The 265,717-nt window shown below is 39.5% G+C and overlaps 12 protein-coding genes and 1 long non-coding RNA gene across 16 annotated transcripts; 6 read left to right on the top strand and 7 right to left on the bottom strand.

The window, feature by feature from the left end:
* Window positions 1-5,166: 5,166 nt before the first annotated feature.
* LOC135479546 (uncharacterized) lies at window positions 5,167-18,981 on the bottom strand. The gene is made up of 10 exons (XM_064759425.1): window positions 18,818-18,981; window positions 15,732-15,765; window positions 15,203-15,246; window positions 14,879-15,086; window positions 11,879-11,952; window positions 10,405-10,426; window positions 9,651-9,715; window positions 8,480-8,531; window positions 7,117-7,187; window positions 5,167-6,803 (listed from the first exon to the last, which is right to left on the bottom strand). Exons 1-10 carry the CDS (start codon window positions 18,837-18,839, stop codon window positions 6,790-6,792), a joined length of 606 nt encoding a protein of 201 aa, XP_064615495.1. The 5' UTR covers window positions 18,840-18,981; the 3' UTR covers window positions 5,167-6,789.
* Window positions 18,982-22,134: 3,153 nt separating this feature from the next.
* Window positions 22,135-46,784, top strand: LOC135479655 (uncharacterized). The gene is made up of 14 exons (XM_064759551.1): window positions 22,135-22,234; window positions 29,784-29,836; window positions 33,747-33,801; window positions 34,506-34,559; window positions 35,218-35,278; window positions 35,753-35,840; window positions 36,569-36,658; window positions 37,096-37,131; window positions 38,115-38,193; window positions 39,968-40,015; window positions 41,511-41,593; window positions 42,267-42,343; window positions 43,952-44,022; window positions 46,426-46,784. The coding sequence occupies exons 4-14, from the start codon at window positions 34,509-34,511 to the stop codon at window positions 46,627-46,629; spliced, it is 888 nt and encodes a 295-aa protein (XP_064615621.1). The 5' UTR covers window positions 22,135-22,234; window positions 29,784-29,836; window positions 33,747-33,801; window positions 34,506-34,508; the 3' UTR covers window positions 46,630-46,784.
* Window positions 46,785-50,506: 3,722 nt separating this feature from the next.
* LOC135479427 (1,5-anhydro-D-fructose reductase-like) lies at window positions 50,507-51,466 on the top strand. The gene has a single exon (XM_064759255.1). It carries the CDS (start codon window positions 50,507-50,509, stop codon window positions 51,464-51,466), a length of 960 nt encoding a protein of 319 aa, XP_064615325.1.
* Window positions 51,467-57,497: 6,031 nt separating this feature from the next.
* On the bottom strand, window positions 57,498-63,097 carry LOC135479554 (trafficking protein particle complex subunit 1-like). Its single transcript, XM_064759445.1, has 4 exons — window positions 62,960-63,097; window positions 61,859-61,929; window positions 59,484-59,622; window positions 57,498-58,276 (listed from the first exon to the last, which is right to left on the bottom strand). Exons 1-4 carry the CDS (start codon window positions 63,056-63,058, stop codon window positions 58,148-58,150), a joined length of 438 nt encoding a protein of 145 aa, XP_064615515.1. The 5' UTR covers window positions 63,059-63,097; the 3' UTR covers window positions 57,498-58,147.
* Window positions 63,098-63,344: 247 nt separating this feature from the next.
* Window positions 63,345-93,790, top strand: LOC135479287 (uncharacterized). Its single transcript, XM_064759107.1, has 21 exons — window positions 63,345-63,404; window positions 64,819-66,230; window positions 66,674-66,797; window positions 68,397-68,526; window positions 70,360-70,519; window positions 71,862-71,897; window positions 72,470-72,550; window positions 74,117-74,233; window positions 75,668-75,766; window positions 76,187-76,342; window positions 76,841-76,933; window positions 81,419-81,532; window positions 82,422-82,517; window positions 85,105-85,292; window positions 87,112-87,177; window positions 87,878-87,974; window positions 88,216-88,556; window positions 89,232-89,278; window positions 90,477-91,229; window positions 93,297-93,450; window positions 93,685-93,790. Exons 2-21 carry the CDS (start codon window positions 64,986-64,988, stop codon window positions 93,788-93,790), a joined length of 4,203 nt encoding a protein of 1,400 aa, XP_064615177.1. The 5' UTR covers window positions 63,345-63,404; window positions 64,819-64,985.
* Window positions 93,791-94,668: 878 nt separating this feature from the next.
* Window positions 94,669-100,684, top strand: LOC135479393 (uncharacterized). The gene is made up of 6 exons (XM_064759218.1): window positions 94,669-94,724; window positions 96,290-96,351; window positions 97,754-97,856; window positions 98,015-98,144; window positions 99,030-99,186; window positions 99,658-100,684. The coding sequence occupies exons 1-6, from the start codon at window positions 94,700-94,702 to the stop codon at window positions 99,784-99,786; spliced, it is 606 nt and encodes a 201-aa protein (XP_064615288.1). The 5' UTR covers window positions 94,669-94,699; the 3' UTR covers window positions 99,787-100,684.
* A 4,659-nt stretch (window positions 100,685-105,343) lies between these two features.
* Window positions 105,344-111,895, bottom strand: LOC135479447 (uncharacterized). The gene is made up of 3 exons (XR_010445852.1): window positions 111,531-111,895; window positions 107,682-108,883; window positions 105,344-105,855 (listed from the first exon to the last, which is right to left on the bottom strand). It is a non-coding gene; the product is annotated as an uncharacterized LOC135479447 (long non-coding RNA).
* LOC135479446 (uncharacterized) lies at window positions 108,629-110,892 on the top strand. Its single transcript, XM_064759274.1, has 2 exons — window positions 108,629-108,865; window positions 109,434-110,892. The coding sequence occupies exons 1-2, from the start codon at window positions 108,629-108,631 to the stop codon at window positions 110,664-110,666; spliced, it is 1,470 nt and encodes a 489-aa protein (XP_064615344.1). The 3' UTR covers window positions 110,667-110,892.
* A 158-nt stretch (window positions 111,896-112,053) lies between the features above and the next one.
* On the bottom strand, window positions 112,054-116,378 carry LOC135479665 (bifunctional protein GlmU-like). Its single transcript, XM_064759560.1, has 3 exons — window positions 116,293-116,378; window positions 113,986-114,153; window positions 112,054-112,753 (listed from the first exon to the last, which is right to left on the bottom strand). Exons 1-3 carry the CDS (start codon window positions 116,302-116,304, stop codon window positions 112,508-112,510), a joined length of 426 nt encoding a protein of 141 aa, XP_064615630.1. The 5' UTR covers window positions 116,305-116,378; the 3' UTR covers window positions 112,054-112,507.
* A 47-nt stretch (window positions 116,379-116,425) lies between these two features.
* Window positions 116,426-123,319, top strand: LOC135479256 (methionine-R-sulfoxide reductase B3, mitochondrial-like). Its single transcript, XM_064759069.1, has 4 exons — window positions 116,426-116,534; window positions 118,186-118,420; window positions 119,098-119,270; window positions 120,412-123,319. Exons 2-4 carry the CDS (start codon window positions 118,248-118,250, stop codon window positions 120,549-120,551), a joined length of 486 nt encoding a protein of 161 aa, XP_064615139.1. The 5' UTR covers window positions 116,426-116,534; window positions 118,186-118,247; the 3' UTR covers window positions 120,552-123,319.
* A 9,476-nt stretch (window positions 123,320-132,795) lies between these two features.
* Window positions 132,796-183,020, bottom strand: LOC135479113 (serine/threonine-protein phosphatase 2A regulatory subunit B'' subunit beta-like). 3 transcript variants are annotated; one of them, XM_064758844.1, is made up of 15 exons: window positions 175,092-175,145; window positions 163,121-164,040; window positions 151,323-151,388; window positions 147,998-148,315; window positions 146,245-146,348; window positions 144,808-144,910; window positions 143,973-144,047; window positions 143,412-143,498; window positions 141,675-141,831; window positions 140,855-140,903; window positions 139,062-139,148; window positions 137,716-137,860; window positions 136,580-136,729; window positions 134,209-134,309; window positions 132,796-133,075 (listed from the first exon to the last, which is right to left on the bottom strand). In XM_064758844.1, exons 2-15 carry the CDS (start codon window positions 163,874-163,876, stop codon window positions 132,934-132,936), a joined length of 2,340 nt encoding a protein of 779 aa, XP_064614914.1. In that variant the 5' UTR covers window positions 163,877-164,040; window positions 175,092-175,145; the 3' UTR covers window positions 132,796-132,933. The 3 variants fall into 3 exon arrangements, with proteins under 3 accessions (XP_064614914.1, XP_064614916.1, XP_064614915.1); XM_064758846.1 differs by lacking the exons at window positions 151,323-151,388; window positions 163,121-164,040 and adding an exon at window positions 182,998-183,020 and having other exon boundaries at window positions 175,092-175,464; XM_064758845.1 differs by lacking the exon at window positions 151,323-151,388 and having other exon boundaries at window positions 175,092-175,144.
* Window positions 183,021-202,950: 19,930 nt separating this feature from the next.
* LOC135479426 (G2/mitotic-specific cyclin-B2-like) lies at window positions 202,951-211,569 on the bottom strand. The gene is made up of 9 exons (XM_064759254.1): window positions 211,411-211,569; window positions 210,613-210,760; window positions 208,820-208,894; window positions 208,230-208,372; window positions 206,945-207,046; window positions 206,412-206,567; window positions 205,007-205,165; window positions 203,873-204,106; window positions 202,951-203,037 (listed from the first exon to the last, which is right to left on the bottom strand). Exons 1-9 carry the CDS (start codon window positions 211,567-211,569, stop codon window positions 202,951-202,953), a joined length of 1,263 nt encoding a protein of 420 aa, XP_064615324.1.
* Window positions 211,570-236,309: 24,740 nt separating this feature from the next.
* On the bottom strand, window positions 236,310-246,878 carry LOC135479108 (matrix metalloproteinase-14-like). Of its 2 annotated transcripts, none has more exons than XM_064758833.1 (11): window positions 246,361-246,878; window positions 244,065-244,188; window positions 241,660-241,770; window positions 240,901-241,001; window positions 240,251-240,452; window positions 239,864-240,022; window positions 239,197-239,376; window positions 238,628-238,764; window positions 238,216-238,357; window positions 237,567-237,751; window positions 236,310-237,167 (listed from the first exon to the last, which is right to left on the bottom strand). In XM_064758833.1, the coding sequence occupies exons 1-11, from the start codon at window positions 246,454-246,456 to the stop codon at window positions 236,889-236,891; spliced, it is 1,716 nt and encodes a 571-aa protein (XP_064614903.1). In that variant the 5' UTR covers window positions 246,457-246,878; the 3' UTR covers window positions 236,310-236,888. The 2 variants fall into 2 exon arrangements, with proteins under 2 accessions (XP_064614903.1, XP_064614904.1); XM_064758834.1 differs by lacking the exon at window positions 246,361-246,878 and adding an exon at window positions 244,956-245,327.
* Window positions 246,879-265,717: the final 18,839 nt, after the last annotated feature.

Genomic DNA, 265,717 nt, shown 5'->3' with positions numbered 1-265,717 from the left:
TGGCACCAATGAAACTAGAATGAAACGGTTGAGGTTTCCCACGTTGGAGTGTGTCAGGCTCTAATCAAAACCAACCCAGTGCATGTCGTCAAAAGTTAATAATTTTACCGTTAAAATACAATCCATTCAACCCTCATTAAAAAGATATGTCGCCAGCAATACTGCCTGAAAATCAGCATTACAACCGAAAATCAGCATTACAACCGAACATCAGTAATACAACCGAAAATCAGCATTACAACCGAAAATCAGCAATACAACCCGAACATCAGCAATACAACCGAAAACGGGACCAGGAAGTGGTTACGAGGCTCCATATGTTTTGTTTATTTATTTCGCTGACGTTATCGCCTCACTGGAGAACATTCCATTAGTTTAATTGGCGGTGGTAAAAGTTGTTATTAAGTTAGGGCGAGAAGATGGGGGGGGCATGGCCACTCTTGTCCACACTGGAGACGGAAGGTTTGGCACATTGGCCAAAATATGCCCTTTAAATATAGCTTAAATGGCTACACACTTACCTGTTGAAAAACCGATGGCGACGAAAAGCCACATTGTGAACAACACGAAAATACTGAAAACAAAAAGTTTATATCGAGAAGTTTAACAAAACAAGCATTCTATTGCTGTACAACACACAGTTCCCAATAGGGTTTCCATTAAGTTATTAGGAAAATATGGAGAAATCATAATGAGACAATATGCAGCGTACTGTAGCTTACATTCCACCAAAATTAAAGATTTTCATACGTATGCACAGAAAACTGCGCACTCTGTAGATACGTGATGCTCAAGGGGAAAAAGTACACTGGTTTTCTGTGACCGTATAACATGGCAAAAAATTCATTAATCACCACCAAACTTAAACTTATCTTGTGCTATATCGAAGAAAATGCACACCAGCTTTTAATAAAATGTTTTAAAGGCTAAAGAACAGGAAAGGACGTGGAAAACTGAGTGTATACAGCGTATTGAGTGAATAAAAAAAGGGAAAAAATCCAGTATAATTTCATGTCGGACAGACAGACAGATATTCAGACAAACAGACAGACAAACAGACAATTGCAAAGTTTCTTTATAATACTGTGCTGTCGATATCGATTTGTACACGTGAAATGGAAACACGAGTTTTTGTGCTTCGTCCACAGGCTTACCATGCCACTATACCACGACATTTGCTTAAAATGTGAAAGGACGTTCGTTCAAGTAGGGTTAAAGTTGCGGTAGTTTCATGGTTTCATCTACTACAAAGTCATAAATCGTGGCTTCGGAATCATTGGCTGGTTATGTTGTCACGTGACATTACATACCATCCAATCAGTGAAAGGCATGCTGTGACTCGATGGAAGATCATGATGGTAGTCTGAAAAATATTACATTGAAAATTACGCAAAAGGTACAATTTTACGGCTGCAAAACTATAAACCACTACTCGGATATTTCCAGAGTGATTAAATGACAAGATTCCAAATCCTGACATGCTTAAAACAGGTCATACGTATGGATTGATACCTGACACTGTTTAACGCTGCTTTCTTGAATATTTCACTTATGTGACAAATGAATGTTTTTTGCTTGTTGAAAGCCTATATTCTCTGTTCAAGACCCCGATCTTATACTCTAAAAATATATCAACGCTTGTAATGCACCCAAACACCTACACGCACGCATAGATCAGGAGGGCTTGTGTGGCTAAGGTGGTTAGCTCATGCTGGCTTCCTCTCCGGGTCGAAGGTCTTTCAGCAACCTTCGTGGTTTTACCGCGGGTAAGGCTTTTCCCCATATCATAATACTAATAATTAGTGAAGTATTCACTGCAGTAAGGCGTAAACCACCAATCAAATAAATAAATAAATAAAACAGTTAACATAAGAAGAACAGAACTATTCTTTGTTTCTTTTACGACGGCGGTCGGGTTAGTATTGGAAGCAGAAGATAATGTTATAAACATATACGTGGAGAGGTCTCCCTGCAACATGCGCATGGCGTGGGATTTCCCCGGGCTCACACGGCTACCTAACATCATAATGCTGGCCGCCGTCGTATAAGTGAAATATTTTTGAGTATGGCATAAAACTTCAATCAAATAAAAATAAATAAATATAATTTTCCTACATCATGAAGATGTGATATGAAGTGCACTTATCTCATGGTTATTTACTACTAGGTATGTTCCATGAAACCCTCCCCTGTAGCTCAACTACGACCTATGGGTGTTTCCATGAAGATCTGCTCCATTTCTTCGCTCATGAAACGGCCTTCAGTGATATGGGCAATCCATCCTTGTATAAAACCTCGTTTCAATATTACGAAATGGTCTTCCTTACTTTTCACATTAAATAGTTCTGCAGTGTTTTCCTCGGGGATTCCCCGACATAAAACATGCGGCGTGCAGTGGATACGTTAACATCCTTTGTCTGGCGAGGACATGTTTGTAAACCCTTGGTCCTTCGCTAGAAAGAATGTTTTGTTTTGTCCTTTCATGAATCGATGTAAGATTATCTTTCCTACTACAAATGTTAGCATTACATCCTGAAAATTGATATCTATCATGACCATAAGCAGCGCATCTTTGTATCAACCAGCGTTTCAGAAGGTGAACATTTTTACGCATGAGTGAACAAACTATATATATGGATAAACAGAGGATCCATGTCAACCCAGATGGGTGCAGATCTAACGCTCGCCGTGTTCTTTACTGAGACTTACGCTCCATTGGCCTTCGGCATTTTATCTTAGCATCTGTTTTAAATCCTAAAACGAACCGAAATAAGACTTTCCAGGCCCTGGCCAATTTTGTTAGCAGATGTCGTCGTTTTTTTAATAATCCGTAGTATACAGAATATAACACTCATATGATTGTATAAATATAATTTGCCTGAGTATTCAGCTCTTCCTATACTATACTCTGTGTTCCGTATATGTTATAACATCTTGAGTGCTCTAACGCCCACCTTTCCCGAAAATCTCTTTAACCCATGTACCTGCCCCTCTTGTACTGTAAATATGGATTGTATAACTACATTAAGTAATGGTCATCATAGTGAATAATGACCCCTTACAAACACTTATTTTTTTTTTTTTTAGTCATCAAGCCCAAAATTCGTCGGCTATAATGCTACAAATGTTACAAGCTAAAATGTCCATAGCACTAGTACTGAAATTTTTTTTTATTCTAAATAATATACTCTTCCTTTATATATTATACAGGTTAAAAGCACTTTGAATGACGCCAAGTTTTGGCGCGCATAGGCCCTTTGGGCCGGAAAAGCGCCAGTGCAAACCAAAATGAGATCATTTATGCAATATAACAAAAACTTGTGTATTTTGCACCAAGGATTGTGTATAACATCCAACACATATTGTGTTCAATTCTTCATCAACAGACCTTGTGTTAATTCAACATAAAACAGATTTGTTCAAATATGACACAAGACTTTTGCTGATCATACAACACAAACAACACAAGTTTTGTGTGTGTGTGTGTAACTACATATCGATGTTGGTAAACACTCGTATCCACATATCAGTCCAGTATATACATATTAATTTGAGGAGATGGATTTCTCGTTAACTGAACCGTGTCCCCACGAACCTGAGTTCAGCTTCAAAACCAAAGAACAATCATCAAGAATTTTTCGCAGACTTTGGTGGCAACAAATGGATGACGTTCGTTGCAAGCCACTTACTTTCCTCGAATACGGTCTGCATATTTGTACATCACACTTACTGAGGCTCGTCAATAACTTGCCACTGGTAAGTGGTTTATCACGGGACACATTTAGTCTAATATACTTACGCATTTCCAAGTTTCATCTGGAAAAAGTGGACAACCCGTTACATTGTCTCCATCATGGAGTTTTGTAAAGTTGTTGAGCTCTTCCATTCTTGTTGATGTATGCTGAGCTATACTTCCTACTCTAATACACGATTCAGTCCACGCTTTCTTTTAGCTTGTCACTAAAGACGACATTAATTCAGCTAAAGCCATGCATCACATTGCAGCCGTATACTGTGTCGAAAATAAACTCTGGTATAAATGACAGCCATCTTCCACAAATTAAAGCGTTTGTTGCTTGACATGTGATAAGATAAAACGGCTGCTATCATGAACAGAGATTCTTCTACATGGAGGTTAAATCAGGACTGTCAGGTTGTTTACTGTCATTGTGCCTCTTTTTCAGAAAATCGAACAGAGCGTGGCTTTCATTGGTCCATTATTCAGGTTCTAAACAGTGTGTAGCGTGCTGGTGTAAAACATCGCCGGGAGAAGGTGGTGGTGGTACGACAGACCGAACGATGCATTATTCAAGAACGAAATACAAAATTATTACATGCAAAAAATACATTCAATACAAATTCTTCCAAATTAAAAAAAAATCTGGAAGTTGTCTTCTTTTCCCAATAAAGATGAACTACATTCCTACTTGATTTCAGTTTTAATATAATTATATATACATATACATATATATATATATATATATATATATATATATATATATATATATATATATATATATATATATATATATATATATATATATATATATATATATATATATAAGTACTGGGGCCTCCGTGGCTCAGTCTGTTAGCGCGCTATCGTAATGACCCAGGAGTCTCTCACCAATGCGGTCGCTGTGAGTTCAAGTCCAGCTCACGCTGGCTTTCTCTCCGGCCGTATGTGGGAAGGTCGACCAGCAACCTGATCGTGGGTTTCCCCCGGGATCTGCCCGGTTTCCTCCCACCATAATGCTGGCGTCGTATAAGTGAAATATTCTTGAGTACGGCGTAAAAACCATTTAAATAAATAAATAAATCAATAAATAAAAGTAGCTTTCAATATCTTGGTTCCTTGGTAAAAGTATTGTAACCAATCAAAACACGCCTATCATCTGCTTTTTGGGAGAACGACTTTCTTCAACATGCACCATTCAGCAGGTATGAAGAATCTCACTCTCTCCCCTCTTAAATACTCCCTCCCCCGGATCCCCGCTTCCACCCCCACCCTCTTTTCGGCACGGCAGCTTCTTCAGAACTTTTTTTTTGGCGGGGAGGGGGGGAGGGGAATAAAAATAACTCAGGAAAAGATTACAGAAAACCAGACACATATTATCTGTAAATATCTTGTGTAATAAAACATAACACCAGAGTAAATGTATACAAGTGTCAATAAAGTATCCCAAATGAAGTTTAAAAACAAAACACTTTTTTTTTTCATTATGATGTTGCATAACTGAGACATCGCATTTCAAAGTAAGTAAAGTCGAACAATGAGAAAATCGACAGCGCGTCATCCTATACATTTTGATCAATCAACACGAGTTATCTCTGTAACCCGAGAACGCAGCGTACGAGTGAGACGACATCATCTTACTCCAACATGGCGCAGCATGGTAAGAATTCCAGATTAATTTCAGGTAAATTTAATGAGTTACCAATCACATGAGAACAAAATTTGTTAACCCTTTGGGTCTGTTTCCACTTCTCTTCTTGGATAACTCAGGTTATACGACTCTTTATCTTTATTTTAGGGTTTATACACATTTTATTTATACACGCCAAACCTGACATTCAAATATTAGAAATTTAAATCGTTTTTATATTCTCATGTCAGGCAAAAGTGTGCATGATTAAACTACTGTAATGAAATGTTATCGTCTTGCTCTTAACAGAGAGTCTCTAATTTCTTCCTGAGGTCGTCCAGTGCACTGTAGCAAATTACACTGTAATTTTACAGTGAAAAGTGCTAGGAATTTTGTGACCAGCTCTTTTCACTGTAGATTTACAAGATGTGCTGTTTAATATTTACAACCAAAATAGTAGTATATTTTCACATATATCATTATAAATAATCAGTTAACGCCATTGCAAATTAACAACAGCTACATATCTACCAAGAAAACCAGTGAACATTTACAGCAAAGTGCACTGTAAATGGTCAAACCGCTACAGATTTACAAACAATGCTGTAAATAGACATCGACTAGAGTAAAATTACACCATTTAGGTGGGGAATTTACTGTAACTATATAAAGTGCCTTAAGCTGTAAATTTGCATTCAAATTTGCATTGTAAATTTGCATTCTTACAGTGTGCAGTTTATCTGCAGTTTTATTAAGCAGTTTATATTTGTCTTGTCTGTATTCATACATAATATCTTACAAACTAAATATAAACTCAACGTTCAATACATACATTATTTCACGATCACACAGAAACGTCAGTTTTTGTTGTAATGTTGTTGGTTCGTAGCACGGGGTGAGAAACATAGAACCATGGGGATAGATTATCAAAATATCGTTAGTGTCTACTATATGACGTTATTTTGTGTCATTTTTCGTTGTACGCTCAAGACAACGAAAACAATTCACCACGACCTCGTACACATGTGGAAGCTTAATAACAATAGCACACCATTCAGATCTGAAAGATGCTTTAGTTTGTCCGTAACTCGGTACTCCACGCTTTCCTTTCACAGTGTTCTTCAAAAGCGCACCGTACAAAATACGCATAGAGCTTCCACAGCAGAACCCCTTCTCAAATGCATAGAGGCTGAAATGTTCTTAAATGAATATATTAGTACAACAATGTTTGGCCATATCAAAAGTTTATTGCACAATTTTTTTTAAGAAAATACATGATCATAAATTAGGTGATCATGGTATCTTATTGAGTGTTTGGTATAGGAACAAGTGATGGCCGGAAAGTTTCTTCTGGCTTCGTACAGGATCGTCAGTCGCTAGCAGTCGCTGGCAGTCGCTGGTAGTCTGCTGACCTGAAGTTCTCCTACACCCCACCGCCTAAAACAGAACATAATGACTAAATTCGTCCTTTTTACATGAGTTTCAGCGGACAACTTTCTGTTGTATTTGATTCGTTTAACCAAATAACTCAAAGGGAAAGGTTGAATTCTTTATGATCTGCGGGGAACAGTTGCACATTATGAAACCGTTGGTGTAATCAACACAAGGCAAAAATGTCCAAAACATCTGAGATTTATTGACTTAAGTTTTGGAGAGTGAACGTGGAGAAAAAGGGCATCTGCTGCCAGACATAAGCGGCTGACATAATGTTTCTAAAGGATATAGCCCAATCGTTTTCTTCAAATCTTACCAGGTGAAATTTCAAATGATCCTGACGAATCGGAACAGCTTGAACTCTCCAATGATGACGATAACTGCAGGCTACAAAATTGCAAATTAAACATCGCAGTGACCAATAAAACGGCTTCTTCAGTCTGCAGGGATATAATTGGTAGTGTGTGTTAACCATCAATATTATTTAATAATACTATTAAATAATCAAATAAATACACTGGCAAAAATCCACATACATTTCTGTGCACAACAGAACGGGCGAATTTGTATAAAAAACGTTTGATTATACGTATGTATGTTTATCCATTTGGTTTAGGCTTCGGCATCAATATTTCATCATAAAAACACCACACTGAAGACATCAGGCATCAGTAGTGCAGCTGAGACTGTTTGTAAAGGCTTCATATACGTGCGTGCTGCCTCACACGAACACCATACCGAAGACATCAGAAGTCATTAGTACGGCCGTGTCTGCTTGTAACAGATCGATATATACATGTGCTGCCTCACAGGAACATCACACTGAAGATATCAGACATCATTAATGCGGCTGTGTCTGCTTGTGAAAGGTCGATATTTGTGTGCGCTGCCTAACAGGAACACCACACCGAAGACATCAGACGTCATTAGTGCGGCTGTGTCTGCTTGTAACAGATCGATATATACATGTGCTGCCTCACAGGAACATCACACTGAAGATATCAGACATCATTAATGCGGCTGTGTCTGCTTGTGAAAGGTCGATATTTGTGTGCGCTGCCTAACAGGAACACCACACTGAAGACATCAGACGTCATTAGTGCGGTTGTGTCTGCTTGTAACAGATCGATATATACATGTGCTGCCTCACAGGAACATCACACTGAAGACATCAGACGTCATTAATGCGGCTGTGTCTGCTTGTAATATGCCGATATATATGTGTTGCCTAACAGGAACACCACATTGAAGACATCAGCTGTGTCTACTTGTAACAGGTCGATGTATGTGTGTGCCGCCTAACAGGAACACCACACTGAAGACATCAGATGTCATTAGTGCGGCTGTGTCTGCTTGTAACAATCCGATAGATGTATGTGTTGCCTAATAGGAAAACCACACTGAAGACATCAGACACCATTAGTGTGACTGTGTCTTGTATTTATTTATTTATTTGATTGGTGTTTTACGCCGTACTCAAGAATATTTCACTTATACGATGGCGGCCAGCATTATGGCAGGAGAAAACCGGGCAGAGCCCGGGGGAAACCCACGACCATTCGCAGGTTGCTGGCAAACCTTCCCAGATACGGCCGGAGAAGAAGCCAGCATGAGCTGGACTTGAAAATGAAATTTGCCATCTAAGTTGAAGAAATAAAGGAAATAGCAATAACCCTTACTCTTCAAAAACATCGTCCAAATCATCGTCACTATCTTCTCCTTCTGGTGTTCCTGAAATCGATGACAAAGTATTGATTGATTTTAAGGATGATATATCTGGATCTGCACATACCACAATAAAGTCGAGTTTTCAGTTTGGAGGCTGACGGTACTTCGTAGGGCCCTTGGTTATTGCACGACCTCTAAGCGTTGACCAATGATTTATTTATTCGGTGTTTTACGCCGTATTCAAGAATACTTCCTTGAAGTCCATACAAATATTTAAATAATTATTTATTTATTTATGTATTTGATTGTTGTTTGACGACGTTTGATGACGTATTTGTCATATGCGATGATAGTCAGTTTTACTGGTGGAGGAATCCGGACTGTCCGGGGTAAACCATAGACCAACAGCAACTGAGGAACTTCCCTACACGTGACTATATATATTCGCATTGTATTGGCAGAAGACATGTGGTTATCAAGACTTTGCAAACGGACCCACAGGGCGCCACAAAATGCAATCTACAAATCCCCTGCCCAAGCCCGCATTTGAAAAGGTTTGTGTTTTGTGTTTAATGGCGACGGAAAGGAAAACTCCTTAACCATTCGACCACGACCAGCTGCCAAATAATTACTTATAGAGGCATTCTCTTGACAGCGCATTCGTCGCTCTCTACCTTTCGCTTTACATCACTGCCACTAACAGACAAGCTTGACATTTGGAGTCTGTGAGACGCGCATAGGCTTGTTTAGACTTAGTCTCATCACTTGTCTCCTGCCGCGGAACTATTTTATCAGCGTTCATCAATAAATTGTTACAAGTGTTGGTGGGAATCATGCTGTAGAAGCTTTAGACAAAGAGAATGCATGCGTATAAATTATTATTAGAGACAAATGTTAAGACGGATTGTTTGTGTCTCTGACACCACTTCCTCGATCATCACCGTGACCGCAGTACTTCGGCGTTGTTCAAGATTTCGCCACAGAATTTGCTGTTGGTGGCAGTGATGTAAAGCGAAATGTAGAGAAAGACGCATGCGCTATAAGGAGTATGTTATAGAGGCTCATTTGATGATTCATTTATAGCACAGGATGGAATATTACCTGATGAAATATTAACTATTAACTATACTTCTTACTGGTGGAAAAGACAAAAAATTAAATATAGAAGATAAAATAAGTTACCTGTCTTCCTCTGTACCTTTAATCTTGATTTAATTCCAGGTTCTACGTACGTTGGAGTGAGGTACCTTCAGAAATGATTGGTTTTAAATGGTTAATTGATTGATGAATTTATTGGTTGGTTACTTCTGATGGAAATCATCAGACATCAAAGTCTTATATCATTATTTCTTCAACTTGTTAAAAAATATATGATGAAGCTCTAAAGCTGTAGAGGTTAATAGTTAGTGAAAAGCAACAGACATCAAATGCTTGTATCATTATTTCTTCAAGTTGCTCAAAAATATATGATGAAGCTCTGAAGATGTAGAGGTTAATAGATAATGGAAATCACAAGAATATCAAATGCTTGTATCATTATTTCTTCAAGTTGCTCAACTGACTTCCTCTCCGGCCGTAAGTGGGAAGGTCTGCCAGCAACCTGCGGATGGTCGTGGGTTTCCCCCGGGCTGTGCCCGGTTTCCACCCACCATAATGCTGGTCGCCGTCGTATAAGTGAAATATTCTTGAGTACGGCGTAAAACACCAATCAAAAAAAAAAAAAAAAAAAAAAAAATCAAGTTGCTCAAAAATATATGATGAAGCTCTGAAGATGTAGAGGTTAATAGATAATGGAAATCACAAAAACATCAAATGCTTGTATTATTATTTCTTCAAGTTGCTCAAAAATATATGATGGAGTCAAGTGAATCTCAGGATACGAATAAGTGTATTCGAAACAATCTTAACGTGAAAAAAATAAAAGACGCCCACTTACTCATTTTGGGACATGCCATAACCTACAAAACCAATAACGAATAGCACAGCTGCACTCAAAAAATTATTCTGTTAAATTTAACAGAAAGTATGTTGTCTGAGAGATGATAGGACGTATTCTGTTATTATAAGGCAATGTTGTGTCATATTGCAACATAATATTCTGTTAGGTTAACAGAATATATGCGTGTGCTGCGTCACAGGAACACCAGACTGAAGACATCAGACGTCGTTAGTGCGGCTGTGACTGCTTGTAACAGGCCAATATACATGTATGTGTGTGCTGCCTGAATTAATAGAATATGTGTGTTATATTTAACAGAATAATCTGCTGCATTAACAAAATACATTCTAGTATCACTCAGATAACAGACTTTCTCTTAAATTTAACAGGTGAATCTTTTTGAGTGTGAGGAAAAAGAATTTTTACCATTATTTAACTATGCAGAAAGCAAAACTCACACCATTAATCATTTTTGAATGACTCGGTCTATTTAATAAGGAACATATCATTCATCGTAGGGCTTTACCGATACACAAAACAACAACAGCTGAAAATAGGAGAGTACCGGGAGACCCCCCACCCCCCCACCCACACCCACCCCCACTCCTGAATCACCAATATGAAACCCAACATTTGCGTTTTTACTAAAAAACAGGATGACAAATTGAATAATCTTACTTTATAATCACTTTTTTATCCATAAATCTATATTTTTTTTATGTTTACATCTAATATCACATCACAGTGTGTAAACACAGTACATGTGCATTCAGTTGGTTTTACTTTGTTAACAGATACTATTTTCCTGGTATTCCAAAAACAGTATCTGTTTGGCATTTAAAGGAGAAGAAATCATAAAAATGATGCCAAAATCAGATGGAAAAGTTACATGCAAATAAGATCTTTATTTCTTTTTTTTCCATTTTTTTCTTTCAAGAGAAAATGGTATTTGAAAATATTTTTGCATGGTGGAACCGACTATATACCGTCTTTGTATGATAATGCTCTAAATAATACTGTGATGCAAGTTTAATAAATGGGGATGTAAATTTGTGGTTTATATCTAAATACATGCGTTTAATCTGAATTATGATCATATTTATGAATATATCCAAAATATAAATATGATCAAAATCCAGACTGAACACATTTGTTAGCTGAAAAGACCGAATTCTAGTACAAATTTATTTATTAAACATGTGTTACATCCTCTTTTATAACATTATTACACAAAGACTATGTATGACAAGAGGTGGTCCCGAATACCCTCCATACAAATATTGTCAAGTGTTTTTTTTTCTCTTTAAATAAATGTCGAAAAAAATTTTGTAGACCACGTTTAAAAGTAAATTTTGGCACTCTTTCATCTTAACTTTGTGTAATTATTATGTTTCCACCGCCTTTAGGGAAGCCGACAGCACTGAGATTTGAACTCATGCCCCATGCTTGTACATATTGTCCATTTTCTTACCTGCACCAGGGCATGGAAGGGGAAGTTCTACTGAGTTTCCGGACCCTGTCGGGGACTTTTCGGGCTTATCCTCTCTGAAAATACATCCTGTATTGAAATGAACTGAATGGAACTTTTTGGGGAAACATTTCTGTACCAGCATACCGTCGTTAACGATATGTAACGTCAATACAGTGACGTCAGTACAGCAGACATGCGGGCTTCTAGCATTCCACTGTCATTCGGCTATAATCTTCACCGGGAAACAAATTTTGATTTATGGATCCGTGAATATAGTGAGTGAGTGAGTGCTTGGGGTTTCAGGTCGTACTTAACAATTTTTCAGTCATATGACGACGACAGTGAATATAGGGTGACCAGCCGAATGGAACTTTCTTATTTATTCACTGGATTTGGGAATACCCATATCCTGTGCTTCACAGGCTAGTGGCTCGCTATTGAGTTGCCTGTAACATACCTTGATAGTCTGGCTTATGTTGTAAAGTAGATAGTGTGGTTTATGTTGTAAACTAGGTAGTCTGGCCTATGTTGTAAACTGGATAGTCTGGCCTATGTTGTAAACTAGATAGTCTGGCTTATGTTGCAAAGTAGATAGTCTGGTTTATGTTGTAAACTAGATAGTCTGGCTTATGTTGCAAAGTAGATAGTCTGGCCTATGTTGTAAACTAGATGGTCTGGCCTATGTTGTAAACTAGATAGTCTGGTTTATGTTGTAAACTAGATAGTCTGGCTTATGTTGTAAACTAGATAGTCTGGCTTATGTTGTAAACTGGACAGTCTGGCTATGATTTTGCCTAATATACCTTTTCTAGCCGACGTATTCCTACGTCATTGGAGTCTGACTTGGTACAAACAAATATTCATTCTCAAAATAATTAAAATTAAGTTAAACGTGACTATGCAATATGCCTGCACATTCGGCTAAATGAGTTGCAAAACGCGCAAACAATTTCTTCATTGTATGTTAAGGCCGATTTGAGGCCCAAGTAATACAAGAATAAATACTTAAATGACTTTGTGGGTTAAATGTGGGTTTAACTCCTCACTGGACTATATTAGCCATTTCATGGCGAGAACATGTTAGGGTGCCTCCGTGGCCGAGGTGATTAGCGCGCCAGCGTGGCGCAGTGACCCGGAGGCTCTCACCAATGCGATCGCTGCGAGTTCATGTTCAGGTCTTGCTGGCTTCCCCTCCGGCACGTGACGTGAGAAGGTCCCTCAGCAACATGCGGATGTTAAGGGGTTTCCCCCGGGTTCTGTCCGATTTCCTCCCACCAAAATGCTGGCTGCCGTCGTATAAGTGAAATATTCTTGAGAGCGGCGTAAGACGCCAATCAAATAAATAATTAAACAGAACATACTAGGGCCACAAAACAGTTATCTCTCGACGTGAGAATGATCCAAAATCAGAACAAACAGGAAAAGGCAAACACCCTCTAAAGCAGACAAAATAAACTAAAAACAGTTACATTTTAAAACATCATTTTGATGCAATATCCACGTATGTTTAAATTATCATTTCAAATATTACACTACAGCATCGAAAACAACGCTGTGAAATAAGCTGACTCAGCCATGTGTTACATCCTCACTTAAAATATTATTACACAAAGACTATATATACCAAGAGATGGTCCCAAATACCCACCATACAAGTACCGTCAAGTGTCTTTTTCTCTTTCAAGAAGTATCGAAACAAATATTGCAGACCACATTTAAACTAACTTTTCGCACTATTTCTTCTAACTTTATGTAATTATTATGTTTCCTCCGCCAACACGCGCTGAGATTTGAACTCCTGCCTCATAATTGTACTTGTTGTCCGTTTGATTACCTGTTCCAGGACATAGAAGGGGAAGTCCTACTGAGTACACGGAACACATATGCCTCCAACAAGCACAAAGTATAGTTTAGACAATATGGACCTATTTTTTCAGCCGGCACACAAGGGGTTGTAGGTTAGTCGTTTTTTACAACAAGGTTACATGGACACAGACCCCCATTACAACTTTAGTACGGTTTTAGTTCTGTGGATTTTAGGGTATAAAGTCTTTTTTTGCTCCCAGGCGTCCATTTTTGGTGTACAGGTGCATGCTTGGTATTAAAATGCTGGAAACTGTCTAAACTTTGAGGAGGTATGAGCTTTATTGATGAAAGTTTGAAATTCTGGGTGAGAGGACACAAGGTGTGAGGTAGTGATGAGGCTGCGAGTGACGTCCCCTTGGCGTTGCTAGGCACGCCTCCCAGCTGTCGGCATGCAAAGGTCCAGATTTTGACGGTCAGCCTATGTCAAGATTGTAATAAGGCGCGCGAGTGTGTAAACCTTTCTTAAACGCAAACGTAACATGGATACTCTCAGGCACACTGAAAAAACAAATGTTTATCAAACATATCTTTGCAATAGATAATAAAGGTACTTAACAAGTTATTGCCTTTCAGTAAATAGCGGACTCGTACCTATACCATTTAGAGTGTTAAAAGATTCCAAAGTTTCAAAATGCTATACTTTGATCTCTTTTATACATTTTAGGCAATTCACAAATTATTTTGAACGGTAACATGCGCACACAGTATAATAACTGCTTACTTTTAACGTGTTAAAGGGTATGTTTATTTTCAGATACATGCGTTTGTTTCATAAATATACTGGCTGAATTTATAAATACATGCAGTATTTTATAAATACTTATATTCAATATATAAATTCAGTAATTGTATATGATCAACATTATAAAGCGGTCTTATCATCAGCTGTTGGATAAACATGTCCAAGTGTTAAACATTAAACACGTTTATAATATGTTGCAAACAGATGTTTAAATGTTAAACATTTGTTTTTTCAGTGTAGGTTTAAACCAAATAAACGACTGAAGATATTCAAGCAACCGGTGGAAGCTATAAATCATATATCTAATAATATATTTTAATCACTTAATCAAACATGCTATAGAAGTGGGAAAAGGGGGAAATTTTAAATTAAATCTTGTAGGTACAACTTACAAGGCTAAGGTATTGCTCACTTCCGGTTCAGTTGCATTGTGGTCCACATACCAAACGGTTGCAGTGGATAAGACCGTAGCATCTATGGACACTGCCATGGCTTCTGTGGGTGCTTCTACTTCAACTGTGCATGAAGATGCAGCGTCCGCAGATGGTTCACAAGGATCTTTGGATGTTACTATGACACCCAGGCAGTCTCCTAAATTTCCTGTAAGGTTACAAATTTGCTGTTTCAGTGCATGGACTGTTTAAAGGAAGAAAGCATATGATGACGTCTATATTGACAGGTAGAACAAATTGAAAATGTGAGATCAAAGAACTTACCTGTATGTTCGTGAATTGCAGGTTGTTTTGGAGCCACTGGGATTCTGCAAAAGGAACATGATATCCATATATACATGGACATATCTATAATTTATAATTATTTCCGGTTGAAAGATAAGGAGAATCTATAAAATAGAAATCACAATGTATCAATTTGATGGAATTCATTTTATATATTGTATACATATATGCACACCATACAGGTAGAAGACAAGAGAAAGAATGTTAGACAGTGCAAACGACCAATCGAGTGTCACAACCACTTAAGTTTAACCAAAGTCCCAGAAACAGTGACAGCAGTCAAACGAAAAATGTCATCTACATTTATTTACGTATTTATTTAAATAATTGGTGCTTTACGCCGTACTCAAGAATAGTTCACTTATACAACGGCGTCCAGCATTATGGTGGGAGGAAGCCAAGCAGAACCCGGGGAAACCCACGACCATCTGCATGTTGCTGCAGGTTGCCTACATGTTGTCTATATAACAAATTGCTCATAAAGGAATCTTCACAAAGAGAAACTTACTTGGCTTCTTTCTTCAAAACTGTAACCACATCACCTATAACCAAATATAATGACATTTATCACAAAACAGCTCTGTGTGAATCCCATTTACCAAAACAGTACAGCCTTCTCCAAGTTGCCCATGTGGGCTTTATCGAGAGGGTTTGACCCCTTTCAGTTACGTTGTGGATTTGGCCCCTTTTAGTTACGGTGTGAATTTGGCCCCTTTCAGTTACGGTGTGGATTTGGCCCCTTTCAGTTACGGTGTGGATTTAGCCCCTTTCAGTTACGATGTGGATTTAGCCCATTTCAGTTAGGGTGTGGATTTGGCCCCTTTCAGTTAGGGTGTGGATTTGGCCCCTTTCAGTTAGGGTGTGGATTTAGCCCATTTCAGTTACGATGTGGATTTGGCCTCTTTCAGTTAGGGTGTGGATTTGGCCCCTTTCAGTTACGGTGTGGATTTGGCCCCTTTCAGTTACGGTGTGGATTTAGCCCATTTCAGTTAGGGTGTGGATTTGGCCTCTTTCAGTTAGGGTGTGGATTTGGCCTCTTTCAGTTAGGGTGTGGATTTGGCCCCTTTCAGTTACGGTGTGGATTTAGCCCATTTCAGTTAGGGTGTGGATTTGGCCTCTTTCAGTTAGGGTGTGGATTTGGCCCCTTTCAGTTACGATGTGGATTTAGCCCATTTCAGTTAGGGTGTGGATTTGGCCTCTTTCAGTTAGGGTGTGGATTTAGCCCCTTTCAGTTACGGTGTGGATTTAGCCCCTTTCAGTTACGGTGTGGATTTAGCCCATTTCAGTTAGGGTGTGGATTTGGCCCCTTTCAGTTACGGTGTGGATTTAGCCCCTTTCAGTTACGATTTGGATTTAGCCCATTTCAGTTAGGGTGTGGATTTGGCCTCTTTCAGTTAGGGTGTGGATTTGGCCTCTTTCAGTTACGGTGTGGATTTAGCCCCTTTCAGTTACGGTGTGGATTTGGTCCCTGTCAGTTAAGGTGTGGACTTTTTAATATTGTCGCAAGTCTAAGCGCGGGAATATATCTGAATAGTTTCACCTTATCAAAATATGAGCAGCCATATGTTTATTAAAGCTGATTTAAAGAATCTAAGATCTCAGGCAACGGAACGATTTACGACGACATATTGCAAAATTTTTCATAAAATTAGACGTAGAGCTATACTCATTTTCCTGATTTTGACACAAAATACGGTTAGTGCTCTCTAGGAAATGTTGCCTTGGTTCCAAGCATCTCATTTTGTTAATATTACATTATGTAAGGGCACCTTTATCTATGTTTTAAAGATCAAATTCTTGCTCTTGCGACGTTGGCTTTAGTGTTTGATTTTAAAATCTCTGATAACTTGAAACATATTGTTACGAACCCCGTCTTTAAACATTGTATTGTATTTTTTATTTTATTATTTATCTCATTTTACATTTTCCCTCTGTGTACGTTATAGCCTGTTCTGTAATTCGGTCGAGTGATTACGAGGCTTCGGTGTTTATGAGTTTAGTGTTGTGAAGGTCACAGTCATTTATTCAAGTCCGTTTGAGGGCAGTCATTCATTCAAGTCCAGCAGGAACATTTCATCCCAGTTTACCCTGAAAGTGACTTTGGGTATCTTTCCAAGGAAACATACATCGACAGCTCGGCATCATGGACGCTACTGTCAACCCGTCCGCCCTGATAAGTTACTCATTCACAGGCAGTTGGGAATAAACCACTTGTCGGACTGTAATCCGTATATTGAGGAATTCATCTCAACTGTGGATTCTATATTTATGTGGACTGACTCGCCTTTGGAAGCCGGAATATTCCATCCTGATTTGGACGCTGTAAGACACTATGTTTGTGATTATTTGTATTGTTTTGTATATTATTGTCAGTTGGAATATATGTGCATTTTGTTAAAATATATGTATTGGACTTATTCAAGCGTCTTCGTGTTTCTTTGTTTGATCTCGTGTAAGACCTATCCCTGATCTGAGAGTTCAACAAGACAATTATTTCTTATCTTTACTCTCCGATGGTGGTGCCCTTACAAACCGGGGGCTTCTCCGGGAACTACAATCTGCTTGTGCTAAATTGTAGCACGTCAACTGTCAGCTTCTTTACCGGTGTATTGGTTCGTGTTTATGATCAAACAGAGATCCACATTTTATAAAACTATTTATATAGTTTCTTTGTACACCACATGGTGTCATTATGGCTGAGTAACGTAGATTCATTTTGGATACTGAGAATTTGTCGTTTGTTAAGCTGTCTGAGGTAAGAAAGGCAGATTTAAGGAAAATATCTGACAAGTTGGAATTAGACGTAAGCCAGTCTTAGAAAAGTGAAATGGCGGATGCTATTAGCAAGCAGTTGAACTTACTTTTAAGGTAATACTAAGGTAATACCTTTAAACCTGTTACGGCCCAAAGTGGTGATACTGAATTGATTAAGCTTCAGTTAGAGGTGGAAACGTTTAAGTTAGAAAAGGAAGAAAAAGACAGAGAAGAAAGAGAAAGGGAAAGAGAAAGGGAATAAACAGAGTTTGAGTTAGGGAAGTTGGAGACAGGGAAAAACAGTTAGTGTTCAAACTGAAGGAATTCCAGGTTAAAAGTCGTGATAATGAATCTGTCGGTCGTAGTCACCAATGATCTGGTTTGGCTCCATCAGTCGATTAGTGCCCAAATCTAATGATAAGGATGTAGAATGTTTTTTTCTGTCCATTGAGAAAGTGGCTGTTAGCTTGGAATGGCCTGAAAGGTATTGGACAATGTTATACTGCAGAGTATAATAACAATAATAATATATAACAACCCATAATAAATCAACATTTATATACAGAATGTGATAAAGAGCTACATAACATGAAGTAACTGCAATGTGCGACCTGGAGAAGGGTATGAAGCGCATTGACAAGGTCCCTGTACATGTGCTGACAGTTCAGAGTCCATTATTCACTCCTCTACCCCCTGCCCCCTCCGTTAGCAATGTAAAAACTGAAGTAATAGCAGAGCATTGACGGGAGTGCCCGGGGTATATCTAATATAAATGATCTTGTACTGCGAGAAAGGAAAGATGACATTCGATATTCAGTACAGAGAGATTAAAAGTCTTACCAGACAGGCCTTTTTCCGCCATTTTCTCGACAGCTGTGTGGGATCAGGGCTACATCCCTTGATAGAGACCAACCGATGCAAATCCAATCCAACATAGGCACGTCACATGTACAGCATCGGCGAGGTGACAAATCAAGGAAATACGTTCTCAAATTCTTCCTCGTTCAGTTTTAAGTGGGTCCATGTCAATTCTCCATTACTGATATTAGCCGCTCAATTTACAGCCATCATCTCGGCACCACGCACATATACAGATATATGACCTGTATTACTGCCTGCAATTATTATTATGTAGTTAATAACATGAATTTATTTATTCAAACTGACTCTTCATTTATCAGTAATAATTATAGCGCCCACATGGTGAATGTACACGTGTATATACCAGGATCGCCTGGTACAGTGGGATGTATACGGGGTTATTGAAACCACATTGCGAAGTTTCACAACCATAAATACTGAGAAGAGAGAGAGAGAGAGATAGAGAGAGAGAGCGAGAGAGAGAGAGGGGGGAGAGGTTGGGGGAACAGTATTCATGGGAACAGTATTCAAGCCTTCAGTTTCTAACAATGTATGTGCTGTTTACATCGACAGCGTTGACTCAATAATAGTGTGGTCACGTGTCTATCCAAATCCAGGGAAACCACTTAAGTGAGTAACACACGTACAACAAGGAATATGTGCTATTAGATAGCGCGAACTATTTATATATTTTAGCGTCATTTTTATTCACCGATGAAATCAAGTACAAGGTTTTAGCTGCTTGACATCTTCGAAAAACTGCATTTTAAAGGTCAGATGCAAATAAATTAAGGTTATGAAATATTACTTCTGGTGCTGAAATCCTATCTAAACAAGCCTCAAAAACTGAATAAAACACTCAGAACCAGGCAAAAATGGGTAACTTACAGATACAAAGCAAAAGACTACCATAGAGAGTAATACCAGTACAGTGGGAATAGTCACCAGTTGGCCACAGATTACCTGTGAAATATGGCCACAGTTTACCAAAGTCAGGATGTTATTCTGTCAGTGTAAGTGTTTACCTACTGTCAACTTTTCACACTCAATGGCTTAATGTTTTTATTTTGGTTGGTATTTTACGCCGTACTCAAGAATATTTCAATTATACGACGGGGGCCAGCATTATGGTGGGAGGAAACCGGACAGAACCCGGGGTAAACCCACTACCACCCGTAGGTTGCCGAGGGACCTTCTCACGTCACGTTCCGGAGGAGAAGCCAGCAAGATCTGAACATGAACTGAGCAGAGCCCGGGGGTAAACCCACGACCATCCGCAGGTTGCAGTCGATGGCTTAAGCAGAATCAGGTAAAACGAAACTGCAGTGATGAACAATCATAGACTCAGTTTTAGGTCTACACACGTTTTCCTCGTGCGACATGATTTTCTGATGTCTGAAGGGCCATTGCGTTACCATGGTAACGAAACCGCTACGTCCTCTACTCACGGTTCTGGGTGTTGCCGTGTCGCTTCTTGTAGCATCTCCTCACCACTGGGGCACTGGACACTGTAATAACTCATTGCGCTGTGAACCTTCCTCTGCTTTACACCTTTCTGCCTCAAGCAATCGATCAAATCGAACAGGTGAGACAACGTAATTCCGTGAACAGTAGTGCGTGTGTGTCCCTTTGATAATATGGTGGCCAGCCATTACTGTTTATGATTATACGAATGAAATATACTCGGTGTTCCATGTGCATACTGTATGCCAATGTTTGTAATTATGACTCAATATTCATTTTATATGAGATGTTCATTTAGGGCACCTTGCGATACAGTAATTCCCTTCTCGGAGTCTCAACCGTCTGCATTAGGCAGACAGGTTCGTCTGGACGTCTGTCTATGTCTGTGTGGATATCACACACTGTCTTTATATCTGTGACTATCTGAGTGAATATCTGCTATATTGTCGCTGTTGGTATTTGCCACTTCGTCTGTTGATACCATTGTCTCTCTGAGTATATGTCACTATCTGCCTGTATATTCGTTTCTGTTTGTTCGTATATCTGTTACTGTCCTTACTGGTGTCATGCATTGTCTCCATTAGTATCTGCCACTGTCTGTGTGGATATGTCATTGTCTGTCCGGATCTCTGTCACGGTATGTCCGGATATCTGTCACGGTCTCTCTTGATATCTCTTAATACCTATCTGGATGTCTGTCATTGTTTGTCTGGATATAAGTGACTGTCTGTGCGGATCTCTGTCAGAGTCATTCTGGATATCTGATACTGTTTCTTGACAAATCTGTCATTGTCTCTCTGAATATCTGTCACCGGCTGTGCCGATATCTGTCATTGTCCGCCTAAATATTTGTCACTGTCTATCCGGAAATTTGTCATTGTCTTCCCTGATATCTGCCACTGTTTGCCTCGATATCTGTCACGGTTTGTCCGGATATCGGTCAATGCCTAGCTGGATATCTGTCATTGTCTGTCAGGATATTTGTCACAGCCTGTCTAGATATTTGTCACCGTCTGTCCAGATATCTATCACTGTCTGTCAAGATACCTGTCACTGTCTGTCTGGATATCCATCAAAGTCTGCCCGGAAATCTGTTACTTTCTGTCCTGATGTCTGTCATTGTCTGTGCGGATATTTATCATGGTCTGTCCGGATATTTGGTACTGTATGTCTGTATATCTGTCACTCCCTGTCTGGATATCTGTCACTGCTTGCCTGGATACCTGCCCATGTCTGTCTGGATATTTGTTACTGTCTGTCCGGATATCTGCCATTGTCTGTCCGGATATCTGTCACTGTCTGTCTGGATATCTGTCACGGTCTGTCTGGATATCTGTCACTGTCTGATATCTGGCACTATCTGCCTGCATACTAGTATCTGCCTCTGTATCTGTTGATATCGTTCATTGTTGCATTGTGTCTGTATATAATTATTATGCTTTGGTTGTACCGGGCTATAGTGGTTCCGTCAGCCTCTCTCAATAAATAAATTTATGTTTCACTCCTGCATGAGTCTATTTTAGAGGACTGTGTCTGTCTTTCAATTCTATAAATAGAACTTCCGTCAACATACATACAGAAAAATCTTAATGTGTTTGTTATATGTATGTATTTGTACGTATACCATCTGCAAACCTCGGGTGAAGAAGACATATGTACCTATAAATATACCTGGCCGGAAAAAAACCCAGCTGCAGTTTAGCGCATGGGTAAGACATGTGACGATCAAACTCGGCAGCAAACCATGTCCTGCGTTCATGCGTGACAGTTATCGCTTCGTCTTTGTTCCAACTCCCGCGTGTGTTTACGTTGGGTAAACACTCTGGTTACCTGATTTCAGACGCAGTATGTAAAAGATCTTTAGAGTAACATGGAGGAAGGTAACTTGACGTCTTCCAGTTGCCAGTTCTTCCGGAAGAGACGTGGAAATGCGTGAGTATATATTTCCGTGTGGGTAATTGTGCTTAAAACAACGGCAATAATCCATGTTCACGGCGTTAGATAGATGACAGCCAGTATACATGTATATGCCCAGAAACTATAGAGGACTACACCGATACAAACTATGCCTGTGAAACAGAGATCGAACCCCATCTCTGGCCTAAATGCTTAGTTTATTATTATTATTATTTAGTGTTATTATTTATAATAATCTTATTTCTAACATAAAAATGACTGTAACCTGGAATAGCGTACTATATTCCAAATTTACCATATATACTGGAATAAGCAGCCATTTTTTTCGACCATCTGTAAACTGCACTGACTGTAATTCTACAAATTTTTGGGAGATGGAGTCTGCCCCTTTTAGGTAATATATATGTATGGATTGAAACAAGAATGTATAGTTTTTTTTTCTCACATTGTTAGTCCATCTAATGAACAACATATCCGTGGCTTTACTATCCGCAAAAACTGAGGAAGCATTATGTTTTATTGCTCTTCAGATTACTAATATCTTAGAATTAGAAGAATTACAGTACAGTGTTCTGGGTTGGTCTGTGTGTCTTAGAATGTCTAAAATAACAAAGCATGTAGTACGTGTACAGGCATGTTTGTACGAAATGCATTAGCATATTATATATATATTGGTTTAGGCACACGTGTATCCAGTGCATCGAAATTTAGTTCTTACCTTTTTTGCTGGGTTAGTATTAAATGATACTAAAAAAGGGCATTCCACACTGGATTTACGTAAAGGGGCTGTCACCAATTTTCCAAACAAAAACACAAAAAAACATAGTTTTTTGAAAGGAAGTTATGCACACTGTATGTGCACAAATGTCTGTTATCTGCGTGATTTCCAGTTGCATGTAGTGATACGCCTTTGCTGTTGTTGACGTGTACGCCTATTCGTAAACCCAAAAATTAACCTGTTAATTGGAATAGAGAGTCGGAGTTTGAGTGATGTTAAATTTATTTACTTATTTGATTGGTGGTTTACGCCGTACTCAAGAATATTTCACTTATACGACGGCGGCCAGCATTATGGTGGGTGGAAACCGGGCACAGCCCAGGGGAAACCCACGACCATCCGCAGGTTGCTGTCAGACCTTCCCACTTACGGCCGGAGAGGAAGCCAGCATGAGCTGGACTTGAATTCACAACGACCGCATTGGTGAGAGGCTCCTGGGTCATTACGCTGCGCTAGCGCGCTAACCGACTGAGCCACGGAGGCCCCGGAGTGATGTTATTGCAACAGACTATTCTGTTTAACATAGCATACATGTATATTCTATTAATTCAACATGAAGATTCTATGAAACTAACTGGATATTATGTTGAATATAACACAGTATTATGTTATAATAACAGAATACATTCTAACATCTCTTCTGTCGAAATGAACAGATTAATTTTTTGAGTGTAGATGCATGTACATGTACCTTATCAAAATTTCGAGCAATCTTATAATTAAAATGTTAACATGTGGTACAGGGGTTAAAATGAGATTGCCAACATTCTATAATGTAACGCCATGTGAAGCCTTTGTTTATACTTCATTCATGCAGTTTCTCAAGATTTTAGTATGGCTCATACACCTATGTTTAATTTCGCCTGGGTACTGGAATGATGATTAGCTGTGCTTGAGAGAATTCCCTGGTGTCTCTGAATTAGTTAATGTGGCACTTTTCTTTTGTCTATTCAGTTATTCATTTGATGGGTGTTTTACCCCGTACTCAAGAATATTTTACTTAAGACGATGGTGGTCAGCATTATGGTGAGAGGATACTTGGCAAACCCCGGGTGCAACCCCCGACCATCGGCAGGCTGCTGTCAGACCTTCCCACGTACGGTCGGAGAGGAAGCCAGCATGAGATGGACTTGAACTCACAGCGACTGCATTGGTGAAAGGGCCATTGCGTCGCGCTAGCTCGCTAACCACCTCGGCCACTTTTCCATTGTATAAGATATTAAGGCTAACGTAAAGTGAATATAAAGTCAGCCAATAAAGCCGAATTAAATAATAAAATAGTATTCCAGAAATGTTTTAAAATGTTTAAAAAATTCTACACCGCTTATGAACAAAATAAATAGTCAACAATCGTCAGTAGGCCTACCTAGCCACTCACCTGGTGACGCCATTTTGCCATGTTATAGCTATCTAGAGTGACGTCACAAAACCTATTAGCTCTCCCGTACCATCGGTATTAAGCAATGTGACAATGAAAAAATACAAACAAAAATGCCTGATACCCAACCAAAAAGAGTATAGGTTGGCGTTAGGTCAGGGCGATTTTCGTGGACATAAGGGGCGTGTTTTAGCGGTCCTGCTTGTCCTCGTACTGCATGGATGTAAGCATTTGGCAAAGCTGGCTGTACCCACATCAGGGGATTTACCGAACATAACAGGACCTTCTGATTGATAACAGAATCTTTCATTCAGATTTTGGGAAGATATTTTCGTAATAAATCTGACTTTGCTAAGGAAAAATGATGCAAATGGACCGTATTTTTCTTCAAGCAATGACTCTCCCTAGGCGGTTTTTTCTTGTCGGCTCACCCTGTCAACTGCAGGATCCTGCCCAACATGTACGCATTGTGATCCTGTAGCCGTTCTCAGTTCCCTGCTCATAAATATGTGGCCCAAAACGCATCAGTTTAACACTTAAACTAACCACAAAATCCAATTTATTGCATGGATATCCACCTATCCACTTAAAGAAACCACACTGACAACTGACAGCTGATATGTTCCTTGACATGACAGCCAATTGTGATGTGACGCTTTCAGAGCTAGTGCTTGACCAAGTCCAGAAGGGCTTCTACATGGCTACTTGGAGCGAAATGTCCGTCAGTGCCATATCACCAGTGCTGAACTTCATCTTCTCGGCTTTCAAAACTTTATAGAATTTTTTTTATATATTTTCCTGTGATAACTGTGTCATATAACATTTTTTCTATGTGTATATAGTGACAGACTTCATGTTCACCGTAAGAAATGGTTTTATTAGGTCTAACAAATATTTACTTAGGATCCTCCATGCTCAGTATTATATTTCATTTTCATTTATCATATACATCTTATAAAGTAACCCCCCTGGCGAATTTTAAATGGCCAAAAAAAAAAGTAATAGCTTAAAGTTAATCGAAGTCAATGTCAGCTGAAAGGCCATTAAACTGTTCTGAAAAGCAGATCAATATTTTCTTATTATAGTTGTCCAACCGAGTAAATACTTTTAAAATAGGCTTTGCGTGTATTGTGCGTGTAAAATAAAACTGATTTGATCAAACTTCTTACCGTTAAATCCAGTGTTTAAGATGCATCGTAGTCCGTAGAAAAAAATTATTAATTAATTATTCTAAAAATTATAAATCGGGTTATTTCCTTGGTTTAATGGTATTTTCATCTAACATATATATATATACAATTCATGTGAGTATTTTCTTTGTCTTTAAAGGGATACAGAATCGACGCTGATTGGCTGAAAGTGAATATCCTGGGCTAAATCTTACAGTCTTGGTCACGCTTGTACAAATGTACCATACCTAAAGTTCAGCTTAGTCAAGGCGTACCCTGGACTTGCCTACAAGTATCTCTCACACCAGACAACCAGAATCGGTCCTGTGTCCTTTTTAATTGACTGTTTTGTGAGGTCTATTTATCGCCGTACATGTAGTATAAATGTTTGATTACAGCTTTAACCCACATTGACAGGGTATTGCAGTCATACTGTGGCGACTCAAGCATACAAGTTGTGTTTTCCCCATGCTGTATATATACAAAGAAGGCCTCTGTGTATGTTTATCTATTTTTTTCAGTTGTCAAACAGATATACACAAGTATGAGCCTTCTTGTGTCATCTTGTGTCAAGCGTAACGGGTATGTTTATAAATGCGCGACACACGCACACACACACAGGGGATTCCCCGTCAATTTTATAGCCTGCAGCGCTGACGCAAGAGAGTTTTGGGGCCGACAGTAGCTTCTTTGCCATGGCCTGGCTACCGTGTATGTCTACATCCATGCATAACAAAGACTGGCAGAGGTGTAATCAGAAAATATCACCTTCGTATGAACTTGTGGTGAGGAATATTGAAATGAAAAAAATTCTAGGCCTTAGGGACCTGGTGTTTCGTAAAGCGGGAATCGGCCTCAGTGCAAGATACTGTTCACCTCAAGAAGACAAACTGACTATATCTGCGGGTGACCGGTGCTGACACTTCTAAGGCTTCTTCTCTTTTCAGCTCTGTTTTACTCATCTTTTCCTGTAATATGGCAAGCATGCGACTTACAAATCTCCAAACATACACTGAAGTAATTTATAGGTTATAAAATCAAACAATGTTAGCCTGCTCCAGTCACACTAAAATATCTTTTTTTGCATTAGACACTGTAGAGTGGGGCAAAATAACTGCACCACAAATGTAACTTTCCGGAAAATTATTGAGTATGCAGTTATTTATTTTATTTATTTATTGATCAACGGAGCCCCCCCCCCCCACCCCCACCCCCCGCCCCACCCCCACCCTACGCAGTTATGCACCAATCAAAAAAATACATATATAACAGATGTTCAACCTTATACTTCCGCTCGTTGATGTTAATGATAGCTAGATTACCACATGTGCTCTCAACCAGGATTCACCTATGGTTTCGATATAGTTGCCACACCTTACATTATACCATGGCTTAACAATTATCCACTCTACTTGATGATAACACTTATTTAATGCAAGACAGCCTATATCTTTACTCATTGAAAAAATGAGGCTGCCAAAGAAAAAATAAGAAGTACAAAGACACGATCTCTTGTTTGACTTGGAACCTGTTCTCGGCAGTGATATCCTTTGTACACTTGTTAAACTTGACAAAATAGGACAAAATTGATCACATTATAAAGTTTATTTTTTTGCGTAAGAAGACAATCATTAACCAAAACGAAACTTTGACAGCACGTAAAAGTACACACACGAAAGTTTCAGTAAAAATATTTTTCTGGTTAACGTTGATCTTGACAACGTAAAGACACAGGGCCTCGTTTGAAAGAAAAAAATTGGCCTTTTTGATCGAGAATGCATTTTGGTGGCTTATTACTAAGCAACCGTCTCTTTTACGGCCATGTCACTTTCATGGGTGATTCCACCAGGTTTTATACTTTTGAAATTTACAGAATTGTGCGCGGATTTTTGAATTCGCACTTTCTTATCGTACGTCTCTGGGGCCGATTCTCCACCTTGCCGTACCAGGTCCTTTGAATTTTAAACCTCAGCCGAAGGCCCGCGGTATGTCAGCTCGTCCATCGTACAAGGAAACACTAAAATACAAAAAAGGCTGAAAGATGTGCTGAATCGAGGCGGGTGACATAGTGGTAAAAAATAGTGCCGCTATGTAGAGGCGTTATATTTATATATATTTCTTTACTCATGTATTTTCAACACACCCGACTGGTTTGCACACTTTGGGGGTTTATTATTTGTTTACTTGATTATTGTTTAATGCCATATACTTGAGAATTTTTGACCTTTTTAAACCACCGACCTTTGGCAAATTACTAACAAACTTTCCCACGTGTGAAGAACAAATAGGCTCACCCTACTTTGGGAAGACAAGTGGCCTACGATGAAGGTTAGTCTGCGGAGAAGACCACACGCGCGTCCTCAACCACTTCTTGTCACGAAGGCCTCACGGGCAGTGAAGAACGGGAACACGTCTGAACAGACAGAATGCTCCGTCATTCTTCCTTTTATTATGACTACCTACGTTGTTAAGTGTCAATTTGATCGTGTGTGTTCAACACTCTATTACCGTTAATATGTAACATACCCTAATTATTCACCTTTTCAACCGCCTCTGCAAGCAGTATTTTGAGACATTCTGAGAAGACTATGGGTTAAGACAAAATGATTTTCACAGATTTATGAAGCTCACTTCTTTAATGACATAAACAAATAATTTATAGCATCATTTTTATAATAATTGTATGCATACATTCCACCGGGCCTCCTTGGCTAGCACGCTGGCGCAGCGTAATGACCCAGGAACCTCTCACCAATGCGGTCGCTGTGAGTTTAAGTCCAGCTCGTACTGGCTTCCTCTCCGGTCGTATGTGGGAAGGTCTCTCAGCAACCTGCGTATGGTCGTGGGTTTCCCCCGAGCTGTACGGTTTCCTCCCACCGTAATGCTGGGCACTGTCGTATAAGTGAATTATTCTTGAGTACCAATCAAATAAAATAAATAAATCATACATTCCTCTGAAAACAGTGTTTCAGTGGTTGGAAAGTTTGAAAATTTACAGTTAATGTAATGACCCAGGAGCCTCTCACCAATGTTGTGGCAGTGAGTTTAAGTCCAGCTCATGCTGGCTTCCTCTCCGGCCGTAAGTGAGAAGATCTCTCAGCAACATGCGGATGTTGGTGGGTTCATGCTCAAGGCATAATGCTGGCTGGCGTCGTATAATTGAAATATTCTTGGGTACGGCGTAAAACACCAATCAAATAAATAAAATAAATAAACAGATAACGTTAATGGAGTCACATCCCACAAGGCGTTGGTGGAAGAGGAAAAGCTTATGTTAGGTTAGGTTAGCAATTTACGAAGCGTTTTAAATTCAGCACTGTACAAAATGCTTAAAATATGTTGTAATCTAACGCTATCGCATGTCAGAGTCTTTTAGATGTTGTCTTCTTCCACATTATAAATATTAAAGAAACTTAATATAATATTGTGTCAAAGCTTGCAAAAACAACCATTATTCAGTGGAACCGTTACATTTTTACAGTGGTTAACATGTTAACATGTAACGTGTAACATGTATCATGTAACATGTATCATGTAACATGTATCATTTACATCACGTTTTACATTTTATCATTTTACATCAGATCATGACAGAACATCACATGTCGGGTATTTATTTCTTTAATTTGGTGGTATATATATATATATATATATATATATATATATATATATATATATATATATATATATATATATATATATATATATATATATATATATATATATATATATATATAATAAATATTTTTAAAAATCCAAACGTTTTTTAACTACAACGATGATCATTATCTATTGTAATAGCACTGGTAATAAACACACAAATCAACATTGATAGACAAGTAACAAGGTAGGCTTCAAGACACAACTTTTGAAAAGGCCTTGACCAGTTTCATCGTAAATTGACCGAGTTACCTTCGATATATAATGTTATTATTATAGACACCAATATACATGTAGCCCCCATGAAGCATAAAATAAAGAAAGCCGGAAAGGAAAAAAGGATAAATGATGTTATTTTCTGTCCTATATCTGAACATACTTTTCACTTCGACTTATATCAGCTACAATAAAAGTATAGGACACAAACTACTTTTCAAGTTTTGTTTTTAAACACAAACCATGTTCGGCTCCTTGTTGATCTGAACATGCAGACAATACAGTTGTTTTTTTTTTATATACAGTGTTCTGCTTCCGCCTTTCAAAAAGCTCATTAGTCTTTGGTTTCTGACCTATTTTTAGGACACCATCTTGATTTTCCAGCGCGTGACAGCGGCGTTATCGCGAATTGGCTGGTGAGTAAACTCATATTCACATAATGGAACAACTACTTACTGAGCTTTAGAATTATACAGTATTATGGCTGACTGAAGCTACAACGCAGCTAGTCTAACAATGTGACCACCCAACAAATAACTACACTGTCTGTATGGCAATCATATAAGACAGCTGTGGTTCATTGCAATCGCAGTTGAACCCAAAATAGCACACACAGTTATAAGAACGACAGGAGAGGGGGCAGCGTTGTTTGGTAAACATTTACGTCCTCCACAAATGTGCTTATGTGTGGTTGGGGTTTTCTGTGTCGTACTTGACAAATTTTAAGTCATATGACGATGACGCATTATGTGTGTGTAGATATACTGTGTGTTCTTGTGGCAGGGCAAGTCCATGCCGCCAAAGTGCTGTCGTCACTGTAGTATCATGGTGAAGACACCAGATATGGCACGCCACCTTGTCACATTATATTGTCAACCGGCCAATCTTTCCTTTTTACTTGCGCTAACCTCTGAATGCTGAGCCTCAAGCAAGTATCATGTTCTACCATCTTTGGTAGAAGGCGGACGTTCTAATCATTAGGCCACCTCAGCGATCCAATATAGGAAACAGAGGCTCCGCTCCAGGTTGACAAATTTTGTAAGAAAGAAAATATTCTTGGTGCAAAAAGTGCGGCAGCCCGCAACCTGGGACTCGAGGGGTTAAGGACAGTGCGGATCGCGCGTGAAAAGTGACCGTCCTTGTCCCCTCGTCCCGCGGCCCGCTGGTTGTGGCCACGGCAGGAGAACTGAGCAAATCGCGCGCGAAGCCGAGAGGCTAGGAGGACGAAAACCGTAACCGTTCTCGCACGATTTGCTCCGCCCTTGTGCCGCGGGCCAACGTGCTATAGAGCAAAAGTAGTTATCTGGAGCTCAGCCCACGGACAGGAATTGACATGTGCTTGTCTGGGTCATTCTTAAACCTTACACCAGACTTACGAAATGGACCAACTTAAAGAGGCTGCCACTAAAAACTTATACAAGAACGACTTCTTAAATATGGTCTGTGTAGAAAATGCTTAGAAGCAGTGGGTACATGTTTTATTACAGCACCTGTGGAATGTACTGATATAGTTTGGGACAATATGACTGAAGGTGAGATAAACACCATAGAAATTATCCAAGAAGATGATCTTTGCGTTATCACTGATTTAGATAAACGCGTTGTTTCTAACCTACTGTGCGGAGAATCAGGTTTTATACAAACGCTGTACACGACGCTACATACTTCGCCTGCTATTCGTGTAAAATCACATTAATGATGCTTCAAGCAATGTAATTGAAAATAAACTACCACCAACAACATATCCGCGTAACCCGCACCAAATCAGAACAACAAACCACTGGCAAGTTTCCCAGGACAACCAGCTTTAGAAATTCTTTCTTTTCCACAAACTGTGCGGAGAAAAAACATATTCAATTAGAGCAATCAAGAATTTACCAAGAATTTAAAATAGCTCTAGAAAAATGTTTTATCCGCCTGTGCCACCAGTATGGTGTAATTTTGGTAACCGAAGCTCAAATATAATCTTCTGAAGAGTAAGAAATTGATGCAGCTCGGTCGGTAACAATTTATTCAATATAATTCACTTAGTCTCCCAAATGTATCAGTTTATTTAGAGGACTGCATTTATAGTAGTTATACCAAATGCTCTGATTCATATCCGTTTTCATGAATTTTTCATCTGTATCCAGACATTCTCTCAGATTTTGTCTTCATGATGTATAATTATAGTTCTCAAGCTATGATATAATAATATATAATGAAACAAGCTGCGTAATTAGCGCGTCAGCGCCGTACAATGACGACACAATGACCCATGAAGGCGGGGATATAGTTCATGTGATGCGATACCCCGCTTTTCATCGTAAATTTAATTCAAAATGATAGGAGTGATACGTTAACACGAGTTATTCCGATAACCTGCAAATCTTGCCCTAAATTGTGATTTCGACTTACATGAAGAACATGACTGATACGCTCTTAAACCCATGCGGTCGATATGATTTCAATTCCGGCCCATGCTGACGTCCTCTCCGGTCGTACGTGGGAAGATCTGTCATCAGCCTGCGGATAGCCATGGGTTTCCTCCGGCCTCTACCCGGTTTCCTCCCACCATAATGCTGGATGCCGTTGTATAATATTGAAATATTCTTTAGCACGGCGCAAAAAAGACATTCAGTCAAAATAAATAAACAAACAAATAAAAACATTCAAGCAAAAATGTATATTTTGCATGTGCGCATTTATATCGGTGCATTTGCGTACCCTGTGTGCATGCGGTCCCAGCCAGGTCAGCTTGGTGTCATGACTAGTGTCAGATCTGGGATTCATGGTATTCCATGCAGATTGTGTGTGTGTGCGTGGGTGCGAAGAGGGTGGGGGTGGAGGGAGTGCAGATTTTCTAATCCCAAAGGGTTGCACTAGTTAGAAGTAAGATTTCGAGCCACCTCATGTCAGCACGTAGTGCAGCCAGGCGTTTCCTGTGTCTCCATTACGTTAGATTTAAGTTACACACGAAATGCCCTGGATGCCCATGAGTGTCTGTGGACCAGCCTAAAACTAGTCTTGTTCATTTCGTGTAGAACAAAGAAGTGGGCCTGTGACTTACAGTGTACATCCTAAGGACTATGAAATGAACACAATGAAGTGATCATATTTAATTCCATATTAGAAAATAGAGAGAGAAGAAAACCTTACCATTTGTCTGTAATCATTATGATTCTGTATCACCAATGCGGTCGCTGTGAGTTCAAGTCCAGCTCATGCTGGCTTCCTCTCCGGCCGTAAGTGGGAAGGTCTTCCAGCAACCTGCAAATGGTCGTGGGTTTCCCCCGGGCTCTGCCCGGTTTCCACCCACCATAATGCTGGCCGCCGTCGTATAAGCGAAAAATTCTTGAGTACGGCGTAAAACACCAATCAAATAATCAAATAATAAATTATGATTCTGGGTTTGTTTCGTTATTCATTCTGGGTTTGTTTCGTTATTCATTCTGGGTTTGTTTCGTTATTCACACACTTTGTAGGTGCAGATGGAAAGATCTCACATAGACACATACACATGCATACACAGATGTTACATGCATATAGGAGAATGTAGAAAGATGCAGGAAAAAAAACACTATCTCAAGGATTCAGCGCTGAGAAGGGGTTGTCTTTAGATCCGAGTACACGCAGTTCAGTAAATCGTGTACTAGTGTTCCTCGTCAGTGAAACTGGATGAACGGCCGCAGATGGCAAACATCACGTGATCAATATATTTACTTGACTGGCGTGCTGCTGACGTCAGATGAAAAATATTGACGACAAACCTCAAGTGAACAATGCACGCATGTACAAGAATATTTCACTTATACGAAGCCCACGTATATACATCGGAAGAGGAAGTCCATTTCATGAATGTAGTGCAAGGTTTAAGAATGTCCCCAAAAAATACATCAATTTCTTCCAGCGGTCTGCGCTCCAGGTTACCACTATTGATCTATAGCACGTAGGCCTACATCACGGGGGTCGCGGCCCGCGGCACGAAGACGGAGAAAATCGCGCGCGAACGATTACAGTCTTCGTTCCGCTCGTCGCGGCCGTCGGCAAGAGAATGGTACTGCTCGCGCGCGATTTACTCCCCCGCGGGCCGCGAGGCGAAGTGTCCTCATCCAGCTTCCATAGTATCTGCCTTTATATCAGTAGTTGGTGGTATCAAGTTAATTTAGTCAATAAAAATCCCATCTGACTGATTAAATTACCATTTTCAAGTTGGATGGTTCGTATAAAATCGGATGAGGTACACAGTACAAATTCACCTTAAGGCGAAATTAAGTAAATTCTATTTCACTTTATTTAAATTTTAAAATTCATGAATAATAAAACAAAGAGGTCACTTGTTTTCAGCTCCTTTGTGATATTTACCATTTGGTTGTTCCGCCGATACACAGTAACACCTCAGGTAAGTTTTATCACCAATCTCGTAACGCGAGCTTCTATTCATGTTTGTAAGAACAAGTGAATAAAAGTATACCCTTTATGTAAACGCTTCGGAATTTCGGCAAAATGGGAAATTTCGTGTGCACTTGATCATTTCCGACTTATGTAAAATTCAGTGGTCTATGAGAAAAGTTCTGCATGGGTACCACCTTAGCTGTTGACGTCATCCGAACTCTGTTTTGCCTGTTAGCAATATGAATATGAGGTACCGGTGACGTAACATCGTGCTTCCGGTTTTACAAAAATTTTATAAAAGCACGTCAGAGCAAAGCGGCCTGGAAAGCTTAGGTCTGTTTGCAAACAAACCCTCCCCCTCCCACCCACCCCCCTCCATCCGAATTAACTATGGTTATATTATCGGTTGTCTTTTGTTTCAAGTAATCAGACTAAAACCTTGATAGATATAAACGTCCATGCGATAGAGGGAAAAAAACTGTTCGAATATTAGTCTTGCTCATTGCCACTGTTATATTTAGACTTCCGTTTCAAGATAAAGGCGATGTGAAACATAAGGGAGAAAAATATTTTCGAGGCCGAGGTTAACTATACAAGTGGTTAACGGCGCAAATATATAGCAAAAAAAGAAAAGGGGAAGCGAGGGGGGGGGGGGGGGGTAAAGAGGTGAGTGAGATAAACAGCGTCTGTTTTTACACTTTTTCATTGCAGAGAATGATTATATTAATAAGTATCGGTGGACTTGGAAATGCAGTAGCAAATTTAGTAAGTATTAGAGTTTTTGGTGTTATTTCACACACTGAAATAAGGAAAATCCTTAGCTTTTCCATCAGAAGAAAGAGCTATATTTTAAAAATAAAAAATAAACCAGTATTCTCACATTAAGAAGTTTGGTATTTAAATTTGGCGAAAAAGACACATTTGACGAAAAAGACACATTTGACGAAAACGTCACATTTGACGAAAAAGTTTATCATATTTATGTTTTTGATGAACATCTAATATTTATATTAATATAGAAATTCCATATATCTTTGCTGTTAAAAGTGTTTATAGTTAAACTGAAATTTATATATCGTTTAATCTGACAGACCTGCATGGGTGTAGTTAAATATATATCTTATATTTACATGTATATCAGTTAGTGCATCCTGCGGATGGTCGTGGGCTTCCCCCGGGCTCAGCCCAGTTTTCTCCCACTATAATAATGCTGACCGCCGTAGTGTAAGTGAAATATTCTTCAGTACAGCGTAAAGCACGAATCAAATAAATAAATATCAGTTAGTGATTTAACAATACGTTTGGCAGATTGCTAATACCCAAAGATATGAACGAAATCGTTTCTTCGGGACACTAATAATATACCATGAAGCTTTGCACATCAAAGTATTGCTTATAGCATTTTGCTTGTTTTTGTCAACAGATGGGTGAAAGTTCAAACGACGCTCTCTGCAAATTGATTGCTTGTCTAAATACGTTTTTTGGTAAGTACATGGCCCGTAGGCCGTTTGGCTCTAGTATAGACATCCATATTGACTACATATTAGCAGACAACATTCCTCACCACGTCTGAACTGTTAATCTATTCTTCTCATGAAGTTGCGAATACCAAGACGTGACATCGGGTCATTACATTACAAATACTTTGAAAATGGTTGGCCCGGTGTCAGTATAATGTGACTGGGTGGGGTGTCATATCTGGTGTCTTAGACATGATACTTCAGCCGCGTCAGCATTTTGACTGCATCGACGCCCTGCCACAAGGAGACACAGTATATGTACACACACCTGATGACTCCTGACTCCTCGTCGTCGTCTGACTGAAAAATTGTTAAGTACGACGTTTAACCCCAAGCCACACATTTACACATGCTAAGACACCAATGGTCTGGAATTAGACACAAGACCTAGTGTAGACGATCTGTCATTTGTTGATGCAATAATTGTATTTCTTCCAGACTGGGCCATGTTGCTTAGTGTTGTTGCTGTGGCTATACAGTTATATCTTGTCATTTTCTTGAGGACACAAACGGGCAAGTACGAATGGTGCGTCAATAACTGTATACCTTATAACTCTTCTCATTCAATATCTGTCTAAAATCATGCAACTGTAAACGAGTAAATCGTGTTTAAAATGTACTCATATCTATTGTCTTTAGTTTGATTGGTGCTGCACGCCGTTCTCGCGAATAGCTCACGTGTGTGGCACGGTTAGATTTGTCGACGACCAAAATCCGGGACAACCCTGAGGAAATTACCGCACATTACAATGTGAACAAAGAAAACTCCTGACGCCAGGCCGCACTAGAATAAAGTTGGGGTGGCACAACGGAACATATTGGCCATCTGAGCCTTGGGTTATGAATCCAGGCCTCGAGACAGACATTTGTGTACCAGCTGTGAATCCACAAGGACGTTTAACACAAACCACAAAAGAACTAAAAATGTTCTAGGCGACAGAATTAAATCAGTATCCAAATCGAGTACTATGTTAGTGTATATGTTATTGTTAATCAGAATATGTAGGTCTGTTGAGCATTTAAGGACGGGATCAGTGTATTTCAAAGAAAAGATCATTTCAAAACGTATCTTAATTTCCATTTTTAAGATTTAAGATCTAGACTTTCTGACTAGTTAACAGAAAATGGTTTAAACAAATACCTGGTTGAAACCTTTATTTTCCCGTTAGGTTCTTGAACATGGTCTACGGTTCTTAGGTACGGTAGGTGATATGATTAAGGGTCTACCTTATATACTGTTTACCTTTGTTTCAGGGCATACCATTATGTGATATGGTCTGTGGCTGTGATTGTTTCTCTCTTACCATTTTTCTCAAACAAGTATGGCAATTCAGGAGTATGGTGGTAAGTACAAATGGTACAAAAAGAATAAACTGATTTAAAATAAAAGCTATTGACATTAAGATATTTTTCCGTATTTATTTATTTGTTTGTTTGTTTATTTATTTGATTGGTGTTTTGATTGGGAACCCACGACCATCCGTAGGCTGCTGCCAGACAGAAAGTCAGCATATGAACTGAACTCACAGCGACCGCATTGGTGATAGGCCCTTGGGTTATTGCGCCGCGCTGGCACGCTAACGACCTTGGCCAGCTGTCACTCCACGGTTGCTGTGTTCCTTTAGTTCGCCTCGCCCTGTGCATTTTTGTCCATCATATTCTTGACAAAGGGATATTCCTAGGAGCTGTTTTCATGTGCATGATACTTATTTTACATTTGTTTCAGCTGGATAGTTCACGACGTGGGCTGGAGAATGATACTTATTTTACGTTTGTTTCAGCTGGATAGTTCACGACGTGGGCTGGAGAATGGGAATGTGAGTCTCTTCTTAACACTGTCTATTTATTGGTTTCGTTGATTAATGTAGAAGGACATGTTTAAAAATAGTTTCTTCACACTACACATGCACATTTTGTCCGTGCTTTATGGCTAAGTAACAACGACGTTTAAAACAGGAAAGAAGCTATCGATTGGTGTTTCACGTGGTGCTCAAGAATGTTTCACTTATACGACAATTGTCAGACTTTCCCACGTAAGACCGGAAAGGAAGATGGCATGAGCTGGACTTTCACAGCGAACGCATTCGTGATCGATCATTGCATTTCAACCACGAAGGCTCCGGACCTAAGCCAAAACCATCCAGTATATGAACACAACATGGAATCTAAGTGTCCGGTCCGGCATTCGTATACCACCCGTAAACCATAAAGGAATGTTGTAATGTCGCTATTTTATTGCTGACTATGCTGTGAATACTATTTAACAAATGACTCTAACTCGGCTGACGTCCACTGCACATGTTATTGTATTCTGTGACCACCGGAAGAAATCGTCCGGCACTTGCCGGTATATATACAAAAATACGACTTGACAATAAAGTCGGAACACTACAAATGTTTCAAGTTGATAATCGCAAGAGTATGGAAACCGGTTAAGGCTACCATCGTACCATTTTTTCACGATGGAAAGAAGCAGTGGGACGATAGTGCGACGTGATGTCACGATATTGTAAAGCGATGTTACGAGTGAAGAGATTAAATGATGCTGGCTTCGCAGTATGTGATTGCTCTATCGTGACATCGATTTGATTCATCGTCGTGCCATGGAAAGATAATACGATGTTGTTCCAATCCAACTTCCATACAAGACCCATTTCCAAAACAACGTAAACAAATACATACGGAATTCGCAGAAAAGTACTTGTGACTTTTCTAACTGATTCTGCAGGCGGAGTTTATGTGCCTTTTACATCGTTTTAACAAATATAACATCGTTGTTACTTGTTATGTCCTCTGGCAGATGGTATGGTCCATTGTTCTTCGTCATCGTCGTTCTGTTCGGCTTGTACATCAGTATCATCGTCAAGATTCGCTCGCTTGTGAGTATACGGCAGGCCTCTAAGATTTTTTTTAGATGAATATTCACCCGCAGTATTTGAAGTATATGGAGCGCCAACTAATTTGTGACGTCTCTGGGGAAAACTGTTGAAGTTTTGTTTCTGTTCACATAACCCATACAGTATTTACATCACTTGCTAATGACAGCTATATTTGCGTAATTCTGTTACATTAGATCATGTTAATAGAGCAATCCACTGATCTGACAAAGGGACGATTTCATACTCTCTATGGGAGCCTAAGATTTTCGTTCGAAACGCTGCAACTTAATTCTGACGCGCAACCCTATCGCGTCGATTCTGTATTTTACACTACGTTCAAGGAGAAGGAAACATTAAAATGATGCCAAAATCAGTTGAAAGAGCGTCAAAACTTATTTGCAAATATGATCTTTAATATTTTTTGGGTTTTTTTTTTTCAAGAGAAAAGGGTATTTGAAAATGTTTTTGTATGGCAGGTATTTGGGACCAGCTTTTGATATTTATCGATGTTGCATAATAATGTTCTAAATAAGGATGTGATGCTTGTCTAATAAATTTATTTCAATGTTAATTTGTTGTTTATATCGAAACATATGCATTTAACCTAAATTATGATAATATTTATGAACACATTAAAAATATAAATATGATCCAAACTGAGGTTTAATACATTTGTTAGCTGAAAAGAACAAATGCTAGTGCAAAAATATTTATTAAAGCTGTGCTACATCCCCATTTATGACATTATTAAACTAGGACTGTAAATACCAAAAGGTGGTCTCAAATACCCACCACACAAAATTATTTTCAAGTGTCTTGAAATCCTGACATCTCCTTAAGGTTAAGAATAGCTTTTCGCACTCTTTCATCTGAACTTTATGTCATTTTTATGTTTTCTCCACCTTTAACTAATCGGGTGTGTAATTTATATGTATTTTATAGACGCATTCGATATTTTAGTATACATCGGTTCATAAAACCTATACCTTTTAATGAAATTGTAACCGGGCTTTGTGTTTTATTTAATTCGTTTTAAAAATGTCTTTCTAGTGAATTTAAATTTGGATGTTCTCTTTATCACGTCGAAAACCATTTTTGTTTCTTTTTTAAAAAAATAGCCGTTACACTGAAAATATGTCATTACTTCATAGATTCCTTCATTTAGTGGACTCGTTGGTTTGATTGTTTTTAATGGCTAAGATACCATGATATGTTGGTTTAACCATGCGCAATAAATGACCCATGAGCTTCTACTAATGCGATCGCTGTGAGTTCAAATCCAGCTCATGCTGGCTTTCTCTCTGGGCATACGTAGGAAGGTCTGTCAGTCATCTGCGGATGGTCGTGGGTTTCCCTCCGGCTCTGTCCGGTTTCCTCCCACCATAATGCCAGCTGCCTTTGTATGGGTGAAATATTGTTAAATACGGCCCAAAACACCAATGAAATAAATAAAGCGAAATCACAGCAATTCTCTAGCCTAGAGAGAGAATATGTGATTGGCACGCACGCCGTTTTGGTAGTCTTACATGTTCTTAGGTGATATATTGTCTTCCGTCAGTACGATATACACACTGAGCGAACGTCGGGGGAAGGCTATCTGTTACTCGTTGGGAAGTTCGCCAGTTACTCGGCAATGGTCGGTGGCTTACTTCGGGTACTCCCGTATGTGCCATTCCCGAAAAATGACCGGCGTATAGTGAACTATTCTGGATTAACGGGTACATCCTCAATCAAATAAATAATCATTCATTCGTTCTCTTCTTTCTGGCTATAGATCAGGACCTGGGAGAGAACATATACGCCAGACGTGGAGGCAAAAAAGGTAAAACAGTTAAATCCTGACATCAACTACGAAAAAGCGTTTGATTTAATTTACATTTTACGGTCGGTATGAGACAAAATATAAAGCATCTTCTATATATGATTACGCTAAAACCGATAAAGTGTCTTCAGATTTATGATTGCTTTTCGATTCAAATATCCAGTATGGTGCATACGGCTGCCGTGTAAAGTCAGGGGGTTTTCTGCCAAAGATCGGTGGTACACTCCAAAAATTAATCTGTTAATTTTAACAGAAAGCCTGAGTTATATTAGAATGTATTCTACTGTTGCATCAGATTATTCTGATAAATACGACACAGATATTCTGTTAATTCAACGTAAAGATTCCATTAGACTAACAGAATATTATGTTGAATACGACACGGGATTAACTCATGATAGCAGAATACAGTCCAGCATCACTCAGACAACAAACTTTCTGTTCAAATAAACGGATAAGTCTTTATATATATATATATATATATATATATATATATATATATATATATATATATATATATATATATATATATATATATATATATATATGAAAACTTTGAGCGAGGCATTAAACACCAATCAATCAGTCACTCAATCAGTCTACCCATTAGTGTGCATTGTTTACAGCCTTCATACGTCCAATTGTGACAAATTTGTCAATCAGTCTACCATTAGTGTGCATTGTTTACACCCTACATACGTTCAATTGTGACAAATTTGTCAATCAGTCTACCATTAGTGTGCATTGTTTACACCCTACATACGTTCAATTGTGACAAATTTGTCAATCAGTCTACCCATTAGTGTGCATTGTTTACACCCTATATACGTCCAATTGTGACAAATTTGTCATTCAGTCTACCCATTAGTGTGCATTGTTTACAGCCTACATACGTCCACTTGTGACAAATTTGTCAATCAGTCTACCCAATAGTGTGCATTGTTTACACCCTACATACGTCCGATTGTGACAAATTTGTCAATCAGTCCACCCATTAGTGTGCATTATTTACAGCCTACATACGTCCAATTGTGACAAATTTGTCAATCAGTCTACCCATTAGTGTGCATTGTTTACAGCCTACATACGTCCAATTCTGACAAATTTGTCAATCAGTCTACCCATTAGTGTGCATTGTTTACACCCTACATACGTCCAAATTGTGACAAATTTGTTTATTGCCTCAACACTTATTGGTATGTATTCCTAAGTTCATCATCAAAGATAAAAAATAAACGCTTATAACAAATTTCAAACAAGTCAGAACTGGATTTGACGAATGGATCCCCTTTCCTTTAAAAGTTTAAAAGGCAGTTTGCAAACTCAAAAGAAACTACATGATAAAGTTTTTCATCAGCTGTGTTTCGTCCTAAGCTCACGAGACTATAGATACCAACCAATCACGACACGAATAACTCACCCGATCCCTATAGACATGACAGTATCGTCCGAAGATTTAATATACCATTTCCTTTCTGTTTCTACTCTCATTCAGAAATTTTTGAAACAGGAAGCCCGTCCACTGATCTTTTACCCCTTCGTTTATCTCATCGTCTATCTTATTCCAACAGTAAATAGGTAAGCAGTATTGTTTTATATCAATTCCGATTGTATATGCGGCATTGTAGGTTATTGTAGGGCAAATTACTTCGACTCTTTGAGAACATCTCTATTTGATTGTATACATGCGTATTATGACGTCATCACAAAGACCCTGTCGTCAGCATTATTCATATTCCGGAGACGGGAAGCATGAAAACGTTGTCATTGTGTGCATGATAATGAAATTCAGGGGCAAAATGTGTCATGAAATGATGAAATGAAGTTCAGGTGAAAGCCCTGTGCCGTCTTTTATGAGCGGATGATTGGATTCTTTGTTAAATTTGCCAGTTCAAACTTTTAATATCTACTTTTAAAAGCTATTCTTTTAATATTCGAATCGTTAAGTGTAACGTTGTACAACAATTTCACAACTGCGATCGCTGTGAATCCAAGTCCAGCTCATGCTGGTCTCCTCTCCTGTCGTAACTGGGAAGGTCTCCCGCAAACTACGGATGGTAGTGGGTTTCCCTCGGCTGCACCTCGGTTTCCTTCCACCATAATACTGGCCGCTGTCGTATAAGTAAAATCAAGTATATAAATCAGTATATCAGTGAACATCTCTTACCAATCATACAAATCCTGTGTTCGCAGACAAGTCGTGAACGAGATATATGTCTTAGTCACAAGTCAAGTTCATCTTCCTTCGCAGAATACACAATGCATTGAATCCGTCGGATCCAATTTATGAACTGGTCCTTATAGCTGGGATATGTGCTGCAGCGATAGGTAAGTCTTCCGCACTTGGAAATCTCAAAATAACGTCTAGAAACAAACCATTCTAACAAACTGTTAGATGCGGGTTGTATGCAAATATAACAATTAAATGGAAATGACCTTTCAAACAACAACGAGTGCGTGACGCAACACACCGGCTGGTACGTTTACCTCGCCGAGTAATATGATTTCATACTGTTTATGTCTACAGAATTTGAGTTTGTTTACCTGTTTTTGCTTTTGTGATTTATAAACCCCGGTTAATTTGTTTCTGCTCCGTTTTGTGCTTTAATCATTCATACAGTGGTATTTTCTTCCACATTAAAATCGAAATTACCTTGTCAAGAGGATTTGAGCCCTCTCAGTTTTATGTGTTTATTCATTTAGTTTAGTTTAGCGAGTATTTGGTGCGCATGCTCACAGCCCGGTGGCCCTTGCTCTCAAGTGTAGACATTCTAGACCACTGATGTCGACACTGATCGGATATCATTTCATTATTGCCCTTGCAGAGTCCAGTCCAAGATACGGTCGATGGGTACTTTTTCCTGTTATGATTGCTCCTTTTTCTCAACGGAGTTCAAAGGATACAGAATCGACTCTGATTGGCTGACGGTGGAGATAAAGTTTCCTGGGTTAAATCTCGCAGCATTGGTCACGTTTAAGACAAGAACTGCCATACCTAAAATTTAGCTTAGGCAAAGCATAACCAGGACTTGTCTGTCTGTCACACCGGCCAGTTAATCAGAATCGGTTCCATATTCCTTTAAAGGCTTAGTTTCTGAACACATATATTGTTTGATTGGTGTTTGAGGCCGGGGTCAGTCATATTTGATCTATAAGAATGTTTTTCAGAAGAGCTTCGTCCGCTTCGGGAGCGGTAGATCCAGGGTCAATCCTCGGTCGAGTCACACCTAAGACGTTAAAAGAGGAAGTTGTAACTTCCTCGCTTGGAGTTCAGCATGAAGGGGATAGTGCAACGGCTGGTTGACCCGAATCAGTATAATGGCTTGGGCGGCGCGGTTTACTTGCCTTCGGTAAGGCGTCTGAGTGAAGCAGCACTAGATAAAAGAGCGGTAGAAATCCGTCCTGCAACAAGGAGGTACATTACATGCACACTTAGGATTCCTTTGTCGTCATATGACTGAAATATTGTTAAGTATGACGTTGTCAAGCACTCACCCAATCCAGAAGAGCCTGAAGAAAACCATCGTTACTCTCCATCGTTGCCCTTGGCAACCTCCTAACTCCTTAAAATGCTGGCTGGATTCACCCCTATGAATGACAAGCTAATCCTAAAACATATAGATTGATTACGTGTGTATATGTCAACCGTCCCGGATGCTTCCTGTCAATATTCATGCCCCCAGTCAGCCATGTCGTCATATATACAGGTGATGAATATAGCAAAAGCACAGATGGTATCGGAAATTTTCTTAACTTTACAAACTTCATCACATGTTTCTAGAAGTATAAACTTGTACTTTTTAAAAGTGTAAGGATTATACAAATTGTTATCGAGATATTTGAACCATGAAAGCAATAAATAACTGAAAATAAATAAGTAACAATAAGAAAATAAGATGAGTAATGTGTGTACTTCTGTTCACGCCTCATAACCAGGTTTGGCAAACTCGTTGATATACGGACTGGACAAGGAGACACGCAGTAAATTAACCAAGACACACATAAAGGTACGTACAGTTTTAAAGACAAAGATGCCTCTTCGGCCGTACATGGGAAGGTCTGCCAGCAACCTGCGGATGGTAGTGGGATTCCCCCTACCATAATGCTGGCCGCCGTCGTATAAGTGAAATATTCTTCAGCACGGCGTAAAACACCAATCAAATAAATAAATAAATAAAGGCAAAGAAAACACTAACATGAAGTGTAGGCCTATATCAGATGAAAAGCCATTACACACTGTCCACAAAATAATTCGATTTATTCTTTTTTTAAAAGATTTTTGTCAACAGAGTAATTTGTGACCATTTTGAGACCAGTGATGTAATATCAGCTTTTTGCCTCTTAACACACAGACTGCAAGACTCCATCATTCAGCATATAGACAAAGATCTATGAATTAATTCATTTGAAACGAACTATTTCAAGCAAAGAAAATATGATCGTGATGTCACTGATACCCTCTGGACCAGTGCAGACAAGCGTACAATCCGATGTATTGAAACTGCTTTGCTGGGTTGGAAAGTTTTTTAAAAAAAAATCAATAAATAAATCGAATAAACAGTAATGGTCTTTCATCTGAAATATACTTCATATCAATGCTTTCTTTGCTATTAAATAATTGATGTGTTAATTAATTTTCAGGCCTTAAAGTGACCGGCAAACCCTGGTCAAGGGTAGATACAAACATTCCTTCTAAGACACGGACCACTGTGGCTCAGTTGGTTAGGGCGCTAGTTTAGCTTAATGACCTAAGGTCCTCTCACAAATGCAGTTGCTATGAGTTCAAGTCTAGCTGGCTTCCTTTCCGGCCGTACGCCGGAAGGTCGGCTGGTAACCTGCAGATGGTCGTGGATTTCCTCTGGGCTGTGCCCGGTTTTCTCCCACCTCCCACCATAATGCTGTCCGCCGTCGTATAAGTGAAATATTCTTCAGTACGGCGTAAAACACCAGTCAAATAGATAAATAAATCAATAAATACTTAAGATCAAAAATGAATACAGGACAGATGCTTTTTGATAAAAAAAAATTCAGGTAGAGGCTGATGTTAGACGGCATTTCCTAATGATATGACCATTTACTTACATTCAGCGGGAATTTTTTTTGCCCATATTATCAAATTATCCGCCTATATAAGGCGCCAGTATAATTCGATTGGTTGTAGTATTCATCTGTGAGATGTGGCTGTAGCATCTGTTTGTGAGGTATGAGTTGTAGCATCTGTCTGTGAGATGTGGGTTGCTTTATCTGTCTGTGAGATATGAGTTATAACATCTGTCTGTTAGATGTTGGTTGTAGCATCCGTCTGCGCGATGTGGGTTGTAACGTCTGTCTGTGAGATGTGTTTGTAGCATCTATCTGTGAGAAGTGGCTGTAGCATCTGTCTGCGAGATGTGGGTTGTAGCATCTGTCTGTGAGATATACGCTGTAGCACCAGTCTCTGAGATGTGGGTTGTAGCATCTGTGTGAGATGTGGCTGTAGCATCCCTCTGTGAGATGTGAGTTGTAGCCTCTGTTTGTGACATATGGACTGTAACATCTATGTGAGATGTGGGCTGTAGCATCTGTCTGTGAGATGTTTGCTGGATCATCTGTCAGTGAGATTTGAGTTGCAGCATCCATCTTGAGATATGGGTTTTAGCATATGTTTGTGAAATGCGGGTTGTAGCATCCGTCTGTGCGATGTTGGCTGTAACATCGGTCTGTGAAATGTGGGTTGTAGCATCTGTGCGATGTTGGCTGTAACATCGGTCTGTGAAATGTGGGTTGTAGCATCTGTGCGATGTTGGCTGTAACATCGGTCTGTGAAATGTGGGTTGTAGCATCTGTGCGATGTTGGCTGTAACATCGGTCTGTGAGATGTGGATTGCAGCATCCATCTGTGAGATGTGGGCTGTAGCATCTGTCCATGAGGTGTGAGTTGTAGCATCTCTCTTTGAGGCCGACAATAAAATTTTAAAATATATTGTTCACCTATTTATACGCGCTGAATCTGTATGATATAAACCAGCTTGAAAATAGGGTCAATTATTTAATCAGCATTTAGCGATAGAATTGTTTCAGGTTTTGGTTAGAATCATGTTGTACACACTCTGGATAAAGAGAATGCATGTGCATAACGTATTATTAGAGACAAAGGTTGAAACCGATTCTTTGTGTTGTCTGACATTATTTCCTGCCTCATCACCGTGACCCCGGTGACCTCGGCGTTGTTCAAGATTTCTATTGGTGGCAGTGACGTAAAGCTAAAGGTAGAGACCGACGCATGGCGCTGTAAGGAGTGTTGTTTGGTTGTTTTTTAGATGAAGTTCCGGAACTAGGTAATCCATGCATAAATTTTTCATACTGAGCATAGGATATACCGGTAGGCATATTTAAATTCGGTGAGCTGGCTTGCGTATTGTTACTTTCAGAATGCTTGGTACAGCCATATTGCTCCTGAAGTCAAAATGGGAGAATACAGCACAGAGGCGCCCCCTACCGAGAAGACCCCACCCACGCCTTCAAAATACCACCAATCAGGTGTGAGGAACCCTGTGTTCACGGTGGAGACCGATGCGGCAAGAAATTCGTCAGAGTCATCAACCGATGATGGTTTTGTCACACTAAATATATGAATTTGTTATTTTTCCACATAGACCTGCTGTACATGTGGCATTTCTGACACTGCTCAAGCCTGTACGACCAACCCTCAAACCTTTATGACCAACGCTCAAACCTTTATGATCAACGCTCAAACTTCTATGACCAACGCTCAAACCAGTGATAATGCTCCAGGCTTTATAACCAATGCTCAATGAAAAGAATTATTTTAGTGTGAAAATTCATGTATGCATTTAATGTGTAAAGTATATATATATATATATATATATATATATATATATATATATATATATATATATATATATATATATACACCTGCGTCAGTATACTACATATATATGGGGGCCTCCGTGGCTCACTCAGAAGCTTCTCACCAATGCGGTCGCTGTGAGTTAAAGTCCAGTTAAAGACCAGCTCATGCTGGCTTCCTCTCTGGCCGTAAGTGGGAAGGTCTTCCAGCAGGCTGCGGATCGTCGTGGGTTTCCCCCGGTTTCCTCCTACCATAATCCTCCCACCATGTCAGTATACTATATATATATATATATATATATATATATATATATATATATATATATATATATATATATACACCATTATAGTACATAGATGAATAGATTTTACATATAGTAATATACATGTAAATGAAGATAGTACATAAATGACTTTTTGCACCCTATAGTGTGTGGCTGGAGGAAGAATTGTTTTACTTATTCTTTTTTACTTACTGTTATCCCTCACAGCTTCCAGATACAAATGTCTAGGATATTTTTTTTTTTCTGTTTTGTACTTTTCTTTTCTTTCCTTGAAATAAAATACTCCTAACAAAGCGATCCTATTTTTTATGATGACGTAGCCTAAAATACATCGAAAGCCCATTTCGTAGATTAATATAGGGGGCCTACGCACAGTTGATTTCCAGTACTCTATAGTTGACGCCGTGCTCAAGAGCATTTTATTTACGGCGGCCAGCATTATGCTGGGAGGAGACATTGATATGAATGTGTATATGTACTGCATTATGTATCGGCTCTATATACATGTACAAGCTATTCATGCACATATTCAGGCTGATTTGAGCGAAATGTGAAAAGTGATTGGTTTTGTCATTCATGCACATTTATTTCCCAGAAACTAAGTCATCTGGATAAATTAGACGGGAAGTATATAGTTCATTATCTGTTTAGAAGTGGTGGCCTCCGTGGTTAGTGTACCAACGCAGTGCAATGACCCAGGAGCCTCCAGCCCATGCTGGTTTCTTCTCCGGCCGTGCGTGGCAACCGGTCATGGTCGTGGGTTTCCCCCTCTGTAATGCTAAGTGAAATGTTCTTGAGTACGGCGTCAAACACCAATCTAATAGGGTGCCGAGTTATAAATCACGTGTTATTTTGCGTCAGAATTGAAATTCAATTGCTAGTTAAATCGTGCATAGGATTTTTTTTTATATATCAACTAAACAACTTCACAAGCAGGCAAACAAATGAAGATATCGCCCATACACGAACCCATACCTAACACCATGCCTAATTAGAGAGTAAATACAGTGTCTTTGCCCACTACAGGGTTGTCATGGTGACCAAGGCTGCGGAGAAATATGATCTGTCACGTCACCTGATTCGACACGTCTTCATCCTTGCCTATATAAACACATATGTACCCCCCAGAATCGTAAAAATGTACATGGAAAACAGTTGGAGTTGTCGTCCAAACACGAAGACATGCTGTACCTACAGAAGGAATACAGGGAAATTAACCGGCTATCTGGTTAACGAATACATTAAAACTGATAGCTATATGTCACACGAGACACTGGATCAGTCTCGTTTCAGGATAAGGAATTTTCTACATTCCTCTCCTTTCATTGTTCTCTGTGCTTTGGAAGCTTTATAGTTGGCAGTGCTGTTCGTGTGGTTTTGCATGCGCTTCGCCACACACCAAGTAGAAGTTTTCACGTGGAATGTTCAACAAATGTCAACTGTTTCCTCCATGCCATACTCGTTAGACTTTTCACTTAAACGTCCAACTGAAAAATTTACTATATGCGCCGTCATAAAACGACAATAAATTAAGTGCCGGCAATCATAAATGAAGAGGGGGAGGGGAGTGGGGCTTGGCAGTTAATTTAATGTTTAGCGGCCGTGTCTAAACCATGAAATAAGCAGCCATCAGTTCTTGCAACGTATCCCACGCAGTTTCATTCAGACCATAGCCCTAATAAACTTTTAAGAATTTTATTTTATAGTAGGTTCACATATATCTGGAGGATATGACTTATTTGTATGCATGTATTTTTATAGGCTACCCGTAGGGCTTTCACGTCATACTTATTAAGTTTTCAGTTACATGACGATGCGAGGATTATTTAATTGTGTACTAGTTGTGTCTTCTTGTGGCAGGGCGATTCTGTGCCGTCAACGTACTACCGCTACGAAAATATCATGTCGAAGACACCAGATTTGACACCCTACCCTGTCACATTATACTGACACCGATTCAACCAGTCCTACTTTCTTGCTGTAACCTCTCAGTGCTGAGCGCCAAGGAAAGCAGCAACAAGTATCATTTTCAATCACATATATGCAGTTTAAGCTGAATAATATGTATATTAATACAATTTTTTTCACTACGTTGGAACAAATTGAGCTTATTAATCTGCAAGATAAATTTGAAAAGGCGAGAAGGCCCATGAAAGAGTGCTATCTCACCAAAAGTTCATGAATTTCTTGTGAACAGGTCCTAGATGTTGGTATATCAAAAGATGGAGGTATTTTATTCATTTATTTGGCTGAGTTTTACGCCGTACTCAAGAATATTTTACTTATACGACGAAGGCCAGCATTATGCCTACATGTTGAGAGGAAATCGGGCAGAGCCCGGGGGAAACCCATGTACAACCATCCGTCTGCTGCCAGACTCACATGCGGCCGGAGAGAAAGGCAACATAGGCTGGCCTTGAACTCACATTGACCGCATTGGTGAGAGGCTCCTGGGTCAGAATGCCCCGCGCTGGCGCGCTAACCACCGATGGAGTTATGCAAATCTAGCTGATTAATATGCAAATTAATGCAAGGGTAAACCCGAAATGATCAAAATATGCCCCATTTATCACATGCATGTTAGCAAAAATCCATTGATATAATGAGAATAGACATACGTACATCTACCGTGACGAATGCACGACGTTGTCATTGTACAGGGCGACCTTTGGGCCTACAGATCTCGAAACCTAGAGAATGACATTCTTTTAGGGTAGGTTAATCTTATCCGTCAAACTTCCAAATTTAAAATAAGTAAAAAATTTAGTGTATCAGTGAAAATTTCAAAACGGTTGTCAATCGAAGGCCCAATGTCCTATAATGTTTCATTCAAGGCTGTCTTAATGACCACAGAATAAGATGATTAAGTGACATTAACTCCTTTGGGTACAAATACATGAATTTTAAACTGCCACATTCGATCTTAAATCAGTCAGTGGTAAATAAAAATTTATATACCACTACGCCTGTATGTCAAAACATCCTTCTTGAGCAGCCAAGCGTTATTCATTCAACACTGCGAGGTCATTTACAGCTGCAACAACCTCCTCGCAGTGATGGAACAACGGCAAGGTCTGCTCACGTCACTTCCGGCATCCCCGACACGGGCATGGGCTTCCCCGGCGTTTAACAAAAGTTATCCTTGGTCCCATTTGTTTTGAGTCAATTTCAAGTTTAAGGTAGACACGACCGAGGAAACAACAGAACTGGCGTGTTTGCGCGCGTGTTACTCATAAATGTGCCCGTAGCTGACAACACGACTCGACATATTTGAGCGGATAAAAGAGTTTTGCAAGTTTAATCCCGACTTTTCAGTGAACCGCCCATCTGGCATGCGAGGTCGGAGAACAAAGAGAAAATGTCCCGTCATCTTACGCTTCTCAACGCCGTCAAAAAGCTGGAGATGCCCTCGCTGGGCCTGGGAACATATCTGATGAAGGGAAGCGAGGGCAGGCTAGCGGTTGACAAGGCCTTGTTCTACGGGTACCGGCATATAGACACTGCTAGACGATACGATAACGAAGATGACGTTGGCGATGTGGTGCAGGCAAAGGTCAGACATGGGGCTCTGAAACGTGCAGATCTTTTTATCACCACGAAAATTCCGTCCGTTTATTTTGCACCAGCAGACGTTAAAGCGAGCTTGGAAGAATCTTTAGAGGCTCTTAAAACCCCTTATGTGGATATGCTGTTACTTCACTACCCATGGGGAAATAAGAATCGTGGTGACGGCATTCATTTACCAGTTAATGCTCAAGGTGAACGAGAGCTGGAGAATTATGACTTAAACAAAACCTGGACAGCCATGGAAAAAGTGGTGGATAGCGGAAAGGCATTGGCGATCGGAATGTCAAACTTTTCTATTCGATTAATGGAGGGTATATGGCAGAATGCCAGAATCAAGCCAGCAAATTTGCAGTGTGAATGCCATGTGTACCTACAACAACAGAATCTTCTACGCTACTGTAAATCCAGGAATATGGTCATGACAGCTTATGCCCCTTTTGGTGCACCAGGTTTACCAAAGAGAGCTCCGAACGAACCATTCCCATTGGAGGATGCGATTGTGAAAAACGTAGCAAAGAAACATAAACGCAGTGCAGGGCAGGTGTTGCTTCGTCACATGCTCCAGAGGAACATTGTCGTAATTCCCAAAAGTAGCTCTGAGAAGAGAATACGAGAAAATATTGAGGTTTACAATTTTGAACTGGACGAAAGTGACATGCAAAACCTAAACAAACTGGATCGAAATTTAAAATTGTTCCCTTTTGAATGGGCTAAAAGACATCCCCTTTATATGCCTGGTGAGGAATTCTAGAAGACTGTTAAGAAATGTTTGTGATTAACTTAATTAGCATCTGTGTATATTGAGAAATTAATGTATACCGGTGTACTGTTATCACATGAGTTCTCGTTAAGGTGATGCTAGTCATAGGCCCAGGTGTAGGCTTGCATGCTCTGTTATACAGTCTTACAGTGTTTCATTTTTTTCCGAGGCAAAGTTAACCAAGTTAAATGCAATTAATACACTTGATAAGTTAGGTAGCAAAAGACCTTTGACCTTAAAGGAGAAGAAAACATAAAAATGATGCTAAAATCAGATGATAGAGCATCAAATCTTTTCTGCCAATATGATCTTTAATATTTTTTTATTCAAGAGAAAAAGGTATTTGAAAATATTTTTGTATGTTGGGTGCTTGGGACCAACTTTTGGTATTTATCGTTGTTGCATAATAATGTTCTAAATAAGAATGTGATGCTTGTCTAATAAATTTATTTGAATGTAAATTTGTTGCTTATATCAAAACATATGCATTTAAACTAAATTATGATAATATTTATGAACATGTTAACAATATAAATATGATCCAAACTGAGGTTTAATATATGTTAGCTGAAAAGAACAAATTCTAGTGCAAAAATATTTATTAAACTTGTGTTACATCCTCATTAATGACATTATCAAACAAAGACTATAAATACCAAAGGTGGTCCCAAATACCCACCATACAAATTATCTTTTTTTCCTCTTAAGGAAAAGTCAGAAAAAAAATATTGAAGACCAAATTTAGGAATAACTTTTTGCAGACTTTCATCTGAACTTTTCATTTTTATGTTTGTCTCCACTGCTATCAAAAAATAGCACAAATAGTCAAAAATAAAATTTCATGACATTTGTAACTAAAATACATTTTTGAGGTCAAAAGTTTATGTCATTTATAGTAAGTACATCATTCACCTTGCATCTCAAATTACTAACATAAACTTACTACATTATTATGTTAACATGACTCGCATGGTGCAGAAATAAGAGTTACAATGCTGCATATTTTCTACTATTTTAAAAGTCTTCGAAGAAGTATATTTTGTAAGCAATTTCTTCAATAATGCAATGTATGCAGTCACAACTGTCATTGTACATTGTACATTGTACACATAGGGAAAAGAGAAATAAGCTAATTACACTTTTGCTCTATCTCCATTTTCTGAAAGTTTTCAAACTATTTTCTTTTTTGTCCCATATTCTTCTGCACAGCTGGTGGAAAGGAGTTCAGTTTAGGCAAGGTACCAAATTAAATACAACTTTTCTCTGCGGAGGAGCAAAATACATGTATCCTACGACACACTTGATCAGGTTTTGCATTCTAAGCCTTGTAGCTGCACCACTCGAATCAGTTTTACTTGTTTACAACTACATGTGAAATGGCAGAGGGACAAGAATTAAATAGGCATGTTTAGGCCTTTAGGTTGTAGCCCTGGAACCAGGGGCACTTTTCAACTTTGGAATGTTTGACAGAAGTCCTATTTTAAGGCTGTAAGAGGTAAAATTGTGACAGCTTTATCCTTCTACCATCTTCTCGCCTGTCAAACTTTAACCTGGCATTATAGTGCAATAAGTCCCAGTATTAGTGAGCTGACATAATCTAATCACATACTTAACGAGTTAATTTGAAAAGTAACTGTGCAGTAATTATAATGTTGACATTGTTTTTAACCTGACAGTCTGATCGATTTTGATCAGGGGATGATATTGAATGATCGTAATAATGCAAGAATGAAATTAAAATTTTTAAGAATAAATTTGAACTGATGTGATGACAGCTTTTTTAATCATGTCTGTAACTTGATGTCTTAATTTTTACCTCCAACCATGCTGCCTGTCTTTTATCATCGCCAAAAATCATGTACTGTTGTGTACTAAAGCTATTGACCATTTTAAATAAAAATTATTGCAGAAATTAGCAAATGATACACATGCTTTGTCACAGTGTCTGTGTCAAGTGCTTCATTTGGACAGCATTTGTCTGTATTTAAGCGTTGCCGCTGAAAAAAATTATCAACTTGTAACTGCTGTACAAGTTGAGCTGTTTGTGTGTTCATTTACAGCATTAAGGCATTAATGAAGCCAAAAGGATAAACAAGGCCAGACCTCGTATTTATCAAGCATCTGAAGAGTTAAGTGATAAATTTCAGGTGCTTAGAGTGAGTGAGTGAGTGCTTGGGGTTTAACATCCTACTCAACAAATTTTCAGTCATATGACGACAGGTGCTTAGAAAGCCAAACTCAGTACAGGAAATAACTCAAATTGTGGTTAGAATATTGTTCCGCAGTCAAGAATCAGTGTACAAATTTTAAGCCTCCTTAAGCGAAAAATTTTAACTGTAGTTGTTTGAATTTTTTTCTCAAGTCTCAAGAGGCTGGATAAATATGGGCCAAGTTCCTTTATTTCTACAAGCTGTTGTTTTCCTTCATTATAAAATGCCATGCAAAATATGACTTTATCTATACTGTGAGATAATAACCTTGAGAACAAAAAGACAAAAACACCTCCATACATTTGTAATCACTTTCAATAATGATATATTATTTGACCATATTTTATGTACACAATACTGAGTTATACATTGGTATTATTTCTATTTTTGGTGCAGTCCACATGTACACGCAATATGGTACGAGCTGAAATTTGCACCAAAACGTTCCTGAAAACGTTACATTGTAAAAACGAGTATGATCCAAACTTCACCTCGTCTTAAAACAAGAAGCCAGCTGATTGGTCCATTAGTGTCTATTAGGCCAAAATTAACACATTATATGTTTGATGTTACGCGACCGACCCTTCGAAAAGCCCTGACCGAACTCTTTTTGTGTGTTTTTACTGAAGCCAAATTTTACTTCATTTAATATTTTGTTTTTTGCCGACCGTTTGAAATGTCACTCTCTTTATACAGGTGACGGACGCTCTTGCAAGACATACAATTTTCGAAAATCCAGTCTTAAGGACGGCATATATTTACCGATATGTGGAGACCACTGCCATCCTTTGACGTGTGCACCCGACCATGACATTGTATCTGTATTCATCTACACCATCGTAAGGTCTCGCTGCATACGCAATGCTTAACGTCCAAATCCACTTTATAACACACGGTCTGTCCGCAAACTAAGACATTTATCCACCTTTTGCAACTACTGACACTGATCATCAATATTTCCTCAGAAAATCTCAGTCGAATTCGAAAATAAGGTCTGTTTTTCAGCTACTCACCGCGTGATGCCGTCTAACCGATTGACCTAAACTGGTACGTCAATCACGTTCACGTCTATTGAGAATCTGACATCATGTAAAATTATATCACACATGCGCGCATGTGCCGCGAGTCAACATAATTTGAGTCCGGGGCCAATCATATTTGACCTATAAGAATGTTTCCCAGAAGAGCTTCGTCCGCTTCGGGAGCGGTAGTTCCAGGGTCGATCCTGGGCCGAGTCACACCTAAGACCTTAAAAATGGAAGTTGTAACTTCCCCATTTGGCGTTCAGCATGAAGGGGACAGTGCAACGACTGGTTGACCCGTATCAGTATAATGGCTCGGCCGGTGCGGTTTACTTGCCTCTGGTAAGTCGTCTCAGTGAAGCAGCACTAGATAAAAGAGCGGTGGAAATTCGTCCTGCAACAAGGAGACACATTACATAGGCCTACACCTTAACGATTCCTTCGTCGTTATATGACTGAAAAATTGTTGAGTACAACGTTAAACCCCAAGCACTCCCTCACTCAAAATAATAGCTGCACGTCCGTGAGTAGGGCTCAGAAAGCGAGATATTATAGAATCACCACTTGCATACGCCACGGAATGAGACTTAGTCGTGGCGAATGTAATTCACTTCACTTTTGCCTATGTGTTTTACCGTATTTTCGTTGCCGAAGGCTCTGTTCCCAAATACATATTTTACTCGGCCGTGAACTAGACCTTACCCAATATGGATTGCTTCTCGGCCGTGAACTAGACCTTACCCAATATTAAACGATCACAGCCGACTTTTTGGCTAACAATTTCCTCTCCCATTGATGACCAAAGCCGGCCTTATAACGCTTCGACCGGTATACGTATTCGATATACCAGTGGATCGAAAAATCTCTGAGGTGTTTTCAACCGTATCCATTTGGATACTTGCAAAATAGTGTTGCCATATTTTTTTTTTTGGAGGGGGGGGGGGGCGCATAATTTGCTGAACCGATGACCATTATCCTTGTGTTTCCCTAGGGAGTTGAGATTTCAAATTAACTGCTCAATATGTGGCATAATAATTGTACAATGTTCAACGAAATCTTGTAAACACAGCAGCTGTCATCGTCTTTCGACGGCAAGATATAGAATTCTCCGTGATCCAATTCTTTTCGCCACGCATTAGGGCTACCTTTAAAACATACCTAATCTCGCTAAACTCAATTGCTGAGAATTGTGTGGCTTTGGTTATAACCGGCGCCAATGTTTACAAACACTGACAAAGCTTGGACACAGGCCTATACCTCCAGGGACAAGTTGCTCAGGCTATAACCCACTTGCTTGAATCCCATAGTTTATTTTTGTGAATTAAAATAATTCAGTCATGGAATGGTATAATCACGGTGACAAATTGAGACCTTACACCATAATATCTGCAGAAAATGATCAAAACGGAAGATTTTTTTGTGTTAAACCTGCGTTATCAAAGAATCCCCAGCAGAGTCCCTTTTATGCTGGCCTTCACCATTTTATTACTCTCATTTCATATGTATCAGAGGCCCCCACATGAACCCCTTCTGGCGGCATGGGAAGATACCGTTCGGGAGATCCCAAAATTTAAAAAAAAAAAGAGGTTAGTCAGGAGTGTAGATACCTTTTCTCCCCGTCAAAACTATGCTAAGGAAGCTGGGAATATATTGGTATAATTTCCTGAATTGTCATTGAGATCATCACGGCGAGATGCTGAGAAAACTTTGGTGGATAGAAACTGTATCTGTTCACTGATACATTTTTGTGAAGTCGGAGCAATAGATGTGACACTAGACAGGACCGGTTCATTTCTAAATGGGCACAGGAAAGTTCACATACAAAGCTGATATGTTCCATCCTCTAATCTTCATGCAACACAACATGATTTTGGCTCTCCTCTCCCTCATGTATAAATGTTTCGGTCAAAGCCGGTTATCTGAGCTAAGGTTCACTTAGATTCTTACACTCTTCATACTTTTAGACAAGCATGTACATTGAATGATGAGCAGAAGACAGAGTATAATAGTTGATCCTTCACACAAAGGAAGAATCACCTAAATGTCAAAAGTATCAGCTGGACAGGGTTTCGGTTATATTTTCACATGCTCGCCCCCTCTTTACAGGACCAGAAAATGCTAGCATTAAATTATCCCGTAGAAAATGTGTTCTGATCAATGTTGAGGAAGTTTACTTGTGATCGATCATTTGAACAGGATTCTACGATTGTTCTTCCCTTCTGCGGCAAAAAAAAAAAACACCTATCAACTCTCTTTTGTTATAAAGGGCTTGTAACATGAAAGAAACAATATCTTGATTATGGCACTACTTACATACAGTATTTTATTTATTTATTGGATAACTGCTTTACACTCAAGAATATTTCATTCATAGGGTGGTGGTAAGCAATATGGTGGGACAATACCCATGCCCATCCAAAGGTTGCTGACAGACCATCCTATGTACAAATTGGGGAGGACACCAGCATGTGCTGGACTTGAACTCACAGCCACCATATTGGTGAGAGGTTCCTGTTTCATTGTTCTGACTGTGGAATAAGAATACACCTATAAAAAGGCTATTAATATCACACTTTTGAAGGTCTTTCCTGCCAATCCTAAAATGCCCATGACAAATAACGGACACAAGTTCTGCTGCTTCGTAAAACCTGAGTGACTCTTCACTGAGCTTAGAGAGTCCACCAAAAAATACTTGCTGCTGCTCTGCTGGCTGTTTCCCAGTTCTGGCTGGTTCTCTCCCAGTTCTGGGTGGTTCTCTCCCAGTTCTGTTGCACCCAGTTTTGTTAGTTTCCTCCAAGTTCTGACTAGCTTTCTCCTGCCACTGGCTGGTTTCTTCTGAACTCTGTCTGCTTTCCTCTTAGCTCTGCCAGTTTATTCACATCTCTCACACAAGCATCATCGATTGCGAAGTCTCACCAAGATTCCATGCACAGTGATAAAGGGGAATCCACAAATGTCCTGCCCCAGGCTTGAAATGGACCCGCACCAGGCATACCTGAAGTTTTCTATCACAACTACACTTGGCTTGATTCACAAGTGTGTCACTATGTCTTGGTAGCAAAATTAGCAGTCCTGGTGGCAAAATTAGCTATCAGTGCCGCAACTGGCAATTAGTGCCTGATTGCTACAGACCAGTTAGAGGTCTGACCGGACCTCTAAGTCAGTTAACTTTGACTGGGTGGGATGGTTCGTGTCTCTAGCATGGAATTCATATGATAAAGCACTGTAAATATGATGGATTGGGACTGTCCTGGTGATCTGGAACATTATGTTTACTGGTTAAACCTCTCAGCGAACACACCTTGTAGTGACAGACCCATTCATAATGGTACCGACAACTGGCATCACATGCAATGACAGCATTGAAAAGTTTTGAGTCAGTTGTCACAATCTTCATACATGTATTACATCTTCAATAAATGTAGTATAACAGGTATAGACTATGACACTTTGGAAGCAAAGACAGGTAATCCTCTAATGTAGTCATCCAGCTTTTGTTTGAACAGTTCACTAGCAATGGGCTCTCCCAATGCACATAATGGGTTCTTCACAACATACTCCACAAAGATCTGAAAATGACAAAAAAAGAAGAGAACAAACTGAAGAAACCATTAATTTCAAAACAAGCAAAAGCACAAAGTTATGAGAACAGTATGAGAAATCCAATCACTTGCTGCAGTGGGCATTCAGATTCATACAAGTTAGACATTAAAATACAAATGGTACAGCAGTATGAGTGAATTACCCGCAACAATAACCTAGGAATAAACTAAATATTGAAACCATGTCTAAAATTTTAAGATACACTTTACAATAAGTTTAACGGTAAAGACGCCTTGAAATTAAAAACCTATAACTCAATAATTACCCTTAAATACACTCAATGTAGTACATTTGGTTAATATTATTATGCTTGTCATGGTTGTGAATAAACAAAATGTTACAAAACAGAAATCTGTAATGAGTTCAAGGACCACTCAAGTTCTAGTGTACAGTTTATTACACGGCCATAAATACTTTCGGCCATCACTAAAAAATATGTAAATACTGACCTTTCAACTTAGTGTTGCCCTACTCTTAACATCTTTTATTTTAGATTTTTCTCTCAAATTTCAACTGTTCACTTAAAATTCCTGTCTTTTTCATTAGCCAGAAAAGCAAAAAAAAAAAAAAAACAAACAATTCCCTACATGTATAAACCAACACTATTCTTTCAGATGACGTCAGGCAACGAGAATTAAAACAATTTTTCCAAGGATGGCCTTGTTTCCTCATTACTGAGGAATTCTCAATAACCGATGAAATCATTACAGCTGACCTACATCTTTATGCTTGATAGCCTACATTATAAGATTTATTTATTTATTTATTTGATTGGTGTTTTACGCTGTACTCAAGAATATTTCACTTATACGACGGCGGCCAGCATTATGGTGGGTGGGCATGGCTCGGGGAGAACCCACGACCATCCGCAGGTTGCTGACAGACCTTCTAACTTACGTACATTATAAGAACCTATAATATTTATTAATGTATTTGATATTTCACACCTTGCTCAAGAATTCTTCACTTGTATGACCATGATAAGTAAACCTGAGTGCCCAAAGTAAACCACTGACTTTCACCTGGTACCCGACAAACCTCCTGACTGAAACTTGCAGATGAAACAGCCAGAGCTGGATTGGAACACGTGACCTCATTGGTCAAGATGGTGACATGTCAGCCAACAACCAATGGTAATCACTAACACAGATGTGACGGCATACTTTTACTTACTGTGCTATAAATTTGATGAAGCACATCTCTACAGTTCCCAGCATTAAGGTCTGTGTTCATAATGAATTTCAGTCCACTTGGTGTCTCATAGAAATGTAGTTTGTACTGACTCGTCCTCAAATTCATGAATCCTTCCCTCCTAATACACAGTCAAGGACAACTCTGACAAGTTGGTGGCAGGTTGTAAATCCATACATAAACATGATACAATAGCAAAGTCATTGTTTAAAACAAATGTCAGATCTCAAAGCATGATTGGCCTTTGATAACCGAGTGACCAAATGTGCTCTCATACAAGACTTATGAGTACCAGATTGGTGTTTTACGTCGTATTCAAGAATATTTCACTTATACGACCGCAGCTAGCTTTATGGTGGGAGGAAACCGGGGGGAAACCCAGGACCGTCCGCAGGTTGCTGACAGACCTTCCTACATATGGCCGGAGAGGAAGCCAGCATGAGCTGGACTTGAACTCACTGCGACCACATTGGTGAGAGGCTCCTGGGTCATTGCACCCTGCTGGCGTGCTAGCCGCTTCGGCCTGCAGGGTTAACCGGAGCTGGACCCTTATCTCCACAGCCAGCCAATCAGTGCCAATTCTGTATCCATTTAACTACTTAACACCATGCGAACTCAGAGGCAGAGGTATTTCTGCCGAAGCTGGTAACCTATATACCTATGGTTTGGAGATCAAATTTGCATTTTACGTTATCTCAAGGTTGCCTATCTCTGATGGTAAATATGATCTATACTATACACTGACAAAATGAATCTGTTAAATTTAACGGAAAGTCTGTTATCTGAGTGATACCAGAATGCACTATGTAACTGTAGTAGTTTCTCTGCTATCTGATTGGTCAGTTACCCTCCTATCGGTGCCCGACCCACTCGATACGGCAAAACCTTGTTTCCACACACGCGATATGGTAGTTGCTATGGGATCATTCAAAAAAGTGAAATATAGGCCTACTTCATTTCTGTGTAGCGCAGACAGTGTAGGGACATCATTGGGAATAGAGCGATTGTGAACAAGACAAAAACATCTAAAAAATAAACATGGAGAAGTAAAGTAAATAAGAAGTGACAACTGGCATCTCTATCGATGTGATAATCATACCACTGAAACTCTGAGCATTTCTGTTGTAAATATTACCTCTAGTGCTACTTGACACTTGCTTTTTGCACAGTAACTATCATTCCATTTTGGGGCCTCCGTGGCTCAGTCGGTTAGCGCAGCGTAATGACCCAGGAGTCTCTCACCAATGCAGTCCCTGTGAGTTCAAGTCCAGCTTATGCTGGCTTCCTCTCCGGCCGTAAGTGGGAAGGTCTGCCAGCAACCTGCGGATGGTCGTGGGTTTCCCCCGGGCTCTGCCCGGTTTCCACCCACCATAATGCTGGCCGCCGTCGTATAAGTGAAATATTCTTGAGTATGGCGTAAAACACCAATCAAAAAAAAAAAAAAAAAATCATTCCACTTTACTCACAAGTTCGACCACTGCTGGAAAGTGAATGGACTAAATGCAAATGAGGAGGCGTGTCATTGTGTGATGTCGTAGATAGCAATGAGCTACAAATAGACATGATTTGCATCGGGCCTGTGTAAGGCATCGAAGTAGTATAGGAAAACACAACCACCCATTTTTTTTCCATAAATTTAGTAAACTTTAAAGCTCTTCTGAATAATAAATTTGTTATCATGTTTGGTTGAAGGGGGATACAAAGTAGTTACATGGTGAGTGTGAAAACTGATAGTGGTCCAGCCTGCTGGCTCAACCTCCATCAATTTCCACACTCAACATGTAAATGCTCCATGGAACCACTATCAATTTTCACAGTCACCATGTAAATACTTTGTGTCCCCGCTCCACCAAACATGACAACAAATGGTAGGTCTACTTTCAACATTTTAAATGAAACACCAATCACTAATAAATCAATAAATAAAAAAAATTGTTTGTAGTAGCTCTATGTCATTTAACCCATGCTTTACATTCACACGAAAGCTTTACCTTTTCAAAAATACACATTTATACATTTACAGGGCTCAATTTGCTTGGTCACTCACTCTTTTTTAAGAGCTCAAAATAAAAATGATGACCTCAAACTGGGCCCAGGCCTTCACAAGATCACTTAACACGATGCAAATATTCATAATCTCAGACTCATAAATGATTAATTGATGTATTTTATCCGTTTCCATGATATTTTAAAATTACACAAATGAGATTTAATACTTTTCAAAATTTTAAATCATATTGGATGACCTCAACTTTTGTCTTTATGAAGAGCTTCAAATATCAAACATTTTGACGCCAGATGTATAAGTGACCTACAAGCAAGTTTCTCTGATTGACTAAACATTCAGCAAAGGATACATATCCAATGGGGAAATCCTGTTCACAAATGATTTTATGGAAAAAATCATACCATACATCAGCTTGAACTCCTGTAAAGACACATTCGATATGGTGGATTGGTGGAAAGATAATATAAGGATGAAGACAGTAATCGTTTAATATCCCAGCAATCAGTCATGCGTCCAAAAATAATCTTAATTGTTGTTTAATGCCACTTCAAAAGAGTTTCCCACTAATACCATGGAGGCTGCTAGCCAATATATGGGTGGAGGAAACGAAATTACCTCAGTGTCCAGAGCAAACCAAAAACCTTTGGCAAGGATATTAGAGATCTTTAACAGGTGTAAGATAGGTCTTGTTGATGGAAGGCTTATTGGTACCAGGGTCCCCAGAGCAATGGGAGCCCTGAGCAATGGGGAATATTGAAAAATTGATGACTTTGTTGGCTGCAGACCACTTCTCAGATGCTCATTGTGAAATGCAGATTATTTAAAAAATTGACAACATCCTACCATGTGACATATACTTCAACTTCACAAATACCAATTTTGTTGGCCCAAGACAGTTAGAAAACTGCCTAGAGCTGTCATACTAATGTACCATTCAGTGTGTTCACTACCATATACTGGTACCAGGCCAGCCAGTCATGTTTCCTTACTCTAACCTCTCAGTGCTGATGTTTCTGGAGTGACAGATTTGATCCCGCGGTCTCCCGACTTCAAGGCAGACACTCTAATCATTAAGACCTCAAAACGGTCAGCAACATGTAAACACAAACCTAGTCTTACAACTCCTCATCTCCCTTTCCAATTTTTTGGCAGTTGTAAAGACTAGGGTAATGTTTCTGTTAGTTTATAACGAGCCCTACTCAGACAGATATTCACTGTGAGAAGCTGGTTCTTCAATGAATTGATATCACTCTACCACGTGACAGCAGCTTCTATTTCCAAATTCCCTAATTTTGTGATTGTAATTATCATATCTCACAAGAAAACATCCAGGCATTCAAATATTTCTCAACAGTCAGTGTAGTCGGACCCCGGAGTCAAAGTTTGACACTGACAATCGTCGGTTTACAACAACAACACACTACATTCAGGGTTTCAATCAGCTTCTCACCTCGTCCTTGCTCATCCCCGGTTGCTTCTTGCGATTCCACTCATTATAGTACAGGCAAGTGCCATTTCTATCAAAAATATACAAGTTGAAGACAGTCATCGTATTGACTTTACGAAGACAAGCATAAATCCTGACAATTCGCCCCCAAACCGGAAGTTCTCTTTCTCACGTATCAGTTATCGAATCTATAATTCCGCTAAGAAATGTAAATCCAAACCACGACAAAAACAGATTCTGTGCATTAGTTGTATAGGCAAATTTATCAGTCATTTTTGTCATAAAATACTTGTAAATGTTATAAAGAGACCACTGCATCATTTCAATTTTTTTTTTTTTTTTTTTTTGTCAACGCGTAGTGATTTCTTTGCCGGAAGTCCATCTGACAACTTGTCCGATCACGCAAACTCCAAAGCGTGTGGCAGAGTTTGAAAACTCCGAGAATTCTGTAAGTTTCTTACAAATTTGTTTGACATACTGCTTTTGACACCTTATGAGGTGAACAGATTGTTACAATAGGCATCTAATAACTTTACTTCAAAGCAGATTTTTACATGACAAGTGAAATCAAGCAGACTGACGAAAAAAAGTTAGTCAGAAAAGTGCCTTCTCTCAGAGCAACTTCTCTTCAGATGAATGATAGTAGTACGACTGCACGTAAACGTAGTGTATACACTCTCTGATTAACACATTTCTACCATAACCACTTTCCAAAGACCTGCTTGAGGAACTGTCATGCAGTAGCTGAGCACAAGCAGTCTTGCTCATTTTAAATGGAGCGGCTTCAGATTAGAACTACAGTATGCCATCAGACATGTCAGACGATCAGTCTTATCATAATATCTGTTGCAAGCTGAGTTCCAGTCAGAAATTTCGGACTTTGATATTTTCAACCGTAACAGTCAGGATTAGACACAATGCACAGTCAACACATTGTTTATTTATTTATTTATTTGGTTGGTGTTTTACACCGTACTCAAGAATATTTCACTTATATGACAGCGGCCAGCATTATGGTGGGAGGAAACCAAGCAGAGCCCAGGGAAACCCACAACCATCCACAGGTTGCTGACAGACCTTACCACTTAAGACCTGAGAGGAAGCAAGCTCAGCACATTGTGATGTTTATGCTGGAGTGTCTGTCATGCTAGTCTAACTTTAGGAAGTGTTGACAGCACACTGTACCTAGTCGGCATTATAGACTATACATGTTGTTTGGCATTATTGAACAAGTATATTACCTTTCAAGTATCGTCTGTAGTTGTAGAGTACAGTTAGCTGTGAAGAGAAATGGCAAATGCCAGGATTTCGTAAGGAACATTGAGCTTCCCCAGCTTTTGCAAGGTAAACTAGATCCCCCCCCACCCCCCCGCCCACATTGAACTAACTGGAGACTTTGAGACTTGCAAAATCAAAAATAATTTGTGACATTTGCATATGGGAGACAGAAGACACCTGAACATTTGCAATTTTACTTGTTTGCCTGCTCACAAAGGGCAGTGAAAACGCTGTTAAAATAACATCTGAGTTAAAATAGTACAGCTAAATAAGTCTGAAACCAGGTTGTCTTGACATTCACAATTTATATATGCTGTGTACATTGTTCTCTTGTCTTGCATACTACAATTTCTTGTTATTATCAGCCGTATTTCCCTGAATAGCATCCGTTTTTGTTCATTTCCCTGTACCCTCCCATGTTATCTCTCACCTCGTCGACTGCTTACAGCTTCTCGTCTCCAGTACATTTGTTCTGAGTGGCTGAAAGGGTTCAGCAGCCAGCAACATAGCATGATATGTCACCAGCAGTAATACTTCGTCATTATGAAGTAAATAATTAATGAATTAACTTTATTTGTTTACAGAGAACATGGCTTCATGACAGAGGTCTGTTGTGTGCTCTGCTTCCCTAGAAGATCTTGTATCTCACATGATTTAAAATTACCCTCTCCATTCTATGGCTATCCCCACGACCTCAACATTGGGATTCTGTAATTTTGCAATCTTTCGATAAAGTGGGATAGCTGGGACTATGGAAGAGGAGCTCACAGGAAAGGGCCTGGCTCAGAGTGAGCAGGGATTCGTGGACTGTGGTCGTGACATTCCTGGGGAGACTGGAACAGAGGAAGACTCAACAACTAATGCTCTGTTTGCTGGGCACCTGCTGCAGAGCAGCGGTTCTGGAACTCTTGTGCAGAACACTGCAGCAAGTCCGTTGTTGAGGCGCAGCCTAGGTGACTCCAGACCTGAATCAGAGGCTGGGACTGCAGAACCCATGTTGTTTTCACCAATCAAAATGCTTGACTTTGATGAGTTTGAGGGGACAGGAAACCACTCACGGCTTCCTGGTGCCAGCTTGTCAAAGTCTTCTACACCTAACCCAAAGTCTGCCACAAAATCTGGCACAGCTCTCTCCCCTGAACACCCAGTAGCTCTGTCTGTGGGTGAGATGGAAGCCAGCCCAATTCTTCCTGAACATTACATGGAGAGTGCAATGGAGAGGGAGCTGGAGTGTCGGCTGATGGACGCTGGCAGAATGGGTGAGGAATCACCTTCAGACAGGGGCTCGCGCGAAAGGTCGCCGGTCATTGACGGTGCTGAACATGAGGATACCATCCAGAATCGCTTTCAGATGATGGCTGGGCGTCCTCCCCGACAGGATTTCAAGGGGAAAGGTTTCCAGAGACCAGAGGTAGTGTCTGGTCAGAGTGAGGTAGGATCCCCGCAGATGTACCCTGTGCGCATGGGGCCTAACCACAGAAATGATGGCCTGGCCAGTTACAAAATATCACGCCCTTCCCACGTGCAGGGAATGGCACAAAATGACTTCAGCAGTACGGGTACCAGAGTTACCCCCACCAACCAAAAGCCATGGCAAGGACACTTCACAGGGTTTCCTCACTCTCAGCCCATCTCTCAGGGAGCATTTGGGGGTAAAGCAACACAGCAGCCCATTGGTAGCAGGGTATCAGGTCAAGACAGATCTTCTGGTTTTCTTGGGTGGGCACAGGACAAGGGAGGTAACTCTCAACAGGTGCATTTAAGAGCGGGTACTTCTGTGCCACTTGCTGGAAATGCGTTGTTTTATGGAAACGAGAATCAATCGGCTCAAACAGACAGAAACAACTCTGAAGCATCCATGGCAACTACCTCCCATTCAGCTGTATCAAATTTGAAAGGGTTTGAGTTTCAGGACACAGCAGTGTCCAAATTTTCAGTACTTGTGCCCGATGAGTCCCACTTTACACCTCAAGTTTACCAGGATTTTACATCTGCGGTAAGATAAAATACACGGTAGTTATCAATTTTGTCAAAATGTTGGCTGTGTGCTTTACTTCCTTAGATCTTTGGCCGCACGTGGGAAGGTCTTCCAGCAACCTGTGGATGGGCATGTGTTTCCCCCAGGCTCTGCCCAGTTTCCTCCCATCATAATGCTGGCGGCTGTCATATAAGTGAAATATTTGGAGTACGGCGTAAAACACCAAATAAATAAATAAATGCTTCCTTTGAAAGTAAATTTATTGAGCATGTATACTGTATTTCCTGCAGTTATTGAAATTAACAATCACTGAACTGAACTCTGGCTATTTAGTACAATTCATTTCCCAACTGTTGTTCAACTGAAAATCCTAATATTTAATTGTATATCTTGCAGTGCTACCTGGGACAATAATAATATGTGTATTAACCAGTATCTCTGATTTTATCTTTGGATTTCAGCCTCAACCTTCTTCACCTCCTATGTCAGGAGAGCTACCAATGTTCAGCCATCCAGAAGGCAAGGATATGGATGAGGTCCTTGGGCATCTGAAGAAGGTCATTCAACAAGGGCAGGCTTTAGTAGGTAAGTGTCACATTCTTATTTCAGATAGCACTGCAGATATATTACATTAGATAGCCCTACAGATAAATTATATTAGATGGCACTACAAATACCGGCCCCGATAGCACAGTTGGTAGAGCACTGCAGATATATTAGCATCCGCTTCGGGAGCGGTAGATCAAGGGTCAGTCTTGGGTCAAGTTACACTTGAGACCTTAAAAGATGAAGGTGTGACTTCCTTGCTTGGCATTCAGCTTGAAGGGGATAGTGCAACAACTGGTTGACCTGTATCAGTATTATGGCTCAGGTGGGGCCGCTTACTTGCCTTCGGTAAGGCGTCTAAGGATTTCTTCGTCGTCATTGTTAAGTATGACCTTAAACCCCAAGCACTCTCTCACTCACTCACTACAGATAAGTTACATTAGATAGCACTACAGATAAATTACATTAGATAGCACTACAGATAAATTACATAAGATAGCACTACAAATAAATTACATTAGATAGCACTACAGATAAATTACATTAGATGGCACTGCAGTTAAATTACATTAGATGGCACTACTGATAAATTACACATTAGATGGCACTACAGATAAATTAGATAGCACTACAGATAAATTACATTAGATAGCACTACAGATAAATTACGTTAAACATTAGATAGCACTGCAGATAAATTACATTAGACAGCACTACATCTAAATTACATTAGATAGCACTACAGATAAATTACATTAGACAACACTATAGATAAATTACATTAGATAGCACTACAGATAAATTACATTAGATGGCACTGCAGTTAAATTACATTAGATGGCACTACTGATAAATTACACATTAGATGGCACTACAGATAAATTAGATAGCACTACAGATAAATTACATTAGATAGCACTACAGATAAATTACGTTAAACATTAGATAGCACTGCAGATAAATTACATTAGACAGCACTACATCTAAATTACATTAGATAGCACTACAGATAAATTACATTAGACAACACTATAGATAAATTACATTAGACAGCACTACATATAAATTACTTTAGATAGCACTGTATATAAATTACATTAGACAGCGCTACAGATAAATTACATTAGACAACACTATAGATAAATTACACTAGACAGCACTACAGATAAATTACATTAGATAGCACTACAGATAAATTACATTAGATAGCACTACAGATAAATTACATTAGACAGCACTACAGATAAATTAGATAAAATTAATATCCACTTAGAGTTTTGAAGTAAAATACAAGCAGTGGTTATCTGAAGATCATTATGTACTCCGTAACTCTTCAACCTTTCCAGTCACTAAAGCACTTTTTTAGAGGAATATGTGCAAACTATTATGATGAAAATGATGCTAAAATATCATTTGTTTGCATCATTAAAAATGTAAGCTTCATGAAACTGTGCAAATTATTTCTCTGCAGTTGAAAAGGTTGGAAGAATTAGGTTATGTCTATTTATGTATTGTGACGGCACAAAACGGTGTAATATATATTCTTCATATTAACACTATCCAATGTCAGACAAGTGTTTTTGTATCTGTTTCACATATTTCTCATGCTGGCAATACAATTTCTGTTCTTTCTTTCAGGTAATGTAGAACATGGCAATGCAGATGGTGTTAGTGACCTTCTTGGGGGTCAAGGTCATTCAAGTCAAGTTCCTCGAGCAGCAGATTCAAATTTTTCTCCCAGAAGCCAGGGGAGCACTTTGTGGTTTGAGTAAGATGTAGTCTTATAGCTATAACATTGTAACACAACACTTTCATGCTTATTTGAAATTAATTAACCTCTTGACTGCTTGAGAGTTACATCTCATGAATACACATTTTCCATTTATGCCCATTTGCTGCTTAGCATTGTGTTGCCTCTTCTCTTACTGCTAGGCTCTTTGTATGTTAGTGGGTGTTATCACATCTTTCATGCATTTTAGTGGAAGGAATTTTCAACTGAATTTCAGTTGTGTATGCCCGTACCTTCTCATCAATTTCAGATGCATTTTCAGAAAATTTATTGCACGATGCGTTGCGAGGGCTGTTGTCTTAAGTCATACGCTCTCTGTTGAGGGGTAGGGGATTACCGGTAGTCAGATCAGTGAGCCTCACCAGCTTGGCAAGATGGGGAGAGACGAGACAGACTGCCGGGTTTTTAAAGGTTCAATTTTGGCGCCAGTGAACAGTTGTAAGAGGCAGAGATGGACTTGGTGTTGCGATAAATGTCAGGATGTAGAAGAAAAAAAAAAAAAATTAACTCCACGAATATTGACTAAGCACATGTTTGTAATTACAGGCTTTTCAGCCCGCATCCTTGCCGTTTGCCTACAAGTCCTGCATTTGACACAATGAACATGTGGACTCTTCGATGAGTATGTGAAGTGACTAGCGAATAACCACCAGTTCTTTCACTTTTGAGTCCATGTTTATCACAACAACATGTGGTGCAGGTTAGCTGAAAGTTGGGGGTGACAGCCAAAAGTAGATATAGTCTCGTAAACATAACCTTAAAGGTTTTATTGCCACATTAAAAATAAAACCTGGTTCAAAAGTTTTTTCACTGTAGGTAATCGTTCATTCACCAATATATATATACCTGACGGTAATTTGGGAAAACTGCTTAAAAAATATATTGTCAGTGGGATACATACGAGCCGTGAATTTCCATAATGTTTTAATCAAGCTTTTTGTTGTGAGTTTGTTATCTGGTAAAATTTCTAAAGCCAGTACCTGTAGCAGTTGTTCTACATGTAGTCTTGATTTTTGCAATCCATATACCCACATACGCTTTGCATATTTTCTCTCACTAACATTCAACTGAAGAGTTTGTCAAGATGCTTCAGTTTAATTGAAGTTCGATTGAACTGAGTGAGGTTTCCCAGGGATGGGTGTTAAGGGACATGTTAGCGCATTTACTGATACCATGTCATATTCTGCATCATTTGTAACTTTTGAGCATACCTTTATAGTGATTAGTAGATGAATGCATAGGAGAATGTGGCAATTCTTCTCTTTACTTTAGACATTTATTATGACACAGAACATATATGTTTAGGTGTTGTGTCTGGCAATGACTCCAGAGTCTTGCATGTCCCAGACCTGCAACTGCCAAATGAAATCTACATATGAAATTTCTCGTGCGGGAACTGTGAAATCAGGCCTTTTCTAACCACTTGAACTTTTCTGTGCGAACACTGTTAATGTACTTTCTGTCAAATTACCAATGCGTTTCACAGCAATACGTACTCTTCAGAGATCAATATTTTCTCATGGCAGTGAGTGCCTCACGGGAAACTCCTCTGATATACCCGCTTACTGTCGGTGTGTCTCAGTAAGTGGGTGTCTGTAATTAATGAGAAGGTACGATAAGCCGATTTCACAAAGTCTTAAATTTTAGCCTTGGAATACTGCAAATAAAAATCGAGGCTTTTGAATTTGGGCTGACTGAGGCTTTTAAATTTGAACTGACTGGAACTTTTAAATTTGCACTAACTGAGACTTTTGAATTACTGACTGAGGCTTTCATGTAGAAGTAAGACCGATTTCTATTTTCTGATCACAGCACACGTGGTCACTCAGAACCGTCCAACCCTGTCTGCCTCGATGATGCCTCACAACGTATATGGGGAGACAACTCTGGCAGATACCAATCAGATCCAACGCTTGTGGCAGAGAATCGGTTCTTAAAGGAAACACTGGAGAAAGAGCGATATCGCAGAAAGGTACAAACTCGAGTAACACTTATTATTAAAAATGTAGACCCACAGTACAGTATCTTCTTACAGAAATGTAGAGAAAGATTTTTATGTATTTCTCATTGATGTGTGTGATCAAGGGGGGTAAACAGAAATGTGAAAAAGGGTGTCCAGGCATCCCTTTTTAAGGACATTCAGTTGTAGCCTGATAACCCTATGTTTGTGATACGTGTAGTTGTGTATGAAAGGAAGATAAAGTGATTTACTTAATCCAGGGTTCGCACAGCCATTGAAACTCGTGGAATTCGTGGAAAAACGAAAGTCTGATTCAAGGACTTGAAAATCCTGGAGAAAAATAAAAACTCGCGGAAACTCCTTGAAAATTCTGGTGTTGGGTGGGAGGAAATGTTTGTCGTGTATGTCAATCTTTTTTTCTCATCAAAACGTGAAAAAACTGAATTCGTACAGCTAACCTCTCAAAAACACTCATACGTGAAGTATTTATATTTAAGTAATAAAATATGGTTCTAAAATTTGAAAAAGTTGTAATGCGACCCGCTTACCATATTTCTTGTAAAATTTGGGACACCTGGTCTGTTCATTTTGGCCAATATTCATGTAATTGTAGCAGGAATAGTGAGTTACTTTTTTCTCACATGTTTAGACCATCTAATGATCCACATACTCATATCTTTACTGGTAAAGAAATGTAATATTCTACTTTCAACACTACTGATATTTGTCCTAAATTTGAGAAGAATTAGGGTAATAGATTTTAGGAACTTTGTTACTGATTTTTAAACTGTAACAGGTGCACAGACAAGGTTGGTATTTTGGGTATAGGTAAGGTTATTATTTGAGCTATGCAAAATTTCAGCTGGAAGTATGCAAATCGATTTTTTGCTGAAAATTTCTCTCGCAACATCTGTAAAAATTATATAAAATCTTTCCTTGAAAATTGCACTTTGATCCTGGAAAACTGCTGGAATTTCTTTCCTATTTCTCTGTGCGAACCCTGTAATCCTTGTGATAAAAAATCAATAAGTATCTTCTTACAGCAAGGGGGCCTCCGTGGCTCAGTCGGTTAAAGCGCTAGCTCAGCATAATGACCCAGGAGTCTCTCACCAATGCGGTCGCTGTGAGTTCAAGTTTCCACCCACCATAATGCTGGCCGCCGTCGTATAAGTGAAATATTCTTGAGTACGGCGTAAAACACCAATCAAAAAAAAAAAAAAAAAATCTTACAGCAATATTCTAAAGATGCAACTTTCTGAATTTCAGAAATGAAGTCTGCAAATTTGGTTATGAAATGGTAACGTTAACAGTAAATGGTTTGTATACTTTGCCTGTCTTATTTTGTCTGTTGCAGCATTGTGAAAGCCATATACAACAGTTGAACTCAAAGGTATGTATATAAGGAGCCTCTCACCAATGTGGTCACTTTGAGTTCAAGTCCATCTTATGCTGGCTTCCTCTCCAGCCGTACATGGGAACCTGCAGATGGTTGTGGGTTTCCCCCTGGGCTCAGCCCGGTTTCCTCTCACCATGATGTTGGCTGCGGTCGTATAAGTGAAATATTCTTGAGTATGACATGAAACACCAATCAAATAAATAAATAAACAGGTATATAAGGAGATGACACTAAAAGTGCAAAGATGCTTTTCCAGGTAACATTGTTTCATGGAGCATTTCAGAAATGCGTTGTGTGTATATGTTACCTTTAGTGTAGTACTTGAATATTCCGAAAATTTCCGTTTCCAGTATTGTTATGCACGTTCTAAATCACAACCCAGAAGATTTGTAATTTTTTGAAGTTCCCAAGAAATGAAAGAAAGCATCAGTATTTTGCATGTGGTTGAATATGAAAAATGTTACATGAAATGATTTCCTTTGTTGCATGTGTGGAATGTCTGTCGAGTTAAATGTTTGCTTTTTCACGGGTTTTAACATGAAACTTTTACTGTATTTGGTTTCCAGCTATTGGAAGCACAACAGCAGCTTGCCGTGGTTGTTGCACAGAGCAATAAGAAGGACTCAATGGTAGAGCAGTTGGATAAGGTATGTATATAACTGGCGTGATTGCTCGACATTCACCGCTCACACAATCTGTGTGAACTGCATAATTGTCTACTGTGATGCCTCATTGCTTGTGACCTACCTCTTTGCTTGTGACCTACCTCATTGCTTGTGACCCATCTCTTTGCTTGTGACCCATCTCTTTGCTTGTGGCCCATCTCTTTGCTTGTGACCTACCCCATAGCTTGTGACCTACCCCATAGCTTGTGACCAACCTCTTTGCTTGTGACCTACCTCTTTGCCTGTGACCTACGTCTTTCCTGGTGACCTCTCTCATGACCTCCCTCATTGCTTGTGACCTCCCTCATTGCTTGTGACCTACCTCATTGCTTGTGACCTACCTCATTGCTTGTGACCCACCTCTTTGCTTGTGATCCACCTCTTTGCTTGTGATCCACCTCATTGCTTGTGACCCATATTGCTTGTGACCACCCTCTTTGCTTGTGACCACCCTCTTTGCTTGTGACCAACCTCTTTGCTTGTGACCTACCTCTTTGCTTGTGACCGACCTCTTTAATTGTGACCTGCCTCTTTGCTTGTGACCTACCTCATGCTTGTGACCTACCGCTTTGCTGGTGACCTACCTCTTTGCATGTGACCCACCTCTTTGCTTGTGACCAATCTCCTTGCTTGTGACCTACCTCATTGCTTGTGACCTACCTCTTTGCTTGTGACCTACCTCTTTGCTTGTGACCTACCTCTTTGCTTTACGATCACCACTGAACAGAAACATTGCCATCTTATAGAAAAGAACAGAGGAGTACAATGCTTGAACCAGCTTGTTTTATTGTTACTATTATTTTATTATTCCCGATACAATAAAAATTGAAGAACTCCCTATTCATTATTTGTCACAAATAGATGGTCAGATTTTTTTGAAAGCCCTCAAAAACTCCAGCACTGCCTTGGACTGCAAAATTGAATCTATTCACAAGGTATAGAGATTATTTTGACATTAACCTACAATGTGACAAGAGCTGTTTAAATATGTGTACATGCGTATGGTCGTGGGTTTCACACGGGTTCATGGTGTTCCAAAAGGGCAAGTAGCCGGCATCAGACAACTGTCTACTGTCGTCCCAGTTGCCACCTACTTTGAATATTCTTACTGTTTAAGTCAGTAGTAATTGTCACTTAACTGCTTTCAATTCAGCCGCCTACTTTTCAACTCTGACCTCCTTCTCCGATTCTAAATGAAAACCCTGCGGGTTCTGCCCGATTGCCTCTCACCATAACGCTGGCTGCCGTCCTCTAAGTGAAATGTTCTAGTGGACTTCATCTGAAGTTTGGTAATGTAAAAAATGCAGGTTCAGAAGAACACAAAGGCCCTACAGTGATACTTTTGACGCAACACTTGAGTTCTTCTGACAAGAAATTAATCAGACTGCATTGAAAACGAAAATAAATTGTCGTATAAGGTGGATGATTCGGTCAGAATCAAGCAAAGTGCGCTACATGTCCCTGAAAAATACTAAAACATTAGGTGAAATACAGTATACAGGTGTGTTATGTTCTCTCTATTGATCTCTGTTGTCGCTGTTATTGTAGCAATTTGCTCAGGTGGTGGATGGCTGGAAGAGGAAAGAGGCTGATTCAGAAGAACTCCTCAAAAAGCTGAAGGCAGAGAAGAGTCAGATGGAGTCCTCTCTTCAGCAGCAAGCTGCAGTAAGAATGCTCAGTTGTTTGAAGATACTTTGTACAAATATGTAGACTTTAAACTGTATCTCAGAGTAACATCTTCTGCTGAAATGCTAAACTTGTCCGAAAGATAGAAGTAAAAAAGAAAAGAAAATGACATACATTTATCCAATCTGAAAATCTTTTCACGCAGTATCATTGACTATTATATCGGTCTTTGTCCGCTAATTACAAAGCTCTCAGACCTGGCCTTAATTACAAGACATTTTATTATTCTAAAATTACAACAAATTTCTATTCAGGTGGGATGGTCTGCCGGCAACCTGCAAATGGTTGTGGGCTTCCCCTGGGCTCTGTCTGGTTTCCTCCCACCATAATGCTGGCTGCAGTTGTAAAGGTGAAATAATCTTGAGTACGGCGTAAAACACCAATGAAATAAATAAAATAAATCAAAGATTAAAAGTTACTCTACACTGTCATTACAAATATGTTCCTTTTTAGCTCGCCTGTACGAAGTAAGGCGAGATATTGTGACGGGCAAAAGTGTCTGTGGTGTTGTCCGGTTAAGCTTATTTTTCCTCTCCTGTTCAATGGAGTTTCACACATGGATGGAAGGTTAAGCTTTTTTTTCAGCTCCTGTATAATGGGATCTCATGTATGTATGGAAGGTTTTTTTGTTTTTAATTCTTTTTGAAACATTTATCACTCTCATGTTTAAAGGAAAAGAAAATTTAAATATCAGTCAAATACCATTGAAAAGAATATGCATTTCCGCGCATGCCATAAAAAAATTCTAATATGTACCTCAATCTTATAAGTGAAGTATTCTTGATTATGGCATAAAACATGAATCAAATAAATAAATAAATAAATATGGCCTACTTATGGAAGGTTGAACTTTTTGTATTGGATTTAGGGTTTTTTTGCCTTTGTGAATAATTTCATTTAAGTTGATAGACTTTCAGTGTAAAAATTTACTTGTTACATACTTTTTTTCTGTAGTAAACACATGTTTTCTAGAAAGCCTCCATGCTTACATTTTCTGGTACAAAATGTCTCTGTGACTATTTTTTTCAAGATTTATGGACTGAATTTACCTCTTTGTGGTAATCAAGAAAACTTTCAATTAGTGCTACAATTTTTGTGCTGCATGTAAGATTGAACATTTGTAACCTTTGCATAGGATATCAGATTGACCCACTTGCAAGGATAGTTTGCAAAGGTCCATTTAAGCCTTGCATAGCTTTGGGATCCTAAGGCACCATCATCATGGCACCTGGCCTTAGTGTAATGGTTTACAGGGGAACAAGATTGCATATTTGCCATAACCAAAATATCACATACACATAATTCTTTACACCACAAAATTTCCTCACCTCAGGGTTTTAAACTACCTTTAATCAGCTTCCCATAGATTATACCAGCTGGAATAGAGTAACATGATTATTTCATTTTTTCTAGGCACTGAAGAAATTTGAGTCCGATTTAGCAGGGTTAGTAGAGGAGTTGAGAGAAGAAAGGGAAACAGCCACAATATCCATGGATAAACTAAACACCCAGGTAAAGTACTGAGGGGTTAGTTGGAGTGGGGGAGTGGGGAAGGCTTAGCTACATATGAGAGGACTGCTTCTTGTCTCTCTACATGCTTGAAATCAGGTACAGAGCTGTAAGTATGTTGTACATGTAACTATAATTCTGTCATTGTACTCTCCGTTGGAGGCCAGGTAGCACAAGTTAGTGAAACGTTGTTTGAAATCCTTTGTTCAGAGCAAAGTGAACAAGCTAGGCAGATAACTCGTGTTGAAACTGGTGAAGACAGAATACATTTGACCAAGTACATAGTAGCAAAGAGTAACATCAATAATAGGTTTTTGTTTGAAATTTTTGGACCTTTTTAACAACAAACGTGTACTGAAGTAGAATTATGGACTCTTTTTAAGACCTGACTTGCAGCTGAATGGTTTCATTTTTTTTTTCCAGTTAGAAGAGCAGTCCCGTGAAATGTCCAGCATGTTTGATCAGCTGTCCTCAGAAAGAGATCGGGCGCAGCGGATGACCGCAGAATGGGAGCGAGCTAAGGAAGGTCGTGACCTTGCTGAGGTCAAAGTTGAGAATCTTCAGGAGCAGCTTCACAAGGTGAATGCCTGAATACATAGCATTTTTTGACCTGGCTCTGTTATGGAACACTCATTTAGTACTTCCAGCTTAATTTCCTGGTGAAAATCATACTGTTTGTGACCATAAATGGCTTTTGTAGTTCATATGTTTAAAGTATCCATAGGGTCAGGCACTGCTGCTTGACCCACCCTTTAAGTCTATGCTCTTTATTGCAAAAAAAGGACCGGATCTACTGTTTCCACTGTTTCCTTTATGTACTCAAGAACAGTTAAAACCAAATACCAGGAGAATTCTCCTTTGTACCTATACATGTAGCCTCACATACATGCTGCAGGATATCCTGCTTTGGTCTGGCCCTACTTTAACCTGGCAGCTAAGGCTATGCATAGTGTGCCAAGGGGAGGTAATTGTGTACATAGAATTAGGTTGTTGAGTGAAGTTGGCATCAAAGGCCTTATGATATGGAAAGTTAAGCTTACCAGGATATCTTGTATGTTTTCGTCATATTAACCTCAGGAACAAGACAACTGGTACAGACGAGAGCGAGAGCTACTCCACAAACTGGACGAGCTGACAGACAGCAAGCTGAAGGCCATCCAGGAAGAGAGGGTAAGTATGTCATGGTACTGTCTGGCTAAGGAAGCAAGCTGAAGGCCATCCAGGAAGAGAGGGTAAGTATGTCATGTACTGTCTGGCTAAGGAAGCAAGCTGAAGGCCGTCCAGGAAGAGAGGGTAAGTATGCCGTGTACCGTCTGGCTAAGGAAGCAAGCTGAAGGCCATCCAGGAAGAGAGGGTAAGTATGTCCTGTACCGTCTGGCTAAGGAAGCAAGCTGAAGGCCATCCAGGAAGAGAGGGTATGCCATGTACTGTCTGGCTAAAGAAGCAAGCTGAAGGCCATCCAGGAAGAGAGGGTAAGTATGCCATGTACTGTCTGGCTAAGGAAGCAAGCTGAAGGCCATCCAGGAAGAGAGGGTAAGTATGTCATGTACTGTCTGGCTAAGGAAGCAAGCTGAAGGCCATCCAGGAAGAGAGGGTAAGTATGTCATGTACTGTCTGGCTAAGGAAGCAAGCTGAAGGCCATCCAGGAAGAGAGGGTAAGTATGTCCTGTACCGTCTGGCTAAAGAAGCAAGCTGAAGGCCGTCCAGGAAGAGAGGGTAAGTATGTCATGTACTGTCTGGCTAAGGAAGCAAGCTGAAGGCCATCCAGGAAGAGAGGGTAAGTATGTCATGTACTGTCTGGCTAAGGAAGCAAGCTGAAGGCCATCCAGGAAGAGAGGGTATGCCATGTACTGTCTGGCTAAGGAAGCAAGCTGAAGGCCATCCAGGAAGAGAGGGTAAGTATGCCATGTACTGTCTGGCTAAGGAAGCAAGCTGAAGGCCATCCAGGAAGAGAGGGTAAGTATGTCGTGTACTGTCTGGCTACGGAAGCAAGCTGAAGGCCGTCCAGGAAGAGAGGGTAAGTATGTCATGTACTGTCTGGCTAAAGAAGCAAGCTGAAGGCCATCCAGGAAGAGAGGGTAAGTATGTCATGTACTGTCTGGCTAAGGAAGTAAGCTGAAGGCCGTCCAGGAAGAGAGGGTAAGTATGCCGTGTACCGTCTGGCTACGGAAGCAAGCTGAAGGCCGTCCAGGAAGAGAGGGTAAGTATGTCGTTTACTGTCTGGCTAAGGAAGCAAGCTGAAGGCCATCCAGGAAGAGAGGGTAAGTATGTCGTGTACTGTCTGGCTAAGGAAGGAAGCTGAAGGCCGTCCAGGAAGAGAGGGTAAGTATGTCGTGTACTGTCTGGCTAAGGAAGCAAGCTGAAGGCCATCCAGGAAGAGAGGGTAAGTATGCCATGTACTGTCTGGCTAAGGAAGCAAGCTGAAGGCCATCCAGGAAGAGAGGGTAAGTATGCCAGGTACTGTCTGGCTAAGGAAGCAAGCTGAAGGCCGTCCAGGAAGAGAGGGTGAGTACGTCGTGTACTGTCTGGCTAAGGAAGCAAGCTGAAGGCCATCCAGGAAGAGAGGGTAAGTATGTCATGTACTGTCTGGCTAAGGAAGCAAGCTGAAGGCCATCCAGGAAGAGAGGGTAAGTATGTCATGTACTGTCTGGCTAAGGAAGCAAACTGAAGGCCATCCAGGAAGAGAGGGTAAGTATGCCGTGTACTGTCTGGCTAAAGAAGCAAGCTGAAGGCCATCCAGGAAGAGAGGGTAAGTATGTCATGTACTGTCTGGCTAAGGAAGCAAGCTGAAGGCCATCCAGGAAGAGAGCGCAAGTATGCCGTGTACCGTCTGGCTGAGGAAGCAAGCTGAAGGCCATCCAGGAAGAGAGGGTATGTCATGTACTGTCTGGCTAAGGAAGCAAACTGAAGGCCATCCAGGAAGAGAGGGTAAGTATGCCGTGTACTGTCTGGCTAAGGAAGCAAGCTGAAGGCCGTCCAGGAAGAGAGGGTAAGTATGTCATGTACTGTCTGGCTAAGGAAGCAAGCTGAAGGCCATCCAGCAAGAGAGGGTAAGTATGTCATGTACTGTCTGGCTAAGGAAGCAAGCTGAAGGCCATCCAGGAAGAGAGGGTAAGTATGCCGTGTACTGTCTGGCTAAGGAAGCAAGCTGAAGGCCATCCAGGAAGAGAGGGTAAGTATGCTGTGTACTGTCTGGCTAAGGAAGCAAGCTGAAGGCCATCCAGGAAGAGAGGGTAAGTATGTCATGTACTGTCTGGCTAAGGAAGCAAGCTGAAGGCCATCCAGGAAGAGAGGGTAAGTATGTCATGTACTGTCTGGCTAAGGAAGCAAGCTGAAGGCCATCCAGGAAGAGAGGGTAAGTATGTCATGTACTGTCTGGCTAAGGAAGCAAGCTGAAGGCCATCCAGGAAGAGAGCGCAAGTATGCCATGTACCGTCTGGCTGAGGAAGCAAGCTGAAGGCCATCCAGGAAGAGAGGGTATGTCATGTACCGCCTGGCTAAGGAAGCAAACTGAAGGCCATCCAGGAAGAGAGGGTAAGTATGCCGTGTACTGTCTGGCTAAGGAAGCAAGCTGAAGGCCATCCAGGAAGAGAGGGTAAGTATGTCATGTACTGTCTGGCTAAGGAAGCAAGCTGAAGGCCATCCAGGAAGAGAGGGTAAGTATGTCATGTACTGTCTGGCTAAGGAAGCAAGCTGAAGGCCATCCAGGAAGAGAGGGTAAGTATGTCATGTACTGTCTGGCTAAGGAAGCAAGCTGAAGGCCATCCAGGAAGAGAGGGTAAGTATGCCGTGTACTGTCTGGCTAAGGAAGCAAGCTGAAGGCCATCCAGGAAGAGAGGGTAAGTATGTCATGTACTGTCTGGCTAAGGAAGCAAGCTGAAAGCCATCCAGGAAGAGAGGGTGAGTATGTCATGTACTGTCTGGCTAAGGAAGCAAGCTGAAGGCCATCCAAGAAGAGGGGGCCTCCGTGGCTCAGTCGGTTAAAGCGCTAGCGCAGCGTAATGACCCAGGAGTCTCTCACCAATGCGGTCGCTGTGAGTTCAAGTCCAGCTCATGCTGGCTTCCTCTCCGGCCGTACGTGAGAAGGTCTGTCAGCAACCTGCGGATGGTCGTGGGTTTCCCCCGGGCTCTGCCCGGTTTCCACCCACCATAATGCTGGCCGCCGTCGTATAAGTGAAATATTCTTGAGTACGGCGCAAAACACCAATCAAAAAAAAAAAAAAAAAAAAAAAAAAAAAAAAATCCAAGAAGAGAGGGTAAGTATGTCATGTAACGTCTGGCTAAGGATCGAGACAAAACTGACAATGTTGCCACTGACACCATATGCTGTATTTCACCTAACGTTTGGTATGTAAAAGTGAACCTTGAGAAGTACACTTAAAGCCAGAATATGACACTTTTTATGCCAGCACTCAAGTTTTCATGAGAAGAAAGTAATCAAACATCACAAAAATCTCTTAAGTGGTTCTTATAAGGTGGATGAATCAGTCAGAATCAAGAAAAATGTTAAACTTGAGGCGAAATTCAGTACTGTATCTGCCCCAAAAGTTTGTGTGAAAAAGTGCATTTTTAGAGGCAAATATTGTTCATATAATATTACTTTTGGCTCTGAAACACACCTTTATCCAGTAGAAGTACATCCTACCTTTTAAACATACCTGAAAACACCTTTCTGCTTACAACAGATCTTGTAGAATCAAACTCAGCACTCCCGTTCATGTGTGTCTTTTATTGTCTGCGCTTCATGTGTGGGGAAGTGTGTCAGGTACAAGAACAGGGGAAATGGTTTCTCTTCATCACATTTTGATTTTTCTCTAAAGGTGAAACAAGTTAAATAATTCTGAACATAAATGTGACAGGATTTTGAAGTGTGTTGAGCCTTTTTATTGAGGTGGACATCAATGATTGCCAACATCATGATGTGATATTTGGGATTTGAGCGTTATTTTTCTGTTTTAAAGGAGAAGAAAATTTAAATATCAATCAAATACCATAGAAAAGAGTATGCATTTCCTCACAGGTGCATGCCACAAAACAAATTATAATATGTACCTCAAGTTGATAAATTATAAATAAAGTCAGCGCCAAAATACATTGTGGGCGACTCCATTTTGCCTAAGAACTGGTCCTGAAGTCTTCTGTGTTAAGAGGAGAATTGCCGTGGGAAACCAACAAAATGCAGTTTGTACATTTCCGGTTGAACTCTTCTTCCCAGAAGGTAGCGAACAGTACAGTTCGTTTTCCGCTTGACGATCGGGAAACTAGAATGTTGGATGTGGGTTCCTAGTTTACACGAACAAGCCAGCAGTTTTAAAGACTCTCATGGGTTGAGAGGCAACACACCCCCAGCATAAATTACAGGGTGTTAAAGATGGAGTACACGATGAACTCAGCGATTTATGCCAGCTTTACCATTTACAGGCTTTATGTGTATGGCGAGGACAAATCGTAAAATTATGCAGCAGGCACCACCAGATAGAATAAAATGTGCTCTTTTCAGCCCATAGTGTCTTTTTTAAAAGTTTTCTTCTCCTTTAATCATTACACCAATCTGGCCATCAGGATCACTGGCACATTTTGAGTAGATCTAATATCAAATGGGAGCAGGTTTTCACTTTGTTTTTAATTGAATTCCTGTGAATGATCTGTCTTTAGAAGCGTACTGAGGAGAAGGGCGCCCTGGTACAGGAAGTGGAAGAACAGCTGAAAGTGATCGTGACAGAGATGGACAAACTAGAGAAGGAACTGGACGCTGCCGTCAGGGAAAAGGTGACCACAAACATCTCCTGATAACCCTCATTGTGGAGTACTGGACTGCGATGACATCTGTCAAATTTTGAAACTTTGTCTTTATTGATTTATATTTTATTTGAAATTGATTTAGATTTTTTTTACACAGAATTTCATGAATCAGTTTACTTTTTTGCTGATTAAAATTGAAAAATTGTAGCATCAGTGTGAGAGCTACCAAGACTGCCTCTGTTTAGATGACTACCTCTAAACTAGTACCCATGGCTTGGTTTCAGTTTTTAGGTCAAATTGTCCTTTATCTAGTGTTGTTTTTGTCCAGATTCCACCACGTATAAACATGACTGCTGTCAGTGAAGTGAAGGATTTTTAACACTGCTTAAAAGCACTTAAAGGGATACAGAATGATCGCTCAGTGGCGGTCAGTGAGGATATGGTTTTGTGGGTTAAATCTCGCAGCCATGATCACACTTGAGTGAATGTACCGTAGCTAAAGTTGAGCTCAGGCAAGGCATAGCCCTCATTTGCCTATCTCTTACACCAGCCTATCAGAATCAATTTTGTATCCCTTTAAACTAATATCATGCATGTAACAATTATGGGACACACCCATGTACCGTTAATGATTGTTTGCACGGCTGTCTTCAGACAGTGGTACATTTAAAATGTGTATTGTTTATACTGGTTGTACCGACAGATCTACCAGCAAATCAATAGATCTTTTGCGAAAGCCCAAGATGTGTGTACGTGAAGGTGTATATTTAGGAGCTAATCCATGTAAACAGTTGCACACCTATAAATTAAATGTTAACTGTATGACAGAGTATACCACTGAATATTAGATAAATACCTAAAATTGTTGTAAGCTCTCAACACTTGATTTGCTGACTTTTTTTTTTTTTTTTTTCAGGAGAGCCTGAAGGTAGAGATGAGTCTAAACGAAGCAAAGCACGAGAACAATCTGAAGAAGCTGGAGGCTGATCTGAAATCGGACTATGAGACAAGGGTGTGTGTACATGTGGTTTTGTGGGATTATGATTGTGGGATTATGATTTGTGGGATTATGATTTGTGGGATTATAATTTGTGGGATTGCGATTTGTGGGATTATGGTTTGTGGGATTATAATTTGTGGGATTATAATTTGTGGGATTGCGATTTGTGGGATTATAATTTGTGGGATTGCGATTTGTGGGATTATGATTTGTGGGATTATAATTTGTGGGATTATAATTTGTGGGATTGCGATTTGTGGGATTATAATTTGTGGGATTATAATTTGTGGGATTGCGATTTGTGGGATTATGATTTGTGGGATTGCGATTTGTGGGATTATGATTTGTGGGATTATAATTTGTGGGATTATAATTTGTGGGATTATAATTTGTGGGATTGCGATTTGTGGGATTATGATTTGTGGGATTATGATTTGTGGGATTATGGTTTGTGGGATTATGATTGTGGGATTATGATTTGTGGGATTATAATTTGTGGGATTGCGATTTGTGGGATTATGGTTTGTGGGATTATAATTTGTGGGATTATAATTTGTGGGATTGCGATTTGTGGGATTATAATTTGTGGGATTGCGATTTGTGGGATTATGATTTGTGGGATTATAATTTGTGGGATTATAATTTGTGGGATTATAATTTGTGGGATTGCGATTTGTGGGATTATAATTTGTGGGATTATGATTTGTGGGATTATGATTTGTGGGATTAAAATTTATGGGATTATGATTTGTGGGATTATAATTTGTGGGATTATGGTTTGTGGGATTATAATTTGTGGGATTATAATTTGTGGGATTATGATTTGTGGGATTATAATTTGTGGGATTATGGTTTGTGGGATTATAATTTGTGGGATTATGTTTGTGGGATTATGATTGGTGGGATTATAATTTGTGGGATTATGGTTTGTGGGATTATAATTTGTGGGATTATGGTTTGTGGGATTATGGTTTGTGGGATTATGGTTTGTGGATTATAATTTGTGGGATTATGATTTGTGGGATTATGGTTTGTGGGATTATGGTTTGTGGGATTATAATTTGTGGGATTATGGTTTGTGGGATTATAATTTGTGGGATTGCGATTTGTGGGATTATAATTTGTGGGATTATGGTTTGTGGGATTATAATTTGTGGGATTATGGTTTGTGGGATTATGGTTTGTGGGATTATGGTTTGTGGGATTATAATTTGTGGGATTGCGATTTGTGGGATTATAATTTGTGGGGATTAATGATTTGTGGATTGCGATTTGTGGGATTATAATTTGTGGGATTATGGTTTGTGGGATTATAATTTGTGGGATTATGATTTGTGGGATTATAATTTGTGGGATTATGGTTTGTGGGATTATAATTTGTGGGATTATGGTTTGTGGGATTATGATTTGTGGGATTATGATTTGTGGGATTATGATTTGTGGGATTATAATTTGTGGGATTATGGTTTGTGGGATTTATGATTTGTGGGATTATGGTTTGTGGGATTATAATTTGTGGGATTGCGATTTGTGGATTATAATTTGTGGGATTATGGTTTGTGGGATTATAATTTGTGGGATTATAATTGTGGGTGGGATTATGATTTGTGGGATTATGATTTGTGGGATTATAATTTGTGGGATTGCGATTTGTGGGATTATAATTTGTGGGATTATAATTTGTGGGATTGCGATTTGTGGGATTATAATTTGTGGATTATGGTTTGTGGGATTATAATTTGTGGGATTATAATTCATGTCTTATTTGTCACTTCCTACTGCAATGTTTTCTCACATCAGTAGTATTTCCTACGCCAGTAAATTGGCTACCAAAAATACTGGTTCAATGTGTCAAACACAAGATATACATGTATAAGGTGTCAAGCTAACCAGCCAGAAGAAAGCCGCTCATTTTTATCTAGTTATATGCATCCAGTGAGTCATTTTTTTAAGTCGGGAGAAAACAGACTGGTTGGCCCGGTGTCAGATGTATGTGACTGAGAAGGGTGTCATGTCTGGTGTCTTCAGCGTGATACTTCAGTGGCTACAGCACTTCGGCGGCATGCACTCGGCCTGCCAAAAGAAGAGACAGTGTATATACACACACCTAATGACTCGTTGTCGTCATATGACTGAAACATTGTTAAGTACGACATAAAACTCAAGTATACATACATACATGTACAATGTACTATGAAAAATGACTCTGCGCTTCAAAGCTAATTGTAATGCTTGTCAGGATCCAGATCATACAGAAATGATTTCCTACATTTTAATATTTAAGTAGATAACATTTCAAGCTAGGTTTGTGATGGAAAATTTTGCAGTAAAACACAAAAGTCTATGTTTTCTACCGCTGGTGTCACAGTAGGCGAATTTATGATTATGTATATTTCTGCCAGTTGCCTTGGTGTTGGACAAGTTCAAGTAACATAGTAAATTCAAAAAACAGGTCCGCAATTTTTTTGTTATTATTTCTTATAACCAGTCACGTAACGTTTGAATTAAATTTACAGTTTAAAAAATTAAAGTCTTTTAGTCCCCAAACCAGCTTACTGTCTGTCCTGTACAGTATGTATTATTCTGTTGTCTGTTTCAGATTTCTGAGAAGATGACAGAGTTCAGTGTAGAGAGAGAGGCCCTAGAGCAGAGACTGACAGCTGCTCATCGGCAGCACGTGGAGGAATTGACGAGTCAGCACCGAGCTGAAATCTTACAACAGACCCATCATTACGAGGAGATGATGAAACAGAAGGCAGAGCTGGAATATCAAGAGTATTCCAAAAAGTAAGGCAAACCTTGTAATGGCCGTACGCTGCTTATAATGCACTTATCGGAACCAAAAAGTGTAATGTCATGTTTTAATCGAATCCCAATAAGGGAGATAATTTGACTGAGTGACTGCAGTCATATGGTGAAAAAAGTGTAAATCTACACAAGAATTTAAGGTACTTGTGTTCAACAATTTTCATAACGATTTTAAGAAAAAAACATGGCCGTGGCTCAGTTAGCTAGCATGCTATGTCAGCGTAATGACCCACGAGCCTCTCACCAATGTGGTCACTGTGAGTTAAAGTCCAGCTCACGTGGGCTCCCTCTCCGTCCGTAAGTGGAAAGGTTTGCCAGCAACCTGGTTATGGGCGATGTGGGGATGTGTTTCCCCTGGGTTCTGCCCAGTTTCCTCCCACCATAATGCTGGCTGCCGTCATATACGTGAAATATTCTTTTAGTACAGCGTAAAGCACCCGTCAAATAAATAAATAAATACCTATTTGACAAGAGTATGTCAAGAATTCTTGAATTTTTTTAAATTTTTTTTTTTGTTTTTATGGAATAATGTATCTAATCTATCTAAGAGAATTATAATAGCAGCAACACACTGATACATCATTGGTGATGAAAAGTCTGTTCTTGAAAATAAACACAAAGAAGGACTCAAGCCAAGTAGTCATGGATGGAGCAAAGGTTTCTCAGAAGAGCAGATTGATAGAATTTTTGAACAGAATTTACAGCTTCTGCAGTGACTAACTCTCCACCATATCGTGTTTTAGTGGATGTACTTTAAACTGAATGCACAATAAGGAGAATGTCAGATATCAGGAGAACGTATAACTACTGAACACATGCAAGTGCTGAATTTTACCAGCTGAAAATGATTCTAGTGACTCAAGCCAAGTAGTCATGGATGGAGCAAAGGTTTCTCAGAAGAGCAGATTGATAGAATTTTTGAACAGAATTTACAGCTTCTGCAATGACTAACTCTCCACCATATCGTGTTTTAGTGGATGTACTTTAAACTGAATGCACAATAAGATATGTCAGATATCAGGAGAATGAATTTTACCAGTTGAAAATGATTCTAGTAAAAGAGGACAGTAGCAGCGTCATATATGTAGGGCTTGATTGGATTTATTTATTTATTTATTTATTTGATTGGTATTTTACGCCGTACTCAAGAATATTTCACTTATACGACGACGGCCAACATTATGGTGGGAGGAAACCCACGACCATCCGCAGGTTGAGCCTTGATTGGAAGCAGGTTAGCTGAGATCGTCTGTCCCTTGAGCATCTGTCTGTGTCCTCGTTGTGTTAAAGTTATGCCTTACAAAAACAGTTTTACGTTATTTCTGGATTAATTTGGTCAAATTTCATGCAGAGTTGACGACTGACGAACATAAAGACGTCTTCCTTTGCACACTTTTCTCTCCACATGTGTATACTCAGTGATGGATTTACATGTACTCTGCTGGAGAGTTGTCTCTATTTTTGATGTGTTACTGTAATCATCGACCTTTTCAACTACTAAAGTGCTTTTTCCAGTGGAATTTATGAACCTAACTATGGTAACCTAATAAAAGATGCTAAAATGATTTTGCTCGTGTCATTAAAGATGCAACCTTCATAAAACTGTGCAAATTATTTCTCTACACCCCATAGTTTTCTCAGAATGTTTCAAAATATTAGTTGCAGAGATAGTCGGAAGGTTGAAGAATTAGGGCAAGTGAAAGTGTCTTGCCCTTTTTCTTCAATTCACCACAACAACCTTGAACGTCGGCCTTATCAGAGCCTGTTTACTGATTATTAGAATGTATTCCTGTTGCAGACTAAATGAGATCCAGAGTGAAAATACAGCTCTGAAAGCCAAGAAGTACAAACTGGAAGTACAAAGGTGAGGGCTCGGAGCAAAGTCTATCAACATTTCTGTCATTTTTGGAAACGGGTAAAATACTGCATACTGCTTGAAAATAATAATGATGTCAGGGCATCACCAGATAAATTTAACAAAGGTTTCTTAAAGTAAAATATTGTTTCATATGACTTTGTACACTAAAGAACAAAGATCAAAAGGTTTCAGCCTGCCCTGAATGAGCTGTCCCATTGGAAGACACCTGGCACTTGACCGACGAGGTCCAGCTCTTTACCTTCGACAGGAATCCAGGAATCTAATTGTCATCATGACCATAAAGCTGTAAACAAACATTTCAGGAATTCAAGCAGATTCCTGTGAAGTCACGAAATATTATTTTCAAAAAGTGTTCTGAAATTCCAAATAGGTTCATTCAAGTTGTTATCATGGAATCCAGAAATATGCATTAAAACTTTGACTTGGAGCAATAGCTTTTGGTTGTACATTTTGACCGAATTTGTGGTGGATCCCCATCAATCGAAGTCTACGGGAATCCATTCTGATTCTGGTCAAAACAGCTATGAAATGACTACCAGGGGTGTCCTGATCAAAGGTAGACAAATGCTTAAAGTCAGGAGGATTTTCAGATTTCCTTGACCCATAAACCTGACTGAAGTTATAACTTAATACTCTGCCATGTCTGCCGGTAAAGCATTGATTATTGGTTATTAATCTGTTGCAGGACGGAGGTGTTGTCCAAGTTACAGCTGCTGATGCAGTCCCAGTGGAACGAGGCCTTGTCTATTTTGGGCACCTCCTCTCCCAGTAGGCCTCAACAGGTGCGTGCACTACTCGTGGGTAAACCAACGAGTGGAATTTATCTTCTTGAATAAAAGGTCTGCGAAAAATTAAAATATGGAAAGTGTGTCTTTAATAACATGGCAATTTAAATGTCTTTTTACTTACCTTATTTTGAACAGAAGTAAATGCATTCATATGTGTCAGTTCTTAAGTGGGCTTTTAAATCAAATTGTTGTAGGACTGACTCTCTTACATACAAATTTTGAATGAATTTCTCAGAGAACCAATGGTACGGCTCACCGCCCTGTGTCCAGCACATCTAGTCTTCTGTCGGGTTTGAACCTCAGTGTCCTGTCACAGGTGCCAAGCTCTGGAAGTTCCACAAGCTCTACAGCCATGGAGAATTTTCCAAACACACCTACTCGAGAAAGCATCCTCGCTGTCATCAACAAGAACTTCCCTTCCCAACAGCCATCTCTTCCTGCCCGTAACTCTGTGGATGAGTTGTCATGGCAACACAGTCGGAACCGAAGTACAAATAATCAGATTGGTCCATCCTCACTACCTGCTATGACATCTGATTTATTAAATTTCACTTCTCAAAGCTCCTCCATGCACAGGTATGTCGCTTTTGTGAGTAAATTCTGAGGACTGATCTCAAAGGCTGTTTCAACGTTTTATCAGTTTATCATGGTTAGAAATGGATCTGATGTCCTTGTGCTCCAAATTATAAATGTGCTTTGGAGTTCACTGTAAGATTCCCACATCTGATACCTTTTGATTCATTGACGCAGTTTTTGCTGTATTCGTTTGTGCTTTTTTGGAAATTGGAGAGGGGGAGGGAGTGGGGAGTGATAGCTGGTTCAGATGGTTTAAATGGCTGTCACCAATTAGGTTCCTTCCTCTCGGGCCGTAAGTGGGAAGGTCTGGCAGCAACCTGTGGATGGTTGTGAGTTTCCCCCCGTGCTCTGCCCGGTTTCCTCCCACCATAATGCTGGCCGACGTCGTATAACTGAAATATTCTTGAGTACGGCGTAAAACACCAATCAAATAAATCAGTAAATTATCAGTTAGGTCACCAGTTCAAATCCAGCCTTGGCTTTTTTGGCTGTGACTTCAAATAAAGAGGTATGTCTGGCACATGGTACATCCTGCACCCATAAACTTGACCGCTGTCAGAAGTGGAATATTCATTACAATAGCATAAACACCAAATAAATAAGAGAAATGTGTTGTATTGTACATATAAATTTGGTATTCTTTACATTTGTACTCTTTTTTTTTTTTTTTTCCAGCCAAGAAAGGGACCCAGTGCGAGGTACTTCCAGCGGCACTTCTCAAGGTAAACTGGACAATAAATGTACAAAATTTGTAGATTTATTAATTATTTATTTTATTGGTGTTTTACACCGTACTCAAGAATATTTCACTTATAGAACTGCGGCCAGCATTATGGTGGGTGGAAACCGGGCAGAGCCCGGGGAAAACCCACGACCATCCCAGACCTTCCCATGTACAGCCGGAGAGGAAGCCAGCATGAGCTGGACTTGAACTCACAGCGACTGCATTGCTAGCGCCCTAACCAACTGAGCCACGGAGGCCCCTGTAGATTCACCTCACTGACAATACAGCCTCTGCGACAAGAAGGAGTTGACAATGCTCATCGGGCACTTTATGCCCTATAAGCAGTCTAACATTCGCTGAAGGCCACTGGCCTTCTACCTATAACATAATGTGGTGTGCATATCTTTATATCACATGTTGGAAATTTTGATAAATTTTCAATGATCAGTGGTTTCCATCTGGCACTGCTGTTTCTTCCACCGTTAAAAGTGACTGCCATTGTGAAAAGATTCGCAGAATTCCTGAGTGTTAAAAATGAATCATTCAGTAGGCTTACCTCGTCTGCTAGTCTCACCTCCCACTTTATGCGTGGAGAGAAGTTGTGTGTGCAAGTAATGTGTTCAGTAACAGAGATGTTACCCTATTGCCCTGAGTGGTCTATGCTTTGATGTGCACTGTGCTCAGGCCAAGCCCAGGATGTATCCAGTGAATAGTCATACTTCAGTATTAGGAGAAAGGATATTGTCATGTGGACGAAATACTGTGCAGATCCCAGTTTCATGAAGAGGAGTTTTAAAAGCTAAGCAAGCCCTTAACTACCATGATGGCCTACGTGTACGTTGTAGAGATATGATTTATTTATTTATTTGATCAGTGTTTTACGCCGTACTCAAGAATATTTCACTTATATAACAGCGGCCAGCATTAGGGTGGGTGGAAACAGGGCAGAGCCCGGGGGAAACCCATCCGCAGGTTGCTGCAAGACCTTCTCACGTACGGCCGGAGAGGAAGCCAGCATGAGCTGGACTTGAACTCACAGCGACTTCATTGGTGAGAGACTCCTGGGTCATTACGCTGCGTAGAGATATTAAGCGAACTTACATGTAGCTAAGGTTTGTATATGAACACAAAATATATGTCATGAAACTTTGCCAGGCTTTTCGCCTACATCAGTGTCCAATTGTGTCATTATACAGGCGGAGTACAAGACACAAAATCATCATCTCCAAGTGTTGGTAGAAGCACATCTGGCCCAGATCAGAGATCTACACCCAAGCATCTCTATGGTGACCAACCATCCAATCAGAACAGCTCTCCAGGATTTACTAGTGCTCACTATGTGAAAGGCAAAGCAGAACTACACCTGAGGTCAATTCCCAGTGGAGGGGATAATTTAGAGTCTAGAGAGCATGGCCATTCAGATCCCAGTGTGATGTCGCTTAGCAACCGTCTCCAGGGTACATCTCTGACATCACAGAATAATGATTACCCTGGCAACAGTAGGGTGTCGCATGACAGTAGTTTCCAAGACAACAAGGTTTTGACACATGACAATCGTTTTACAGCAAGCAGCGGTGCTTCACGGATGAACCGTTTCCATAGCAATGATTTAATGTCACAAGATAACCGTTACCATGGCAGCAATCCATTATCACAAGACAACGGCCCAGCTGATATTAGTCTGATATCAAGTATCCATGATACAACAACGACTTCTCATCAAGACCTCAGCTTTCGTAGAGGACCTGACCAATCAAATCAAGCCATTGCTATCCGACCTCCTCAGCAGAGGTCACGGACAATGCAGATTGAGTCAGGACAGAAAGTAGCACAAGTCAATGGTCGTCCAGGGCACTCACTCAGTGCAGAGGAGCGCAACACAATGTCACCCACAGGAAGTGGGGTGATCCACCGCCTGCGGGATTACAGCGAGGATAATACCAGCTGCTGTAAGTCAGGTGTCCAAGCAGTATCATTACATTACAATGATTGAATGATTACATTTAATGATTATGAAAATTAGGTATTATTAGGGTCAACAAAATCTTACATTATTGTAATTCTTTTACTCCACACATATTTTGACTGAACAGTAGCCTAGATGGATAATCCAATAAAGTTGAAATTGTGTTGCCACAATCTCACGGATGTGAAATTATGGTTTTTGAGAGTGGATTTTTCTAGGCTACATTGTTTGGTGACTGTTTGGGATTTTCAGCAAAAAATTTTCTTTTCAAGAACGGATGAGTGGATGTTTCTAAAATTTGATATGCTAGTTGACCAAAACAGTGGTTTGTGGTAAAAACTGTGGAAGTTTGCCATGAGTCAAAATGTTAGTTACATGTATATCATTTCAGTGGCCTGTAGACTGAAAACTGAGACTGTTAGAAATTTTATACTTGTAACCCAAGTTATACGCTCTTTAAACTGCCTTGTTTGTACTCACTGTCCATTGTTCCCTAAGGGGTTGAATTGTTGAAAAGAGAACAATGATAATTACGATGACAAACGATTTCGACCCTGGACAAACAATGCATGCAGTTCTAGTCCATATTAATGCATAGTAGTACTGTTTTAAAGTTGTTTTACAGTTGCCTTTTGTAATTGGTTTTAATCTTACTTCCTGTACTTCTACTTATTGTGGAGGACCTGTGGAAGGTAAAACGTGTGAACTCTCATTTAATGAAGATTTCAATACATTTCACAGGCCTCTCTAGCAAAGCTGTTGTAGTCCAAGACATAGTGGTCTGCCAGCAACCTTCAACTGGTTGTGGATTTTCCCTGGGCTCTGCCCTGTTTCCATCCACCATAATGCTGGTCGTCGTCGTATGGGTGAAATATTCTTGAGTGCGGCGTAAAACACCAGTAAAATAAATTTATAAACAAATAGACATATTACTGTTTGTTGTCATGTTAGGGCCATGGTGGTTGATCAGTGACTATCAATTATCTGTACATGTGCTTACACCTGGTACTCACAAGGAAAGTTGACAGAATTCCATTTCCATAGTCACAAGGAGAGTTGACGAATTGCATTTCCATAGTCACAAAGAAAGTTGACGGAATTGCATTTCCTTATTCACAAAGAAAGTTGACGGAATTGCATTTCCCTATTCTCAAGGAAAGTTGACGGAATTGCATTTCCATATTCTCAAGGAAAGTTGACGGAATTGCATTTCCCTATTCCCAAGGAAAGTTGACGGAATTGCATTTCCATACTCACAAGGAAAGTTGACGGAATTGCATTTCCATATTCTCAAGGAAAGTTGACGGAATTGCATTTCCATATTCTCAAGGAAAGTTGACGGAATTGCATTTCCATATTCACAAGGAAATTTGACGGAATTGCATTTCCATATTCACAAGGAAATTTCGCAGAATTGCATTTTCATATTCACAAGGAAAGTTGACGGAATTGCATTTCCAACGAACATTAACAAGCAGGAAATAATTTTTAAGTTAGGTTACAGCCCGTTCCAAAACCCCTTTGGTTACTTGACATTATCCATGCCCGACTGCTAACTCCCAAGCTTGATAAAGTGCATGTGCATGGACAGGTGAACAACACTTCTAACACATTTTCTCTCTCTCTCTCACTCTCTCGCATTGATCAGAGATCCATCTAATGAACAACATACTCATATCTTAACTTTTCCAGAAAGCTGGGAAAGAAATGTAATATTCTGCTTTTAGCACTACTATTTATTTATTTATTTGATTGGTGTTTTACGCCATACTCAAGAATGTTTCATTTATACGACCGCGACCAGTATTGTGGTGGGAGGAAACCGGGCAGAGCCCAGATGAAACCCACAACCATTTCCATTGCTGGCAGACCTTCCCCACGTACAGCTTCAGCACTACTAATGTCTTTCTCAAAAATTAGAAGAGTTAGGGTATAAGCACATGTCAGTGATTTGGAAGACCCTAACTAGATACAGGAAAGTCTTAACACAGGTGCTTTTATTGGTATATTTACTTTCTTCAATAGATGGTGTTTTTGAATTTTATTTCAGCTGAAAACCAGAGTGAATCTGGGTTTGAGGCTGGTCCAAGACGACTAGAGTTCTCTCCCCCTACCAAGCAGCCACGTCCACCATGGGTCCGAACATCATCAGATTGGTCAGGGTCAGAGGAACAGGCAGATTCTGTCGTGGACGAGACTCTGAGGTACATTCAGAGAGATGAAAAAATTAAACTGTGGTAAATTTTCCATTGTAGGAGATCTATAGTGGCTTTTCAGAAATACTCCCTACATTGCTCTGATTGTTACATGCCACTGATGGACTGAAATCTTTTGTTTGTGCATACATGTTAGTGCAATTTATGAACTGTTCGCGTGTACACGTTTTGTTACATCTGGTGTGCTCTCATGTTTGTGGTCTTGGTTTTTGTTCTTCGCAGGTTAAATGAGGAATACAGTGAGATATCTGACAAGCTGGGAAAGCATGAATCCCGACAGACTGAACTCCAGCATTACATACAGATGGTGGGTATTCTGTTGAGGTGAATGTCCCTCATAATGAGATGAGGGAGCCGTAGATCCAGGGTCAATCCTGGGTTCAGTCAGACCTTAGATTAAAAAGAGGAAGTTGAAACTTCCTCGCTTGGCGTTCAGCATGAAGGGGATAGTACAACTACCGATTGACTCGTATCAGTATAATGGACCAATGCGGTCGCTGTGAGTTCAAGTCCAGCTCATGCTGGCTTCCTCTCCGGTCGTAAGTGGGAAGGTCTGCCAGCAACCTGCGTATGGTCGTGGGTTTCCCCCGGGCTGTGTCCGGTTTCCACATACCATAATGCTGGCCGCCGTCGTATAAGTGAAATATTCTTGAGAACAGCGTAAGACACCAATCAAATAAATAAATAAATATCAGTATAATGGCTTGGGTGGGGCAGTTTACTTGCCTTTGGTAAGGTGTCTCAGTGAAGCAGCACTAGCTAAAAGAGCGGTGGAAATGCGTCCTGCAACAAGGAGGCACATTACATGCATTCTAAAGATTCCTTCATCGTTAAATGACTGAAAACTTATTAAGTATGACGTTAAACCCCAAGCACCCACTCACTCATAACAAGGTTTTTGGAACCACACATTTTCTGAAAGCAGTGGTAAAACTATCCTGGAAGCGAGCCTAATGGTTAAGGGTTTAACACCGCCGCTTCAGATTTGATGAGGTGCAAAATATAGTTCAGGGGCATCAGGTTACACAACAAACAACAAGACGAAGATGAAGTTGACTGGAGGCCACAAGCCTTCCAACTATCTGAAATTTGTAGTGAGACCGCTCATGCAACTTACAACTCAGGCACCTCCTTTTATACACGTTTATCTACCTGGGTCTACTGTTACCAATCTATAACTTGTATTGTGGTTGGTTTTCAGCTGCTGGAGCGTTCTCCGGGCTCCCCCACCTCACCAATGAAAGATACACGAGGTAGTTTAGGTAAGTAGACAGCTCTGCGTTTCCATGTACATGTATGGCTGGAACTGCCACTATACCTCTGCTTCAGAAAATTATTTTCAAACCAAATTTTAGAAGTGACCCTCTGAAAAACTGACAATAAAGATGCTTAGAGCTCATCTCCTAATGCTTATTTACCTTCCTCCAAAAAGGATGCACATGTGTTTTAACAAGTTTTATTTTTTTTCTTGAAGTAATGGATTTTGCCATTATCTTGTGATGGTTTTGTGTGACATGACATTAGGTCATACTAACACAATTTTGTGAATACCAACTGTGATGGTTTTGTGTGACATGTAGACATTAGATCATACCAACACAGTGTTGTGAATACCAACTGTGATGGTTTTGTGTGACATGTAGACATTAGATCATACTAACACAGTTTTGTGAATACCAACTGTGATGGTTTTGTGTGACATGTAGACATTAGATCATACCAACACAGTGTTGTGAATACCAACTGTGATGGTTTTGTGTGACATGTAGACATTAGATCATACCAACACAATTTTGTGAATACCAACTGTGATGGTTTTGTGTGACATGTAGACATTAGATCATACCAACACAATTTTGTGAATACCAACTGTGATGGTTTTGTGTGACATGTAGACATTAGATCATACCAACACAGTGTTGTGAATACCAACTGTGATGGTTTTGTGTGACATGTAGACATTAGATCATACTAACACAGTTTTGTGAATACCAACTGTGATGGTTTTGTGTGACATGTAGACATTAGATCATACTAACACAGTTTTGTGAATACCAACTGTGATGGTTTTGTGTGACATGTAGACATTAGGTCATACTAAGGCAGTTTTGTGAATACCAACTGTTATCTATTCATGTGTTACCAGATGAACTTTTTAATACATTTATTTTGGTTATTATGTATTGCTGTACATAAGAATGTTACAATTATTTATTTATTTATTTATTTGATTGGTGTTTTACGCCGTTCTCAAGAATATTTCACTTATACGACGGCGGCCAGCATTATGGTGGGTGGAAACTGGGCACAGCCCGGGGGAAACCCACGACCATCTGCAGGTTGCTGGCAGACCTTCCCACTTACTGTTGCAATTATAGAACGCCAGATAAGATTATGTAGGGGTAACCTAGAGAAAATCACCACTACTGCTGGCGAGGGGAGACAATTCAGGGAGATAGTGTCGTTCCTCTTGGGTGGTTTAATGCTCATAGTGAATAATTTTATATTTATTTATTTCATTGGTGTTTTACGCCGTTCTCAAGAATATTTCACTTATACGACTGCGGCCAGCATTATGGTGGGAGAAAACTGGACGGAGGCCAGGGGAAACCCATGACCATCCGCAGATTGCTGGCAGACCTTCCCACTTACGGCCAGAGAGGAAGCCAGCACGAGCTGAACTCACAGTGACGGCATTAGGTTCCTGGCTCTCATTAGGTGAGAGGCTCCTGGGTCATTACGCTGCACTAGCGCGCTAACCAACTGAGCCACAGAGGCCCCAGAGTAACTTAATAGAATCATGTTATGTTCTGTTTTCGTTTCCCAGAGGCTCCAAATAACTCACTGGTATCTGGTGTACAGCAGACAGGAAAGAACTTCAGTAGCAGGGTAAGTGGCCCTCTCTAGACTGTGTGACATGAAGGTGAAGAGGTGGGGGTCACTGCACATCTCGACGATTTCACGCCGAGTAAACAGAGAGTTGTCTGGGTGGGACGCAGACCATTCACACAATAAGCAGTTTCGATGTGTAGGGGAGAGCCAGCAGATTTGTTGTGGTTACACTTAATTACATACTTTCATATTAGCTTATAATGGCCCAGATGCAGTTTTATGTTGGAATCCGTGAGGACATCAGTGTCAGAACAAATAATAAAATTAAAGGAGGCATCTTTCCTAGACACTACTTTCAGTTTAAATTGATTGGCCAGCATGAAGTCTGATATGCCTACATTCAGGTTATGTGGCCCTTGTGTGATTTAACTGAAGGTTGAATACATCTCTGTAATGCGACCTTTGTGTGATTTAAGTGAAGGTTGAATACATCTTTGTAATGTGGTCTTTGTGTGATTTAAGTGAAGGTTGAATACATCTCTGTAATGCGGCCTTTGTGTGATTTAAGTGAAGGTTGAATTCATCTCTGTAATGTATTTTCCAGTAACAATCTGTGCAATCTGTAAACCACCATAATGCTGGCCGCCATCGTATAAGTGAAATATCCTTGAGTATGGTGTAAAACACCAATCAAATAAATAAATAAATGAATATAACATATTTTCTTGTAACAAAACTATCACCAGTATGGTCCTCATTTTGTTTTTCCTTAGGAGCTTAGCCAGTCATTGATTTATTTATTTATTTGACTGGTGCTTTACACCGTACTCAAGAATATTTCACTTATACAACAGTGACCAGCATTATGGCGGTAGAAAACCTGGCAGAGCCCTTGGGAAATCCCTGACCATCTGCCAGGTTGTGCCGGTCATTGACTTTAGAGCACATTGTTGTTGGTTCCTAGTGCAGTTTGTCACATAACAAACGATGAACACCCAGATGGTCCAACTTAACGAGGATTTGTTTGTTTGTTTTGTTTGTTTATTCACCAATATTATATACAAAACATAAGATTCATGTAATCATACAGAAACATACTGGCCGTAAAAAAAAAAGCTTCATGGAGCTTGCTCTATCCCATGAACATACATATGTATTTATTTATTTGATTGGTGTTTTACGTCGTACTCAAGAATATTTCACTTATACGACAGCAGCCAACATTGCGGTCGGTGGAAACTGAGCAGAGCCCAAGGAAAACCCACGACCAGCCAGAGGTTAGTGGCAGACCTTCCCACGTACGGCCGGGGAGGAAGCCAACATCACTCTAGGTTTATTGTAAGGACCTATATAATAAAATCATATTGGTTTCATCACCCTATCTGAGTATCATCTTTTTTCAAATCTAGATAAAATCTGGAAATAGAGTTTCATATGCTGTGATGTGTTTGTCTTGCAGAGTTTAGAGCCTCAGGGGCATGGGGATGGAGGTGTGGGCAAACAGAAACTGTCGAGTAAACATGCAGTTCTCAAGTCTCCTCGTCAGGCCGGGCAAAATCAAGGTGAGTCAAAGAAACCGTGACCAAGTCAGATGGTCTGTATGACAGTTCCAGTTGGGCAGCACATTAAATGATTTGATTTAACTCCCGCAATTTGAATGTCAGTGTTGCTGTGTTAGAGGTTATAATTTAGGTAACAGGTATGTTTTGTTGTGTTACAGGTGCACTAGATACAGCCCAGTTAGTGGAGATCTCACAGCTATTACAAATGTACAGGACCCAGGATGGAGGGTCCCCCAGGGGTTCTCCCTCAGGCCAGCTGTTGGAGCTGCTCCAAGGCCTCTCACACAGGTGAGATGCAGCCCTAGGGTAAACTGAGAGTGGGAATAGCGCAAACACCATGTAGACAGGAAGATTTCACTGAACATTAACCAGTTATGGGAAGTTGATGGTTGGTGTTTGGTTAAGGTGTGAATGTCTTTTTATTCGGGGTAGATGGGTGGCAGTTGATGCTGATGTGATAAAATGCATTCAAGGTTGAGGAGAAAAAACGTAGGAATGACATCGTCCATTAGAAACATTTTTCTTTCTGCCTCTATGATCCCTCGGATGCTAGTGGGTTTCCTCCGGGCTCTGCCTTGTTTTCTCTCCCACCATGATGGTGGCTGCCATTGTATAAGTGAAATATTCTTGAGTACAGCTTAAAATACCAATCAATTAAAATAAATACATATCAAGTTATTCACAATGAGCATTAAACCACCCAAGAGGAACAACGCTATCTCCCTGAATTGTCTCCCCTCACCAGCAAGCGAGACAATATTCTTGAGTACAGCGTAAAATACCAATCAAATCAAATAAATAAATAAATGAAAGAAACACTGGCAAAAGGAGCAAAGCACATGCCGTCAAGTTGGACTCACCCCAGTGGGGACTGTGATATTCTTTCATGGCAGGAGTGCTGCTGCCACTGAAGTATCATGCCGAAGACATAAGACATGACACCTCACCAAATCACATGATGCTGACACCAAGCCAACCAGTCCTGTTTCCTCGCTCTAACCTCTCATTTTTGACATGGCTGAGTGAAAAATTGAGACAGAAGCACGTTGCATTTTCAAGTCTGTGGAATGGTTTGGAATACAAAAGTAAATGTGAAGGAAGCATATGAGCATTCAACAGTATGCTGTAGATATACCGTATGGATGTGTTATCTCCTGTTGCTTTTGGTTGCAGACAAGGCAATTTGTCTCCGTCTCATTCTGATGAGAAGGTAGATCACCCTGCCACATCAGCCCCTGGTAGCAGAATGGCACGGAGTGTGGTAAGAAGGAGTGGAGACCGGAACAAGAGACTTGCCTCTGTCAAACAGTCCAACCTTAATGGAGCCACGGTGAGTCTTAGCCCATTGTGAAAGGTAGATGTGATGGTTAGGTCGTAGTAAAACTGACCATAGATTCTTTTGACAATGTTGTAAGAAAAGGGACAAAACTTTCCAAGGAATACATGGTGGGAGAGCAAACAAAATGATGAATTCCATGGCAAGATGAATGTTAATTGCCGGATTTAATGCAAGTATACTTCCACTTTCGTTTGCCCTTTAGCCATCTTTTAGCTGGTATTTTGATTTCCTCTCCATGGTGTAATGTTTCCTATAGCCACATTTATTGACTTACCCCTTCCCTGTGTAAAGACAAAAACATCCTCCAGTCTATACTGCACAGCTCCTACCTACCCTTGAAATTCTTGAAGTAATTTTGCTTTTTCTTAAATCGCTTTCAAGGACACCGTTGAAGAAGAGGGATAAGAAAAAATATTTTCCTTCGTTGATTGGCACCCTAATACTATGACTTTCTGTTTTCAGAGAGACGTTGGCCGTTCTTCCAGTGTGGATCGCGCCAGTTCATTACGACAGACGCAGATGAAAAAATCAGAAAGAAAATTTTCGGCAGGAACATCGCAAAACAGGACGGCTGTTCCGAAATGGAAATGATCAGTGTTCCCATTTACAAATTAGTGAAAGAAATAGGCTCAAATGTTTTAACACTGCCATATTTCCTCCATAAGTGTTTTGTGATTAGGTTAGATTTATACTTACATTTCTGTTCTCGGAGGAGCATCATGTGCTTAAAATCAATGAGGGAATCATTTAGGCCATTCTGGGGCCTCTGTGGCCGAGGTGGTTAGCATGCCAGCATAGCACAATGACCCAGAAGCCTCTCACCAAGGTGGTCCAGCTCTTGCTGACCACCTCCGCAGGCCTGTGTCGGAAGGTCAGTCAACAGCCTGCCGATGGTGGTGGGTTTCTCCAGGGCTCGACTCAGTTTCATCCCACCATAACGCTGACCGCCATCATATAAGTGAAATATTTCGGAGTATGGCGTAAAACACCAATCAAATAAATAAATTAGGGAATTTCCAAAATTCACAGAGCCAGGACAGTTTTCATTGACAATAATCTGTAAAGACTGGTATGGCTGTTTGTGCGGTCTTACATGAAGGTTGTTGAAAGTTATAAATTGTGCCAGGATATAGAAGAACATGGCAGTATGTACAACCATTTTTGTTTTCAGAGTCAACAAACTTTCAAAGGGCTTAACTACATGTACTGTGTATAAATCAAGCTCTATTAAATCTAATGAATATTTTTTTAAATTATTGTTTACTAATACAAGGGCTGTTTCTCTTACAAATTTCTGTTATCGGCAGGCTTGATAGCTCCTAAATAGTGAGCATAATTTTGATTTGCATTTTGTGATTCACAGTTCCACCTTTATAGTTTCTGTGATTAAAAGTTTAAAATTATTTTGTTGTCAAGATATGGCCTCGGCTACAGTATGAACTTTATCCTGGGCTAAACCTCTATACAGTTTACATGTTATGCATAAGAATGAGACTGCGTGAAGTTTGACCGACAGACCTGGGGGGTTCCAGATACATACATAGGCCTACATTGTGGGATTTTAGGTGAAAAGTTGCAAAAACTGGCATTTACCCCTAAAGTACTTGGGAGCATTTCTACAACTAGCGCTTCAAAAAAGGGGGAAAGAAACTCCTGTCATCCAAATACTACAGGTATTTGTAAACAATATGTACTATTTGTTATTTAGTCATTGGGATCTGCCGAAAGAAATGTGTGACCAGGAAAATATGATAATGGGTCTAGTATACCATGGGAAGTTGTACTTCATTGTCATGCTGTTGTAAACTCCTGTGGTGACATGTCCACCTGCTACACTATGCCAGTGCCCAGAACGAACATTTTGCCTATATTTTTAAAATATAACCTTTTTCAACGGTTTTCCCCATAAAGAAACTATTCACCACGGGGATTCCGGTTTGAATAATTCACTGGAAGTTCTAATGTAAACTGTGCACAGTAACACTGTTATCACCGAAGGAAATTCCGATAGTTCACCTTTATGTAAATCTAACAAGTAAACAAACCATTTTTTTTTTGTAGCCATAAACAGTATGAATTCATATTATTCGGGGAGATAAACGTACCGGCTGGTGTGTTGCGTGACACGCTGTTGTTTGAAAGGTCATCTCTATATAATATGTATATTTGCACACAGCCCGCAACTAACAGCAGGGTAGGATAGTCATGAACAGCAAACTAAATGTTCATAGAGAATACTGCTTTTACCAGCAGTGTGATTCACTCGCAGTCAGGTGTTAAGATTTCATTAGACGTTGTTACTACTTAAGGGCTCGGTTGTTCAAAACTTTTAAGATTTAATACAACTTTAGTACTTATCCCAAAAATAACTGTTTAACAGTATATTAAATACGAACTAAAATTGCTGTTGTATTAGTTTGAATTGGACAACAGCATTGGCTGCTGAATTTGGCTGCTGATTAATGAGCTAATACAGTTTCGAACAACTGGGCCGTGTGTAGTCGAAACATGGAGTGGCCTTAAAACCTCAGTAAGCAGATTTAAGCTTTAAGCTGAGGTGAAATAAGTAAGAATTCGTTTTTATTATTCTGTATCACCCGTTCTGTTTTTACATGTACATGTGTGTCCTCAGATGTATCGAGAACACGTAGAAAATGAAGATGGGTGTTAAAACCTATATCCTAAAGAGTGATACACTACACTGACCACGTGGAACAGTCAAGTTTCATTGCGGAGATCATTATTGTACAGCTGATGAGAAGAGCGATACACGAGACTGACCACGTGGAACAGTCAAGTTTCATTGCGGAGATCATTATTGTACAGCTGATGAGGAGAGCGATACACGAGACTAACCTCGTGAAATAGTCAAGTTTCATTGTGGAGATCATTATTGTACAGCTGATGAGAAGAGCGATACACGAGACTGACCACGTGGAACAGTCAAGTTTCATTGTGGAGATTATTATTGTACAGCTGATGAGAAGAGCGATACACGAGACTGACCACGTGGAACAGTCAAGTTTCATTGCGGAGATCATTATTGTACAGCTGACGAGAAGAGCGATACACGAGACTGACCACGTGGAACAGTCAAGTTTCATTGCGGAGATCATTATTGTACAGCTGATGAGAAGAGCGATACACGAGACTGACCACGTGGAACAGTCAAGTTTCATTGCGGAGATCATTATTGTACAGCTGATGAGGAGAGCGATACACGAGACTAACCTCGTGAAATAGTCAAGTTTCATTGCGGAGATCATTATTGTACAGCTGATGAGAAGAGCGATACACGAGACTGACCACGTGGAACAGTCAAGTTTCATTGTGGAAATCATTATTGTACAGCTGATGAGAAGAGCGATACACGAGACTGACCACGTGGAACAGTCAAGTTTCATTGCGGAGATCATTATTGTACAGCTGATGAGAAGAGCGATACACGAGACTGACCACGTGGAACAGTCAAGTTTCATTGCGGAGATCATTATTGTACAGCTGATGAGAAGAGCGATACACGAGACTGACCACGTGGAACAGTCAAGTTTCATTGTGGAGATTATTATTGTACAGCTGATGAGAAGAGCGATACACGAGACTGACCACGTGGAACAGTCAAGTTTCATTGCGGAGATCATTATTGTACAGCTGATGAGAAGAGCGATACACGAGACTGACCACGTGGAACAGTCAAGTTTCATTGCGGAGATTATTATTGTACAGCTGATGAGAAGAGCGATACACGAGACTAACCACGTGGAACAGTCAAGTTTCATTGAGATCATTACTGTACAGCTGATGAGGATATTACTCGCTCTTACTTTATGTAGGAATATAAATATGTACATAAAAGTGCTGTGAATATGCAAATACTGTAGAATCATTTACTTTATTATATTTATATTAGACAGTTTTCGACTGATAAAATATTTTTAGCGAATGAAATAAACCTTGAATTTTTTTTTGCTGCTGTTCACAGTTTACATTGTATTTCTTCTTTCTTTCTTCTCAGTATTTGAAAGGGAGAAACACTGCCGAAGAGTGATACACTCCAGTCATACTTGGACTTGTACATTGTCAGAAATACAGAACTTGTTGAACACGTGACCTTGAGCGTGGCCGAAATGGTGCCAATGTGACCAATCCTAATATTTATTCTCCAAAACAGGCGGGAAAAATGATACTTCAAAAAACTCGGTCAGGTTCCTCAAAGTCATTTCTGAATCTCGTCGCATTGCTCATAGAATTTGATACTGAAAGTCTAAATTTTGACGCTTTTTTACACGGTGGTGAAGATTATAATTTATAGGGCCAAAAGTAAGATCTGGACATCATTTTTCGTTTTATCCAAGTCAGAAATAACTTTGTGGATTCAACCTAATTTTGCGAAGTAATATATAACTCACGATAGAGAAACCTTTGTTTGTTAGCTGTTATGGAAGTGGGTTTTGTGGGTCCATACGCATAAAAATGAATCGAGCAGAATATACTGACATTGTTTGGAGAACAAGAAGCAGCAGAGGAATGGACAAGAGCTAAAAACACAAGAGTGGACTGCTTGGAGAACAGGAAAGAAACGTACGTAGGGAAATCCGCCAGCCATCTGGAGAAGGTCGTGGGTTTCCCCCGAGCCCTGCCAGGTTTCCACCCACCACAATGCCGGCTGCCGTCGTATAAGTGAAATATTTTTGAGTACGGCGTAAAACCCAAATCAAATGAATAATTAATACAACAGTTGAATTGGACACATCTTGGAAAACAGGAAATCTAAGAGAAAACAAGAGTAAGGGACATAAGTATTACATGGAATATTGTCCGGGCGTGTTTCCCAAAATTGGAAACCTACGCTAAGCGCAATTAGCATGCTGACGTGTATAGCTTCATCATACATATATATAGTCATAGAAGTTGCGACAGGCGCAGTTTGAGGTGCTTTGGTTTCCTCCTTTCCTGTTGTCCTCATCTCCTACATATATCAGCCGTCACATATGGAACATGTGGCTTTTTAGGAAGTTAAACAGTCATCACATATGGAATGTTCTTGGACATGGTGGTAAATACCTACCGGGGCCGAGGGGGCAGGGGGATCAGCACGCCAGCACGGCGCAATAATCCAAGAGGCTCTCACCAATGCGATCGCTGTGAGTTCAACCCCAGCTCACGATGGCTTCCCCTCCGTCAGTAAGTGGGAAGGTCTTCAAACAACCTGTGGATGGTCGTGGCTTTCCCCCGGGCTCTGCCCGGTTTTCTCCCATCGGAAATATTCTTGAGTGCGGCATAAAACACCAATCACCAAAAATAAATAAATAAATAGCTAAAGAATTTATCAACGGCAAGTAAAAATATTTAAAATGCAGGACACTTAATGGCGTAATCTGCAAACGTTGCTGAGACTAAAGATCGCCGACGTTCCACATGTACAAGAGTTATCTTCCTTGGTGAGTATTAGAGAAGCTACGCAACGTCCAACGCGACATCCGCCAGGACGTCGATGACGTTTGATAATTGTGACGTCAACAAAGGCATTGGCAATCGTCAACCAAATGTGCATAGTGTACATAACTGATGATAGACAACTTGTGTAAATCAATTTGGCGCTGATGTCAAGTCAGGGAATGCAAGTGAAGGGCGAATTTGAGGTAGGCCTATAAGTCTCTTGCTGTTAGACGTGTTTTTGATGCATTTATAGCTGGTGTATTGGCATAAAACTTTCAGAACGGTAAGCTCCTTGTCATCAGAAGTACAGGGTAGGATATTCTCTGCTGGGCCTCACTGTACAAAAACTTCACACTCCCAAACAGATTAAAAGACGTAAACCTAACCTTACAAGCTATCAGATGTAGACATACATCTGGTTGCATCCAGGTGGCAAGGAATCGTATACTCTTTGACAAATGTGTCAAATACAAAAAGATACTTATGTTTTCAACCCGTTGATCAAAAACTTGGATATTGTTTCTAATATTGGATACCTACGGGCATTTTGGTTCCTTGTGTAGACTTATCTGTCCGATCTATAAAAACTTCATAACAAAACCAAAAGCATGCTTTCATTGTTATTGTCATTTGTTAATTATTTATTAAATTGAAGTTCTAAACGGCGGGGAATCATATGCAGTAGAGTATCAATTACAATAGTCGCCGAGGTGGTTAGCGTGCCATCGCGCCACAATGACTCAAGTGCCACTCATTAATGCTGTCGCTGTGAGCTTAAGAAAATGCTGCTCATGCTGGCTTTCTCTCCGACTGTACGTGGGAAGGTGTATCGCCAAACGGCGGATGGTCGTGAGTTTCCCTCATGCTCTGGCCTGCATGACCACAATCAATACTGGCCGCCGTGGTATGAGTGAGGATAGTGTATCTGGATGCTTATGTCAGTTATTTATTATTTTCACATTACCTATATTAATATTTACATCACATCGTTTTCTGTGCCCGTGATAGAATATTTACATCACACCGTTTTGTGAGTCCTTGACAGAATATTTACATCACATCGTTTTCAGTGTCCTTGATAGAATATTTACATCACATCGTTTTCTGTGTCTTTGAGGTAATATTTACATCTCATTGTTTTCTTTGTCCTTAGAAGAAGAACATACACATCACATCGTTTTCTTTGTCTCTAGGGTGTTCCCCGTGAAGTTCAAGTAGATCCTGAAATGGACAAAATTGTGGAAAAACTCAACAGTTTTCACATAAGCAATGCAGCCAAACGCCGTAAACAGCACGAGGTTGACATTGAGGAAATCACAAACCAGCTAGAGAAAATTCACCTATTTGACGACCAAAGTGATGATTTAGATGAAATCATCACAAAACTACAGAATGTCCATATAAGCGATGACAACCGTGGAAAGAACGATGTGGACATGAACGGAATCGTGGAAAGGTTCCGCAATGTTCATATATCGGATACAACTAGTGAGAGTGAAGAGACCAGGGAACGTCGACTTTCTGACAGCATCCACATTAAAAGAGACAGCTACCCACAGTATGGGCACAGTGGGGGCCTGGGTGACGAGATTAAGCCCGTCACCACTCAATCAGCTTCCGGTTATGCCCAGGTGAATATACTCATTGAACATTTTGGCAAATTTCAGGCTATGAACAATCACAGTAAAATGTTTCTTGTCATGAAGCAGACTATTCCTCCTAATCTAAAATACTACTGTACCGATACTCGTAAAGTATAGTACACAAAGTATATTGTCACCATTTTAAGTAAACAAAGTATTACTTGTAACACAGCAGAGTATCAATTTAATCCACCACAGCGATCCATTTATACCTCCCTTGAGTAGAACTTTCAAGACAACAAGGTATTGGTTACAACGCGGCGAAAACGTGTAATCCAAGATAACGATGTACTTGTGCCTTCGTTGAGTATTACCTTTATCACAACAGAGTATTACTTACAACGCCGCAGAGAATACCTTGTAATCCAAGATAAGGATGTCCTTGTGCCTTCGTTGAGTATTACCTTTATCACAACAGAGTATTACTTATAACGCCGCAGAGAATACCTTGTAATCCAAGATAAGGATGTCCTTGTGCCTTCGTTGAGTATTACCTTTATCACAACAGAGTATTACTTATAACGCCGCAGAGAATACCTTGTAATCCAAGATAAGGATGTACTTGTGCCTTCGTTGAGTATAACTTTTAAGACAACAGAGTATTACTTGTGCCTTCGTTGAGTATAACCTTTATCACAACAGAGTATTGCTTATAACCCCGCAGAGAATACCTTGTAATCCAAGATAAGGATGTACTTGTGCCTTCGTTGAGTATAACTTTTAAGACAACAGAGTATTACTTATAACGCCGCAGAGAATACCTTATAATCCAAGATAAGGATGTACTTGTGCCTTCGTTGAGTATAACTTTTAGCACAACAGAGTATTACTTATAACCCCACAGAGAATACCTTGTAATCCAAGATAAGGATGTACTTGTGCCTTCGTTAAGTACAACTTTTTAGCACAACAGAGTATTTCTTGCGACGGAGAAGAGTACCACTAATTAATAATTCAGCAGTTTTTCCTTTGTAACATACGACACAGGAAATGAATTTGTACATGTATATCTGCGTAATTAGCTCCATATGCCAAACAATTCCATATGCTTATTCTCAAATTATTCTGTCGTTGCGTTTTATAAAACTTTGCTCGTCCAAGGATGGGCCCAGACCAACGTCACGGTGCGCTCCATTTCAAAGCCTGACTCACCGTTGGAGCGTTTGAGACAAAAATTGTCCACAAAATACGTCTCCAGTTAGAGATGTTTCTTACCGTCTGTCTGTCGATTTATCGCAAGAACAAAATTTTGACAAGCCCAACGTCAAAGTTATCTCCGAATACATATACCGTATTATGACACTCACTAAAACAAATCTACATTGTTCATGTATATCGTTGTCTGTTTACAGCTTCCTTCGTGCACTTTCAGCGAAAAATGCCTTTCTCTCTGGAAAGACGTACCTTGCTCACCCCGTGGTACAACAAGCACTTCCGGCCAACAAAGGCAAGACGCTGCTGGCGATGCCACCGTCGATGACGGAGAGATAAAGGTGGGGAGAAGTGGCGGAACACAGAAAGAGGACATGGTCCGGCGGAGAAGCGAGCGCTTGACGAGGCGACACCACGATGGCGATGTGTTGTTGATGGCTGAGGAGGTGGAAATTCCTCGTTACAAAATCTCTCCTGTCGATGCGGATATTGTCCACATTATTAATATGCTGGAAAACTTGCACTTTGTCAGAAAATCGAATCAGGACAAGAAGTCTGCGTTTGCGGGCACTAAGGCAGAGTGGATTCACCGAGAGCTTAACAACAATGAGAGGCTGAATACGTGCCAGTCTCAAACTCCAGCTTTATACCGAAATTCGGCTGATACCGAAGTGAATGAAATCAGTGAAAAGTTGGAGAACCTTCATTTGTGCTGTAAGCGAAGGCCCGGCTCAAATGTGTACCACTGCTGGTAACGCTGGCAATATTGACCACTCTTTTTTTTCTACTTCCTCAACAGTTTAGTTCTGCTTTCATTTAGAAACTTTGATCAGGCACATCCACTTCGGCCAGTTTTGACTTTCACCATGACGCACTCATACCACTGGAAATGTTTAATTTACACGGTCCAAAAATGTTATAAATGTCAACGTCATGACATTTCTGCATGGCAGCCTATTTACTTGTGACGTCCCACTTTGCGTGTCATCGCAGTTTCGAGACGAGAAGGGTATATGACGTCAGTGACGTCATCAATTTCGACATTCAAACGCCTTTGTTCGAAGACAGCGGTGGCAAGTGTGTCGTTGGTTTCACTTTCTGTTGGAGCTATACATACGATCTTTGTAGACCATGAATCATTTGTCTTGTGTCATCGACCATAGTCTGGATGTTCCAATAATTTGACAATCGCTGAGAAAATGCACGGAACTAAACGAAAATCGTTAGTCCCTTGGGTAAAGAAGAGACTCTCATTTAGAAGCAGGAGTCGACGGTGTAGGTTTGAGAGGCCTGGTTTGGTTATGTTTAGTCAGAGGGTTGTGGTGGCCAAAACTCTGAGCTCACTTATGGATCATAGGGATGCTCTGACAATGACGTCACTAGAGGGCTGGGTCACCGATCCTAACGGCATTCTCCCGCGCAGTGTCGTTCACAAGGTACGAGTTTTTCTGAGTCTACAAATTAAGAACAAAGCTTCAATTTATTTGCTATCTATCAGAACTGCGTGTGTATTTGTCTAATGAGCAAACAAAACCAAAATAGATGCAGTCTCTGTATTCCTCACTGTGTATGGAGGACATTGATGCGTGAAGTATTTCGTGTAAAATCGGTAACAATTGCGGCCTGTTATACATAACACCACAAAAGGGATTCTTTAGAGAGACTGACTTTCATTGTTATTGATAATATTGTTTACTACCTCCAAAGCCTTAAGGTCGCCATTGGCATCACTTATGCATTTATTGATATATAAGTTAGTCTTTTACGTTTTACTGAGTAATGAAGTTAATGCACTTACACCGTTAACCTTAATGCAAGTGGACTAGCGTGAACATACGTTATTAGAGATGATATATGATCGCTGACATGAATTGCCACGCTAATGGGTGGAAAGAACATCTGTGTCAATACGTAGTTTAAATATTAAAATAAATCTGCTGCATGCCATTTTACTCTAAGATAACTGTGGTCAGGAAGAAACGTGTTCTACTTCATGTGTTCCAGGTTTCACCGGATGGTGGAGACCAGCCTCCCTGGTTGACCGAAGTGTTTTTCGAGCTTAGTGCTCTAGACTTTTGTCCGGAAGACAAAACGAGTTGTCACTACTTATTAAACTTTTATACGCATCCACACAGTGTTGATGAGAGGAGGCCGGGAGATGCCTCAGATGATAGTCTTGTGGGAAGCAACAGCAGACTTGACAGTTTTGAAGATGAAAAGGAAAAAGGCCGGCGACAAGTTAATAGAAGATGTCAGCCTTTGTCTATACCTGTACCGAGTGTTTTGGTAAAGATGTGCTCAGTGAGGGGCGAGCACCGGTGTGCCAAATCTCGTTGTATCTCGACAAAACTCGCCCGCGATGGAGACCTTCAGGATCATTTTGACATGTTAATAGAGAATATTTTCAACGGCGCCTTTCTGGCAGAGAGGAAAATACTCGCCACTTTCTTCAAGAACGACCCGATACCAATACAAGTGAGTCAAGAGAAGTTTCCCCGAAGCCTTCACAAGGGTCCAGTCATGCTTTCGCCTTCTGTTGACCTTTTCTCGGATAAAAGAACTGATAAGAAATCCGCGTCCGCTGAGAACCACAGCTCCAAGTCTAGGCTATGTGATCAAGCAAGGGTCAAGGAGTCACTAAGAACACGTCGTATTACAGAAAGTGCAGCAGTCGCTGGAGAGACATGCGAGTATCGCGATCCTGGCTTCTTTTCCAGTTCTCACAGGATGCTCAAAGAGCCATCTGACTGTATCAGGGGAAAGGATATCGCACATGCGCCATCAGATCGCCCAAAACAACGACCTGCATCAGACTCCCCAGGCTTCTCCAATCAAGCATCACGCTCGTCAGACGTGAACTTGGAAACATCCATTCTCGTCGCTATTTATTTGCGGTCAGAAAACTTTCCAATCAACGTGGCCTTTCAGAGAGAACAAGAAGATGTCGCTGAACAGAATGGCAGGTGGCCAGACTTGGACTTTGAAGGATCCGAAAATGATGCTCTAAAAACTGGCCGTTTACTGGAATTCGAGCTGCTCTGCGGAACAGATAGCGTACGCTGCGAGAAATGTGACAAAAAACCGCGTCACGTGTGTGACAGCAACAAAGCGCTATGTCGCCTGGACGGTCTAAAATGTAACAAAGTTGTCAATCACAGATGTGACACAAACAAAGCACTCTGTCGGCTTGATGGTATCAAGTGTGAGAGAATACGAAATACTACACCATCTGTGTAGGAATGATGACTGTAAGTATGGTGCTCACAAATCCCCGAGCTGGCAGGAGGGAGCCAGCTGCTCGGATCGGGCGCGGCATCCTCCAGATGTTGGGCGGCACCAAATCATGGGGGTCTCTAACCGTTGACGGACTTGAGGAAGTGGTGTCTTTAACACCCGGATCCTCCACAGCAGCAATTACAAACGGGAAGGTTGAGTGACGGAAAAGAAGCGGTCACAGCCGTATGGAGCTGTTCTGTTGTTCTCGAACAAGAGTGAAGATGCATGCTTAGTGGTTGTCATGATAAATCTATAATATCTGCCGTGATGAATGTCTAACGGCTGTCTAATATCTGCCGTGATGAATGTCTAACGGCTGTCTAATATCTGCCGTGATAAAAGTTTTGTAACTGCCATGATGATTGTCAATAGCGACTTATGTTTGTTTGTTTACAAGAATTTAATGTACGTGGTAAAAGGACCTGTTTTAATATATTGAATACAAATTGTCTTGGTAATTTTTTTCATCAATTCTTTTTCGGTTTAATTATGAATATATGTACATCTTTCAAAACAAATTCACATATATAGTTTTGCGTTCTTTCTTTGTACAGTTTTTGTCCTTTAACACATGTCCACACTCTCAATGCCCTTCAGCTTGAATACTGCCAACTAGACAAAGCATGAGTTATACACATATTTCGCGGTAGTTTAGGATTCATCCATCCTCCTTTTCTCTTGCATGTTTTTTTTTGGTGAAATATTGGTTTCGTGATACACCCTTAATTGTTATAATGTTTATTTACGTACTTGTTGATCGCTGTATTACAACATTACATCATAATACTCGACACAAGTTCACTAACATGATGGAAACTATCTCACCTTGACATTTACGTGATTTCGTGACGAAACACCACAACTTGGCTGAGTGAGTGAACGCTGGATTCGAATCATTGAACAACTGATGCCTGAGTTAGAGCCAGCCGGTAAGGTTTCCATTCGAACCACTGTCAGCAAAGTCCTTGAAAGAAATCGCAAGTGACTGAATGAAGATATTGTATATCATGCGGTGCACTCAAAACATGACTTTAACCATGCTGTTTTGTAATGCCCCCTTCTTTTGTTATCCAAATTTGTTTCCTTTAAAAAATAATGACTTGAATATAAATGTTTGTCACAAGGATCTACTTGGATAACTTTGGTTTTACATCATGGAACTATCAAGAAGAATTACAATGACAGTCTTAACTTTGTAGGTCTACTTCCATTTCTCAGTGCAAGGCACAGTGGGATATTGGACCCTCCCGACCACCCCACCCTCTAACCCCACTCCAATCCGAACCTCATAGTAGTTCCCATCCCCCACCCCTTCAGGTGAAATCCGATGTTAGTATACTGTGATCGCGTCGTGTCTGTTCTTCGACGTGGCATTCAAGAAAAGACTGGCAATATAAATTTTTTCGGCACTCGAGCCTGCTTACTTATACAAATACTAAATGAGCATTTTGCTTTAAAATCGGTTGCTCATCTTTACACTACAAAATCGTGTTACGAAAAATAGCCACAGGAAAAGCTGAGATATTCCTTAGCCATTTCTTTTTTTTTAAAACAACTAAGAGATTTGTAGACGATTTGTGTGGTTCGGTGAAATTGGGATAAATCGTGTTACATGATCAGAGAGACCTTCTCACATACGGCCGGAGAGGAGGCCAGCATGAGCTGGACTTGAACTCACAACGACCGCATTGGTGAGAGACTCCTGGGTCGTTACGCTGCGCTAGCGCGCTAACCAACTGAGCCACGGAGGCCCCTCGTGTTACATGAAGTTGGTTGATAAATTGAAGGAAATGTCTTCAAGTCTAATTCGTCTTCCGTGTGACGACCAACTCGTCATAACCAGTTTGTGAATCCGGTTCTCTCCGGAACACAGCTTCACTGCATTCACCAATTACGACCTCTGCCGTCGTGTACACCTCCATATCGCCGATCACGTGACCACCTAACATTTTCCCCTCGGCGTCTGACAACGCCACGTGCAGGTGTCCCCCGTGTGACAATGTTCCGACAAGGGAGACGATCTCAAACGGACCTTGGAAAGTTGATATCTGGGGGACGAGAAGAAAAAAAAAAAAGAGTCCGTAGTATTCAATGTGAAAGTGTATAAATTTTGGGCCAGCCAATATTCAGAAATCGCCTTTCGCCTTTTAATACAAAAATAACATATGTTGTATCTTTCTTCAGAGAGGAAACGCCTATGCTTTTCATGCTTTGGCGTAAATTTCACTTGAGTTGGCAATTCCTCACAGAATACCAGAAGATATACCAATATATGGCATTGATTCATGTTGACGCCATCCCTTTGCAAACTTTCCCCTTGTAAACAGAATAGCAACTAACTATGAAACCCTAATTCCTCAATCTTTTCGCATACGAAAGAGCAAATTTCGGTGCAATTTAAACGCATTATTAATTTGATTTTGGAGACAAAACTATGTTGAATTGATTAATTTTAGCGATTTATTTATTTGATTGGTGTTTGATGCCGTATTCAAGAATATTTCACTTATACAACGCTGGCCAGCATTATGGTGGGTAGACACCGGGCAGAGCCCGGGGGAAACCCACGACCATCCGCAGGTTGCTGAAGACATTCCCACGTACGGCTGGACAGGAAGCCAACATGAGCTGAACTTGGACTCACAGCGATCGCATTGGTGAGAGGCTCCTGGGTCATTGCTCTACGTTAGCACGCTAACTAACTGAGCCACGGAGGTCCCCCGCAAAAATTAGCTGAAAGTTTCTGTTACATGAACTATGAACAGGGGCCTCCGTGGCTCAGTCGGTTAGCGCGCTAGCGCAGCGTAGTGACCCAGAAGCCTCTCACCAATGCGGTCGCTGTGAGTTCAAGACCAGCTCATGATGGCTTCCACTCTGGCCGTACGTGGGAAGGTCTGGCATCAACCTGCGGATGGTCGTGGGTTTCCGCCGGGCTCTGCCCGGTTTCCACCCACCATAATGCTGGCCGCCGTCGTATAAGTGAAATATTCTTGAGTACGGCGTAAAACACCAATCCAAAAAAAAAAAACTATGAACAAACAGCTATGTCGCTCTGCCTATTCATGTCGTTATTCAGTTTGAACTTTGGCTTCAAATATGGATATTCATACAAATTACTGTCAAACATGTGGTTAGCTGCATTCTTGTTAAAGTTTGTGATCTTTGAGCAAAAATTTGATGACTCAAGATAAGATTTAAAGATGACAGTTGTATACGACATGTAGGCCTATGTATTAAGTCAGAACTTACGGCCCTTTTCGCGTAATGCATTCTTACTTACTGTGCTGGAATCGGCCATGCGTAATGTAGCTTTGGTGACGCTGCCCACGGCTGAGAGTAAGAAAGCTGCTTTCAGTTTATTATCCTCCACAAACTTGATTAAAGTCCCTTTTATTTCTTCCCCGGGTCCTAGTCTGAGCGGGTAACATACTAGGGAACTGGACACGGGCTACAAAACATGAAGGAAACGTGATCTGAGACAAGCATGTAAAGAAAGAGTAAGAAGTGTATGTGTATAGGGTAACATGGGATAGTGTGGACCCATTTTAGCGCAAGCGCAGTTGTAACATGATTCAACTGTCTATGCAGAATATGCACCTATGTCTTATATAATATATGTACGTATGCATTAAATGTGATGACAACACAGCATTTTGAGTCGTTCTAGACCAGGGTCGTCTAATGAATTGCAGTTACTATCATCGCGTTTTTTTTTGTTTTTTTTTTTACCTAATTTCACTAAAGTCATGGTGCTAGGGAAGCGTCTAAGTTGTTAGTTTTTAAGTCGCTTCTTTTGACGATTTAAATGGATTTATGTACGATCATATGTCATCTTTGCCCGAAGTGCCCGTATTCAATCGTGCTTGTATTCCCCGTGGATGTGGTTAACATGGAAGTCATATGTTCACTGAAATCACATCTGAAATCACATCTGAAATCACGTCTGAACAACATAAACCTAAGCAACACCTGAAACAATTTTATTGCTGAATGCTGGTTAAGTAGTTCCGCACGAGAACACGAGTACAGAGGCTTAGTTTAAAAAGCTTACATGCGTCAGACCGGCTCCAAAGACCAAGTTTGTCTAATTGTGGCAGTGAGGTGAAGAGAGCGTAAGGTGGGGCAGATGCGCTGTAAGGAGTCTGTAAGGATATCGGCAACCTGTTGGAATATTCTTACCAGCACATGTAATCACTATGTCTGACTGATGAAGATGCCTGTTAATCAGGGTGTACAGACCCTCTAGAATGTCACCAATATAATATCATAATTAAAGGGATATTTTTTCTTAAATCGGTATATCTATTTCAGCTTTCTTGGTAAGTGAAAAGCTACAGAGACGGATGTACTGGTAAAACATTGCAGGATGAACAAAGTAATAAGAAGTATTAATATCTTCAACCATCAATATCTTCACCCATCACGTGACTAACGCCGTAAATACAAACCGCATTTGAATGAATGGGTACGGTTTAAGAGCCTATACCGGATCGAGATCTTCGGCAAAAAGAAAAAAGGAATCCATATTCGCTAATCAAATTTTCTGTATTTACCAATATTAGCTAAACTTACTGCATTTCAGTAAATATCAGACTGGTACTATTTATAGTGTTAAAATGGTTATAAAGTGTGAAAAAAAAGTATAGGCCTAATGCCACCCGCAATATAAAATTTAGGAACTTATTTACCAAAACAAATCTGCGGAAGCAGGATTCGAACTCACGCCATGAATTTTTCGCAATGCATGATACATTTTTGCCAGTTGCATGATACTTCAAATATATATATATATATATATATATATATATATATATATATATATATATATATATATATATATATATATATATAGGCCTATAGTTTGTCCTCTCGGCATATGTGCATACGTATGTAAGTCTGAAATCGAGAACATATATTTGTAATGGAATCTTTATAGTCACACATTTAAAGGAGATTTAAAGTAAGACATTGAGACTTTCAGAGTTCTTCATATTCTGTAAGACGGATCGGAAGCTAGAGACCACGTGATGTCCTTGGTAACAAACCGCGTGGGTAAAGACAACAGCTTTCCCAACGTTATTGCATAGGAAAATGCCTATTTTTAAATCGCTGTCAGCGATCTTGTATCCGTTGGATTTGTATAATTTTCAGCTTTTCTGCAGAGCTTTCGTGATGTTATTTTGAACTAGGCCTTACTCTTCGCTAGCGTAATGGCAAAAAGTGAACTTTTTCCCTGATGGTTTAACATTGGGCGGCTATTTTGTTTTAAACGCGAAAGGGTGGTCACGTGACCTCCAACTTCCGCCCCGTCTTACAGAATATATATGTAAAAATATGTTACGGACTGGTTTCGAGCGCCTGTGGTTTCGGGGTTGTGTAGCTCTCATTTGAACAACTGGCAACTGCGTTGCTCGAATGAGAGTTATCCCACTCCGCAGCTATGTAGGGTCTATGTGGGTCAACGTGCATGAGATCGGCCTATTGCATATGCACCGGTACATTTCACCGCTTGTGCTTCATGAAGACTTTTGACGCTACTCAATCACAGATTCAGCCCGAGAGAGTGAGTTAACATTCTAGCTCTTACAGCGTGTGCCATTTGGAGTGCCAAAAACAGGAATTGAGTCAGTGAGGCTTGCAAGGTGGCCGGATAAGATGATCGGGCTTTGTCGGTGGTACCTTGTTCACGAGACCGCGTGACGTCATATCCGAGCTGTTGTAGGATATCCGGTCTGTGTGTGGACGGCTGCTGTTGTTAAGTCTCTCAGATTTGACAGAAGAAACATGGCGACGTTGCGGTGTTCTCTGTGAGGTGGAGTGCTGAAGACGGTAATTTCTGTAATGTTTTTACATAGCTTTACAATTTTCGACGCTGTCTTAGTTCTGGGTTGTTGTCTTACTGTTCACTGGCTCCATCAAACAGTCGGAGAGGTATAGGAATGAGAAAAGCCTGTTCCAAGCTAGTTTTTTTCTTCTTCTGCATACTCAATCCTCCACGGGCTTAAGTTAACATTTTTTTGGCCTGTGCCACTTTTAGTAACACCGAGTAAACAGGCCTACAGGTCTAGAAATTTCTGGTAACGAACTTATAGCATCGTTGTTCATCCTTGTGACCTGGTTTCGTTTACCTTGTTGAAACCTACCATAGTCTGATGTCAGTTGTTTAGGTGTAAATTTCAATCGTTTTACTCTAGACCTGAATTTGCAACTCTTTGACGTTTTTTTTTGACACTCAAATTACATAAAAGAAACTTTTAGGTGATAGTGAGGTATATTTAATGAACTGTTACAAGCTGTCGTTTGGAAACAGACCTGGAATTAGTAGAATTATTGTACTAGAGTTATTGTAAGATGAAACCTGGCAGAGCCTGGGGGAAACCTGTGACCATCTTTAGGTTGCTGACAGAGCTTCCCACGAACAGGAGACTATGTTCTCAAGATTTTCTACATGCATGGTTAAATAATACACGATGTGCACCATACACTGTAGCCAAATGTGCAAACATATAGTTGTATCGTTTATAGCAGTACAAAGTAGCATCATGGTTTACGTTAATATTTGGTGCCATCATGGACTATATTACCAATACAGCAGCTCCGAGACTCTTTTATCACTTCCTCCACTCAAAAAAAGTCTTCACCGCTAATAAACATTCCATGGCAAATTTCAAAGGTGCAACAGGCCTGAAAAACACCCCAACCTCTCAACTCCCTCTCACCGAGGATGTCTGCCATTACTATCATCTCATCGTAAACTTTTAATAACTGAAAGTTTTACTGTGCACCAATAAAGTCGCTGTGAGTTCAAGTCCAGCCCATGATGGCTTCCTCTCCGGCCGTAGGTGGGAAGGTCTTCCAGCAACCTGCGGATGGTCGTGGGTTTCCCTGGTTTCCGCCCACCATAACGCTGGCCACCGTTGTATAACTGAAATATTCTTGAGTACGGCGTAAAACACCAATCAAATAAATAAATAAATTTTACTGTGCATTGAATCTCGACCTTTGGAAAATAATACTGACATGGACCAGATCCTATGTTTACTTGGGTTTGTTACCGTATGGCATAGAAATTACCTTAAAGAACAACCAATATGTCAGAGGTCACGATGAGGTCACCAAGGCCATGTGTAATGGCACATATCACTATGACAACCTGGTGAGAGGTTGGGGTTTACTTGAGGCAAGAAGCAAGTTCCACAAAGAGGGCTGTGTAGTGTTGGCATCAGAGACTTCTTTGGAAGGATTAAGAGATCAATATTTGTAGGTCAGACTGTGAGAGAGCAGTGTGGGAGATAGATTTTAAGTTTGTTAATTCTTGAGTTGAGACATACCAGGTGCTAACTATTTGTTTAGAATACAGAGTTTTTCTTTTCTGCTTGAAAGTGACATCGCTTTGAATCCAGAGCTTGACTCTTTGCTGTTAGTAGGCTTGCTACACATCTGAATGAATATAGTGACTTTTTCTTTTCTGTACTTGAAGGTGACATCACTTTGAATCCCAAGCTTGACCCCTTGCTTTTAGTGGGCTCACCACACATCTGAATGAATATCCTGCGGGTTGTGACAGCCAAAAATGAACTGTCACCTGCGATCAAGAAGCTCAAGGCAGCCAGTGGGGAGGAAAAGCCGTGCCCCTTGAGCTTTGAGAAGGCGGAGCTTAAGCAGAAACTAAGCCCCTTACAGTATCGGGTTACACAGGAGAAAGGAACAGAGAGGTGAGAGTGGATCAGGATAGAAATTTAATAATCAGCTTTTAAGCAAATATTGGGAACTTGGTTACACTCAGTCATCTGAGACATCACTCTTATGACAGAGTTGCAGGTTTGTTGTTAGGCATGGAGCTGCATGGTTTCAACTGGTTGCAGTCCTGTTCCTTCTAACGATAAAAGCCAAATGTTACTGTTTTCACAAGGGAGAAAATTAAGAGAATTAAAGAAGTTTCGAGTTGAAATGTTTCGATGTTCCACTGTACAACATGCAGATTTACAGTGCACTCTACACACAGTGTAAGAATTACTGAATAAAAATACTTTGGAACACTTCTTTTCTCTTACCTTTTGAACAACATCAGATTTTTAAACGTAGTTACGCGTAGTTACAGAGTTACAGTTGGATGGAGAGGTTAATAGGTATCCAAGATTAAATATTGTGACCTCTGCTATAATCTACGCGTAAAATGTGGAGCAGTGAGCAGATTGGCTAAGGTCTAGTCGATAGATATATTGCATCATGTCATTGTTCTAGTTACCTGTCCATTTACTTGAGTTAATTATGCAGATTAACTCAAAGATTCATTTCTTTCCATTCTTATAATAAATTATTGCATTTTTTGAATTGGAATAAATGAATCAGTATGATTGCTTATTTACCCAGTGAACTGTTTATTGTGCAGAGCATTCAGTGGGAAGTACGTCAACTGGAAAGATGAGGGAGTGTTCACCTGCATTGTCTGTGGTAACCAGCTGTTCTCATCCGATAAGAAATTTGACTCTAATTCAGGATGGCCGTCTTTCTATGATGTCGTCGAGCAGGGCAAGGTCACGGTCAAAGAGGATGTCACTCAAGGTAGGTTTGTTTTTTTTTTATAAGGGAGGTTAATGTATATGAACTAGGAACATGGTCTGACAATTTTGCCATCTGAAGTTGTGGCCTTTGCTAATGATTGCTAATTTTATAATGATGGCAGGGTCTCCTTGGCTCAGTTGGCTAGCACGCTAGCGCAGCGTAATGACCCAGGAGCCTCTCACCAATGCAATCGTTGTGAGTTCAAGTCCAGCTGATGTTGGCTTCCTCTCCGGCCATACGTGGGAAGGTCTGCCAGCAACCTACAGATGGTCTTGGGGTTTCCTCCCACCATAATACTGGCGGCTGACGTGTAAGTGAAATATTCTTAAGTATGGCGTAAAATACCAATCAAATAATAACTAAACAAATATAATGGTGGGAAAAGGTGTGGCGTGCCTATCTGTATGTCATATGTGGCAAAGTTCATCAGTAAGTTTATGATAATTCCCAAAAATTAATTTGATTATTGACGGAGATTTTTGGTGGAGATTTTTCATTCATTGCTGTATATATCATGTTAAGGACTAGATTAATCGGTCAAAATGATGTTCCTGAAAAATTTTGTATTGGAGGTGCAAAAGTTTAATTGGCATCTGTTAGCCAAAAATGTCATAGAGGGTATCCAAACAGCTTGATTGATTTCGTGTCTTTCTCTGTCACCGGCCGCGATAACACAGTTGCTAGAGCGTCCGCTTCGGGAGCGGTAGATCCAGGGTCAATCCTGTGTGAAGTCACTCCTAAGGCCTTAAAAGAGGAATTTGTAACTTCCTTGCTTGGTGTTCAGCATGAAGGGGTTGAACCATATCAGTATAATGGCTCGGGCGGGGCGGCTTACTTGCCTTGGGTAAGGCGTCTCAGTTAAGCAGCACTAGATAAAAGAGCAGTGGAAATCCGTCCTGCAACAAGGAGCTACATTACATGCACTGTAAGGATTCCTTTGTCGTCATATGACTGAAAAATTGTTAAGTACGACGTTAAACCCCAAACACTCACTCGCTCATTCTTCCTCTGCCCGGCGTTAAAAGTGCTGTAAACAGAGACCCGAGTGTCGCTAGTTCTCTGTTTCAGCCATCCAGGTTGTAGGTTGTATGTTAACACTTTAGATTCTTCTGAATGAATTACAATTCTGTATTGTTTGCAGGTCTGACAAGGCTGGAGGCTAAATGTGCAGCCTGCGGGGCCCATTTGGGGCACATCTTTGATGATGGCCCCAAACCCACCGGCATTCGTTACTGTGTTAATTCTGCGTCCTTGGACTTCCGAAAGCACACCACAGTCTGATGGAAAGCCCCGCGACATGATGATGTGGTGTACACGGTGCTTTATATACATCCTAGTCATGATGGGTGTGTCATCTGTGGCCTAGTTCACCTTTCACCTTCTGTGGCCAGTCAACCTTCACCCTTTGTTGCTCGACCTTTTCTTCTCATCCAGTTGACCTTGACATCTGACCTGGCTGACCTTCACCCTGGTGTTGGATCAGTAGGTAACTCCACCTCAAGAGTAAGCAGCTGGTATTAGAAACTGTTCTTAGATCTTTTCTCTTAACTAAATGAAAGACTTTTTCCCTCCTCAAAAGATACTCAATTTTGAGCAGCAACAGCTTTTTTGTTGTATACCCATTGTATTGTTTTTGACCTTTAGATTTTAACCTTTATACTATTAATCTTGATGCCATGCTTTTTGTGGCTTCATTCTCTATACCATATTCACCATCGTGACTTTTAGACTCTCTTTTGCTAGCCCGTATGATAGTTTCTTTTCGCTATCATACTTTAAAATCTATACCCTTTAGTATTCTGTCTTGTTGATATTTCTATGTGGTGTTATTGATTGTGTGCAGAAGACACATATGATGTAAGAAGAATATGTAGTGTCTGACTGAGAGAGCCTGCACTTTGTTATCACCACACACTCTCTTCCTAAAAACCTCTCTTCAATAATTGATCGAGTTTTCTTTGATAAATTGGGGTCTAGATTACAGTGTGCAGCTAGTAATGTTATCACAATGGACAGGACCCCAAACGAGTGTTACCGGATCAATACAGTAGGATCACAAGCAAATTTTGATCGTGATAATTTTTCATTGTTTAGAAGGTTGTTTTGATTGACAGTTCTGGGAGGTTTGTTGTTGTCTGTATTAAAAACTGTCCAGAGGAAAGAGTGTTATCCACAGTGCATATAAGACATTGAAACTGTTTTGTTGTGGAACAGTGTTACAATTTAGGCATGTTTAAGACAGTCAGTGTTTAAGAGTAGAACTGCTCTATTTCTATTATGACCACAATAGCATTACTGATTAACAGACAGAACGTGTATGTAAAACCACATGAAATTTTGCCTGTCAGCATTTTTTGCCTGATTATGAGAATTCAAGTATTAATCTTTAAGAAAGGCGTTTTGAGGTTTGTTTGGAAGAGTCCTATCCTACTTGAAAAAAAAAATAGTATCAACACTGAAAGAAACATTTTATAACATTTATTTGACTGTAAATGCACTCATTTGGGCGAAATTTTAGTTTGTGTACTGTATTCATGTACTTTGTGACCATGCAGAGAAACCTGTACGGACACAGCTGTCATGGTTTTTCAAATCACACCAGACATTATCATTTGTTTGGTACTAACACGTAAAACAGCTAGCTGCCCACTTTGTTGATTCATTTTCTTGTGATGTTTTTTTTTTTTTTGTAAAAATGTCAGGATGGACATTGCCACCAGACAACAAAACGCTTATTTAAAATTATAAACTGATTGGTTTATGAGAGATACTGTGAAAAAATGTGGTACATGAAGGAGGGACATGTTCAGTTGAAGTCAGAAGCATTAGGTTTTTTTTTGTCTAGTCCTGATAACTAGTCATTGTTTTTTTTGTTTTGTTTTTTTTTTATCGGAATTGGAATGGTTTGATGTGTAGAATTGGGAATCTTTTTCTAGTTTCTTTAGGCATAACACCACAGTGTAGATAATGTTGCAATGAACAAAATTTTCATGTTTTCATGAGCGAGAAAAAATATTTTTGGATTCTTAGACCTGAAACCTTCGAAACTTGGAAGATGGCTGTGCAGTTGACGTTGCACGTACATGTACACACAGGACAAGTATCATTACATAATAGACTCAGTTAAGACTAAATATATTACTGGTGGAAATTTTATAGGCCCAGCATTACCTATTGCTTTACCCTAAATGACGTTAAATTTTGCCCATGACTATCTTGCCCAGTTTTCCTGATTCTGAGAGTTCTGTTGATTTTAGAAAGGTGTTTTGATGTTTGCGTGAAACACAAGATGATATTCTACTGGCAAATTGTAAGTTTCAGCACCAGAAGTAATTTTTTTGTGCCATTTATTTGCCCCGTACAAATGCATTTTTGTGGGCGAAATTTTTAGGCCATTTAGGGTACTTGTGGTAGACTTAGTTTTAAGCATGGTATAAGTGTATATGAACAACTCAGGAGGTGTAGATAGACAATGTGTATAGAGTTACGTAGAGCTAAAGTGTACGTGGAATGGTTGAAAGGCTGAAAGGCGGCGTCAGCAGTAGGTAAACAGCTTCAAGGGCTGCCTGAAGTGAGCAGATTTGTCAAGAGACTTGATGGCTGAGATATGGTCTCCTGTAGTCTAGCGAGGGATTCATTTACTAACAGTGCATTACTATTACTGCAGGACATAGTTTTGTTTTGACCTGTATGCTAATTTATTAACGAGTAATCCTGATATTTCATGTTCAGCTGAGATTTATAAATAATCGTACTAATTAACTCAAGCACGCTTCCTGCAAAGGTTATTGAAGTAGAAATAGGCTTACATGTGTTGAGAATAAGAAGGTGGAGTATTTATTTTTTTTTTTTATTAAAGGGCATGATATGGGAATTACAGAAAAAAGGAGACATAGTTTTGGAGATAATGCAAGAGACCGGATAAAGTCTGGCATAAAAGTTGCTGATACATGCATGCTTGCCTTGAAATGGCACAACCAGACGACTGAATTGTACATTTGGTGGTATTTATTGCCCATTGCTTGCCTTTATGAGTACATGTAACTGCGTATTTAACCATGTAACCAGCATATGTTTGTCTAAACTGAAAGTGAAAGTGAAAGATACTGTACCAAACTGAATTACATTTTCAGTATCTTTCTTTTCAAAAAATTTTCTGAAACTACATGCTCTCTGTAAAGGGGAAAAAGCACAGGTTTTATCAAGTATAATAAACTAGGCAGTAGTCATAGACAAACGTTAAGGAGGGGTGTACTTTGTAATGCCTGCAAAGCATTTCACTTCCCACCACCTTTTCGACCAAAGCACATACATGTAGGTCTTAACTTAAAGTGTCGGTAGAAAAACAATTACATTTCCTCTTTTGATATTCCTGTATGCTGGCAGATCGAATTATATATATTTGTCTTTCAAGTCATCCAAATACTTGCCTAGTTATTGCTCTTCTTGCAGATTTTAATACTTAAGTAAGTAAATTAACTGCTGAAAATGTGCTGTCTTGTCTGTTATCGAAGTTCACAGTTCAAACATTGCTGAAGAACTTCCATAAAACTGCTCTTCAGAAGTGTTGAAATTAGGAAATCATGCTTGGGTTTAAAATTATTTGTATTCCGTACTGTAGTAAGACTTAATTACTGTGAGAAAAAAAGGAAATTGGGAAGTTGTGAATAAGATGTGGTAATGTCTCTAATATTTTGACAGGTGACCATGCTATAAAGGGCACATGAATATAGGGTACAATATTTGCTTTCAGTTTGAAATTAGAAACAGTATAAGGAATACCAATGAACATTGAGGATATTTTTTTTTTTTTTTTTTACTGTCCAGTAAATGGAAATGTTTTATTTTGTTTCACGTAATACATTTCAATGGGTTTAGTAAGGCTAATCGGTCATGAACCAGTGTGGTGATTGGCTGTCAGCGTGGGTTAGAAGATTCTAAAAGCTGAAAATAGCTTCGTCAGATTTGAACCGTGAGTGAGAGCTTTGTTTCGATTGGTTAAAAAGTATGGTAGACCAGACCTGTCCATTACACAGTAGCCAATCAGCATTGATTTTGTTCCTTAGTAATGGGAAACTAGTGGCGAATATCTAATTAACTACATGTATATATGCATGTACAGTTTCTACTAACTTATTTTATATCATTTTTTATTCATTTGTTTTGGCTTCATTAAATACTGTGATTATTGTAAAAAGTGTCTTAATTTAACATTGTTGTTCATACATTTAGTTATTTATATTAAAGACTAGTTTAACTTTATGATACATTGTATGTAAAATATTTTCACTTTGTTGTTGTTGTTTTTTTTTTCCCCTTATAGCTTTAAGTTAATATTTTATAGATGTTTTTTACATATATGTTAAATAATCCCATTACCTGGCTGTTTGTTATTTTTTTTTTTTTTTAGCTTTGGCTTGTTTTGTTAATGAAGTGTCATATTAACTATGTACACTTTTATGAATTATACATTTGGATCATATCAGCATATAACATAAAGTATACAGTATGTCAATACTCTGTATTTATGGTAACAAATATTAACTTGTATTCAGCCTTAACGTGCCAGTTCGTAATTCTGTCTTATGCAGGTTTTTGTGGCTTTATCACATACCTGTACGTCTTCATTAAGTTGTGGGTGCCATTATAGACATGTAGCTAGGGAGGTGGATGTTAACATTGAAACACATAGGGCCTAGCAGCATTTGCTTCAGGACAGTGTGTTTGACCTGGGTCAGCTGCACTGATGTTTACATTACAAGTATGTTTTGCAGGTAGGCCTACTAGGTCTGCGGTCGATTCCATAAAGCAATTTCTATAATCGATTTTCTGCGCACTCGATACTGCTGTGTGACTTACACTAATAGTTGTTAATGTACATCAATGCACCAGACCATACCAGATGGTTTTTATTGTACATTAACGCACCAGACCATACCAGATGGCTTTTATTGTACATTAATGCACCAGACCATACCAGATGGCTTTTATTGCACACTACCTTCATTCTGCTCCTTTACTTTGAAAACGTACATACTTGTATATTCAGTAATTCTATTTCTAGAGTTTAGAAATCTATTCCACAAATAACTTCAGCTGCATAAAAACATTCTGATTATTAATTGAAAGTGGAGCTGCTAAGTTGATGTGGTCTTATTTTTGCCTTTTACATGTGTCTTTATTCTGGTCGGCAGATATTATATGTGGACATATGTATAAGTCTTCCAGCTGCAATGACAGAGGATTTCTGCCAGAAGCGGAGATGCCTGTGTGGTACATGGACAAGTGTCCAAGCTGTCAGACAATACAAAAGTTGTGGATGTTTATTTTCCTTCATTTCTCTTAAACGAGTAGCGCTGACAGTTGAAAATTACATTTTCCTCCCAGTTTGTTGTGGAAATGTAAACATGTTGTTCAAACAGTGAATGTGAGAAAAGAGAAACTGTTTTCCGGTCACACTGTATACATGTGTAGTGGCTAAAACAGAAGATGACAGGCCCCGAAAATTAGAAGAATTAGGGTTGTCTTTTAAGTTGGTGGGAAACTTCACTTTCATGCATTAATGGTATACATGATGTATTGTTCATGGATCTGTGTTTGTGCTACAGTTTTCTCTTAAAGACTTCTTGCATGACAATTTCCTGGTAAGTCAAAGAGGTTGGGAGGTTTGATATACAATGTACTGCATTGTTGCTTAAGCTGTGTTTGCACTGTGGCATTGTCGAGCCGACGGGTCAAAAGGAAGTAGAACTTTTGCGATTTCTTATGATTTGTAACAGTCAACATATCACATTGTCTGAAAACATCTGATGGAATTGATTTGTCCTGTAATTTTCGTTTCACTTGTCGAATGCTGGAAATCGACGCGACAGATCTCATCTTGTGAACGCAGCTTTCAGCTATATGTGCTATTTGTCATTTGCAGTAGATTTTACTGCAAATAGATTCTTTGCTCTACAATTACAATCACTGCTGCAACATTTTCAGCAAGAAAACCTACATCTGCTTTAATGTACAGAGATGTCACCATAGTTCCTACAAGCACATCTCCACACGCATCGCTCAATAGTTCCATGGGACTATATTTATGTACAGTTATACAGGTATGTTTAGATATGTACATGAACAGCCCCATAGAACTAAAGGGTGAATTGATATCAGACTGGGTATTGCCAATGACATATTGGATCATAAATATGGATATGTAAATGTACATTATTGTTTTTAAAAATAACAGTTAATTTAAATTTCATTAAAATGAAAACGTCATTAAAATTAAAATTTCATTAAAATGAAAATGTCATTAAAATTAAAATTTCATTAAAATGCTGTGAGAGGAGACACAGAAGTACATGTATAAATAATGTTTTGCCATAAGTAAGAACTTGCTTTCTGGAACTGGCTGCAGGCATGGTGCATTGTTAGAACAATAGTTCAAGTTAGAGACTTTGGAGTACTGGACCTGGTAACACACACGTATGGATAAGTCACATATATATATTATGTGAAAGTTATGCCGTATGAGAATGCTTTACCTAAGTGAAAATGGTTTTTGATAGAGATAAATCTCTCAAATAGCTTTTATCCTTTTCGTCCTTGTTTACAATGTTGAGCAAAAGGAGACATTTTGCGTATTACATAAACCTGCCAAAAGTCTGAACGTACGATGCGATTTCTTTTATGGCTCGTCTGCATGAACTTTGTCGTATTATTAACATGCGAGTCTCATGCTGTATTGACTGGTCAGATATGCATAAAGCTGGCTGGAAAAGTCAGTATGTGCTTTACATTTACAATTGCCTTTTTATCTGTGGGTAGGCCTAGGAAGTCTCAGTTTTAGGATAATATGTTATAAATGAATGGTTTTTTTTGGCGGGGCGGGTAGTGGGGGCGGTGGGGAATGTACATGCTTTGTATGGTAGTTTGTAGAGTTCATGTACAAACAGAACAATGGCATTTAAGTGTCTGTGATGGCTCTAATTCATGTCCAGTTCATTAATATGCAATCAGGTTCACATCTGAACTTGCCTTCCATTTTGCCAGGGATGTACTGTTGAGTTATCTCCCTTAGATGAGCAGGCGTCCTTGACTTCAGTATGGTCTACACATGTACACATAGATCCCCAAGTAGGACAGTTTTAAATGCATGTATTTATAGTGCAATAAACATTTTTGTGCAAAAAAAAAAAAAAAGTTTTTATCCTTGCTTGAGATTTACTGTGAACATCTGAATTTCAAACTTATGATCACGATAACATGGCTGAAATATTGCTACTGGGGCATTAAGCCAGAATCATCAGTGGTGTCGGCCATGGCTGTACCACTTTTCATCCAAAAAAACAAAAAGTCAAAATACCAATAAATACCAATTTAATGGCAATCAACAAAATGAAAACCCATGCACACACACGTGCACTGCAAACTGTTAAGCACGTAAAACTACAACAGATCTAAAGAATAAAAACCCTTTATAATGATTTTGGGGCATCTCCACTCGCCTAGCATCCCAAAGGGGGACTAGGTGGTCCTAGGACCCTTTTATACTGGGATAGTCAACCGATGGCCATACCACTTTTAAATTTATTTATTTGATTGGTGTTTTATGCTGTACTCAAGAATATTTCACTTATACGACGGCGGCCAGCATTATGGTGGGAGAAAAACTAGGCAGTCCGGGGGGAAACACATGACCATCCGCAGGCTGCTGGAAGAGCTTCCCACGTACGGCCGGAGAGGAAGTCAGCATGAGCTGGACTTGAACTCACCACTCTCAAATTGCTTCCAACAAGCCTATCAATCGTTCATTCAGCCAAACTTAAGAACATTTCAAGACGGTGGACGTTTGTGCGAGTTGGGATAGGATATTGGTCAATGTGTTCAAGCCAGAAAGTTTTCAGCATGGTGTTCCAGTGAGGCAGCACCATATGTATGGTATCATTGAGACCAACCTGCTACAAGAAAACACCATTGTATGTACTCTAAATGAAATTTTAGAAAGGTGCTTGAGAGGTGTTTGGAAGGCAGGATGATGTCCTACTGGGAAAAATTTAGCATCAGAAATCTCATGATATTTCTTTGCCTCGAAATTGCTCTTTTGTGGTCAAATTTTTAGGTCATTTAGGGTATGTACGTGTGGGGTTTCACATCGTACTTTCAGGCCAAACACCTCTTAAAGGAGGTGAACCTTTAATCATAAGAACCATGCCTTTGATCGTAAGTTCAGCTCTGACATCTGATTGTTTTTAAAATACCATACTCAAGATTTGATTAACTGATACAATGGCATTTAGTTCTATGGGGGAGTGAAACCGGAGTGCTTTGGGGTGAACCCCCTGGCCTTTCAATTTTGCTGTTAGTTACTAACAAACTTTCCCACGTGATGCGGCAGAAGCTGAAAATTTTGTCTTAACCATGTAATGTTGTTGCAGCAAAATTGTTAAGCAAAAATGACAGGTTATATCTGGGCTGTAAACTCCAATCCAGCTATTCTGATTAAGCTGGGGATAGAACCCAAGAGGTTTGCTCTCTCAACAAAGTTTCTTCACGTGCAAAAAAAACCCCATTGGATGTTGTATATAATCAATCATAGGACTTTCTGGCTTCCTCTCCAGTAGGATGTGCTAGGGTCTGTCAACAACCTGCTAATGGTCATTGGTTTCTGCCAGTAGGTGAAATATTCTTGAGTACAGTGTAAATTAATAGGCCTACACCAATTAAATGAATAAATAAACCATAGCTATATGAAGACCTTAACAATACAACATAAAATCTGGGTGACAGGGTGTCAGTAGCTAATCATGATAAAGCGTCGCAGCTGGTGTCTGTTATGTTGTTTGTGGGTTTATCTAAACTTTCATCATAACGGCCCCAATAGCACAGTTGGTGGAGCGTCCGCTTCTGGAGCGGTAGTTCCAGGATCAATCCTGGGTCAAGTCACACCTTGAAAGAGGAAGTTTTGTAACTTCTTATCTTGGCGTTCAGCATGAAGGGGTTAGTGCAATGACTGGTTGACCCCTATTAGTATAATGGCTCGGGCGGGGCGGCTTACTTGCCTTCGGTAAGTCGTCTCTGTGAAGCAGCACTGGGTGGAAGAGCACTCACTCACAAGTTTTTGATGTGAAATGAATGACACTATAATAGCAATGAATGTAATAATTTAATAGTAACATTTATTCCTTAGTTTTTTACCTACTGGGTTAAACAAAGCACTTCAATAATACCTCATGAGAAGCATGCAAAAGAAATAAATAAATAGTCATGAACAGAATGAATGATAGATGTACATGGCCGTTTTGTCGTAACACAAATGGCTACATTCTCGAAATGAGACAAAGGTTGAAACTACCAAAGGCTAGGATATCATGGTCTCTATGTCAGAATGTCTATGAAAAATTAAGCATTATTAAAATTTCAATTTCAAACTTCATTGATATGCTATCATGGCTATATTAATTCATGTGCATGGTCACCATAGATTTATGCGCAAAAAAAAGATTGACATGTCTGTAAGCTTTAAGAGCTAAAAACTCATTTGACTGGGTTAATGGTCATTTTGTCCTGTATGACTATTCACAGAAAATAATCCTCCTTCTTCAGGTAAATGTTTTCCGAATTTTACATCAGATTTCTTAAATAAAAAAATCCAACAAAGTTCTGTTTTGTTATTAATAAAGTAGAAAACATTCAGGGGCAAAATTAACTCAACATTCACAGTAATCATACACATTGTGCAGCTGCAGTTACATTTGCACCTGCAGTTCGATTTGAACTGCAACCAGTTACTTCAGACAGGTAAGTCTGCAGTGTGGGAGGCTTTTTCTAATTGTTCCAAACCAAAGCATGAAGTATGCATTGGCAACAGTAGACAAGACATTTAAAATAATGCTACGATGTTTCAATTACAAAATTGAACATCCTGGGGTTTTTTTTCACCTGTACAACAGCTATGACCATTTTGTTATCTTAAAAAATTTTAGTCAAGAAAGCAAAACTAATGTACATTATTCATAGTTTTTTCTGTAATAACAGCACAAAAATATGTCCTAGTTAAGGATCCACTTGGACGGCACCGTCTTCATCCCTGTGATAAAACAGCGGAGTAGCTGACAGCGAGGCAAAGTCTGATTATAAGCTATTGTACATGCTCAGACAAACATATTTTACAACATTTGTATGTGCAAAACATCACATTCAACAAAATTCAACATTCTTAACATCTATCCAATCACTCCTCTTCTAACATACATCCAGTCACTTTCCTTCTAACATCTATCCAATCACTCCTCTTCTAACATCTATCCAGTCACTTTCCTTCTAACATCTATCCAATCACTCTCCATCTATTAATCATCTATCCAATCAATCTCCTTCTATCAAACATCTATCCAATCACTCCCCATCTACATCTATCCCATCACTCCCCTCCCAACAACATGTACACTTCCTTTATTCCTTCTACTTGACTTATTATATTTTTTTTTTCCTAGTGGTTTACATGGGTATCCAAAACAAAGAGCAAACAAATATCATCACAAATATTTTAACAAATGTACAAGAAGAACTTCTGGGCTATAAAGCATCCATGTCTCACATCATTTCATGAGAACATTTCCCTCCTCAAGCAATTCAGGTCCAAGCTGTGGATTTATGTTCATTCCTGACTTTGCGACAACATTTCGTGTGCAAACTGGTGACGCATTTCTCATGCATTGCAAGAGAACGATGTATATGTATACATGTATACATAGGTATATATCCATTCAGTACAAGTTCATCGTTCACACTTGTACCTAGGCCTGTGCATATATACTCTCTGTGTCTACACTGTCTAAAACTGTGTGAACAATATCCACTAAATAAGCAAATTTTGAGGATGATATGCATGTAACTTCCTGCGCACTTCAGATTGTGTGAACGTCTACAGAATGATTTATAAACTTTAAAGAATCATTTAAGCAGACTTCAATACTACAGTCTGAAGGTTTCTGGCACATAATGTGTACCACATGTCAGACAGTGCATGCCGGGCCAGAAATCTGCAATTTTTGCCTTATGTCTGAATCACATTTATAGAATGTCTGCACACTTCTTGCATACCGGTTTTTAACTTTAGCACACTGTACGAACGATGTCCTCAGAATGTGTCCATCCAAAAAAAAATCTCCACACTTTAGTCCACGGAATGTGTGCCTCTCTACTTGTAACAATAAACTCATTACTGCAATGACAGCTTTCTGCTCATACAGGAGTGTAAAAATGTGTGAAAATCAAGAATCCATTGATACTATCATGACTATTTCCACACAATTAAGGGGCTCGTAATACTTCAACCATTTCATCAACTCATGAAGGTTTATACATTCAGCATGCAACATAAATACACTGGCAACTATTGAAAGTGAAAAAACCCCAAATAATCCAAAATTAAATAATTAAATAACTATCGATAATTATACTCATTAAAATACACACGCTCATACCAAACTCAGATACAACTATGTACAGCCAGTCACAAACCAATGAATGAGGTATCAACTTTTATAATCCGTTCCAAAAATACTGACGCTTTACACCTGACACGCACACTGTAAATGACATACCTTTCGAACTGTACACATTTGTATGTCTTCCAAATACTAATTACATATTTACAGAATTCATACAAATACTAAACTAAACAAAACAGCACACACAATACCTGTAATAAATTAATACATTCATATCACTACAATCCAAACATAAATTGGTATAAAAACGACACTCTGGTTTGCTGATAACTAAATGTAGCACCGCATAGAACACTGATAATACGCTGGAGTGTAACGTCAACGGACACAGACAGCTCTAAGGGCGAGACAAAATCAGCAATCTGCAAGAAAGCCCATTTCTAGGCAGTGCAACAGAATAGTATTTCGCAGGGGAAGAAATCTTGATTTTATACAGTTTGATTTTTTACAGATTGTCATTGTATACCTACATCTCGACACATCATCTATTCTATGCGCTATCATGACAGTTTACATCAAAATCCGGGGTTCATTCATCAGTATTCAGAACTACTAGCACCAGGAGCCCCATTTCCTGGAATACTCATTTGTAATTATCTAAGCTTCAATGAACGCAGTAAAGAAGTCTGTGAAACTATAAAGTACACTTTTTGTTAATTTGGCAATCGTGAATGTTGTTAGAGCTTTCTGATTTTTTCCCCCCAATGTTTAGGATCAGGACAAACAAACTTTTGAGCTGTACTATGAGCACAAGTAATCATTTACAAGTAAGAGAAAGGGGAGGTAAGCCACTGCTATTGTTGAGTACATCAATACTTAGGGCTGATGAACGCTCGGGCGGTTTAGCAAACTGAAGAACACTTGAGAGCACTGAAGAAAAGCAGCTACACTGAAGACCATGTGAAACACATAGGGGACTAGCAGTTGTCCATAGGATTCTTGGGGCTCGTTTCACAAAGCGCACGTAGCGCTACATCCTCGTAACTACCATGGCAATGTAATAACTACAGTATTGGTTGCCATGGAAGTTACGTAACGTTACGTGCGCTTTGTGAAACGAGCCCCAGGTGTACAAGTTCCTCCCCGGGGACAACCCAACAATCTGCAGTTGCCAGCTATGGTCAGCCTGGGGTCAGTAAGTGGTCAGTTTTAGGTTATCAGTAGCCTAAGTCTCGGGGGCTGAAGTCGTAGATATCCTCCTCAGGCGAGGTGGGTCGAGGTCGTTGGTTCATGTTGGACGGATCATTGACCTCGTGTAGCATGTCTTCTTCTTCTGGCTCAAAGTCATCCTCATAGTGACTGCAAACAGACACGCAGACATGATGAAACAGGCTCGCGGACATGATGAAACAGACATGCAGAAATGATGAAACAGACACACAGACCTGATGAAACTGACACGCACAATACACAGACATGATGAAACAGACATGCAGACCTGATGAAACTGACACGCACAATACACAGACATGATGAAACAGACAAGCAGACATAATGAAATAGACACTCAGACATGAAACAGACATGCAGACATGATGAAAGATATGCAGACATGAGGAAACAGACATACAGACCTGATGAAACAGACTCGCAGACATGATGAAACAGACATGCAGAAATGATGAAACAGACACACACGATACACAGACATGATGAAAGAGACATGCAGACATGATGAAAAAGACACTCAGACATGATGAAAGAGACATGCAGACATGATGAAAGAGACATGCAGACATAAGGAAACAGACATGCAGACATGAGGAAACAGACATGCAGAAATGATGAAACAGACATGCATAAATGATGAAACTGACACGCACAATACACAGACTTGATGAAACAGATATGCACACCTGATGAAACAGACATGCAGACAAGATGAAACAGACATACCGACATGATGAAGCGGACACGCAGACAGGATGAAACAGACATGCAGACATGATGAAACAGACATGCAGAAATGATCAAACAAACAGCCACGCAAGCATCAGCAGACAGACGCAGAGACATCAGGAAACATGGCTAAAAATAAGACACATGACCAAAATAGTGCCAATGATAGTTCCATTCTTCTTAAAATGATAATTCTCTGCAACTTAGAATGTTTTCAGGATTGCTTGGTAAGTTTCAGCAAAAAGCTTTATGGCCTTTATTTATCTCTAATATGCAATTTAGGGCCAAATCTTTAAGCCATATACCGGCCATGTTTTAGAATAAGAGAAATATTCTTAAGTTCTTAAATTTCAAAACAATAATATGGTGATTACATCTGTTTTGTACTTGTTTTTTGTCTGTTCATCATTTTTGAGACTTTTTCACCAACAGATGTGGAAATTTCTGCTTAAGCATAGCCTAAATCAGGTTGAAAGCTTGCTTCTACCATAAAATAGATGGGGACGGTTTTGACCTCTGTGAGGTCAACTTACACATCCTGGTCCGCTGCGCCCTCCTCAGCCACTAAAGCCTCGTACTCCTCAGCCGCGTACTTCTCCCAGTCCGACGGCTCGGGACCCTCCAGCTCCAGGTCCTGTAACATGCACAAGGCCACGGTCATGTGGGCTCAACACTCAACAGCTTCTGCAGCTTCACAACCATACTTCACCTAAAGTTTGGGGCACTCTTCGTGTGATGCATTTTGCTTCATTCTAATTGATTCATTTATCTTATAGGGCAAGTTTAACAAGATGATTCTGTGAAACTTGATCAATATCTCATCAGAAAAAAGAAAATATTGGCATCAAAAGTATCATTTCAAAGGCCTTTCTGTAAGTGCATTTTTATATAGCAAACTTTAGGTGAAACAACGGCAAAGTATTTGATTTATTTATTTGATTGGTGTTTTACGTCGTACTCAAGAATATTTCACTTATACGACGGCGGCCAGCATTATGGTGTGAGGAAACTGGGCAGAGCTCGGGGGAAACCCACGACCATCCGCAGGTTGCTGGCAGACCTTCCCACTTACGGCCGAAGAGGAAGCCAGCATGAGCTGGACTTGAACTCACAGCGACCACATTGGTGAGAGGCTTCTGGGTCATTACGCTGCGCTAGCGCGCTGACCGACTAAGCCACGGAGGCCCCCCACAGTATTTGATGTAGACATCCATTAATCATTTATACTTACACACTTTCATCAAACCCCACGAAACTGGCTTCAATTAAACTTTTTGAAAATTTAGGGTTGAAGGGAAAGAGCAATCCATTACACCTAAATTTCTGACACCTATCCAGTGCTCGTGCCATCAGCACTGAAGCACCCTTCGCTGAAGTCAGCTGGTAAAACACCAGCTGATAATAAATCTCCTCTGTCCTTCTTGTCTTTTCTATAATACTATCATTCTCTAGATGTACAATGTAGCTGTTTGTTCACTGTTTTTTTCTAAAAACGTTCCTTTGTGTATTGTTTGGCTACAATCCACTCATATTTTCGAATAAAATTTTTAATCACACATTTCCAACTGCAGAGTGTAATAAAATAACATAAACTAATACCTCATAAGTGCCAGATTTTTCTTCCAGTACATTATTGAGTCCTCAGAATACATGACTGGTAGCATGTCAACCCTTCTGTCTGAATATTTTTGTTTTTGTTCTTTTCTCGTTATTTGAGGATGTTATACCAGTATAGCTGCTATATCAATACCGTCTAATCAACAGAAATTTTCTAAATTTTCCACAAAAAGTTCAAATTTTTTCTTTTATTTGATTGGTGTTTTACGCTGTACTCTAGAATATTTCACTTATACGGCAGCCAGCATTATGGTGGGAGGAAATCAGGCAGAGCCTGGGGGGAAACGCACGACCATCCGCAGGTTGCTGACAGACCTTCCCACTTATGGCCGTAGTTCAAATTAGAACCTTTCAGTAAATGTCAAGCTTTCACCTGTACTATACACATACATTGTGTTAACATGATTTTAAAGTTTGAAAAAGTTACAACGTGACCCGCTTTATAAATTTTACTGCCAATTTTGAATGGTAAAATGTGCACAGAAATGGCTGACATTTGTGAAAGGTAATTGTTTGGGCTATTCTAAAATAAGAGCAACAATTCGATTGGACTTGCACTGGTCGTTTTTTTGCTCTAGTATCGTTTCTATAATATCGCACTAAAGAATTTTTCATTTACCGTAAATCTTCGAAATTTCAACCATAAAAGCACTTTTTTCAGTGGAATTTATGCATACACTTATTATAAAAATGACACTAAAAACGATTTATTTGTGTCAATAAAGATGGAAGCTTCATAAAACTGTGTATATTATTTCTCTGCACCCCACAGTTCTCTCAGAATGTCTCAAAATACTGGTTGAAACTGTTGAAGAATTAACGAATGCCATGGCTACAAGTATATTACTGGTGGAGGAGACAAGAGTGCTTGAAGTAAACCACTGACCTTTGGCAAGATAAAGTGGCAAAGTATTCCTCAGGATAAAACTTGGTGGAAGGCAAGTCAGATCCGGCAAAGTCAGATCCAGCAAGTGAGATCTGGCAAGTCAGATCTGGCATGTCAGATCCAACAAGTCAGACTAGGCAAACCTTATTAGAATGGTAATGACTGCATGTAAGACAAGTCGGCATTTCAGAAATGAAATGTTGACTCAGCTGACGTAAAATCTTGCCCTTTAGCTGCATTACCCTGCGAGAGCCCCCCACCATGTCTCGTCTTTATCTCCGTGAACTTACGGGATTCTTGAAATGCCGACTCGGCTTATCCCAAGGCCCCACAAACAGTAAGAGAGGCTTACAAGAGCTACATACATGATAGGTCAACAGCCCTGAAATGCGGCCACTTACTCGGACATTTGCAAACGGGTCCTTCTGCTCATGGTCCAGGAATTTGTCCAGGTTTAAGAATGTGTCAAAGAAGATATTGGTCAATTTACAGGCCTTCAGGTCACTCAGAGTTATCTGCCCTTCCCTGCTCGGCTTCACAAGGTCTAACATCTATAACACAAAATTGATATTACGCCTTTAGCCTGCATGGTGTACTTTCCTGAAAGGAAAATGATATAAAACAAATACAAATTCATAATAACTGACATCCCAAAAAAAAGTGTCAAAGTTGACTTGCACTCAGGCCCATCATTACATAAAGGGTCCATGTTAAAAGAAGGGATGTAAAATTTGAACCAACTGACCAATGTTAAAAGCTAGGATGTCTGAAGGTTCACCTGTCGACAGCTGTTAGTCGCAGACCTTTTATCACAGATTTGTAGTGCTTCTCATTTAATATCTTACTGGCACCTTACACTAGATACAACTCTAATTTATTCATTTGACTGGAATTTTATGCCGTACCCAGTAATATTTCACAATACAAAGGCAGCCCGCACTATGTTGGGGAGGAAACCTGGCAGAGCGTGGGGGCCGGGGGGGGGGGGGGGGGAGAGGGTTGAGGCATTCACAACCTTCCCATGTAGCACCCATGTAGGAAGCCAGCATGAGCTGGACTTGGGTCATGCTTTCCTAGCCCACCAACCACTAAACCAAAGAGGTCCCAAAGACCTTTGAAGATCTTAGCTGCAACAAAATGTGTTGAATTAAAACAATTAAACACATACGTGCAGCTGAGGTCTGAAACACTTTCATGAGACTTTAAAAATTTAATTTTTAATTAATTCCAAATTTACAAATTACAGTCAAACCTGTGTGCACATGTAGTAGTCCCATACATGTACTTTTAGTGACTTGTGTATTTTGTCTCCTCAAGGTTTTTCAATAATAATAAAAAAGTCAATGACCAAATAATCATCAAAAAAATTAACCAAAAATACATGTACATATCCTTTCATGAAGCCGCCCCACCATGTGATCTTGGAGATTTTTTTTGCAGTGAAACAAGAAGTCCCATAACAGAAAGGAAGTAAAGTGTAACTACAGTCATAAAGATAGAGGGCAGACTAGCAAAAGCTGCCCTAGTACTAAAATACCTGACAAAGAGCATCTTGGAAGGGCAGTTTTTCTATTCCCAAGGCTTCCATTTTCTGCATCTGCTCCTCATAAAAATACTCCATCTCATACATAGATATGACACCGTCCCCATCCAGGTCCATGACACGGAACCAGTACTCTACACTGAAATCACAAACAAAAGTGCTCAGGGGTTTCTGTTTTTACTCTCTCATAGTACACGCTGTGTTCGCCTTAAGTCTGGTAGCGGTATGTGAAAATGTGCTTTCATAAAGACATAAAGGCCTTCAAATGATACTTCTGACGCCAACACTTAAGTTTGCTTGATAAGAAATTATTCACAAAAAACTCTTCTGAGGCCCTCTAAGGTGGATAAATAAGAATCCAGTAAAATATCTCACCTGAAAAATGCTAAACTTTAGGTGATATACCATTATTCTCCTTTGAGTGAGGTTGTCTCCCCTTATGTGTTCACAGACCAATGAAAACGGCTTACTAACAATGCTGTTTATTTACCAGAGACAAAAAATAACAAACAGCTGCCCTCAGTGATTGAACTTCTCACAATGATATCATCAGGAGTCAGGTCTCCAAATTAACACTGGTTCGCTGGTCTGAGACCCATGTGGGTCCAGTAGGGTAAAACAACCACTGACTGACTCATAATCTATTAACAAGATTTGGCATGCTAGACAACTGAGATACCCTGAAATTGTTTTACTGGGTTTTTATTCTTCATATAGCTCCATGGTGGTTTTATGTGCATAACAGTCAATAGTGCATATGTGCGTGTATTGGGCCTTCAGTTTGTTGGTCGCCATTAAACTGGTTTGACTTTACTTTTGACTTACTTATTTCATTTATATATTTTTTCACCTTTTTAAATGAGTTTTTTAAATTTATTTTTATAAGCAACAGCTTAACATTTAATTTAGTTATCAGTGAGCGTACACATGTATACACAAACAAAAACCTATTATGTTTATTTATTGGTGTTTTAAGCCGTACTCACTATATTATAATATTTCACTTATACGATGGCGGCCAGCATTATGGTGGGTGGAAAACCGGCAGAGCTTGGAGGAAACCCATGACCATACACAGGTTGCTGACAGACCTTCCCATGTACGGCCGGAGAGTAATCTATTACATGACTTGCACTTACAGTTTGATCATGATTTCCATTTATGTAACTGAAGGACCAGCTATTTAATACTGTAGATGACCAGTAAATCTCAAAGGACATTGATCCATTGGCAAGTGACATCTTGTACTTAATTCTGACTACTGGTCCAAAATGTCCTAACATTTTTTCCAGGGTTCAAGACTAAATGTTCCGCAACAATGAGCAGTTTAAATAGCTCACCTCCTGGGGTGCTTTTTGTCCTCCTCTGATAACAGAAACCAGACAAACTCCGGGTAACTCATCTTTCCTTCCTTCTGGTTCTTCCCTCTGACAAATACACACAGGGACAATCATGTTTGTTTATTTAATTTATTGGTGTTTTATACCATACTTAAGAATATTTCACTTCTACTACAGCGGCCAGCATTATGGTGGAAGGAAAAAGAGTAGAACATGGGGAAAACCCATAACCTGCACTTGAACTCACAGCAACCACACTGGCAAGAGGTCATTACTTTACGCTGGCGTGCTAACCACCTCGGCAACGGAGGCCCCGTACATGTGCTAACCACCTTGACCATGGAGGCCCCGTAAATGTGCTAATGATCTTGACCATGGAGGCCCCGTACATGTGCTAACCACCTCGACCACGTACATGTGCTAACCACCGTGACCACGAAGGCCCCGTACATGTGCTAACCACCTCGACCATAGAGGCCCCCTACATGTGCTAACCACCTCGGCCATGGAGGCCCCGTACATGTGCTAACCACCTCGACCACGAAGGCCCCGTACATGTGCTAACCACCTCGACCACGAAGGCCCCGTACATGTGCTAACCACCTCGACCATAGAGGCCCCCTACATGTGCTAACCAACTCGGCCATGGAGACCCTGTACATGTACTAACCGCCTTGACCACAGAGGCCCCCTACATGTGCTAACCACCTCGGCCACAGACGACCTGGAGATATACATACAAGCAGTACTGTCATCTGATTAGCTGAGTACCATCACTCAAGTACAGGGGTCAAAATGCTTGTCTGATCCTTCACTTCTTTCTGAGAGATCAAAATATCAAGGATGACCTCAAACTGAGACTGGTCATCACAAAAACAACTTTGTATCAGTGCAAATATTCATAATTGTAGGCCCCTGAAACGATTGTTTATGGTAGTTTATCCACTTCCCTGTTCTTTTAACATGTTTCTAATGGAAATCTAGTGCATTTCACTCCTTTAAAACATACTGGATGATATGAGGTGATGAGGTGATCTTCATTCTGAAGAAGCTCACCATATCAAATATTTTGATCCCTGGAGTATATTTCACTCTAACATCTCCACACACATGTATATAAGATGCTGGACCTGTACAAGGACTTGGGGAAAAAATTACTCCCATATTAATTCAATCACACTTATTTCATACTGAATCCAAGACAGTTATAAAGTTGAAAGTCATTTTACTGGGGTAAAGAAGACAAAGCGCACAGCCTGATACTGAACTGTAAAAGAAAATAAATCAATAAACATAAATTTTAAAATTTTGAAGCGGTGAGTGCTTTTAATAATCCCGCATCAGTATTTGCCTGATGTATGTGGGAATGCTAGGAATAAGAGGACATGACATCTGTGATGAGTTGCGTACAAACTTAGCAAAGTATCTAGCAGTCACTATCAATACTTGTAGTATTGCTGCCACAACACTGACTGGAATGACCTCACTTTAAATAAGACATTTTGTTCTAGCACAAGATCACCAAATTTGGAATTATGGATAAGATAATTATTTATTTGTATGATTGGTGTTTTACACCGTACACACAAATATTTCACTTAATATGCAACTGTGGCCAACATTATGGGGGAGGGAGGGGAAGGACGTCGGTCGGTGGGAACTGAGCACAGTCCTGGGGAATGGATGGGGTAAAAAAAAGAAAATTAAGTATCCATCATTTCTTCATATTATCTACATAAAGCTTCAGAAAACTACAATTACTCACAAGCCTGGAACTTTGTAGGAAGTCTTACCTTGTGACAGCACCTGAAAATATCCGCTCTATTGCTCGTGAGGATATTGCTGAAAAGGGAAGAATTACGCAACAGTTAAAAGCAGAGAAACTGATTAGTGTCATTTAAATAGTTCATGATTTTTTGCCTGCTCTGTTTATTTATTAATTTATTTGATTGGTGTTTTACGAGGTCCTCAAGAATATTTCACCTACACGCCGGTGGCCATCATTATGGTGGGACGAAACTCAGCCAGCGGGAAACATGCGACCATCTGCAGGTTGCTGCCAGACCTTCCCATATATGGCTGGAGAGGAGGCCAGGACAGCCATTGCATTGTTGGGATGCTCCTTGGTCATTTCTCAATGCAGTTCCCCCTCGGCCACGGAGTCCCCAACCTGATCTGTGTTTCACAGGATAATCAGCCATGTTTCACTCCTACAACGGCTGTAAGGATTATATGAGGAGAAACCTAGGCTGGAGAAAACCAGCAGCTAGAGAAATCTGCCATGGGCAAAACCATCAGTAATAGGAAAAAATCAGCCAGACAAAAATGGGGTGGAGAAGACCATCAACTGGAGGAAACCATCAGCTGGAGAAACCTGAGGGAGAAGAAACTACCAGCAAGAGAAAACTGAAGACAGGGTGAAGGAAAAGATCAGCTGAAGGAACCATCAACCAGAGGTAACCATCATGTTCACAAACTAGCAAACTAACCGGTGAGTATCCCACCACAGATGGTACACTCTTGTACCACATGATTTTATATGACAGGCTTTATTTAGACAACTGACTGATTTAAACCTCAGACAGTCAGAAGGGGGCAAGATAAGGTTCTCACCGTGTTCGTTGTGCCTGGAGAGATCATTCTGATCAATTAACAGGTCGTGATCTTTGTCCAGCTCCCAGAACTTACAGTAGATCACATAGAAATGTTCATAGGAGAAATAGTCCGTGATCTGGTTGATGTCATCTTCATCTTCTAACAGGGCCAATGTCTGAAAACATCAATGTCTATCAACTTCAGCACTGCAGTAAGGCATGGTTTCATTCTTCATACTTTTTTTTTTCTTTTTTTGTTAATTCTTGTTCTCAACAAATTCAAGATGGCAAGTCAGTTTTATGGATGGAGAAAACCAGGTAACAGGGTTAAACAATAACAACAAGCTGCAGAGGTTTGAGTGGAGCAAAAGTCTGGACCCATAGGCAATTGACTATATAACAATTCACAGTTTAGAATAAGTGTTTGAACTGACCTCCACCTTTCTTACTCGGGAGACACATGGTCTTTGCACATTTCAAAGCACAGAGTAATTCCCTCTTATGGTTTCAATTTCTTGTACGATGTTACCTTTTAGTGCTTGTAATGTTCTTGGTTTGTTAGCATAAACAACAACTGCCTATGGGTCCAGACTTTTGCTCCACTCTGTATACATGAACACAGTACTGGTGAAAGACAATTGGTCTTCAATGAGTGTTGGCCAGCGTAAATGGCTGCACATGCATTGCTGACCAAATCAATATTTTCACCAAGGCCCCCCACATAAATTTGAAGCCCGACGGTAGGAATGAATGTGCATCTTGTGTGTCCTCTGGATTGCAAAACAAGTGTCTGATGGATTTTCACAGTAGACGTAGTAAGAATACTAATGCCAAATAAGCCACACAAGCTTGATTCTTGTATTCTACACTTCCGATCTTAAATTTTGAGATTTCGAAACAGTGGCTTTAATAATGATAATTTGAGAACAAGGTCATTCATCACAATGTCAATCATCACAATGTCAATCATCATAAGGTCAAGGTCAATCATCACAAGGCCAATCATCACAAGGTCAATCACCACAATGTCAATCACCACAATGTCAATCATCCACAAGTCAATCATCATAAGGTCAAGGTCAATCATCACAAAGTCAATCGTCACAAGGTCAATCATCGCAAGGTCAATCGTCACAAGGTCTATCATCAGGTCAATCATCACAAGTAAGTATAACAAGGAACATTTTGGGCTGCATTTGTGATGTCAGCTGGATTCTGGATATATGTACATGTATATGTATTATATGTTTTAACAAAGCCCTTCATGTACACTTGCCACATACTTATTACGTTCACGATAAAATGTAAAATGTAATAAACATAACATTGTGATGGCAAGTCACCCTTATATGAGTTTTCATACAGTATTTAACACTGGTACTGTATTTCACGTGGTTTTTGGCATAGTGCCACTTGCAAATTTTTAAATTTCTTATTAGAAGACTTGGCATCAAAGTATCACTTTAGTACCTTTTTACATACCAAACTTTACGTGAAACACAGTACATCCAGAATTGTGCCTACAACATTATGCCAAGTTTGTGGAAGAGGGGATTCTGACGGGCTTTTCTTTTCACATAAATCCATGACTAAATGTAACAGCGTGGTAGCAAGTTACAGTCATAAGTCTACATAAAGCATTTAACACAAGAACATCCAGACTTCTGTTTGTATGAGATGATGGTTGAATAGATGAATACCCAACAGACCTGTTTGCACCCACACATACTACCTGTACGTGTAAAGTGTGACCCACCTGTAGAAAATTACTCCTCCTCAGCTCGTGGACGTTAATCTTCGATGACCACGATCTGTTGACCGTGTAAAATATTCGAGCTATGACCTGACAAACAAGAACAATTCCGGGAGATGTATAAAACCTATCAAAGGCGCAATAAAAATTTTATTACTGAATTAGTATTTTCCCCAAACCCTGAAATTTAAGTGAAGCACACAGAATCCGTAATATTCAATTGATTCATTTATTCGGATGGTGTTTCATGCCGATTGTTTCACCTATATGACGGCCACCAGTCTCATGGTGAGAGGAAACCTGTCTCTTAATCTACCACATAACTGTCTGCAGATCGCTGGTGTAAATAACATAAATATTTATTTATTTATCTGATTGGAGTTTTACGTGGTATTCAAAGAATATTTCACTTATATTTATTTATTTATTTATTTGATTGGAGTTTTACGCCATACTCAAAGAATATTTCACTTAAAAGACACCAGAAAAAAAAATAAAATAAAATAAAATAAACTGTGAAAAATGTAAAGGATTTGCATGCCGTTGGCTTTGGATGAGACTTACTGTGTTGACGTATCTGGAGTGGAACTCTGGTGCCTCCTGCAGGAAGCCCAGGCCTGGGTGGGTATCCACAATATCCTGTCAAAAACATACCGGATCTTTTATTACCCAGGAAGTTTGGAACCATCGTTGCAAAAATTCGCAGCCTTTCATACCTCTAAGCATTCTTAATACATGTATTTGGTGCAATGTATAAAACGATATAAAACCTGTAAAAAGAACACGTGATCTTAAGGGCATGTCAAAATATTAACTGTTGTTTATGAGCAGGGTATAACTTTTTTTAATGTTGGAGGAGAGTAAAAAAAAATAAAAATAAAACATGAAAATCATCTAAATGATTGAAAATGCTTGACTATCATGGCAATTTTCCTGTTGACGACAGACATGAAAAAACATTTAGTCCAAACATTTGGACTAAATAAATAGGTGCATTTACAACGTTAATTTTACTAAATTTTTGGATTTATTAGTGTATAGGTGTTTATTTGTGATTGCCAGTAAAAACAAAAAAAAAACAAAAAAAAACAAACAAAAAAAACAAAACTAAAAACAAACCCAAATTGGAGTAGTCTAAGCTTGGCAGCAAGTTTTCTATAATAGTATTCCATTTTATATTTCAACATAATCCATCACACATCGCTAACTTTACAGGTAAATCTATTCTTTTGCAACAAACCGTATCCTTTTGATGGCATTAACACGTGTCTACATCATATCTAAATAACTGACTTCTCTTACCAATGAAGCTTTTCATCATGGAAAATAAACCACATATACATGAAACTGTAAACTGCTTATTTTCCATCTTACTCAAGTTTGAAAGTTTTGGTCTTACCTGAACGATAGGAACAAAGTCCTCGTGTTCCAAATAACGCCTGCCTTGTTTGGCCAGTAACCAGGTGAAACGGGACGCATCATCATGGCAGTTCAGTAGCATTCTGACAGGTAGAATATACAAACATGAAATGTCAGTTGTAACTACAGCTTCTTTCTGTTTGTTAATCTCTATGTAAAGTTTACCTACTATACTGGAAAATTTTTTGCCCACCAATAAAATTTTCTATATTTTCAAGAAAAGCTCAAATGACTGCCTTTCATTAAACAACAGACTTGTACCTGTGATGTTTATAGTGTTAAATGACTGTAAAGATTGAAAAGTTGTAATGCAACCCGCTTTTAAATTTTAAGACAAGCACAGACAAGGCTAGTATTCTGCGAAAGGTAATTAATTGGTCTAGTCTGATCTAAACACATTCAAATTTTTTTCTTGCTAAAACCCTCTGGCATAGCCTCTTTAAATTACTCCTGTATTAAACAGTTCGATTTCAATTCAAAAATATTGGACTAGTTTCAAATCCATGCTCTTCTGTGTACAAACAGAAACTATTCAGACGAGCTTTCTGATCCAAATAACTAAGTAAGTATTTAAAGTGAATTACTTAATCTATATTTCAACCCACATGGTGCCCAGCTTTCAGCAATGTTTGTATTTATATCACAGCAAGAAGTCTCCTATATACAAACTTTGGCATAGCCCCTCAACCTTGGCTTTACTGTACTCGTTTAGGACCTGTTTCATTTCACATCAGCCAGCTGACAAGGGCATGCCGTTTCTTGTTTTGCTACGGCGAGTTCACTTCATCTGCCCAAAGTGATGCAAAAGGCTAGTCACATTGGCAGGACAGATGAACACTGGCTGAAGATGGCACATATGTGAAATAGGCTAGACTTGCAAAATAAACAACCTTTAAATTTGTCGCTGCACTTTTGTCTTTGTGTTCATAGCAAATTTCTACAAGCTTGATATTTGCAGCCCTATTATCTGGCTTTGGTCATAATGCAACCAGTTAGTCCAATCTTTCAATTTTCTTGTTTGCTCTAAAATAGGAGACAAGGCCACAACGGAACTTACAGATGGCATCTTTGCGCAATTGGTCACATGACTGGCACATGCCGTGGCTAAAACCGGCTTGCCGGTTACGCATAAATCAAGCAGGGTTGACCTACCTACACGTGTACATGATATTTCGTAACTTGGATGCACGTTCATCATCATACCTTGTCAGAAAATTATCAAAATATTTAAATACCCAAAACTGGTGAATTTTCACTTTCTGAGATTGTTTCGGTTTAAGAATTTTAACATCATATCATCGAGAAGAAATTCTGTTCATCATTACACCTGCCTAAGCAATTAACTCCTCACTTTACAGTAATATAAAACTATGTGTACACGGATCCAATGAGGGAGTATATAATATGTTTTGCGTACTTTCTCCACATGGCGGTGTACATCTGTATTGTGATGAAGCCCTGCTTATCTCCCCCTGCGGCTGAGAACAACACCGTCCTCCAGTACATGGGCAACCGTGAGGCCTGTAGACACAAACACAGTTATCAATGAGGGTATCAAGAGGCGTTACAAAGAGATGCCCTGGGCATTCTACAGTGGCCAAGCACAAAGAGATTGCTAATATGAGACAAAAACAGTAAGATGTGTCACAGCCATAATATAGTCACACATAGTAATTCTACAGTGGCCAAGCACAAAGAGATTGCTAATATGAGACACAAACAGTAAGATGTGTCACAGCCATAATATAGTCACACATAGTAATTCTACAGTGGCCAAGCACACAGAGATTGCTCATATGAGACACAAACAGTAATATGTGTCACAGCCATAATATAGTCACACATAGTAATTCTACAGTGGCCAAGCACACAGAGATTGCTCATATGAGACACAAACAGGAATATGTGTCACAGCCATAATACAGTCACAGTTAGTAATTCTACAGTGGCCAAGCACACAGAGATTGCTAATATGAGACAAAAACAGTAACATGTGTCACAGCCATAATATAGTCACAGTTAGTAATTCTACAGTGGCCAAGCACAAAGAGATTGCTAATATGAGACACAAACAGTAATATGTGTCACAGCCATAATATAGTCACACATAGGAATTACAAACAAAGAAAAGGGCTTATATTCTGTAATTCTTGAACATTTTTGCATGTTTGCAAGGTGTTTATTTAAGCAGATTCTGAGAGTATTACACTGTGTAGGCTGATAAAATTTTACTTTTTGTGAATCCCTGAAATTGGCCAACCCAATCAATGAGATTTTGTCTCCAAAATCAAATTCAAAAGGTGCCTAAATTGTATTGAAAGATGCTCTTTTATATGTGAAAAGGTTGAGGGTTTAAGGTATATGTGGTTCAAATAGCATTTATCAGGACAGATGTAAGTGGCATTTCATATTCTGTATTAACACTTCTATTATTACACAGCCGAACCTTTGACATACGACTTATTTCTTCCTTATATTTGTCTTATTTCTTCCTTATATTTGTCAGACAAGATTATGTGTATCAAAATAGGATATTGACAAGTGACGAAGGAAAGGTATGAACATCATAAATAGCGTTTTCTTGAAAAGCGACCAGAATAACCAAGGTGTATACATGAAGAGTTTTGTTAAATGGGCGACTGAGTTTAGCTAGAAAAATCTGACCGCAAAAAAACAAATATTATATAGGTCACAGTTAAAATATCACTTTAGATGTGATGTTTATCCAATAGTTTATCATCGGGTCTTCTAAACAAACCTCAGGGGCCTCCGTGGCTCAGTTGGCTAGCGCGCTAGCACAGCCTAAGGACCCAGGAGTCTCTCACCAATGCGGTCGCTGTGAGTTCAAGTCCAGCTCATGCTGGCTTCCTCTCCGGCCGTAAGTGGGAAGGTCTTCCAGCAACCTGTGGATGGTCGTGGTTTTCCCTCGGCCTCTGCCCGGTTTCCTCCCACCATAATGCTGGCCACCGTCGTATAAGTGAAATATTCTTGAGTACGGCGCAAAACAACAATCAAATAAATAAATAAATAAAACCAAACAAACCTCAAACCACCCGTCTAAAACCAATGGCACTCTCACCATCAGACTTCTAAAAGCAGAAAGCAAACACTTTTAAATATTGTGTGCTGGGTACAGTTTTTAATTAAAAAGCATAATCAGAAAACTATACCTTGGCAATGACAGTCATTTGGTTCTTGTAGACCTTTCCACCCTCAAATTTACTGAACTCCTCTGCTACGCGTTGTAACAGCGATTCCGTGTGGTCTTCAGGTAGCGGCTTTCCCATGGGGAAGTAAAACTTAGGGATCTGTATATTATTGTTGTTGTTGTTACGTATTGATGGCGTCCGTGACCCCACTGTTGTTTTTGGAACAGGCTTGGAACTGTCAGGGACATTCTTGGCGTTTTCTTTCGCAACTTCAGCGTTTTCTTTCAAGTGTTTTCTCTGTGAAGCATCAGTATCCTGAATTTCTTTTTCTCTGATAACCTGCAAGTAAGATGACATGAAAATTTATTACTGATGCCAAAAGCCTCCTAGCTTTTTTTATCTTACCAAGGTCCCTTGCTGTAATAAGAGCTCTCCTATATACGTAGGTTTTAACCTTGATTACTAATCTAAAACGAGGGGCCTCGCCTGTAGATGGTAAAATTTTGACATCATCATTTTTAACCATAAATTTACTTTTATTAAACACAAAAAATTACATCTACTGTGACAGTTAGAAGTTGACCATGCGAGTCAATGTTACATGATCATTGTCATCAAATAATTCTGCAAAGTAACAAGCATGCATGAAGACTGTTCCATTGACAAGCAGTATACTCACGTTCGCTAAAACTAAGATCCAATTTTGGGGGTTTTTGGTACTTCATAAACTGGCGGAAATGTTTTACAAGAAAGTTATATATATAACAGAACAATCGATGTTGATTCAAGTTTTCCAATATATATATTTCCTATATATTTATATACGCATCTACATTTGCACGTACATCATGTGCTTTCAGCAACAAAAAACTCGAAACCCAAAGAATGCATGCACCAGAACCATCTATCTACACGAATATCATTTCATAAAATGCTTCAAACAAGCTTACGGCAGCAATATAATCACGAGCAACGACTTCCAGTGTACACAGGTGTACACAGGTAACTCTGCTTTTCCATGGCTCAAACCCCCAGACACAAGCTGATTTGATAATTGACCTGATTACTAATGTGTGTGGTGCATTGTGGGATATGTCGAGGAACAAGGGATGATTACATCATGGCAGTATTATTTTTTTTTTCTCCTGCATGAGAATCGCAAATTTCAAAATTCTTCACAAAAAATGGGTACCTGGGTAATTTCAGACACTTTTGTTTCCTAGATATTTTCCTCTACCCGTTTGAGCACAATTTTGCAAAAGTAAACTTCAGGGTACAATGTACAGGCAGGCTCTATGTGAATGCTGTAGTTGGCCTTTACAGGTGTATCAAACTAATAAAGTGAACCCTCACCCTGCCAAATGTCACAAATGTTGCTCACTGTCTCTCCCTTATCATACTTCAAATCCCACAATGCATGGCAAATCTTTTAAGCTGTGAAACCAAAGCCTCATTAAACTCAAAACTTCATCATGTCAACAGTTCAGATGCAAGCTCTGATGAAATAAAGAATGTTTTATACATATACTGCAATCATCTAGAGGCGCATGTATCCTATAGTCCACACCTAGCCTGTTCAGTGGGCAGGGTGTCCCATGGAGCACGCTAATGAAGAAATCACAGATCTTGATGAAGTCAGTTGCTAGAGCGAAATCAAGAAACTCCCCTTGCATCAACCAACACCATTACAGATACATTCAAGCCGGTTACTTGTACGTGTAAATTGGTCAGCCATGATGTATCTGTGCTCTACACATGTCATGACTGGTGCACCAGAGCTCATAGTACAGGCTAGCATCCCCAGTATAAAGTTAAGCCAAAAGCTTTCCCAGTTGTGTGCTATTAGTGTGAATGGCATTCAAATGGTTGTACGGACACTAAAGACTAATCCTTTTCAAATATGAAAGCAACTTTCAATGCACTTTGTGGACCCTTTTAACTTGCCATTGGAAACAAATCAACACTGGTTGGTTACAGTTATCAGTCCACAGTATTATTAGATGCCCTGCAGAAAGCCTACATGCTCGCAGATGAAGGCTAGTGTAATGGTAGTGTACTGCTGAAAGCTAGCTAATCAGGTGCTAGTGGTGCACTAGTGGTGAGCTGGTGGTGAGCTAGTGGCATGCAAACTGAAACCTTTAGCCCAGCTGTTAATGTAGATCAATGCTAGTGTGATGTATATATATATATATATATATATATTAATTTGAATGCATACATGTACATCAGGGCCATATCTTGAAAAATATTCTGAAACATATCTAAAACCTTTAAATACTATGAATCTGATCTTTAACGGTGACTTTGTGGCCATGTGACCATGAAGACATTTTACAAAATGCAACTCAACACGATACTATACGAGAACTTTAAAGTGTTTTAATAAAAGCAATTTGTATAAAATCTTAACTTTTCATTTGATCAACAATCATAGCTTTGTTCAATTTACTACAGCTTTTTTCAGTCTCAGAGGTCAAAATGTTTTCCGGAGCTAAAACAGCTTTAGGTATGATTCTGTACATATGCCAGCTGGTTGGCTTTGCTTCTAACGAGCTGGGATGAAATACATGTGCATACACAGATCTGTTTTTTGTTAATTATTTCATCTTTTTGTGTTAGCTCGTACTCAAGAACATTTCACATTTCACATATAAAGTAGGCTTACTATAAATGTAACTGCATTGCAAACTTGGCTGTCTGGCATTTATGTAAAGTTCTAAGGACACCATTTCCTAACTATGTGGGGCAAAAGCAGAAAATATAAATCATGTAGGATGATTTTATATCTCTATGATACAAAACTTGACTTGGTAACAGTCAGCACACTAGAACTTGGGGGGGGGGGGGGGGAGGGGGTTTAGGGCTCTTTGCACAGAAATCTACTACTGCATTGGCCTTAAAAATTTGCCCCCAAAAAGTACATTTTCAGAGGCAAATTCAGATCATAAAACATTGCTTCTCACACTTACATTTTACACAGTAGAATATCCCCCTATACCTTGCAAACAAACCCCCAAAAAACACCATTTTGAGATCAGTGGAACTCACAGAAATAACTTACGTGTATTAGGGACAGAATTTTGGGTCAAATACAGTACTCAGTTTATGACGCTTAACTGTGAAGTTGAAAAATTAAAGCGGCAATAATTAGTAGCCTATAAGTCAAAGAAAATGAAATGTACCCATAACAAAGATTTGTAACCTCACTTGACCTGTACTACGTTTAAGTGTTTAGCCACAAAAAAAAAGCCCCTTAACTATATCAAGCTGCTTCATGCCTTATGTTAGTATTAATGATAAGAGAGTTTCAACAAAGGTTATATGAAAGTGTTTTGAGGAGACTAACCCATTTCCAGCAGAACAAATGCTGTGGTGTATCTCGTTTAGCTGAGATAGGCTTCTCATACACAGGCTAGAAGTCAAAAACAAAGTGGATTTTTAAAAAAAGTATTTCCAATGAATGGAAAAACTGAAATGAATCAACAACAACAACAATGTGTAAACTGGATATGAAATGGCATGAAATGGTAAAATGAGATGAGGTATGTATGCAAAAAAGCAAAATTTAATGAGAGATGTTGCGATTTATTGAACTATAAATATAAAACCAAGAACACTATCTCAGCTATCCACAAGGAAATCTTGTTCTTGTAGAGTTGAGACTACATGTATGTATTCTGACTACATGTATGTATGACAGGCTGACTGCAAACCAGTTTAAATGCCATGTTTTTTTAACAGGCATGCACATGACACACACAAAAAAATCTATTTTCTGTATAAAGCCATGTGTAAGGGTGAACTGGTAAATTACAATCTTCATCATCTCATGCATACATTAACCTAATTAACGAGCATAAATTTATGAGAAACAGACCCAGTCTTTCAACGTGAGTTCAGCTGCACTAATTACTGTCAATGCACTTGAAACATCTTTCTTGATTCGGATTGATTCCTCTGCTTAACTTCAACTGTTTTTTGTGAAGTTTGATTAATTTTAGATCAGAAAAACTTAAATGCTGTCATCATCATTTGAAGTCTTTTGTGATTATATACTTCTGAAAGTTGATTTTTACATAACAGTACCAAACTTTAGACAAATTTGCCCACAGTGGCATTTTTGAAGCAAATACAGACATTAAAATAACACTTTTGGATTTTTTTTACTAGTTGGATTATCATCCCCCAATCCAAATTAACTTCAAAACGCATTTTTATTAAAGATAAATAAACATCGAGCAAAATGAGTAACTTAGTCAGGAATAAATACTGTATAGATTAACATACTGACTTATAAACAGACTAAGCCATTCAATACTGGTTCAGCTGAACAGGTGCATGTAAACCATCAGGCAATCCTGAAACTTCTCAGCTCTAAGCACCTTATAACCACAAAACTTCACCGCCAGTTAAGTGTATAATCAAAAATCAGATTGTTTACACACTGTTTAACTAGCAAGTTCAACCTAACCTACAACAATGTATATGTTCCTATATGTATGTGTATCAGGATACTGTAGGTGTGGCCCACTAACAGAGTCTGTTTGGGGAGGCAGCTAGTGCTGTGTCGAAGGTTCTGTATAACTGGAAATTCTCCTTTTGGAATTTGAAATACTAAGTACTGGAAGACACCTATTAGTCAACTTGTTACAATGTTGATGTAGAATGTATGCTAAACACAAAACACAAAACACAAATGAGGGCCTCTTTAACTCAGTTGGTTAGTGAGCTACCGCAGCATAATGACCCTGGAGCCTCTCACCAATGAGGTCGTTGTAAGTTCAAGTCCAGCTTATGCTGGCTTACTTTCCAGCCATACGTGGGAAGGTCTGCCAGACACCTATGGATGGTTTTGGGGTGCCCGGTTTCCTCCCACCATAATGCTGGCCGCCGTTATACAAGTGAAATATTCTTGAATCAATCAAATAAATAAATCAAAACACAATATTAGTGTGTCCAACGAATGAAATCATTCTGTGCTCAATATTTCCATACTTTAAAACGATACTTGTGATTTACCAAAACATTCTTAGTGGATTTACTGGCTCATTGAAATTAATTTAAAAATGCGATAGTGATTCAAAAGCTAGAGTAATCCTTTGTTCTCTCACATCTGATTTATCAGTTTGATTATGAGCTTGAGTTTAATTATCAAAACTAATAAGACTCTAATAAAAAAGAAATTTAAATTTACCTGAATGTGTTAAAGAGAAAAAAATCACGCAAATTATTTAAGATGAGAAGTTATTGGTATTGTAATATGGGCTTAAATCATTTTCTCTATTTCTCTAATATTTTATCTTTCTTGAAAACAAGACACCCACCATACAAAAGTTATTTTCGAATGTCCTTTTCTCCGTAAATAAAAATTAACAAAAAACAATTCAAAAAAATCAAACTTACAAATAACTTTTCGTAGTCTTGAGTATCAAATTTGCATCATTTACATGTTTTTGATTCAGAGCGTGGGAACATGTACCTAACACTCTTTCCGTCCAAATTCCCATGTACAGGAAGCGATTACTAATGCAGATATCAGATTCCCTTGGACCATGCCCCATCCACATGTCAGTGGTTTGAGGGTGACTTGGCCAAACCTTCAGGCTGTGAACGGAGACACACAGCACCTACACACCCACACTTAACCAGGAGGTAGACTAGCTCTCACTGGGAAAGAAACCACACCTAGTCAAAACAGGAAACCAATGTAGACAGAACTTAAACAGCAGCAAAGACAGCCAAATTATACCACTTAACAGTCAATTAACAGAAATAAACAGTATCAACTACAGCCCAAGGGCTGTGAAATATGTCTATCGCTCTTCTTCTATTTTTATTTTCCTTGTAACTAATGACCAATTGTCTTCTAGCACAAAGGGCTTATCAGTTATTCAGTCTGTAATGCAGGACCCGGTCCCACCTCATTATGACATGACTTTAAAGAGAATACATTGCACCAGAACGTCATATTATAATATACTGTTAGATTGTAGACATTTTCCCTAATTTTTTTTTTTCAACTACGTCGCTACCATTTCCATTTGTTTGGTTAGTATGAGCATGAAAATCTTCATCATTTATCATTATTTTGATCTTTTCAGGATTATATCCAAATGTTCATCACATAAAGCAAATGTAATGAACAGTTCATTCCACATTTTAACAGATAACTTCTTCAACAGACCTTGAAAAACTTTGTATAATAACCTAATTAGCAAGAAAACTTTGTATAATAAGCAATTAGCAAGAAAACATTGTATAATAAGCACTTAGATCAACTACTGGGCAGTAACCCAAGGGGTCAAGCAGCATTACTGTTAATTTTCACGCCCTGACACGTCGTAGGTTGGTGACACTACTTCTGACAATTTCTTCACATTTTTTCATGCCTTTACAATGGGCCTCCGGTCATTCTCACCAAAAGACTCATAAAAACAGGGTCAAAGGTAAACCCTGCAGCAACACCGTTAATTACTAGTAAGACAGAACCAAAGACCTCAGATTATTCTTCAAACCTTCAATTTATATTTATTTATTTATGTGACTGGTGTTTTACGTCGTACTCAAGAATACTTCAATTACATGGATACTGCCGCGGCCAGCATTATGAGGGGTGGGGGGAGGGTCTAAACCAGGCAGAGCCCGGAGGAAACACACGACCATCCACAGGTTGCTGACAGACCTTCCCAGGTACGGCCGGAGAGGAAACTCAAAGCGACCGCACTGGACCAAAATAAATGTAATTCTTCAATCTTTTCTCATGTTTGCAAGGTGGTTATTTAAGTGTATTCTAAAGGCATTTTTCTGTGTAGACTGATAAAATTATACTTTTTGTGAAGCCCTAAAATGGGCCAACCACACTAGAGCAGTATTGTCTTCAAAATGAAAAGAAAAGGGTGCATAAACTGCGTTGAAAGTTGCTCTTTCATATGCAAAAAGGTTGAGGAATTTGGGCATTCCTGACGCAATGTGTGTTGTTGTTGTTGTATCTTAAACATTAAAACAATTCTACTTCCTGTTACCAGTTTGCCTTGTGGATGAAAGCTAACACAGAACACACAAAGGTTTAACACAACTTTAACAGATCAACAAGGAAATTTCCTGACAAATGTACTTGGGGCCTAAGCTATGTAGCCTCTTGCTCATTCCTGCTTTATCAATGCTTATTTATTTGACTCGTGTATTCAAGAATATTACACCAACACGACAACATCCAGCATTATGGTGGGAGGAAGCAAAAATAATTTGTGTATGGTGGTTATTTGGGCCCACCTGCTTGTGTATCCTCTTGCACAAGAATGTTCTTAAATGTAAGGGTATTAACGCTGTTTTGTGATAAATTTATTTGTGTCCAAATTTGGTCTTTTCTCCTAATGTGTTAAACCTTACATATTTTTGAACATTCTTTTAAATATGAACAACAAATTTACACAAATTTATCTGGCATACATTATTTTCCTTATTACGCTGCACTCATGATGACATCATACCACAGGTCATTCTGAACACCCACCATAAAACAGTTATTTTTAAAACGTACTTTTCTATTTTTCAGAAAATTGAAAAAAAAAATATGGAAGACCATATTTAAAAGTAACTTTTCACACCCTTTGATCTGAGGAATATATCATTTTTATATTTTCTTCTCCTATAAAGTTGGATTTGAGCGCCTCAGGCATCAAGAGTCAGGGTTGAATTATAAACTGTGACAAGACAAACACCCGATGATCCAGTGAGTGCCCTGCCATACACAACAGGAATCCCTCTCCTCATGTTTCTATAATATTTCCTTTCGTATGTTTATACCCAGTCATGCCAGCAGAGCACATTTCAGGGTTCCAGTGAACTGCTTTCTTTTCCTGGAAAACCCCCAAGAGACTAACTATAATGAGTTACAGATGGAGACGGAAAAGTGCACTGATACAAGTACACGGGTACACGTTGTCCTCGACACTAAATATATGCTTGATTATAGTTAGAAAAACATTCCAAAGGTAAAAAATTAACAAAGGATAAATCTTTGCCCAACTTCACATTAAAAATTTAAAAATCTAACTCAGTCTTTTCCTGCTTTACAGAGCTCAACTCCTTTGGATTTGTGGGAATAATTACAACAATCAAATTTCTAGATTCCCTCCCATAAACACATATTTCTTAAATTTATCTCTCCAGCATTTGTTTATGCTATTTATATCACGATACAGACTCTCCATCGGCAGGTGCCACAAAGGTGCATGTGTACAGATGAACTGGAACCTAATTTCACACCATGACATCAATGGGGACCTGTCAAACGGCTTGACAACATTTTGCTGATGTCAAATGTTCGTCTCCCAGCTCCTCATTATGACGTCACAATAAAGACAGGGCATTGCACACGTTGAGCAACAATCATTTCTTGACGTAACAATTAAGATCGAGGTCCTGTTTCACACTAATGCCACTTTACGGGATTACAAAATATATTGTTTTCCCGTTGTTCTTTCATTCTTCAGAACCGATGATAGACTGATTCATCCGTCTTGTCAGTTGCTATCCGCAGAAGATTCAGATATTACGGACAGTATGTATGTCATAAGATAATAGAACTGCTCCACTTTCACAAAATTTTGTAAATTATACTTTCATAACATTCCTCATAAATGCTATTACCTACTGAAAGTGCATTACATACAACTGCAAGAAAAGTGGGCCCTTAGTATCAAGACACCGGGGGTCTTTCTGGCCGAGGTGATAAGCATGTCAGCACAATGACCCTGAAGCTTCTCACCAATGTGGTCATTGTGAGTTCAAGTCCAGCTCATGCTTCATGCTGGCTTCCTCTCCGGCCGTACATGGGAAGGTGTGTGAGCAACCTGCAGATGGTCATGGGTTTCCCCTGGGCTCCTCCCACCATGATTCTGGTCGCCGCCATACATTCAAGTGAAATATTCCTGAATACGAAATAAAACACCAATCAAATAAATAAATGAATAAAAACCAAGTGGCTGACATTGCTTCACAAAATAAGGGAGGTCACTCTGCCATAACACTGTAACTCAAGACTCCATCAGTGAGATGTGGATATTAGGGTGACTATGGTATAGCTGTGGATATGCTTATTGTAGGTCATCCTGGCTCCTTGTTATCTCCTGAAGGGCCAGCCTACTGGGTACATATAGCAGTAGGTGTAGTACAAGAGTTGTGGATGAGGCTAGCAGACTGCAGCCATATCTGTCTCTATACTTAGATCTGCAAGCGGAAGGGATGGGGGTTAGAGGGATCTGTTCCTCTACATGTACCTCAACCTGGCTGCGTGCCAGGCTGATTTTTGAGAAACAGAAACAGGGGGAGAGCAATGGGGCCCGAGGAGTAAGAAGGGGGAGGGTAACTGAGGGATGTTCTTTACCACACTAATTATTTCCTAAGCCAACCTTACACTACGCACTGTACCTAATTTCCCGGACTCTTACTCCCACCTGTTGTAATGTCCTTTAGGAAATAATGTATCAGTTTTAGATAAAAAAAACCACTTCTGAAACAAAACAGACCATTTTTAAAGCAAGTTCCATGCCACGAAACGGTGACAAGCTTGCCAAAAAATCCTTCTGACTACATTCAAAAATAAAAATTTAAGTGCTTAAGAAATAAGAACAGTTCCGCTATTCAGAAATTAACCAGTTCATGAAAAAAGTGCACATTTTACTTCAAATTGGCAAATTTTCATTTCAAAAGTTATCACCAAGCTTATTTCAAAAATGGACAATTTTTATTTCAAATATGGTTCCTGCAATTCCTGTAAACTCCTATCTACATACACTTTATCATGAGAACACATGTACATGTATAACAGTGCCTAGGCTGGGCAAATCTTGGAAAACAATTTTACAGGAATTGATATGTATTATTTCAGTATAACTTTTAACCAAAAGACTGTCATATCCTCAAACTTTCTGATAGTTCACATCCTTATTTATGTCACTCTTAGAACTTTCAACCAAATGTCCTCTATAGCATTCAAACTTTATGCCACATATACATGCAGCTGAGATTTTCGATTATTTTCTGTCTGACTGACAAACAACCCTGTTATGATGTCAGGTACATATACATACTTAATATTAAACTGTACAAATGTACCACCATGACATGGGTAAAATAAACCAGTTTTAAAGAAGTGTACACAATTACAAGTAAACAGCAAAGATACACTCAAAAGTGTGTGTTGTTATTTTTATGTTGTTGTTGTTTTTTTTTTTTGCTTTACCAACGTTCATGTAAGCTATACCAGTAGGTGTCTGTGCCTGCAGAGTAGAGCCATCAATCATCAGGTTATTTCTGGCAGCACTTCTATCAGGTACCACCTTTTGCTATTTTAGGGGACTGATGATAAGATGTGTAAAAGTGGTTATTCATGCTTGTTCTTTAACACACCTTACGAATGCAGGTATCACCTGACCAGTGATATAAAGGTAGCTACAAATCTTACCTTTGTAAAAAGAAAGGTTAGGTCATCTTTTACACTTGCAGGGCAATTGATGTGCACTCTTTCAATACATATACTTGTATATATATACTGGCTTTGCAAACACACTGAAACATGGTCCTAATTTTAGCTACAAATTTACATTTTCACTTTGCAAATCGGCCAACATAAATAAAAGTCTGAAAGACTGGAAGGTTATCTTGGAGAAAGGCTGTGAATTATTTTAAATATATTTACAAACTGAGGCATATCTCTATATATCCATGTACATACTGGCTTTTACCCAGCATACAACAAATTCAATGCATACTAAAATACTATCATGTAATTTTAGCCTGGGTAGTTAACAAGGGGTCAAGGGGTCAAATACAGACACACATGTAACTTTAGATGAATCAGTCATTGGTGAGATACAATCTAATATTCTGTACATTCATACTTACACCGTATTTCACATAATAAACTGAAGAACATGTGGATCAGACTTATGGCATTAGATACTGTTGTTTTTTTGTTTTTGTTTGTTTTTTTTCATGTAATAATTTTAAAGTTGCTTTACACAGTGATATTGGTCAATAAATTTAAGTTCCATATGTTTTATGCATATATTTTTAAATTACTGTTCAAGACTATGGTGAAATGAACTAAAATAACCTTGTAGAGCAGGTAAATATTTGAACAATAATTGAAGACGATAACAAAAACAAATTTTAAGTCCAGTTTGCACTTTAAGCACTGAGATTTAATGGCTACCGAGGCCTCCATGGCTGAGGGGGTTAGCGTGCCAGCGTGGCGTAATGACCCTGGAGCCTCAAACCAATGTAGTCGCTGTCCAGCTCATGCTGGCCTCCTCACAGGCTGTACATGGGAAGGTCTGCCAGCAGCCTGCGCATGGTCATGGATTTCGCCTTTCTCTGCCAGGTTTCCTCCCGCCATAATACTGGCGGCTGCTGTACAAGTGAAATATTCTTCAGTATGGTGTAAAACACCGATCAATTAAATAAACAAATAAATTAGGCAAATGTACATGTATGCTATGTATCAGTAAACAAAGCACGCATTCTTTGTTTTTGTACCCATTAACCTGTAACTGTGCTCTTTTCTTTTTTCTTAGCTGATCGACACGAAAGAATCAGTTTCTTCTAAATATTCATGACTATGATAGGAGATATTTGCATAATCACAGCAGATCCTAACAGAGTGAGCTTAGCCAAGCCTTAGATCACTGCCGTCATTAAAAGATTATACACCTGACAAATTACCTGGTCTGATAACCCTAATGACAAACACATACATGCACACATAGTAATAATCACCAAAAACTCTAAAACTGCCATCACAAGTCATCAATCAAATTGCATGAATATCGGCATTAATTTTTTCTGTTATGAAAGCTCAGATTTCGTCGCAATATATACCTTGATAAACCTTGATTAGGGCGCTAGATGACATTACATCGAATATCAGGGCTACGCCAAAGTATGTCATTTCTAGGTCACATTTTGTGTGTGCAAAATGTAACTGAATCTACCCAACATGATCATGCAACCTGGCCAAAAGAAAAGCTTCCATCATGACCGTCATGAGTTTGTTTTTGTTCTTTTGTTTTTTTTTTGAACGAATGTACAAATTCTTCCATGGAAAAAGGGTTATAGAAAAGAAAAATGTACAAACTATAGGTGGTAACCTGAGATGGACTACATCATTTTGCTTTCCCATCTCCTATTTTTTTTTTACCACAACATTATTCACATTAAAATATACATGAAACCCTTGGTTTAGATTTCTTATTAAATATGGACTACATGTGGCCTAACATATAAAACTACAAAAAATATTTTCAGCTTTCTTCTTGAGCCCTGGGGTGTAAAAGGTCTAAAGTCCAATCGGTTAGTCTTAAGACGAAGTAACCTGCTATGGTGAAGTCAAGAGTGATAGCTGTTATAACAACTCTGTCGGGGTTGGGGCAAGGGAGCTCAAATTGGGTATGCTTAGCTGGTCTCACATTCCTAGTATGTTCATGGATAATGTCATTTCCAAATATTTCTGATCACTGACACAAAATATACATAAAATATAGTGAATATTAAGAAATATAAACTATGCCTCAAAAATGATAATTTTTTTTCTCAAAAATGACAACTTTTTTCCCCCACATCTTTCTTCATTTTCCTTAAAACAATACTCTTTATTTTTAATGCCTTTTCATGCATCCTCTAAGTTTCTTTCATTGAAGTTGGCGTACAGGCATGTACATACACATGTACACATGTATACATTCTTTTTTTTTTTTTTTTTTTTCATAGCATGAATATCTGGACACGTACAAAACCCTTGGGTCCTCGTTACTCGCCAACGAACTATGACACTTTCCATTCTTGATGAATGAAGCCAAATGTTCAATGCAATATAAGCCAGAGTGAGTGAGTGAGTGAGTGAGTGATGGATATGCAATTCATGAGGTGACCGATCATAATGAATGGATGGGTAGAGGTAACATAACGAGCATATAACTTCAACTGACAAAACTGTAACTGACAAAACTGTAACTGACAAAACTGTACACTTCATACATGTATGACCATAACAAATTGCTATGTCAGTTAAAATCAATGAATATAAACTATGACAGTGGTAAAATCACAAAATTTTACATACATGTTAGCTCATGCAAATGGCAGACATGTAATACTGTAGCTAATGTCTATAATCTAGAACTACATGTAGAAGAGTAAATGAAAAGTTGTTTACTCATTTACTTGTACTCTGCTACATCTATAAAAACGTATCATAAACTGGCATGAAGTGTGCAACTGTCATTCATATCACCTCAGCTACATGTACATTAACATACACAAGTAGATGAAGTGTGCAACTGTCATTCATATCACCTCGGCTACATGTACATTAACACACACAAGAAGATGAAGTGTGCAAATGTCATTCAGATCACCTCAGCTACATGTGCATTAACACACACAAGTAGATGAAGTGTGCAACTGTCATTCATATCACCTCAGCTACATGTGCATTAACACACACAAGTAGATGAAGTGTGCAACTGTCATTCATATCACCTCAGCTACATGTGCATTAACACACACAAGCAGATGAAGTGTGCAACTGTCATTCATATCACCTCAGCTACATGTACATTAACACACACAAGAAGATGAAGTGTGCAACTGTCATTCATATCACCTCAGCTACATGTGCATTAACACACACAAGTAGATGAAGTGTGCAACTGTCATTCATATCACCTCAGCTACATGTGCATTAACACACACACAAGTAGAAGAAATGTGAGACTGTGTCATTTACATCAGCTACATTAAAGGCAAACACCTCTAAAAATCAAAGTAGGCATCACCAAACAGACCACTTAAAACTAACTATGCATAAATACACTTTCATTTATTTTTTTAGCTTTTCGTGGAGAGAGTTAAAGAAGTTCAAACATTTGAATTCTAGGGTGGGCTTTATGGACCATACTATTAGAGTTTAGGAACTAGGAGTTTAGAAGTTTTTTACCTAGGAGTAAAGAATTACTGAAATAATGCTCCCAAAAATTGCTTCCTTGTGGTTAACATCAGGAAAAAAAGGTGATTTGACGTCAAAGAGTTCCTAGATATCGTTAGTGTGGCTCATAAAGCCCACCATAGTATTCAAATATTTGAAAACCTTTCAACACTCTTAAAGGGACATACCGCTGAAAGAAATTCAGAATTTTTGATTTGGTTCAGTTATAACCAAAAATGAGTTGCATTTGACTCCTTCCTAACCCTATTATGCCTATATTTTCGGCAAAATGTCAATGAAGAGAATTGTCAGGGGAAATCCCCTGAAAAGGTTTGAGGTCATTACACATCTGAAACTTTATGTAGATGACATCTAAAATAACAAAACAATTTTTTTCGGCGTTGGCGGTATGTCCTGTCAAGCAAATATGAAAAAATTAAATAAAAGTATTTTTATGCATTGTTTTCAGTTGTCTGTATGAGGAACCTTATTTCATATTTTGACTCCCTTTTACAGGTAGTGTCAACTTACATCACATAAAATAACAACAACGTGAGCAAGTGCTGTAACTTATAGATGGAAAATCAATCAACGAAACTGAACATGAACGTTTCCACGATTTCCACATTATTCCATTCTATCTGTACGTCAGGATACAGTTTTTCATGTACTTGTATGAATGCTTGGGTCTTAACGATTTTTTCAGTCAATTTTTCAGTCATATTACAACCAGGAGTCATTAGGTGTGTGAACATATACTATGTCTTCTTGTGGCTGGGCAAGTTCATGCCTCTAAAGTGTTGGCATCACTAAAGTATCATGCCGAAGACACCAGACATGACACTACACCCAGTAATATTATACTGACACTGGGCAAACCAGTCCTGTTTCCTTGCTATAACCGCCAAGAGAGGCATCAACAAGTACCATTATTAAAGTCTTTGGTGTCTACTGGTATGACCCAAAAAGGGTTTGATCCCGGGTCATTCGGATTCCCCAGTATCATGTAGCTGATGAAAATACCAGCAGCACATTTCATGTTTTGGGAGATTTCACAGCATGCTCACTAAGTTGATCAGACACCACAGGACTATTTTTTTTTTTCGTTACCTATTCAGTTACTTATAACTAAAATTCAACTGCTATAAATACTATACCTGTGGACGGGTACCAAGTATAATTCGAGGTGTGTCGCCAATGGCTACTTGACGTTGATTGACAAATTCAGAGCTCAAGATAATGGGCGGAGCTTCATCATGATTGACATCACCCTGGGTTACATTGCTTTTTCCGCGGGCAATCTGATGAGGCTGTATGGCAACACCACTGCGGCCAACATCAGGAGACACCACAACATTGTTGATATTAGGTTGAGATGCAATATTGTTGCCATTGACGTTAGCCTGAGACACAACATTGTTGACACTGACATTTGGTTGGGACACCACAATCTCATCATAAATGGGTTCAGACTGGATCGGGGCATTGTCGTAAATTTCCTTGTCCTGCGACACTTCGCTTCTGTGAATAATGTTTGACTGCAATACCCGATTGTCTTGGACGGCTTTGGGCTGAGTTATAGAGTTGCTGGTGAGTACTTTGGGCTGGTTTAACACGTTGCCAGGCTTGAGAATCACTGCAACTGGGACGGGTTCCTTACAGTTAACAGCCACCACGCTGTCTGCCAGCACCTTCGGCTGTGCGCTCTGCTGACGCGGCACCACCGGTGTTGCCGCTCTGCAAAAGCCATGGTGAAATGCACCGCAGGACAATCTCGCAGCCTTGGCACCGGGGGATACTTTACAGAGCAGACAATGGTGAATAGAGCGGCACCACTTGAGGTCAACCTTCAGGGTGTGGTATAGAGTGAGTTTGGAGTAAACATACTTGAATGGCACATGTTTTTGCTTCATAATAATGCCTTCTGGGATATGCGATCATAATCCAAGGCTTTACAGCAAATCACAGTTATCCAAAAAGAATCCAAAAAGAAACCAAATCCTGGAAGAATGCGGTCAGGGAATCTTGCAGATATTGTCACAAATACAAGCTGCACGGTACCATCCTCACACGAAATCTGGGACAAAAACAAATACCATCAATATCAAAGCATCGCGGCAGTGATACATGTGAAAAAAATGATCCCATATCACAGAGAAAAAAGCGTATAAAGTAATACACTTGACTCCAAGTGGTGACAAGTTCACAGTAAAAAAGCAACCAAGAATTCTCTAAAATCTCTCAAAATTAATTAAATAAACTATTACCAATGGTGATCTCCTGGACATATGCTACTAGTGCTCAGCATATTCAGCTATTTTCCTGGACATACTCTACAAATAGCATATTCAGCTATTTCCCTGGACATACTCTACTAGCAGCATATTCAGCTATTTTCCTGGACATACTCTACTAGCAGCATATTCAGCTATTTTCCTGGACATACTCTATTTTCCTGGACATACTCTACTAGCAGCATTTTCAGCTATTTTCCTGGACATACTATACTAGCAGCATATTCAGCTATTTTCCTGGACATACTCTACTAGCAGCATTTTCAGCTATTTTCCTGCTCATACTCTACAAATAGCATACTCAGCTAATTTCCTGGACATACTCTACTAGCAGCATATTCAGCTATTTTCCTGGACATACTCTACTAGTAGCATATTCAGCTATTTTCCTGGACATACTCTACTAGTAGCATATTCAGCTATTTTCCTGGACATGCTCTACTAGTAGCATATTCAGCTATTTCCCTGGTAATACTTTACTAGCAGCATATTCAGCTATTTTCCAATAAATAAATGACCCTGTAGATACTGGGCCCAGTTGTTCAAAAGTGTATTAGCAGTCCTGAACAAACTTTTGCCTGGACTATTGAAGTCCTATTTTTTTTGTATGAAGATAAGCCTTGAATTAAGATTTAAAGTCTGGCTCAACTAAATTATTAATACACTTTTGAACTTATTAATACACTTTTGAACTTATTAATACACTTTTGAACTTATTAATACACTTTTGAACAGCCAGATGGATAATGTCAGGGTTTAATGATAAACTCCGATGGCAGTAAACAATGCAAATGCATACCGTCACGACATCGAGACGCCAAACCTAAATGTTCTCAATAGTTTAAATGCACATACAATGTTGTTACCCTAAATGACCATAAATTTCGCCCATGTCTAACTCGTCCATTTTCCCTGATTCTGAGACTTCTACTGAGTTTAGAAAGGTGTTTTAAGATTTGCTTGGAACGTGTGATTATGTTCTTCTGGAAAACTGCAAGTTTCAGCACCAAAAATAATATTTTGTGCCATTTATTTGTCTCTTAAAATGGACTTTTGTGGGTAAAATTTTAGGTCATTTAAAGTATTAAGAAAACATGGAATTTTCTTTATCTATATGACCCTCAGTCTAAAGAGCCATAATGATGTACACCAACCAAGAGAGTTTAGAACTGTCATGTACACGCAGACCTTGGAAGAGTCTCTCTCTTACTCAAACCCAACCTTCTGTAACAAAGCCAACAGCTGTCATTCTACGGTCTACATAATATTCTCCACGGACCAAAACAAGCTGAACATCTCAACAGTGTGTTCCTCCTGCTTTATGCAAACATCCCCAAAAACCTCAGAGATTTTCATGCCACTTAAAGCCCATTTAAAACATATACATAGAACTTCTCCCATCTCTTCCATAAAACTTTCTGTATTGGATTTTGCACACCACTGAAGCTAGGCTTCTGCTGTTCTGATCATATACACATAATAAACACTAACACGGCTGCCATCTCAGGTGAAAGTTTCTCTGCCAGCCAGAGACCATAGATCCAGGAAACGTAACCTTGGAAGTGAGGCATGAAGATGTGGTGGATTTGCCAGTGTGATCTCAAAGTAGGGCAAAACTTCAGCTGGCGCAAACTCCAGATGGAATCCTTCATGTGGTATAGCATGTACAATGTACATGAACAAACCCAGAGCATCAGCTTTAAAGAGTGATATACAACATGTCCGCCAGACTTCTATGGGCGAGCATTACCAAGAAGCGAAGGGAAATCCACTTTCCACGAGTCTTTCCAGAACTCCATGTAAAATACCTCCTGAAGTAAGCTAACACCTGATGCGTAGACTTGTATACAGTATGTTAAAGGTTAGGTGAAACAACCCATTACTTACAGCAAGCTGGGTGCTCTGTCCAAACTGTACTCTGTTACACAGTGCCCCGGTGTAACTGTTACTATAACCACACTCCCACACTGCTAAAACTTCCCCTCAAACACCCTGTAACCCTGAAGGTACAGAAACAAGGGCAGGAAGTGTGGGATTCAGACCAGAGCCTGGGCCCTGCCCTAGGAAGATTAAGGATGCTGCTCTGTTAACCACATCTCACTAAACATCCAGGCAGGAAGGTACTGTACCAACAGAGAGCCTTGCCCACGCGGCGCGGGCTGCCACACAGTTGTAGGGGGTAGGGTGGATCTGAACTGGACTAATCTGCAGCCTTAATACCACCCCTGTCTATCCTTTTCTCCAACAGTTTGCCTGGTAGTCCCTGTACTATAGTTTCAGAATTACCCCTTTATACAGTTAACTTCTCCCCAGGGGATAATGACCAGCTAACAGGTACCCAGACTCTCACCTGCACTTCTTCTCCTATAAATGTTGCCCCACTTTAACTTTAATTCAGGATAGGATGTCCTGAACATCCCCCACCCAGAATCCCGCTGAGGCTGGACTTATATACACCTATCACCCTGGTGGATTTGATAACTACACATGAGTGTAACTTTTTAGGCATTTTTAGCACCTAAACATCCTGATTTCTTGATGTTGGGCTTCAAAAAGTACATATTTTTAGCCTGCCAGCAATTTTCTTAAACACCTTCTCTGAACAAACTCCCAGATAATCCTTAAGTGTCATACATCTCCAATGTATGAAGCCAATACAACTGCTATAGATATGTCTGTATAAAACGAACATCTTTACCTGCCTCTTTTTCCTACCCGTAGTCACTTTGCCCCAGCCATCAACTACATACCACACCCTTAAACAAGCCAAAGTGCCTTCTCTGACAGCTGCACTATATCCAAGATACCACACTGATATCCACTTACAGATAAAGAACTTCCATTCATGACCCCAATTATCAACACATGTATAATTTGGAGAAGTTTCATCAATCATATTAAAGTCTCTATACAGCATGTAGACACAGATACATATATATACATGTACTATCAACCGTATCTGACTTCAAAGAGAAGATAATGTTAGACAATGTAATCATCAACACACATTCAGATCGAGAAAGGCAGGTACATATGATACTGTACATATAAGATGTTGTAAATCCAAACCTGCGCCTCATGGGATAGACAATTACGGTGTGGCATCCACGGACAAAGACCAAATGTCCACACCTGTGTTATGAGCACTCTGGGTATCAAACAGTAAATTCAGTGGACAATAGCAGAACGTACACCTTGAAATATCTCCGTGGGTACGTCTAACTTTCACTTTTCACAAACATACACATCAAATCCGGCTTACCAATTAATGGAAATAATGAACACAGTAGCAGTTCAGAACTCCACTCCCACAACACTGCTTGTAACCAAAACATTCACTGCAGATATGATCCTTGTTCAGAACTTTTTAACAGCTTCATCTGGCTATCGGAACATTTCCTGGGTAAGCACTAATATAACATAATATCATCCAGATACAGGATGCTGGGTCCGGTACTCCAATCTGTAGCAGCCTTGTATCCCTGTGGGGCAATCTGTACCAGTCAAGCCCCTGCCCTGGCACAGATCACACAAGCCAGCTGTGTTTCTCACTGTGTAAGCTTATGAAATGGTAGATGTATATAGTAGTGACAACTCCAGGCTGATGCAGCCTAGTATGTTACTAAGAGGTTACAGTATAGCATTACCTCCCAGCATGAATGTCCTCAGATCCAAGTCCTCTATGATCCCAGGTCCTTAGCTGGCCATATAAGGGTGTGAAGGCTGCTCCAGTGGCTTCCTCCTGTCACATCACATAACACACTGCATCACTGGGTCATCTCCTTCATCCAGTGTACATTGGTATGTAATATTAAACCAGTAGTCCAGGGCTACTCCTGTAGGCCTGTAGGCAAAAGCTGAGAAAATCTGTCCAAGATGTACAGGCTGTATTAGCTGTAAGACAGGGTCCTTCAGTTCAGAGCTGTATACAGCCTATCTGTTGTTGGTGAACAGTGTAACTAACAGTTGTATTAGTTCTCTTCTGACAGAGGATGGTGTGGGGAGAGTTGGAGAAAGGGGGGGGGGAGGGGGGCAACTATGTAAGACAGGATCTGGCCAGTTATGCCGGAGGGCACTGAATTAACGCCACCACTTAAGAACACAAATTGTTGCCTTACAACTTCAGCCCTGTATAAGTTTATTATGAATCCCAAACCGGCTTGGCCGATTGAACGTACATGTGCGTGTGTAAGTGTAGCTTCATGCCAATGTCTCCATCCTCGTGAGGCGGACGTCTTTTTCTGGCCTCATTTCACGTCTTACCTGTACACCTTTTTGCCTCAAATCTCAGGTATGCTTGTATCCAGCACCTTTTTTTAGACACCATTATAATCCCACCTTTCTTGATCATTTCTTTTTTTAGCTTCCTTGTCTTTTTATACGTAGGAACAGGGAATTGCTTTCTACAAGACCGAGGTATATATGTAGACAGTTACCTGTACCTGACAAGCGGGGCCACAAGGCATCAAAGTAATCTTCACAGATCACATCACCTGTTCACTCAGCTGACAAATGGTATTAGGGCCAGCTACAAACTTCAACGTCTCCTTTTTATATCACACTTATATTTGGCTCCTGAACAAATTATCCCCTTCAGAGGTTGATCTTGATTAAACTTAGAGATTATGAGCGTCACAGGTATCAGGGACATCACCCATCATCAATAATTGTGACTAGGTCATCAACTGAAATTCATGCTGTTGTCAATTCTCAAGGCGAAAGACTACAACAGAAGTCAACTTCATGGCAGGTGTATTATAACCCATCCACCCCTGATAATGACCTTGCCGAATGCTCTGTAGATGCTCAAATAAAAACAGCAGAAGAGCAACCATTACAAAAAAAAAATGGCCACTAACGAACTAGTGTATTTCACTTAAAGTTTGGTCATAAAAAATTCTGGCACTCTCAGAAGCAGACAAAGACAATCAAATGGCACTGCCTTATGACATCAACAGTTTTCCCCGGTAACAAATTAATCAAACTTTACAAAATACTCCTAAGTGACCTTATAAGGCGGACGAATCAATGAGAATCAAGCTGAAAAACGCTAACATTCAGGTAAATAAACTAGAGTTCAAAAGCCCTTGGCTATACCCTCACAATATCCAATCAAAGTATGAGAGAATGCATACACCTACCTACAGTAATTCTCCAACATTTTTCCATTTTTGCAAGGTGTTAATTCAAGCATATTCTAAAGGTATTATTCTGTGTTGACTGATAAAATTATAGTTTTTGCAAAGCCCTGAAACTGGCTAATCCAACCAATGTAGTTTTGTCTCTAAAAATGTGCACAAAGTGCACTGAAAGGGAGGTACACAATGACATATATTTAATTAACACTGATGAGACTGGCGCTGTTCATGTACCTAGCTCTTAAGCTACAAGGAGCTTGTATTAATTAATACTGATGAGGAGCTGAAGTTGAGCCACAGGTAGTTTGTAGCTCTATCACAAGTACATGACAGACGAAGGCCGGATGACAATGATGCACCTTGTCCGCTTTTTGACAAAGAATAAAGTACCTGTGCATGGAGTAGATAACTTAACTTTAGCATGTGAGATAAAAGTGAACAATCTTTTTAGAACCCCAATTTGTCAACGTAAATAATGTATTACTTCGAATATAACAATAAAATGGCAAAGGGTACTTCATATAATAATTGCATATTTTGCAATTAGCTTCTAAAGTTAAAATTACTGTAGGTAGGTGGTTCAATGGAAAGGTTATGGCAAATGCAGTGATAAAAGAGATCTACAAAAGCACCTGGCATTGTCTAAAATACAAATGTCATCATTCAAAGCCTAAGTTAAGTCTGAAAATTTGTAGCAAATAATAATTAGAAATTAAGACTGCTGAATAGCCTATAAACTTACAGCATGTAAAATTGCAACAATAGCTGTGTGCGGTGGATATGATGTACAAACACAGCACCGATTAAAGCTCTACTAACGCCCTAAATACTGGCCATATCTGGGATCGTTCAACACCAGGTAAGTTCTACTATTTTTTAGAAACAATAATCAAGATGTTTAAGACATCTGAACTTGTCAAGCTTCATACATGTAGGTACTTAATGAAACTGCTTACAGCCTAGGTGCACTGAGTGCCAAAGCTCATTGTCAGCCTCTTAATGCATAACACAAAAAATAAATATAGCTGTCTATTCCCCTGCGAGTCTACAGCCGCTGAGATGTTATCTGACGTAAGTTAAAACATACAACAATCTTGGGCAAGACAATAAAACTTTCTGTCTTCAGCCAGCATTTAATTATTTATCCAACGATGACTGGAAATACTTTACCACAGACATATATAAAAACCTTTGTTAATTTAGCCAGCGGACATAAGTTTGGGACTGACATAGATGGTTAAGTTTATATTAAGCTACCTGTATTTAAACTTGTAATAAATCATTACCTATCAAAGTTAGTACCTGATGAATTATCCTACCACTTCAGTGTCTGAAATTTATCAACATAATTGTGCGTCACTAAATCTGCAGCCCGTGACTCTAGGCCTTTTGCACCTTACAGCAACTTCCCTCCTTGGTGCGAGGATTTCCACCTCTTTGCCTCAGGGTAGCTTTTCAGGTTTCGTCACAGGTAAACCACAGAATATGGCACTTTCAACATAGGTGACTGTCAGTCACACCGTCCCATTGTAAAAGTGAAGATGATAGAACCTGCTACCTCAGTTGAAGTATTCGCCCATCTCAGGTGCAAGTGGTGCAACTTACCACCGGCAATGCAGCTCACGAGACCGGACTAACGCTTGAAACACTGACTGTGAAACCCCCATACCACTCTACACATGCATATACACACCAACATCAACATACACCACGGTGTTTATTAACAGTGTATAAATAGGTCTTCAGACAGAATTACAAGAGGGTGTTTAACAGAGTCTGTGCTTTATGGTGGGACAAAGATGTGGACTGAACCCGGCATGCACCCGGGCTGACATAAAACACAAAAATATAAACCTGTTTTAAACCACGAGGAAAATATGGCCAATAAAATATGCGTCAGAGAGTAAATCTTTACAGAGAAATCGCTGGTGCGTACCTAAATTCCCTTTTGCTTAACAGGTAGCTCCTGGGAGAGCTTTTCATCCGTCACATTCTACCCTGACAGATATAACAACAGAGGTACAAGCTGTCCTTTCTTCCCAGCTCACTGGACAAATTGCCAGTTGAGACACCAACTGGTCTGTTTGTATGTAAATCATAGCATTGCTCTACTTCGGACATATTTTAATGTAGTAATACCATATGACCAGCTCAGGCGTAAGCACCATAGTGAATAATTCACCATAATATGGATGTTCAAACCAACGCAATATTCCATCAGATATTGTTTAAAAACAATTGCATTCATAAAAAGGAACTTGAAAAGAGAAGATAACAATTTTCTCAATTGGAAATGAAGAAAGCTATGACCAAAAAATATGAAACTTTTTCCTTTCATTTTTTAGGCATATTTAATATTTCTTAATAACCCTTCTATTCTTTCCTATGGTCATAAATTTTTGGAACTGACGTTATTGATAAACTGCTCATGTAGGTAATTCCTATAAACCCTGTGCTTACAATGTGTTTTTGCACCAGACTTTAGAAAACAACTGTACATCCTATAATATATGTATGGGGAATTACACCTTTTTTTTTTTTTTTTTTTAGCTATATCACAGACCTTCTAGTGATGTAAATTTGCAGAGGTCACATCAGGATTTGAACCAGAGACCTTAGAGTTGGGCACCTAAACCCCAGCAAATACATGTCAACCGGCAAGAATATTTGACAAGCTGGCCTTCCACAAAAAATCAGAAGGTACATGTAAATGTCAGGACAAAAATATTCACCTGTATTTGGTTTAAATAAATGGTAAATATCCTTCTGGTTGTCATGCCAACTTGTTGAAAGATGACAAATGTGGTGTTTTGTTCCCACTAAAATGTGACACTGTTAACTATCAAACTCTGGAGGTACTACATAACACCATACATGTATCTGTATTTGGTGTAATCCAAAGACAAACATGACAAATGGTCATCTAATTGTCATGTAGCAAAGATAAGTGGTCACCCCGCTGTCATGGCAACATGAGAGCTGGATGAATGTAGGTCACAACACACAGATTACATGGAAATCTCAGATACCAAAAAGTGGTAAATAGAATTACATTTTACAAAGATGGACAAAGAGAAGACTCAAGATTTTGGGATCCTAAAAATGTAATTTAATCAAGGCTCAACCCTAACTTCAGAAGCCTATTTCATATGATTTTGTATGATTTTTAACTGATGTCAGAACTGAACATTTCATTCTTTATCTTCTTGCATTACAAGTTCAAATTATGACAGATAAATAGTCTTAATAAAATTCCGCAATGCCAATTTTAACTTTAATAAATATATAATTGTAATTTAAATGCTGCTATTTAGCCACCGCAGATAAAGTTGTGAATATTACTGAGTTTTAACTTTCATGTTGAAACACAAATGTATCACAATCTGAAATCCTAAGCATGATGAATCATAAACTCAATGTTTACTTTCAATATTTAATATAAATTGTCATTTAATGCATCAGAAATTTAGGACTCTGAAATTCAGAACATTTTAAGGTTAAAACTTGCTTTGTGAATCAGCCTCGGACTGATTAAAACGAAAGTAGTATTTAGTGCCCTAATTAAATTTACCGTTAATTACTTAAATCACAGGGTAAAATAATTACATCTCTTTCCCATATAACAGACACCTGAATTCTTAACTGAGTTTTTGTATCACACCCACAAAGTAACAAAGAGATATATTGTTTCCTTCATGCAATAATAATCACTAGTGTCTTTGCACACAGGAGTTACTTCCCCTGATTTCTACATCGTTACAAGTAAAAAATCTGAAGGGATCAAAATATTGTGTTGTATGACTTATCACTGGTCTAATTTAAAATGGTTTAATCAGTAAAGCATAAACATTTTTTAGCTGAATTGGTATTTTATACTCCATACCACAAAATGTATTTCCTTTACTGTACTGAATGCAAATAGACATGTATATACTGTACACACACAGGGTATACCTGTAAGTATTACATGCAGGTGTAGTTTACAAACAGAGAGCAGCAATGCTACATATACCTGCCATGTGCTAGAAATATTTTTCTACCGGCAAAGAAAATAATTTTACCCCACCTTTCAAATTCACCTGTGCTCCAAACAGCAGAGACATCTGTCGGGCATGCCAGAAGTCAAATACTCTTCAAACTTTCCAGGTGAATGAGTGAGTGAGTGAGTGTTTGGGGTTTAATGTCGTACTTAACAATTTTTCAGTCATATGACGACGAAGGAATCCTTAGAGTGCATGTGATGCGCCTCCTTGTTGCAGGACGGATTTCCACTTCTCTTTTATCTAGTGCAGTTGTTGTACCAAGATCTCATTCACGGTCTCATTCATTGAAGCTTACATGTTTGTTGAAAGGGTCAGTCTCCATGAAATACCTTAACTGTATACCAAGGGTCTTGCGTATATGCCCAATTAATTACATGTTAAAAAGGGGTAATTAGCGTGGTAATGAACAAACAGTAAGAAATCTGTCACAGTTTGAACACATTTAATATATAACAGCTGTCATATATCCAGGTCACTAACATGAAAGATGAGGTCTTCATTAAAAATGTGTGTTTTGCGCGTGAGCTTGACCAATCCTTCAAAAAATAGCCCTTAATTGTTTTTACTCCGATTTGGGCTGAATTATTTTTTCCTCACTTCTCTCTCAATATTAATTTCTTCATAATTACTATCTTTTTCATTGGCAAGAAAACAAACAAAAAAAAATTCCCAACCAACTGATTCTTTTTGAGACGATTGGGTACAGGTTAAGCAAATCAAAGAGTTTTTCAGGAATGGCCTGAGGCTCTGAGCCTTTTGTGAATTAAGTCAAAATTTAAAACCTTTGCACAATGCTCAGTTTTTGGTACAGAAAGTTGAAATTTAGATACAAATGTCTTAAGATAACATTAATAAAGTAGACAAAATTTTAATGTCTACAACCGAAAAGTAAGCTTTAAGAGTGCATTTTAAATTTTGACTGAAGTCAGAAATGTTTTTGTGGAATCGACCCCTGGTTCATATACATATACATGTAGTTCAAAAATCATAGTTTTTCATGAATTGATCAATTTGCTGTATTGTGTAATAAATGACATAAAAATGACATATTTATTTATTTTATTTGATTGGTCTTTTATGCCGTACTCAAGAATATTTCATTTATATGACCGGAGGAAACCCACAATCAACGTTGCTGACAAACCTCCCCACTTACGGCCGGAGAGGAAGCCAGCATGAGCTGGACTTGAACTCACAGCGACCGCATTGTTGAGAGGTTCCTGGGTCATTACGCTGCACTCGCGCACTAACCAACTGAGCCATGGAGGCCCCGACATAAAAATAAACAAGTGCTGTAATGTTGTTTCTTCTGTCACGATTGAACTGTTACATTAAATTATCATGTCAGAGTCTCGCAAAGGAAGGACTGATGACGCACAGCACATGCTTACAAACCTACTGTAAACGTAAGTTATCAAGTTATAGGTTGGCTGTTGTATAAATGGTGAAAACAAGCAATGTTGCAAACTGGTACAAAAGTCGGCTGATGTGGGAAGGTCTGCCAGCAACTTGCGGATGGTCATGGGTTTCCCCTGGGCTCTGCCCGGTTACCACTCACCATAATGATGGCCGCCGTCGTATAAGTGAAATATTCTTGAACATGGCGTAAAACACCAATCAAATAAAATAAATAAATAAAACAAAAGTGCTTACCTTGCTGTTGTTGTGGATAGACTTGTGCCCATGCTTGTTGGATAGGCCTCGTCGTGGAGATCGTGGACTGTTCAATTTAGACGGTGGGGGTGAAAACGGGGGCGATGCTGGGCGAAGCCTTGGGGAGTGACATTTAATACTCTGTCGGGCATAACTACTTGTAATGGGAGGTGGCTGCGTGATTGGCTCCCCTTGGACAATCTGTGAGAGGTTGAGTTTGAGCGTCTCCTGGACCTCAGGTTCGCTTAGCCACCGTAGGAACAGTTCATCCACCTTTGACTTGAGTACAGGCCTCAGAGCCATGGTGCTGAAGACGGCCTCGTGTAGAGTCTTACGTACACTGTAAATTCCCGTCACATCTTTACAGCAAACACTGGCAAAGGAAAACAATAGAGTTGTACAATTCTGCATTGATCAATTCCTATTGACATAATTTTGGGCATTTTATAATGTAACATAATGTTTGGTACTGTAATTCTTCAACCTCTTCACACTTTTGCAAGGTGTTTATTCAAGTATAAACACCTGGGTTACTATGAGTTATATTCTGTATAAATAGACCTGCCTCAACCTTTACGAGGAGGTTGGATTTAGAGCCAGGGTTGAACAGCTGACCTGTAATGGTCACCTTCACCTGACCACGAATAACACATCAGTTGTTAATGTGACTAGATCTGAAATGTTCTTGAGTTGTTTCACGATTTGACAATCAGATGAATAACGACCCCAAAAGCGACAATCGCGGCAATAATGCATATGACCCACCCCTGGTCGTATCTGTTGGAGAGCTCCGAGCTGCTATGACATATCTTGAGGAGTGTCATGAACAACAAAAGACGAACACTATCTACATTAACGGGTGCCAACCATCTTTAAACCTTGTCAAATGTGAAGCCACTGTCAGTCAGCATGGAATTTCTGGTCTGTCTTGCTCCTAAAACCATCGGTGGCGGCAGCAATGAGGAAGCCTGATTCCACAACCTGACAGATGACAAAACATCGGACTTGCCTGCTTTGTGCATGCAGGGTGATGCAGAAATACGGTATGAATTATGGTCTCAAAGCCAAAGTACATGACTACTGTATCATCACAAAAGCATTCCAGAAAACGCTATGGAAGTAAACAGTCAACACTACAAATGGAGGTGATCAACCAACTGAGCTCCAGAAAGCCGACGCACACTGAAACAGATTGAAGAGACTGCATCTGAAGTATAAGGCTTGGCCAGAGGAATTCCTGGTGGGCCTGCCCATAAGTGGACTACACCCAAGCATGGCCTACACAGTTTCACACTTTAAAACCCTACATGAAGTTGAGAACCATACACTAACTGCAGAGTTTCCAGAAGGAGAAGAGTTGAAAGAAAAAGACGCAATGAAGAACACTGACAAAGAACAAACCAAGCTTTGTTAAGAGTTTGCAGAACTGCAAAATAATCAATGTTATAACACAAATGTTTTAAAAGGTGAGTGTGATCCAAATTTTACTGGCCAGCATGAGAATAAGTACAATGCTAGGGATACGTATTGTGATCAATGTAATACATCAAAAGATGTACGGAAATATTGCCGATGTGGCGTTAAACCATAATCATTCATTCCAAAGATGTCCACGTTCATATTTGCAACAGGGAGACTAAAGTTCCAATGAAGAGAAACTCTGAGGTCAGTCATAAGAAATGCTCTCAGGAAAGTGTGCATAGAAACAATGAAGAAAAGTGCTTTACTCTAAATACTGATAACAAAGGGAGCATTGTTAAGTATTAAAGGCTTGGAACAAAAGTGATTAGTAGACACTGGAGCTACTGTATATCCTGTCTTTCCAACTCCTTTTATAAGCGAAGTGGACCGAGAGAGAAATATAAAACAGAACCTCCTAACATTAAACACATGACTGGTGAAGAAGGAAATATGAATAATGTTTTCGGAGAAGTTTTTTTGCCACTGGAAATTGGTAAACTCACTGTTCATCACAGGTTTCATTTTCTTGAGACAGTGACTATAAAAGACATGATCTTAAGAAGAGGTTTTCTAAATGAAAACAAATTCACCACAGACATAAATCGAGGATCTGTCATTTCTGAGAGACTGCATCTGAAGTATAAGGCTTGGCCAGAGGAATTCCTGGTGGGCCTGCCCATAAGTGGACTACGCCCAAGCCTGGCCTACACAGTTTCACACTTTAAAACCCTACATGAAGTTGAGAACCTCTGTTCATCAGAGGTTTCATTTTCTTGAGAGGATGACTATAAAAGACATGATCTTAAGAAGAGGTTTTCTAAATGAAAAAAATTCACCACAGACATAAATCGAGGATCTGTCATTTCTGAGAGACTGCATCTGAAGTATAAGGCTTGGCAAAACGGAATTATGGAAGTGCCATTAATTGGTGATGGCAATGCTACAAGTAAATCACCAAAAATGTTAAGAGTGGTTTGAAACACCACTATTCCAGCTCAACCAGAAGTAATTGTTCCAGTTAGATGTGACAGTCCTGATAATTATAAGACAGGAATTACAGAAACAACTAGTCGTGCGTTACCTGGCTCTTGCAAATCAATAGGAGCAAGACACTCGGTTGAAGTTACTAATAAGATGTCGTGTTTTAAATTGATAAATCCCATTAATGACATTCTGATTAAATACAGAGACGTAGTCAGTTACTTTGATGAGGTAGATTCAAATGAAATTTTACATCACATTGAAGTGAGTGGAAATACTGATTCTGCTAATGTCACAAAGAGAACAAATACTGAAGTTTGTAATCAAAACATCAAAACTGCCACAGATATGGGCATATATGTAGATATAGCAAATTTAGTTCATACTGATCATTGAAAGAACCAACTCATGTCTTTGATAGGTGAAAATATGGTTGTTTGTGCGAAAGATCTGTCTGAGTTAACAACATGCAAGACTCATCATTATAAGTATAAAATTGATACAGATGACGTAAAACCTGTAAGGAAGAGATTCTATATGCCATCTCCTGACATGAAAGCTGAAATTTCAAGAGAGATAGATGAAATGCTGAAAATGGAGTCATAGAGTCTTCCAACTCTGAATGGCTGTATTAGTCAAAAAGAGAAGTGGAGACTTGCATTTCTGTGTAGATTTTAGAGCACTGAATGCAGTAACAAAACCTTTTACTTTCCCATCACCTAGATTAGAAGATGTCTTTGATACATTTGGAGAATCAAAGGCAAAAATCTTTTCAACATTTAGACTTATTTTCGGGTTACTGGCAAATAGGTCTTGATGCTGCAACACAACACAAGACTGCGTTTATATCTCACAAAAGCGTTCATCAGTTCAAAAAACTACCTTTTGGGTAAACAAACGACCCCGCATCGTTTCAAATAATAATGAAGGACACATTAAGGGACATACCTTTGAAATATGCTGACATACTCATTTAGTCAAAATTTCAAAGCTCCTCTTCAACATCTTTTGTCAGTTTTTCAGAAGATGAGTGAAAACAATCTTACATTGAAACCTTCTAAATGTCAATTTGCTGCACATCAAGTTGAACATCTTGGCCATGTGAATATCTTGGCCATGTGAACATCTTGGCCATGTGAACATCTTGGCCATGTGAACATCTTGGCCATGTGAATATCTTGGCCATGTGAATATCTTGGCATTCTATCTTTTCTCTGTAATTATTAAAGACGCTTTGTAAAAGGATATACTGAAATAACAACTTCACTAAATCAACTTCTGAAAAAAGGAAAAGTTTTTGGTTTGAATGAGGAGTGTGATAAAGCTTTGGACAATTTAAAAGCAGCTTTACAATCACAACCAATCCTTCATTTTTCCAACTCTTTGAAAGACTTTGTTATACACAGATGCCACAGTTTCTTCAATAGGATTCATCCTTCGTTAGCTAAATGATGAGCTTAATGATCAAAATGAAGAAGTTGTAGTTGCATATAGTGGAAGAGCCCTGAGAAACAGTGAATTAAGTTTCACAGAACGAGATTATCTTGCAATTATTGAAAATAAATTAAAAAATTATTAAAAGGTATTAAAGAGTAGTATGTTTACCTAGCTAACAGTAAATTGCAAGTTATAACAGATCAGAGTGCTTTGATGAGTCTCCACAGGGTGAAGTGTAAAACTGGATGTGTTGAAAGATGGCCCACGTTCCTTCGGCAATACAATTTCAGCATTGTTCATAAGCCTGGAAAGAGACATGGTCATGCTGATGCACTACCCAGATGTTTACATGTGTACGCAAGTCCAGAGAGAGAGCTACAGAAATAAACACCGAAGACATTTTTGTCAGCAGTAGCACAAACTGTGTCTGCAGCAGACGTGTTAGCAGCTGCCGAGGGCTGGCATAGAACAAGCCATACCATTGGCGCACTGTGAGAAGTTTTGTCAGTGTTTGTTAATGAACTGCGATAAACCCAGAGAATATCTAGGAAATACTGAACTTGCAGGGGAAAAACAAATAGCTAATAGAATATTAGCACATTATCTGTGTTAGCAGATGACAGACGGTGTTTTACACCATCTCTTTTCTCCATGACGGAAAGGAACAAAGCTTGAAAGAGAAGTAAAACAATTCTGTATCCCTTCTCCCATGAGGTCATATCACGATAGTCTTGAAATACTATTGGCCCAGAATGTAGGCAGACATACAATACTATGTCAAATCTCGTGAACTTTGTCAAGTCTTCAAAAAGGTATTATCATCAGAGAAAGACTCGTTTGAAACCACTTCCAATAGGGACTATATTTAGTCAGGTGCACACGGACATTTTTGGTCCATTGAAAAAAACAAAAGATGGATTGAAGTTCATATTACTTGCTTGTTCGTTTTCAAAATGGCTTCAAGCACGTCCTTTCAAAAGACAGGAAGCATCTGAAACAGCTAGAGTTTTGTACTCTGAGATCAACTGTCGCTATGGTGCTCCAAACAAACTTTTGCCTGAGGTCAGAATTTTCTGTCAAATCTTATGACATAACTATGCAAATTATTTGAAATAACAAGATTAAAAACAAGCATCTACCATGCACAAACCAATGTGGCCTGTGAGACGATGAACAGCACAACTTTGCACACTTTAAGACCATATTGTAAACTTGACCATTCTGACTGGTCAGAGATACTGCCATCAGTTTTAATGGCATACAGAGTGACTACAGCCACAGGGTTTCCAGGACATAGTCAGTTAGAATTGGTTTATGTATACATACAGCTTTGTTGCCCACCCGCAAATATTGCTAAGGACGCAACGCAACATTTAGAAAAACTCAAAACAAATTTGCAAATTACAAGGTCAATACCTCATGATTATACTGAATGAGCATAAAAAAATATAGTGCTTAACACAATAGGGTCATTCCTTGTCATTTCAGCTGGCTGTTGTGGTGACCCTCGTGGACGTGGACCAAATTCCAAGTGGTTTTTGAGATATGACCATCTAAAAACACCCTGTAAAGTTCATTTTCAACAGTCACGAATAGGACATCTGTTCTGGAGGCATTTTTGGATGACCATAACTTCCAGTTCAATGGGTCTAGAAGTTTTAAAATCTACCTACAAGATATTTTCTACCCTGGCTTTCAGAATATGGAATCAAAAAATAAATATCATCATTACTTTTGGAGATATGTGCCCCTAAAAATCGTGTTTCGTTGAACGCATATATGCTATTTTGTATTTTCAGTGAACTGCCATAGGTCATGTGCTAGATTCAGGAGATATTTGTTGCCTGAGTAATATTGTTGATGTATATGACAATTTGCAGAAGAAAATCTGACCACTTTGAGGTATTATTATTCATGTAGTTGGTGAACTTTGTTCCAGGACAAAAAAGCGGACATTTTACCTCGTTTTTGACTTAACTGATCCCCTTGTTGACAGTTGAACACCTCTTTGAAATTTTTCAATCCAAGAAAGACAAAGGGATTTTTTGGTTTTACATCAGGTAGCAAACCAAAATAGGTATTTGTTGCCTGGAGACTTGGTTAGAGAATTCCAAGCCCTTAAGACACAAAAAGGTCGAGCAAGGAAGAGAATATCATGAACACTGTTACCGTATATTAGTCATTAAAGCTCAGAAGCATGTTTATTTATTTTTTTTTTATTACATATTACATTAACAATATATTATCGGACTCATGTTGTAGAAATGTTACATCATGCAAGACCTTTGGGTAAATAGATGACAAAATGGTTGTTCACATAGGCTAAATCCATATGTAGGGCCTACATTAGAAGACAAGAATTTATTACTTTGTGCTTTAATTATTGGCAGTGTATAGGGCACATCTGAAGTGTTCCTGTACATATGTTACTGGCTTTCTCATGGTATTTTTTATTCCACTGCATTAGCTTCTCTCTTCACGAAATCATGGGTACATGTATATGTCTGGAACTGGACCCTCAATGATACTTTAACACTGCAGACTGACAATTTGTGGGGAATTGAAATCAGATATCTGGGAGAGATATTATGATGATTTTGTGCAATATAGAAGCAGAACTTGCATGACAAACACTCGAGAATGTCACAAAGACAAATATCACGGTAGGCATTCTCCTCAGCTGTGGGTTTTGGCACAGGAGCTTATGGTGTAGCCTAAAGTGTCTGAAAACTAGCACATGGCGGAGAACATCGAGCACATGGCTCACTGTGGAGATTTGATTTTGACAGGAATGTCTGCTTTAGATCTCGCACGTGCAATACCTTTCAGGAACTTAGGCATACACACAAATCTTTGGGCCTATACAGTATGCTCTGTTTAATTTCAGAAGTGTATCATCTTATTTTTAAGCGTATTTACGCATGTACACCCCTTATCTGTAGCACTGTTTGCAAGCATTAAATTTAGGAGTTAAAGAAGCAAGTTTCAAACAATGGAGTTAGAAAGATGCCGACTGGAATCTGTTAAGTTGGCGTTGTTGCTTGGTCATGATTCAGGTAATGGACCAGAGGACATAACTGAAAGCCGTTTTTCACCTCAAAGAAAAAAGCTGGTATAATGACAGCCTGAACAACTGGTCTCTCGATGCTCATCGTCTGACAATTCATGTGACGAGTGATCCAAATATCAAAATCGTCACTGCCAAGATTTCTTGGATAAGACCACGACATCAAACTTTACAACTCCTCACGGACAGATCACTGACTTGAATGTCAGAATTTCTGAACTTCTTAATACTGTGTCACAATGAATGTCAGAATTTTAAAATCTGCATAATAGCATGAGTCCATCTGTTGATTTGGAAATACCAATGGTGGATTCAAGCAGATAATAGCTCCAGGTAAGGAAACGGGTTGAAATGTAGGGGGTTGAAGGCTTTATTTCTGAACTTTCGGAGGCATTGTGCTGTGGCGATCGAAACTCATTTCATACTTTCACTTCCTCATATGTATACATGTTGAAGGTAAGGATATGTACTGCCTACATACATAGGATTTATGGACCAGATTCGACTGGCTATGATCTAGACAGACTACTCACATATTGTAAATAACAATGGACGTTGCATAATTGTTTACAAACATTTAAGCCCTGATTCTGGAAAGTTTGCACATAATACAATAAACTGTTTAACATTTTAAAAATTGATCAGTTATGTACTGTCTGACAGTTTGCTGTGACTGATAATCAGTCTACATCATTCAAACAAGCGCGCAGATATATGCTTTTGGACGTGCAAGGTCAGATTTTCTTACGGCACGTGTTGTTGTTGTTGCGCACCCAAACAACAAGACTGGGCAGATAGTTACGAGTGTCAACACTACCCACCCCTACAAAAACCACCCTAAGTTGGCTTTTTGCTTCAGGTATTATAATTTGCTTTACTTGCTACAAATCAGTTGGTGTGTCTACTAACACATTTCGCTACGTTGGTATCATAAAATACAATGTTATTTTCCCCACAAACCTGCGACATCGTGATATTCGCAAACCCGCCACTTGCAGAATCCCAGAACGAGGCTGAAATGTCGTAGCCTAGTGGTTATGGCCTTCAACAGAAAGCGAAAGTCGCCGGCATGGAGTGCATTGTGCGTACACAGAAATATCGCCCTCTCAACAAAAACAGTAGTAATGAGTCACTTCGGTTTCGTTTTTTTTTTCTTTCATAATGGAAAGGGCTAATAAAGTTGGGCTAATTTACCATTCCTATTGTGATTTATTATTAAAATAAATAAAATACAATAAAGTATATATCCAGGCTAACTTGAAATTGTATAGGTCGCGGCTGAATTACCAGGTATTAATTGCAAGTATTTTGGCAAGTACATAACTTGCTTCATAGAGGGAAACTGTAAAAATGAATAAAGCATCAGTACGAAGACCACTGAAAAGACACCAGTGATACATTAGGCGTTTCTAAATACTTTTTGTTTATTTATTAGATTCACTCGACATTTTTCTCCTTATACGATGGCGATATATAGGCCTAATATATAATTACATTACAATTAAGGTAAAAGAGTTCCTGATACCCTACTGTCCTCATCGAGAGGACTGGCCGGGATCGTTACCAAGACAACGTGGACCAATGAAGCAGGGGTCTGTCTCCAATGCGACCGGCCCCGATGGCTCAATTGGCAGAGCGTCCACTTTGAGGGCGGTAGATCCATGGTCAATCCTGGGTCGGGTCAATCCTTGAAGTTGTAGCTTGCTCGCTTGGCGTTCAGCATTCATGGGATAGGGCAACGACTGGTTGACCCGTACCAGTACGATGGCTCGGGTGGGGCCTCTTCCTTGTTTTCGGTAAGTCGTCTCCGCTGGAAAGCATTAGATGAAAGATAATATGAAATCGGTGGAAATCCGCCCTACAAGGAGGTACATTACACATAGGCCTACATGTTCTCTAAGGACCCCTTCGCCGTCATATGGCTGAAGACTTCTTAAGTACGACTCTAAACTCTAAGCACTCACTCAATCACTCTCACCAGTGCGGTCACTGTGAGTTCATGTCCAGCTCATCCTGGATTCTCCTCGGGCAGCACGTGGGAAGGTCTTCTTGCAACCTACGGATGGTCGTGAGCTTCCCCCGGACACTGCCCGTTTTCCTCCTACTGTAATGCTGGTTGCCGTGGTATAAGTAAAATATTCTTGAGTACGGCGTAAAACATCAATCAAATAATCAAATAAAAAACCAATCAAATAAATAATACATGTAGCCCAGGAAGTGTCAGTACAAAGACAGTGACCATGGTCATCATCCAGGTGGCCGTATAGCCTTACTTCTGCTACATAATTGATATATCGAAGCTATAGTTTAGAATGGTCTATGGCGGAGAGAGTGTAGATATCCGTATGTGTAAAGATCAAATGGAATTTGTCTGAAACAAAGTTTATTTTAAAAAATACGCGTGTGATCTATAATTTAATCTTTGTTACCAAATAAAATATCGGATATAAGTAGCTCTATGTAGAAATCTGTACCATCTTGATTTAAAAATAGTAATTGTCTTATGTCAGAATTCACTTGTTACACGGGTGTAAGATAGGTGTAAGTTTTCTGTATATGTAAATGAAAGAGTCAGATGATTTCAGATGACCTTATTACTATATATCGACGACAGAGTCATCTTTGCTAACCGAAATCTGACCAACATGTAAATCATGCACGGAATGCTCTCTGTGCTTATGTGAATCGAGTTTACGTGTTAATGTAACAAAATAAAAATAAAAATTACGATTAGGTAAAATGAGATTTATGGGATTATCCAGCTGTGGATCGCGCGCACACTAAATTGTGAAAGCGCACACTAAATTGTGAAAACGCACACTAAATTGCGAAAACGCACACTAAATTGTGAAAACGAATTAACCCTTAGTACGAAGTACTGTATACAAATCAATTAACGCCACGTGCTTAATGTTAAAATTGAGCTCATCAGACAATAGGAAATGAGACTGCTTTTCCTATCCTTATTTAATCAACGTACAAATGACCCTATCGTCCAAACATGGGCTTCTCGACGAAATGAGTCCGTGAGAGGAAAATTCTAGCTGTAGATGTCAGATTTTGAACTTCAATCGTACTGATTACAGTCCAGCAGCCCCTACAGGCAGTGGAGAAACTACGAACTTCCTCACACCGGCTCATCCGTTCTTCCGTCTTCCGTCCATATGCCACCATGCTTCATTACTCAGGCTGTACGCCCGGGGGGGTCTTACACAGACGGCTAAATCTGCGCTTCTTGTACATATTGCCATTGTGCACTGCCATAGTCTTCCTTTCATAATCATCGGCCCCGATGGCTCAGTTGGTAGAGCGTCTGCTTCGTTAGCGGTAGATCCAGGGTCAATTCTGGGTGGGTATACCCGATGAAGCTGTATAGCTTCATCGCTTGGCGTTCAGCATTAAGGGAACAGTGCAGCGACTAGCTGACCCCTATCAGTACAATAGTTGTAAGGAGTCTCAGTGAAGCAGCACCAGATAAAAGAGCAGTGGAAATCCGTCCTGCAAGGAGGCACATTACACGTACATGCACTCGAAGGACTCCTTCGTCGTCATCTGAATGAAAAATTGTTTAGTACGACGTTAAACCTTAAATACTCACTCTTTTCAGAGAGTATACAGGTTCATTGATTTTTTGTTGTTGTTGTTGTTAACCTCCTCATCTGTATTATTTACTAAGCAATAATCAAAACCAGCTCGTTGTCATACTCTGCACCAAGAGCTGCCTCCCCCTTTTCACATATAACGGAAAAGGTAACCTACATGCACACATTTGTAAAGTTTAATATTTATGCAAAAGAAAAAAGATAAATAAAAAATAATAAAAAGAAAAATAAAAACAGAAAAAATGGAACAGCATGAACAATGAGGTATGGAGCCGTAAAAATGACATGGTGAAAATAAAATTTTCGGAAAGAAACAAAAACTTTTTGGAAGATAAACAAAAATGTCATGGTAAAAAAAAAAATTTGAAGGGAGAGAAAATTTTTTTTTTAACCCCCGACTTTTAAAATCGGGGCCCCGAGTTTACAAGTCGGGGCCCCGACTTAATTGGCCAATCACAGATCGTTGGGCATCAAACAGCCAATATGTCAGCCTTAGACGTTCATTTCTCACTGATAACTACATGTTTTGACTAGGGTCTTACAATGAGATAAATAACTAGTTTAAATCAAGAGCAAGGATTACAATAGGCAGGGGCCTCCGTGGCTCTCGAAGTAGCACTTGTGTAATGACACAGGAGCCTCTCACCAATGCGATCGCTGTGAGCTCAAGTCCAGCTCATGCTGGCTTCCTCTCCGGCCGTAAGTGGGAAGGTCTGCCAGCAACCTGCGGATGGTCGTGGGTTTCCCCGGGCTGTGCCCGGTTTCCTTCCCACCATAATGTTGGGCGCCGTCGTATAAGTGAAATATTCTTGAGTACGGCGTAAAACACCAATCAAACAAATAAATAAATAAATAAACAATGGGCATGCTCGTCTTCACAGATCAATTCCAATCTCAGACATATTCTGAGCTGCTACACTCAGTGCTTGTGAACTTCATGTACACGTACAACTTTGCTTGACGGACACGATTAGGTCTACGCAGAAACACTGACGTAATGAAAGAATAAAAGAGTACATTGCTTTATGCCGACTTGTTTTTGGCGGGCAATGCATTTCTTTATATCAACGAGGCAGCTTATTATTATTAACAGATTCAAAGAGACATATATGGACTAAATTAAAATAAAATACAAAACACAGCGTGCAGCCCCGCCCTTATATAGCCTAGTTGAGTTCTTTCCATCTCAACTGCTATATGTGAGACAGTATTCAAATAGATGTACTTGATCCAGCTAGTGTAGAACTAAGGCAAGCTACATATACGTTAGGACAAAAGGCCTTAATTTTATGCCACATACATACATGAGGACGGCTGTGATAAGTTTTAAACTTATAGTATTATTTGATTTTGTGTTTACTTTATTAATAATAATCCCAGATTGTTGACGGTTATACTATAAATCGTGTTGGATTTCCTTTTTCGTCTAAAAGAGCATTTTGGGACCGAGAAAATATAATTCGCAAGAGACAAAAATTTATTTGCAGACGTAGAGCGTCCGCTTAGGGAGCGGTAGATCCAGGATCAATCCTGGGTCGAGTCACACCTAAGGCTTTAAAAGAGGAAGTTGTAACTTCCTCACTTGGCGTTCAGCATAAAGGGGATAGCGCAACGACTGGCTGACCCGTATCAGTATAATGACTCCGGCCGGGCGACTTACTTGCCTTCGGTAAGTCGTCTCAGTAAAGCAGCACTAGATAAAAGAGCGGTGGAAATCCGTTCTGCGACAAGGAGGCACATTACATACACCCTAAGAATTCCTTCGTCGTCATGTGACTGAAAAATTGTTGAGTATGACGTTAAACCCCAAGCACTTACTCACTCACTCACTTTATTTGCACAAGCATAATGGCACTGACGATCATGCACTAACCCCCTATATACAGATGAGATTATAGGGTAACTTTTAATTATGATTCACTTATAAACTCTGGACTTACAAAGTCGGGGATTAAAAAAAATTTCTCTTCCCAAAAATTTTTTTTCCATCATGTAATTATATATATATATATATATATATATATATATATATATATATATATATATATATATATATATATAGCGTCTTAATTGTTTTCTTGTTTCAGAGATGTTATGTATTTAGTATGTACAATCTGACATAACATGTAACCTCACCTCTACTGCCTTCAAAATCTAGACAGAAGAAGCGAAGTGTGCTCTGACATGGCGATCGTTGGAGACCTCTTACTTAGTATCTGGCACCGCCCACGGAAAAATGCCCCAGTTTCCTGACAAAGGCTGGGGGTTTTCGGCCCCGATTATTTCTAGCCACCCAGTTAAATGAGCATCGTGGCATGCACAAAATGTTCTATTGATACTCAAGGAATCACATGTGAATTATGTTAAGATTTCATTGTGCATTGTGGGGGCCTCCGTGGCTCAGTTGGTTAGCGCGCTAGAGCAACGTAATGACCCAGTAGCCTCTCACCAATGCGGTCGCTGTGAGTTCAAATCCAGCTCATGCTGGCTTCCTCTCCGGCCGTAAGTGGGAAGGTCTGACAGCAACCTGTGGATGGTCGTGGGTTTTCCCCGGGCTCTGCCCGGTTTCCACCCACCATAATGCTGGCCGCCGTCGTATAAGTGAAATATTCTTGAGTACGGCGTAAAACACCAATCAAATAAATAAATCAATCAATCAATCAATCATTGGGCATTGTAATTGGAATCAGCTGTTCTGTCGTTTCGTAGTTCTTATATGTCAACATCCATTGTTCATCGAAAATCTTTCAAGGGCTTTGTTCCAAACAAAATTGCCTTGAAGCTTACATGAAATACTCGGTTTTTACTTCTTAATATGCAGTTTATGATGTTTTTACATGTTTCCTCTTAGGACGTAAAATAAACTTTCTTCATTTCTCTTGAAACCATAATTTTTGTTTTTCATGTTCCTTTCATGTATCCCATAAGTACTATAGCTTCTACTACAATCACTATTACATCTACTAGCCACTTCTACGACAATCACTATTACATCTACTAGCCACTTCTACTACGATCACTATTACATCTACTAGCCACTACTACTGTTACTTCTACTAGCCACTACTACTGTTACTATTACTTCTTCTAGCCACTACTACTGTTACTATTACATCTACTAGCTGCTTCTACTGTTACTATTACATCTACTAGCCACTTCTACTGTTACTTTTACATCTACTAGCCACTACTACTGTTGCTATTACATCTACTAGCCACTACTACTGTTACTGTTACATCTACTAGCCACTACTACTGTTATTGTTACATCTACTAGCCACGACTACTGTTACTATTACATCTACTAGCCGCTACTACTGTTACTATTACATCTACTAGCCACTACCACTGTTACTATTACATCTACTAGCCACTTCCACTACTATCACTATTACATCTACTAGCCACTACTACTGTTACTATTACATCTACTAGCAGCTACTACAACTATTATTATTACTACCATTTGTTTATTTAAAAAACACAATATTTAATATAGTACAGTACCAATTACAAGAGTTATATTAACATATTTTCTGAACTTTTTCGGATGTCGTTAACTCCGTTAATCGATTATTGATCGACTTCAAGGTTATCCTGTCTTATTCGATCACGTTAACACCATATGCTAATAAAGAGAGTGCAAGTGCAAACGAAGATATACGATAGAGAAAAGAAATATGTGAAGTGGACATGTAGCAAACTATAGACCGGGCTCGAAGCGTTGCAATTTCCAAGTACACCTTTGATGTGAACAAGTACAGTGTTTGCTGTTGTGTAGCAGCGAGGCACTTGTGAAAATGATTTTTTAGTTCTGTGCAGAGAGAGGGAGCGCAGAAAGGAAGGGGAAATAACGGCGACTTCCATGGAGGATTTCAATTGATCTTTTGTTCAGGACATGTGAAGATTGTCCAAGATACATGTTAGTAGCCTGTCTTTGTTCGAATTTTTCATATGCATTCAAGCAAGTAATGATTCAAGGTTATAAAATATGGTAGAGTTTGATTCTTTTCGTGGATAAATGCACAATCTATGGCCGCAGGCTGCGTAATGCTTTGTTTCTGAGGCCTTAGAGGTGTGTGATGAAGGCCTGCGAGGCCAGTAGGCCTACACGTTATGAGCAGTATGGAAAACTATTCTAGTATTTGTATAATATAGCCCTACAGTCATATCTTTGGTGCGTGGGGCACAGAGACATGGTAAACTATTCCTGTCTTTGTGATGTGCAGTCATCTTTGGTTCATGGAAGACAGAGACATGGTAAACTATTCCTGTCTTTGTAATGTGCAGTCATATCTTTGGTTCATGGAAGACAGAAACATGGTAAACTATTCCTGTCTTTGTAATGTGCAGTCATATCTTTGGTTCATGGAAGACAGAAACATGGTAAACTATTCCTGTCTTTGTAATGTGCCGTCATATTTTTGGTTCATGGAAGACAGAGACATGGTAAACTATTCCTGTCTTTGTAATGTGCAGTCATATCTTTGGTTCATGGAAGACAGAGACATGGTAAACTATTCCTGTCTTTGTAATGTGCAGTCATATCTTTGGTTCATGGAAGACAGAGACATGGTAAACTATTCCTGTCTTTGTAATGTGCAGTCATATCTCTGGTTCATGGAAGACACAGACATGGTAAACTATTCCTGTCTTTGTAATGTGCAGTCATATCTCTGGTTCATGGAAGACACAGACATGGTAAACTATTCCTGTCTTTGTAATGTGCAGTCATATCTTTGGTTCACGGAGGACAGAGACATGGTAAACTATTCCTGTCTTTGTAATGTGCCGTCATATCTTTGGTTCATGGAAGACACAGACATGGTAAACTATTCCTGTCTTTGTAATGTGCAGTCATATCTTTGGTTCATGAAAGACAGAAACATGGTAAACTATTCCTGTCTTTGTAATGTGCAGTCATATTTTTGGTTCATGAAAGACAGAAACATGGTAAACTATTCCTGTCTTTGTAATGTGCCGTCATATTTTTGGTTCATGGAAGACAGAGACATGGTAAACTATTCCTGTCTTTGTAATGTGCAGTCATATCTTTGGTTCATGGAAGACACAGACATGGTAAACTTTTCCTGTCTTTGTAATGTGCAGTCATATCTTTGGCTCATGGAAGACAGAGACATGGTAAACTATTCCTGTCTTTGTAATGTGCAGTCATATCTCTGGTTCATGGAAGACAGAGACATGGTAAACTATTCCTGTCTTTGTAATGTGCAGTCATATCTTTGGTTCATGGAAGACACAGACATGGTAAACTATTCCTGTCTTTGTAATGTGCAGTCATATCTTTGGTTCACGGAGGACAGAGACATGGTAAACTATTCCTGTCTTTGTAATGTGCCGTCATATCTTTGGTTCATGGAAGACACAGACATGGTAAACTATTCCTGTCTTTGTAATGTGCAGTCATATCTTTGGTTCATGGAAGACACAGACATGGTAAACTATTCCTGTCTTTGTAATGTGCAGTCATATCTTTGGTTCATGGAAGACAGAGACATGGTAAACTATTCCTGTCTTTGTAATGTGCAGTCATATTTTTGGTTCATTGAACACAGAGACATAGTAAACTATTCCTGTCTTTGTAATGTGCAGTCATATCTTTGGTTCATGAAAGACAGAAACATGGTAAACTATTTCTGTCTTTGTAATGTGCAGTCATATCTTTGGTTCACGGAACACAGAGACATGGTAAACTATTCCTGTCTTTGTAATGTGTAGTCATATCTATGGTTCATGGAAGACAGAGACATGGTAAACTATTCCTGTCTTTGTAATGTGCAGTCATATCTTTGGTTCACGGAAGACAGAGACATGGTAAACTATTTCTGTCTTTGTAATGTGCAGTCATATCTTTGGTTCACGGAACACAGAGACATGGTAAACTATTCCTGTCTTTGTAATGTGCAGTCATATCTTTGGTTCATGGAAGACAGAGACATGGTAAACTATTCCTGTCTTTGTAATGTGCAGTCATATCTTTGGTTCATGAAAGACAGAAACATGGTAAACTATTTCTGTCTTTGTAATGTGCAGTCATATCTTTGGTTCACGGAACACAGAGACATGGTAAACTATTCCTGTCTTTGTAATGTGCCGTCATATCTTTGGTTCATGGAAGACAGAGACATGGTAAACTATTCCTGTCTTTGTAATGTACAGTCATATCTTTGGTTCATGGAAGACAGAGACATGGTAAACTATTCCTGTCTTTGTAATCTTTGTCTTTTTCATATCTTTGGTTTACGGAGGACAGAGACATGATAAACTATTCCTGTCCTTGTAATGTGCAGTCATATCTTTGGTTTATGGAACACAGAGACATGGTAAACTATTTCTGTCTTTGTAATGTGCAGTCATATCTTTGGTTCACGGAAGACAGAGACATGGTAAACTATTCCTGTCTTTGTAATGTGCAGTCATATCTCTGGTTTATGGAAGACAGAGACATGGTAAAGTATTCCTGTCTTTGTAATGTACAGTCATATTTTTGGTTCATGGAAGACACAGACATGGTAAACTATTCCTGTCTTTGTAATGTGCAGTCATATTTTTGGTTCATGGAAGACAGAGACATGGTAAACTATTCCTGTCTTTGTAATGTGCAGTCATATTTTTGGTTCATGGAAGACAGAGACATGGTAAACTATTCGTGTCTTTGTAACGTGCAGTCATATCTTTGGTTCACGGAAGACAGAGACATGGTAAACTATTCCTGTCTTTGTAATGTGCAGTCATATCTTTGGTTCATGGAAGACAGAGACATGGTAAACTATTCCTATCTTTGTAATGTGCAGTCATATCTTTGGTTCACGGAAGACAGAGACATGGTAAACTATTCCTGTCTTTGTAATGTGCAGTCATATCTTTGATTCATGGAAGACAGAGACATGGTAAACTTTTCCTGTCTTTGTAACGTGCAGTCATATCTTTGGTTCATGGAACACACAGACATGGTAAACTATTCCTGTCTTTGTAATGTGCAGTCATATCTTTGGTTCATGGAAGACAAAGACATGGTAAACTATTCCTGTCTTTGTAACGTGCAGTCATATCTTTGGTTCATGGAACACACAGACATGGTAAACTATTCCTGTCTTTGTAATGTGCAGTCATATCTTTGGTTCATGAAAGACAGAGACATGGTAAACTATTCCTGTCTTTGTAATGTGCAGTCATATCTTTGGTTCATGGAAGACAGAGACATGGTAAAGTATTACTCTCTTTGTAATGTGCCGTCATATCTTTGGTTCACGGAAGACACAGACATGGTAAACTATTCCTGTCTTTGTAATGTGCCGTCATATTTTTGGTTCATGGAAGACAGAGACATGGTAAACTATTCCTGTCTTTGTAATGTGCAGTCATATCTTTGATTCATGGAAGACAGAGACATGGTAAACTATTCCTGTCTTTGTAATGTGCAGTCATATCTTTGGTTCATGGAAGACAGAAACATGGTAAACTATTCCTGTCTTTGTAATGTGCAGTCATATCTTTGATTCATGGAAGACAGAGACATGGTAAACTATTCCTGTCTTTGTAATGTGCAGTCATATTTTTGGTTCATTGAACACAGAGACATGTTAAACTATTCCTGTCTTTGTAATGTGCAGTCATATCTCTGGTTCATGAAAGACAGAAACATGGTAAACTATTCCTGCCTTTTTAATGTGCAGTCATATCTTTGGTTCCTCGGTAGGCACCCATACGGTGGTTCTGTGTTGCTCCGAGTGATATGCTGAACTATTCCTCTATTTTTACGCTTTGCTAGCCTTAAATATCTCATACACGCAGCAAAGACTGCGAACAAAATACATCCACCTTCGCCGGATTTAAAGGAAATTTTGATTGGATTTGGCTTTATTCACCATATATACATATTGACACACACTGACAATACACTGAATTGGAAATACATACGGTGAAAGTCAAGCTCCAACGAGCTTGCCCTGTCCCTTGCAGAAATCAAAGAATTTAAATGATATTTACGGGCATAGAAACATAATCTGATCAATTAAAACAGAATAATAAAATAGAAATATATTACTGCAAAACAACTAAATAATATTAGACTAAATAGCATGATTAATTAGGTGGGATTTTAATTTACTTTTAACCAAAGACAATGACACAATACATCGTTCTGATGATAAATTGTTCCACTCCCTAGGCCCTGAGAATGCATAACACAGCCAAAAAGATTAAAACCCACAGTCAGTGAAAATTCAAAAGCCTCTGTCACTACAAATTAACAAGCCTCGATCAATGCAAACTTACAAGCCTCAGTCACTACAAAATATTAAGCCTCAGTGTGTGCAAATTTACAAGACTCGGGCAGAACAAATTTAAAAGCCTCTGTCAATGCAAATTTAAAAGCCGCCGTCAGTGCAAATGTAAAAACCAAAATATGCGCCAGTAATGAATTTGAATAATTAGTTTCTTTGATGAAAAGGCAGCATTTTCACGTTTACAGAAAATTGTTCAGGTGTGTCCAAGGCGGCTAGACAGACTAATTTTCTGTAATGCAGACTGTTTCTGTAATGCAAAGAGAGGATGTAAGTATCACTAATACAGGGCTCTACAAGATACACATCTTGCTTAGATTTGTACAACGACGAGAACAGTTTCATTTACACATCGCTTTTACAAGATGATTAGTTTTAATTTTGGGATTATTAATTTGGCTTTCTTAGCTATAAATGCACTGAAGAGTCCTGTCTAGGGTACTCTATCAATTCTATTTCAGTTGCTTCAGCTTTATAATAAGAACAATTCTCTTGTAAGTAAATATGGACACTGTGTTCAGAATATGTGACGCTGTGCATCGTAATTGTGCGCCCGATTCCCATTAACCCGGGGCCGGGAGCCCGGAGCTCTGTGTCTTAATTCAGAGACAGGTAATTTCACTTTACTTATCTCCGCAGGTTAATTACTGAAGATAACGCTTTCGTAAAATTGCCTTTTCATTTTATTAGTGATCTATCCTCGGCACGCAAAGTACAAAAAGCCGGTAAATGCCAGACTACTGTGATAAAAGAGCATGAAAGCATGTGTGAGCAGAACTTTTTGCTTTAATGTCGCACGATTTTCTATCTGCTTTGTTACAGTATTGATTTGAGAGTGAGTCTGTGCATAGGCTCAAAGTACTACAATATGAATCCTTTACATATGTTGTAAGACTTAAAATTTCGTATATGACTTAGTTTCACTGACCCTTTTGATTTCAGACATCTTAAAGTTCTTTTCATCTTAGACACGAGTTTTGAAGTCTGCTTAGAAGCCAGGATGACATTCAAAAGTCCAAGTTTCAGCACGTAAAGACATCTTATCACATTTATTTGCCAATAAAAATGAATGTTTATTAGAGAACATTTTGATACTTTACAATAACCAGGGGACTCCTGAGGTCGAGTGTAGCACCTAGCGCAGCATAACGACTTAGGAGCCTCTCACCAACGCGGTCGCTTTGAGTTCAAGTCCAGCTCGCGCTGGATTCCACTCTGGTCGTACGTGGGAAGGTTTTCCAGCACCTTACAGATGGTTGTGGGTTTTCCCTATAGGCTATTCCAGATTTCCTCATACTATAATGCTGGTCGCTATCGTACAAGTGAAATATTGTTGGGCACATTGTAAAACACGATCCAAATAAATTAATAACTAAATAAATGACTAACTAAATAAATAAATAAATAACTCAGTAGTCCGTGTTATCCATTAATCGCCAGGAACATATTAAGTCAATGCAATAAAGCCATTTAACTGAGAGGTTAGAAAAAATTCACAAAGAAATATGCATAAAGTCAATTGCCGACTTTAATGCAACCAATGATTTTTATTAATATTTTTGAAACAAAAAAAGCGAAGAAACTGGACAGTTTTCGTTTTATATTAGTGTTTAACTTGTGGATATCTACTGCTGGTTTCCTGGAATACATAACAGAATTACATTACTAGTGCTCACACTTTTACCGTGGAGAACATAAACTCTTATTGGAAACATGGTCTGTCGATATTTCTGACGATATAACTTTGATAAGACAAACGACTGATCTTTCATGCATTCTCCATGACAATATCCTGATTTGTTTTGTTTGTTTGTTCGTTTGTTAGCTAGAATGCACTCAACATTATTTTGTTCACACGAAATCGGTGTGTTCTTGTAGCGTGCAGACTGCAATGCCGCCCTTTTATGGTGCTGCCACATTAGATTTATTTATTTATTTATTTATTTGATTGGTGTTTTACGCCGTACTCAAGAATATTTCACTTATACGACGGCGGCCAGCATTATGGTGGGAGGAAACCGGGCAGAGCCTGGGGGAAACCCACGACCATCCGCAGATTGCTGAAAGACCTTCCCACGTACGGATGTTTAATAATTGTTTTCATCTGATATATACGTCATTTTAGTGTGTAAAATACACCCAATATTTCACATGACAGGATACCATTGTTTTGTAAGCCTCCAATAACAACAGACTTAAAGAAAGTTTTATTTCCAATATTCACTAATCCTGAGCACTAGAGACTGATGGTGTACTTACATAAAGACAATGCCCGCATGCTTCAGCGGGAGTAATCGTAGCATAGACCACACTCAAAAAAAAATTAATCTGTTCATTTTGACAGGAAGTTTGTTGTTATAGAACAATATTCTTTCATGGTCAACATAATAGTCTGTTAGTCTATTAGAATCCTTACGTTGAATTAATATAATATATGTGTTATATTTAACACAACGATCTGCTGCAGTAGCAGAATACATTCTAGCATCACTCAGATCACTTTCTGTTAAATGTAACAGATTATTTTTTTTAGTGTACACGTGAGGCATTTCTGTGTTTCATTTCGTTTTATATAACATATTTATTTATTATTTATTCACTCACTGACATCACTGACATCTTTCCACATTGTCTCGTATACAACTCTATCGTCAGGCTACCGAAATTAGAATGGTCGTGGTGTTGTCAGTCATCGGAATCCCTGTTCTCATCATTCACACCGGAATTGACGCTGGTCGTGGTGTTGCCAGTCCACTGTGTGTCATTGGAACCCCTGTTCTCATCACTCACACAGGAATTGACGCTGGTCGTGGTGTTGCCAGTCCACTGTGTGTCATCGGTACCAGTGTTCTCATCATTCACACTGGCAGTGGCGCTGGTCGTGGTGTTGCCAGTCCACTGTGTGTCATTGGAACCCCTGTTCTCATCACTCACACAGGAATTGACGCTGGTCGTGGTGTTGCCAGTCCACTGTGTGTCATCGGTACCAGTGTTCTCATCATTTACACTGGCAGTGGCGCTGGTCGTGGTGTTGCCAGTCCACTATGTCTCATGGGGACCCTTGTTTTCATCATTCACACTGGAATTGACGCTGGGCGTGGTGTTGCCAGTCCACTGTGTGTCATCGGAACCCCTGTTTTCATCATTCACACCAAAACTGACGAAGGTTGTGGTGTTGCCAGTCCACTGTGTGTCATCGGAACCCCTGTTTTCATCACTCAGACCGGAATTGACGATGGTCGTGGTGTTGCCAGTCCACTGTGTGTCATCGGAACCCCTGTTTTCATCACTCACACCGGAATTGACGCTGGTCGTGGTGTTGCCAGTCCGCTGTGTTTCATCGGAACCCCTGTTTTCATCATTCACACCAGTTATGAAGCTGATTTTGGCAGTATCTATGCCCTGTGTGTTGGTGGAACTCTTACTTCGTTTGGATTGCCCGCTCCTTACCTCACTGGTCATTGTCTCGGAATTCTTGTTTTGTTTGGACTGTCGGGTGTTACTGTCACTGCTGTGGCTTTTCTTACAACACAGCATGCGGATTACATCCCTCCGATATGCTGGAACCAACAGGCAGTATATGTACGGATTGACCGCGCTGTTAAGGACCCCTGAAGTTGTGATAAGTCGAATTAGTGCCATGGATTTGTCTGGAATAACACTACTGATCAGAGAGGGCATACATGCCAAGATCAAAACACCAAACAGAATGAAATGCGTAATCAAGTGTTTCAGTTGTCTTCCGAGAAAGAGATTCGTCTGGCTGTTCTCCTTGCTGACAAGTTTTCTGTATTCCAGTTTGAGTTTGACACAGATGAGGATATACGCCGTTGTTATGACAACTACGACGATCATACAAGACCACGTCAGGACTGTTGCTGGAAAGTTTTGCTCGTCAACTTTGGTAACGCCCAGTGACTCAGTGTCCTCTGTAGTGTCTCTCACAGTGTCATCGGTGACGTTGGCAATGTTCTGGGTGTCATTCAAAGTGTCGTTTTGGGCTTCCAAGAAATCACTGTTATTACTAGTGTGGTTTGAATTCAGCCCGATCGGTTTAGATAAGTATCTTTTTGGCATATTTAGCAGACCAGTGAGGCAGGCGATAAAAGTATCCAAGACCACGATCACGGACATCAAGATTCTCTTCCGGGCTTGTCCAAATGGGAAAAACACTCTCCAAGTACGCAGAACAGCCACAAATGTAAGGGCGATGAGCGAGACAAAGGTGGCGAAGAAGTACAGCCTGAGTCCGATATCCCGGGCCAGGAACGTCAGAAATGGGCCCCAGGAGCCCATGTCATTGTTCAGGTTGTAGTACCCCACAGACTCGAGCACAATACCGAGGGAAGAGTGCAGAGAACACAGACACAGGTCCACTACAGCCAGATGGAGGTATGCAATTCCACTCACTCTATTTCGTTTGAAAGACTTCACGTTCAAGCAAACAGATACGATATTACCTGGCACCCCAGCTAAAACCACACAACCAAGCAGGGAAAGGCGAACTACAACTAACTGAAAATTGTCGTAGTGTATCTCCATCTCAACTTTTAAGTCTACACTCTGAAGTATCCGACAATGTATGAATTTATATACAAAGAGAAATCAATAACTGTCATAACCGTTGTCTTATTGCCGCGAAACGCCAATAGCGATCCCTGTACTTCTGGGAATAAAGATAATCCCCGCCCAAGGGAGTGAGTGCGTGAGTGCTAGTGGTTTAACCTCGTACTTAACAATTCAGTCATATGACGACGAAAGAGCCCTCATAGTAGACGTAATGTGTCACTTTGTTGCAGGACGGATTTCCAGCGCTCTATTATCTAGTGCTGCTTGCCTGAGACGACCTACCGAAGGCAAGTAAGCCGCACCGCCCGAGGCATTGTACTGATTGTACGGGGCAACCAGTCGTTGCACCACCCCATTAATGCTTAACGCCGGGAAGTTACAATTTCCTCTTTTAGGGTCTTTGACCCGAGATGGATTGCCCCCGAAGCGAACTCTCTACTAACTGTGCTATCGGGGCCGATCCCCGCCCAAGGGAAAGCGGGTCTATATGCATGCCAACCTATACTATACGCGAGTTACACGAGCACACTTGAACAAAATACTCTAGTATGTTTACAATATTACCAGTATCTATTATACCTTAACTATATTTGACCAATATATGTTATGCCTTAACTGTATTCGAACTATATCTATTATACCTTAAGTGTATTTGACCAATATCTATTATACCTTAACTGTATATGACCAGTATCTATTATACCCAAACTATATTTGACCAATATCTATTATACCTTTACTGTATTTGACCAGTATCTATTATACCTTAACTATTTTTGACCAATATCTATTATACCTTAACTGTATTTGACCAATATCTGTTATACCTTAACTATATTTGACCAGTATGTATTATACTTTAACTATATTTTAAGTGAAAAGAAAACGGAATCGAATGGTAAACGACGGTCGTATACTGTAGTCTTTTATATCACACGACACTTACGCAATTATGAGTATCCTTTTCAAATTGCTGCAGTAGAGCAGCAATTATTCATTTGTTTATTTATTTGATTTGATTTACGCCGCAGGTTAAAAATTATACCTTCAATATAAGGATGTTAAATTTGTCATCCAATTTTAAGTCGTAAATGTATGTAGTTTGTTTCATGTCGGTCAATGCCCAGTTTTAATTGACAGAAAACTGGGAAATATTGCTAAAAATGCTGAACTAACAGTAGGTGTACTGAAGGATAAAACATCGAGTTATTCTAGATCAATGACGTCTACTAAATTGCAATCATTATTAATTAATTTTGCTTAAGCCATTGTGTAGCGGGTATGTAAATTGCATGCTGTCAGTGAGCGTTGACAGGTAGACTGAGAGGGGGCGTGATTCATCCGTTTACAAACTATCACACTGTTGTCGCTACCATAGTTTTAATCTCTACTGCAGGCTGTAATCTTAAAATCTATAGAATACCTCACGTTCTGTTCTTTAAAAAAAAAAAAAAGAGAAAGCCTAGAGAGTCCACAATCAGCGGGACACAACTCTTAACACCATACTTCTCTACCAGGCTACAGAGGGTCAAACTATACGCCAATGAACATTACCCGAGTGTCGTTAAGCCATATCTATTCATTCAGTGTTTGTAAAATATTCTGAGCTGACTGCCTCAAGGCTCCAAATCAAAAGGACCAGTTGCTTTCAATATTTTTTCGTAAATGAAATTTTCTACTTCATCAGAAAATCTATGCATCTCCCTACTGAAATAATTGCTTCATTCTAAACCGGTGACGTCTGGTGAGGTGGAATTAACACAACATTTTTTAAAAATAATTCTGCTTATAAGTAATGGTGTTAGGGGCTGTCCATGTTACGATACATTTGCATTGAACAGTGAGAATAAAAGCCTTAACTGAGGCTGATGAGAGACCGGTTTTAACCGGTTACGTGTGATCATTTGAAAACTATTAATATCTCTGGATTTATTCTTTATGCTGTTGCCATTGCAGCACTATAAAAAACATTTCAGTAATCCTAGTGAAATGGGGCGTTTTTATTTACAAAGCCGAACGGTCGTCAAGTCTTTGTTTTTCTTGTTATAATATTTAATGTTATAATAATAATGCATACACTGATTGGTCATTAAACCAGTTTGAATAATTATGATGTCACACGAGGGAATGAAGTCTTAGAGTCGAAAAAAAAAATAGCTTCTGGAATTTGACATTCTCAGTTGGAAAAAGTACTGAATCTGGCTTTTTAATGAAATTATAAAAACATTCGTTGGAAAAGGGACACAAACTTCACCATCATTGACCCAACCCTGGCTGTTAGGATTTCCTCGGTTATAGCCAGCAGCTTAGGCTAGGGACAGTCTGGTTTTGTCTGTCTTACACATACGCCTATTAGAAACGATTCTATATCCCTTTAAGTGACGAGGTAGATCCGATATCTGGCGAAAGGAGGTGATTTACTCCGGGGAAATTTCCGAGAGAATTTGGATCTGTGGCGTCTTTCAAGTTTAAACTGATGATGCACGCTATCCACCAATGAAGAGGACCAATGTCAGATATTTTAACATGACTTTCAGAGAATTCCGATAGCTCACTTGACTGAGCAGTTCAAATAACTGAACTATGTTCCAGTCATGTGCTACTTTCAAATACTGACCTCTAAACCCAAATAAAGTAAAATGACTGACACTGTGGTAGAGATATTATTCTGTAAGTAGACAGTGCCAAGATCTTGTCATTAAATCAACAAGCAAGACCAGCATTATTATATTGTCACAAACATGACTTAATTGTATGCATATATGGATTGCAGAGAAATGATTTCGTATGGTATGGAGCTGTAAATCATTGTGGTGGTAAAAAATATTGTGAGGAAATTTACCACAGCGGTCTTGTAAATCACGAACTGCATTTGGTAATCCAGGTATTGTGTTTGACAAATACGACCCTGTGAATGGCTGAGGAAATCACGAGTTACGAGGCTAAAAAAAAAAAAAACTTCCTCTGATATGCAAATCTCTACCGACAGTTGGCTGTGTGCTATGGGTGGTCGCCGTTCCTTTCGAACAGCTTTGTCAATTCATCTCTAGGCCCCCGTTTCCGGAGGTGACTTGAAAACGCAAATTTTTCAATCGCAAAAAAAAAAAAAAAAGGTTTAACTCGCACATTTTTGTGACCTCTATCATCTAACGCCCCTGGACCCAGTAATAGGTCTTTATATTATGTCGTGTGTTGAATGCAAATATCGACGAAATCAACTTCACTTATGACAATTTTCTCTTTCTCTTCATGTACAACCTGGAAACTATGATTTGTGATTGTCTAAAACGTGAATCATACGTCATACGAACAAAAACACGTGGCAGTATTTTATAGGGTGCTCCAAGGCTTCGGGTATGCATAAAAATTGTAATAATTCTTTTTCACATCTGCATTTTTGAGGTTTAACATCACTGCAAACCTTTTTATGGTTTGTTATGGACTCGAACCTCCACTGGTAAGGCCTGCGCGTGAGGTTTGTCACCATGGTTTGACATTCCTGAATTTTGTTTTAATGTGACCTGTCATACACAAGATAGGTCACTTAAAACAACGCATAAAAATACTTTTATTTATAATTATCGGATTTTTTACACGAGTCAGACATTTAAATGTTTAAATTTCAACGTGACCTTTATGGACTTTTGTGTACCAGTGTTTAGTAAGTCAGAGGTCACGAAATTTTTCCAGCTGTAAACAAGACAATGTTGAAATAGCCCCCTTTACCCACGAAATACTTCCAGTATACAAATACAAAAATTTCAAGGCAATCGATATCCGAAACGTAGCATGTGGGCCACGATGGATGAAGGCGATATGAAAAACACTGAACAAAGACATAGGACGACATGCAGTTATATTTACATTTCGTTGCACAAATTTACACAGAATTTTTAGCCCCATTTGTTTGCATACGTGCTGGATATTTACAAGGTATTTACATATAACTACATGTTTACAAAAATAGATGTTCTCGTGTAAAAGTTGTACACATCTCATTACGAAGAAATATACTTACTAAAAAGACCCAAGCAATATTTTCATACTATTAAAACCTATATTAAATACGTAAAAAAAAAATTATTCTTAAATTTTCTAGCACGACTGAACTGGAAGCAATTCAGAATGTCATTTGGCAGTTTGAGCAGCTAAGCTCCGCTTTCAGACGAATTTGTGAACAGGACGCACTTGAAATGTTATTTGGCCAGATTTTCGTTTTGCCAGAAGTTAACCTCCACATACAGATAGGAGGGTTATTGAAAAGGTAGCACCTGAAATGTAATTTGGCCAGCTTTCCTTCCTTTCTGCAGTCAAAATTTAGCACTTAAACAGTCACTTTGGCCAGATTTCCATTGGACCATAAGCGATCTGTGTGGCCATCAGATGGTCATGAACAGGTAGTTTTTCTTAAGTCATTAGGCTATATTTGCGTTCTGTCAGAAATGAAGCACCACGTCCATCAGACGGGGGTTGTGGCTGATGTTTCCATGGCGCGATACACTGGAGTACTTTGTCCGGGCACCCTGTATACACAAAAGATGAGACTCGTGATACCAGTAGTATTCCTCACAATAGTGTTTTATATCAAGGCATATGGACAATTTAACCATTGAGACAACAACCCTAAGGATCACACTAGTATATCATTTTGGTCTAAATATGAGCTGGGATCTCCAGGTATGGAAATATACGGTATAAGTAATTTGTCGAGGAAGGAAATAGCAAATTACACAGCCATGCAAGAATGCTTCCTGTAGATCTATCGTTGAAGATTTTATTCAAGTGAGTTATCTTAAAGATTAAGAGCAGTATTTCTGCCACTTCAGGCAAAGAAGGTGTTACAAACTACTTCCGGCCCGTTTTGCTTCCATATTTGGATTCACACCACATATCACAAAGCTCTGGTTGTGTTTTCTCCGATGACCGGAGGAGTCAAATTAACAGCCGAAATATTGTCCTGTGACAACACTGGCTGTGGCTCCTACAGTACTTTTTGCGACCATATATGATCTTAATTTATATGACCTAATATTAAGTTTAATTTGGGAACAATTGGTCCAGTTCTGTAGCAAAAAAAGCTTTGTTAATATGCAAAATTGCCAAATTTGGTGAGGGGCGAGGTTGGGAACTAAGAGGACGGGAGGGGAAGGTGAACCCAGGAACTCCTAATCTTTCATGCGGCCGTCCACTGCTAACCTTTAATCCCACAGAACTACCTACGATTTCAGCACATTGTAAATCCCGCCACTACATATGGGCATCTAACAATATCGACTAAAATATTCAGGCGTTTCCCACGATCCTTATATCAGAAACTAACCTGTATAGGTTGCAAGTCATATACATTGCAGAGCTCACCTGGTGTTTCGAGACCGATGCTTTTGACAGCGTCCGGGCCATGTGCTCCATACATGACCGAAGGTCTCTTTGCGAGTACTTGCTGTAGTAGGCCATTCCTAGAGTCCATCCTGGCTGATCCCAGATTTGACGGGCCATGAAGAGAGCACTTGCGGCTCGCATTGACGGCGGGAATTGGATCTGGTGAATGCTGAGTAGAGTCAAATCCAGCAGGTATTTCGCTGTGGTCTCGATCTGCGAACAGAATGGATGGAAGAGTTGACAGTGCCACCTTATACAGTCAAGTATAGGTCACCCTTTTGGAACGTAAACTTAGCATACCAAAACTGGCTATTCCATTTTGCACACAACCAAAGCCTGTTTATTCAATGGTCAATCAGCACTACATGACTTTATTTAAATCCAGTTATATCTTTTGGTCACAGGCAGCTTCTCGGAAGACAGTTCCTGAGCTGGTCAAACCAATTCCAAACCCATAACGGTGATTATATAACAAATTCTAAAATTCATAGTATTAAATTTTAAGTTCACGCCTCCGCAGTATTTAAAATTTCCTTTAATTCCCCAGATTAAGGGAACTATTTTATATATTTCATTTTGGTGTTTTACGTTGTATTCAAGAATATTTCACTTATACGACGGCGGACAGCTTAAGAGAACAAGTTCTGGAAGCTTGCAGTATCTATTGGAGTTCCACCATGCGCATGTTTCTAGGTATAAGACCGTTCATTATGTAAAATCGTCATGACTGATGGGAGGGAGTGAAGCGCGGTCATAATCATGATATTACCTAATGAACACTATGCCGTTTAGGCGACTGATTGGCTCACAGATAACGCTACGCGCTTTTACTCGCGCGCTTTTCTGTTTAGAGGTGTTGCAGGGGTTTGTGTTAATTTCTATCTGTCAGACTTGTCAATCACTATATGCAACGGCTTGTTTGGCCCCTCCCAGCAGGTCTCCAAGTGAAGATCTTTTCAGGAATAAGTACTTGGAACTAAAGACTGATTGGCTGAAAACGCTACCCAAAGCCAATCTGTGATCTAAATATTCAGAAAGCTGTTGAGTTATTCCCACACGCTCTTCCAACAACAGACTAACATCCTTCGGCTAATTTCATCGAACAGGTTTTACCTTGTCTGTGTGATTCTCCGCCAACAGTAATCGATCCAGGAAGAAGATGGCGCTGGGAAAACTGAGATCGAATCTGAGGACTCGCAGCACGTATCGTTCCATCATTATGATTTCTCTGGGCGTGTAGGTATTGTCTGTGAGATGGACTAGCACGCTGAGCTGCAGCAAATATAGTGCTCATGTTACTAAAAGCAGAAATTTGTGGCCAAGTAATATTTAGAAGTGCTGGCTGTAAAATGTCATACACGTTTGCGTATGGTCTTTTTTTTATTGCTGTTTTACGCCGTATTTCACGTATACGACGGGGACCAGTATTATGGTGGGAGGATACCAGGCAGAGCCCGAGGGAATCCCACGACCATCCGCAGGATGCTGAGGGACATTGCCACGTAAGGCCTGACAGTAATACCGCATGAACGGCGCTTTAACTCACGACAGCATTGGCGAGAGGCTCCTGGGTTATGGCACCGCGCTGGCGTACTAATCACGTCGGCCACCTCAGCTTTATTGGCGGGTAAATCGAAATGAAACCACGAACTTTACCAGGTGTAGATCTGCACACTATCTTGTCGGAAGTGGGCTGCAACGAACGTTCGATCTCAAACGGCTGTACAAGCATCGACGTCAAAAGTCCACAACCAGTGATTTATTTATTTATTTGGTGTTTTACGCCGGACTTTTCACTTATACGACGGGGAGGAAATCGGGCAGAGCCCGGGGGAAGCCCACGACCATCCGCAGGTTGCTGTCAGACCTTCCCACTTACGGCCGGAGAGGAAGCCAGCATGAGCTGGATTTGAACTCACAGCGACCGCATTGGTGAGAGACTCCTGGGTCATTACGCTGTGCTAGCGCGCTAACCAACTGAGCCACGGAAGACCCCACAACCAGTGAGGCCAAGCAAACCTTTTGCCGGGGCATGTACTTTTCCATAGTGTTGTTGGAGGATTTGAAGCTGTTTGTGTATGTATGCTTGGGGTTTAACATCGTTCTTAATTTTTCAGTCATGTGGTCAGGAGTCATAACGTGTATGTACATATATTGTGTCTTCTTGTGGTAGAGCGAGTTCATGCTGCGGAGCAAGTGCTGCCGTTCACTGAAGTATGAAGCCGAAGACACCAGACATGACGCCCCACTCCGTCACATTATACCGACACAAGTCCTGTTTCCTCGCTCTAACCTCTCACTGCTGAGCGTCAAACGAGGTAGCAGCAAGTACCATTTTTAAAAGTCATTGGTATGACCCCATCCAGGTTTGATCCCGGGATCTCAAACTTTAAGATAGACGCTCTAACCATTAGGCCACCGAAGCGGTACGTAGCCGTTTATGATCTCTTTATCTTATTCTCCAAATAGAATTGAACACATCAAGCATGACTAATGCCGAGGACTGCACATATCCTACCTCTGGACTGAAGCGTTCGTGATACTTTGATGCAATGAACAGGCATGTGATACCGAGTAGTTGGAGATTGTTCAGCTCCACGACCTCTCGGTCCAGGAAGCGATCGATCAAGGCTATTGTCATGTGTAGAGTCTTCTGTAGAAGATCCAGGTGATCCTACAAGATACGAAATGGTTAGTTTTCTACCTTAACCTAACCTTACTATTTGCCAAATTATTTCGGTGACACCACGGCTGTCTCGTCACTGGCCAGTCTGTAGTAAAAACGACGCATTTCAGTACAGAATCACTACAGAGCTATAGACACCAGACCTGATTTTCCCACAGAGTACCAGTATTTAGAAATTAAAATGCCCATGAACTTTGGGCAAGGACTAGGAGCTGGACGTGCAAACCTGCACTCAGATCCATCCCGTAATGTTCACTGTTCTTAACGATTTGTATACGAATGCGTTTCCACATCAGCTAAGAGGTGGATGCTCATCCAACGCGCAGTGTGGATCTTGTACAAATTCAGTTAGGTGAAAACCTTACCTGAACAAGGATAAGCCAGTCCACCAACACAGAGCGCATGTGCGCAGTGACTTCTTTTCCGGTTAGGAAATCAATGGGAAGAAGCCATTTTTGTTCCAAACACTGCAATAATGAAAAGGTTATTAGAAGGAAATATACACTACCCTCCGAGCTATAGTTTGCGTTGGCTAATGGTGGTGAGTTATTAAGGTCTTAAAGGAGAAGAAAATGTAAATATCAAACAAATACCATTGAAAAGAGTATGCATTTCCTCGCAGGTGAATGCCATAAAAAATTCTAACGTGTAACTCAAGTTGATAAATTATAAAGTCAGCGCCAAATTCCGCTGTAGGCGACTCCATTTTGCTTAAGAACTAGTCCTGAAGTCTTCGGTGTTAGAATTGCAGTCGGAAACCCCCGAAGTGCAGTTCGTATATTTCCGGTAGGACTCTTCCCAGAAGGTAGTGAACAGTACAATTCGTTTTCTGCTTGACTATTGGGAAAACAATGTTCGACGTAGGTTCCGAATTTACACGAACAAGCCGGCAGATTTAACGACTCATTGGCTGAGAGGCATTACACCCCCAGCATAAATTACAGGTGTTAAGGATGGAGAACGCGATGGACTCTGCGATTTATGCCAGCTTTGCCGTTTTCAGGCTTTATGTGTATGTGGAGGGAAAATCGTAAAATTATACAGCAGGCTCCAGATAGAAAACAATGTGCGCTTTTCAGCCTATAGTATCTTTTTTTTAAGTTTTCTTCTGTTTTAAATCGGTGTTATTCTTCCCAGATTGACATGTAGAACATGCATAAATTTATCTTATCACTTAGTCATTTAAAGTATTATTAAAGACGTACAGCATAGACGGGTCAGTTTACCTAAGGGTTTGATTTTAAATGTTCATGTAAATGCATCAATAGTAGCAAATTACACGTCCAGTAGTACCATGGCTTGAGCAGAATTAGGTAAAAAATGCAGTCATGTTAACTGCAATTGATTTGACTTCACTTGTCTAGAATTACTCAAAATGTTGGATTGTCATCACATTTAACATACAATTAAAAGACCACAACGTTATAATTAACAGGAATGCAACTGGCCCAAACTTCCCTGACCATTCTGACCAGTCTGCTGCTGTCCGCATTCAGTAGGAAAACCCAAGGAGGTAAACACTGCCAAATTAGGCTAAACTTGTATCAGATAAATGATCAAGTAATCCTCTGTTATGGGAAGATATCAATATCTTCACTACAAAATATTCCGCACAAAAGATGTGGAATGCGAATAGGCAAAACGACGTACCTGAGAGTATATGAACACATCTTCGGCGTACTCTGGGCACAGGAAGCAGTCCTCGTTAGCGTCGATGTCAACCACTCCAGGTGGCACACGAATCAACATGTGATGGATAGTATCCTCCAAATCGTCTAAATCCATCGGCTCCACTGAGAGCAAGAACAAAAGCAAATATTCCTTACTGATTTATTCTTGTGGGGGCTTTTGCCCATGTCTATTTCTTTCATTGATGTATTACGTTGTACAATATTCATTTGCCCATATTGATAATATTTCACTTTTATGAGGCTTTCTTTAACGCTATCTTCAAGAATTTCACTTATCCCATGCTCGAGTGTCAGATAAACCATCGCCCTTTGGCAAATTACTGAAAATACTTTTCTACACGTGATGTATAGCTAAGCCCACCATATTGGCTGGGAGGCAAATGTTTAATTGTATAAGAGACTCCACGAAAAATGCGAAAATGGGAATTCACCCTTCACCCTGCCTATCTCTGGATCACAGCAATGAAACAGTATTTGTTTCAAAACTGAATGCTAAAGTTTTGTTTCGTTTGTGTGGTAACCCTTGAAATCGCCATGGCCTCGACTTACCTGGTGGCAGAGCTTGGGGTGGAGGGGAGACGCTGAACACATGCTGCTGCGATCCAGACTTTCGCCTTACAGCAGCTGTGGAGAAAAAGACGCATTTGGTTACAAATATCAAGACTGACAGACAAATCCATGCCATTAAGCTAGATGTACCACCCCAGAGTGCCTATGCCATTCATCTAGATAGACCAATCCAATGTGCCCTTCTACCCCGCTTCAGGATAACCACACACGTTCTAGGCTCCACATGTTCCTTTCAAAAAAAGCTATATTGGTGATTTTTGGCTAAAAATCTATCCGCGAAAATCAGAGCGAATTTTACAAAATAGCAAGCCTTGTCAGCGCGTGCCACAATTCTAAATTGGTGATAAAATTTGTAACTATATAATGCGGGTAGCTTTAACTTTTTCAAACTTAATCATTGAGATTAACCAGTACTTAACTGGATGTATTCTTGGAAAATATAAATTGGATTTAACTAGCGAATGGGGATTCCGTCAAAAACTTAGAAAATCTTACACACATCTTGTTAAACCAAGAGCCCATTCCGCTAATGATAATGACTTAACGGGAATTCATTAACGGCACGATGTCAGCATCTCTCAGGACCATCAGACGCGGCAAACCAGTCACAGTTTTCACGATTTGACTCCTAGAGCAATTGCCTACAGAACATGTAGAAAAGCTAAACAAAATCTAAATTCGTCAAATTTCGAGAAAAAACCTTTGAAAAACATTTTTGCTTATTAAACGTTTCTATTTTTTTAAATTTCACATTTGCAAACTGACATGATAGCAATGTATACCACTGTGCACATGCTGTAGTCAATTTGGGCGTAAATATTTTCACACTTTGTGACAATTTGGTGTCGCAACTAAAGTCATTAATTATTTCCAGTGCTTTAAAACACTTTATGTCCACATTTGGATCTGTGCACGTACTTCTATTATGTTCCAAAACATACGGGATTATTCATTATTTTTTCATCGAAAATACAACTGCAGAAATGTGCAGAAGAACAGTTAAGCTGTCAGTGACTTGTCAGGTTAATCCTCGATGCAAATTATATTGTGCAGACGTTTTGCAGGACCTAGATGTGAATCTGAAATTTGCATTCAATTTTGCAATTTCCATACTTCTGGAGGCTCAATTCATAACTTCTCACGTTTGACCCATTGCCTATGGAACAATGTTTACGACGATTTGTCTGAAGCTCAGACATTCCTGTTTGACGTATGTAAATTCGGCTATGGCGAGAACAAAACTTAGACTTTGTATTTAATAGTCTAATAAACCGTTAGAGTCTTCCAACCCTTTGGAACTTAAAATGGAAGTTACAAAACTTTAATAACGATATGAACAATCGACAAAGAAACTACTAAAAAATGTTCTTTAATGAATTTATACTTTCACTTAGGTGAAATTAACACGAAAGTGTTTGGTTCTGCATTGTAAATATTTGATTGGTGTTTTACGCCGTGCTCAAGAATATTTCACTTACACAACGGCGGCCAGCATTATGGTGAGAGGAAACCGGGCAGAGTCCGGGAGAAATACACGACCATCCCTAGTTTCGTCCTGCACTGTAAATGTAAATTTTGTGCTCAATACACTTGCTTAACGTTACAACCAGCAACCAATCAGACGCAGAGTAACTCTTCAGGTGATGGCATGTTACAGAATTGAACATGTATCACTCTGAAAATGGTTGACCTTTTCAAGGACAGAGGATAAATGACAAAAAAAATCAGCAATATAACACACGCAACATTAGGTCAGTACAGGAAATGTTTACCTGCAGGAGTTGCCTTTCTTGTGCTACGTTTGTGAACTGGGACGTGGATCACCCCATTCAAAACTTTTTTCTTAAATACTGTTTTTTTAGCCGTTGCTTTCCCACCATCGCCACCCATCACATTTCCGGAGTCGACCAGGGCACGGCGCTGAGAACATACAATACACTTGTCACAATGTAACAAAACCATTCATTGGATTTTTCTGTTAGATTTGGACGGAAAACCACAGCGTGCGGAGTTAACCGCGGAATGATACATGAAAACACCTAGCCTTACTTTTTTTCACAAGAACTTACAACCTAACTGGTCCGAGACCAACACAATTCACATGTTTACAGAGGAAACCAGACTGAGCCCGGAGGAAATCTACGATCATCTGCAGGTACGACCGGAGAATGCACAGGTAAACAGCGCCCTCGTCAAGGCTCTTGGTACAGCTGTTCGCTTTGTGCATCACCAAGGAACTTCGCGTCCCCACGGGCTAGGAATAACCGATCTATATTGTGCTACATTCACAAAGGAAATGATAAACACATGTGTCTGCAAACTTATTTTTGAGGTATTTGATGGGTAATTTTTTGCCAAACGCCGCCACAAGCTACCACGACAACATCGTAAGGTTTTCAAATGGAATTCGCTCTGACGTTGGTTTGGGGCCCTCTTTGGCCGATCAAAAATTTTTTCAAATCCTAACTTTAGAGCTACCTTTGACTTATTTCAACTACCTCAAAGTTCGCGTGCTGCAAACAACTTACATACACATTTATGTCACTGGTCTATAAGGATTTGTGTATCACCTGCAAACTGTCGTTCGATCCCGGAAGTCTTGAGCCCGACCCTCCGTCACTGAAAACCTTTGCACGGGCACCGGCTCTTAGGGCATGATTCTCTATCTCGGCCCCTTTGTTTTTCTTGGGGCCAGATACCCTATGCCGTACTGCGCGTACAAGTGACATTTTTGCTGGAATGAAAACAAGGAGAAAGATTTCAGGAGAGTTGTGTAAGGACAAGTTGAGATCTACAAGGATATTCATGTAATGTAGGTATCATATTGAAGGTAGAAGTGGACAGGCTGTTGTACACCCAGAATTCTTATCAGTCTTGCGATATTCATGAACAAACAGCAGATGGACAAGGGGATACCAGGACCCGGTCTTACGAAGCCCACGCTTCTGGGGCCAATTTCATGAAGCTCACTTAAATTCATTAGCTAATAAAGCCCTGAACTACTATGGCAACGTATGTTAACACCAAGTACGACTCATGACACATGCCCCTGGTCCCAAGCGTCCCACAATTAGAGTGACGCTCACTACAACATTTAGTGAAGAGATAAATCACCATGGTAAATGCGCTTGACGTAGCATTGCGACTGCTTTTTAAGACGGTTCGTAGATGTAGCAGATGGTACAGGTTGTTAGCCAAACCTTTTCACCCTTCTAAATAGTCCGAACATTAACGAACCTATTACAGCAGATATTGTGATAATCATAACGGAATGTTTGGGAGTTGTAAAGAGTAGGGTAATAGCTACGTGTTGATTTCCACGTGCATTCCGATGTCATTCTAACCCACCCACCACAAACCCCACCCCCTCTACCCCCCACCTCCGGTCATGTGCTTTTACTGATTTTTCATTGGTTGAAATTGAATGGGGAGATGTTCAATTTGCGCACAAAGAAAAACAGCGTAATTAAGACCATCATTCTAGTTTGTCACGTGTCACTGGTATATAGGAGATTTCTGCGTTGTATTTTTTTTTTGCGGTTCATACATTCTTTAAAGGATTTCCGTGGTTTATTGTGAATCGCCCTGGATTCAAACTTTAGACAGCTTGTCGAGTTCGGAGCCGGTTACTTATGCCATTACGCCACTTGGGTTGTGCTAGAACGTGGTTTTGAGACGCCTTTGAGACAGATATAAATGGTAAGGGTGGAATGCGCATGTGCGCTTGTAACGTGGCTTACATCTGAAAAGGATCTCCATATTTGGCCACTATTACTCCGGGAGGCATGAACGAATTGACGTAAGCAGTGACGTAGAAAGTTACACGTAAATATTACCCTAGTCTTAACAACTTCCAACCTTTTGTTAGACAATGAGCCCCCTTCTTAAATGTTCATCATGAAGGACAGGTTCTACAATAAATTGCCACAACTTGATGTCACTATTATGTGCATCCTCATCTTAACTGCCGCAGGTGTGGATTGTTATTTTGGTCACATGGTGGAGGAAATGACTTCAATCCGTTGACACATCTAAGAATGAACGACGACGTCAGATAATGGCAGTAATCCTAACTTTATAACTCTTCAATGATCGTTTCCCAACACTGAATAGTTAAGGACTTACGCAAATTTCCCGTGGTTTTCAGCACAAAGAAACATAAAATTTGCCTTCGTCAATGGCTATTGCATACAGGGAAAGGTTAAGTCTGTTTTAGGAATTGCTTGGCCGTAAATGGGTACTTGGCGCCATCCGAAGACACCGGGACTATCGTTGTGAGGGTTTTTTTTAGATTATTCTACGGCATGGAACCCATTTCTCTTGTACACGGGACGTCGAAAGTTTCCATAGCGAAGTGTTACAGTATATGGGCACCTGGCGCGGTATAATCACAAGCAGGATCCCGAAATCTGTTGTACATAAACGGCATTTTGTCGGACCATTTCATATTGAAACTTATTTCAGCAATATTGTAACACTTTATGTCCAATAAACACGTGCAGTATCCAACAGTCAAATTCCAGGAAACGGTATTTGTGTCTCATATATTTACCAGCGATGGATTTACCCTGTCTTGTCAAAGCAAATCCAACCGGACCCCTTCTATGTGTAATACCAACTGTTTCTTGTGAAGGCTTGTCCGCGTCGGTGTATTAGTCAGCTGCATCTGGCAAGAGATGGCCGAGCCATCATGACCAATCGACAGCCAACTGTTTTACATATGTAAATTACCACTCACCGGTTTGTGACAGTGTCTCAATGTCATTGATGTCGTCTTACACGGAGTCTAGGAACAAAGATCTTTGCAGGCAGCATGTGCGGTATTTTTGTCCAAGTGTCCTTCTTGTAACAAGACACGAAGTCACAGGCCACGGCATGCCTTTTTTGCGCATGAGAATCAACCTGGAAAACGAAAACTGCGGATTAGATTTTATCCTTATTGGCTTTTATAGTCAGTTGGTGTTTTGAGTATGGATGCTTGCAATAAGCGATCATTCGTCATGAATGAAATTAATCAACAAAATGTTTCCCTCGGCCTCGGTTAGCTTCATCACCTCAGCAATAGGAGCTCAAGGCAACAACTGACTGGCTCCATTGTTTGCCGCGAATCATTCATCCAACGTATCCACCAGCTTTGCTTTGGAATTAATATGACAACAGGTGTTCAAGAGACTTGTACTGGATATTTAGCTGGCTTACTTAGCAGATTTCCTCTTGCCTCTGTGAGATGATCGCCGTGAGTTCAAGTCCAGCTCAAGGTTGGCTTCCTCTCCGGCCTTATGTGGGAAGGTCTGCCAACAGTCTGCGAATGATCCTGGTTTTCCTCCCACTATAATGCTGACTGCTGTCGTATAAGTAAAATAATCTGGAGTACGACGTAAAGAACCCAAATAAATAAATAATTCTCTATTGGATAACACAATAAGAGCTTCATGAAAAAACACATCAATATCGCGAATACTTATATTTGACTACGACATCTGCGAAAAAATGCACACATATCCGTGCACTATCTGCGATTACATATTAATATATCAATAACTTATTAATCATATTTTTTCCTAAAACTTTTTAGGCTTACTAAACGTATTTATCTATTTATTTGATTTGTGTTTTACGCCGTACTCAAGAATATTTCACTTACACGACAGCAGCCAGCATTATGCAGGAGGTAACTGGGCATAGCCCAGGGAAACCCACGACCATCCGCAGCTTGCTGCAAGACGTCTATTAAAAGTAAGGGAAATATATATTACAATCCTACACGCGTGCGCGTGTATTAATTAGCTACAGGTATATTTCAGTATTTAGAAAAGGGACCTCCTTGGTCGAGGTGGTTAGCACATTTCAGTGAAGTTAGCTCCTACTTCCCTGTTCCTGGTTCGATACTCAAAGCTGAATATCGGACTGGGAAATGGGAGCTAACTTTGAATATTTATTGTAATATTCTGATCTTAATATTGCACATAGAGGTACCAAACGTGGTACATGCACACTATAAGGCATGCCGCACCTCATGGTAGATGAACAGCGATTCGGGAGCTGGGTCTATACAGCTGCTATTATTGCACCTAGCGGTACCAAACGTGGTATTGTACACTTTAAGGCATGCCGCATTTGATTGTGCTAAAAGTCCCAAGGTGCGACGCTAGTGGGTGCATATGCAGATTCATATCGAACCGAGAGCTGGGTCTGTACAGCTCTTATTATTGCACCTAGAGGTATCAAACCTGGTACATGCACACTTTGAGGCATGCCGAACCTGATGGTACCTGTAGCTTCGGTACGACGCATGGGGGCGCATATCCAGATGAACACCGAACCTGGAGCTGGATCTCTACAGCTCTTATTATTGCACCTAGAGATATCAAACCTGGTACATGCACACTTTAAGGTATGCCGCACCTAATGGTACCTGTAGCTTTGGTACGACGCTAGGGGGCGCATATCCAGATGAACACCGAACCCGGAGCTGGATCTCTACAGCTCTTATTATTGCACCAAGAGATATCAAACCTGGTACATGCACACTTTAAGGTATGCCGCACCTAATGGTACCTATAGCTTCGGTACGACGCTAGGGGGCGCATATCCAGATGAACACCGAACCTGGAGCTGGGTCTCTACAGCTCTTATTATTGCACCAAGAGATATCAAACCTGGTACATGCACACTTTAAGGTATGCCGCACCTAATGGTACCTGTAGCTTTGGTACGACGCTAGGGGGCGCATATCCAGATGAACACCGAACCTGGAGCTGGATCTCTACAGCTCTTATTATTGCACCAAGAGATATCAAACCTGGTACATGCACACTTTAAGGTATGCCGCACCTAATGGTACCTGTAGCTTTGGTACGACGCTAGGGGGCGCATATCCAGATGAACACCGAACCTGGAGCTGGATCTCTACAGCTCTTATTATTGCACCAAGAGATATCAAACCTGGTACATGCACACTTTAAGGTATGCCGCACCTAATGGTACCTGTAGCTTTGGTACGACGCTAGGGGGCGCATATCCAGATGAACACCGAACCTGGAGCTGGGTCTGTACAGGTCTTATTCTTCCACCTAGAGGTACGAGAAGTAGTATATGCACTTGGAAGACAGCAACTTTGAGTTACTGTGTCTAGAAATTCAGTCATATGGTCGATCATTAATTCTTAGTACCACATACATTCCTCCACAAAGTACTCCGCAAACATATGATAGGTTAGAAGTTGCTATTGAAAAGATGTTAGATGCTTCTAGTAACACTGTTCTAATCGGTGACCTAAACGATGACTTATCAAATAATAACTCAAAGTTTGTCCCGCCTATTATGACACGTCTTAAACTGGTGAATGCATTTCATGAACCTAACCGAGTTACCCAGCATTCATCAACACTTATCGACCCAATCATCACTGGTGAATGCATTAAAGTTACACAGTGTGAAGTCTTTGATGTGCCGAAAGAAAAATTAGTGACCGCAGAAGCACATATTGCGATGTAGGTTTTAGCTACAAAATAAAGCAGCCTTATCAAAGAGATGTCTGATTATACAAACAGAATGATGTTGAAAAATTTAATACTATGTTGGGTCATATCGGCTGAGAAGGCTATTTTCAGAATTGTCTAGATGTAGATGACAAGTGCAAGACATTCACAAAGAAATTTCTAGAAATTGCAAAGCAGTGCACACCTAACCAAACCGTGACAATTCGCCCTAAGGAAAGACCATAGTTTGACACAGATCTGCGCCGATTTATTTATTTATTTGATTGGTGTTTTACGCCGTACTCAAGAATATTTCACTTATGCGACGGCTGCCAGCATTACGGTGAGTGGAAACCGTGCGAAGCCCGGGGGAAACCCGAGACCCTCCGCAGGTTGTTGCCAGGCCGCCCTGTATAGAGAAATAGGGAACAGGGACATGCTGAAAAAGAAGTCGAAAATATCTGAGACCTCCTATTTTGCAATAGTGTAAGAAAGTAAGGAATAAAGTTAATAATATGAAAAAAAGGCCAAACATGTATATCATGACAATGTTGAAGAAAAAAATTAATTCGTTAAAAAGCACAAATAATAACAGTTTTGGAAAATACTACCAATACGACTTGACAAAGTGTCCAGAAATGTTGTCTCTGCCTTAAGGTTTCCTGCGCCAAGGGTTTTATTTCAGCCTTTGACACGGGTCTGCGGTAAGTTCAAAGTTACATATCATCCTAAAATTGGCTTCGTTGAGACGGGGATCTGGACTTCTTATCCAGATAAGCATCTTGATTTCTCCACAGAAGAAACTCAAGTAACTACCACGCCTTTGCTTAATATTATCAAATTTGAACTCAGCCATCCTCCGTCCTGTTGATTAGATACGATACAAAGGCAGTCTACCGTAATTCTCCAACCTTCTTGGCATTTGAAAGAGCAACCCTCAGTGCGATTAAAGTCAACATAAAGTCAGCCACTAAAGTTGAATTAATAAATAAAATAGTATTCCAGAAATGTTCTAAAAATATTTTTAAAATTCTACACCGGTTAACAGCAAACAATCCTCATCACCTAACCACTCATTTGATGATGCCATTTTGCTATGTTATAGCTTTGTGACGTCACAAAACCTGGGAGCTCTCCCCCGACCATTGGTATTTAACAATGTGACAATTACAACATACAAACATAAACGCCTGATACCCAACCAAAAAGTATCAGTTCTGTTCCGTGTTCACAGGGCCGATGTTTCTTTTAGTTTGGCGCTGGGTCAGAGCGATGTTCGTGGACACAAGCGTCGTGTTCGTGGACACAAGGGACATGCATGGGTGTAAGCATTATAACAGACTCTTTTATTACTCTTTCAGACTCTATGGAAAAATGATGCAAGGCCACAATATTCTTCTTCAAGCAATGACTCTCCTGAGGCGGTTTTCTTGTCAGCTCACCCCAACAAGTCTATTCTATTAATTCAACATAAAGTTCTTTGAGACTATAGTCTATTTCTTTTGGAGAGTCACTTGTATTCAGCTCAGTCATACCAAAATTGTCAGAATACCAATAACAGAATACCAATCTAGCATCACTCAGGCAAGATGCTTCCGTTAATATTAACAGATTAGTCTTTTTTTAGCGTACAATATGGCTGCAATACCCAAGTTGCCCCACTTTAAGGGTCTCCTGATGTCAGATATCTGCACATTTGTTTTCGACTATATCTCAACTGGTTTATACTTAGCATAAACCAACAATAAAGGGCGAAAAATAATCGTTATTAAACATTGAATATATGCAACATATATAAAACCACCAGTAATTTAGATTAATTTGTTTATATTCAAAGACAATGGCATATACTAAAACACGTATATCTCTTTGTGCTTCTCGTATACACGTATAAACTATCATGTAAAACAACCCTCACGTGGAATGACACAGTTATGCAACAAGAAATGTGATATCTGTAAACTATTTCAAGTAGCACCTTTCTGACTGCAGGAAATCACGTTTATTCGAAAACAAACGTGCAGATATCCGATTGGCTGATTATGTCGGAGCCCGAGATCATCTTTATGTGGAAGTTTTTCTTTGTTGTTTTTTGTTATGTATGATTATTTAATGATTTTTTAGTCTGCGGACCTTTGTGAAAGCATAACAGGCCCTGTACAGCGCGGACCTGGCCGAAAGCACCTTGTTCAATGCTCTGTTTATTTAACTGGATGTTCATTGGCTGTTTTTAAGTGTCTAAGAATAGTTGAATCCACCTGGCACATATATAAGCCGTGTTTTCTGTGCAGAGGGGAGGTATTTTTTGCTGCATCCACTGGGAGCCAGGAGAGTGTGAGACGCTCTCGTATCTAGTCCATTATTGTGATATGAGCTGGTGATGCCAGTTTCATTTGGGAGGACAGATTTTTATGCCGGCACCGTTTGTGTACCACAGTAGTACTGATGTCTGGTTTATGTGAATTTCTGCGGAAGTCACGTTTATTGGTGTTCGGATCTTTATTATGATTATACAGTGTTGACTGTGTAATTTGTTTAACACGCTGACCTCACCTGACCGACAAGGTCGTCAAGGACTCTAAACTGAAGTTTTCAGTTTTGCAAAGGACGTTCGTTCTGCCACAAGGTGACATTACTCTACGTCTCTGAACGGCTCGTTTGTGAGCTTCTGAGCTGTGACTGATCTGAAGTGGATTATACCTCCATGCCTGTATTTACCCTGTGTTGTGCTCTGCGGGTGTGACGTCATTCAAAGGCTTGACTGTTCCAGTTCTGTGTTACCTGTGTACTGTGTTCGCGTTCGCTATCCTGGCGAAGTACCTGTCTAGGACAATTTTTGACTTGTGTGAATTGTGTGTTTATCCCATGGTCTTTACGTTGGATCTCCTGGAACACGTTCGTTGGGATGAAAAGGTGAACTGGAAACTTTTAAAGACCGGTAATACTGATGTGTATGTTTTTTATGTTGTTGTTGTTGAACTGTCTGTAAAACTGTACGTCTCATTTTATATATAAAGCATTGTTTACATTGTAATATTGAGTCACTGAGTCTGTTTTCTGTTGCTGTTTTCAATACCGTAACATTTTTTTTTTCGTCTACTTAAAAAAAAGAACTCCCACCCGATCTCTTGTTGTGGGAGTTTTTCTATTTTTTGGGAGCCCTGCTTTATAAAAATAAAACCTCGAGTGCAAAAGTGAAAAAAAAACCCACCATGTCCCTTTTACGACCCTTTTTACGATGCGAATTACAGGTTTTTCTTTCTTGTTCGTCATTCAGTCAGATTAAGGAATCCTTATTACCTAGATACCACTTAAAGCATCCCACTTGTTCGAAAATATGTTTGTCTCTTTGTTTGTCGATACAAGACCAGGTTTATAAAACTATGCAATTTGATAAAAGTTATTATAGGCAGAGTGCCGCGTCAACAGTGCATATGGTATGTTACGATACATGTAGCGCTTGTATTTGACGTTTACGTCGGATGACGTGTCGCCATCTGTACATATGCAATACATCGTATATCTCATAGCCACAGGTGCGACCTGAGTGAACAAACTGAATTGATTTAATTGAATTGGTGTTAGTGTAACAAAGATTTCGAGGGGATGGGGTTGCTGCAAGAGGAAAAGCTCCTTGACGACGCTAAGGTTTGTGCTTTACTCAGGGACACTCAAATTTTATTTCTGGCCAAAGTATATGAGGATATTCGTGACCGGAACGAAATCAAAAAGTGTTTTATTCGAGTAAATATCCGAAGAAATAGCTGCTTAGTATTACTTTTTCGTTCCCGGCATTTGTCAGACAACTTGTTAATTCCCCACTCCCACTGCTTAAAATGAGTATAGTACCACATAGTAAAGAACCATACATTTTACACGAAAACATACGGGAAGAGTCTCCGAGTATCCTTCGATTGAATCTAGTCTCGATCCCATGCCAATAACAACAGGAGAAAGATTCCTGCCTCATGACAGATCGGCATTAGATTTGCCTCTTCACGTGGTGTATCCGATATGACTATTTTGGCTTCAGCATAGCTGTGGTTGAGCTGTAGGCTTGATTACGTAATACATCCATTCGTTTCTTGGCGCCTGAGTTCATGTTTGATAGACACCATCATTAATCCAGGTATTTATGATGGAAGAACTCAATTGATTCCACCCCTCGTGCATGATTACACTTGCTGATCGGGGAGCAGGGGTGTCTTATTACATGGCTTCGGCTTAATCAATATGTTACATTCAGGCGTCCTTTTGATCTTAGTATGCTGATATGGTTGCGTTATAAAGTATGAAATTTGATATAAAGTTAACTTTATCTCCGTTAGCGCACGACTTATTGGAGTGAGTGAGTGCTTGGGGTTTAACGTCGTACGACAACAATTTTTCAGTCATATGACGACGAACGAATTCTTAGGGCGTATGTAATGTGCCTCCTTCTTACAGGACAGATTTCCACCGCTCTTTTATCTAGTGCTGCTTCACTGAGACGACTTACCAGAGGCAAGTAAGGCGCCCGGCCCAGAGCCATTATACTGATGCGGGTCACCAGCCGTTGCACTATCCCCTTCATGCTGAACGCCAAGAGAGGGAGTTACAACTTCCTCTTTTAAGGTCTTAGATGTGACTCGACCCAGGATTGATCCTGGATCTACCGCTCCCGAAGCGGACGCTCTACCAAATGTGCTATCCGGGCCGGTACCAACATATTGGATACTAATTATCCGATGTGTTCTACAAGGGCAAAAAGGGCAGTGCTACACTCAGAAAAATAATTGGTTAATTTTAAAAGAAAGTCGGTTGTCTGAGTGATGCCAGAATGTAGTTTGCAATTGCATTAGACTATTCTGTTAAATATAACACATATTCTATTAACTCAACATATGATAACAGAGTACACTCTAGCATCACTCAGACAACAGATTTTTTGTTAAAATGAACAGACTGATTTTTGAGTGTATATGTTTGAGAATAATATTACATTAATGATTTACTTTAATTATTTATTTATTTGACAAGTGTTTTCCGCCGCACTCAAGAATATTTCATACACAGCATAACAGTGGGAGGCCCCGGGAAAACCCACGACCGAGGTTGCTGACTGGCCTTTCCACTTACAGGGGAGGAAGCCAGCATAAGCTGCTATAAGCAACCGCCAGTATCACTCCAGCTGAAAATTGTTGGGTATGTAAATGACAAATATAAAAATGTAATTTTTACACATTTCTTTGCATTTTCCCTAGGTACTTAACTTCTTGATATATTGTCTTAAACACTATAAATATCTTGCTTTATTTTTTTAACTCATAACGACTGCATTGAGGAGAGCCTCCAGAGTCACTGCGTGGTGTGGCCACGCTAACCACGGCCACGGAGGCTGCTACAAGACTGAGATTTACATGCACTGTGAGAAACAACTGCTGGAGAAGGTCATCATTATTTTCTGCGATTACCTGCTGCAAATAAATATTTCCCCCCAGTACAAACAGTATACAGATATGTTATAATAGCTAAATAAATGTTGTAATAAAACAATGGAATGATTTTCGCCAGCAATATGTGTTGATACATCTATGATCTAAGGTTGAGATATGCTGGAGAAAAGGGAAGTGAAATTCATTTTCGATGACTCGTTCACACTGCTTACATAAACGCAGAGCATGGGTTACACTAAGACATCTACACACTAGTTAAAGACGTCACTTCCGGTCAAATTTTCGAGTTATTTCCATTCTTTGAAAAGGAGATATATAGAATGATTACAGAAAAGAGCCGGCCTACACGTATATAGTTCCCCTTTTATCTGATGGTTTATCAACATCTTGTTGTGTTTGACCCCCTACCGATTAACTCTTTTATTTATGATAACGCCAAAACCATCTGAGGCTGGCATCCTATCCGGTCGTATGTGGGAAGGTCTGTCATCAACTTGCCAATCGCGATGGATTTTCCGCGGGCTTTTACAAGTTTTAGTGTACAAAATGCAATGATTATTGATTTTAGGATGAAACTAATAAATCTTAAAAGGACAGATTTAAGATTTTACGGGAAGCTATACGTGATGTAAATAAATATATATAGGGTGATCTCAGCAATGAGAGGTTAGAGCAAGTATACCGGACTGGTTGGCCCGGTGCCAGTAGAATAGTGACTGGGTGTAGTGTTACATGTATGCCTGGTGTCTTCGGCATGATACTTTAGTGGCGGCAGCACTTTGACGAAACTGGCTTTCCCCGTCACAAGAAGGCACAGAGTGTATTACAGCACACACACACACGCATAATGACTCTTTGTCGTCATATGACGGAAAGCCCCAAGCATCGTAGGAATGGACAAAGAATACGTAGATCCTGCTAACCATAGAGATACATACTATCACACATTAGCGGCATAATAGGGCGAATAGAAACAAAAATCAGGCAATCTTAACCAATATTCAACAATTTATTAAGGCGTTTAAGCGTTTCCATACCTAATGTTCATATACATGTACCAGGTGTTTTTTCCTTATGTCATATTCACCGATGTTATGTACTATTGTAAATGTTTACCTTAAAATAATAACGTCTTATATTTCATGTGAAATTATGTTGATTGTGCAACACTGTCTGTCATGCAAGTGCTTAAATTGGAGAGGGTGTGTAAGTTTTCTGAACTTGTCTCCCAGTCCCTTGTTTTTCCCAGAGCAAGGAACCGGGAAGTGGGAGCTCAGTTCACATCTAAATGTCGAACCGGGAAATGGGGCTGGGGCCGAACTTTACTGACATGGTTAGCACGCCAAAGCTGCGCAATGATGCAGGAGCCCTTCACCAATGCGGTCCATGCTGACTTCCTCTCCAGCCCTACATGGAAGGTCTGTCAGCAACCTGCGGATGGTCGTGGTCGTGCTCAGGCAGAAGGTTTCCTCCTACCATAATGCTGACCGCTGTCGTATAAGTGAAATATTTTTGAGTACGGCGTGAAACACCATTGAAATAAATAAATATTAAAAAAAAACTCCTTCAAACTTCAAAGGCCAAAACCGGGATTACATAATCCCCGGATACATGAAGAATATTTGTTGCCGAAAACAAGATTTTCAGATCCTGGTGTCAGATGATTCGGAATACCAGTTACTCGCATATGGACAACACTTGTTGACCTTTCTATGAGGATTCCGGAAGCGTGCCCGGATCACTGAGGAATTATTATTGTGCTTTTTGTGAATTTTGTTTCTTTTCCTGGATTACAAAATTGTGTTTTCGACATCAAAATTTGTCTCTTTTGTGACTCTTGCCAAACCATTTACTGCCTTCGTATCTCTGGTCGAACGTGTGAACCTCTTCCAGGAACCTGCGGATGGTTGTGGGTTTTCCCTTGGCTCTGTTATGTAGCTTAATTGCCAAATTACCAGTGTATTATAACAGTTTTTTTCCTGAGGTAATGTTCGCATTTGTGATGAAACAAAACAGTGTTTTCAAAACTTGTACAAAACACAACTCTTACAAATCTTCTGTTTACCAATTTTATTAGATTGCAAAAGAACTGCGTGTGTAAATCACAACACACATTCGCATATCAATCAAAATGGTGGTCCTAGGCTAAAATCCGCAAGATCAGTTTTGACAACAACGTTCAATAGAAACTACCAACTCCGGCTGTACGCGGAAAGGTCTGCAGCAACTTGCGGATGGTCGTGGGTTTGCCCCGGGCTCTACCCGGCTTCCCACCCCCCACCCCCCACCATAACGCTGGCATAAGTGAAAATAAGTAAATTATTCCTGAGTGCGGCGTAAAAAACCAAGCAAATAAATAAATAATTAAAGAAACCACCAAAGAGCTAAGACATGTTCTATAGTCACGTAAATTTAATCAATATCAAAACCGTGTAACATGCTGGTTTTACGAGTTATTCAAAGTTATTATCACTACTGCGCTTTTATCGTAGGTGTGCATATGTTCAACGTGGCCGTTTTTATTCAACACCATACGTATATACAACATCACACCTAACCGGTGAAATTGGCAATGTACAGTCCCTATCCCGGAAATTAAACACAATTATGAGAGCGCCAAAGATTCTAGACACTCCGTCCGTAGTAACTTACAAGAGAAATTTTAAAAAGTAATTAGAGTGAAGGCATTTGAAAGAGTGAGTGAGTGAGTGCTTGGGGTTTAACGTCGTACTCAACAATTTTTCAGTCATATGACGACGAAGGAATCCTTCGGGTGCATGTACGTGTAATGTGCCTCCTTGTAGCAGGACGGGTTTCCACCGCTCTTTTATCTAGTGCTGCTTCACTGAGACGACTTACCGAAGGCAAGTAAGCAGACCCGCCCGAGCCATTATACTGATACGGGTCAACCAGTCGTTGCACTATCCCTTTCATGCTGAACGCCAAGAGAGGAAGTTACAACTTCCTCTTTTAAAGTCTTAGGTGTGACTCGATCAAGTATTGATCCTGGATCTACCGGTCCAGAAACGGACGCTTTACCAACTGTGCTATCCGGGCCGGTCATTTGAAAGAAAATCCTCAGATCACTGTTTTTGTCAGTATTATTATTTGACGTTGTCACACAACTCGCATAGTCCAACCAATGCTTAAAGGCGAGATCCACAAATGCCATTTGCAGGACCCATCGGTTACACTGCTATCTACAGAAAATGTCAAAATTATTTATTTATTTGATTGGTGTTTTACGCCGTACTCAAGAAAATTTCACTTATTCGACGGCGGCCAGCATTATGGTGGGAGGAGACCGGGCAGAGCCTGGGGGAAACCCACGGCCATCCACAGGTTGCTGACAGACCTTCCCACTTACGGCCAGAGAGGAAGCCAGCATGAGCCGGACTTGAGCTCACATCGACCACATTGGTGAGAGACTGACTCCTGGGTCATCACGCTGTGCTAGCGCGCTAACCAACTGAGCCACGGATGTCACCTGTCACTATATCTGTCAAGCGATAAACTTGGCGTGACAGGAAACCGTTGCAGTCTTCGCAAAGATACAACACTGAGTAAGATGAAACATCTCAACAGTCTGTGATCTCCATTAACTTCAGTACAGGTGGATATTTTTAGTCCACAGCCTTTGCTATATACTGGTACGCGTAAAGTGTATCATGAATTCTCAAATTGGGTCAGAAAGTCAAATCAGAAGTTGGAAACAATTTCATTTGTAGTTCTGTTGCTAGAAATACAATAAGGTTTAAAAGAAATACGTTTACGTGACGTCTCAAAGGTAAGGCAAACACTCATCTCTGAAACTCCTCGTTCTATCATCTTTGCTTATTTTCGAATCGATTAATATTTAAAATTAATTTGGATCTTTTGTCAAACCAGCTCAATTAGCACGGTTAAATCAATTACACCGATATTAATCAATAGATTTGACGATTAGTTTACAATTTTATTATTGATCTTAACTGATAACGATATGCCTGCGCGTAAGCTGCTGTTGTGTCAACTATTACCGTGAAATTAATTCAGTTTAATTTACCTCATGGTCTGGATTTTACTGAAACAGCGAAATTACTTCCTGTCCTTTACATTTCTCATATCCGGTTTTCTTTGGTCAAGAATTGGTCATTCCGTATAAATAGAGGACAGACACCGACCAGCGTCACACCAGACCTGTTTCCAGTTTACCAGAGTGACCAGTGCCTCAGACGCCCTGTAAGTATGTACCTATTACACGCATAATCTTTAAACTTTGTCACTAGCACTTCCATGTTATAGACTTAGTTAATATATACCTCGTGAGCTGTGACTGTTCATCAGAATGCTTAAGATCTAGCTTTCAGTAGGATCACTACGTGGGTGGCTTAAACTTCAGCCTTATTTATGAAATGTTAATTGAAAGGCAAATGATTAGCCTAGCTAGGACTGTTTTGATGGATTTATTAATTTATTTCATTGTTTTTTACGCCTTACTCAAGAATACAGAACTGCTTTGTCTTTCACTTAAACTATTCCATGCATACTATATTGAACTGATGGGATAGTAAAACATTACAGAAGGGGAAAACATAAAAATGTTTTTCAAGATGTTTTTGATTTTTCATTGTGGAAACAAAGAACTTAATTTGAACATAATTTTGTACGATAGATGTTTGAGATGATGAATGGATATGCATATATATGTCTAACTGAGAACATATATAATATTTTTTTAATCTGTTGCTTATACTCCTCATGCAATTTCTTTTTCAAATTTCTTTCTCCTCTTAACAGACCATTTTGAGACATAACTTCCTAAAGCCTTTCATATGACGTGTATGTCATTTTTGTCCACGCGTTTGAACCAACCAAGAAAAATTCGTTGCCGGGTTACACGTGGTTGGTGATTTTCTTCGTTGCATCACCTCATTTAACAATTTTATCTGTCAGTCTTTAAATGAGATGTATCTCGCGCATTTTCGACTTTTTATTTTCATTTTCAGATTCTCATAACCATGCATTCCTTTGCCTTCGCTGTGTTGCTTGTCTGTCTTTTCGGAGTGGCAGTTTGTCAGACGGGTGAGTATGCTTTGCTCGTAGCCATCACGTCACATGACTACCCAATTATTTATTTATTTATTTATTTATTTATTTATTTATTTATTTGGTGTTTTACGCCGGATTCAAGAATATTTCGTCATCATGTCCAGATTTGTTTTCCCCCAGATTAGTGAATGTCCAAAAACTAAAAACCGAAATAAATCAAAGGCCGTGTAGCCCATGGGTCAAGTCTCAGAATTTCACATATTGGTACCACTAGGGTGTCCAAATCTCCTCGCTGTTTTAGAGTTGGTACATGTCTTTACTTCATGTTTTGATATGATAGCCCTCGCAGACGGGTAGCTTTGGATGGGTTATGTCCGCTTTAATGAAGGTACTTATTCTCGATTGTACTTTCTCACACATTGCCAACAGTCGTACAATAACATTGATGTTAAGTCTGTCAAGCGTAGCACTTTTTGATTTAGAAGGAGAACATTCCTTATAAGAAAAGTTTTTCATTGTACGTTTCCATTAATTCCTACAGTTTGTTTCTGTTCCTCTCTTGTACGACTTCTGGAGGAATAAATGAATGATTATAGATTAACATCCCTATTTCTGGAAGAAAACTCCTCTGTGTATGGTGTAGACTGCAGCATCAAGGTCCGTCTTGCGCAGGGCAGGATTACTGTTCTAACTGTGGTGCCATCTGAACCAAGCTCATCAAATTGGATAGGAGGGTTTAACGTCGTACGTAACAATTTTTCAATCACATAACGACGAAGGAATCCTTAGAGTGCATGTAATGTGCCTCCTTGCTGCAGGACGGATTTCCACAGTTTTTTTGATCTGGCGTTGCTTCACTGAGACGCCTTGCCGAAGGCAAGTAAGGCGCCCCCGCCAGAGTCATTATACTGATACGGGTCAACCAGTCGTTGCACTATCCCCTTCATGCTGAACGCCAAGCGAGGAAGTTATTTCATCATTTAAGGTCTTAGGTGTAACTCGACCCAGGATTGATCCTGGATCTACCGCTCCCGAAGCAGAAACATTGCTGTTGGGGCTGGGCAGCAACGTTTTGGGTGGAACGCTCTTGAAATAGTTCGTGTATCCCTTGAAAATCTACAAGTGATAGTTACAGGTTAATCACAAGCACCTGTCGATAGTACAGTCAAGTCCTTGTCATGCTACTGCATAAGCAGTTCATGTTACATCTTGGAAATGTGTTTATGTTCAGTTCCTGTCGCCTGATGTCCACCGTTCGTCGTAGAATGTTTCTTGGGATATCACGAATTCAGAGTAATCATCAAAACAATGAATGATCCCTGGCTACTCCATTTTCATAGTAGTGCCTTCATCAACGAATGATAGATCCATTAAGAAACAAGTTGCTTTAGGCTCTATTCATTTAATGCATTGTTCGCTCTATGCAAGTATATCTTTGCATTTTAATGTAGTAGTTTAGTACACTGCATTTATCACGTGGCAAAAACCTTATGTGACGTCACTGTTTACAATATGGTCAGAAAAGGCCACTCAAGTATCCAGTGTTTTAAAGGCAATTTACTAGGTTTAAAAAATTTGAAGAACGGTATTTCGTCTTACATACACTTCAAAATAGTGTATTTTTTTGTTTGTTTTTTTTTTGTGTTTGTTTTTTGTCTAACTTCAAAGAAGACATTTACACCTTAGAAGACCTTAGAAGAGGAAGTTGTCACTTACTGGTTTGGCGTTCTGTACTGGTGACCCGTATCAGTATAATAGCTCGGGCGGGGAGACTTACTTGCCTTCGGTAAGTCGCCTCAGTGAAGCAGCACTAGACAAAAGAGCGGTGGAAATCCGTCCTGCAACAAGGAGGCACTCTAATCTAAGGATTCCTTTGTCGTCATATGACTGAAAAATTGTTAAGTTCAACGTTAAACCCCGAGCACTCACTCACTCACTCACTCACTCACTCCAATAAACATGTTATTACCGATTAGGTTTGGCCACTTCATGTGGTACCCATATCATGTCAGTCCCATGAGCTAGTAGCATTAGTGCCTCCACGACGACGTGTCTGTCTTTCCAGGAATTCACAACTGAATCAGAATATTTACAACAGTTGTTGACTTCTTGTCATTCTTGTCAGATTCCACAGAGACTTGCCCGACAGGCTGGAACATCACCTGTACCCGACCTCTCTCGGATTTACCGAGTCAAACGCCCGAGGAAGTTCTGCAAATCTTTCGGCTATGTCGCTAATGGCCTCTGCCACACAGGTATACCGGCTGATTTCTGTTGTTTAATTGATTCATATTTTACGTCTCACTCAATACTAATTCATTCATGCGACAACAATTTATTTATTTTTTCATTTGATTTCTGTTTTACGCCGTACTTAAGAATATTTCACTTATACGACGTCGGCCAGTATTATGGTGGGAGGAAACCGGGCAGAGCCCAGTGGAAACCTTCCGACGTAGACGACATGAATATAAGATGATAGTACCGTTCTGACAGAAAAGTATTTGTGCAGATGTCATTTTAACAAATTTAGATAATAGTACATTATTGTCAAAAGTTCCGTACCCTGGTCTCTGCACATTGTTTAAACAAATTCTGTCGAAGATTTTCCATTAAATAGAAACACGTGTTATACTTTCAGGTAAGCTGTATTTCAACAATTGCGTTAAATTGTCTTTCCGGATTGTTAATAGGTTTAGATTTTGAAGAACGTCACAATGTTAGTATTAAGAAACTATAGCATATGATAGATATAATGTTTGGTTTAACAGTTTGGTTTAATGTTTGTAAATAATGGTAACTTTGGAATAGTCAGGATTAAGAACCATAGCATAACGAAGAAATGTGATTTAATATTTATAATGACAAATTTTGAAGAATGCCTTTGAGATAAGATTAGGAAAATATATGGAACATAGTGACATAGACATTTGATTCAATGTTTTAACTGGTAAGTTTTGAGAATGTCTTCATGTTACGGTTAAGAAACTATAACATTTGGTAACAGAGGAATTTGGCTGAATATTTCAAAATAAGTCATGAATTTTGAATTTTGATTGCTAGGATGAAGTATCTGTATCATATGCGAACTGAAAGATATAGCTCTCAGTTATTCCCCTTTGGCTGATCTGTATGTTTTTAACTTTTAGAAAGCGGTCAATCGGTCACCCCCAACGGCTGCTGTGAATACGGAAAGTAGAATGACCGGACTGCGGACTTGTTTGCTGTTTTAGGACGCTCAGAAGATGCAGCCTTTAAACGCCAGACTTACCATCAGTTACAATTTTCTAGCTTTGAGAAGCATCCCTTTAAAAAATTTTTGAAGTTCTTAGATGCTCTTAGGTGAAGTAGTTCAATAATGGAGATGAAACATGGAATGTAAATAGGATGAAAAATGGTTCTCATTCTTCATGGCCCAGTTTCACAAAACGGCGAAACGGTATTTTTTTATCGTACATTGGTCGTACGATAATATGTACATATACGACATCTTTGGCGTTCTACGATCAAAACTGCCTTGACAGTCGTGTAGAGTGTGCTAAGAGCATGTCAACATATCTCACATTTTCTGGTCAATACTGAGACAAATTTTATTCAAACTTTATATAATATCGCTAAGATCAAAATCAATCGCATAGCATTAAACTATATAGCTCAACAAAACGTCTGTTAAAATTTCTCTTGAAAATTAAAACACTTGCTACAGAATTTTCAAATTTGTGTTCTGTCACTATATCTATATTATGACAATTACTTACTTAAGTTTTAGTGTTATCACGGTGACTTATTTGTTAATTAGCAGAATTCCATCCAGATTTATTTATTATTTGATTTGATTTGATTTGTATTTTACGCCATACTCAAGAATATTTCACATATACTACGGCGGCCATTATGACTCCCCCCCCCCCCTTTGCAGTAAGGATAATTCCATCATCAAAACAGGCACCTTTGGAACGCTGATTTGATTCACTTTTAACATTTAAGACGGTGCTCAAGAATGTTCCCCTAATGCGACGGTTATGGCATGGCTTGAGGAAACCACAATACCTAAAGTACCGTAAACGACCTAAAATTTCGCCAATGACTAAGTTGTACATACGCTTTGTCTGATTCTGAAAGTTCCACATTGATCTCAGGAAAGTACTTTGGGGTTTAACGCCTGTGGATGGTACGATGATATCCGACTGGGAAAATGTAAGTTTTAGCACGAAAAGTTAAATGTTGTGACATTTATTTGCTTCTAAAAATGCTCTTTTATGGACGATCATTTGTCGTATATCATCGGCTTTAGTCAAGTAACCTCGCCTATAAGGTGAGACAAACTCGCAAAAACGAGCCGGCTCAGTGTGACGAACTAACAGACTTGAAAGCACCTTCGAATGTTCACTTCTGTTACTATAAATTATTGAGCATGGTCTTAAACAACAATCAAAGATATTAAATATTTCATTTTGGCGTAAAAGGGATTTTTCTTTTATTGCAAGACAGGGCCCGATTGTTCACGACTGGTTTAAGGCTTTATTCCAGATTTAACTTAAAGCCAAGTCTTCAGTGTTATACATAGTTTAAAAAAAAGTTGTGTAACATTATATTAAATATGAACTGAAACTGCTGCTGTTATACTTTGACTTTAGGGGTCTGCATTGGCTGCTGAGTTTGGCAGAAGAATTAAATATAAAATAGGACTTAATACCAGTATTTGCTAATACACTTTCGACCCTGACGACCGCGGTTGGGTTTACAGGTGGAGAAAACCGGACATGTACAGGATTTATTTATTTATTTATTTGGCTGCTGTTAAAGAGCAAGAGTTTTTGACTTATGTGACAGCGGTCAGAGTGCCCGATGTAAACCAACGACCTTTGCCACGCTACTGATTAGCTTCCCCAGATGTGACGCACAGGTATGCACACTGTTATTGATGAAAGACAAATATTCCTCAACGAATATTTGACTTCGCGAACGGCCGATCGTTGTCGACAGATTATGCTATCTCAAAAGCCCTACAGTGGCCAGAGGTGGAGAATATACAAGTTCGCTTTCCATGCGGGACCGTAACTACTGTGCCCTAGCGATTAGACATGCAGGTAGTCGATGGTCCAGACATGATTAGGTATAAACTGTGGTGGCCAAACTTGAATGTTACTAACATGTTTATAGGGTCAGTAGAAGTAATTTAAGACATTCTAGCCTTTCTGTAATGGTGGCTTTATCACACATTGTGATAAAATGAAAAAATCCTCTTATAACACGTATAAAGCGTTGTGCAAATTACGAAAAGAAAGAGAAACGTCAATATACCGTGGACTCTCAATAATAATATAATAAGACAAATTTTTAAAAGTGGTTGGATTGTTTATGAAGCAAAGAAAATTTAGCATAGATTTTGTCTATATTTCATGTACGGTATTAGCTGAATATTCACTTGACACGTTCGCACATTCACATGGAAGATTTGCAATGCTTTCAGTTGGGTTGATAACAGTTTATCAGCGGTTTATATTGTAATTCTTCAACCTTTTCGCATATTTGCAAGGTGTTTATTCAAGCACATTCTGAAGGCGTTATTCTGTGTAGACTGACAAAACTATGGTTTTTGTAAAGTTTTTGTAAAATTGGTCAAAACAACCAATGTAGTTAGGAATTAGGGTACTCCCAGCTGTGTACTTCTTTTATTTACGCCCATTATTACGGTGAGTTAAGATAGATGAGCTCAGGTACGTAAACGTTCGTGTCATTTCCTTACCTGTGATCTACATGCCTGAAAGCTACTATGTCAAAGCAAACCTTTGATCAGATTTTTGGACTTTCTATCAAGAATACTGTCACTGAAAATTCACCTAACACTAAGATTAAGAACGAAATTATTCCGTAATATTCTTTGCAAACTGTAAATGTTTACTTTAAAATTAAAGACAAAGAAAGAAGAAGAAAAACACACTATTATGAATTGTATGCCAGACAATATACTTTTTTTTAAATCTTCACAACCTAGTAAATTGCCTTTTTAAACACTGGATACTTGAGTGGCCTTTTCTGACCATACTGTGAACAGTGACGTCACGTTAGGTTTTTGACACTTGATAAATGTAGACTGCTAAACTACTACAATAAAATACAAAGACACATTTATTTATTTATTTGATTGGTGTTTTACGCCGTACTCAAGAATATTTCACTTATAGGACGGTGGCCATCATTATGGTGGAAGGAAACCGGGCAGAGCAATGGGGAATCCCACGACCTTCCGCAGGTTGCTTGCAGACCTTCCCACGTATGGCCGGAGAGGAAGCCGGAATGAGCTGGACTTGAACTCACAGACATACTTGTATAGAGCCATAAATGCACTGGCCTAATGGACCCTGAAGCAAATCATTTCTTAATGGAAATATCATTCGTTGATTAAGACACTACAATGCAAATGGAGCAGATGGGTATCATTCGTTGTTTTGATGATGACAGTGAATCCTTGATATCGCGAGAAGATTGGTTTCGTGGAACATTCTACAACGAGCGGTGGACATCAGGCAACAGTAGTTGAACATGGGCAAGTTTCAAAAATGTAACATGACTCAGTAGCATTTTCACCATGACAAAGACTTAACTGTACTATCGACAGGTGCTTGTGATTAACCTGTAACTATCTTGTAGAAGATTTTCTAGGGATACACCAACTACTTCCAGAGCGTTCCACCCAAAACGTGTTTAATAGATCTCCAGTTATTCGCTCGTACGAGATAAAGGTGTGCGCATACTCTCTCCCAGAAGTAAAGCGGACAAAGATGTTTCAACGATTATCATACAGATGCAGTTGTTCTCTAATGGACGAAAACAAACGAGTCTCGGATCCAATTTGTCGAGCTTGGTTCTGATGGCAGCACACTTAGAACAGCAATCCAAAAACTTGACCAAAGAATCTTTGACGGACCTCGATGCTGCAGTTGTAATCTTCCTCCAGGCGTTAATCCATAATCTCTTATTCATTCATTGCTCCAGAAGTAGCACAGGGGAGTAACAGAAACAGACTGCATAGGAATTAATTAAAACATTCAATGAAAAGCTCTTCTAATAAGGAATGTTCTTTTTCTAAACCAAAAAGGGATGTTCTTGACAGATTTAACGTCAAGTTCAAAACGTGCACAAACAACCATATTTCACAGTGTGTTGGATGAATCGCTTTACTTTGATTTTCGGATGAGAAGAGAAATCTTCTTCGCTATCCAGACAGCTTGACCCTAGAACGAAACAATGACTACCAACACCCAGGGTTCCGTAATTAAAGCCACCATGCAATTAAGACATCAAACTAAAAAGCAAGATGTAAGTTAAACATCCATGGCACCCGTTGACAGATAAATGAGAGTGTGAAAGTCCTTCTGAAAGAATCAAAAGTCTTACAAAGTCCTTTGGTGTTTGGGGTTTGGGGTCATGGAAAGACCCCTACTGTGTGCCATTTGAAATTTACAATTTGGATATTTAGACCTGAAGTCAACAGTTAATTGTTAACACAACCGAGATAGAATGCCCCAAAACTTCATGCGTTCCAACGTTTTCTGTCTGCAAAAAAATTGCCGATGCAGTCCTCGGTTTTGTAGCTTTGTAACCTCTCCCAACCCACAGAAGGCTAGAATGTCATATTTTATCAACAAATCTGCCATAATGTTTGAGAAAAATAGCTTGTATTAGTTAAGATAATATTCCTAAAGGTAAACACTCTGTTCCTGAGTTGACTGGGGGTTCGAATAGCGCTATTCAACAGCACATTGAACAAAAAGTACTTTTATTAAATTGGACATAACCGATCCAAAGATACCCATCTGCGAGGGATATCTTTTCAAAACATGAACTAAAGACATGTACCAACTTAAAAATAGCAACGACATTTGGTCTCCCTGGATGGTACCAATATGTGAAATTTTGGGCCTTGACCCATGGACTAAGGTTTACGGTTTTACCGCATAGAAAATTTTATTTCTTTATATCTCATAGTAGTTATACGCCGTACTCAAGAATACTTCACTTATGTGGGAGGAAACCCCAATACAACCGTGGGTTGCTGATAGACCTTCCCATGTACGACCGGAGAAATGGAAATTTTAGGTATACCACAACAACAACAACCAGCACCATAAAACCATGAACACTTTATGTGTAATGAGTAAATCTTTATTTACAATGAGACTGAATAAATCAATGAGTATGTACAAGGTGGAATATGTACAACGTGTTACGATCTTTAATGTGGAGCCATTAAATCCAGCCGGTATATTAAAAAAAAAACAAGAACAACAATATAAACAACAAAACAATGTAATACGGGGATTATTCTGAATTATGCACAACTCATATCGCTGTCTTGGGATTATCACAGTTCATAAAACCGACATTTAACACGTTTTCCGCCAGTTTAAACGGCTCATATTATTATAAAAAAATACTTATACGTATAGTAAGTTATGTCATTAGTCGTTGATATTTTTTTCTTCTTGTTTTTTTGGTTAAATGAAAAGCAGTAACAAAATGACACCGTTATCCGAATGCACTTGCATGTTGATACAAAACAAGGTATATTATAGCGTCCCCAAATAGCATAGATTGAGCAGGTTTCAGTTATTATACAATAATACACCGATATCGCAAGTAGATTTTGTTCAGACTTTCTCTGTAGCTAAATTAGGTCGCCAGACGTCATTCAATGCTAAGTCAAAAGTTTGATGAAAGCCATTGCTGGGTCCAACTTTAAAATTTACACAACTCAAGACAAAAGGTTTGTATATCATATCGCAGTACAGCGCTTAAAGCTGGAGAATTCCATTTCTAAAACAGGAAAGCAGCGATGGTCGCTGGTTGATAAGTAATAACGTTTTACAGGTATAGCTGGTGTAATCACATTGTTAATACTTTTTAATATAAAAAATATTAAATATTGTTAATATATTTCTTCTTATATGTGGATCTACATCCACTCCGCGAAGGATCGATAAGCTGCACCGAAAAGACATGAGCTCCATGTCAAATTCAAGACAGCTGAAAATGGCTGACAAAAATCACAACAAATCACGTGACAACCCTCACAACGTGGAGGCTGTATTTTGATTGGAGGACGGCAGGGCCGCGCTAAGGTAATAACGTTTATTCTTAAGATTTTAACATCGCCAGTAAATGTCTATAAATAGTCACATAACATTTTATCCAAGAGCCATTATTTCGTTTTTGGATCTTGATCATGTGCCAGCACACGACCTCGTTTTTATTTTTCTCATAAATTAATTTGCACACAGATCTGCGATGTATCAAAAATACTTCAGTTTACATGTAGATTGCATACAAGTATAAAATATATCGGGACATCACAGAGCGTATGTTAAGAAATACTCATGGTCAACTTTGAGCTATCTACAACAAGACAATGACAAAAATAATTTACATGCTGGATAAAATAATACAATGTGTCCACGCATTTTAAACAAGTATTTCCAACAGATCAGATAAAGAGGTGAAATGTAAATATACCTGTTGGGAAATGCATCACTTTTAGCAATAAAACGATACCTCCAAAATATAAAACAATTCTCCTGCGTGTAAATGTTAGATGTGGTTGAATATCTAGCTCCAGGTGTTTTGTGGACGAGGAAAAATAATCTATTTATATATGGGGTCGAAACTCTGAAGGTCAATTTCAGCATGATTTATACGAAGATGTTATTCCCGTATGCAAATGTGACGGTTTGCAACCTTGGATTATCTAAGTACAATGAAACAAATGAATGCAGCGAAAAATATAAGCGAAATTATCACCAAGTCAATTGCACAAAAACATTGCAAAATCTTTGGTGGCACCTGATCGAATGTAGCCAATCACTGTTCACGTTACAGGTGTGAAGGCGGCCTACTCTCAGAACCTCGCGCTGTAACCTGGCAACTCAGGTCAGCTGACCAAACTTGTGGTTGGTGAAAGTCACAGATGAAGAGCCAGTCTATCATATGACCTCAACACTGAGCGCGCCCCTCAAAAATACCCTACACTTAACCCACATTTTCACAATGTGGAGCTGGGATTTTACAAATACATTTACCAAACATTCATAAATTACTCACTTATGACCACAAAGCTAGTAGTACAACAGCTAGTAGACTGGTAAGAATAAAGTTTGCTGTGATTGGTTGAGCGCTGTTGGGATAGATCGCCGTGTTCGTGCCGTTCTGATTGTCAGGATAATGAGCCAGAACAGGCCCGTCGTACTGGTCAGCATCCATATCCGCCTCGTGGATGTCGTTTTTGGCGTCGTTGGGGGCCTGACCTTGGGGTTGTGAAGGACGAACACCTGAGCAGCCAAACCACCAATGAGAGTTGTTTCTAGGGTAGCCAGAGTCCACCTGAAACAGTCACAGCGAATGAAATCATTAGGGTTTGTTCTTGTTGAAGGCAGCTATAGGCCTACATGTATGCAGATTGGACAACATGGTGCAAATCAAAAGAAAATGGCAAAAAAATTTAGAAAACTTAACATTCACAGAAGAAGTACATCTATCGGCATCTATTTGGGTGATCTCACGAGACAATGCCAGATTCAAACAAAATACATTATTATTGGTACAGAAGTTCCTCCTGGATAACTAAGTGATTCCTTCTTTAGGTTCAATATTTTGTGGGGTTATACGGTTACGAATACTGCTTTCACACACAAAAATACACCTGCGTAACTAAACAACATTTCTGTGTCGGCAGATGTAACATAACAGTCCACAGAAATGTTTGATTAAACTACATCTTACCAAAAACATTTTGTCGTTGAATCTGTAATAATCCTGCCCGCTGAAGAAGTAAGTACGGCCATTCTCCCATTTAAACGCGGCATCGATGGTGGTTGGCAAACCCCTCCAGTTCCTGAGAGCCCGTGGATAGCCAGGAGCCACTCCGCTTGCGCTGGTCCGGAAGGCGTATTTGTAGTAATTGCTACCTAATCAACAAATAAGAAGTCTCTCTACAGGGACTGAATACCACATCCTAGGCCATTTTTTTTTGTTTACAAAATATTAGAAGTAGACTTTTTAAAGGCTTGGTGTTATAGTTTGATAAGCAAAAAACAAATGCCCAGTAAAGGTAATGCTTAATTAAAGCAATTGCAAAAGAAATCGTGTAACGATACTACTGATTATTTGTATTAAATTCCTTCTCAATTTTATGATGAAATACAATACTCAAGTAATGTATAACAAAAGTACGTGAATGGCATTTCATTTAAAGTTCCATTTTGTCAAAACGACTGATGCCAGCCACTGACAGAAAACATTAAAAAAAATCGTTCACATGTTCACGTTTGCCGACGCGTGGAGAAAAAAAGACATTCTCTATTGGCCATCTTATGGCTGGTGAGTGTTTCAAGGGGAGTAACTCTTGTGGCAGCCATGACAAAAGTCTTACCTTTGATAAAATAAGCCTGTCCGTTACCGCTCCACGTAAAAGCTGCATCAAGGTTATCAGGAAGTCCCCGGAAGCCTTGGCTAATGTAACGTGGGTAGCCAGGCGCTTCTCGTTGATTTTCGAATCTCCAGTATTGTGATCCCTATAGGAAAAATCAACCAGGATAAAGTTTGTTATAACCAACCAGTTATAAGTTTGTTCCGACTGCGAGACCGAAACCACACAGCCTATTCTTCCCTTTTGTTTATCAAACTCCAGTCTTGCGTTAATATCGATCACTGATCACCGTTAATATCATATCTTTCAATCTTGCGTTAATATCGATCACTGAAGAAATAAGATTGCTCGGCATTACGTGCAATATCTCGCAAATTGTGAGCCAATGAAAACTCCTCTAATGTCGAAACCTCACCTTGAACAAGTAGGTCCTTCCCTCCAACAGTGTAATGGCGGCGTCGATTGGTCCCTCCACTCCTTTCCAGTCCCAGCTGATTCGTCGTGGGTAGCCTGGGTCAACGCCCTCGTTATTAAGACGGTAATAGTTTCGGCCTGCAAAAAAAATAAATAATAACTTTAATGTTGTTGCTTCTTGATATAAGCCCTACGAGTGATAAACGGATATTAAAACTTCAATACGCATTATGCTAACAATATCACTTCCGGAACTTTTACGTCCACATTTTGTCCCGGCCTTGAGGTCATTGTTACAAGGTATTAAAATTTTAGTTTGCGCCTTCTAATTTGTGCCTACAACCAGAAACTATCTACATAAGTAGCCTTCGTCTTCATATCCAGAACTATCATGTAAACATTCATAATAACCCGTCCTTGATGTCATTGTTATAAGGTACCCGTATTAAAATTCTAGCTTTTGTCTACAAGCTGATGATATCTATAATGCATCTTCATATCTGGAACTTTTATTCAATCGCCCATATTGCCCCAGCCTTGAGGTCTCTTGGTTTCCGCTGGGCTACCTACCAGCAAAGACGTAGGTGAGTCCGTCCTTGGTCCTCGTGATGGCGTCGATTTTGGAATTTCGGCAGATGGCTGAGATGTCTCTTGGTAATGTATTGACGGTAACCCCTCCCCCAGAGACTGGACGAATGCGGGTGGGGGGTTGGGTGACGGGGGTGCGGGTAGTGGATTGGCGTCTGGTACCTGGAGAAAGATTGAAAGTACAAGGTAACGGTAAAGATCAATACGGGCAAGGTAATCGTCTTCCTCAAACTTGACAACACAAGGTCACGGTCAAATCAGTCGCGAGCAGATTAAATACAAACAAGAATAAAACATTACGTTATGAATTAAGATTATGAGATGTGTGACAGTTTCGTCGGGAGCTGTTATCGTAAATCAAAGGAATAACTTTTCACCAGTCATTTCAGTTAGGACATAATATCCCATTGGCTATAGAATTTATAAAAGGTAAACAGGAGAAATATCATTCTTTTAAAATTTGTATTATTAGTGTATAACCTAATTTCAGCTTTGTTACATTTTTTATTTTTATGCAACCGCAAGTTCTGCAAGGAGAGGGGGAATCTGACAGAAAGGGAAGAGTTTCAAGACCACTATAGTAATTAGCTGCACAAAAGCTATATGCATAACACAATAGCTAAAAGAAAGCACTTCCGTGTCGACCTACCGTAAAGAGTTTGGATGGCTACGACATCATCTTGGTCCAGTTCAAAGTTTTCCTGGTATCCGCGGTAGAAAGGAGCCATCAAAGCGCTTCTGACCTGGGAGTGGGACAGACCGAGGGAGTGCCCGAACTCATGGGCGGCGACTTGGAAGAGGTCCACGCCTGCAAAGCAGAATCAGATTTAGAATGACACTTGCAATAGATGACGCTTGCAACATCTGGGATTTACTTCCATTACACTATGTATTAAAATGTGTAACGTTTCTTTGTTTCGCGTAATATAGACGTCCCGTGTTTCATGCTGACTGGATGTTCGAACGTCGTTTGAGGATCGTCGTCGCAAATATGTTCAATACGTTGTAAATGTCTTTTTCTGTAACAGAAACTTACCTCGGCTTGTTCCCACTGTCCAGCGTTCATCGTCATCAAAATGGGCGTCCCCTCCAAACTGAGGGAAGAAGGCGTGCGCAAGTGTCTTTCCAGCTCCGTCAAACGGATTGCCGTCGCCATGGGAAGCGCGTGCGAAGTAAATCTCAAAGTCAGGAGTGCCGGTTGTTTTACGGAACTGAAGTTGACTCACGTCACTCCACACCTAAAGAAAATCAATGAATATATGACTATGACTTAATACCACTTGTAAAGAAGGTGATTGCTGTACCATAAACACTGAAGATGCTTACAGATGGCAATCTCTGCACTCTAATCGGCTTGGTTGCCTATACCTCTTGTTCCAAGATTCTGATCATACTTTGTCTTTTTAGGTAATCAGTTAGTAATGAAAAAAATTATCCTAACGCTGATAAAATAAGAACTTGGTCTGAGGGTGCCATTTATTGAGAACTTCTGTTGTGGCGATATGATGTGGCGGTTGACATCATGATTGTGCTCCCATTTATACATCGCCGTACATACATGATAACACAATCGTTACTGATTGGCTCACAGCTGAGACAGGGGATGTTTGGTTAACTGCTCATAGACCTTACAAAGCAGCCAATTAGTGATGTCTCTGCATTCATTTCGGGCGCATGTTACGTTACCTTAAAGGCTCTTTCCACGGCATCATCCACTTGTTGCCTCGTGAGCTTCTGGGTATATGTGGTGATCTTGTAAGTCAGGGGAGACTTTCGCCATTTGCTGCCTGGAGGAAAGTTGTGAAATATGGTAGCTTTTGTTTCGTGGATATCACAGGACACAACAGATAGAGTTATGAATTTTAAGCAAGTAAATACATTTCAGCTGGATTTATTCTTGTTTCGACAGATTTAATGGATTGTAGAACAGACTACTACTACTCAATCAACGAATCATTCAATTTCGAAAGCGGGGAACTGACGTTCACGTGAAGGTTTTCACACACACGCTTGTGCGCATGTCCATTACATATATTTCTTTAGTCCAGTATAACGGAATGTCAGTACCAATTATCCAACCACAAATATCATGTAAAACTCTACGCCATGCAGGCAAAAAGATTATAAGAGGTGATGCCTGCTAATTATAAGCGCCAGCACTTATAGAGGAACGGATGCCGAGCAGCCCTAGTGGATCTCACGGGGCTACTTTACTAAGTGATTTCCTCGCCTTGGCGAATATAGTGCATGTGCACTGGATAACCGATCTAGGAGTTACTCTTAACGCTTGGAGGACATGTACAACACGTAATCCTAAGCAGATGCTCCGCGTTAGGTCATCGCACTCTCAGTGCACATTTGCTACATTCAGAGAATGGAGGAGGAAATCGCCATTACACTATCACAACACTCCGATAAGATACAATGTACACGTCAGACTCGTACCTTGAATGGTGTATCTCCTTCTCCGTCTGACGCGCAAGCCATTTCCAATCTCATCAGCAACTCCACATCTTGGCATCTGCATCATGGTCATTGTCTCGCTATCTAAGACACCTGGAAGCAAATATCACAATTGCATTTATCATGATTGCAAAAGGGGCTGCAGGTTGATGGACCAGTATTGCTTACAAAGTTACAATCAACACTTGAAAAAGTCACAGCACGTCTAAAGTACTACATACCAAAATACACAGAAACTCCAAAGAGAAAAAGAATCCTCTTGCTGCAGTCAAAGTGCTGAAGAGCTGGGAAATCTATCTATCCCTACATTATCCGCGGTTATGTCAGATATGCTCCTACGTCATGCATGAATGGCTACGTCAAGCATGACTGCAGCCACGTTGTTTGTCTCAAGACACAACTCTTCCGCTTATTTGAAGTTGTTTCATAACACAACTATTGATATCACGCCGTGTTTTATTGTGGAATTGTAGACAATCAAAATGTCTTCAGAAATTTGAAAATTGTCTTTTTTTCTGAGCGTCTGTGTAACTATTGTGTTGTATTTAAAATATGTGTAAAACCCGGAACTTTCAAACCTTGTGTAAACCTCACATGATCAGAACAAACTGTATGAACTGATGAAGGAAGGAGATATGAACAGCGAGATAACTGCAGTGTCATGGTGAATGTATCCATACTCGTTTGTTGTTCAGAGGATAATTCGAAATGACATAACATTCTATGTGAGTTGTCCTAACAATGCGATTACGGTGGGGTTTTTTATGAGTGAAAAAAAGTTGTCGCCATAATTAAGCTATTTATTCACCCCACATTTGCATTCTGATAAGAAGATTTAACCAGATTTGCGTAGAGAGAATCTTTACTTAGCTCAACTTTTCCGCAACCATATTGTTACCTGGTTTATTATGATTTCCGCCTTAATACTTTATTATTTTTTAAAAATAAGTTTTGACTTTTAAAGTCTAATCCACTTATGTAACTGCGATGCAGAATTGTAGGAAATAAAACTTAATTCATAGGCGTTATGGTTTCTCGTTAGGAACTTTCCAATTTCCTCTATTCTGAGAAACTTTGTGAAATATTTCTCAGTATGTCGTAAAACATCGATCAAATCAGAAAGCAACTGAGTGGGAAATAACTAAATGTATTTGTACACAAAAGGCAGCAAATGTAAAATAATATGAATTTATACGTGGAGATAGTTAGGGAAAATTTGATATAATAATGCAATTTTATCCTTTAAAAGCTTTGTACCTAATGGTATGAGGATGAAATTCGCCAAACGAACTATTAAAATGCCTTTCATGTGATTTCCTGCTGAAGTAATTAGAGCTATCATGAATAATTATACCCCATACCCCTACAATATATACATGTAGAAAAGCGCCAGTGCAGGCATGGGTCATCACGCGGGATCCAGTTTTATAGCTTAATTTAATGTTTTTCTGTTACCGCACAGTATCTCAGTACAGAGTCAATCGAGTCTGTACTCGAAACTATACTGTTCTCGATAGTGTGCTTCTGTGGTCTTAATTTCAAAGTCATTTCAAGATCACATTTTGTACTATACTGAAATGTAAATGATTTCCATGGTGCACCATTTCCCAGCTATCTTATACGTTGCGCTCTTGTAATTTGTTTTGAAAACAAATGTTTTCTGCAATATTTTTTTCCTTAGACAAACATCAAATATACACATATATTTGCGACAGGCAAAATGCAGATTGCAAATGTATCATTTTACATCTTCCTGTTACCTTTAAAGCTAGGCGCCAACTGCAATAGGTCATTTGCACATAATCTTATCTATTGTTAGCGACATACTCACACACGCCTGCGTATACACATCAACAGTTCACTTCACACCTCTGCACGCTGTGGTTATGTACAGTTATTCTTGTGAAGCTCAAAAGAGCATGCGGTCGCCAGAACGCTTTTGTTTTAAGCACGTACAAGATAATACCTGATAAGACCGTTCGAGTGCTGATTTGATTCTACCACACTTATACAAGTGTCAGAGGTCAACCATGAACAAACACCCACCTTATAGAAGTCACCGTTTAACTAGTGATGTTGTTCACGTTATGCAAAGTCAACCGGGGAGGTCATCCTAAGAGTGTATTTTATTCCACATTAATATCTACACTCAAAAAATTAATCTGTCAATTTTAACACAATGTACATTGTGTGAATGATGCTAGAATGTATTCAGTTATGATAACGTAATACCGTGTCATATTCAACATAACATCCTGTTAGACAAAAAGAATCTTTATGGTGATTTAATAGAATATGTATGTTATATCTTGAGCTCAATATTGGATACGCTGGTGTAATGATTATTAAATCGATAAATCGATTGACGGATTGATTGATTGATTTACCTGTGATATTAAGACCGGCAAACTCTTGGAATATCTTCAGGCCTTCTCTGTAGGATTCTTCTGTTCTTAAGGCGCCTGTTCGTGGGTCTTGTGGTTTTAGGTACCCATACTTGACCAGGTAGTCCTACAACAGAGAGACGAACGAACGAATTTAGAGAAATTTAACAATGCTTAAAGTTCTAATCTTAGCCGTGTGATTTAAATTTAAATTTCAACTCATCGTGACTGTATATTGTATGGCTTTACTGAACTATATATGTCAAAAATGCACTTTAAAAATTCAAATAGTCTATTTTCTTCACCCAATCTATGATATTCGACAACTTAGTAACGTGTACCAAATAACGATTCTCAACTGCCAGCTTAAGGAATATCATATTTATATATCTTATGTCTTTAGATAATACATGAATGCTTCTTTCATGATAGGCCTTTTTACACAAATCACGTGAGCGCTTATGTAAGGCGAGTTAATGAGTACAGGGTTAACCGAACACAATAATACCTTACTCATACAAAACACCCACATAGTATATATACTCATTGAATCAATACTATGTCAGCCAACACACATGTGCTTTCTTTTTTCACTTCCTATGGAAAACACAGGGAAATGTGTAATATTATTCACGCTGCATATAATCAGATTTGATCCATCTGAAATAGCAAAGAGTAGAAAAGCCGCCTTGTTCTGCTCCCAGGTTCGTCAACGCAGTAAGCCAATGTTCTCTGGCGATATGTCACCGCACGCGGAATAAGAACGTGAAACTGGCATTGGAATCACTATGACGGTGTGTGGGGATGAATCACCCACACGTATGTGAGTTGGGCTGTTGGAGATGGGGGTTGGAGGGGGGGGGTTACATATACTACTCATGACTGGGAATTTACAGGAATCAGGTCAAGCGTGTCTTCATAACCCATGTAGTCTGTTGCGTATACATTCACATGTCTACAAATGAATGAAATCAACGCCGTGACTTCTTCACAAAGCCTTGAGTCCACAACGCCTGTAGCCAAAAGTTGTGTTTTCTATACTATGCTATCGTTGTTTTAACTACTGACAGGTTACTCTTTCTCATTTTGTAACAATTCAAAAGTTAGTATTATACGAAGACTTTAACAGAAATCAGTGCTTGTCTGCTTAATCGCTGTGTAAATGTAGATTGTAGGCAGAGGATGCAGTAAAGCTGTTTCAGCGACAAGTGGAGTATTACGTACGCGTACATAACGGGAACCTGATCATTAAATATAATTGATACAATCTGCAAGTGGTAGACTCTGAGAAGTATTAGACGGGTTGTGAAGCAAACAAACCACATGCAGCCAGGCTGGAATGCAAGTTAATCACAGGAAATTATAGGCTCCGGGGACCGGCGGATAACGAGTTAAAAATGGCACAAATCATCATTCGCATGGGGTTAGGTTTAACGTAACAAATGTAATGTCCAAAGGGAATCCGGGGAGCGGCGAGTGAATGACTGGGACAAAGAGTGTAGGCCTATGTTACTCCCAGTTCTCTTCAGTGAGCATCACTGAATAATGAAAGTAAATAACACGTAGTCTAAAGTTTTTACCACAAATTCTGGTTTAGGTGACTCAACTGGCACGTTATCATAGTTGCTTATGATAACTGAAATGCGGCGTAATAACTGAAATACGAGATAACTGAAAATGCGACAAGCACTGCCACTGGAGAGAGTGGCATATTGGGTATTTTCTCAGCTTTGTTGTTTAACATCGAAACCAAGAAGTTCGAACTGTAGTTCGAATTGTTAGTCCCTGGGGCTAACAGACACATACAGGAAACTGTATGCGACAACTCATGAGACGCTTATTACCATTTGAGTCAAATGGAATAGTTACAACATAAGGCGACCTCGACATATAGCGGCAAGTCAAGTGGACAGTTTTGATAGCCGACATGTAGCAAAGAAATGTAACTCCTGTTACACTATATACGAAATTGTGACACGCAAGTGTACAGTCCTTGATCACAGTGTTATACTGTGGGTGTCCAGGTCTTATACAACAGTCAGGTGTGGGTAGCATAGGTAGGAATACATTAAACTGCACGGTGACGAAGATCTGCTATCTTGAAACTCGTCTGTGTGCAATCAAATCCATCTTCTACACTCGGTTGCATGTACATAAACAACGATGGCTTTCAGAAGTTGTTTTTCTCACGAGTCTTGGTTTTTGTGTTTATAACAGTTAGCGGTACACACATGCAATGTTCTCACGCTATGCATATGATTTGTTACGTAAAGGAAATATTCACATATGCTGTACTTACCACTCCAGCGCCTTCAGATACGTCTTGTGCTGAGGCGATGAGAGCCAGAAGCCCGGAGAGACAGGCACTCAAGACGATGGTACTGGTAATATGCATGATGGTGCGTGTAAGGTTTAGATCGTACACTGGCAGTGCTGATTCTCCAGGTTAGCAGCAGGGCTTGAACTTCAGGAGGGCGCCGGCCGACGGGGAAATACTGCGCGTGACACGTATAGAGGGGATGCTCGGCTAAGACAAACGTGCTCTTCACTAAAGTCAGCAAGTCGGAAAAAGGAAACAAGTATGTCACTTCTACACAAGGAACGATGGGATGAAAAGTTCGCGTAAGCTTATCAGCTGTAGGAAACGTTTTCTCCTCCAGAAATATCCTTAATGATCAGAGTAGAGCATGAGGCGCGGAACGACTGGTTCTGAAGTGTCGTATACACGGCCCTTAACTTACACATATGTAACTACATGCAAGCTTATCGATGATGTAAGACAGTTTGTCCTCAGCCCTCAAATTCAAAGTGCTCTGTCCGAGATGGAAGACGAGTCTGTGCTTCTATCACACTCTCACGCCTTTTTATATAAGTGTCGCGGTTTAATTGTCACTAGATATCGTCAAAATACAAACCACTACAGTCGATGACAATACTATGCCGCGTGCTCCTGGACATGAGTCATATACCGTATATGGTAAAAGGGGTGGCACAGCAGAGTCGAGCAGTCAATCAGAACGGAGCTCCCTCGGATGACGTCACCCCCTTTCATTCAAGAGACTTGCCTGAGGAGAACATGTGGATGAATCATTTCTGTCATCGGGGAACTAATCGCGATCACGCCTGATTCTTATACAGCGCCCCTCCCCGTCCCTCCCTCTTCCTTTTTCCAAACTAAAAATGACTTGTCTCCAAGAGTAAAGAAAAGTTTTTATGAAATCTATATTTAGTCGTCAGAGACATGAAGTTTACTTGCCTGCATGGGTATCTGCCAACCGGGCAGTACTGTTTGCGTTAACCTGTGTATGCATCAACCTGCATATTTAGGTCAGAGTTGGTAAAGACAATATAGAATGTTCCCTTCAACGCTAATACGCTACCTGTATCGCATATACAAAATACACCAGTACGAATGTTAGGTTTTAGCATACTGTATGAGGAAAACTTTTATTTTTTTAAACCCGCATGTAATCCCACAAATGTATAGTGTCACTTTAAAAAATCTTCGCATATTGCCCGTCATTGTCATAACGCCACAATGCAATACGCAACAAAAATGAGATGGCGTAACATCCATTCTTTTATAATAAAACATATATCTGCATATATGGCTAATGATAATTTGTGTAACTATGCCTATGTTGTGACTATGTAACTGAGGGGTCTACCATCGTGATAGTCCAGGATTAATCATAACAAATAGTACCGGTATTATCAATATTAAATAGGAAAATTTCCTGTAACTTTTCAGATCCAAATGAGTCATAAAAACAATATTGGAATCTGCAGATTGTAGTGTGGTTTAGATTCAGAAACACCGGATGTACTCTACATATACTATATATACTCTCCACAAAATATATCATACCTATAATATAATTAAGACGTACAGTTTAGAAAGAAAAACCAGAGCAGCAATGACAATGTGATAGTGGCAAATGGTCACACGTAACCGGTGAAATAAGGCCTCTTGTCAATTTACCTCAGTTAGGGTTTTATTCTAACTGTTCATGTAAATGCTCACGCAGTAACAAATTACACGCCAGCTAGCACCATGCTAGGCTTAAACAGAATTAGGTGAAAAAAATATGCAGTGATGTTAATTGCAATTAAAATCAATCAGAATGCTATGTTTTCATCCCATTCACCATACAATAACATTACAACACTGAAACGGGATAAAATATGGTTCATTAAAAAAATCGTCACTATATATTTCTAGTAATCTGTGAATGTGTATCATTATCAATAATTAGTATATAGAACAAATGATTTTTAATCAACTTTTTTCTCTAAAGAACTCTTACTCTATTGATTAAAATGTTTCCTTGATTTACGTTTTTTGTTGTGTGTGAGGGACAAGATATTGCTACGTGTATAATGCAAAGGAAATTCATTCAACTTGATTCATTTAAATTGTAATTTCGGAATAATCAAAAAAGGCTGTTTTAAATAACTTTTTCGGACTGTTTCTTATAATTTAAATCTAATCCAATCCAAACGCTGAAGACATACAAAAATAGATAATCTGACCCTATCGCCGTTTGAACAGAGTAAGAACATAAATTCTAACATATCCCTACTAATTGTGTAAAACTCGCCTTCGATATATCGCCCTGGGCGGTTTTCACAAAGCGATTTCGAGCTTTAGACTAAAGTGTAATCCAAATTATATCCTTAAACATATGTATGTAAGTGCATTGGATTGATAAAAATTAGATCGGATTCTGTGCTGTGATGGTAGAATTTCAGCTAAGTTTGAGCATCCATGTACCTTGAAATGCTTTGTTTTTGTGTGAGTTAAAGTTTTGTAATTAACCGAACACACAGTGGGGAGAGGTGTTGTGGCGAGTATAAACACATCAAGAATTGATGCGACTGCTGTCAGCTGATGATGAAAAGTTTTTCAATAAGTAACTCCTTGTAGAAATTAAAATACGGCCAAGAAATTTGCAAGTTTATAGATGAACTGTGTAATGACGATGGACATAGTTAATGTTGTTTAAATGAAGATTTAGACAGAAATAGTTGAGATAGTCTCGCCGCCCTGTTAAAGTAAACAGCCATTATGTCGTGTCACATTCCGTCACAAGATTTGATATACAGTAAAGTGGTAAAAGTAAATGTAAGAAATATATTTGTGTTACAGCTTGAACCGTCCTATACAATATTGTGAATAAGAGTACAGAGAGCTGAAGCTATGTCCATAAGAAGGAAGACGTGTTCAGTATACTGTGGACAGTGTTTGTTTCCGCTTGTACAGTAGGAACATAGTTAGCATTTCTATCTCAAGGTTAGTGCACAAAATGTGCATTAAGTTACAGTTCTCTGAAATTACGTGGGGTCTTGCTATATCGATTACCCGCGGAGCCTTTGTTGTTACTGTTTGGCATCAGAGCGTTTCTTACAGGTAGAACAGGTACAGGTAGAAGGAGAGGTACCATTCTCCTCGAAAAATATAGGGTTCAGCACATTACCATTAACAGTAACATTTTATGACATTATTTCCGGTTTTAAAAATTCACATTTTTGGGCGAGATTATCACTTTTAGAGGCGAAATTTTAGGTCATTTACCGTATAGAATACTGGTACGCTATGTCAGATAGCGTACAAATGGAGTGACGGGTTAGGCGAAGTTTCCAGATCACTGGAAATCCATTCCAGAAAAATCATTAAATTCCAAATAACAATGACAGTACGTAATTGTTACGTATATGACACAAGCTGGGAAGTAAAACCAAGCAATCCACATCTGTTTAGTGTAGTCTAACACTGTGTCTTATTATGTTTATATAAAAATGTCGAGGTAATCAACCGCTAGAACACACTAGGTAGGCTTACTGGTTCAAATCCGGCCTTGGAAAGGGATTTTACCGGGCTGTCAATGTTTATGGGACCTTGATGACAATAAACGTTTTGTTGTTACTGCTCTGGTTTTACTCTGTGTGCTGTCTTTTAAAACAGTCAGTGACCCTCATATAACCGTTTGCATGGTAACATTCACTGTTGATTGCTGGTCTTTATAACCAACATGTTTTACATATGTGTATATGTCACATGTGGAAAAGTTCATGAGTAACTTGCCAGTAGTTGGTGGTTTACGGGTTTCATCCATCCATAAATTTGATCATATAACCTGAAAATTCTCGAATGTGAAGTCGTATGACCAAATAAATTAATTCCATCCAATGCTCAAGCTTTGATTTTAGTACCCGATTATATAAACTGGAAAATACATCCAGGTAAAGACGCTACTCGTCCACACCATGCTTTGGTTCTCATTTGTCAGGTGGTTACGATGAATAGATCTAAAAGACGGCGAAAATAATTCATATTTGCTTACCTTCAGCAACACTTAAAACATGCATTTAAGGCTATGACAAATTTTATTTCAAAACAGTTCAGTTCTTATTTTGATATTCCAAGCGACATGTTGCTTGTCCTTATATATTATACGCTGAGGCAACAGCGGATATCATATTGCATCTAGGCTTGTGCGCAGTGAATGGTCATCTGTGTAGAAGTCAAATATTAAGTATGTAATTGCTCCACAGTCTTTCTGAAACGACATAAGATGATAAAGCTGCCCAAAACTGGTAAAGAGGAAACAATCCTGACTAAATCTTAAGGTAGAAACCGCGATAATTCATCGCACCTTCGCCAGCTGCATGGCAAAAGTCCTGACGTAATGTTGCCCCCTCAGAGCTGGATTCGATCACGCGACCTCATGTATTGGCAAACTTCCACTAAAATCGTTCAGCCCCACGGCCAGCAATGGCCTCCGTGCCATTTATGTCTACGCATGACAGTCAGGACGAGCAGTATATATTAGTCAGCTGGGCTTATTTAACGACAGTTCTGTTTTTCCGCTGGAGTGATCCTTCATTATACCCATTACTGCCATGGCTAACCACGGTGGTCACCGCTGTACGTGAATCACTAACAATGAATCAGTGTCTCTCTCCCCCCACCCCTGGTCCCGCCAGTTTCTGTCCCCGGGCCAAAAATTCAGAGCTATTTTATCACCATGCTGACTATTCATCGCCTGGGTTATTTGATACCCTACCTTTTGATTGACTATGGCATCCATGTGTGACCATAGACACAATACACATTTTACAACTGTACTGTAGTCCAGGTGTGACTCTCACACGTAATAGTTTCTCTGCACGATTATGATATTTGGAACTGTATGAGACTACATGTGCAGAATTTCCGTTTTTTTTTTCTTTTAGACATGTAAGTCAATGAACTCCCTGTTTTAGTTTTATGTCATCACGAATAATTTTTGAAAAAAAAAAAAAACTAACTATAGGAGATTACACGAGTGTAGAGTGCCCAAGTATAGCCACTTATCAGTGTACTATTACCGTTCGTCTTTCAAAGTTTAGCTCGATTTAAAAGGATATTTTTCATAATAATCAGTTCCATAACAAAGGTTATGCCATTTCAATCCAAAATGGTGTTATTCACAGAAAAAAATATATATCTAAATAAATAAATAAATAAAATAAATAAATAAATAAAATAAATAAATAAATAAAATAAATAAATAAATAAAATAAATAAATAAATAAAAATGGATCCTGGACGAAAAAATCAACTGCGTACCTAAGAAGTAGGTAGGTCGGTCATATGTGATATGTACGGAAGACAGGTAACGCATGTACCAGTAAACCAGCATGAATCATACGGCATTATGGGTAGCCATAATCGAAATAGAGTTTGTGGTTTGCTTACAAATTTTACCTATAGTTGACTTTTATCAATGACTGAGTGAAAAACGAACACCACAAAATGACTAATACAATCTTCGTTTTTTCCCCTCTCGTTGTTTGATATAAGATAAATTAGCAGCGGCCTGATGGATTAGGAGAGCACTCGTTAGAGTGAAAGCATGGAAGTGTCACATAAAAAAAAACAAATGTGTCATATAACAAAACAAAATGTAGGTAAATGTGATGACAGCTTCCTTATTTTAAGTAATTCTATACCAGTGATCTCTAATACACTGAAACAAGCATCATTGCATTTTTTGCCTAATTCTGCTTCACCCACGGTTCTAGGGTAGTGTAAGTTGCACTTTTTACCTAATTCTGCTTCACCCACAGTTCTAGGGTAGTGTAAGTTGCACTTTTTACCTAATTCTGCTTCACCCACGGTTCTAGAATCGTGTAAGTTGCATTTTTTTTATCAAATTCTGCTTAAGTCATCCACCGTACTAGGGTCAAGTAAGTTGTAACTTTTTAAAGATTTCAATGAACAGTTAGAATAAAACCCTAACTGAGGTAAACTGACAAGAAGTCGTAATTCACCTGATACACGTGACCCTTTGCCAACTATCACACAGTCGTTGCTGCTCTGGTTTTACTGTCTATGCTGTAGCATTTTAAATGCTTTTTAAAGTTATGAAAACTTTTCACACTTGAGAATACTTAACGCATGACACCACTGTAACACTTAATAAAGATGGTGCCTTTGCAAAGTTAATGAGTTAGATTGACTCTAACGTTATTTGTTGTTTTTCAATTCAGGAGGATAGAGGATGTTCTACTTCAGGTTGTCTTCAGGTCGCATACATCCTGTTCAAATGACTTTTAGTTAAAAACTGAATCATAAATTGACACAGAATACATATTCCCCACGGATAACTGGTACATTTGTGGTTTTAAATCCGTAACATATGTTTAGCATATCCCTGTACTTTTCCGCTTGTAGTTGTAAGACACAAACTTTGAAGATGTTGATAATCCAACATTTGTATTCTACTCGTAAACCAAGAAGGGACCTTCCAAGTCTCAATTTAATTCACACTTTGTGAAATCTTTTATTTTTATATTTTTTTTTTGATTGGTGTTTTACGCCGTACTCAAGAATATTTCGCTTATACGACGGCGGCCAGCATTATGGTGGGTGGAAACCGGGCACAGCCCGGGGGAAACCCACGAAACCCACGACCTGGGTCATTACGCTGCGCTAGCGCGCTAACCAACTGAGCCACGGAGGCCCCCTGAAATCTTTTAATTGTAGGTTTCAAATGTAAGCGCTTAAATAGAGACGCTCGCAAGGGCCTATCTATTATCTTGCCGTCAACTAGAATAATTGAATAAAATTATTTACTTTATTTTGGGGATTCGTTTTTACGCAGTACTCAAGAATATTTCACTCATACCCCGGGGGCATGAAAATAAAAAATATAAAACAGAAACAACACAGACATCTGAAGACCGATGAAGATTTAGTCATTTCCCAAGGTAAAATGCATTATCACGTCCTTAGTCCGAATCACGAGGTAGTCATTTCGTGATACAATAATATTGTACGTAAGAGAATAAGAGAACTTCAATGAAAACATTAGTCTCATCAACGCACAAGGTTTTTCCATTAACCTTACACTCCTGTGAATAAAAAACCAAAACCAAAACAAAAAATTTATGAAATTTTGTCCTATTTTTAGGATCTAAACAATAAACTCAGGCAACATAGCCTACATTTTGAAATCTGTTTTTTCTTTTCTCTTTTTCCAAAAAAAAAAAAAACTATCCTCATAAAACATTGGTGAATTTCTCCTACATGTATTTATATGTAGATGTATGATATGGAAGTAAACAACCATGCTTTTATTCTACTGTCGATTGTACTTGGAGTGTAGAGGGCAAGCTGACATGTATTTCTACAGCCAACAGTAATGCGCATGGCAGCATTCAGTGGTGACTGAGACTTCATCTGGCCTACATATATCAAGAATACCTGAAAACAAGGTACCGCAGAATACACTCTGTCCCTTATACGTCTGTGTTACAAACAGAGAGAACAGGGGGTTTGGTTTAGATGTGGGTAACTGACTTTATCGTGGACAAAGGTTGACCTGGATATTAAAACTGCGTCTTACTCCGTCTGACTTAACACCTACGCTCAGTTTCACAATGAGTGAGGACACTTTTGGAATGTCAACAGGCAGAACTCGGTCGTAATTATATCACACCTTAATCTGAGTCACGCGTGACTGATCAGGTAGATCAGACTTAATAAGCTCACAACACTGTCTCTAGCTGTATATCTGTGTTTTAACTCACCTTCTCACCTGTGAGAAAATGAAACCCTCAACACAACCCGGAGTGAATCCCCCACTCTTTAGCAGGTGCGGGGGTGAAATTAGCCGCAACGGAAGCTTTTCGTTTTTTGTTTTGGGGTTTTAAGTGAGCTTTATAAATAACTGCAAGTAATTACAGCCACGTCAAGCGAAAATCATTGAGAAGCTGGGAAAATAAATAGATCCTGTACCTGTTCTTGAATTCTTGTTAATGGACTCTGGCCTACATAATCTCATTATAGATGATAGCTCGGATTACTCATGCAGGAGATAGGATTGGACATAGTACAACGAATCTGATCCAAAGGTAATTCAACGCCATCATACACTGAAAACTATACTTATATATAATACACCACGAAGTTTTCGACGACAATTACTTAGAAACAGTTTCGCTTTCCTTACTAGTCCATACTAGATCTATACAATGTAAACTTTATTTATCTCAATGGCGTTTTACGCCAAAATCAAAATATTTCACTTATACGACAGGATTAAGCATTATGGTGAGAGGAAACTGGGCAGAACCCCGGGAAATCCCATGACCATCTGCAGGTTACTGAAGACCTTCCCACGTACGACCTGAGAGAAATCCAACTTGGGCTGGACTTGAACTCAGAGCGATCGCATTGGTGAGAGGCTCTTTGGGGCATTGCCCTGCGCTAGCATCCTAACTACTAGGACACGTCCGTCCCCATGTAAATTTTATGACGGATACAAAAATCAGCACATGCAGACAATGTATGGCATTTTGTAACCATTCACTGGCTGGAAATTATCAAACTGATAATTATTAAACTTTACAATTAATGCACACATATATGATGTGATTAATAGTCATGTTACATATACGATTGTAACAGTTTATGGCTGTTTCGTTTGGTTGTAGTACTGAAGATTATTTCATATCAACAACGGCAATCAGTTTGGTGGGAGGAAAATTGAAGTGACCGAAAAAAAAAACCGACCATACGGGAGCTGTAAATCACATATTTGCCATCGGTGTCCGGAGAATAGTGCCTTTGAATAATTAGGTGCCTGTCAAAACACATGTTCGTAAGACTGGGCTCTTGTAAAGATATGGGATAATCAGTCGTTGTGAGTTTAAGTCCAACTCAAGCTGGCTTTCTCTCGGTCGTACGTGGGAAGGTCTGCCAGTAACCCGCGTATGGTCGTGGGTTTTCCCCTGACACTGCCCGGTTTCCTTCCACCATAATGCTGGCCGCCGTCGTATAAAGGAAATATTCTTGAGTACGGCGTAAAACAACAATCAAATAAATAAAATAAATAAATAAATTTCTGAAAATTTGACAGTACATGTAATTACGTCACTAGCTACAAACAGCTGTCTTACGTAGCTACATGTCATACACATTGCATACTTGCGCGTTTGTTAATTATGTGAAAATGATATAATTTCTTCTCACATCACGCGTTCTAATGATATGATAAGGATTTCATTATAATCATTGAGTCAACGCATGTCATTATATATATATATATATATATATATATATATATATATATATATATATATATTAGTACCGATACTAGTGTGTATCAACTTCCGAATTTTGTAGAATCCATATTTGAATGTTTCCTTCTTTTCTATATTTGGATGAATATGAGCATTAACAGACTAAACTGATCTGTCATGCTGTACGAGACTATACTTCCTGGTCTCCTCCGTGACTCATCGTCATGCGCAGTTAGCTATGATCTGGCGAGCTGTGAGACGTTTGAAGTTTGGCTAGGCGACAAATTCCGTAACGACTGGCGGATAGCAGAGGAGAAATGACACATCCGTGCGGTTAGAGAGCTAACAATCAATGATTATTCATTACTCGGTCACTGTGTCACTAGGGTACGGCTGAACACTGCTTAACAAAGGCACCTTGACTGTCACTTAACCCAAATGCCGCACTGAATTTTTTTGAGATTCGTGTAATCTACTTCCGGTCTACTTTTGATTTTCCCTAAACGTTGGGAAGACAAGAAGTGCACTTCTTAATAATTCTCTTAATGGCCTCTATGGTTTTTTTTAAACAGCTTTGTCAATCCTTCTCTGGGTCCCCTTTTCCGGAAGTGACTTTCTGTGTTGAAACGCAATATTCAATCGCAAGCAAGATTTAATTTCACAATTGTTTTTTTTTTAACCTAGAACAGCTAACGTTGCTGGACACCGTAATAGGGTCTTTACATTATGTGGCGTGCTGAATGCAAATATCGACGAAATTAAACTTCACTTTTAAGACAATTTTCTTTTTCTCTTCATGTACAACCTGAATACTGTGGTTTGTGATTTCCTGAAACGTGAATCATACGTCAAACGAACAAAACACACGGCAGTATTATTTTTATAGGGAGCTCCAAAGCTTCGGGTATACATAAAAATTATAATAATTCTTTTTTACATCTGCAGTTTTGAGGCTTAAAAAGGGACTACATCATTGCAAAGCGTTTTATGGTTGGCTATGGACTTCGGCATCCACTGGGAAGACCTGCATGTGGGGTCGGTGACAGATGTTGGGTTAGTCACTAGGGTTTCTGAAATTTCTGAATTTTGTTCTCATGTGACCTCTGTCAGACACAAGTGCATGTCTTTAAAGTATATTTCAGACGTACAACATTGAGGGGAAAAAAACAGGGAATGTAGCGACGACTGTGTCCTAGCTGCCAAATCGTCACACGTAACCGATGAAAAACAGCCTCTTGTCAGTTTACCTCGGTTAGAATTTTATTCTAACTGTTCATGTAAATGCATAACTAGTAGAAAATTACTCGTCTCATAGCACCATGGCTTAAGCAGAATTAGGTAACAAAAAATGCAGTGATGTTAATTGCATTTTATTAGACGTCTGTGATCTAAGACAGTTTCTCGATGAAATTCAACACATGCACATAATTTTATTTAATTTTTAGCTATTTATTCACATGTATTTTATCCGAACGTTCATTTCTCAAACAAAAAAGAATAATACCACACGTGCTTGTGACTAAAACACAGCGGCCTATGTTTTTTATGCCATGAATTAAAATGGCCTACCTATAATGGAACGTTGGGCCTCCGTGGCTCAGTTGGTTAGCGCTAGACCCAGGAGTCTCTCACTGATGCGGTCGCTATGAGTTCAAGTCCAGCTCATGCTGGCTTCCTCTCTGGCCGTACATGGAAAGGTATGCCATCAACCTGCAGATCCTAGTGGGTTTCCCCCGGGCTATGCCCAGTTTCCTCCCACCATAATGCTGGCCGCCGTCGTAGAAGTGAAATATTCTTGAGAACGGCGTAAAACACCAATCAAATAAATAAATACAATGGGACGTGAAGACAAACCTGTCAAAAATATAACGTCTTTGGTTAAAAAAAAACATATAATCATTACGGGTATGTATTATGAGTTTTAAAGTTTGATATAAGTCAAAATTTGATTTGTGCACACATGGTGTGAATCATCCATCACCCTGGGTCACTGATGCAGAAAAGTGGACACTTCAAATATTACAGTCTCTCTCTTCCTCTCCATAATTATGGAAGCTCATATGCATATTCGACTCTTCAGTACATGTGCACTAATTGTCTATTGTGTCACCATTTCGTGTGCGTCACACTAGATATGAGACCACAGAGTCAAGGCTCATTGCTCAAGGCTCATGTGCGACAGGAGTCACCTGACTGGATAGTGCCCGAGGCTCTGTGGTGAAGATTGGGCTGCAGGATGGCATATCTCCACATACATGTAAATTGATTTAAGATCAAAAAAGACTGAGACGCCAAAAAAAAAAAAAACAAATTTGGTAAGAGTGATATTGTTTGATGAGATATATAGTTGTGCGCAGCGCACACTCAAAAAATTAATCTGTTAATTTTAACAGAAAGCCTGATGAGTGATGCTAGATTGCATGCTATTTGCCAACTATCACACTGTCGTTCCTGTTTTGGTTTTACCCTCCATGCTGTAGCATATTATTCAGAGGCCAGTTGGGACGTTCTGAGACATAATGTTGGGATAAATAAGTTGGGATAAATAAGTTGGGATAAATAAGAGTTTGCATCCAGTACTACAGAAGCTGTGTGTTTGATAAATCATGCAGTTTTTAGTTATAGCGGAACTACTACGAACTGAATATATTGAGAAAAATTGACACTAAATCGAGAAGATAAATAAAGAAAGGGAAATTTAGAAACTTCGTAACCTTTGGCAAATTCAGTCTTACTTCGAGAAACTGAGATTACTTCTTCTGGGAGAACTAATCTCATTCTCAAGGAGACGGTAGCTGCCAGAAATGGTTAGGAAACGTCCTCTTGATAAAGGAAACATTTAATTTATTTATCTTTTTATTTCACTCATATGACAGCGGTCAGCATTATGGTGGGAGGAAACCAGGAAGAGCCTGGGGGAAACCTACGACCATCCACAAGTTGCTGACAGACCCTTCTACGTACTGGCGGAGAGGAAGCCCGTATAAGCCAGACTCGAACTCAGAGCAACCGCATTGGTGGGAGGTTCCTGGGCAATTGCCTTTTGGCTGGCGTGCTACCCCCCTCGGCCACGGAGCACCCCTGGAGAGAGTTTATCAATGCTTTTAGCGTATATTACCACCGAATCTTTCTGTTGCAATATATGTTTGTTTAATATCGCCTTTCCTTGTGGCTATTTACATATATAAGGCTTCATGACCTATGTGCAGATCTTTCAGGTGGGCACTCATTACAGTCTTCGGAACACTTCCGGTGTTTCCGCACAGATTCGGTAGACATGAGATGGAATGGGATGCGTAATGTTTCAGTAGACAGGTAACCATGAGTTGTTTGATGTATAACCCGAGAGATACTTATATATATATATATAAAAATTCACTGTGGCGAGGGGGAAAAAACAAGTTTAAGTACACCACGTGACAGTGAGACTTCACATAAAGACAGCTGACTTGAGTCAAACCCGTTTCACAAGTCTTACTCACTACAAAAAGTAAAACCACACCACAGCAAAGATGGATGACGCATTCGACATTTTCTGAATGCACTCTAATAGAATTCATGTGCATCTTTTCCCTGTTGGACATGTGCGCATAAGAATAAACCTGCATAAATGTGTAATATTTTTCTTTAGAATTTCAGTTAGGTTTTAAACTTTACGCCCCATTAACCTTTTGGTAAGGTAAGCATATTGTATACACGTATGTAAATGAGAAATGTGCCTGAATAACACATGCTCGATGAGAAGAAGGTAAAGTATATTGTCTAAAATGACCTTCATGTAATTTTATACAGAGGATTCTCGCGAGCCTAATTCAACTATACAGTGCTGAAAAGGTTTTATGTTACATATAAAACATTTCTTTTATATTGCAACAAAAGTTTCATTTTTACAAATGTAAAGCGAAAATGTAAAATACATTACCATTTTTCATTATACGGAATGAAAATTAGTTCTTTGTGCATACAAGTACGTTGAATTTGATAATATGTATGTGAAAGACTGAATATTAAATTTGTGGCTGATAGTTTGTGCGTCGCAGCTTTACTTGTATATGGGGTTATCTTTTTGATATGCTGTTGTATAAATTCAATCTTAATGTTAACCGCAATGCAGCTGGTACTCGACAATGCGAACATACCGAATGACTCAGAACATATGTCGCCAATTTTGTGTTTAGATTCTCAGGACAAAAATAACACCACCACACAATAACAATAACACAAACAAGAACACTACCAGTAGGAAAACAAGAACACTACCACTGGGAAAACAAACACAGGAACACTACCAATAGGAAAACAAACACATGAAAACTACCAGTGGGAAAACAAACACATGAAAACTACCAATGGGAAAACAAAGACAATAGCACTGCCAGTAGGAAGACAAACACAAGAAAACTACCACTGGGAAAACAAACACAGGAACACCACCAGTAAGAAAACAAAAAACAAGAACACTAACAGTAGGAAAACAAACACAAGAAAACTACCAGTGGGAAAACAAAAATAAGAACACTACCAGTAGGAAACAAACACAGGAACACCACCAGCAGGAAAACAAACACAAGAACACTACCAGTGGGAAAACAAACACAAGACCACTACCAGTGGGAAAACAAACACAAGAACACTACCAGTTGGAAAACGTAAACAAGAATACTACCAGTAGGAAAATAAACACAAGAGCACTACCAGTGAGAAAACAAACACAAGAGCACTACCAGTAGGAAAACAAAAAAAAGAACACTACCAGTAGGAAAGCAAACACAGGACCACTACAAGTGGGAAAACAAACACAAGAGCACTACCAGTAGGAAAACAAAAACAAGAACACTACCAGTTGGAAAACAAACACAGGACCACTGCAAGTGGGAAAACAAACACAAGAAAACTACCAGTGGGGAAACAAACACATGAAAACTACCAGTGGGAAAACAAACACAAGAACACTACCAGTAGGAAAATCAAAACAAGAGCACTACCAGTATGAAAACAAAAACAAGAACACAACCAGTAGGAAAACAAAGAACACTACCAGTAGGAAAGCAAAGAACACAACCAGTATGAAAACAAAGAACACTACCAGTAGGAAAACAAGAACACAACCTGTAGGAAAACAAAGAACACAACCAGTAGGAAAACAAACACAAGAACACTACTAATAGGAAAACAAGAAAACAACCAGTGGGAGAACAAGAACACCACCAGTAGAAAAACAAGAACACAACCAGTAGGAAAACAAACACAAGAACACTACCAGTAGGAAAACAAAGAACACAACCAGTAGGAAAACAAAGAACACTACCGGTAGGAAAACAAAGAACACTACCAGTAGGAAAACAAGAACACCACCAGTAGAAAAATAACAACACCCCCAGTGTTGGAATACTAACAATAGGAAAACTACCAGTAGGAAAGCAAACACAAGAACACTACCAGTAGATAAAAATGCTTACTGGTATGATAAAACCCATCGAAAAGTGGTGGACTCAATTCGTTAGCGACTAAGATAAGGCCAAACCCACTTGCAAGACTGTGTTTCAAATAAACCTTTTTTGATATAGCAATTGACATTACTTGTGTTCTTTGTTCCGTCTTTCTCTGGGTTGAGGGTGAAATCAACACGCATGTTTATTACATGAGCATAAGGCAGTAATAAAAAGGCAGTTGTAACCCAAGAACTATCTTCCTATACTTATTTTGTTACGAGTTTTACTTTTGTTTTGGATTTGATGCCTGGAAGATTAACTGTCTTCCATCTAAACTTAACCACTCACCACTGCTTACCTCCCACTTGGTGCCATCTAATTACATGATAATTTCTCTTTGTATTTCTTTGGGAACTACATTGTTTGGTGGCTTTGGAGTAGAGTCTTCCCTTTGTCTGTTTTCATTGGGTTGTTTATTAAATGTAATGAGAACAAACCACTTTGAACAACTGTAGACAAATGAGTAACGTCCAGTATAAAGTTATGAGCATCACATCATTGTTACTTTACCTAATTAAGCTATTAGTTATTTAACTCTGCATGCTGTAATCTTTTCTACTGCATTATTTTCGTCTTACTGAAGGTTAAATGTGATGAGTAAGCAGTATTTTGAGTAACTCTGGACAAGTAACGTCTAATAAATTGCATTTTTTGACCTAATTCTGCTTGAGTCATGGCGGTATATGGGTATATCGGGTTGGCATAAAAAATGGGCCGTCATTTAATGCCGCATTGCTCCATTATCCTTTCAAACTTTGGACATTCAAATGGCATGATTGTGTTAATATACTGACCAATTTTCATAGCTTGAGTAGTCTGTACACAGGGTTAAAATGAAAACATAGCCTCATAACGCACGTTCCGGTGACCCTCGTTGCATTACCTGTCAGGTGTCATACGGTTCGCACGGAAAAATTCCCTGAGGATGAACTAAAAGCACGTATCAAGGACTGCTGGAAAAAAATTACTCTTAGGGAGATTCGGGACTCAATCAGTTCATGGAAGAAACGTTTGCGCGCCGTTTATGGACAAGATGGAGGACCAGTTGATCACCTTTTCAAGTAAAATAAGGTAGAACATCATTTTGAAATGTCTGGAACATGCATTTTGGACTCTATTTTGATTTTAGTCTCATGAACAGAAATCTTAAAGGATGAAATTGAAATTTGGTCTGTATACTAAGGACATAATGGCTTTTGAGTGTGTAAATGTTTACAAGCTGATGTAAGAGGGTTTCGGAGATATTGAGTGTCAAAGTACGGCCCATATTTCATGTCCACCCGATATGTGGTTACTCTTCATGCATTTAAATGAACAGGCAGTATAAAATCTTACGGGAGGTAAATTGACCATCAAAAGGCTGTTTTGACCGTCAAGAGGCTGTTTTGACCGCCAAGCGGTTACTGGTAGCCCTTTCCCAGCTATTACACTGATTTCATTGCTCTGGTTTTTCCTCTCCTTGCCGTAAGTTCACATTGTATTTCTGCATACACCCGGATTCTCCTGGTGGATTAAGCTTCCCCAAGATCTGGCCCCATAGAACTGTTTTAATGTACATGTATATTAAACATGGTGACAAGATAGCATTTTGACTCACTCTGGACCATTCAGTCAGGTCTATCGAATTGCATAGAATTTTTTTCACCTATTTCTGCTGAAGCCTGTGCTAGGGTAAGTATAATTTGCTATGCTATTTAAGTTTAAGACTGAAGTTTAAGGCGCCTTCGCTAACTATAGCTAACAAATATAGCGCTGTCTAGTCAGGACCTTCCGGCCTTTGACGAATGAGGTCTCGAGTTCGAACCCTGGTATCGATATTAAAGCACAAATCAAATAAATAAGTTTGATGTGTGTTTATAAGAATCGTTGTAATTTAAGCAAAACTGAGATGTATTTATCTGTGTTTTAAATGGCATTAGGGATTTGGCATGTGACATTTGATACGGATTTCGTGACAGAATTATGCCAATGATATCATTCTTGTACTTGTAACCAAATTTGTACGTATCCTGAGATGGGTATTAATACTTGAGTCAGAAATAGGTCTCTTCTCAACCAATGGATCGGTGATGAACAAATGCCGGGTTTCACGCCATCACTATCGGTTTAATTCGGAGTTGGGCTCAGTCTTCCCTTCGCCAGTTGAGTATCTAGACTGTATGGACTATAGTTTAGGTACCCAATAGATATAAAATACTACCCAAACAAAGAGTAAAACCAGAGCAGTGACGACGTCGCGATGGTTGACAAACAGTCCGGTGAAATGCTCTGTGACCGGTGAAATATACTGTCTCTTGTCAGTTTACCTAAGTTATGGTTTTATTCGTCATATTTATTGAACAATTACATGAAAAGAATGCAAAGTGATCAGGTCTTAAGGGTGTTTCGTCCACCAGCAGAATCCTGGTTTAAGCAGGAATGTAAAAGACTAAAATAAAATATAAAATAACATGGGCAGTGACGACAGCATGATATGGATGGCAAATGGTGGCACGTAACCGGTGAAATACGGCCTCTTGTCAGTTTACCGCCTTCAGGGCTTTTTTAACTGTTCATGTAAAGGCTTAAGCATTAGCAACTTATATGCCCACGAGCACAATGGTTAAAGCAGGTGAAAATGCAGTGATGCTAATTGTCTTTTACTGGACACTTTGTGGACACTTCAGGCCTTCTGACAGAAGCTGAGATGTTTCCCAGATATCGAGAGATGGTGTCCAAAAGTAAACGACACTCGGACAATTCTTCAAGACACATTCAAAACACACTCATTAACCCATAAGTATAAAATAGAAATATATCAGAAGGTTAAAGAATTGGCTCTCTTCGACTGCCAGACCCTTGAGGTCACGTGTTCGAATCCAGTTCTCGTTGGTTCAGTGTGGCTTTAAGTCAGGTTTTTCCCCAGATATCTGGTGAATGGCGGTGGTTACTCTGGATATTTCGGTTTCTTTCCAATTATATACCTGACCGGCGTCATATAAGTGAAGTATTCTTGAGTACGGTTTTAAACACCGATCAGATACACATAATAAAGAAACAGCAAAGAGACGAAGTTCTCCAAAATGTCCAGGGCTTTAAATATCATCATAATTACGACATAAAATTAGATATGTCTCAATCCGGCTTTAATCGTCTCAGTTAAGCAGGTTATATAATGTGTAGATCGTCATGACTCCGGGTTCATCAGAAGTATATGTATATGAATTGGACAAAATAAACAGAAGGCCTGTTCCTAAATGGCGCTCATATCTCTCAGTGCAGAACATGTAGCGCTAGGTGGCTGATAACGTATCCATGAAAAACTAATTTCTAAAATGAAAAAAAAAAAAACAAAGTCAAAAAAAAAATTTTTAAAAATTACTAAGCAGAATGTCATCACATGATTCGTATAGAATGAATTAAAAAAGAGTAACAATGTATGACATGTCTAAGCCAGATACAGGGCCTCTTCGGTACATTTGTATTTATGTCAAAAGAAAATGCAAGTTTCCCCATCTAACTATTGACACATTCCCTTTTCTCACGAGGAAGACGTGATGGACGATTATAATCGTTCTTTGATGTTACAAGGGTGTCGATTTAGAACATCTGGTTTATCTCAGATTTCTGTTCATTAACAGTGGGCCTCCGTGACCGTCGTTGCTAATTCAAGTCCAGTTCATGCTGGTTTCCTCTCCGGTAGTACATAGGAAGGTCGTGGGTTTCCTCCGGGCTCTGTCCGTTTTCCTTCCAACATAATGATGGCGGCCGTCGTATAACTGAAATGTTCTGAGTACGGCGCAAGACACAAAATCAAATAAATAAATAAATGTTCATTAAAATGACGGTAGAAATGTAGCCTTGGCTTAATCACTGATACTTTTTCTTACATCCATTTTCTCCATATCAGGCGTCTTAAATTAAGTATCAATATTACGTGAGTGTATTTGGCAATGTTGTACCCGATTGTGATGCACCCGAGACCCAGTCGTTTTTTTCTGACGATACAGGGAGAAATCACTTCCCAATCGCCATGGGAAAGTCGCTTTCATGCAATAGAAAATCAGTGCTTTAGGAAATCAGGAAGCGTTAGCAGAATTACAAACAGGAAACAACTTTGCAAACCGCATAAGATCACCCTTATCATGATTACATGACTGGAAAAGGTTGTCTTGTTTGTCCATATAAGGAATTTCAATGACGGCTCACACCATACACTCAGTAGGTTCAAATCTGAATTACACGACCCTAAGTTTATATGGGCTTGAGACCCTGGATCATCTTACCAATGTGGTTGCTGTGAGTTCAAGTCCAGCTCATACTGGCTTCCTGTCTGGACGTGCGAAGACCTTACAACAACTTGCGGATTGTCATGGGTTTCCCCCGGGCTGTGCCCGGTTTCCACCCACCATAATGCTGGCCGCCGTCGCATGTGACATATTCTTGAGTACGGCGTAAAACACCAATCAAATAAAATAAATAAATAAAATATGGGCTTGAAAGTTCCTACAAGTACCAAGAAAAAAAATGTACCCCAGGTATTTAAATTATAGTGATCAGATAACATTTGATTACTGAACGATGCAAATTTCCTCCCACCATAATGATAGTTGT

This window comes from Liolophura sinensis, chromosome 12, assembly GCF_032854445.1.
Source record: "Liolophura sinensis isolate JHLJ2023 chromosome 12, CUHK_Ljap_v2, whole genome shotgun sequence".
NCBI classification, from domain to species: Eukaryota; Metazoa; Mollusca; class Polyplacophora; order Chitonida; family Chitonidae; genus Liolophura; species Liolophura sinensis.
This window is presented reverse-complemented; position numbering and strand designations above follow the sequence as displayed.

What these genes read in the sequence shown, in the direction of transcription:
- LOC135479546 (XM_064759425.1), bottom strand. Translation starts at nt 18,839, where the DNA reads ATGGCGGAAAAAGGCCTGTCTG. An exon ending in GGCGGAAAAAGGCCTGTCTG is followed by an intron (nt 15,766 to 18,817) that starts GTAAGACTTTTA and finishes ATTTGGTTATAG; the next exon opens with GTGATGTGGTTACAGTTTTG. An exon ending in GTTTTGAAGAAAGAAGCCAA is followed by an intron (nt 15,247 to 15,731) that starts GTAAGTTTCTCT and finishes TTCCTTTTGCAG; the next exon opens with AATCCCAGTGGCTCCAAAAC.
- LOC135479655 (XM_064759551.1), top strand. Translation starts at nt 34,509, where the DNA reads ATGATTATATTAATAAGTATCGGTGGACTTGGAAATGCAGTAGCAAAT. An exon ending in CAAACGGGCAAGTACGAATG is followed by an intron (nt 35,841 to 36,568) that starts GTGCGTCAATAA and finishes CCTTTGTTTCAG; the next exon opens with GGCATACCATTATGTGATAT. An exon ending in TCGTCAAGATTCGCTCGCTT is followed by an intron (nt 38,194 to 39,967) that starts GTGAGTATACGG and finishes TTCTGGCTATAG; the next exon opens with ATCAGGACCTGGGAGAGAAC.
- LOC135479427 (XM_064759255.1), top strand. Translation starts at nt 50,507, where the DNA reads ATGTCCCGTCATCTTACGCTTCTCAACGCCGTCAAAAAGCTGGAGATG.
- LOC135479554 (XM_064759445.1), bottom strand. Translation starts at nt 63,058, where the DNA reads ATGACTGTCTTCAACTTGTATATTTTTGATAGAAATGGCACTTGCCTG. An exon ending in AGGATTTCCCCATTGGATAT is followed by an intron (nt 59,623 to 61,858) that starts GTATCCTTTGCT and finishes ACTGTGTATTAG; the next exon opens with GAGGGAAGGATTCATGAATT. An exon ending in TTCATCAAATTTATAGCACA is followed by an intron (nt 58,277 to 59,483) that starts GTAAGTAAAAGT and finishes TGTCATTTTCAG; the next exon opens with ATCTTTGTGGAGTATGTTGT.
- LOC135479287 (XM_064759107.1), top strand. Translation starts at nt 64,986, where the DNA reads ATGGAAGAGGAGCTCACAGGAAAGGGCCTGGCTCAGAGTGAGCAGGGA. An exon ending in ACAAGGGCAGGCTTTAGTAG is followed by an intron (nt 66,798 to 68,396) that starts GTAAGTGTCACA and finishes TCTTTCTTTCAG; the next exon opens with GTAATGTAGAACATGGCAAT. An exon ending in TGGATAAACTAAACACCCAG is followed by an intron (nt 75,767 to 76,186) that starts GTAAAGTACTGA and finishes TTTTTTTTCCAG; the next exon opens with TTAGAAGAGCAGTCCCGTGA.
- LOC135479393 (XM_064759218.1), top strand. Translation starts at nt 94,700, where the DNA reads ATGAAAGATACACGAGGTAGTTTAG. An exon ending in AGATACACGAGGTAGTTTAG is followed by an intron (nt 94,725 to 96,289) that starts GTAAGTAGACAG and finishes TTCGTTTCCCAG; the next exon opens with AGGCTCCAAATAACTCACTG. An exon ending in CTCCAAGGCCTCTCACACAG is followed by an intron (nt 98,145 to 99,029) that starts GTGAGATGCAGC and finishes TTTTGGTTGCAG; the next exon opens with ACAAGGCAATTTGTCTCCGT.
- LOC135479446 (XM_064759274.1), top strand. Translation starts at nt 108,629, where the DNA reads ATGCACGGAACTAAACGAAAATCGTTAGTCCCTTGGGTAAAGAAGAGA. An exon ending in CGCGCAGTGTCGTTCACAAG is followed by an intron (nt 108,866 to 109,433) that starts GTACGAGTTTTT and finishes CATGTGTTCCAG; the next exon opens with GTTTCACCGGATGGTGGAGA.
- LOC135479665 (XM_064759560.1), bottom strand. An exon ending in GCATGGCCGATTCCAGCACA is followed by an intron (nt 112,754 to 113,985) that starts GTAAGTAAGAAT and finishes CTCGTCCCCCAG; the next exon opens with ATATCAACTTTCCAAGGTCC.
- LOC135479256 (XM_064759069.1), top strand. Translation starts at nt 118,248, where the DNA reads ATGAATATCCTGCGGGTTGTGACAGCCAAAAATGAACTGTCACCTGCG. An exon ending in CAGGAGAAAGGAACAGAGAG is followed by an intron (nt 118,421 to 119,097) that starts GTGAGAGTGGAT and finishes TTTATTGTGCAG; the next exon opens with AGCATTCAGTGGGAAGTACG. An exon ending in CAAAGAGGATGTCACTCAAG is followed by an intron (nt 119,271 to 120,411) that starts GTAGGTTTGTTT and finishes TATTGTTTGCAG; the next exon opens with GTCTGACAAGGCTGGAGGCT.
- LOC135479113 (XM_064758844.1), bottom strand. Translation starts at nt 163,876, where the DNA reads ATGAAGCAAAAACATGTGCCATTCAAGTATGTTTACTCCAAACTCACT. An exon ending in CTCCAGGCACAACGAACACG is followed by an intron (nt 140,904 to 141,674) that starts GTGAGAACCTTA and finishes TTCCCTTTTCAG; the next exon opens with CAATATCCTCACGAGCAATA. An exon ending in GACAAAAAGCACCCCAGGAG is followed by an intron (nt 137,861 to 139,061) that starts GTGAGCTATTTA and finishes TTGTGATTTCAG; the next exon opens with TGTAGAGTACTGGTTCCGTG.
- LOC135479426 (XM_064759254.1), bottom strand. Translation starts at nt 211,569, where the DNA reads ATGTCACTTGTACGCGCAGTACGGCATAGGGTATCTGGCCCCAAGAAA. An exon ending in ATGTGTTCATATACTCTCAG is followed by an intron (nt 207,047 to 208,229) that starts GTACGTCGTTTT and finishes TCATTATTGCAG; the next exon opens with TGTTTGGAACAAAAATGGCT. An exon ending in CATCGGTCTCGAAACACCAG is followed by an intron (nt 203,038 to 203,872) that starts GTGAGCTCTGCA and finishes TTGTGTATACAG; the next exon opens with GGTGCCCGGACAAAGTACTC.
- LOC135479108 (XM_064758833.1), bottom strand. Translation starts at nt 246,456, where the DNA reads ATGCATATTACCAGTACCATCGTCTTGAGTGCCTGTCTCTCCGGGCTT. An exon ending in AAGGAGATACACCATTCAAG is followed by an intron (nt 241,002 to 241,659) that starts GTACGAGTCTGA and finishes ACTTTCCTCCAG; the next exon opens with GCAGCAAATGGCGAAAGTCT. An exon ending in CCGTGGAAAGAGCCTTTAAG is followed by an intron (nt 240,453 to 240,900) that starts GTAACGTAACAT and finishes GATTTTCTTTAG; the next exon opens with GTGTGGAGTGACGTGAGTCA.